The 288,358-nt window shown below is 38.2% G+C and overlaps 5 protein-coding genes and 1 non-coding gene across 10 annotated transcripts in view; 2 read left to right on the top strand and 4 right to left on the bottom strand.

Moving 5' to 3' along the window:
• Positions 1-40,107, bottom strand: part of SOX6 (SRY-box transcription factor 6) — a 340,141-nt gene extending 300,034 nt beyond the window's left edge. The window contains exons 1-2 of one of the 5 annotated variants that reach the window (XM_088533832.1): positions 34,585-34,940; positions 1,514-1,622 (exon numbers count right to left, since the gene is read on the bottom strand). The gene's annotated coding sequence lies outside the window, so the exon portion shown is untranslated. Of the gene's footprint in view, positions 1-1,513; positions 1,623-29,548; positions 29,568-34,584; positions 34,941-35,813; positions 36,253-39,820 lie in introns of those variants that run through there. The other 4 variants (XM_088533833.1, XM_088533831.1, XM_088533835.1 and 1 more) reach the window with 4 other exon arrangements.
• A 29,973-nt stretch (positions 40,108-70,080) lies between these two features.
• Positions 70,081-75,262, top strand: CUNH11orf58 (chromosome unknown C11orf58 homolog). The gene is made up of 5 exons (XM_088533820.1): positions 70,081-70,216; positions 70,441-70,521; positions 71,629-71,689; positions 73,504-73,613; positions 74,806-75,262. Exons 1-5 carry the CDS (start codon positions 70,157-70,159, stop codon positions 75,016-75,018), a joined length of 525 nt encoding a protein of 174 aa, XP_088389946.1. The 5' UTR covers positions 70,081-70,156; the 3' UTR covers positions 75,019-75,262.
• Positions 75,263-83,243: 7,981 nt separating this feature from the next.
• On the bottom strand, positions 83,244-197,017 carry PLEKHA7 (pleckstrin homology domain containing A7). Its single transcript, XM_088533848.1, has 30 exons — positions 196,797-197,017; positions 196,637-196,713; positions 196,316-196,373; positions 133,755-133,838; positions 126,961-127,072; positions 125,063-125,167; positions 123,304-123,376; positions 122,170-122,270; positions 115,597-115,775; positions 113,070-113,552; positions 110,523-111,048; positions 109,489-109,575; positions 108,943-109,062; positions 107,085-107,138; positions 104,287-104,367; positions 102,270-102,338; positions 102,016-102,096; positions 100,641-100,790; positions 99,650-99,751; positions 96,052-96,160; positions 95,314-95,552; positions 94,716-94,904; positions 94,387-94,504; positions 93,668-93,747; positions 92,731-92,931; positions 89,500-89,652; positions 88,472-88,605; positions 87,725-87,867; positions 84,727-84,835; positions 83,244-83,753 (listed from the first exon to the last, which is right to left on the bottom strand). Exons 1-29 carry the CDS (start codon positions 196,877-196,879, stop codon positions 84,738-84,740), a joined length of 4,089 nt encoding a protein of 1,362 aa, XP_088389974.1. The 5' UTR covers positions 196,880-197,017; the 3' UTR covers positions 83,244-83,753; positions 84,727-84,737.
• TRNAG-GCC (transfer RNA glycine (anticodon GCC)) lies at positions 172,667-172,737 on the top strand. The gene has a single exon. It is a non-coding gene; the product is annotated as a tRNA-Gly (tRNA).
• Positions 197,018-233,722: 36,705 nt separating the features above from the next.
• On the bottom strand, positions 233,723-237,327 carry RPS13 (ribosomal protein S13). The gene is made up of 6 exons (XM_088533855.1): positions 237,246-237,327; positions 236,983-237,031; positions 236,210-236,288; positions 235,151-235,320; positions 234,442-234,542; positions 233,723-233,789 (listed from the first exon to the last, which is right to left on the bottom strand). The coding sequence occupies exons 1-6, from the start codon at positions 237,266-237,268 to the stop codon at positions 233,756-233,758; spliced, it is 456 nt and encodes a 151-aa protein (XP_088389981.1). The 5' UTR covers positions 237,269-237,327; the 3' UTR covers positions 233,723-233,755.
• Positions 237,328-240,146: 2,819 nt separating this feature from the next.
• Positions 240,147-285,793, bottom strand: PIK3C2A (phosphatidylinositol-4-phosphate 3-kinase catalytic subunit type 2 alpha). The gene is given in 34 exon segments (XM_088533845.1): positions 240,147-240,695; positions 241,029-241,154; positions 241,376-241,485; positions 242,212-242,293; positions 242,385-242,502; positions 242,898-242,969; positions 242,971-243,020; positions 243,761-243,968; positions 244,766-244,875; positions 245,265-245,421; positions 245,961-246,130; positions 246,734-246,870; positions 248,314-248,443; positions 249,231-249,323; positions 249,921-250,025; positions 250,394-250,574; positions 250,897-250,991; positions 251,216-251,309; positions 251,735-251,923; positions 252,522-252,664; positions 253,485-253,593; positions 256,416-256,583; positions 257,382-257,504; positions 257,586-257,796; positions 257,883-257,925; positions 259,728-259,871; positions 261,714-261,777; positions 261,881-261,960; positions 262,654-262,765; positions 263,463-263,583; positions 266,709-266,866; positions 268,319-268,425; positions 273,209-274,383; positions 285,751-285,793. Coding segments are annotated over 33 exon segments (5,103 nt in total). The 5' UTR covers positions 274,319-274,383; positions 285,751-285,793; the 3' UTR covers positions 240,147-240,512.
• Positions 285,794-288,358: the final 2,565 nt, after the last annotated feature.

The raw sequence follows: 288,358 nt of genomic DNA, 5'->3' as shown, positions 1-288,358 counted from the left end.
ACGCTTCTAGGAGTGCAAAAAATTTCTCTTGCAGATTGTTTAAAAATCACTTTTATTAATTCACATCAACAGAATTTATGTCAAAAGGTGAAAACTTCTATGCAATAATGATGATGGCTTCAGCTTTCTCAGGAAAGTTTAGAGGGGGAAAAAAAAAAAAAAAGCAATCCGAGTGCTCAACTGGAGTTAGCAGAAAGAGGAATGTTGACCATTAATTCTCCAAACTACACATTCCAGTTACCTATGGGAATTTGGAGGACAGATCTACATTTAAGGACTCTAGAACCTACGAGCATCCTCTGTTCAAGCGCACAAAATGACGGAAGCTAACGTGAACATATACTCTCAGGGATCTATTTTATATGCTATCATTGAGGGGAAAATACTGCTTCTCTGAAAGATTTTTTCTTATTCAACATACAGAGAATCAGGCTGGTATTAAAATGTGCTAACTGATCCAAAATTAGTGAAAACATACTGAAAAACAACAGATACAGATTTTAAAACAGTGCAGCATAGATAATCTGTCCAAAACAACAACTGGAACTTCCACAGCAAACACATAAAATGATCCTACAAGGACAGAGATTTGCTGCCATCAAGGATTTAACAGATTCAGATTTGAAGAGTGAAAGAATTACTGATCAGGTCATCACAGACATGGAGAAGTTGGACCAATTATAACCAAAAAGTCAGTAAGAAAGTTATCTAAGAAAACTGGGTTGAAATTTTTAAAGTTTTTATTACACATAACTTTACAATGTTAGTCCCCCCAAAAGAAGATTCTGAAGAAAGAGATGTAATGAATTTTTATCAATAAGGTACAAAGGAGAGAGAGAGAATGAATAGGTACTCATACAAAAATATTTCTGCACAATAGTAAAAGTCTGTGGTACTAACAAAAATGATAAATTTAAAACAGTCAATTGGTGAAGAGGTCTATTAGTGCATGTGACAATCTAAAAATTCACAACATGCTCATCCTCATAAAATAAGCTGTCAGGCAGACAAAATGTAATATTTGAGTAAGTAAATAAACATTTGACTACATAGGGTGTCATTCTCATTGGGTGACACTCCAAAGAGAATATATCTCAACTGTTGGCAAAAACAAACTGCACAATATATCCTTACTTCTTTACAGGATCTCAGCAGATTCCCTAATATCAGTGATTCAAAAATCAAATATGGCTTAATTATTACCCACAATTTTGCCTTTAATTTTATCATTATGGCTAACAGTGTTATATAAATAAAAAATTGTTATCTAACCACATTTTCATATTTTTCAGAATTGGCATGACTTCAAGTCTCTGGCACCAAGTGAAAAGAAGGTAAGCGTTTCTAGGATAACCGAGTTGGTATCACCTTACAAAAATGTCATAGAGCATCTATGTTATTTCAGTTAGTGTCATCACAATGACATACAGCACCGTAACAGGACGGCTTGATGTCATCCCCCAAAAGAACAATCAAAAGGCATAAAAAGCGAGAGAGAAATTATTCAACTTACGCCTGAGAATCTCGAGCAACTGCTATAACATCAGAAAACCTATTGCAGGGGAAGATGATGAAGCTTTCAGGCCAGTGGAATTAGTATTTTGCTTTAAATTTCACAGCATCTAGAAAAGGCCAAACACAACGGAGCCAAGTGACTAGTGCGTCACTTCAGTTTTATTAGATGTTAACTTCAGTCCAACAATACTCGAGTTGACTGCAACACGTGAAGTGATTAGACATTCTAACAGCTTCATCTCCCTCAAACAATCGCTATATGTTTTTCATTGTGCTTTTTTTTTTTTTTGGACTTTTTTAATAAAACTAATGGATGGTTTACTGCTAAAAAAAGTGATCAATTCAGACAATTTCTGTGCAAACTCCAATCAATTAAACAACATTGTAGCAGACTTCTAGCACATTTAGCCTGTGTTGCCAGCTCTGATGCTATGGGAGAGTTTTTGCAAGAGATACAAGTTAGTCATGAAGCCAGTGCACGGATTCTTCTACAGTTGTGTTTTAATGAAAGCGAGAGGAAGCTGGTAGATGTAAATTCAAGCAAGATTTATTGGCTGGCTGGCTCTATTCTTATCTATCCAAAATGAAGCAGGACCCAGCAGAGATTTCCCATGTTCTCCTATAAAGAAACATATGCGTTTCTATATGTTTTGGCCTTCAAAACTGTGAATCAGAAACCAGGTTCAGCCCTGAAATAACTAGAGTCTGCTTTTCACAGAAACATAATTTTCTTGTTATGTCTTGCTACAGTTATATATCTTGTAATGTTATTCTTGTCACCTCCTAAAAATCTGCATCACATTTTTTGCTTCAGGATGAATTCTGCTTTCAGCTGCAAGTTAGGAGTTCCCACAGAAGCCACAGTGGCTGCATGCTGCGTAACAGGAGCCTATGGATTAACTTTTATAGTAATACAATACATGCAGTTTATGTTCTGATTGAAGAATTAAAAGCTAATTTTTGTAAAATTAGCCTATTCAACAAATAACTACCAAATAAGTTGGAATTAGAGCTGCATATGAACCATGGAATGCTTGCACTTGCATCAGTGAGCTGGAAAAGCTCGGGGAGGCCACCAGGCTGAGGGTGGAAGCTGACATTCCCTAGGTGCCCCAAATCCCCTTTCCTTTAAACACTTGGAACGATACTGCCAGGTGAAGGCAAGGAAGAGGGAAAGAGCAAAGAAGAAAGGTAAGGAAATAAATCCTTAATGGAATAGCCCAGAAGGATAATCCTTTTCAAGAGTCTGGCTATAAAATTATTCCCTTCTGTTTAATTCTGAATGTATTTGAAGTTCCTCCTTGTCTAATAATAAATTATAATAGAAAATTATATGAGAGAATACAATGCCTTTTTTAACCTTCAGAAACAAAAAATACTGAAGTCTACTTACAGCAAAATGCATTTATCCTACGCTTCTCTCCACTTTCCATATATTTATTAGGCAGCATTTCCATCACTGTCTTGCCACAAAACTTTCGCATTGAACTAAGCTATTTTTAGCTAAACTCAGTGTGGATATTTTCCTAAATTAGAAGTGTAAGTCAATCACAGGGTAATCAATTGATCCAGATCAATTGATCCATAAATGATCAGGTTACTGCAAACTGTATCAATCTTACCAAATTATTGCACTGATCATGATCTGACATCATTAGTCTTTAGTTTATTTTTCTAGCTACTTGACTGTCAGATTAGAATGAAATTTTCATTGGTTCTTTTGACAAGCAGGGGATACATGAACTAAGCTATGTCATTGATAACAGGCTTTCTGCAATACTATTTTATTTAACAGACTTCATAACTTTAAATTACAAAATATATTTCAATGAACACATTCACAACTAGCCATATGCACAAAATACTCCTGGATGAAAACACTCAAAAATTAAGAACATGAGTTTTAATCTTTCTTCAAATTTTAAGATCCTAAGGAAACCTATTAAGCATAATATGATTTCCTTAGAATCCCACGCCTCAGTCCGTCCCATATTTCAGGAATAAAAGACCTGTCAAGCCAATCTAGCTTTTGCCACACTAGAGTGTTCAGATGGCCCTTTGATTTTTGGATACTGTTTTTATAAATAACAAACAAAAATGACAGAATGAACTGAACTCTCACAAAAAGAAAGAAGATAACTGAAAGAAACAGGGAGAAAGAGAGGTAATACTGAAGAGGGAAAAGAAAAATATAGCCAAGTCTTTGAAGGTAAAGAAAGCTGAAGGAAGAAAAGAATACACACAACTGTACCAAACTGCAGTAGGTATCTGAAAGTACGTAAAGTCAGTTTTCTTTTACAGCAGCCATTCATTTTGTAAGACTTCATGTTGAGAAGACATTGATTTTCTTCCAGATGCTGCTGAAAACTAGATCTGCAGAACCTCAAGTGTAACACTAAACAATAAGGCACACAGAATTAATTTTCCATTGAACTGTTGGCATCTAATATCTTTTGAGGGGCTGAAAACATTTTGAAAAAATTCCTTGAATTTGCTAGCAAAGTAATAGCTATTATGAAGGTACAACCAGCTAAAAGCAACTTAAATTAATTCAAGTAAGCAATTTTTGCACAGCTTTAAAACCCTGCAAAAACTAAAAAAAATATTCCCAAGAGAGCAAAACAATTTATAATTGACATTAAACAATTGAGAGGCCTAAGAAATAGCAATAATGGCATATTTGGCATGTTTCAGGCTATTAGTGAAAGTTTTCACTCACTAGAAAATGAATGGAAATTATTTCAGATGCACATAAAAGATATATGAAATGTATCTTATCACAGAGGCAATATGTTATCTGAATATCTGTTTAAATATACTATTTGTAGGAGAGGGCATAGGGTATTCACCCAATCAAAGGAAATGAAAGTTTCTTGAAAGACTCGATCCTTAGTGGAAGTCTGAACTATCCAGATGCTCCACACAAGTGGTCGAGCTGTTCCTGCGCCACACAGAAGGGCCGGACAGCTACCAGGGCAGGAACAGTCAGAGAGCAGCCTAGAAACCACCGCTGAGGCCCTCCTGCTTTGGCTGCCAGCTAAGCCTTACCATGTCTGCAGGGGCTGCGCGAGGCAGCAGAGACGCACTGCAGTAGATCCTCTGGCTCCGTTCTTACCCTTTTCCATGAGGATTCATGTTCACGGTTCCCAGCAAGCAAATCTCATTTGCAAAGCAAATCTGCAGCAGCCCTGCTGCAGGGAGAGCAAGAATGCGTACAGGTGAAGAACTGGCCTCTCCATCCTTACATAAATTCAGTGAGACTAGGGCAAGTGAAATACCTGAATGAACCACTAACCAAATCCAACCTGTCAAACAGCAAGGCAACAACCTCAGCCCTGTGCAAAAGCGGATGAGAAGCGCTCAAACACGGAGAAGATCTGTCAGACCTCCAAGCTAATGCTTTCACAAGGCATCTCTGGCCTTGTCTAATACGTATACCACAATTATCTTTTAACATGTAATCTGTCAAACATGTTTGAAATGACCTTATTTGAATTTCACACAGTAAATCATCATTACTCAGAAGGTAAAACAGGAAAATTATTTTAACAGAAAAAGGACAGCAATACGTGGCCAGGTGAAGGCTCTGATCCTTACTCATCCTGTACCAAGAATATGAAAGATTAAACTGCTGACAGCACTCAAAGAGAGCAATGTTTTATTTTCAGGCCTAAAAGACGTAAGATTTCCCCTCCATAAAAACTGCAAATAGAACACTTGTGAATTATGAAGGTCCTTGCTTTTTAAACAAATTTAGAAAATGTAATCATCCTTCACAGGTGAGATATTCTGTTTATTCTATGGAGAATCATTTGAGTCTAAATTAAACTCTTCAAATGGTTTTGATGTTTGCTGCAATAAGGACACAACAGGGAAAAGATCTGGGAAGAGAATAACACATGTTAGATGAATGTTTGACAGAAATATTTCTAGCCTACAAAAATTACCAAATTAAACTTTTTTTAAACCAAATATCAATATTACTTTTTATGTTTTAAAAAATAATACTGCTTATGGGTTGTCAGTGAAAATACCAATCTGCACTCTTCTCTTTAATTATCTTCAACGTGGTCTGAGTGCTCTGAAGATAAAAGATACAGGTCCTTTAACCTTTCAGAAAACCACCTTTTAGGAAAATAGTAAAAATGGCTTGTCTGCTAAGTATCTAAGCCATAAGTCCTGCCACAAATTGCTTAGAATTTAAGCAATTCGGAATCTAAATTTGATTTTGATAAGACAAGTAGAGACAAAAAGGAAAGAATTTTAAAGCAAAATGCTATTCTCTGACATTCTCTGGTTTTTTTTCTTTACTCTAACCTCAAACCTCACCAACAGAAAATATTATAACCAAAGAGATCGGCATCAAACACTTGCAGAAAGGGTTGCTTCATATGTTCCCCTCTTCCCAGCTGTCTCCAAAGTTGTCTTTATTCAACAATTTAGAACACTACTGCTAGCAACGAGGTAAAAAAAATCGAATATAAAGTCATAGAACTACACCATTGCTGGAAAACAGGTACAAGATATCCCACTATAGATTTGAGTTTTTTTGGTAATATGACACAGATGCCAGTTGAAATACTTACATCATCTCAACAGCAAATATTTTAAAGAAATGTCACAGAAGAATAAAAAGGGAATATTGAAATCCAGGTGAATTAAACTGTGTGGCCTCTTATAAGTTGCCTTTTAACCCTGTAACTTGCTCATCCCACTGCTAATACTTTCACATTTCCAGAGAATACTCAATGATCCTTTACATATTGTTCAAGGTGAATTGCAGTAAGACTTTGTCAAATGTACTTTGTAAAAACCATTAGTCTTTCTATGGCAATGTCCCCCCTAGAGGCTTTCTTGTACATACGGAGAAGGCAACAAATGGCTGAAGAAGACAGAAGACCAAGTCAGGCTCATTTCACCTCCCTGGATAATGTTCCCATGGAGACTCTTTCCAAAGAACAATACAGCTCCAGGCTGCATCATTTCCACTACTTAGCTTGCTCTGTAATGAAGAGGTCTTGCTGATGCCAAACGTTCTTGCAAGCGTAGACGGAACAGCGACACACTGACAAAGGTCAGGTCTGGGCACACAGGGTGTCTTCGTGGCAATGCTCAGTCTGCTGCTGGTCCCGAGAACTTTGCCAGATGTGCAGACAAGATTTGGGGCTTACTGCACTGTGTGGTCCCTGACCTCTCTATTCCAGCATGATAATGAAGAAAAGCCCAATCGAGGTACTTTTCACAACGCTCCCCTCTCCGATTTCCTCCTGCTGCTGATACCCATCAGGCACACGGCACGAGCCAGCTGGCACTCAGGGAGGAAGAGCTGAACTGCAACCTAGGGCCGGAGCCCCGAGGCAAGAGAGGGAAGTGAGGATGCACCCTGGGGACATTGCACTTGCCAGTGAGTTTGTTCGTACTGTGGAGCTTCTGGAAGATAAGGAATCCAACCCACATAAGAGTCATGGGTTTAAGGTTACCATTGTACATAATTAGGCAATAAGAAGCTTATTACTTGCTTGATTGAGTACCTTATAATTAACGACTTGTTCCAAAGCCTGTTTAAGTCAATAGGAATCTTTCTATTGACTTCAAAGCGGCTTTTGATCAAGCCCTGCCAACATAGTAGGATACCTCTCTCCCCATGTCATAACTCAGCAGTTGCCATCAGGAGGCACTCAAACTGACACTCTCGGGGCTTCACCACGATGGTGCTGGTGGCAGACACTTTCATATAAGGACATTTAACCCTGCTTTGTAACTCTGAACTGCTGATCTTCAGTACATAGGCCAGTTTTGGTCAGAAGAGCAAGAATTCATTGATCTGACTTGAGGAAAAGGGTAGTACCGACAGTCCTCGAGTTGCCTGGCTAAAGATAATTTCTGCTGACCTGAGCACGTAATATATACAAAACATTATCTATATACTGTTCAGATCACTAGACAGTATCATGGCCATTTGTAATGCATTTCAACAGTCCAGTATTTCCTCTGCATACATACCAGTTTTGAAAATGCATACTGTATGGCCAAACTGTAACTTATCACTGAGACACATTGTGGAAATCCTCCTTATGTCATGAATCATTGAGTCCACATGTAAACCCTTCTTAGCTTGACCAGACACACAGTAAGAGTCCCGAAGGGAAGGAGTCTTTCTGGTCTCTTGCGCAAATTCAGCAGTTGCACATATATTTCAAATCCACATGTGAAAACCTCTTTGAAATCAGGGTCCAGATTTTGTTAATACTTATGCACATAACCTGTAAGTCATCCTAATGCACATCTACTCTATTTATCAGGAACCTTGAGAAAATTGACGTTGTACTATTTGCATTAAGTATGTTTACCTCCAGAATCAAGACTTAATGCAAATGGAAATAATTGAACTTTTTCACATTTCCCTGTAAGAAGAAATACTATTGGCATTATTCAAGAAGAAAAAAAAAAAAGTAGTAATTACTGTACTGACAAGTGGAAAAAAAGCTTGCATCTATATGGACTAACTTTTTAAACATGCAAACTTTAGATTTACATAACTTTAAAACAGCTAATTGGATTTCCCCCCCACCTTCAATACTCTTTAAAATCGCAGATTCTAAACTAAATCTGCTAAATTTACAGCTATGTTTCTGCAGCTGAATGTCTTTGAAAACGCATCTGCTAGTGATATAGACAATACTCTTACAAAAACATTTTGTCTTCTAAGCATTTTGTTAGATAACCTGTATTTTCCTTACTTTCAAATCTGAGGCAAATACAAATTCAGAAATGCAAATGTTATTTTCTCGAGTGCTGGCACACTGTTATTTTCCAGATCACCCTAACATGAGGTAACTATTATCGATTGTGAAAGCACAACAGGTGGGTCACATGAAAGGTCACATTAGTTTTGTTCACAGGGCCAAACAGAAGGTTTTCATTATTCTTAATAAAAACAGAAGCAAGTAATAAAATATATCATTGCAATAACATATCTCTCCATTCATACGCAATAACCTCATACATTAGATCCTACAATTTCAAAATACTGCTTTTGGCTCCAGCAGCATGATTATTTTTGTGGTTGCTACTTATAAAAATAATATTATAAATCATAGTTTGACTTGCAAATTTCCACACCGTTCTTTTGAGTTGCTTTTTGAACTGTTTTTCTGGACAAACCTCCTCAAAGCAAGCATTCACTTTAGAAATATTAACCACTTTAAATGGTCAGTAAGGCAGCAAAGATCTTTAGTAATTCCTGTCATTAGTGTAATACCAAATCATGACGACCTAGAACCAGTCAGGCACCTTGTTCAAACCCTGATGCTAAGCTAGAGTCATAACTCACACATGGTGCCAAAAAGTCAAAACATATTAAATCCCCTCACAATAGTCTTTAAGATGAACTGCTTGACTGCCTCTGATCCCTCCATGACACACACAAACATCTCTGCTCCTATGTCAGCAAGAATGACGACAACAAAGCTTTATGGTTCAGAGTAAATAGAAAATATCACTGCTTCTAGGTAAACTAATGTATTATTTTTGTCACCTAGCGTTCTTAAAGGTGTATCATCCAACTCAAAAACATTTCTGTGCAAATTAAATTAAGATGGCTAATATTTAAAAGAAAATCATTCAGCTGGTTTTAACATGTATTTCAGAGAGAATGGTTAATATTTTCTTTTTCAGATAAACACATTCCTTTCTTAAATGTATTTCCAGACTGAAGCATAAATAGTGAACTGGCTCTTCTCCATAGACTTTTCTAGCTAACCTGCTCTCCACCATCTTCTTTCTGCCACTCTACTCCCTCCTCTCAAGACCAACATACCAGGATATTACGAGGAAGTGAAACCAAGAAATAAAAAGCTAAAACAATTTGCCGTTGCCTAAAAAGCTATTTCCCAGTATAACATGTGTTATAGGCATCAGTGATAACAGCCCAATGCTTTCGTGCGGATATTAGAGTAACCAAGAGAAGGTCGCTCTTAAAGCGATTTCTTGTTATCAGAAAGCAACACGTGTTTTCGGAAAAAGCAAGCAGATGGAACAATGCGAAGGCAAAATACCCCCGCTAGAATGCTGCTCAAGTTGGGCTCCTAAAAGCCTCGCTGCTTATCGCGCTGTCCCCTAACCGTGCAGAGCTCATCTTGGGGCATGTTGTGTCTGTGCAGTGACTTGCGCATCTGCTAGGGGGGCGGCAGCTGCCGAGGCAACGCCACGCTGTCCCCTCCGCCCGCCCGGCCGCCCCGGAGCGCAGGACAGCGCGGCCCGTCCGCAGCCACACCTGCTGGCCTTCGCAGCAGAACACACTGCCACGGGCTTTTTAAGAGGATCATAGGCTGCAACTTAACCGTTCTTTGCAACTTACTCCTTTCTGCTCTCTCAGTTTGATGTGCTAATATCAAAAATCCTAAAACATAAACATAAACTGGCAAGAATATTTCTATGCAGTGAGAAGCAACGGTTATTAAGATCTCAAGCATTTTAGGTCATAGTCTCCTCAATTACACCCTGATACCGACATGTTGTGTGGTATTCTTTGGTTTACAGGGCATGCCCAAATCTTTATCTATAAAGTGCTAGAGTAAAAGCAGTGGCATACAAATAACTGAGACGTGAAAAAACCTGTCTTAAAAGCAGACTTTGACCAAAGAAAGTATGTCATTTTTCTTTCTGCTTAGGCTAAAAATTCCAAGGAATTGTTGGAATTGTTCCAGGCAATTGAGATAGCCAAATTTGTGTTTCATATTTTGCTTACATTTTTATGCGCTGTACTTAAACCAGATTTTCAAAAAGAAACTAAAAAAAGTAATGACTCCCCTAATTATCTCCGAACTTTGGAAGAAATTAGTATTTTTTGACAAATTACTCAAAACCACAGTAAAAATAAAAAGCCTTTTGGCCTCCCATATTTCAGAGAAGCATAAAGCAAAATGAAAATCATTCAAAACACAGTATGTAGCTGACAGTTTGTAAGGCAAACCTAATGTAAAAATAAAAACATCGGAGGAAAAATATCTATGTCAATAACATGATTTATGTGATTTATAGAGGGCTGGTGTCATTTCTGGACAATCTTTTGAATGATTAACAATATTTACAATCTAGCTATTTCTACATCTTTCAAGGTGTTGGCAAAATAAGTTGATTATTTAGTTTCTTCAATGCTCAGAGCAAAGCATTACCTACATTACAGTAAAGATGTGGTGCCTATGTCCAAACTGCTCACAATCACAGAAAGGTTCATTTGCACTACAGACCGCTTGTCTGACAATCTTGTGTAATCAGAGGCTCTTATACACATAGGGGGAATTACAGATTTTGACGCAGTAAGAGTTGCACTTATGGTAGCTGTTACTAAAACATAACCAGTGAATACTTCAAACAGGGGCACCTAAGCCATCCTTAATTCCTTTTCCAGGCACCAAATCAGCCATGGCCTGATTGGGAGAGGCCCTCAGCAAACAGCTCTTCCTACCCGATTCCAGGGAGTTTTGGACAAGCACCTTTCAGAACGAGGCCACCTCCACTGTCAAAAGTCCCAATGTGGAACTGAAACGTTTACTTTAGGCAATCTTTGAAAGTCTTCCCATTGCTTTCAGTCCTTCTGTAGTGTACACAATACTGACTGAAGTGCTTCTGCATTGCTCATATTCCCCTGTCCCACCGTCAGCCAATGACAGCTTACAGAAGGCCTAGGTTTCCAAACAGGCTGTTTGGACTAAAACTTCAGAAAGGTTATAAAGATCTGCAAAACCAAATGATACATTCTACATTCAAGAATTTCATAGCACATCTCTCAGATTTTCCTTCCTCCCTGTCATTTAAGGGTGGCTTCCTAGCTCTCAATTGCATTTCTTCAATAGCAATGAGAGCATACGCTGACACAAGGATTGGGCTAGAAGAGCCTTCTATGAATAATGACACTAAATCAGAGGCTTCACGTTTGAATTTTACTGATATATGATTACTCTGCAACTTCTATATCCTTGATTATATTTATTACTGTTAATTAATTGTACTAAATCAGGTAACATACCCATTGACTTGAGAAAATTTCAGGCTTTGGTCAGTATAAGAAATTGTATTACATCCTGCAGATGATGAAAAAAGGAAGGAAAAACCTTTGTAGCTACAAGTTGAGCTGTTGTAATCTCAAATCAGTTGTTCTGCACGTACGGATATAATGACAGGAAAAAAAGTAATTATAATTAGGTGTCTATTTTGATTTTTCTCTTCATAGTATCCGTACTGAATGTCATTTGATTTTAACAAACTATAAAGTCATTTCAGGAAGGCACTGTATATGCTTGCAGTTAGTGGTACACTTGGAGTCTGTAGTTTATTTTAATAAAATTTTCATATGTAAGCCTTTAAACATTTTTAGACTTAAAAATTTAGAGGGAGATAACTTCCATCTGTAATACAATTAAGCTTCTTCAGTAGAATAGATCATGTTCTAAAATCTCATGTTAAATATATGGAATATTCCTATAAAGCCAAAATCCAGAACATGCACAGATTAGGTGTAAGAGTTCGGCTTCGCAGGAAGTCAGTCTGGAAAAATAAGTTAGCGGAAATTAACTCAATACTGATGAAACAGATTATAGTAATTAGTCCATTTACCTCAGGAATATCTTCCTAGAAATAGTAGTACAAGGTCAAATACTTCAGTTAGAAACATACTAAGGAGGGGATGAAGTGGGGTGGGCAAGCACTAAAAAAAAATTTTGGAATTGTACTGATAAAAATACATTTGCATTTATCATAGGACTATTCTAATAACTTTCTCTTGTCACAGTAGCTCCAATGGAACAAAGACCTTTCCTTAACAATATACAAATAGTATTCCATTTCCCTATAAATGCCAATTACTTTCAATTGTGTATACATACAGAATTGCTGTCATTTCTCATCCCTAACAGGCTTTCCGATAGCTATATAAAAGCAACCAAAAACTTTCCAAACCCGTGGCTCCAAAGCCAGCTAAGGAGTTTCTGGAATTGTCTGAATCAGATTTACAGTTCTGTATCTCTACATGCTTCACAAGATCACAGACCAAACTTTACTGTAGTAACCCAGGTCATATATAATTAAACCTTCCTTATGTAAATTTGAAAAATAAAACAAAGATTTCCTCTGTCCATGTCCCATTTGCTTCAGTTAAATAATTTGCTTCTTTCTGTTTGCTTCTTTACCATATTTTGATCCACCCACAAAATATTTGCCTGATGACATCCTACCCCATAGGAGGCTTCCAAGACAGCAACATTCTACCTCAGCGTGCTGAAGCTGTATTTACAGAAAAGTACTTCTAGTCTAGTTTTGCTCCCATCACCTCCTTTCAGTCTGGCATCACCTTCATCTGCTTCTTTAGACCAAGCAGTCACTTTTTAAATGCTATGTCTCATTTTCTTTTTACAGGCAGTTTCCAAGAGGCATGAGCTGTAAAACTACAAGAAGATGCAGACGCAAAAGCTTGGCCACTGGCTGTCCACCCTACAGCAATCTGAGACACCAAAGGTTTTTAGGCAACGAATAGTGAGCAGTAGATTACAAACGACCACTTTAACTAAGTCTGCATCCTATAAGGCTCTCTCTACCAAAATCAGATAATTATCTGGCCATTGCATTTTCTTCTCCATTTCCCTGGCCTAATTAACAAAAAAAAAAAAAAAAAAAAAAAAAAAAAAAAAAGTGAGGCTGGCACAGACAGGTTCAGGGTGAAGTGTTTCTTCTGTGTCCCTGACAGAATGCTGCCTTTCTCTACGGAAGAGGAAAAAGAGTAAGACTAACCCTAACCTACTTTCCCTCTACTACTTTTTCACACAGACACCAATTAAAATATTGAATCCATGAGTTAAATAGCAGTTCTCTCATTCAATATTAATAACAACCCCCCCCTCCACCTCACAGCGCCTAAAACTTACAATACATTGGTTTAAAAAAAAAGTTCTTAGCGCCAGCAAGCAAGTTAATTGTAGTACAATGAACAATACTGAAATTGTTTGAAGATGGAATTAAATTTAATGAAATTCACAAACAAACCCCTTTTAGAAAGTAACAACAGTTTTTTGAACATTAAAGAGAAGCTCATTATATCAAGACAACTCCAGTGTAAAAGGCAACCCGACTTCAATCACTGCATATCTGCATGTTAATGAACTTGCTATGTGCAGCAGGGACTCAACAGAGTAAGTAATGGGAAGACAGTCTTAAAGCATACAGTACACTTGAAAAAAAAAAACACGTTACCTTTAATCAATGAAACACCTTTTCATTCGTACCTTAATAGCAACTGAAATGATTTCAAACGTAACACAAAGGGAAGATGATACTTAGTAAAGGTTTCTTTAAGACATAACATTTCTTGCACATTCTTTCAGCATTCACATGCTGTCAGCATCACTGTGGCAAAGACTTTCAAGTTTCAGCAGACAGATACCGCCTAGTACAAAGTCTTTGTCATAATAATTTCATTGCAGCCCCCTGATCAAACATCTAGACAAATCTGAGACTGAAAAGTGAGAGCTAACCAGTGACCTTTGATTAGAACCACAAGCACCAGTTTTAATAAAATGCCTCATTCATTGCTTTCCACTGCCAACAAGGAAGGTGTGTTTGAGCCTGAAAAATGTAGTCAATATACCATTTACACCCACATAATGATTCCTATTATTCACAGTTAGAATTTGTGACTGCAGCAAGTGAAACGTAGACATCTTAAAATAGCTAAATGAAAACACACTGACAACATTCTACCTTTAAAATATATTCAGGAGGCTGTCTCTGCCTTTCTGTTGCCTGCTGCTGGCTTTCATGTCTTGCTGATCGTATTGTAATAGTGTCCCCCACCCCCCGGCTTCATTTACACAATGTTTGGTTTGTTACTATTTCTCAAAATCTGTGACTGTTGGCAAAGTCCAGTTTTCAGGAGCCTTTGAATTTGTACTTCACTTAAGTAACAGTGCCCCATTCAAATACACATTTATAAAGCAGCCTTTTTATATGTCATACATGAATATTTATGTATTAAATTTTGAAAATTCAACTCATTTTTGGAACTGAATATCCTACCATACTCTGAGAGAAGGTTGGAAAAAAAGACTTTGCAGACTTGAGCAGTTGTTCAAAACACTTTTTTTATGCTTAATATCTAAGTTGCTGGTCTCTAAGACATGAGTTCCAAGGAAATACAATTAAAATCCATTTCATGTATTTTTGCTTTAGCATGTAAAACAAGAGGACATAAAGGGGGTCTTATCACATTTATTTCCCACTTGAAAAGAGAAAGTCTTAAGCAGGGTAATAAATATTCAAATGACTTTGCACCACTGAGCCACCATATCAAGCTAATGATCTGTAGTCTGGAGCTCTATAAAAAGCCAGCTTACTGCCTGCCGTCACCTAGAGGTGTTGCTGTAAACACGGTGGGGGGAGATTCTCCTCTCAGTGTGTGTGCACGTAACTACTCTTAATGTTGTTTTCAAGACAGAATATATTGCTGAGTCGTAAAACAGAGATAGGATGAAACAAACACAGGGGAAATCTAAGGACAAAATGAATTAAAAGAAAGTTTCTAGTAATTTAACTTGTTCCCTCACTGTGCAGTGAAGAGGTAGGTTTGCATTTCAGGCCCCACTTGCAGTAGCAGTAATGGCAAGTAAGAGAGATACAGCTGTTCGGTCTTACATATGGTGGGAGCTCACGGCTAGTTAACTAAGAGCAAGATGGGCGAACTCCAGAGCATGTCGGAGCCTGCTGTAATCTGGAATTCACTGCAACAGAACTACTGCTGTTATAAATCGGTATGGCCCACTACATAAGACAGCAGTCCCCTTCAGGCAGGAAGGGAACAGGAAAAAACAACAGATTTGTTATGAACAGTCTGCATCTTCACCGGAGCATGGATCAAGCAGGCATATGCTCCATCAGAAACCATAGAGAAGAGGCAGCACTAAGTACATAAAGAACTATTTCTAACTGCATATGTACTAGTACAGAAAATCTTATCTTTGTTGCAAGATATTGCATAAGAAAAAAGAGAGAGAGATGGTCTGCAATTTAAGCATAGGCCTGGAAATGAGCCATATCTTCGAAGTTCTAATTCTGGCTAGGACCCAAACCATCTTGAAACCTTCCTGCTTCAGTTTCCCAACTGGAAAAGTGAGAATAAACATACTTGCCTACAGTATTTCTCTCTCAAGAGCAGAGGATTCACTAAGGCCAGTGCACTAGTAATTCGTCTATCTAGATGCTCCCATGTCCCTTATCATCTCCACACAAAATACAAGCAGTAGCAATCATGCATAACTCACTTTTTAACCAGCAAGGCAGTGTAGACATGTTTGTGCAGACAGTTGAGAGCAAAACAGAGACTGAAAGGAAACTACACAGAAAAGGCATGCAGCACCAGAAGGAAACTCCTCCAAGGTCCACATTTATTTTCTTCTGAGCTTCACTCCTATGAAAGCACTAGCCTCCTTCCAAATCTGAAGAAATATGCCGGTTATCAGAAACTTCACAGGTCAACCCAAACAGGGCTTAACATGACAAGCTAGCCTGAAACTGCAGAGCAAAAGCAGGGAGGCAAATTATCTCCTCCCTGACACAGTAAATTCAGCCAGTCTCTTTTTTGTTCTTATATTTGCTACTAAGTATAATAGCAAATATACTGCACAAGAATAACAGCTATTGCTGCTGACTCAAGGTGGGTGCCAGCACTTTCTTGCTTACATGTATACAGCAAACAGTGCCTTGCCAGTTCTTTAGGGCTTTTGGCAGGTCAGAAGAGACAAAGTCCTATTCAGTAATAAGCAGTAATAAATATTACACATATTAAGTATACTACTGGGATGATGAAAAGAAAAGGCTGAGAGAAAAGGCCTGATCAGCCTGGAGTTGAGAAGGCTGAGAGGAGAGCTTATCAGTGTGTCTAAGTATCTGAAGGGAGGCTGTAGAGGACTGGGCCAGACTCAGTGGTGCCCAGTGACTGCATGAGAGGCAACACACACAAACTGCAGTACAGTCAGTCCTGTCTGAACATGAGGAAAAAAAAATTACTGTGAGGGTGATGGAGCACTGGAACAGGCTGCCCAGAATTCTGTGGGATCTCCTTCCTTGGAGATACTCAAAAGCCACCTGGAGCAACGTGCCCTATGTGTCTCTGCTTGAGAGGAGAGTTGGACTACATGATCCTGAAAGGTCCCTTCCAACTTCAGCCATTCTGTGATTCTTCTATGTACAGCATATAATAATATATATCCTAAATAATATATAATTAAATATTGTATCATAGCATATTAATAATAAGTTATTAGCTTTTGCAATCTCAGTCTAAAAAGTTGCCTAAAGTATTCCTAGTGCCTACAGCATCTCCAAAGTGGGAGCCCTTAAATGGCTGTTTTCCACCGACTTTTCATTTCTAGCAGCCAGCTCTGAGATAGCAGTCAGAAAGGACGGACTTCTGTGAATATTTGGAGATATTTGGTAAGAATGAGGAGCTAAGGCAGATAAGACATTTTTAGCATCTACCTAGTGACTTTAACAAGCATACAGAAAAAAAAGTGGAAAATGGATAAGACCATCCTTATTGTGTTTCATGTGAAGGAGAGAGAAAAAAAAGAAAAAAAAACTGTTAAAAAAAAAAACCTGTAATCATGTTAATTGTAAATCCTAAGGATTTTCAGTCTTCCACAAGATTCCTTCTGAACTGCCGAAGCACAGCACTAATACATGCAAACATTCTGCAAACAAGGACTCAAGTTCCTGATTTTGATTCTGTTTGCCAGTTTTAACATCCTGATCCATTATATTTTCACCCAAACAAAACTGAACGCTGAGAGAAGAAACCCTACCACCTTCCTCTGATGTTTTCCTTATGGTATTCACACATTTTAAAGACACAAGAAGAAACAAAGACAACCTCTGAGATGTGCTTAAGTATTGCAGAGTCTAACAAAAGCCAAGGAAATGTGGCGTTATCTCGCTGAGGCTGCAGAAGGTATCACACTGTCTGTAGGCGTACACACGTGCACACCTTCCATTAACAATTTGGTAATTCTCATTTTCATTCTACAGCTGAGAAAGCTAGTGACAGATTGGCCTGTCAGAAGTTCAGATTTTCTAGTTTTTAATACATAAGGTCTGTGCAATACTATTGTTTGAACATATTTGAGGTACAGAAAAATAAAGTCTTTGTTTCTTCTACATAATTAAAAGCTTGCTTAATGTTTATTTATATGTTTAGATATTTGCTCAATTTTGCACTTGTAGCCATCTAAATATAACTGCCACTATAATACAATATTATTGCTCATTTATTTTCAGGGACCACTTGGCCTTTATATGAAAGTTGCCATCAAATGGAGCAAACCAGACTGTTAAGCATTAGGCCTAAGTTAAGTGGTAACATGATCTATTTAGTGGCACACTTACCAAGTCAGCTCTACTGCTGTTTATTTAAATAGAAATTGAAATATTAGCTGCTCAACAAACACCAGGCGCTCTGTGCAGGAAATTGAAAGGATTCTAGACCCTCCTATAATGAGAGAACTTCTGACAAGTCCTCCTTAAACAGTTTCCTATTCTGAAATACAGCAACAGCTCTAATACTTGAGAAAAAAATATATAACTAAGAGATAATATGAACATAAGAGACAAATGTACTCAAGATGGACACACTGCAGATATACTGGTAAGTATTGTTACCTGAATTTAACATTAAGCCCTTAGGCTCTGTGATTATAGGATAAATGAAAAGATACTCTATGAAAAATAATAAAATAGTAAATCGGGTTCCTTAATGTAGACCCAGCTCGCTAACACCCTGTTTCAAAACACAGGTTTACTTGGCACCTTTTTACTTATAGACTACTAGAGGAAGAAAAACCTACCCATAATCTCACACTCTTGAGGCATTAGAATTATTGATCAACAAATGCTCTAAATACACTAGCTCATCCTGTATCTTTGTAAGCACTATAAAAGTTCCCTGTGAGATCCAGCTCTACTACATTTTTTTCTTTGTGTATATTCTAAATGACACGATTTGAGCTTATAGAGCTAAAGAATAATTTTGTATTCTGCTGTTGCCACCTGTCAGTGAGTGTTTCCTAAGGGTAGTGACACTATTCCCAGAGCTTCACACATCTGTATAAAAGGTTGCATTTTCTTTCTAAACTGGCCACCTCTGAACACTCAGCCATAAAGATTTTGATTTGCTGATAGCCATTTTGCAATGCAGGAAAACCAAAGGAGAAGTCAAGCAATGTTATCTAAACAAACAAAAATTGTTATGCCTGATCAAAGCAACCATACAGTTAGTTTTGGTCAATTAGAATCGCACAAACAGCTTATCCTACTGCTATATAAACTTCAATATTAATCCTTCAAGCTTTTAGGCATCAGAATAGCCTCAAAACAAAAGAAAGATCTATTTATCTGAGGAAGGACTTCAGAATCATACTGCTAATTCTTGGCCTAATAATAATAATAATAATAATAATATAAAAAACAACCACCACCACAAAGAGTTACATTTTTTATGTAACTTCTTCATGTCTGAATATGATTTTTATGCTTAATTTCACATAAGAGTAACTTTTTTGTTTTTTGATGAAAAACAAAAATCCATTATACTTGCTTCAAATGGTAACGTCAGTGATCTTAAAGTAGTTATTATTATTCTCAATAAGCAGAATTATGTGAGTATCTCATTTATGACTAAAGAGTGCTGTTCAACTTCTCACTATTTTTTTACTAGAAAAGTATTACTCTATTGTACACATTTTCATTTTTAATAGATGATTCACTTGATAGTAAATGGAACAAATGTCTTAGTAACGTAATTAAAAATATGTAGACATGCGTTTCCAAAATTAATTTTGATATTTCCTGCACTGAACTTGCCTCATCAGAGCATAATAGTAATTTTATAGTTGCAGCAACGCTGATTTCACCACAGAAGAATCTACAGGAACATTTGAAGTCACACATATTCAAGATTTTTTTTTTATCCAGAGCTGCTACACAGAGCCAGCTTGCTTCAAATTCCTCTCATCTTCCCTTTAAATCGGGCAGCAACTGGATTGTGAATTTCCAAAGAACAATAGTCTAAATCATAATCTAGATGTGCTTGTAGTCTATCTCTCTTACAAAATGCTGAAAGTTTCAGAAATCACTCCTATACTTTTTTTCCTTGCCATTTAAATCACTTTCTCATTATTTAAAATACGTATCTTGATCTTTTTAAGTAATTAGGCTAGGCAATCAGTAAAAAAAGAACGTGGCCCATTACATTTATTGTTCAAGGCTTAATTTATACTAGGCTCTGCAGGGGTATACCAAACACTTATCTTATAAAAGTCCTCTTCCTCCCGTTTCACACATTTTTCAGAAAATAATCAGTTGTACAAAAATGTTAACATATGGCAGTATTCTTGGAACTGCTGTAGAATTAGAGGCAATAAAATCACCTCGGACAAGAAAGAGCAAATAGGCCAAATCAAATAATTGTTCTTGCAGCTTTCTTTAACCACTAACTCCATTTTATATGCAGTTTCCAATCTCTCATATTAAATCCGATCATATATATTTAATTCCATTCTTAAAAATTTCAGTAGACAACTTCAGTGCTAACCTACAACTGCCCTGTCAGAAAATCTTTGATGTCACAGCATAATAGCTCCTGAAAGAACAGCACTAATACTTAATGTAACATGAAACCAGGGCCCTGCAGTGGGGCTGTCTGCTGTCAGGAACAAACAGTTTCACTGCTGTTCCCCAGAAGTGACAAGATTGAGAACTAACAGGGCAGCACCTCCTCAGTGCTACAGCCCTGTGCACCACAGTCACTGGCAAATCCTATCTCATCATTTCAATACACCATCGTTACTTAAAAATAAACAGAAATGTCCAACACTACAGCCATACTTTATCTGTTATCTTCATCTGCTGTAAATATGAACATTCTGAGGGAAATACAAGTTATTCCTTCACTACCATGAATCTGTGGTTAGGTGGAATTTCCTGAAGTTTTATGTTTTTAAAGATGCTGGAGTTGCCCAATGCATTCAAAACCCCTTTTCAGAATTCATCATTTGTCTTGATATCAACTTTTCATCTCTTCTGAGTTTAAATTTTAAGCTTAATAACTTGACTACATGGTTTTCAATAGAAAACACTGATACTTTTCTCAGTTACTACCATGGATGACTATGGGCCCAGCTGTGACCTTATTATCAGATGTTTCCTAACGAAAGCCGCTGTATCTGTTTGGATGCACTGTAAGAGCAGATTCTAAGATCCTATGCGACTGCTATTCTGAAAGGGACCCAATGTCCTTTGCAAAGTGCTCCTTACAGGGGAACTAAGGCTTCTCCCAGGAGATATATGATACTGTCAGAATCAGGCCCCATATGCCTGTGTTTTGAGCTCCATTTTTGACCTCTTTTAAAACGTTTTTAAGTTTCCCATGTAACATTGCTTTAGGTCAAAATATATTATTATAAATGAGAGCAGCAAACTCCTAAGGAAATCAGCTCCATTGCTGGATTTATTTTGTGTCTTGGAAAGCTGACTAGTCCTTTTTATAAATGAGCAATAGCTGTAGCTTCAAAGTTTATAAAACCTGGCCTCTGGCTAACTTGTAAACATAGGATATATTATCCTTTTGTTTGCAAAGCTTAATCCTACAACTGTCAAGCTGAATAAACCTTTAGAATAATAGTAAAAATACAAAAGAAGTCCACTTGTCATTAAGAGAAAGCTGAACTCTGATTAAAAAATTAAAAATCAGTGGCACAGCCTGATGTATTTTGCTAGTAAACATACAACTGTGAACATGTTTACCATACTAATTTCTCAAAAGCATTTTTGGACCATCTAAGAGACATGAAGTGATAAGTGTTTTTTAAAAGTTCCCATGCTTCACCATCCTCTCTCAATGAATCTCTGACAATTGGCAAAAATAATCTGTAATGCTTGAAATTGTGTAGAATCTTATCGACACTGAATTAGAAATGAGATTCTTCTTTGGGATTCAGAGCACACATCCCCACAACAGCATAAAAAAAACTATCTGCTCTTGTATTTGCAACTATTATTTATTCCTAGAACACACTGAGAACTGATATCCACAGTGCAAACACTCAGTTAGAAAGAGTCTTTACCTTAGAGTCTAAATAGATCAGACAGGAGGGGAAAGGAGGGCACTGTCAGTGAAGTAATGTGTTGGTTGGCAAACACAGTGCGTGGCAATGACAAAACAAAGGTTAATGCCGAGTTCTCACATCTCCCAGGTCGGTGGCACCCACACTAGCACCCCTGGCTGCCAGAGCTACACAAGGCAATAGGTTGTTCCACCCCTCAGGAATTTGCCCAGAGCCCATTGAAAAGATTCCAGCGTTCCTGCCCCCTGCTCTCGGTTGGACTCTCCCTCCCTCCCCTCACACACGGCACCGGTCCAGCTGCAGGTTATGCTCCCCTTGCTGCAGTGATACTAACAGGCAACTTGCGCAGCCGTGCTCTGCACCTCAGCTGAGAGGCATGAAAGAAGAACTAAGTGAATGATTTCCTCTGTCCCTCCAGCTAGACCTGCAACAACTTGCCCGGCTGCACTCCAGTCTAAGCTACATATGCCCTACCTCAGCTCTTTGAAAGATGGTGCTGAAAAAGACAGACAGTCAAGATTTAGGACAGCGCTCAAGAGTACCCATATTCCACCTGTGTGGGAACACAGAAAAGTCCTGAGACGACCAAATGCTCTTTCCTCACTGATCAGACAAGACCAAAATTTGCTCCTGTTCAGGAAAAAATGCATCCATTACTCTTGCCCAGGATGTCTTCAGCTGTCTTGAGTTTTCTCTGGCTTTTATGACTAGCAACATTAAGGAAGGAGCAGGGTGATCCTGTGTTGTAAGACATATGAGAGGAGGAAAACAAATCAGCACCATTACTCCACATGGCCAAGATATGTTGAGAGGAGACCACATATCTGACTGAACTGTCCAGAGACCACAACTCAGAGAAAGCCCATGGCTAATTACTGGCCGAAGAATACTCCTCTGAAATGAGAAAAAAAGCTGGGGAGAAAGCAAAGAGAACTTGGAAACACAAAAAGTCATCCGAAAAACCTAAAACTAATTTATCTTTAGAATTTGATATACTAAATATATCTGGGCAGTTAATTTCTGCAGATAAATAACACAGTTCTAAAACAAAGGCAGAAATAAACTCTGGGTCAAACATTAGAGTATCAATCAAAAATCTTAGTGTTTCCATACTAAACACAAGTTGATTATAAAGGACATACTTATCTAACATCAGTAATTATGAAAAATGAGTTATTCCCTCCAAAGATGTTTTGTAGACACAACAAGCCCCAAAAGTTTTTAACCCTGACCATGTTGAAGGCTGACCATCAAACAAAAAACACATCAGTGAAGAAATGCATAAACCAAAAAAAAAAGTTATAAATAACATCACTACTGAATAAGGACTCAGTCCCCAAAAGCGCTAAGCATGTTGGCTCCAATCCAGCGAAGTACTTAACTACATGCTGAATTTTAAGCACACACATAGTCTCATTCCCACTAAGATTATTCTCAGGGTTTAAAGCTCAGCATGCGTTTACACAGCCTCTTAAGCCAGGACCAGGGCACTTGGTATCTTGCAGGACTAAATCCTGATTGGTATCAGCTGGACTTAAAAGAGTTTCAGCAAATGAATATTCTACCTGCCTAAGTCAATAATGCTGATTTTCATTCTGAGGACTTGTACCGTTCAGAGATTACAAGCTCAGACTACCCTTCCTTCCACCACTAAGAATGAATTATTGTGAATCAACCCCAATTACCCAGTTTATCACTGATATGTATTTTAATACAACAACTGTGGTAACAGTCAAACTGCTCTGCACACCTTTGATCCTATTTGTTACAGCTCTTGCACTGGAGCCCATGGACGTCACTGACTTCTGGCAAACAGGAATTTTCCAGCCAGCAGCTGAGTTTGCCAGAGCTCTGCCGTTCACCAGGAGGGGACTGAGGCCCGAGTGTGGCCTAGGAAAAATGCCCTTGTCACCTGATGTGCTTTCAGACAAGAGAGAGCACAAGAGCAAGATGCAAATAAAAATTGTTACTTCACAGAAATAAGAACTAATGTTAAAGCAGCCTTTATGTGCAAAAGGGATTTTGTTTTTTCTTTCATCCTTCTTTTCTTTCTAATTTCAGAATTTTATTTGTTGCAAAAATATGGTATGTCAAATATTTTTAAACACAAATAAAGGCATTTTATGATAATCTGATTTTTTAAAAAGCTTAGTAAAGATACTGAGACACTAACCAAATGAGAATTTTCACACAAAAACCAGAAGAGGATGGAAAGAACCCCATGTACTACCATGCCTGAAACAAGGTTGGAAACAAATTGTGAAAGGTTTGTCTTTTATGTACTGGTTGCCACATTTCATTTGGGCAACTATACTACACTGGGACACAGAAATGAATTAAAAAACACATGCAGCCAGTAATGGAGCGACCCTGAAATCATCAGACAATCAAGATTGACATGATCTGGCAGCTTCAGCTGGAGAGAACATTACTCTTTGGAAGCTTGGACTACAGCATTCACCAAGTAAAAGAGTTGACATACATCTGTGATGCATATTTTTATATGCCCAAGAATTCCAATCAGACCATGGCAGTAGATGATCCTACTAAACCTAGGCACTCTTTGCAGAGGTATGGAAGATCTGTGAGTCCTTCTCTGGAAGTGCAGTAGTTCAATGCTTCTCAAGATGAAGCTTCGTATTTATTGTAGTTATAGACTGGTTCCTATTTATTACCTCCACAACACATCACGCAGGCCAGCCCAAACCTTTTACTACACATGGGACAGCAGCTCCAGTCCCACCCAATATGCAAAACTGGAAGACTGCAGGCCGTGATTTAGTTCTTCTAAAATAACTGTCTATCATGGGAAGTCAAAAAAAAAAAACCCACACACAAAAAACCACTCACTGAAAGCATGTTATAGATAGAAAGTGCTGCACAACCTACTGCAAAGCTGAGAAAATATGAAAAATATTTTCCTGTTTTACATATCAGCATCTGTTCAGTCATTAGTCCCACTCTAGGCCCAGTTAATATCCCACTTGATTGTGGGCGATAGGAATGATGATTTTTGGTATCTTGTTCTCAGTTTCGTGGAAACCAGAAGGGATGAAGCAGGAGAATAAAGTCATTAAATATGACTTGAAAGGCTATATCCACTAATAGATCTGGCTCCACATATCATCGTTTTCTTTCTTATCCTATATTCCTATGTATTTGACTTGTTAATTTATACAAATAATTCAGAATCTGCTTAGTCTTTCAATAACATTTGTTACCTGTCAATTGTTAGAAGGATCAGTAAAACACAAAATTTTAATATATCCATGCTAATTAGAAAGTCAACATAATAAGAGCTATATGTAGAATTTCTAAAAATGTAAATATATCAAGCTATGATCAGTTATTATTTGATTGCAGAAGTTCCCTATGCATATTTGATCGCAATAAGAACATTACAGTCACTCTTCAGTTCATCCCATTCACTCTTCCCTCCCATCTTTGTCCTTTCGTATCCCTTTCCTTCCTCTTCTTCAGTTTTGCTCTTCCCTTCTCTTCTCCCACAGACCTTCCAGAAGTCCCAGTTCAGCACAGTGTGGACTCAGCAAAGACCAGCGACAGCTGCTGGCTCCAGCTACAACAGGGCGTGGATTAAAGAAAAAAAAAATACCAAGGGACAACTTTAAAGTTAGGGAGACCTGTTTAAATTGAATATGTAATAACTCTGCTGAGGATTTGGACTTGAGCTCCACTCAATAGGGGTGCTTCATTACCTACTTGTGGGAATGCCATTTGTATGTGATGAGGTCACAGCCCCCTGGCGACAAATTCCATATCTGCCATTTAGCCCGGTCAGCTGAAAACAAGCTAGCAGATGCTGGGCTGATTTGCATCTAGTTGCTATTGATACTGAAGAGACAATATGTGAAAGACAGGAAGCATCATGTGGGAGCCACACTTGGACAGCATGAGCGGAAGCAAGCATTCACCTTCTTTATCTAATCATCCCACACTGAATTACTGAAATCGAAAGTTTTCCACAACAGGAATGCAATGAGCAAATATAAGTTGGGCCTGGATTTGTCTCTTGCTGCTTAATTTGTTACCCTAGTCATTTCTGCATGACTTTTACAAAAAAAAAAAAAAAAAAAAAAAAAACAGAAGTTGGTTCAACAACCATTTATGCCTTCAAGTTCACACTTTTCTTAGCTGAATTGTGAGTGAGTGTGATCTCTTACAGAAGTGTAAACTTAAAGTGTACAGACGTGTAAATTCCCTCCTGCTCCCTCTGCTTTTGGTCATGTTCTGTAATGTACTCCAAATCACCAAAACCCAAATTCAGCCTGTCCAAGAGGAGACTTCACAAACTGAAAGTCCAGCTAACTCTCAGGAATTAGTTCTCGGGTGTTTCAGCTGCCTTCACTCACCTATCTATTTTTTTCTCTCTCCCGGAAAGACGACACACAAGGCTCAGAGGATTCAAAGCCTTTCACTTTAGGGCATCCTCTTGACTTGGGGTCTGTAATTCAATGCTGTTCCTATCGCACACTTATGCGATGGTGTTTTCAAAGCAACTGCTAGCAGGCACACCCACCCGCTTCACCAAACGCACAGCAGTGCATTTTCACAAGCATCACTGCATACAGTTCTTGTTACATCCTTACAATAAACATTACAGATGGAACCGCTATTGTTTAGTGGCAGTGAATACTGAAATAATAAAAGGAGTTTCCAGAGGAAGAGGAAATTCTAACATGGGAATTTGTAACTTGGGATACTCTAACAGTAACCAAAGTACAAAAATGACACTATTAAGAATACCAATGATCTGTTGTACTACTGCAACACAGAACTGATAATAAGTCACATTTTCTCTTACTTCTCCTTCCAAGACATTATTTGGTATAGCAACCTTTCTTCCTTGAACTCTCCTCGCTGTTTCACACTTTTTTCATCTCATTACATCTTTCTAAATATACTAATAACCTTCATACTGCTTATCCCTTCTCAACCCCAGTTAACCACCTGTTAAGCCTATGAAATCAAGATGAATAGCTGATCATATCTAAATAAATGAAAGGATGTCATTGTTACTTTAAAAGAGAAATGCCTTCGGTGCAATAACTTCCACCATAGACCTACGGTGAAAAGAACACATAGCATAATTGCAACTAGAACCTATAGAAGACTACCAGGCACTGCAGTAACTAGCGATTACCCTGATAACACCATACTTAAAGCTACTACAAATTTGCTCTTTGTTCCTATAACAGAAAATGACATTAGAATCCTCTCCTCTACACTTTTCCACTGTCTTTCTCACACTGGTACCCTGCAAAAGTGCATATGCACTTACGTATGCAAGCATGTAGATACAAAGTGATGAAAAGAAAGCAGTGACTTGGCGTCTTCCAAGCCTCTCTATCTGAAACACAAACACATGCTTCCTCCAGTAAGGATGGACGGAGAGAGAGAGGGAGAGAGAGAGAGAGAGAGAGAGAGAGAGAGATAAAAATAAAATTAAAAAACCAAAAATGACAGATTTTTAGGACATACAGTTGACACATTATTTTTGATCAAATATTTCTATATCAAATTACAAATTGTAGATATATTTTCCATTGGAAACCAAAGATCCCATTTTACAGCTGAATGAACATACCAACATTAATCAAAATTCTACTTCTGTACAAATACATAGTTGAATTCAAAACACCCAACTCTGCCAAAGTATGGAAGGGTTCTCCTACAATTTATCTGGCATCTATAGCAGAATGTGAGTTTACTAAAAATCAATTGAAACATTTCCCTTTATGAACATAAAAATTTGTTAATAAAGTTAAATGAAGTATGTTCTTACTGCAGTGGCCTACATGAGTCCCTTAGGAATGGATTGATGACATGAAAGGCTCAGTAGAAAGATCATCACTCTCAGACCAGAGAGAGAGTGTGGGGAGATAGATGCTCTGCTATAGAGTTCACATTAGATGAAGTCCAGTTAATTTCCTCCTAAAGCCATAAACAACTTAGTGTAGATGAAGCTCACTTCTGACCTAAGTGAAGCCAAAGCAAGTTGTTTTCTACATTGAATTCAAGGTGAGCAAGGCCTTCACCAGCAACGCAACTCCCAGCACAGTCACAAAAAGACTTTTCCACTGGATGCAGCGGGAACCGCATTGTATCCTGAACAGCACATTTGCAGCAACAGTAAAATGGCACTCTACCACTTAAATAAATGAGGCTTATGCCAGGTGAGGATTTGTCCTCTTGTATCGAAAATGTTCCTCTCAAATAGCTCAAAATTCAAATATCTAATAATAAAATCCTTCAAAATGTTCACTCCAATACTAAGTCGGTCAGGTGTATGAAACATCTCTTACCTGGAAAGCTCTGAAAGTGAGATTCATTATTTATTCCACATATTATTTCAATAGCTGTATTTGGTACTTCTGAGATAAAATGCAGCAAGTGTCCTTAGGACATGACTACATTTAGGAGAGGAAATGAGGATTAACTGAGCCAGTTAAAACTGTAAGAGGAATGTAGATGGGCAACTACATCCTATCTTAGCTGGAATTAGGCCACGACATTGAGGTTAACCCCCCTACTTGTACAAAAATACCATGGGTTTTTACAAACCACAAATGGTGAGGAACTGTTTAACAAGCTCATCCACAACAATAATACAGATGTAAGAAGCATACAGACCATCCTCTAGAAGTGTGACATTACAGCTCAAAGTGCTCACATACTCATAAAACAATTATAATCTGTAATTCACAAAAAAATGGAGTGAGGTTTCTAAGACTACCGTAACACTGAATTTCAATACGAAGTCTTCCCTAAAGCTTCACCTCAATAGTTCTGCAGCATTAATGGACAGAGCCTCTCAGAACTAGCGTGTATGAGTAATGAGGGCATTTGCAGTGCTCACAGCCTCCTCCACACTGGGACACTGACCAACAGAGTTTATGAAGTAAACAATTTGACAGCAGCCCTTCCGGAACAGCTACTTACGAGGACAATCTACTCTGGAATTAAAGTCATATTTATTCCAGAATACAGTATCCAGATATGGAGCAGATGTGGCACAATTTATATTGATTTTCCCACATAAGGAAAATCTTGGAAGCAATGTATATTCTCTTTGTGTTACGTAACAATTAGTCATAATCAATAAATACATATTGTACCATTAAAAACATTGGGTTTCAGTACAAGCATTATTTGCCATAAAGCATGGTGCGTAAGAAATTGCACCATCTTTCACGCACTTAAAAATATATCTGTACCTTTCTTGTAATAAAAGACATTCTGAACAAGTAGTAAAATCTCAGTGGTATGTATAAGGGGTCTTAGAGAAGCACACAAAAAATATGACTATAAACAAGCCATCATTCTGGTAAGAGGAAATACAAACAACCAGAATAAAAATAGTTGATGCACAAAAGCCATAATGAGGGGGTTGCTCAAAAAATAACTTCTACTTTGAATGGTTTGGATGAAATACAAATTATCCACAGAAAAGTGTGGACTGGCATAAATGTTTGTACAAAATTATATTTCTAGAAGTAGGCAAGAGACAACCGCCTGCATGCTGCACAAGGTCCCAACAACGCTCTGCTTAAGTGCTAGTGCACAGAGTCCAAACCACTGCATTTTAATTACTATGCAGCCTCAGATATATTGCCTTTGATATGGAAATGTTCTTGTTCTCTCATCTTCACATACGGTCTCATGCACAGAAATCTTTATCTGATTCATAAAAAATAAACTAGAATCCAATCTCAACACCTGACCTCAGTGCTTAGAAGTTTTTTACTAAGCATGGTGTCACTATAAAAAGAATGGCTAATATTGGTGTAAAGTTAGATATTTTGAGCAATGATATGAAGGATTTGCAGTTAGGAATCAAATCAATATTGCACCTCTGAGGTTTTAGAGTTTCCTGTTGCCTCATGTCAGTCTACGAGAGACTGGAGGAACAATTGCCTGTGTACCTTTCTGTCGAGCTGAAGAAGAAAGAGAAAATATTTAAATGACATCCTGTCTTACCACCGATAGAAAAGATCCATTTTAGACACTCACTATAGGAAACAGGTTATGAAATTCAATAGCTCCCTAACATCAAACTTTACACATTTTTTAAAAATATGCAGATAACATTTTTATACATATTATTTAAGTAGTTGAGCTTAAAATTTCATAGTATAAGAGGCAAAATGTTTCCCAGGCTTCACTTCATCAACTGGGTAAAATAAAGAATATTTAAAACACAAGAGAGTCATTTTCTATATCTTAAAATAACACGCTGTTGATAAGAAGGCTAACAAATTTCACTTTGATAAATTCTACCAGTCACTCAGAAAATACTATATATTCAGATGCATTTAGATAATTCCCCTAGATCTGTAGAATTACATTCTGTTTTTATAAAGGATATGATCTTTGTAACCTCTCTATAGAAGATAATGACCCATCTGTAAATCATTTTATTGCAGGTTATCTGTTTTCTATCCCTTCCAGTACCTATCTGTGCCTGATATGATTCCCTTAAACACATTAGCTTGCTGGAATGTTTCTTCTGACATTAAAAAAAAAAAAAAATTGATTGATAGATATGTATTCGCCGCTATAAATGAACGATTCTCATTAACCTAGTTTACCAGTACACCTAATTTTATATTATTCTTTCCAATTTGCAAGACTCGCAACACATTTGAGTAAACTAATCCCAAGCAACAATTTTCAAACTTAAACTACTGTTTTCTTTCTTCTTAATTTAACAGGACAAAACAGTAAACATATAAACATAAAACCGATATGAGGTCTTTAAAATATACAAGAGGAAGAGAGAAATATCTATGTACTGATTCTTGTTTCTTTAAGAGAAAATCCATTTTTCAGGTTCCTGTTCTACTAATTGAAAGAGAATTATTTAAAACTTCACTGAATACTTGAATACACGATGGGTATGTGTAGCAGTTTCACCAGTGCCAAAGAATTTTAGACTTTTTGAAGGAGAGTAAACTAAAAATTGGCAGGAAACCTCTTACAATGATGTCACAAATATTTGTTGTTGCCACAGAATAGTGTTTTAAAAGAACACCTACTTCTGTGCTGAAAAGGTTTTGGGAACATGTAATTATCCAGTTTTATCACTGTAGAATTCGCTCACTTTCCAGCAAATACGTCTGTCAGATCTCTCCCTTCTATGCAAAACTAAAAAGATACAGTCATATTTTCAACATAGGCACTACACTGACCGAGTATACAGCTCTACTAATGACACGATTTTACCGTTTCTGTTGTTTTTAAAATACTATGTCATGGCTCGCAATGATATATCAATAAATACTCTGAAAGAATTTTACATGCCTAAGAAATTCTGAATAGCTTATATGAAATAAAAGGGAAGTCAGTTGCTACGTTTCAATTACATGTCCCATAATGGTCCCATTCTTACTATTCTACCTAAAGAAAAAAAATAGAAAACTGCAGGTAAACATGCATGCAAACAAAAAGACACTGAAAGAGACAAACAGAAATTAACTTACTAAGGCAAACCTTTGTATTTTGTTGCTGCTTAACGAACAAGCAGCACATGAACTACTGAGTAGATCATAAAGTAGGGCTTTTCTCACAGGTTCTGACATCATTTAGAAATATTTCAAAGCTCTGTTTCCTTGACTTACTATTTTAACAGAAATGTTTTTAAAATACGTCGTTCTATCACGCTTATTGACATAACACATACACACATACACAAGCACCCTTATTTACATAACTTCTAAAGCATTAGTCATTACGCAGAACCTCTGCCAAACAAGCCCGTTGATCTTTCAAGTCACACTATGGAAAGAGAAATATACATCACTCCACTGTATGGGGTGAAAAGAAAAGTGTATTGCTACTTCCCTTTCCTAAGTGATTTTTGTGCTGTGAAATAAATAAATAAATTGATAGAAGCCTTTTAAGAGAGATCCATACACTCTGAGGGTGAAATCAAACCAAGTGGAAAAGATTAATGGATATGCTTCCTGAAGTGGTATCTCCCAAGATGATTACAATGTTTAACAGATATAAGGTCAAGCCTAAAGAAACCTTCTAATGCCCACTAAAAACAAAATAGTTGCTTCTGCTATCATTATGCAAAGGTCTGGCCTTCATTACCAGAAGATATTTCAAGGCCTGAAAGAGCTGCCGGCTAATATGTACACTTTCAACTAAAAATATGATCAAATATTAAAAAAAAAAAAAAAAAAAAAAAAAAGTCCAAAGGGATTTTTCCCCCATTGAGCAAAGGAAGTTCAGCTGGAATTGAACACTAACAATTTTTGGCTATATATTAAAAAGCACTCGCCAGGGAACAGGGAATGGCAGACCACACTTGTGAAGAAAATCAAATTGACAGGCAAAGACAGCTAGCTTTGGACAGTAGCTAGTACTTTGTACAAGTCAAACACTAAGGGCCTAATGAAAGAAATGGATCAGTTCCACTATTTGCCTTGTTTGCACCAATGTATAAACAGAAAAACAAACCAAAAAACATAGCAAAGAGTTAGGCAAGTTCAGCACAGTGAGGTGCTGGGGAGACAGTCATCTGTCTCACTGCCTTTAGACTGTGCATTACACGCACGGGCCCGAGTTCGTGCCCTACAACTATGAGCGAAGGGAACTAAGCGAGCTTCAAAACAGTCAGCGACATCGCGCTAAAGCAGAGCTGCGAGGAGGAGGGAGGAAATAATGCCTTCCCCAGAAGAGGAAGCTTTCTGAGCAACGGGCCTCTGCCCCTCTCAGCCCCCAATGAACTCAAGTCCTGGGGGAGGAGGCGGCGGAACCGGCGTGCCAGGAGCCGGGGCCGCAGCGCGGGGCTCCGCGTCCCCGGGGGCCGCTGCCCGCGGCAGAGGCGCTCGAGCCGCCCCGGCCCCCGCGCGCCCGGGAGCCCCGCGCCCCCCCGCACCCCCCCCCCACCCCGAGAGCGCGCTTCCAAAGGGCTTCGCAGCCGCCGGCCAAGCTGCGCTGCGAGCACTGATTCCAAGTGCAGAGCCTGCTTTGGTTTCCGTATATTCTTTGGCTTTTAATAGCTAGCTGAGGAAAAAAGAAAGCATTATTGTTTTCCTCCTTTCCTTCTCTCATTGCCTATTCTAAATTTGACTCCAAAGTTTAAGCAGTTGAATTGGCTAATTCTGAATACAGTCTATTGAGAGACCAGACACAGCAGTATATCCCTGTATAGCAATAGATACAATGTGCTGAATTGGCAGTCTAATTATAAATGTGGCATTTGGACCTCCTTTCAGACCCAGTGCCACCTTACCTTATGAGGGAACTTCAACTACAGCAACTGTTCAAAACAAAATGCCATTACAGGATCAGCTTCACCCAACTCTAGAAGTGGCCAGGGGATTGTTTTACAAACAGCCTTTCTCAGTTAACACAAGAATGTATTATAAGAAAAAGTTATGGATAGTGCAGGGTCTCAAGAAAACGCGTATGCAGTTTCTGCCAGGTGTCGAGCTACTTCAAACTGTAACATACTCCAAATGACCTCATTATTTTCTCTTAAACGCGCTCACTATTAATAGGTGATTTTTTATTTTTACTAGAATGAGCTGCTAGGTACGCTTGCTGTTTATGCTCCGAGAACAGCGAGCATGTCACATCGCAAGCCCAGAAATGCACGAAATGTCAGGGCTCAAAAGAAAAGCTGCTGTAAAATCTGACCAAGGACTCAAGACGTGCTGAAAAAGTTTGTTTTTTAAGCGTCTTTTCTATGGAAGTATTTGTATCTAATGGCAGGCTGCACACACATATCTCACATTCATTCTTACTATTTACTTTATGGTATAATGGCTTAATTAAATGAGTGGGCACAAGCACGTCAATAAAACAAGTCAAGTCAAGTCGAAGTCTCAAAACAGGTTTCAAAATTACTCCATTACACGAATACGGAAAGGGAAATTCGTTAATTTTTGGACTCGAAATCCTCCTTGAGGACTGGCTAACACTCCTCTCCCGTCCTTACGATCAGCAGCGAAGACGGCAATGCTAAAAACGCTAAAACGAGGGCAAAAGACAACGTTAAGGACAAGGCGCCGGGCATGTGCCCAGAGCTATTTAAATTACTCCAATAAACACACACCTTATCTGCACGCAGCAGGAGAAGACGCACGAGTTTATCGCTCAAAGTTTGGCCGTCTGCGTTTTGGGGGAACACCCCTGGGACGGGGCTAATCTGACGGCCGCAGGCAGCCCCCGGCCCGCAGACACAACAGCGCTGCCGCCCGCCCGGCCCTCCGGGAGCCGCGACACGCTCCGCAGCGGCGCGAGCAGCGCTGCCCGCGCCTGACCTGCAGGCCCCGCTCCCGCCGCGAGGCGCGGAAGCCCCCCGCGCTGCGCAGCAGTGAGGCGGCCCCTCGGCGCGGCAGCGGCTCCCTGCCGCTACGCTGCGAACACCCGCGGGAAGGTACCTGGCGGCCCCCGCGCCCGCCCGCGTCCCGCAGAGCCGCGCACACGCGGTACACGCGCACGCGAGCGCGGCGCGCAGGCACCAGCTCCCGCGGGCGGCTCCTCGCAGGAGCGTGAATGGAGCAATTGTCCAAAACTGCGGGAAAACACACACAGAGACAAGCCCTGAGACTGCCATAGACACACAGCTTGGGTGCGCGCATGTGACACTGCAGGCAACACAGATTTGTTCATAAACTCTTCAGCCTTAGTCGAGATAAAACATTAAATTGCTTATGCAGTTAAAGAGGCTCCTTATGCCTAATTAAAAAGCAAACAGCTTGGAAGGCAGGGAAAGCTAGGAAAAGAGCAAGCTCTCCAGCAGACACACCTTGTCTTGCTCGGATTCTACAGCACTGGCTACAAACAGCTGCTATATGTTGTTGCACTGCCACTACTGTATTTAAATAATAACAATAAGAAGAAGTAGTGAAATATATCCTGAAAAACTTACTTTGCATTTAGTTTAGGCACTATTCTTTTTTTCAGCTCGCAAAGGAAGCCGTTTTGTCCAGGTTAGGTATTGTCTACTTATGGATCAGCCTCTGGCTAAGGGTTTATTTTAATTTATGGCTTATGCATTCTTTTAAGGTCGATTTGCATGACCTCCGCAAAGAGCTAAGGCAGCAAGAAATCCCAAGTCGAGCGTTGCCACAAAGCGGCCCAGATCCCCCCGCGCCGGGAGTAAGCAGAGCAACCCGATGATGGGCTGCCTTCTCCCTCCTCCTGCTGTAGCACAAATTAGGGCGTGATATCAATTTTAAAGTTTTTCGGTATAACTTTATCCAAACCCCCTGCTTGCAGAGATAAGGCGCCGCCACAGGAACTCCAGATCCTCAGGATAGTGCCCCGTTGTGGCCAAAACAACATTACCACCTACAGCTCCGATATCTTTGTATTATTGCAAGCTCCGGGGATAGCACTTATTCGTGGCGAACTTCAGAGCAGTTACCCACCTCGACTTAGCGCAGAACTTAACAGCACTACTACATTGCCCGCGCCTCGCTCCCTTCTGTGCCTTTGGGGCAGCCGTGAGGAGAAACCCACGCCAACACTCCGCAGTAATGACAGCAGCTTTCTGCTCCCAAAGATTTATTTCGGATTTTATTTTTCCTCTCTCTCTCTCGCTCTCTTTCTACCCCCCCCCCCCGCCCCCCCAACTCGTGTTAGTTTCTTGCGTACAATATCTTCCTAGCACCATGTGTTCGCCTGCCGTGGGTGATCTTAAAATACAGTGCTGATCTGTCACTACATTTTAAAATAAACTCTACTCGCGCAGGATGAGAAAGTGTTGTGATTTCAAGGTACTGAGGTCCCTTAATGCCTCGGAAAGCTCAGGATCCAAACAGCCGCGGAAACTCACGCGGGGATGAGACTGTAACTACTTTTCCCTAAAAACCCTCGTGGTCTAAAAGTAAATACTCGTGCAGGGGGAGGGGTGGGGGTGAGGATAAGGGGGGCAGCACTGTTAAAAGCTAAACAACATCTATCTCCAGCCGCTCTGCTTCCCTCAATTGCAACCAACGACCCATTAAAGCCAGCGCAGGGGGGACCGGTTCTCTCCTGCGAAGCGACACGAACCCGGCGAAACCCGCTCCCTCTCCGCCGCCCCGAGCCGCGCAGCACTACACACCACGGCAAACAACAGGTACACGACACAACAGGGCTCGCTTTCCTGGTTACCTCCTCGGGATCCAGCGTGCCACAAAGCAATGGGAGAGCCGCCTTTTTTTTTGCAACGCGCTTCGGTAATTTTCATTAAACAAAACAAAACAAACAAAAAAAAGAGGTGAAGGGGGAGAGAGGAAGAGGAATAAATGGGTAATAATTCGGTAAAATAAAATAAAATGAGCTAAAGTCTGCTGGTGTTTCTCCAGGCCATGGATGTGCAGGATCCCGATCGTTAGAAGTTTGCGGATGGGTTGCCTGGAGATTTGGTTACAATCAGGTTCATTATTATTTTTTTTTCCTCCTGAAACAAGTGAAGGCGATGGTTACTGCTGTCAATCTTGGCAATCAATGTGAGCGGCCATGTCGTAAGTATTCAAAGCATTTCCCGTCGTGCAACATCAGAAAGTGAGTGGCCAGGGCATTGATCTGAGGAAGGCAAAAGGAGGCAGGGCTCCCCCGCCCAGACAGCACAGGCAAGATGAGACAACAGAGAGAGAGAGAGAGAGAGAGGGAAGGAGCGAGAGAGAGAGAGAGAGAGGGACGCTGAGAGCGAGCGAGCGAGCGGGGAAAGCAACAACTGCGGAGAAAGTGAGCACAAAACAGAAAGTGAAATCACCCCGGGCTGCCAGCCGCATCCCCGAGAAGCTATCAGCACTCACAGTGCTATTAGACAAATGAAACCCTAACCCTCTCTGCTCTAATGACCACTGATTGCCCGCAGTGGTGAGGAAAGGTACTAGGAAGTCACTGGGGGGGGGGGGGGGGGGGGGGGGGGGGGGGCGGGGAGGAGGAGGAGGGCGGCGGCGGCGGGGCCGGAAAAGGAGGAGGGGGAGCGGGCGGGGGGTCCCGGAGCGGGGCAGGCTCGGATTACAGGCGGTACCGGCGCGGGCTGAGCACGGAGCCGAGAAGGGCCAGAGGGGAGGGAAAAGTGAGGTGGACGGACAGACGGACACACAGACCGCAGGAGCGGCCGAGCAGCGCGCACAAGCGATCAGCAAAGCTCCCTGACAGCTGATGAACGGGGCTCCAAGGAGCGCGCTCCCACAGCCCCGCCGGGGCACGAGCGGCTGAAACGTGAAGCACAAACCCGCAGGCTATCCCGGCTCGGGGGAGGAAGCGGGAGAGGCGGGAGCAAGCGGGGGGGGGGGGGGGGTGCGGGGGAGAGGGGCGCTCGGGGCTGAGGCTGGGGGCGCAGCAGCGGCGCCTGGGCTGCGTCTGTCGGGCTCCTGTCGCTCTCCTCCAAAAGACAACAGCTACACAACGTGCACACAACTTTAATGCCCAGTTAGGAACTCGAGCTCCGCTGGTAGTGCTCACGTGAAAAGAAATCGGGGAGAAAGAAAGGAAAACTAGAAGGAAAGAAAACCCGCCAGTGGCAAAGAACAGTGCCCACTCAGGAAGGTCTCGCTCCTGCACCGCAGAGCCCCTTTCAAAGCGCCGGGCCCGCGCCTCAGGTGGGCAGGCAGCGCCACGAACCTTCACACCTAGGCTAAGCTGCTGTTAGATGGAAGTGCGGAGAGCAACCCAACCGCGAGCCCGCAAACTCAGAGAGTGAGAGAAGTTGTTGATTCATCTCTATTTTTGGCACTTTCTCCCCATTTTTCAGAAGGCGCCTGGAACAGTTAGTAACAGAGAAACTTTTTAATTTTAAATAGCTTCATAACTTATAGAGGCCAACCCGACAAGGTGAAAGCCCGGTTTCGCTTCCCGCTCTCCCCAGCAGGAGCGCGAGGAGCCTCGCACCAACGGGCGGCCACGGGACTGGCGTGACCCGCCCGGCGCTACTTCATTAGGTTGCAAAACTCAGCGCACCGAGAGCCGTGGACCGCGAGCCTCTGCCTCGCTAGCGAAGCGGCATCCTCGCTCCAAGCGAGCCCAAAGAAAATGAGTTTTAAGTCAGTACCTCCTGAAATAACGGGACTATTTTATAAAGTATTTTCGAGAATTCCACTAAAAATGAATAATAAATAAACAGCATCCAAGCATTCGGTGTGGAACGGTCACCTTGAAACAGAACTTCAAATGTATCCGTCAAAGCTTTATCATTAAATTCGCTGGTTGATGACATAACAGCTAGTTTTCATGGATTCTTTTAATTCTAATAAAATACATAGAGATTCAATTTACCTGTCCCAAATTTTAAGATTGTAAATACTGAGTTTGAATTCACCTGCGTTCAGTAAATTCAAACTAGTCACCTGGCTGTAGTTAGCTAGAATTAGCAGCAGGAAATCTCTTCCTTTCCAGATATTGCTATGTCCTTTAAAATCTTTAATTATAAGAATTCCCGTGGTTAGTCAGTGACACTTTCAACTGCTGTAAGAAACACCTTGACTTTTTGCATAAGTTTGGCAAACACACACACACAAAAATCTGTAAGAAAATAGCTGCAAACAGAGTACAAGGATGTACCATCCTGCCCGTGTTTACTACACCATCCATTTGTTACTGCAAGTTTTTTTTTTCTCCTTTCAGTAAACAAATAGAAAAAAAAATCTTTAGATGTAGCGTCCTCCTTTGAACAGCCTACTAAGTACGAGGCAGAAACGGGGCAACAGATAATTAAGGCACCAGAAAAAAATAACCGCCCACCTGGATGCAAATCGGGAGAGCATCTCTGCGTTCCCGAAAACCCCGCGCAGAGCCCGGCACAAAGAGGTGCCCGCGTCCCCTTGCAAGTAACGCGCTGTAGCTTGTTGCTTCCCCGGTGCGATCAGCTATCAGCTAAGTTGCAGATGCAGCTCTCGCTGTCACCGAGCTGCAACTTATCGGCGGGAGCAGAGGGGGAACTCGGTGCCCACTCTGTGCAAACGTGTGCGCGCTGCTCAGTGACAGCCCTGTGTCCCTCTCTATTGGCATAAGCGAACGTCCGCCGCGTAAATAGGTCTACACGCGCCGAGAATCAAGAAACCTGTTTTTACTTTTAGCGTTACCATTCGCTTATGCCTATCTTTTAAGGGGCTTCCCTTGCTTTTCCTTCACAAAGGCTAAAGACAGCGTGGAAAGCAGCGCAGCCAGACGCTGAGGGATGCTGAACTGCTGTGGTCCTTGCAGGGGGAAGGAACCAGGGGCTCTCCCTTCACGTTGGGGCACTTACCTGTTCGCTGCTGTCACTGCATTTTGCGCTCTCTTCATAAATACGTTAACGTAAAGCCATGTTCAACAAGCAGTGCAACCTGCGTGCTAAGTTTCACACACCGCATCTTCAAGATGAGCAAATCTACAACTCCTGCGGAGTTGGTAGAACAGGCTCTAAAGTTTTGATTCAAAGGGCAAGAAATGCCACGTTACAAGTCATTCACACATTCACAGCTATTCTCCCCAATTAACGCAGAACAATTAATAGACATCTTTTTAAATTAACTCTGTTGACACTCTCCGACAGTGAGAACTTTTTTATAGGCTTGGTGGAAGTGTTCAGAGAAACTTTTGTAAAATAATCAACTGCGTTTTGAGATAAAGCTAAAGGAAAAGAAGTTAAAACCTGATCAAAAGATTGAAAAATAAAAGTTTTGTTAGACTAGATAAAAGCACATTACTGCATGCTCTTTCACAATCAAGTCCAAGGATCTCTGGTGATTTCCTCAAAATTTAGGGGGACGTTTGTATTTTATTAAACCCAAAGCAAAAGGTCTGACTGAGAACAAAAACTCTGAATTCCCTAAAACATCATCTGCTAACACAATGTATTATCCCGTCAGAAACAGTACCAAGGCGGAAAAAAAGGAGTTTTAATTTCATTTGAAACTGTGCAGCATCTTGATAGAGAAGCAAAAGCCGCAGCAACAACAATCCCCCCATTCCACCCCCCCCCGTAAAAAAAAAAAGAAAAGAAAAGAAAAAAAAAAGCAACATAAACTTTTAGAAAGAAAATAAGAGCAAGTTTGACATGAAAACCCCTTCCTGTCTCAGAAAGTTCATTTTAAAGGTCCCCTCTGTAAATCTAAAGTGCAAACACCAGGCTAAGGTAGTGAGTGGCTGGAATTTGCATGCTGATAAGAGAAGGCTGTTGTACTTACAGTGACAGAGGGCAGGCTGCGGAAGAAAAGCTGTTTGTGTTAGCCTGAGAGTCACCCAGGGCTGCAATGAGAGGAGAAGAGAGGAGTGGGAGTGCCAAGCTGGATACACCTTCACCGCATCTCATCACATCTGCCAGCCTCTCTCTCCCTCTCTCTTTCATTTCCACATTCCCTTTGTTCCTGAAAAAAAAAATCTACACGTCACATCAGTCCCCAGATGCAGTCTACACCAAAGAAAAAATGAATAATTCAATCAAACTGTGCATAGTCTCTAAGGCAATAAATCTATTGCACTTAAAGAAACGAAGGGTAATTACCGCTATAGAATTAGAATAAGGCCAGAGAGCGCAGGGATCCCAGGGTCTGTAAACTCCACGGTCAAATAAAGTTTCATTTATTTAAATCCTTTGACAACCCCAGTGTAAACTAAAGGGGAGGATCGGAACTTATTGCGGGGGGGGGGGGGTTGAGAATGCTTGAAGTGAATGTTACGAGAGCAGAGCGCCCGTGGTCTGTAATAAACACAATGCAAGCAAGTCGAAGTGTTTCACTGCATCACCTCCAGGGTCCGTTCCCCCCTCCCTAATGAAGAGCAGACCACACTCCCACTTCCCTGGCTTCTGCCGCTCTCTGCAAGTGCAGCAGGAATCGCTGGCAGCGAGCAGTAGCCTTACCTGCTCTTAGATTGCAAATAATGCCTTACAAAAAACTCATGGTAACTGGCAATTTTGTTCCACGCTCTGACGGAGAGAAACTCTAGGGGATTTGCACCGGCCCGGAGTGAACAGAGACGCTGTCCGTGACTCCCGGATTTGTGCTGGACTCAGCTTAGGGGAAAGCCTGCGGGGGCGGGGGGAAGCACGCTCGGGAGCGGAGCCCGGGCGGCGGCAACGCGGCGACAGCGCCCTGCGACGCACCGGCCGAGGGAGGCTGGAGAGCCGCCGTTTTCCCTCTCCTACCTCGGAGGCGGCCCGCCCGACTCGCAGGTAAGCTGCCTCTCTATGGTGCTTATTCGCTGCGGGGAACTCGGCTCCCAGGGGCATGCTCCGGTGTTAATGAGGGCGGCGGCTTAGGGCTGGGGCTCAGGTCGGTCTATCAAATCAGGCTGGAGTTTAACATCGGCATCTGCTGCTTTACGCTTTCAATCACATTCTTTGTAAACTTCTCCTGGGGGAGGAAAGAGAAAAGGGAAAAAAATCAGGTGACCCTGCGCTATTAAGATGACACAAGCTCTAATTCAGCGAGGCTGTGTGCGCCCGGAAAGACTAAAGCACCTTCCACTGACGTAGGGAATCGCGCATCTCCCATCCTTGAGCCGTTTTAAAAGACAGTTTTGATTTATCCAAAACATTAGCGGAACTGTTATTCTAAGAGAGGTAAACTAGAAAACACACTTGCCTCTGCGCTCGTTTGAGCTTTGTTTATGTGCTTAAAACGCCACCGTGAGGCGAGCGCAAATAAAGCAGCGAGAGTCACCGCCTGCCAAGGAGCTCTCGGATTAGCACTTTGCTAAGCAAAACAAACAGCGTTAGCAACGTCGCGAAAGTCATCGAAGAATCTCGCCCTGGCAACCTGCTCTTGCCATAAAACGGCAGCCGGGGCCGTCCTGCGGCCTCACCCACGCCGACCAAGTCCACGCGCGCATGCACACACACACGCGCTCACACACGTTTTCTCTCCTTCTCTGAGGCATACATGGGTCACAAACAGGAACACAATTTAAGGCTCAGAGGTAGGAATAACAAAAGGGAAAAAATAATGACACGGATTTTCTTAATCACATGCTCCCGAAAGCCTCCTCATTTGCCTTTCCCACTGGAAGCCAGAGTGCACAGTGCTCGTTTCCACAGTGGGACCTGGATGCAGAGGGCAGGAGCCCCTCAGCCCTTTCCCTGCCGCATAGTAGCTCCACTGTCTGCAAAGTGCCTCCAAACTCCCTGCTTACAGGGGGTTCCTTTTCATAGCATATGCCTGGAACTATTTCTGACTGTTTTTCTCAGCTCGAACCCAGCTCCCCAAGAAAGCTCAGACCAAGCGCACTGTCCAGGCTTCCCTAGGGGATTTTGTTTCTCTAACCTTCTATTTGTTTTCAATTCATGAGCTAGCTTTAGCATTTATAATCTACATGGACTTGTTTTTTAATGGAAAGGGAAATAGCATGTTGCGACCCTCAAACAGTGCCTTGAGCGGTGGTGCTTATTTAAAGTTGTAGGCAATGCTTTGTCAGCACAGTGAATTTTTTAGGCATGCTCCAGCCACAAGAACACTATAGCATTGGATCAGCATTAAGAGATGGATCCTAGGGGCATCTACAGGGGCATAAATACATTCTGATACACTGCAATTCATAGCTGTAGTCCCATGAAAAGCCTCACCTAAAAAGGGAGGTCTTACCCCCAGCCCTGCAGCAGCAGCTGGTAGGATCAGTGCTCTCCCCTAGTCCAGGAAAACAACACAGCAGGACAAAGATTGAGTCCCCAAACTCCCGCCTGTAAGTCACACCAGTGGAGTAAGCTCTGCAAATGGATCAGGAGATTGCTAATAAGATGCTCCGAAATAAAGCTGGTATCACTTTCAGCTGTGATTAGAAATCACATTAAGATTTACCATCTGATACTTCATGGGCATCACATACAAACAAACAAACAACCCTAAACAAAGTGTTACTGTGAAAGGAGCAAACTTTCCCACTGAAATGGGTCTGCTCTTTTCATTCTGTTCATTTCAGCTACCAGATAGATCTGCCTAGTTGGTATATTGGTATTTTTTCTATTCCTATCTCTGTATCATAGGATGACAATAAAACACTCACTTCAGATAGAAAAAAAGTTGTCCAGGGTGGATGGATAATTTAAAATGTGTATTCTCAAAAACAACCAAGAGCTATATTAGGAGGGACTTAAGCAATCACCACAGTCATATTAAGGCATCTCATCCTCGAGCATACACCTGTCTGGCTCACATATTATAATGATACTCCCAGCTTCAGAGATAGCTGATCATGTTATATAAACGAAGGTCTGAAATACTGGCATGTATTTCTATATACTTCTATAGCACATTCATATTCAAGGAGCCCCTATAGCCCCCAGTTGTATTATTTTATATTACTGCCCAGAGTAAATTGTAGGTCAGTGATTTAAACATGAAGGCTGCTGAGTATTTTTCCCTAGAATATCAATTACAGAGAAATCTTTAGCAAAGATGATTACTGCAAGCCACGCTAAGCTATTCTAGGGGCTTATCAGCCCAGCATGGTGCATTTATGTTTCCCTCTCACTGGAAGTGTCCCATCCCAATGGGTGCACACCAGAATAGATGCACACTGTATATAATCCGTCAGTTTATTTTTGTTTCATACATTTTAAAAATTCCAATAGAAAAAGTGTGGGTTTTTTAGAAGATTTGACTGACATGCTGCAAACAAGATACTGTGTAAAAACCAAAAAACCTTAAATGCTAGAATAAATATACACAGCTGTTTCTGACCGGAGGACTGGTCCACATTACGAATAAATGCATTGCCACTAAGCCACATACACTGGCCACACAAACAGAAATAAAAGGCATTCTTGAACTAGGCAATGATCTTTTATTTTATACTCCTTGAACTGTGCCCTTAAAAACTGCACTGGTTTCAAGATGCTCCTGTGCTTTTGTGCTAATATGGCCTAACCTTGTAGGCTCACGTCACTGTCAATTGTTTCACCTGCAAGTTCAGTCTCTGCAAATTGGAAGTGCATGTCCCTTCTTAGGGGGATCAAAATGATGATGCTAAAGTGCATAAAATTCTTAGAAAGCATTAAGAAAAAAAAACATTTCTACAAAAATGGGAGTGCACAGTTATTTTGAACTATCCTATTTTGCCTGAAGTTGTCAATATCTAATAGGTAATATGACTTTCTCCCACTTTGATCATCTCTTAGAACATTTTATATTTCAAACCAAAGCTTGCACTACTAACCTCTTGCAACAAAGTTGACTAGGAAGCAAGTTACTGTATAAATCTTTCAAAACACATTTAAATGCAGCTATTAGACCAGGAACATTGGGTAAAAACTGTTGAAAGTATTCAAACTGTTAGAACCGTGACATGACCTCAATATATTTGAGCATTCAGTTATATGATTTTTTTTTCCCCCCAACATAATAACTAATTTAAGACCAAAATAAAATGAATGTGATTTGACTGCTCTGGAATCTTTGTGAGAAAAAATGACTGAAAGATCAAGATGTTTTATTTCCTGTTTGAATCAATGATCAATATGTCTTATAGAATATAATATAAACTGCCTTTTTTAAAAATAAGCACAAGCTAGAATTAAAAAAAAGTTTTGAGAGCAAAACTATTTATTAAGTTGTTGCAATCTATAATTATGAAGTAAGCTGAATAAAGCATCTTACATTAGATCTAAATTCTTTAGTCAAGTAAAAAACCCATTGATTTCTACATGAGTGTTGCCCGAGTAATAGGGTTTCCTGTCAAACTGTTAAAATCAGCTAACTTCTGAAAGTCTACAGATTGATGGAAAAGCCTATTATACTAAAGGTATGCATTTAATACAGAAAAGTAATTCAAGTTACTGGGCAACAGCTTTTTAACATTTACAATAAAATAGGGCATTAATGTAAGCAGATACTTTAAAGGGATTTATAATTCCGTCTCTGGTCATGCAGAGAGTTATGCTTGTACTTATATAAGTAGTGCCAGAGAATTGGTCTTCTCACATCACAGGCATTTGAGGGTTGGGATCTATGACACTAGAAATATGAATAAATGGGATAAATATTCCACAAGCAATAACAATACTATTTGTAAATCAATTACAGTGCATTACACTGTAAGACTAGTTTTGGAGTGCTGTATTTAGAAGTTTGTGAGTCACGATATATATTTTCTTTGTTTTGATTTAAAAATCTTCTATCATTATTACATAGCAGAGTTACCCTAAAAAAAAAGTTAACACAGACATTAGAGGTCCTACAGCAAAAAAAATAAAAAAACCCTTGAAATACACATTTTTCTTGGCCTTTTTAGTGAAGTATTGTAAGCTTAATTCTAAAATGATTGTGAAGTAAATAAACATTAACTCTGCTCACCAGTATCAGAATAGTTGAAAGTATATTTTATAAATTTTTGAGAGCATCAGCATCATGATATGGTTGTCATAGAAACTGCAACAATATGTCATTTCAATTAAATTTATATGCAGTGATGCTGAGGCCTGTGTAATAATTCTTTTGAAAAGTTCCAGAAGTAAATATTAAAGAGTAAGAATAAAAATATGAATAGGCAATAGTACTCTTCAACTATTATTCAACAAAACTAGGAAAAATCTAAATTATTGTTAAAACAGTAAGTCAACATACAGTTGCAGAAACTACAGTTAAGCAGACTTTGATCTAAAAGCACTGAAATCGGAAGGTGAAAGCTATGGAAACATTCAAACTAACTGAAAAAAAAAGCATCTCTGCCCATTGAACCACATCTGGCAATATACATATATAAATATATAAAAATCATATATTAATGTTTAAGATACATAAAATGTAGAATATTTTTAAATAATGAATGCTTCTTTTGTGTGTGTAAGAAGCAAACAGTCAAGCATCACAAATCCAAGACCAAAATACAATACAGAAAAAAGCTTTAAAGGTACGAAATATAACATGGATAGATTTATTTTTCCTGTATAATGCAGCTACTGTGTCTTATGAAAGCTACCTTAAGTAAATCATTTCCAGACACACTCAACTGACATAATGACTTGATTATTAGAACAGAAGAGCTAACCAAAATAGAGTTGTATTTTTTTTAATAATTGTATTGAATCAGTATAAAATTTATTTGCTTATTTTTGCCTTTATTAGACAGCATCAACACACACTGTTTTCACTTACTGCATATGAATCATACAATACTTAATCATAAGTTTATACATGAAAGAAAATACAGAACAGAACCAGGGGGGTTAAAAATGTAGAGTTTTCAACACATTTTACACAGTAATCAATAATTATATAGTACACTTTATTTAAATTTACTGAGTTGCCGCACAGACTAGAATATGCAAGACTTTTCTAACGGAGACATGAAATGAACTGTAAGTTTTTTTTTTTTAAAAAAAAGAGAAAAAATACAGAGAAAATGAAAGAAAAGAAAAGAAGAGAAAAGAAAAGGAAAAAAAAAGCCCTAACAAGCTATCTGCAGCATCTAGAGCTATCCTTTCTGATAGGATTAAGGAATGCTACAAAAGAAGCATTTAAATCTCTAGTTTTCCCTGACAATTAACAATGAAAAGCAGATGTTTACAAAGCTATTTTGCATGCTGGTTTATAAGATGCTAAAAGATGGTTTGTGGATGGTAAGAAGGAAGAGCTGGGTAACTGCTTGTCTAGTGTATATTTAAAAGCATTTTCATTGGCTCAGTTATTGTTAATAATGAAAGAAACACTTTGTGCTGTATGGCTGTGACTATAGAAAAATGCCGTCATAAAGTCCTCAACAAACTCTTAAGATGCAATTTACAAAGATAATAATAACACAGAATTATTTCACTTCTCTGAATGCTACACATTTGCATACCAGGACTGTGTACAATATACTCATAATGCACATTCATAACAACAAGGACTTAACACTGCAACTACAGCACAAGATCTGTGCATTAAAAATCTTATTCCAAGTTTCCCTTTCTGGTGGGAAACTATTTGTCTATATAAGCCAGATGCTCTGTATCCACAAAGGGTATGTTCATATTCAATTCCACACCTTTGGTGAATGTGATCATACCATGAAAATTATGAAACACAGGAAGGTAGCAACAATATTAATAAATTCACTGTCACATAGAAACACGTCAAATTAACTTTTCACACAAATTTAAGAAGTCTGTTCTATAACTGAGTCGGGAGACGTAGGTTCTATTCCTGGCTGTGCTACAAACCTACAGTGTTTCTGAACAAGTCACTTGCACCAAGTCACTCCAGTTAAAAAAAATATATATAAAAAATAAAAAATCCAAAGAATGCATGCCTCAAACTCAATTTAGACCATTCTATATCTGCTTATATTGGATGCATGCAAATGTAGGAACATGTCTCAAAGCCGAGGCCTGTTCTTTTTGGACTTTAAATCTTCCTATTTCTCTGCATGGAGAGATTGTTGGGAGACTTAATTCATAAAAGACTTCTTACATATCAATTATATTTACGCATAACATGATTACCATTAAGAGTCCCAGCCCCAAGACTCATATGCATGTTTCACTTCACACATTTGTAGCAGTCCAATTTAATAGAATTATTCAGTCTGGATAATTCCAGGCATAAACTTCTGCAGGATCAGGAACTAAGTTAATGAAATAGATAACATGTAAAAATACTCATACAAGTTAGTAATAAGGCTTCACATTCCTAAAGGCCCACGTCACATTCAGTACAAGAATTTTTCTAGATGTTGCTATTACAATGTTCTGCTGCAAGTAAGAGGATGCAGTAAACCGTATTACAACATTCTGCTATCCTTTGATATCTTCAATACCTTTTCAAAATGAACAAAAAACCTCTTTAGACTATGTAAAAAACTTCCAAGACTTTAGCTCTAATCACAAAATCACTTATGTTACCTGTGTTAGCACTATCCAAGTTCTTCTGTTCTATGTGAGGCACTGAATAAATTCTTGTTTATTTTATTGCTTATGCTATTCCTATTTATTCCTACTATTTATCTTATTTTTACTATTTTCAGTCATGATTAAATATATTGTAGTAAATTACATGAATTAATTACATTAAATGAATTAATTCATATATTTTGGCCAGATTGAATTTCTTCAATAGATTCTTCACCAACTCAGTATTCCTATTTGTAAGCTACATCTCTCGGAGGAAAATTATAATGGTATCACTTATAATGATATGCAAAGTAGGTCAAGTTCCAAATGTGCAAATACCTATACTTAACTTCACCCAAATAGAGACTGCTCACATGCTAAAAACTAAACATGCATATAAATGTTTATAGAATTGCAGCTGAAAGTAGCAAACAGTCTTCCTGATTTGGATGCATTTTTACCATAGCACAAATTATTTACATAGAATTCTAATAGCAAGGCATTATCTAAAATATTTTGTATACCTTCCACAAAACACCAGGGGAAAATAACTTCTCAGCAGCTGTTATTGGTAGAGGCGATGGCGACAAAAGAAGGAAATGGCTTCTCCCTCAGTCTGCAATGACCTGTGCCAGTACAACACTGCCGCCAGGCACCAAAACAGCAAATATGATGTATCTCACAGGCTCCTACTTTTTTAAGGGCATTCTTCCTTAGAGATAGAAAAAGACTCCTCTCTTCTTTCTTTCTCTTCCCATAGAAATTATACTCCTGGTGAGGTCCTTGAATACTGGCCCTCCACAAGCACAGAGGAAAGGGAACAAATTGCATCTGTCTCAGTATTTTGCCATAATTTTTAAAAAATTGATGACATTTTAATAATACAGAATGGTATATTTCTCAGGCTACCATCCAAGATGTCCGTGACTAAGATTTCAGGTCTGTATTCCCTTCTACATTGGACCTGCTCCCCCCTTTTTAAAATTTCCTTTTAATTAGCTTTCTAATTTAGACAATGGAAAGATAAACCCAAGATGAACATTATGACTTAAAAACAAGATTAAGACAGGAGATGTTCTCACTCTTCAGCAAAGAAGCTCATGCTTGTGGAATGTGGGATTAAAAAGAATAATCGTTTTAGAATATTACTATTTTAGAATTAACTCCTCCCTCCCCCCAATCTTATGACTAGGAAAAATGAATAAATAAATAAAACCCCAACCTCCTTCCCCCCTCGCCCCCAACTTCAATATGGTATTTTTTCACTTAAGGATTGTAGTCCAAATGGATTGTAAAGGTGTTTTCAAGAAATCATAGAGTTTGCCTTGGCTTTTCCTATCCTTTCCAGAATTTGCAGTTGCAAAGGAAATGCATCATACTTAATTTTCAATGCACAAAACTGGAACGAGTGGAGGCAATGCAGCAATGTGTTAGCTCCAAATGCACATATCTGTTGTAGCCACAAATGATGAACATTTTAGAAAATATCCTACATAATCATTGTGTTCAACAGAGGAAGCAATTCCTAAGAAACACAACAAAATATCCTTGAATACTCTCAAAGAGTTCTGGATCAGAGAGGTTGAAACAAGCATTTACTAAGGCCTGCTTAAAAACAACCACAAAAAAGACAGAAAATAACAGAAAATCTCTGCTTTAAGTGTAGTACCACCATACTGAATCCTGTTTGCAATTTTTAAACTTCAGATTTTAAAACTCTAGCCCTCTGCTAGAGAATATTTGGCACATTTGTTTTCCAAGAGAAAACTTTTCTCTTCCAAGAGAAAATTCAAACTTTTCAAAGCCCCTGCATGAGGAACTTGTTTCTTTTTGCTCAAAAAATGAATGAAAGAGATGAATCCTTTGATTTAGAGAGTAGCTTTATTTTGTGGAGAATATTAAGGGATTTTACTGTTGATATTTTCACATTAATATACATTATTTATCTCCACAGGGTGGCGAAAAAGAGAAAATTGCAAAGACTTACTGGGTGGCAGGAAGTGGGTTTCACTATAATCAACAGCAGCAGGGGACTCTTTGAGGTTGTGTTGCAAGATACATTCAAGATTTTAGCAGAAAGAAAATAATTGCATTTAATATTGTGCTGGTGGGAAATAACATATGTACAATCTTTTCCAGCTTTTGGACTTATATTCAGATTTAGACTCTTGCCCTTAAGATGCAAAGATATTGTTCCTTAAGATCTGGAGATTTTGTTTGTTTGTTTGTTTGTTTAGTACGCTTAAGCAGAGAATATCCTATTACTACCAAGTTAGAGTTTTGTGCTATTTGCAAATTTTACTTCAAAAATCTACCAAGGTTTCATGAACTTACTCACTGGACAAAATGAACAGCTCTGGGTTCTGTAACCTAGCTATTTTCAAAACATAATTAAGTTTCTGGCAATAACTTGTTTTAGATTTTATATGAAAAACACTGAAGTTATAGATTTCTCCAGATGTAGCAAAAAAAATATATATATATATATTTCTAGGTCAAATCACTACACTCCTTATAAGTTAACACCTCTTAAAATGGATGTAGTTCTATATGAGTAAAGATTGACCTTATAGGGTAAGAGAATAAGTGAAGGTTGTTAACATAAAAAAGTTGAAGATCATACAGAGGTTTTCTACACTTCAGGGGAATGAAGATTTGTGCACAGGATGAGCTGTCTTCGAGGGCCAACTATAACTCATATAGCTTCAGGAAATTAAAAATAGCTGTCTTGCCTAAGCTAATTGTGCAAAATTCCTTTATAATTGAATACATATATACAGAGAGGTATCTCCATAGACTGTTTCAATCTTTTCCTGTATGCCCATGAATCCAAGGTAGAAAAGACAAACTGGCCACTGTTAGAGTCTGTTTCTTCTTCCTGACTTGAGAAGGATCTAGAAAGCATTCAGAGTAGATGCCTGCCTTTTACTGATCAAAGCACATGAGATGAATTACACCTTGGATAACTAAGGCAATCCTTGTCTAGTCTTCCCACTTACTTTTTGTCATGCTCCTTCTTTTTGTCATTCAGAATAGGGATCATCATTTTTGTAAAATGCTACAGGAACAGTGATAATTTACACCAGACATGGATCTGCCTATTCCTTGCCTATGAATTCAGGTGCACACTTCAAGAAAGCACATATAATTATTCTTCAAGGAGAATTTGTTAAAGTACTCTTCTCACATCCCTCCTGTTTTCTTAATTTTCTACATAAATAAGGGTACAGATATATAAAGGCACATCATAAGCTTTGGTAATATGAAAAATAACAGGTCTGGGCTTTATACTAACATAGACCTACAAGCATCTGCAAAAAAAAAAAAAAAAAAAAAAAAAAAAGGGAAAATGAGTGCTAGGAGAAGGAGATAGGGGAAAATAATTTTCCATTGATACAAACCTTCTTAAAAATTGTATCAAGTTGAAAACGATTATATACACATGTATATATACATATACGCAAATGTAAAACACTTGGCAAATAGAAAAAATACATATATTTCACAAGCTGTAATTCCACAATGACTTTAGGTGGGTTAAGGGCTGGCATCAGGAAGTTTACCTTCCTTGCCCCACCCTCAGTGCCACACTAATATGGCGGTGGCTACATATTCAGCCAGTCACAGAAACTGACCTGCATTTGGGGAGCAAGGAGAAGGGAATCAGAGCGCTGCAGTTAGTTACACAAATGCAGTGTTAGCACAAGAGGGGACGGAGGGCAGTGAATGGATGCTAGCATGGAAATCCTACCCCTGTTCTTAGCTTAACAAAGAGCAGAAATGCAGCTTGTGGATGTGATCCTACAGCACTTCAAGCTGACATATGTTCAGGTTGACACACTCTTGCCTTTCTTCCTTCCACTACTAGCTAGCATCAATAATCTTTCTCTTGGATCTGAACTAATACCGACTTACACATGCAGAAGATGCTTCAAGGGAGGCCACATGTCTGGAAGCTAATCCCACAAAAATAATAAAGACAAAAAGAACAACCGAACCAGAGAACTTTTCAGCCATATCTGCTCCACAGAGCAATTCAGAATGATCACACAAGATCTAGTGCAAACATAAGAGGAGGTGGAAACACCAAGCCAGAAGCAATAGAGAAAAAGGACAGGGCAGCTGAAGCTCAGATGAGCTCCAGCCAGTGCCAGCCTGACAGCTTATGTGCTTCCTCTAAGAGCTGTGCACTTGCTTCTGAAAGCATCATGATAAAATGATTAAGTATCTGGAGCTGAAACCACTAAGATGCCTATGGAAAATGAGAAATAAAAATCAGGAAGCTTACTAATACACTAAATTAAGACAAGAAGCAAGAAAGTAACATGGTCTTAAAGCTACATTAGCATAGTTTCTGCAGAGTGTAATAGGCAAGGACAAATCATTCCTGACTGCCATACCAGAGCTAAATTCACTAGACTTTTCAGAAGAATTCCACTTTCCAAGCCTTCACTCCACACAGTTTTCAACTAACAGGAAGACATTAGCACTGGCTTCAGAAAGCATTACTTTTGATATGAATTCTGCTATGCAGTTCTCAGTTAAATGAGGATAAGGCAGAGATAAATTCAGATGGACTGGGAGAAGATTTAGACTGAGAAAACTGGGCTCTGGTATTTGGAAAAAAATCAATAAAGCTGGAGACTGGACTTCCTTTCTCTGTGAAAGTACCTCAAGCGTGTCCTCCCACATCCATCAAAATCTGAATCTTTTGTTATTTGAGCATAAATACATTTTAGAACAAACAAACATACCCCAATTTACACTTGAGAGGACAACTATCATCAGACACGATAAAAATGTTGCAAAATGTAATTTAAAAGGGAGGAAAATCTTTACTCAGGGAAAATAACAGCCATCAACAACAGTAAAATTTTCTAATATTGCAATCACTCTATAAATAAAAACAGTCTTATATGGTGGAGCTATAGTAAGAAATCTAAATCTTTGTCACTATTTTCTTAAAACTTAAAATTGGTATTTTCTTAAAGCTTTGATGATTGCGGATAGACAGAAGCTACAGGGAAATTATAGCTATACAGGAAATTATAAAGGACGGGTATATTAATTCCCAAGAGAGAATGAAACAAACTACCTGCAACTAACTTTGATTCTATCAGTAAGCCAGCTACATGGGGACTAATTCATATTCAATCTTATAAATGTGAAGCATAGGAATAAATAAATAGATACTAATCATTAGGTGCAAGATCTTCCACTGGATGCTGTAGTAGTTTGAAGAAGACAAAAAACTATCACTGATTTATAAGAAAAAAAATGTAAGAAAAGATTAGGAAGTTTGATGCTGATTAACTAGCATGAAGGTACAGAATAGAGGATGGTAGCAGACAACAGAATGACACTTGTCATTGTGAAACCTCTCTTCCTAAGCATAAATATAGATTAGCAGAAAGATCTTTGCAACCAACTAGAATATTACTGTATTTACATACACACTTGTGCTCCCAGTGTTGCAGTACCTTCCCATACTGAACTAAGATATTAGGACCTCTGCTAATACCTAGAAATAGCAGTAACCCTGTATAAGTTATCTGAAGACATAATGCCAAAACAAGGTTTCAGGAAGTTGAGTACAGGGTCAAGGCATGTTAAAGATTGACACAAATGTTTTAACACATGGTGAGATAAAAATAACTGCTTCTGGAGAATGGCAATGAAGAGCATCAAGGAAAGAGTGAGAAGGATACTTCAAGGGGAAAATGCTGGGAAACAGTTGTTGAGGAGAAGAGATCAAAAGTAACTCACATGCTTTCAGTCTATTTTAAGACTTGGAGAATTCTTGGATTAAACTTTTCTAGAAATAAAAGTTGCTCAGAAATATTTTCATATGTGACTTTCTCCAGGCCCTGTGTACGAACATCGAGCAGAAGAAAGGAAAGAAATTACATCTGTGAAGTTCTGAGTATTAGCCTACCCTATCTGAGACTATATAGCAAAGTTAAGCACGTTCAATTTGGATGTATACTGACTGTTTACAGGTCAGATACATTTCTATAGCTTATTTTCTGTATTCTATAAAAGATATGTGACAAGAAAAGAAAAGATTGGCATAGCTGTCGGGACGAAGGGGAGGAAACACTAGCTTTGATTCTATGACTGTGAAGACACCTGTACCTCACCTCTACCTCTCGTGTCTTTTCGGAGTGACTTGTCATTAATCAAACAGATTAAGTCAGTTGAAATCATACTGCCTGTAGGAGCACAGCTCAAGGACTCAACCACACTTGGTGGCTAGACTTGAGTAGGTTTATCATCTGAACATTTTTACCTATGGAATTTGATAGGGAGAGAGGACAGTCCTTTGTGCCTTAGAAAAATGAAACCAAAAACAAACAGAGCAACAAAACACACACACACACACACACACACACAAAGCTTCATTCAAGCCTTTCCTTTGCACAGTATTTGAGTCCAGAAACCAGAACTCCTGTCTGCATCAGTCCTGTCAGCAGATGATAAGTTCCTACCATGGCGTGGAGAAATTTTTAAATTATAACCTTGGTTTTTGGCATATCAGTTCAACAAGTATAAACCGTCATATAATAATAAAAAAAAAACAGACCAGAATACTAAAAACTATGATTACATTTCCATAACAAACTGAAGCTCAATACCAACATTTTAAATTTCCTATCAAAAAACAAATGAACGGTTAAACCCCTAGCTCATGCAAATTCTTCCATCCTAAATTGTCACAAGAATGTACAAATCAGCTAACTACAATGAAAGAATATGAAGTTAGTTGCTTATAAATAGTATGCAAACTTTAGACCATGCTACACCGAAGATTCACTTTTCATGCACACTGTGCTCTAATACGCTTAAATATCTTTTCCTGCACAATTACTAAAAGTCCTTCCAAGTACTTTCACATGCTCTGTATATTTCTCAAGAATTCTAAGTTAAATGCACATATGAAGTTGAGAATACTTAATTAAATTACACAAATTGTATTTTGGTGTATTACAATTTTAAAGTAATTTAAAAACGGAGTAGTTGCCAATTTCAGTGTTACAAAGTTGTACATTAAAATGGAAATGGTTATGATTCCAGTCTGCTACTCATAACATACAGAAATAAGACATACATAGTTCTGGTAGGCCCTGTGTTTTATTATATTAGCATTTACCAACAAAAAACATTTTAAAGCATTTTTTCTAACCAGAAGTTTATCAATTGAAGTTGGAAAGTTGGTCTATAAATCAAGGAAACAATTTCGCTATGAATGACTCTCTCTCTTACTTCAAAGTATCTATTGCACATAGAGACTTCATTAAAACAGACTGCAGAAAAAAAAATGTACAATGTACATACAGCATTTGCCTTTCATACTGCAGTCTTAATTTACTTCAATATATTATCACATACTTCAAAATCTGAAATCAATTCAATATATTGTCACATACTTCAAAATCTGTAATCAAAAACCTTATATTTAAAATTCCTTACCTATTTTTCACCAATAAAAAGTACTTCAAAGTACTTTGTTCCTTTAATAACATGGCAAATATGGTAGTTTCATTAAAATGAAATGAATTACACTGCTATCTAAGCAAAACAATGTAAGCTATAAACAATAAAACTATCATAAAAAACTAAAAAATAGTCTTTGCACGTATGTTAATTTCATTAGGATTACAAAAGATTACATTATCTCTGCTCAATTGCTCAATAAATTCAGTATTCACAATCCATTTTTACATTCCTTACATAAGGAGTTCAGTCAGGAGTTTAACTGTATTATGAAATTACTGTGGACTAGAAACTCGAGCTCACAACTGCATCCCATTTCCTCATGCCAACAGAAGATACACAGGAAAAGGCAGATTCTATCCTGAAGAGTTTGGAGTTCGAGAGTCCAGGAAGACAGGATGTACCAGCAAAGTATAATGGGGATCCGGGACAAGAGAAAGCAAGCAAATTTTGCCCTATCTCATGTTTTATGGTAACACGAAAGAATTGTTTTATTTCTGTCTGTATACATGTAGTTTTGCTTGCCTTTCTGCAGATGTTAGGCCTTATTTAAAACTCAGACTTAGATAAACCAAATATTTGGGGTCTTCATTTTTTTTTTTTTTGCATTAAAATCTAATCATAATTGGCTAAGCACCAAGTCCCAAACACAACCTGTCAAAGGCCATAATGTGTCTTGCCACTAACAGCTTTCTTTTACACAGTATATATGTAAGAATATTTAAAGAAACAAATTTTCATCTATTCATTAAAGAATTAGACTACCATTGTATCTTTTGAAAATGGGGATCACAGAAATAAGAGTAGAGAAATTAATTGCTACCATTATTCCCTTCTTCTCATTATGGGCCTAATCCTCAATTCATCCTTTCACCTGTCAAGAAATAATACAAAATCCTTATAATTCCATTACATTAAAAAAAAATGTATGAGAATATGCACATATTCACATTTGCTTATATATATGTCTATATACATAGACACAGAAAGAAAAAAATACAGATAGGTAGATAGATAGCTATGTATATTTCTTCAAGAAATTAAATATCCTGAAAGAAGAAAACTCCTTGGTTGACTATACTTGTCAGTAAGCTGCTCATTCAGTCTTTTCTTAGGAAAATGCACATAGGTGAGAGTTTTACTATAGATATATATTTTTTAAGTTAAAAACAATTCTGAGCATTTAAACACTTACGACCGAAACTAGTGCCTATTATAGAAAAGAGCTAACAGAAGCCAGCACAGTATAGAAAAACAAGTTAGGTTCTTCATGGTCTTACTGAATCAGCACTTCCTATGTCAGTCAGTTCTACTCTGTGCAATCCTTGCCTGCAAAATAAAAGCCACTAGTTTTGTGACAGTCAAGGCAAGACTTATCAGTGACTTAGAAGTATTCCCAGAGAAGGTCAAAACATTTATGGAAATAAGGAAATCAAAGCCCACGCCAAGATCCAGTCCCTGCTTTAACATGACTTGAGACAAGGCGTCTCCTCCTACCTATGTTTTGCAATCTTTGTTCAACCCCTTTGTTCAGCTTCAAAAGGGCATGGGTATCACCATTAAGGTCATCGAACTGCTGTTGCAGACAGCTTCTCACAAAATTAGATTAAAACAGACAAAACATTAAAATAATGGGAACATAGTTTAGCAGATATACTAAACAAGGTAAATTACTTATTCTGTTGAGCTCCATATAGAACTAGAGCCACTAAAGCCCCGAAAGAAATTGGCAGCACTGTACATACTTCCCCTGACAGACAATTTAAAGAACAATCTTTCAACCAAATGCAAGATTTTATTTTAGAGGTAACATATCCTTATTCTCCTGCTGCATTTCTGCAGGCATATATACTCAGGGTAATTTATCTATCACCAAATTACACATCTTTTTTCTTTTGTGCAAGAGATTTTTTGTTGTTGTGGCCTCAAGGCACTAGCCAGAGCAATAAAGAGTTACAAGTAAGTTTATTTTACAGTTTTGCACAGGCTAAAAGTTAACCTAATAAAACCTGATCACAAATGAAATATGCTTGATTTTTTTCAGCTCTTAAAAACAGAAAGTTTTCATTTATCCTGACATAAAAATGATGAAAATCTGCTTTTAAAACTTTGCCAAAAAAAGTCCCTCAGCTGTAAAATGGAATTAAACGTCCTATTTCTCAGTGGTGAGAATACTCTGAATGATCAAAATGCATTTAAAAGCAGAAAGCGAGAATTTGATATAAAATGCATAGGCTTGTCAAACAGAAGGAATATTACTAATTTCAAATTCAGTGTTGTTCATTTTTACTTTCACTAGTCCACAGTTCTCCTGATTTTTATTAACTACATTGCTGCCACTGATGAGTCCCTTTGCTACTGCATTTGACATGAAAATGAAGAGAAGACAAATTTTAGGAATATCATAAACATTCTGCTAGCAGTATCATGCACCACTTTTTTCAAATATGCGACAATATCTTCCTCCTAAATACTGAGTAGATAACAGTTATTCATTATCTACATTCATTTTTAGAAGTTGAGATCCGTTAGATTTCTAAATATTTGAAGCCAGTAAAGCATCACTGTGGAACGCTGGCCTCGAACTGTTAAAATAATCACAGGACACTCTGCAGATTCCCTAAGGCACGTCCAAGTGGGTATCTCCTAAATCAAATATCAAAGCATTTGCTTAAGACTGTAGCACGTGAGACAGGAGTCCAGCAATCTGTTCCTTACATACATTTTCATTTGCATGTTTTTTTTTTTTCTTTAGTATGCATTTGACTCTTCACCTTTCCTAAGGCCCAGAATATATGGTAGGAACTTATTGATATGTTTTTTCCAAACACCATAAAATATGCTACATTACTCAATCTTCTCCTCTGCCAAATAAATTACATTGCATTGAAGTGTTCAACATTTTTGACACTCCTTACCAGAAAAAACAAGTTTGCTCAAACTTGTTTGATCACTCTTTGGTGTATCTATATTATACTTGTTTAAGCAGCACCCCATCAATGCAGTTTTCAGACTCAGTAGGTACAGGCTATTGAAAAGTACAACTACTTATTTTCCCAACACTACTCTTTTGGAGAAGAGTGGCATTGCACATTAAGAAATATAATTATATAATTTTAAACCCCAACACATAAAGCACTTACACGGTATCTTTAAAAGTAATTGAATGCAATCTGCAAAAACATAAAAGAAATCTTTGTAATATCCCATTAGATGCTGCAAATCCTCTTTTTGCTCTGCCTAGACAGAAACAGAACAGAGTAAGTATTTGATTTATCACATTCACAAAGAATTTCTGAACATAATTGCAAGGAAAAGCCTGACCTCTTGAGTTCTTATGTTTTAACCACTAGACCAACATGAACGCTCTACCTCTCGTTAATAATTGCTTCCTAAGAAGTAAACATAGAACGCTTGCACAAGTGTAGATAGCAGACTAAGAAGCAACTCTTCAGCTGCTTATACTCCAGATATAAACAGTATACAGTTCATAATCCACGTGGAGTTTTCAGAAGGTTTTGATGTCAATGCTGTTCAAACACCTCCTCTAAAACATTGAGTCTATAATCCTTCAATAAGTGTCAGATCAAGAATTTTTTATTGATTTCAAGTCAGGATTTCAGCATAATGCAAGTCATGCAAACTTAAGGCTTTTTACATTGTTCCTTTTCCTTTGGCTATCTCCTTTTGACTTTCAAACACGCAATCTGTAAACCACAAGACTTAGAAAAAAATCCAAAACTGTTTTCCTTGCAATTCAGAATATTCAGACAAAATCCTACAAGACGGTTATTACTGATGCTTTGTTTGCTTATGCTATATGCACAATCTATTATATGTAATCCCTAAATGTTCTGAAGAACCACTGCAAAACTGAAAGAACCTTTGAACCCAAGGCTTCAGTAAGTGAAAAGTTACTTTATTCATGTAAAGTACCAGATCTAATAGACCCATTCTACCAGAAGAAAAAATGCCCCTAATAAAAGAAACTGGGAAGCTGATGTATCATCCATCAGTATCATGCTGATGGATAAAAAGGTACTTCCATTTTCCTGGCAACCAATCACTAACTGGGTAAATGCATTCCTAAAGTACTTACCCTTGCTTCTTAGAAAATTGAAGATGCTATCAAACCACCTAAGCTAACAAATAAGATTAGATATTTCAATCTTTGATTTTTTATTGCTATTATTGAGTAGTGATCATTGATCTGCACTTAAGGGACTAAGAACAGAGGAAAACGCAATATTTAGGTGTTATACAATGCCTATAACATGCAATGTCATTTACGGAATTTCAATAGATACACGCGTTTTTAATGAGCAAGTTGCTCTGAGAGCAATGGAAGAGTTCACAGAGTGGTTTGAGCTGGATCACCCTTACCTAGGTCCTGTCACAAAAAATGCCATTCACTGATCATGACCTCCTGTGGCCTCTCCCTCCCCTTCCTCCTGGCTACTTTGGTTCCCCAGAGTTCCCAGCCTGGTTCACAACCAGGAGCAGGGCAAGATGCAATGCATCATGCAAAAATGTAGACTAGCTGCCTGGATGGCTAATAGTCCTGCTGCACTTCCACTGCATGCTTACGAGCTACAGGAACACTTGGGATCACCCTCCTTTCCTATCTAGTCAAAAATGTTTTAGAAGCTTATAAAAAAAATTAAACTGTAAGAACTCTGTCCGTCAAACACATTTGATTGAAGTTGGCCAAAATTTTCCAAAATGGCAACAAAAAGACAGCCAAAAAACAATTGCAACAGCTGTGATTCTTTGAGACTAAATTAAAGAACACTTATTAAAAATGGTAAAGAAAACTCGCTTTTCTGGAGGTGATTGTCATTATTTTCTACTTCCACAACACTGAACTTTGTCCCTTTACATAAAGATAGTACATGAGATTAAATCACATTACAGAGCCACTACTATCTAGCCATTTTTTAAATTCCACAATCATCCCCGCCAACATTTCAAAACAATCCACCACTTCAGTAGCATAAAAATCATTAATTATATAGATATAACAACAGAAACATTCACAATGCTATCAGACTGCAAAAGATAGCTTTGCCCAAAAAGCTGAGCAACAAGATATGGAAGGTCCTAGATGAGCTTCCAGCTGTGGGCAAGTAACATGGTTTGCATAGCAGCTTTTTGCATGTAAAAAATGTTTAGGTATAAAACAATTTCCTCGTAAAATTTGCCTTTAGATTCAGAGAGATAAAAACATATTGAAACACAAGAGTTAGATATCTATGCAAATGATAGTGCATGAAAAGACTGTATGCTTTTACTTACATGAAGTTGAAAATCTCATAAACCACAGTAAATGATGGAGAAAATACAGAAAGACTTATGGATGACCACATAGACTTCCCTAATACTCTGTTATTATCTGCAGAACAACCATGATCTGAAATTATCAAAACTGTCTTCAGTACATATACATTTTAAACTAAATGTATGAAGGCCACCTATGGCCTAAAAACTGCGATTTTAGGTTATTTCTGCACTAATAATGGATTTATAACTCTCTCTCAATAATGCTACTCTAATAGAAAGCACCAGGATGAAGCAAGTAGCATGATACATGCCAATTCAATATTACTTTAGCTTCATCAGCTCTGAAGGTTATAAGCAAAGTACAAAGCGTTTGGAACTGCAGCATATTTACTACTGTTCATACTTAAAATCTCTGTTTAAGTAACTTTAAAAAGTTTTATTAAGGAACACCTACTGGTTATTAAAGCATTCCCCATCCTATTGCTCTACAGGACAATACTGCAGACTCATTCATTCTCTTCAAGGCTTGGGTGGCCTAACACACTATGTGTTAGGTCTTGAACTCTCCTTGCTAGACATATTCACCTTAACGTTACTGTTTCATACAGAATTCTTTGTCAGCTTCAGTACCATTCCTTCCTTTGAGCCAGAGCTTTCCCTCTTTAATTTCTGTCTTTTAATTTCACTTTGCCTCTTCTAGAGATAAAGACATTGAGGGATTCCAAATTTCCTTTCATAAGGCTTCTGTCTCTTTATGACAGCCCCCTTACACATTCTCAAAAGCACAATGATGCCTTCCTGTGTATAGCTATCTTTCTCCAGATTTCACAAATAGAGCCAAAAAATCTTAACTAATATGGAATTTCAGTTTAGATGGTCACAAATTAACCAGAAAAGGGCATAAGTTAGTTTGAACCAATTACTCACATTTTCCATTTTGGGGCTACCCCATAAAAAATTAGATAGATAATTTTAAATGCAAAACTTTGTACAGTGTGCAAATCATGCCTGTATGTCAAAGTAAAATAACAAACCTAATGAGGAATGTTAAAAAAGCAGGATCCATTAGTTTAAAGATACATGGAAGCAGCCAAAGATGACAAACATGCAAAAAATTCAAAACATGATGGAAAAGGGAACAGGCACTGAACCACATAAATCAGTGTTTTGAATTCTATTTCTCTGTGGGTATAATTGTACCTTAGTTTCTTATAATGATTTATTGAGGTAAATAGTCTGTATGGTTTAACAGCTACAGCTTCAAAGTGTCAGGCACAGACTCTCCTTTATTCATGAGGCAGCTGAGTATTGGGATGTGAATTAGCTTCTGTATTCTGGGACTTGGCAAAGTTTGTTTTTAAGGTCCTTATAAAGGATTCATGTTGATGCAGCTATTCAAATGTGAAAAACACTGTGCTGTAATGGATGAAATAGAAAAGCTTTACAGTAATTCTGGAGGAAAAAAAAAGTAAAAACATTGAAATAAACCATTCAGAAATACCTTCAGCAAAAGAAAGCAATGCCCTAGAGTTAATTTTAAGTCACTATAACATTTTGGGGAACACAGAAAAAAAACCTAAATTTCTTGTTAAAGTACAAGTGTGAAGGGATTCCAGAATTTACTTTTAGGTTAAAATAAAATGAAGTATGAAAAAGAAATGGTAGAAGTTTTGAGCTGTGACATTCACACTTCAGGTTGATTGCCAAACCACACATTCTATTGCTCTCAGACCAGGATAAACCAACCATTAACTAATCAAAAGAACCATCATCCATGAAAGCTAATGATGGCATTTTAACAGTTTCTAATCTATTAATAAGATAGAACAATTTGCAAAATATATTCCATCTTCTTTTTATATTCATGGGGCCATCCTTAGCAGAAATTATATATAGGCTCCCATGGTGTAGAAAGCCTATGAAAGCCATGAAAATTCACTAAGCTTCCTTACGCGCTGTGCCAAGATATTCAGCAGGAACCTCGGTCGTTGCCAAGAAACACGTGCGCCTCAGATACAGAAGCTCTGCATGAACCAGTATTTCAACATTCCTGGAGAGAAATGTGACCCCTTGATGCATACACTGGTTTGCTGGCACGCTTGCATTCCTCCCCATCTGTCAGAGTGGCAATCTGCCTTCTCACAAGGTGGGATGCCAGTTTCGGAGCACAGGTGCCAACCAAATATAGGTTTAGACTAATACTCTGCAAAATGTGGCAAATGACACTTCACCTGCAAGAAGATCGTCCTACTTCTGACCCTTGCCAAATTAGGAGTGCATGCTTCATTAGCAAAGGGGGTCATCTTCTGAAAATCAGAGGCAGCACCAGAAATGCTGCTTTTCTGTACAGCATCTCATAGATGTCAGTCTTCAGCACCAGTGTTTAATTTACAAAATGCCAAATTTCCCTAACACTGCAATTTTCTGAAATGAGACATATCTGCAGCAGACCACGAAAACAGGTATGTTGAATTCATTCTTCCAGACTGCCTTCTGGCAAATTCCAGGGTTCTTAAACTGGACAAATGGACTAACAGTGGAGGAAAAGTGTAAGTAAAGATTTGCATTGCCTCTTAAAGGGTTTGCTGGCATAAATAACAAAGCTCTTATACTATGACTGCAACCCCCCTATACTTGTTTTCAATCACCAAATTCCTCATATAATTTAGAAACTCATAAGATAGTCAAATATTTATATTAGAAAAATTGATATAAGTTATAAGAACAATTGAGCAACTGAGCAACAATTGAGCAATATGAAAATCATTAAAGACAAAGTGATATTGACATAATGTGACATTAAATGGCATCTTAATATTCTCTGAAAAATATATTTTGAACTCTTTCTCTATTGAAAGTTGCATATAAAATTAGTCTAACACAAAAATCTAAAAAAACAATTGATCAATAAACAGAATAATCCCAAAGTAATACTGGGATTAGCATAGTCTATTTATAAATGTACATATACAATAAAACTCAAGCATCATTAGTGTAAAAAAATCTGCTTTCAAGAAAAGATTCACTATTCCTTTTTTTTTGGCAATTTAATGCAACTTCTGCAATTTATTTATCCCAGGATCCACCTGCTGTATCAGCAGCTTTTGGTGATTTTGTTAAATCAACTACCCCATCACAGAGGGTCATATTATGAATAATTCTGAATTATTTAGACTATGCCATTGACGTTCCCAAATGACCCAAATCCGAAACTATTAATTCTCACTAGCACAAAATAATAAGCCAATACATTAAATTCTATATTTATACTTCAATACATAAAGATGCAGAGTCCTGTATCTGAGACGGAATAATCCCATACCACAGTAAAGGCCAACTGTCTAGAGAGCTTGTTTGTAGAGAACCCCCTGCGGGTCCAGGGGACAAGAAGCTGGCCGCGAGCCGGCAGGGCACCCAGCAAAACGAGCCCAGTGCATCCTAGGCTGTGTAAACAGGAGCATGAGCAGCACACCAAGTGACGCGCTGGGCACTTGTGATGCTGAATCAGGAGCAGTGACTGCAGTTTTCGTCTCACCATTACAGGGAAGCCACTGAAACACTGGAGCTGTCCTTGAGGCACAAAATCATAATACTGTTACATCTTCATACCCATCATAAATATCACCATATAAAGTGGGACATGATCTTGCCTACGTTAGGTAATTTATTCAAAAACTATTCCTTCAGACAGATAAAAATATCCCGATACTTGAGCTACAAATTTATATTCTCAAAGCTAAAATGCATATAAATTGTTACAGTATTGCACCTGCAACTTAAATGTCATTTATCATAAAAGCAGACATACCCAAATGTCAAAGTCAACTGCAGTGTATGTAGAGTGCACAGTGGGTTCTTGGCAAAACTACCAGATAGTTTATGGTTTATTAAAACTGTATATGACTTTAAAAGAAAATCATTACATTAAAATTAAAGAGCAAGAAATAAGATTTTGGTATTGAATAGGTAAGATGAGAGTAACGATTTTTTAAAATTTATTTATTAGTCATTCAATGCCAACAGCCTGATGCTGATATCGAATTAAAAAACCAAAGGCCTAGTACATGGACAAGGTAAAAGAAAAAAATTCTGCTTTTATGTCCTTTTGTGCAGTAAAGATGTTACAGTAACTAAAATGAGCAAAACTTTAGCATTGCCAAGGAGACACGTCTACTTTTTAAACAACACTGAGACACCAGCACACAAATAAAGCGGCTGCAATGGATCTGGTTAATTTTCTTTTAGGCTGCTGTAATAAGTAAATAAATAAACAGAGAAAGGTGATGGCACAAGTAATGAAAGTGTCTTCATGGGAGAAAGCTCTTTTGTGATATGTGAGCAGGTGGTATTGTGATATAGCTCTATCACAGAGTATTGTTCTCTCTATCACATTATGAGCATCACATTGTTCTCCATCACAAAGTATTGTTCAAACAGAAAAACATCTTCATTAGTCTTCAGACTTTACTTGCAATTTGCGTACATGTGAAAAGCCTAACATGTTCTACTCAGCATGAAAATGAGGAAACAATATTTCTTTTCAAAAAAGACTCTGACTGTATGATTTGGGAGCTATGCACATATACCTGAGTGCCAATGTTAATGCACCCATTTTTTTCACATCTTGAAAATCTTTTTCAAACTATTTTGGACTGAAGGGAAATTATCAGTCTAAAGATACCCAGTTTTATTTCTTATTGCTTTCTACTGACCATTTCCAGAAATATTATTGGTTCCCAGCAAGGAGCAGGTATTTCAATCGTACAGTCAAGTGTCGCATTTTCTTATTTGGATATAGCAGGTTGATATCAACTCCAACTAAGAGACACATGATTGGCCTTGACTGGCTACCTGGCTATAAAAACCTACCTGTGTCTTGTTTCCACTAGGACTAAGTATAGAAAAAGCTGCCCTAATTTACCTCTTATGATATTAAAAAGAATGTTTCTTTTTTAATCTTTGTATTGAGGACAAAGCCTAATACATACAACAGTATGGCAAGTCTGAACAATGTTGGATTTAAGAAGATAATTTCTCCCTTCTTTGTTTTCTTTAGTCGTGAAACTGGGGCAATTTTTTTTTCTGTAGTATGAATAATAAATAGACTGCTCTGCCACCCAGAAATGAAAGTGAAGACAGCCTTCTTTATATTGATGTACTCCCTGTCTTGATTACAACAAAAACTATTTTGTTTGTAGAAGGGAAGTGTTTTAAGAAAAGCTTTTGTAAAAGGTTCAGAAATATAAAAGTCATTTAGGAATGAGGACATCTCTACCCCTTATTTTGCTTCCCCTTGAAAGGGCTTCTTAAGGGTTAACAGCTATGACTGCCTTTTCTCAACCGATGCTACCTCCTCAGCAATTCTTTTGTTGATATCTCTTAGTTTACTCTTAGCTTAGTTTGTCTCCTTCTTCCCAAGCCCTTAAAACCAAACTTTGCAACAGCTTGGGATTGAACGAAATCATGAAACAAAAACACCCTAAGTATATTGTGTAAGCCAGGTAACAATGGAGAAAAAAAAAAAAAAAAAAAACATTTCCAGTCAGATGAAGAGGGTTTTTATTTTTTTTCCCAACTCTCCTCTGTGCCAAACTCTGTATGTTGCAGTGACAACTACAAAGCAAAGGAGGAATTATTTTCTGCTTAAATTATTGCGTGCTTGAAGTGTGTATATGTGTACATATAGAAATATTTTTCAGTTCAAGATTAAAAAAAGAGTTGTCATGTCTTTCCCATAGCAGCATTCCCTGCCTCAGTGATAACTACTTTAAGCATCAGAATTTCATTATTAACAATTAAAAACTCTACAGTACTTGAGGTCGATTCCATTTTTTATGCCAATGTCTATTGGCATATTTTCAACTACAGTAGTCCAATTACACTACAGCTAAATATTTAGTTGCTTTGAATACACACTGTGCAATCATTAATTAAATTCTAACCACTGGCAAGGAGATTTTTACCCCAATTTATTTCACAGATAAAGCAGAAAGGTGAGAAAATTTGCCAGATTTGCCACTTACTCTTGGGCAGAGCCAGGGTGATAACAGGGCAAGATTTGACTCCAAATCCATGGCTCCCAGGCTAGGGCTATCCAATTTCTCAGTCACTGTATGACAGTTTCATTACTGCTCCTTACACAGTGGCTGCATCACATTATACAATATTTAAAAAAAAAAAGTGTTTTGACTGTCAGTTCTAGTTTTGCTTTAATCTACCCATCTACACAAAGTTCTCAATATTTTTTTTCTAAGATCCTCCAAAAGACTCTTCAAAGACAGAAATGCTTCTGAAGATCTACTTGGAGTCTTGCAAGATCTACTACAGGAAAGTTTTCCCATACCCATCTTTCCGAAGCTGTTGTCTGCCTGAAAGTTTTTGTAACAGGAATTACAGAGGTCTGAAACTTCAAGGTGAACTGCTGGACACAATTTAACATAGTTTGTTTTCTTCTGGTATTGCACATAGTGGAGCAAATATCCCTCTGCTCCATCCACCCCCAAAGATGGTTCCCATCCAAAGACTAGAGCTCACTACAGAAGCAGAAATACAGAGAAAAGCATAAGACTGAGAGTTATAATGGTAGATAACAGTGACTAAATTTGTCACCTCTTGGCCTTTTCACCTATTTTTTGTCCGTCTCTGTTCATAATTTCCAATAAGATGGGCCAAAATCCCTTCCTCCTGTTCTGAAATAGATTAAGTTTTGGTATGTGTATCTAATCACTATGTCTTCAACGCTAAATTCACAGTAGTCTGTGAATTTATGAATGATGAGGGACGGCCTTAAAGAAACATATTACATGTCACCTATTACCCAGGACACTCACCTTCTATTTTCTTTATATGCCAAAGTAGTCACACAAATGGAAAAGACAGATTTCTTCTCAGAAGCCCAATATGTTTTCCCACAATTCATTTTTGTCAGTTTTTCAAAAGACAGCAGCAAATACAGCACTAAATTCTAGTATCACAGGATTTTCCTAACTCTGTCCTTTCTATTTTTTCACTTCTCCTCCATTTGCTAGCCTTACTGGAATTAAATAAAGCTAACTAGTCTTACATTCTCATAATTATCTTTACTCCATAAAGGTAAGCTGAACCTTTGCCCAACCCATTGAATACTGGAAGAATTCTTGGGTTTTTTTTGTTTTGTTTTGTTTTTTTGGTTGTTTAAGCAGTCTGATACAAAAGGATACAAAAGGAGACAATTTCACACACTAGAAAGCTGGAAACGCAGTGGCACATTATAAAATACATTTTTTCCTGATATAAAGTGATTATATTTTATTTGTATGCTTAATTTTATATGCCATTTTTATATTTTATATGACTTTCATATTTCACACCCTTTCGGTAAAAAATACTTTTAAAACAGCCATTCTAATGTAATTACGTTACCATGACAGTCATGACAAAAGAAAGTATCTTATATACTTAAATACATGAAAAGGTGATTCAAGTAATAAATAAAACATTATCTTACGTTAATGCTCCCTTCTAGTCTTTATCACTACCGAAACAAACAAACAAACAGATTACGGAAGTTTTGACCAACCAGTGTAACAGTCACGTCTTTGATTTTGCACACTTCAGTGACATAATACCTAGGACTAGGAATTTAAATATCACCATCCCCATGTTGTTTTGTATGATTAATAATTGAACATAATGACCTCTTACAGACACCTTTAACTCTAAATCCACCTACCTAGGATTGGGAAGGATATCAGCACCTCTCTACATTACTAGATCTGCTGAATTTTATGCTCCATCTTCCAGAGATTTTTCTTATCAGCCCTTCTTTATTTGTTTTTCAAGCCTACAAAGAATAATGGGGATATCTGAATAATAAAGTATAGAATGTTATAAAGTATCAAAATATCAACTTAATTCGCATCCTCAAAACGACATATAACATCACATTTCTAAATCTATGAGGAGAAATTCATAGATGAACTTAGATAACAATTCATCCTCTAAATACAAGGATTGCTCTCAAGGACAATTTTGAGCAGAAGCTGAATTTTAGAAGGCCTATAGGAACTTTGAATTCACTACAAGCACAGTATAAACTTCAGGAAGCTGAAGTTAAATACTACCCTATCACCCAAAAACCCTTTGAAAGCAAGACTCATACTTTGCATCCCCAGCTCTGACCAGCAGCCAGATGATCTTAACTTAATGAGTTAACAGTACTGGCCCTCCCACCTGCCTCTAAATAGGCAACAAAATCCCAACCTTCTTCAGCTGCTTCAGCATGAAGAGAAATCATTTGTAAGGACCTGGATACCCTTTGAAAGATATTGTTCATCAGTAGGTGTATGTGGTTACTTCTATTTACTATTTGCAGGGCATGGACTTCTGCTTGCACATGACTGACTACGTAAGGCATTAACAGGTACTGACTACCTTATCCCTCCTTTCTTCTAACCTTCAAAATCCAAAGTGGAAGAGGGAGCAAGAAAGGAAAGTGGGTAGACTGTATGTGCTCACACGGACATCGCACCTCATCGAAATCCAATTTGACTGAGTGTATGTACACATACATAGGTGACCTGTAGATTTCCCCCACCTCCCCAGACTACATGGTCCTCTACAGAGGCAGCTGGAGCCCCCAGTCCAAAACACTGCTCTGTCAAACCTTGTACCCATCTCTCTAACTCTTTCAGGATACAACTGGAATTACAGCTGTAGAGCTCTGGACTCTTAACACAAGACATGCTACAAACATCACCACAATTCCATGAGGTGTGTTCAGATCTGTAACCCCTTGGGGCATTCTCTAAATTGGAATAGCTATACCTCAGTATTTGTCTGACAGAGAGCAAGTTGAGCAATTAATCTCACCAAGTAGAGAGGCAGGAATGTGTCTGACTGGCAGCCAGGTGAAAGCATTTTTAGTACCAAAAGACATAAAAGGAAAACAAAACAAAATGCCTCAGGCAGATCTCAGCACTTACATGGAACTTAGAAATAACCTTAGGAACAGATTTAGGATGAGTTTAGAAAACGTGAAAATTATCCAAACTTCTACATAGATGAACACCACTACAACTGAATCATGTAAGAAGTATCATGTTATGTTGTTGCTGAAAAAGTAGGTTCTCCTATTCCTGCCAACAGGCAGATAGGAAAAAAAGAAAAAAAAAATCTCTTTTTGTGCACAGAACTCAAAACCAATCAAGGGATGTTTGGGGAGCTCCCTCGAGTCTCTGTGAGGGCGGCTCTTGTGCGAGACTCGTACGCAAGGCGGCGGTCTGCAGCCGCCTTAACCACCCCGCAGCTCGTGACACCGCCAGCCTGGCCGGGAAGACGCCGGGGCTGCCACAGCTCTCCGCACCGGGGCCAACATACGCTTTATAAAAGCCCCGTCTCGCGCTTTCTGGAGCTCGCCTTCCCTCAACAGGGATTACCTCAGGCACGCAGCCCGCCGCCTGCAGACGCGCGCGCTCGCAGCCCACCACACGACGGCAGCAATGTAGCCGCCTTCCCTAGCGGCACGTAATGCCTGAACGGGACAGCCCCGCCGCTGACGCCTGTGATCGGCTCCTCTACCGACACGGCAACGGGCACCCAGGGGCCTGTGAGGGGCCAGCGAGGCACCAACGACCACCACAACGGCTGCTGCCTAACGGCCGCCCAACTGTCGCCTAACGGTCGCCCGCGCGCCACGAGCCACGCCCTCACCGCCCCCTATAGGCGGAGCGCGAGGCGGGCGCCGCGCTGTGACCAATGGGGCGGAGGGAGCGCGAGGAGTTGTGGGGCGGGTAGTTCTGGCGGTGGCGAGCGCGGCGCAGAGTGGCCGTGGCAGAACTACCCATCCCGGCGCGCCCCGCGCGGCGCCCTGACCCCACGGCGCGAGGGGCGGGAGGCGGTGGCTGCGCCGGGCGCAGCAGGAAGGCGGCGGCTGAGGCGGCTCTGGGGCCCGGACGGCGGCGCGGCCATGAGCTCGGCCAGGGAGTCCCAGGCGCAGCACGGCCTCAAGCGGGCGGCCTCCCCCGATGTAAACAGGCGCGGGGCAGCGAAAGGGAGGGACAGAAGGAGGAAGGAAGAGAAAAGAGGAGGAGGCCGCGGCTGAGCCCAGCCGCCATTTGGGGTGGGGGGTGCTCGGCCTAGTCTGGCCTGGCCGGAGTTGCGGCCGTCGCGCCGCGGGGTTTGGGGCTGCCGGGGCGGTGGGAGGGCTCTCGGCGGGAGCGCGGGCCGCGGTGACGGTGCCGGTGCCCGCAGGGCTCGAGCAGCTGGGAGGCGGCGGACCTGGGCAACGAGGAGCGCAAGCAGAAGTTCCTGCGGCTCATGGGAGCGGGCAAGGTGAGGCGGCCCCATCTCCCACCCCCTCGGGCTTCCGCTGGGGCCTCCCTGCGCCGCGGAGCTGCCGCGGGATTCGGCCTCCTTCCCCCGTGCCCTGGCTCTGCCTGTGCTCAGGCCACTGGGGGAAACAGTGCTGAGACGTATGTAAAATATATATGTACATTATATAAATAATGCAGCTTTCCGGAGGACTGAAAGCAAAGGCTTTTAACCCCTTGGCAGGGGTTTATTAAAAAGTTATAGTGGATTGCACCTCAGGAGTTAAAAATAACAGATGGCCAGATTATTTAAAGGGAAGATGCACTAAATCCATTCTCTTGTCAGGATTTCTGCACAAGATTGCACAAAAATATAATGGCATTTTTTTTTTTTCATGTACGGAGGGTAACTTTGACATTGCAACTTTACTTAAATAATCCTGAAAAAGAAGAAGAATTTTACTTCTATCTGTTTATGTTGCTAGAATATTCTAAATTAAAATGCTGTATTAAAAGGGTGGAAACTAAAAACTGACTAGAGGATAGAAATGCAACACTGCCTTAAAACATCCCACTACCACCAACTGCAAGTTCTGCGTGGATACTCACTGTGGCTGTTATGCCAGGTCTTGCCTCTAGGGATACGTTTGAGAAGCCTCCAGGATGTGGCCAACTTAGCAGTATGGAGATCTTGTGTGATGCTGGGAACAGCCTGTAAACAGGATTGTGTACATGTAAGCTGCAGAGGCTGAACATAGCATCAGAGAAATGGACCAGAAAAAAATGCTAAACTGCCAGAGTCTAAATTCACACACTTACACGCCGTTTTATAGTTGACTGACATACCAGTATGGGTTGATGACTTTTTCCTTAGAGTGGGAACAAATGGGAAGGAAAGTGGAACCAGTTTGGGGCATGTGGGAAGAGTAAAGAATATCTAATGGTTGGGGTTTCTTTTTCCAGATAATTCTTTTGCATACAGACCACATTTGTTAGCTATTGAAACTTACTGTCTTACAGTTGGTTGTCAAGGTTTGACAGCAGACCTTTTCTGTTCTGAGATTTCCAGAATGTTGGCAGAGCTGTCAGTGCCCCCTAAAGCTCCAAAACAAACTGCGTTTTCTTTTAGAAAGAACATACTGGCCGCCTTGTTATCGGAGATCACAGATCGACCTCTCACTTCAGGACAGGTCAGTTTATCCAATAGTTGATACAAGGTTGGAAATTAAATACTTATTACTTCTTGGCTCTTTGAGCCTCACGTATATTTTTGGGAAGGATTTTGAGTTTTTTGGCTGAGGCTGAAGACAGGTCTATTTCTTTTTAGACTACTGGCAAACAGCTGTTGCTGACTGATTTTACTTCCCTTCCAGCAATGTACCTGTGGCGGTCAGCTGAACTTGGGTACAAATGCTTTGCAAATTAGGGTCTATGCTGCCTCCGTCTTACTCTATAAATGAACTAAAATAGTATTTTATTGCTATTGGGACCTAGGAGTGTCCTTGGAGTGATGTATCTTCATTGTTGCCAAGTATGGCCACCTAAACCTCTAACATCCTTCTGTGTGAGAGGGAGCAAGGCTGATTTCCCCCCCTCCTCTCCCCATCATCCACAGTTCTTTTGATTACTTACTGAACAGATAATGATCTCTGCCTCACAGCAGCAAGGTAAAGAAAATAAAAACACCTGCAAAGTTATCTTGGTAATTGGTAGTATATTGTAATGTAATGTAATTAGTAGTTGATGTCATGTAAGGTATGACCACAATAACTTATTTCTTATCAAGTTTGCTCAGGTAATAAGTCAAAGTACACTAAACTTAAACTGTGCCTTTGAGTACTTGAGAGCAGCTTTGATAAAGCTGTGAAGAAGAGTAACTGCCAGGGTTCCAGAAAACTTATTTCCCCAGTATGCTCCACTAATAATTTTTTGTCCGGATATCAAAACAAAGAAACAAAAATCTACCAGAGCAAAACCCCAGTGAAGCCTGAGGATCAGTTCCAGGTTCTGTCAGCTGCTGAGTGATTCAGAATCATTTCCCTGTGTCCCTGTGAGTTTTCTAGAAAGGCGACGTTTTCCCTAAAGAGTCGTAAGTGTTCTGTACTGCTGTACTAGTAAAAGGTCAAGATGCTGCTTTTTCAGCAACAGACTACCACAGCAATTGTTTTCTTAATGTTTCCTTTTTTTTTTTCCAATATGTCTTTGCCCTTCTATCATAACACACAACTCTGATTTCCATTGAACAAACATGAATTTTCAATACAAAGTTTCATTTTACAAAGGTGCAAATTAGAAGTTAGTGTTGTAAGCCTGCAGGGGAAAAAGCGGAGATTCCTACCTTAGACAAGGTCAGGAAAATCTCAGCTCTTCTAAGACCATTAAAAATAACGCTCCTTTATTTGCTTACTGACATAAGTAGCAACACAAGGCCTGTTAAGTTAGCTGGTGTTGTGCTAACTAGACATGGAAATTAGTTTTCTTGCTAGTGTCTAAAGAAAGACAGAAGTAAAGAGCTGTAGCTTCTCTTCCTGAAAATTCGAGATGCGTAAAATAGTCTCAGATACAGCTCTAAAACAAGAGCACCAATATTGTCCTGACAGCTGCTGCTAATGATGCTTTAGAGCATGCGCTGTACAGTAAAAGTCAGAAGCTTTCTCTTTGCTGTGACAAGTCAGCATTAGCAGGAAGCACAGAAAAGTTGTAATTTTGAGCTTTTGCTTGTTAAGTAGAAAAATACACCATGCATAGTACTTCCGTCTGATTGTGTCAGGTCTTAGTAACATGCTGTCCCATCTTTGTATTAGAGCAACTTTACTGGCACCCTTTGCCTATAAACCTGGTGATTTGTATATAATTACAGTAGTCAACTCTATAGTTGCCCAGCAGGCTAAATTTAAACTCTTTTACATATATAGCAATGAACTTTGAAAGTCTGGTGGCTTTGTATAATTGGATATCTTTGTTGATTTGAATGAACCATAACCAAAGTACCCTGGACATGCAGGGGAAGAAGACAAGAAAATGAATGAAGAACTAGAGTCTCAGTACCAGCAAAGCATGGACAGCACGATGTCTGGGCGGAACCGGCGCCACTGTGGACTGGGTTTCAGTGAGGTACTAAGTTGTTTAGCCACTTAATGATTTCTCCCGTGCTTCACTAGATGATACATGGCTTGAATGTTTAATGACGATGAGTAGTAGCAAACTTAGGCAGTTTGGGTTAAGGCACAAACGTGCTGCATTCATTTGATTTGTTTGTGTACATTGTGGTAAATATTTAAATGTCCTGAATGATTAATGTTTCTCATTGTTCAGAGAAGTGATATGACATGCATAATGCTGCATAGTAGTCAAGACAGATTGGGACAGAAAGTGACTAATCTATTAAATCAGGCTCTTGACAGGGAATACATGGGAAGGTAAGGTGACCACCTACACTGTCACTGAGAGCTAATTAATCTGTTTTAGCTTGTACTTTCCACAGCAATAGAGGAGACAGAGCAGGGAAATTTGCTGTACAAAGAGCTGGAGTTGTTCATTAAGTTGCCACCTGACTGGTCATATAGCTACAAGGTATAGGTGGACAAACAGAAAGAGAAGCGTGAGGGTAAACGAAAGAGGTTATTAGGAGGCTACTTCATCTGCAAGTGGAAAGGTGAACTAACAATTTTTTTCTAACTTAGCACTAACTACTGTAAAGAATATCAGCAAAATGTTTCCCAGTGGAGTAAAAGAAACTGTCTAGTGCCAAGAATTCATAGTATTATGAACAGAGAGGCTTTGTTCTTTAGGGGCATGAACAAAAGTCCATGTCAGGGCTGTCCTTGTTGGCAGCAACATCACTGGATGACTCTCCAGCATTCCAACCACAACATTGTAATGTTATATGCTAAACTTATTTCCAAAGATTAGTAGTGAATATGAATTTTCGAAGATCTTGGCACTTAGCTTCAGTACGTTTCACTGACAGATAGTCAAAGTGACATGCCATGATCAAGTCAGCCAAAGTAAAGAATTAGTGAACTGATGGATTCTGAAACTCTTCAAATTCATTTAATGGTATCTTCAGGATTTCTGTTGCAACTGAATGAAGGTGTGCCTGAAGAATCCATGGATGTTATATCTAATACTGCTGAACACCTCACTAGAGTTGTTTTCCGTCTGATAATTTGACAAACATCTGTGTTTAACAACACATCCCACTTAAATATTAAAATGAAAGCCATTAAGCAGAACATTCTCACCGGACACTAAAAGGGGTTGCCAGTACCTAATGGTTTATCTATCTCATAATCTGAATTTCTAGTTTCAGGATGGTGATGACCAAGAAGAGGGAGTTGGAGACTCCTCTGACCATGAGAGTTCAGAGGATTCTGAAAGTGGCTCCGAGTCTGAGCAAGAGGAATCTGCAGAAGAGCTACACACTGCTGGAAAACATGAGGAAGCTGAGGTTCCAGAAAACAAAAAAGAAACAAAAAGCAATTATAAAATGATGTTTGTTAAAGCCAGTGGTTCATAACTGCAGATGTAACAGCTTTGTATTTAAAGTACAGTAAGCCTTATTGTTACAGTGCAAAGTGGAGGACTGCTACAGCACAAATATTTGTATTATGATTTTAAGAAGACCCTGTTAGATGACAAAAGGTAGTATTTGCTTTCAGTTGCCATGGATAACATTTTTATGGGCACAGTGGTATTCCTGTTTTTTTGTAAAGTGTATAAAGTACTGGATGAAGAAATAAATTCTTTTTGTTTCTGCCCTATCTCTGATGTTATCTAAACTCTCTCTACCCTTATTCCATGTCAGATCTTATTAGTGGTTTCTTTTAAGAAATACCCTAGTCTTTAATTTTTAAATATAATAATACATGTTAATTACTGGATGTTTACTGTTGATTATTGGATGATTAGTTCTAAATACGAGTATCAGCTCTGTTCTGTGTTGTACTATAGTTTTAAACAGTGATTCTGTCCATAGGTGCTAGTCTTGACAAGGCCTAACAGCAGCAATCACTCAGTGGTGATATTGCTGTGTTCGGCTGTGGACATATACAGCAGTTTTATGGTAAGGCTCTAGGAGGTTTTAGAAATACGTAATACAACAGAAGGCACTAGCTGCTTGAGTTTATTATAGTACTTACAAAGCTGTAGCTCTTTTAAGTATTTCTTACTAGAAAAAAGTGATTTTCTGAATTACTGGCTTAGTGCTGCAAACCTTAAGTCGATTTTAATAACTCCTCCGGAAGAAACTAGTTTTCTTGGACAGAAAAATATACTTTAATAAGGGAAAATATAAGTAATTTAGCTTTTTACAAATAAGAACTAAGTATGCAAGCCCGCTTTTCTTCCCTCACCACAGTGGATATCTAGAATAAATTACTACGACACGGTTCCACTTCTCAAATTTATATGCTTAAAAGGTTGAGAGTCCTACTAAGCCTGCCCTGTTCCTCCAGAAATGTGCAAGTTCTCATTGTAGTAAAGCAACTAATAAAATCGCAAAATGTTGTAGACTCTGCTGCTTCAGAGTACAGACATAGCAATTGCCTCTCCTTGCTGAGAGGACGTAAGTCAAATCTGTACCTCAAGTACATCATCATTCTTCCACAAGCGAGTTTTAAGAAGTTTAGGGGGAATCTTCCATTTCTGTACACGATGATACACAGATTAACATTCACAAGTCAACTTATGTGAAAGCTGCATGTAAATCATGTTAACCATGATTTACAATCAATGTAATTATGTTAAAGATTTACTGAACATAAACAGTGCAGCATCAGATAGGAGGGTGGACTTGAAGTTAGTTACATTTTGGAAAAAATAAAAGCAATATAATTTTAAATAAAAGCTGACTACATCTTGATTAAGGTAACTTGCTCTTCTGTATTTACTTTTTCTTTTTTTTTCCCCAAAATAATTAAGCTGTTTTTCTTTAAGAACCACCTTACAGCAGACACTGAAGTTGAGTCATTTGTACTTCTCTCATGAGAATTTTTCTTGTTTTCCTAATATTCCAGATATCTAATACATATATTAAAAAAATATTGTTCTTGAATTAACCAAGGAAAGGAAACAGTTTGAGAGCTACTCTATCACTAGGAAAATGTGCAAGTATAAAAGCTGAAGAAGGGACAGTCTGATTCAAAATCAGACTTTGGATTCATTGTAAGTCTCTTGGAGAGTACTTATTTTGAAGAGAACAGTTTTGGTAAAGCCTTTAATATCTTTAAGATGCAGCTTTAGCTGAGGCCTGAAACAAGGGTAGTGTGAAATCTGAAGAAAACCCCAGTGAGTAAGAATATAAGAATACCTGTGTTACAACTCAGCAGTTGGCTTCTTTTTTCCCTCAATTTAAAATTTCTAAAAACTTCTTAAAACCTTCTTTCTTTAAAAAAAAGACATTGCAGAACAAGGTTATTTGTCAAATACAGTAGTTCAAATGAGGTTCATCCCTTGAAGACAGGATGAGACAACCAAGTAATCTGTACAGTCTTTCCCATTCTTTTCTTCCCTCCAAATTTTATATTCCAAGCTGATTCATTTTCCTTATAGATTGAGATCAATTTGTCCTATTCAGGACAAAAGTTGTGCATACATCAGCATCTCAGTTAACTTACTTTAGCCGTGATTGCTGTTTTACTATTTCCTGGAAGGCAATTACAAAATTAAGGTTTTGGCAGAAAGAGCTGCCATTCGCTGACCCCTCCCCTTCTCTGTCTCAGCAGTGAAGGCAGTGCTGCTCTCACAACCCTCCTCGCTGCTCACACAGCTTCAGCACGCATCTAAACTGGGATTCCCACTTCTAAAACTTGGTCCATGGCTTTTGTCATTGCAGAAACACGCTGCAAGACAGGGGGCCTTGCTGCCCTTCCACTAGTTTCTAAGGAAGGGCAAGAAAGAACTTGACTGGGTGGCTTTTCTGCCCAGTGCAGCCCCCCTAGAAAGGCACAGGAAAAGCAGACCCACGTTACAGTCTCTGCAGGGATCTCTGCCCCACAGCACAGGGTACCACTTCCTCTCTGCCCTGATCCGATTACAGCCTCTTGTCTTTGTCAAGGGATTTTACCTTTAGTCTGCAACAGAGATTAACAGATAAAAAGTAAGCTAAAAAGCAATTAGAATAAAAAGTGAAATTAAACTATTCTAATAGCAGCTCTTCCCAGAAAAAGTCAAAACAGTGTTAACTTCCATCCCCCAAATACCTTACACTAATCTAAATATCAGGAGGTTTGGTCCACTCATCTCTGATGCTGAACAAAAAAGAATCTCAAAATAGGAAAAAATTCCACATAATCACATCTGCTTCAATGTAACATTCAGAAATGGATTACCAAGATCCACAAAGCAACCTCTCTCCAGGACATTTCTTCATACATGCCAGAAAAGGCTAATTTAATTCTGCAGATTCTGCAATTAATCCAGGAATCAGTTTTACTAGTATTTGGTATAACAGCTTCAGCCTTAATGGCATGAATAAAAGCAGAATTAATACAGCTCTCACACTGGAGGCAGAGAACATAGAGGAAAACCAAAGCTGATCTCTCCGCTGATTCTGTTGTTAGTTTTCTGCTTTTTAGGCTGGCAAAGGAACTCCCAGAGGTGACAGCAGAAAATATAAGGAGCGGCTGAATCGGAAAGAGGAAAATGTATTTGTCTTTTCAAACAAGATCTGGCCACTGAAACTCCGTAACTCGGAGACCAGCTCACTTCCACTTGTTCCAAGAAACAACTGATGCAAATTAGATTTGTCAAGAAAAAGGGCTTGTATAACTTTTCACCTGTTCCCAAACTGAAATTTATCTTTATTTACACAAAGGTTCCTACATTATCAGCATTAGCTAATATTTTCCAAATACTCTCAAAGCATGTGTCTTTGCAAGACGGAAAGCACTTGACCAAGCCTGTGTATGCCTGTGCACAGTGCATTTCCCTGTAGAACAGGGCAAGAAGAAAACCACTGCAACCCACAGGTCCTGCGGTGACAGGAGAGGAAGCTTCTATGCCAGGTGAAAGATCTGTTTCTTTCTTACCATGAGGCATGCAGGAGTTTCTGAGGCCAAGGAAACTGATCTAGGAGGTGCCCTGTAGCTTTATACAGCTGCTTGACAGTTTACTTTCTCTTTTTTCCCTGAAGAGGAAGCTGACACCTTCATTCCTGAAGCACAATTTATGGGCCAGCTTCAAAGCTATAGGTCTAGGGCTGTGGTTGGGGAATTCACATCAAAGATGATGTACGCATGTTGTTCTGATGTCAGAGCGGACGTTGGTAGAAATCTCTGCGGATTTACTGCAGTCCCCAGAACAAGGATTAAAATATGCACTGAAGCTGCCTCTGTAGACTGCAGGAGATAAAGAGAATAAGTGGCAGTACAATATCTCATAATCAAAGCCTGGCAGAGTCATTTGCATCAGTTTCTCAGAAGCTGTCAGGGGATTAAGAGAAGGGACATATGTCAAGGTACTGCCACTGGCGGGGCAAAGAGCAAGTTGGTTTTATGTTTGTTCTGAAGACTGACACCCAAGCAGGTATTTTTCTCAGGAAAAATGTAAAGTAATACAAAGGTACTGAGCATCACTCATGATGGACAGCTAAGAGTTTCCTCAGCTTCTGCACCAACATGAAACAAAACACTCACTGATTTGACTTATTTCTGAAGCACAGAAACAGGTGCAGAATAAGGTCAGACCAACAGTCTGTGCTATTATTTATGCATCTCCATTATTACTTATGGTATCCATAGCTCAAGAAGATTTAGTTGAGGGGGGAAAAAAAAAGTAACAGATGACAAGAGAGTTTTTTCTATCTTCAGTCAAGTTATATGACAGTTATATACGAAACTTAGTTCTTTCTAACTGCCCAGCTTGCTCAACAGTAAGTTTTTTTTAAACCATTCTCATAATAGGTAACTTCTTCCAGAGATTTTCAGGTATCTTTCTATATCAGGTGAGCAGTGCCCTTTCTAAACGTGGTAAATCAAACCACATTAAAGACCACAGAAAAAGTTGGACGAACTCTTAAAAAAACACCCCTAACCGCTTCATTTCATTAAGGTTATATCTTGCATAATCCATCAATTGGGACTTCAAAAAAAACTCAAAACCCCTCCTGTATCTCAAGAGATGAGTCAGAAAACAATGTAAAAGCTTTTCTCAGCTGTGGCACTAGAGACAGAATCCAGCCAGCCCCAAACCCCACACAACACAGCAGAACTGAGACAAGTAACTGGAGCCACCTCAGGCTCCTGGGAAAGCTGTTTGTCTGGAAAAAGGGGTCTTGTTTGATACAAGCTATTCCTAACTGGAAAAAAAAATCACTTAGAAGTACAGGGAAGCACAGCAGCACGCAAGGAAGAAGACAATTCCTACTATACCCAAAATACTGAGTCATCAATGATTTCTCCTCTTTACCCTCCAGCACCATGAATACTTCTACTCTCACTTATCCCATTCAGAGAGTGCTTTTTGTACTAGGATGGGGACTCACATTCTGTCTTGCCACGTATTCCAGCTCCTTCAATCTTCTTACGGTTACACTCCACTCTCATCCCCACCTTACTTGATCCTGGTTGCGGATACATCACTGCACTTATTTCCTAGAAACCCACTACTCACCTTTGTCTTCCTAATCTCTTCCTTCCTTCCTTCCTTCAGTACTTATGCTATAGCTTCTGGTAAAGAGCTTCTAACAGGTAACAAGAAAACGTTGTTGTCCTTTAAGCTTGTATAACAGTTTTATACAGTTTTTGATAGTTGCTCAGTAAATGATGTCCACGTGTTTTAGCTTTCTTCTCTGGAGGCTGTTGTTTCCCCAAGGCAACAAGAAACACAATACTATTAGGTAAACAACAGGTAAACAGTACACAAACAGGCTATTCCATACACACTACTTTCTGGTTTCATTTTGTTTTATAGTTAACACTCAAAATTCTTCTGCCATCTCTTGGTAATTTTATGGTAGGTTTTATAACTTTACCTTCCTGCTAGGGTTACCTGTAGCTTAACATTCAAAATATGGCTGTGGCATAGAATACCTCAACAGACTTGTATTAAAAATGCTCTTTAAAATTCCAAAGCTTTGAACTAGAGAAATCTCTCAAAAAGTTTTCATGGAAAGTTCATCTCAGCTGGTTTAATTCAGCTCCAGTTAGATGCACCTTTTCAAATAATAGAAAAAAGTGTAACGGGGTCAGACCCAATCAATACAGTTGTTCAAACAGAATTTCAGGCACTGTGATGTGTGTACATTTTGCGCTCTCTCTTTGTAGTGCTCCACTATGAAGAAAGGTTGCTTTTGCTAGTAGAGCAATAAAAGTCTTAGCCTTTTGAATAGAGCCAAATAACCAACCGGGATGTTTACTAGGTGTGAAAAATATAGCAATTTTTTTATGTCTTTGCTGAGCATGTCTTTGTTCATTTTATAACTACGCAATACATACAAACATGCTGCACAAGCCAATATTTTTAAATACCCAGACATAAATCAGAGGAGTAAAGCATCAAACAGATCATGCCTTGGTTATCTTCAAAGTTTTGAGACTAAATAAATCTGGTCTTTCCTTCATATAACACCCAGAAGTTAATTGCTGCCACACGTGAGATAGATACAATATTTTACAGAGAAGCCTAGACACTGATATAAAATAATATACATATATCTTAAGATCTGGAAATTAGTTAATTAAATGGTGCGGGTGCAAAGATAACACTGTAAGCAATACCAAAACGCGCTGGGAGTACTCGCTTGCTCAAAACACCAACTTCCAGAGGCTGCAGGCTACTCCAGAGCACCTCACTTGACCCTGGACGTTTTGGAAATAGCAGCTCAGATCTGGTAGTATCTTTCAGAAAAACAGGGAGAAGTGGAAAGGCTTCATGCAAGTTCAAAGAAGTTAACACAGTGGTATGTATGAATATAGGCTGCGGTTTCAGAAATGCACCTACGCTGTAAAATTTTTATAATGTTAATGCAACAAACGGAAAACATTGTCCAGCATAAAAGGGGAGAATTCAGTCTGTACAATGTTTGCTTGGTATAACATCACAAAACACCACGCAAGAACTGCTACAGCTTTCTAGTATATTCCTCTTTCTTTTAGAGCCACTTTGACAGAAGAAAAAAATGCTACTTTCTGACAGAAAGCAAATTAAGCAATGCTTTACTCTTCTAGCACATTCTTCTAGTTTTGATATTAGGGCAGTAACGTGTAACACCTACAAATCAACATTTTGATTCCAAAGAAATCAACCCAAACCGAACTCTGTTATCTTCAAATAATTACAGATAATCTTCAGTTGCACACATCCAGGCCTGCAGAAAGATGGTCCCTGGAGAACAGGATTACATACATTCCAGAAAACATTTTGGAAAAAATTTATTTTGTCCAAAAAAGATACCAGATAATGTATCAGATGTGAGATACAAGACAGTAAGGACAGTATTGTCAAAGTAGTGTTTAGCACACAACTCTGAAAAAATTCTCTGTTTAAGAATAAAGATAGATTTCATCAGTTTCCATGATATACTTACATATAAAAAAAAGAAGAATTAGCGTACAGGAAGCTTAATCTAAGTCCTATTGAAATCAGAAAACTTCAGGGATTCGAACCAGAGCAGCACAAAATGCTAGAACAGCACAAAACTCAGGAATTTTAAATATTATGACCCTTATAAATGTATGAATGACTTTTTAAATATATGAATGGTAATTACAAAGTAGACAGAGGCAAAAGGGAGTTATGTTAATATTTTAATCTGTACATATACCATTTTCCAAACTGTTACATTTTATTTAAATTAATGTTTTCCTGCAAAATATTTATTTTTCAAAACTTTTTATAAAGGCAAAAATAAATCATTATTTTGGCAAAATGTTTCAAAGTTGATACTGGCAGTATTGAGGTAAAATATATTGCATTAGCTAAATATATACTTTTAAGAATATTTCTGAGTAGAGTGTTAATATAATATGATTCATCTTACAGTATGAAACTTGAAAAATCAATCAATTTGAAGGGTGTTGTAACTATTATTTGAATATAGCAAACAAACACATTAATGTTTTCCCAAAATACTGCAGAAATATCTCAGACATCCTTATTCAGAGCTGAACTCAACTAATAATTACATATTATTGGACAATTTCTTGCATTCAATGGGTCCATTTTTTTTCAAGTAAAGGAATCACAGCAATTCATTTAATCTCATTTTCTCCCCATGTAGCCACCTCACTCTTTGCCCTGAACATAAGCAAAACACTGTATATGGAAGTTTGGCAAAAGTCAAGCACCACTGAATTTACACACAAAATTAGCAGGTGCCACATTACATTAGCTTCGCAGTTTCCTGGATAAATACTAGGTAATACATCATATTTCATTATTGAAAAAAATCAGAAGAAAAATATATATTTACTAGTAAAACAACATATGCTATTACATTTTATTGCTTACTTCACATATTTTAATTAAAAGGTTTTTTTTTCCACATCTCAACTTTTATGTAAAAATATAATCTGTTAGCTGTTTGTTACCGAGAGGAGAGCATTACTGTCAGAGCAGCATCACACACTGACAATGGCAAGTTATTCATTCAGGATCAAAAAGGAAGCTGAGTTAAAACCAAGTGTCATCACGCCTTTCATGGACAGTTTTAGCTATGCAGGGTTAGTGACATTCATAAACCCATGCCAGAAGTTCCTTGCAGGGTACTGTTTAACGGACCAAAGAGCAAGGGATTAACTCCAGAAAATATCCCTTCCAAGCCCCTCTTGCAGTGAACCTCTCGACGGAGTTAGCTTTACCCATATGCTATAAAAGTGCTTCTAGGATTGTTCAGTTTGCATTTCTTCATGAAACTTGGCATTGTGCATCTAAGCCTGAGGGGGAAGTAACAGCATCTTGTAACATTAATGTAAGTAGTTTCTCTTAAAATGAATTCAGCCCTTGATTAAAAAATTCTAAAATATATTCTGTTCTAAAAATACACTGTCAGTATCTTAGAGTTTGTTGAAAGTGCCATTTAGTCATATAAAAAGTCTGAACTAAACTGAAGTCAAAATAAACTGATTTGCGATTTGCTTAGTTTTCATAGAAAATCCCCCTGTCATTCTCAGAATACGTGTTCAAAAGTACGTGTGGTGGTCGGCTGCTGAGTTTCTTCACAGAAAGCTGGCAAAGAGCTTTTCTTCCTTCCATGTAGCGTCTCTAGGTGAGTTTTGCTTTGAGTCTTACGTCAATGCCCAGTTACTGCTTTGGCTAGTATGAAGTAAAATGAAAGGTGGTTAAAAACGGAAGCGAGCATCCTAATACCAAGTAGCAAGCACTTCCAGGAAACATGTTTGGTGTTAACGCCTTCCGCGTTTGACAGGACAAACAACTAACGCAGACACATTCAGGGAACAAGTATGACACAATGCCACTGAGCTAATGGCCAAACTACTGCCTCCCTTGCACACTGCTGAAGTTGCTGCAGCTTTTCCTTGACAATTTTCCTGAAGAAAATGTAGGGTTTGCAATATATATGTATACATATGCATCTATGTACATATATATACACGTGATAGACATTTTATAAGGGCAAGGAAATTAAATTTATTTTTAATAAAGCCTCTGTTCTACTTGAAATGGCAAAACAGAGACAAAAAAATCTTCTGTTAATGAAAGAAATATTGCACACATGAAACAGTCAAAGAAAACATTGCAAAATTAGTTTAAAAAGGTCTAAATTTTTAGCTCACCTTCAAAAAGCCTCTAGTGTTAGTTCAAGCGTAAGGTTCAAGCCCGTAAGAGAAACCTCTGCTTGCAATGACTTTCATTTGTTGACACATCAGAGGTTCCTGGGCACAGGCACATGCCATGCACAGGCACAAACCCCTACGCAACAGCCCCTTACTCTGGGCACAGCAGTACCCAAGTCTAGTGATGAAAACCTGGCCCCAAGCTACCAGGAGTGAAGATGCCTTCCTTCCTTCTTTCCTTCCCTCCCGTGAACAGTGGGGCAGGATCTTATCCGTAAAGCCACAGTGGTTACTTGAGGACTTTTTTAGCTCACGTGTTAGCTCATTAGAAGCAGTTATTTACTACACACTAACAACATTTTCTGCTTTCTGAAAACACATGCATGCATACATTTGGATCTAATTTAGGGCTAGTTAAGACGTTAAAATTCAGCAAGTCATAGCAAAGACACAATGGCAAATCAGACATGCCAAGAGCAGTTAGTTCTTACTTTTAAGGTGTTTAGACAAATGTGTAGTGAAATCCATTGCTTAAGGGAGAGTGAGGTGGTTGTGGTACAGAAGGTGAGGGTGCTTTAGATGGATAGGTCAACTGCTGAGCTAGAAGGGATCACACACAGGAATTAGGCAGCACAATCAAACATACATATTAAAACAGAGCCACCTTAATTTTTATAACCACATAGGAAATCTGATTAGTAATGCAAGAAGTGATACACTACTTTAGTTACATGGAACGCAATTTAAACAACATTTCCACCAGCTCTTTTCTCCCCTCGTCAGTTGCATTAAATTGTGCAAATAAACATTCCAAATCAAATGAGAAAAGCGCAACCTATATTAAGATGAAGTTTTACTGCAACATTAAGGCACACAAAACTGATACACTCTAATGAAACTCTGCTTTTAAAAGAGGAAATTCTGGAACAGCACCTACATTTGCTAGTTTTGTTTCAACATTTCACTGAGCTTGTACAGGCTTTCAGGATTTCATTTATAATACTCCAATAAACAGAAATAAAGATGATATATAGGAGACCACAAGATTAAGAAACAATTTACAATGTATATAATATTCTGAATTCAGTGTACAATACAGTAAACACATCTTCTGACTTATGCATGAAATTGCAGAATAAAGAATATAACAGAAAAATGACGTTTGTTTATAACAGAGCAATGGTATAAAAAACACGGAAAACGGGATTCAAACGGAACTCGACTGTAAGGTCTGCTTTCTGCATTTTGGCAGAACAAAGGTTTATCTACTCCCAAACAACAATTAGGGAAGAGACTTTTTGATACTTTTGTATCTCATTTTAATCATTCAGAATCATGATATGATCTCTATTTAGAACAGGGATTTCTTACTAGGAATGGAAGAAGCTTGAGATGTTGCTTTGTAGGGGTCAGATCAATGTACAATTTATATTAAAGGTGCTACCATAGCACCCTGAAGCGTGTCAATTGCTTCAACAAGAAAACAGGGGAAAGTAAAATTTCAGTCTTTTCCAAAGTAACTTTTGTACAAAATCCGGACATTTAGTTTTGGATTTCCGATATAGTCTGCTTGGTCGGTAGGGAGAAATGTTGACAATGCAAACTTTAAAAATCTAACTATAAATATAACAATGTGAATGAATTTATTGATCTGTAAAAATCAGAATAACTGGGAATGCACAATTAGCTGTGCAAATCACCACATGATTTTTCTATAAATAACTTTAGATCACTATAAAATGCCTGTGTTTCAGGTTTATAAAAACAAACTACTTGTGCGTGTTTTAGAATTTCCTGAGGATTTTTTTTTTTTAAGGAAAAATAGTAATTGAAATCTAAGCAAAACACGTTGAAAGAAGTGATTATTTTGGATGCAAATGTTGCAAGGAAAACTTGTGTGAAAACATCTGTGCCCAGAGGTAAATGTATGAAATTCTGTAGCCAATTAAGTCCTTAGGAAATATCTGAATTTTTGAAGTACTTCATAAAAGCATTAAATTAAAACAAAACAAACAAACAAAAAAAAACCACACAACTGACCACAACGTATTTTTCAGGTATTTCAGACACTGCAAATCCTATTGACCAAGGAGTACGTGAACTGGTCACATGAAGTCTGTGCCGTGTGGCAGGGACCAAGTCAGGCCCGTGCTCACACTTGCTAACCTTAGCTCCTGTGTCACCTTTTCCCAGAAGCAGCTAGAACTCACATGGGAAAAGGCCGGATTCCTCCTGGACCACAGCTCATGCTGCAACCCAAGCCAGTGCTGGTGCACAGCCGCCCTGCTCACTAGAAGGAGGACCAGAGTGGCTGCCAAGAAGAAGTTTCTCTGCACAGGTGCCTGCGAATCCCAAAGGTTGTTGCTGAAATCCTCCCGAGACCTTACAATTATGTTCTTTTCTAATGTTTAGCCCGTAAGGCATGTAAGTCAAAAAGAACAGGGAATGGTTTCTGTATCTTTAACATATAAGAAAACTTCCACTTTTAATGGAAGCTGAGCTTTGGGCTCCTTGGTAAAAGGAGCTGAAATTAAATACAATAGAATGCTTTCCCCACCTTCCATGCATTTAAGTGCTGCTCTGCTTCCTCAGTGAATCATTTTATCTTTTCCAATATGAAAATTACCCACAGAAACACTCCAAATCCCAAGATTGTAACTTGAGAATATATTTCATCCCCTCAAAATCACATTCCCCTCTAGTTTAGCTGCTATGGCATCCTTGACGCAGCCATATTCAGTTGACAATCTGTTACTGTAATGTAGGCTATGCATCAGGAGATTGGGGTTTTTAATGGAAGGGGTTTCTTACCCCTTAGGACTTCTGTGGCAAGTGTCATAAATTTAAACTGACAACCTCAGGTGAGAAATGAGCATATTTTTTCTCCATCAGAGCTGAAGTTCCCGTCATTTCCATTCTACACTGCAACAGCAAATCGTGCCAGTTACAAATGACAAGTCAGGCACTTGCTAAAATAGCTGCTATGTGTTCAATGTCATGTGTGATACAAATTGGCTCATGTTTCTTACATATGTCAAATATAAAGCAATCAAGAGTGAAATAAATATTGTAAAGGATCTTCTAATTTCTAGGCAATGAACAGAACTAGTGTACGGATATTTTGCTCTGACCTCTAACCTTGTTCACCAGACACTCATTTTACAATGTCTTTTTTGGCATACTGTCACATGCTTCAAGCTTCAGATCAATTTATTATTTTTTAGCCCCATTAGTAACAACTGACTTCCAAGCCATGAGTTTTTGATCATATATTCTCCCCTTCCCCCTTGCCACTGACAGCCAAATACTTTAACCTCTCTATCTTTAACCAGCCAATCTTTAACCTCTCTAGATTTGGCATTTATACACATAATTCACCGTTTTGAGTAAAAATAACACAACTCTCTCTTATGCCAGCAGTTCAGCAGCACCCACACACAACCTTAGAAGCAGGTAAAAAACAGCTGTTATTTTGTAAATAAGTATTACCTGCTACTTCCTTGCTCTTCTGAGAGGCTTCAGAAGCCAAAGCGTATGATATGGTAATGATGCGTTCCTGCTCTTGCAACTGTGAATCTAAATCAACCGAGTTGTGTTTGTCCTGGACAAGAGTAGGCTGCAGATTGTGCATACTGGTGGGGAAGTGCAAAACAACATTAACATTACAACCATAAAGAATAATTCAATGCGCACATGAAAACAGAGCTCAAGTTCATAGAGCAGTTTTTATAACTCACATATGAAGTTCCAAATTTCAATGAAGTTCTTTAAAATAACATGTTAGATACACTAAGTAAATGACTACAGTCTGCAAAGACAAATGATGTAGCCATTGCATATTCAGTAACGACTTGTGCGTCTCTAAATATACCTGAAAACCCTTTGTTGTAGATAGGTTGTTTACATGAAAATTATTTACTTGAAAAGTCATTTAAGTTAATAATCAAAATTCTTGTTAGTGCCCAGAGAAAGAGGTACAATCTGACAGTCCTCAGGTACGGCCACATTAACAATCTTACAAAAAGAAAATGGACATATGCAGAAGTCATCACTGCTGGTCTCTCTTCTACCCAGTTTTAAAAGGGAGCATATCAAGTATGTTAGTAAATAAATCTGCCTGAGTTTTCTAAAAGTCACAAAATATTACACTTAGATAATTGAATTAGAAATGTTCTGTCGTAATAAGCTGTTTTCCAGTGCTTAATATCCCTATACAGGATTTGAAAAATAACTGACCTTGATTTAGTAAGAATATTCTTTATTTTTTCTGCTTTACGCTGCCTTGCTGCCAGCTCTTCAGTAGAAAGAGGTTCTTCTGGCTCCAGCTCAACATAGCGCTCTGGAATCGCAACCTTCTCGGGTTTTGACAACTGTGAAAAGAAAACAAGCATCAAGTTCTTAATAGGAAGGACACAATACAGCAAAGATGCTGAATATTCTTTTCCTATTTCTGGAGTTGACCCAAACACTGAATTCTCTGTAAAACTTATATAAAGATTAACAGAAAGGTGCAGTCATATGTGGAGATCAAAAGATAATGGCTCACAGATGCATTGAGAAGGTCTTTTAAAAAATATCTCTCCATACAAAATAATACACCAACAACAAATTTCAGAGTACGTTCAACAAGTCTAGATATCTTCAGTAATTTTACTGAATTTCTATTTGCTGTGGCATTTTACGCATCCACTTGAATCTTGCTATATGCTTTCCTTTCCACCAGATGGCTCAAAAGCATTTCTTTGGAATGCTATTTGAGCTAGAGTTGCAAATAAAATCCCGGACTAGTGCCCAGGATACCAACCAAATCTCTTGAAAACTCAGCAGAATGATCTCGTTTTTCCTCATCAGCATAATGCAGTACTCACTCTTCTCCGTTATGTTTTGGGACAATTAAATGAAGAGTAAGGTGGCTCTGTGGAACTGCCACTTCTATTTCTTAAGTATTTTTTTGTTGTCTTCCCATTTTTCTTTCCTGATTTACATAACACTGCCAAATTTAATCATTTTTCCCTATACAGTCCTTCATGTAGAAGAGCCAACCTTTTGTTTTTTCCTTTTATCTGAGACACACTACTTGCACAAACAGCACACAAGCTTTAAGTGCAAGCTTATAATTTGTTTTCAATACCTAAAAGCCTCCTTCCTTCCAGTTAGGACTTCCAGGTAACTTTGGACACAAAATGTTAAGATGCATTAGCTGAAACTGAGGAAGGTTAGTACTTTGAAATACGAAACAGGAAGCAACAGAGTTTGAGTGTTACCTCTCTGCCGATATCCAAATCATAATCTTGAGGCTCCAGATCTGTTTCTGTTACAGCCACTGGCTGAACTTTTAACCAGCTATTTTCATCCTTGTCTTCTCCACGAACTACTCTCTCCAGTAACTGCAAATCAAATTCTTGCTCTCGTTTCCACTGGCAATAGATACAAAAGAATTAACAGTATTCAACCATACTGACAGATCCACTGTTCAGCAATGTTTACAACTGCTGCTGCAAATGTTATACTGCTGAAGGAATCCACAAAGTAAAACACGCAACTGATAAGAGCAAAACAACTCTCATCTCGGAACATTTGGTTTTTAGATTTCATCTCTGTTGTGTTGCATGGATTTCTAAGGGTAGATTAATTCTACAGGCAACTGTAGTATTCAGTAGTTCAGTAGTATTAAATTCTAGCAGATATATTTGTCTTGATTTCTCATAAGCCCATTCATGAGGAACTGCCTACACGTAAGCATCAGTGGAAGCACAGATGTCTACACTGGTGAGTTGAGAAACTGACAGTCCTAGGTCTCCTGACCAGACCACCTGCGGTAATTTGAATCACTATTTTGAATGGCCACTTACGCTGCAGGGTAAGAACTGCAACTTGTAAATTTTATATCACTTTCTAGAAAAATACTTGGCGGCTACTGCTGATTACATTTTAGAAATTACTGTTAACTTCTCTTGAAACTGAAAATAGCAATAACTTAAAATATCTTACTAAGGCTTCATAAAAGCAGATTAAAAAAAAACCTCTCAAATTTTCCATATTCTATCTTCCCAATTTTATCAATAATAAAATCAGAATGTATTTATATTGAATAGCATAATTCCCTACTGCTAATGCTTAAATAGCTCCTTCACAGCTATGCACATAATACAGATTAAGCCTAAGAACACTACCAACATATTTTTGCTAATAAATGGCAAAAAAATAAGTTCGATTGCAGCATTACTCTACCCAGCAGATCTCATCAAATTTGATGAAGTTTAAACTTGATATTAAAAGTAACAGGAAAAAAGGGACAGAAGACCTAAAAGCATTCATCTCCAAGTATTTGACAGTATCATTAGAAGAACATGCTGTAGCATATCTGTCATTCATATTATAAATCTTTATCTCTTTCTGACTGAAGACTGAACTCAGTATGAAGTCCTTAGAATCCACTAAGCTATTTGTAGCTACCTGAAACCTATTCATGCACAAGCTCTCAATATTCACTCAGAAGATAGACATCTTCTATTTATATTAAAAATAATAAGCACCTAAGAATGTAACTACATCTCAAAAAATGAGATGTTTCTTTTTAGAATTCAAAAGAGAAAAAATATTTTCTCATACTAGTTCTTCAGACTCATTCTTCTACTCACATTTGAACCAGGCCTGATTGACATGGAGTATTTTAAATATACAGTATGATTTTCAAGTTGTTATATTTATGTAAGAAAAACATCAAACCATTATTATGGAGCAATATTTTTATTGGCTTTGATGTTGCAGCTTTTACATTAAAAAGGCATTTTATATAACAAATAAATTCATGTACTGTGATCATTATTTTAGATGCCATACTATACTAGAGATCTGACTGATTAAAAAATAAGAGTTGCACACACAATCTATGTTTAAAGCAAACGTTACATACTGAGCAGCACTTCAATTATGCATTTAACTGTTCCCCGTTTTGGCTGCTAAATAAATGTAATGCTATAAGTAATTGTGCTATGAAACATGCTTGTTGCGTGTTGAAGCCCTATAGGTACAAGAAATGATCATTACAAAACATTTCCAGGGCTAAAAGATTAATTCAAGTCTTTACAGCAACAAAAAGTCCAAGATGGCACTCAAATTTATAGATGTTTGCCATGGATGCTAATATGGAGTCTTACAAAAACATTTAACTTAGACCTGTGTATGTTATGTTAGAATCATGAAACATTAGAAGTTCAGGTTTAGTCCTTCTAATTAAAGTATGAAAATAACAGTGATACCAAAAGTTCTATGATTCTCATAATACTATGCACTATTTTGAATAAATCTGTGATCACGCAACAGAAGATAAGAGATTGCAACGTCTCCAAGTAGTGCATTCCTATTCACTGGGAAAGTGAATACAAGTTAGCTGTAGATTAGCTGTTTCTAAGAAATGGGAATGAAAGACTGAGTATTATAGGGGGAGGGTTTAAAAGCTAGCAACATGTACTAAATGCAATTAAGCCTGGTAAAAATTGAGTAGTTAGAAATTTTAAAATAACTACAAACTCTGCAAATTAAAAAAAACAAAAACAAAAACAAAAAACAACAACAAAAAAGACAGATTAGGCATGATGAGTGACAAATCTAAAAGCAAGAGATCTTGTGCAATGAATTAGGTAAAATAAGGTGATCATTCTAAAGCTCTAGTGGACCAAATAAAAAAAAATAAATTAAAAGACCACAGCATAAGTGCAATTACAGTACAATCTTGGTTTAGCACCAAGGGAGCAATTGGGTAACTTCTCCAATTAGAGTCACTTTGGTTAGTATCCATAATGTATCATTACAAACTTATATTCTGCATAGCATTTCAGAATGCAACAAAAGTCCTTTCCTCCATCGACTTAAAGTTGAGCCTATTAGAATATTCTACATTTTGATCTTTAGAGCCAAATCGATAATTAGAACATATTTGCCCTTACCTAAGTTTCTAACAAAAATGATTAGATTTTCAAATGCATCATCCATTTATCAAATCTAAAACCAAAAACAAACCAACAGAAAACAACTCTCCACCTTTGTCTGATATTATCCCATCTATCTCACAACCTAACTTAAGAATTAAAAAAAAAAAAAAAGAAAAAGCCATCCAGAGCAAATAAGAACATTCTAAAAGGCCCATTCCATTATGCAGCAGTTTGAAAACTGTACAAGCTTATGTTCTAAATACAATTCTCATAAAATACACATCTCTTAAATCACTCCAATATATATATCCTAGTCTCCACTCAGCACACTAACCTCTGACCAACTTACCTGCTGAATCTGCTACAGTTTTCTAGTAACTACTAGAAAAAAAACACCCAGAACCTGTTATTCACACTCTGACCCTCATTTTACACTGTAGAGCACTAATTTCATCAGTTTACAAGCATCACACATACTCAAGTGAAAGTGCTTGCTAGGAAAAAAAAAAAATCCAAAGATCATATTTTTAGCTTAGTCCTTTTAAGGCATATCTAACATACTGAGCCTAGGTCTGCAGAAATGGGCCTGCTGAAAGACCGGGATGGAACAGACTGCCTCTCTCCTTGGCTCAGAGTCCTCTTGCGTTCACGAACTAAAGCCTTCTGATGGCGCTTCATTCTCTCCAGCTGCTCTTCCGCACTCATCCGGCCTCTTTGGTGGTCTCCAGAGTACAAACGTTCCAAGGCACTCTTTGGTCTCTCCTGCAGAAGTCACAAGGCATACAAATCATATGTTGCAATTAATACATTATAAGTAAACAACAAAATAATTTAATGATTTTGCTCTAATATTTTTTATTAATTTGCCCATTTCTGCCCTGGTGCAGGACCTTGCACTTGACCTTGTTGAATTTCATGAGGTTTTTCACTGCCCAGTTGTCCAGTCTGTCCAGGTCCCTCTGGATGGCAGCGCAGCCCTCTAGGATATCAGCTACTCCTCCCAGTTTGGTATCATCAGCAAACTTGCTGAGGGAGCACTCTGTGCTTCATCCAGGTCATTGATGAATAAATTGAACAGGACTGGACCGAGGACTGACCCCTGGGGGACCCCGCTAGCTACAGGCCTCCAACTAGACTCTGCACTGCTGATCACCACCCTGTGAGCTCTGCCATCCAGCCAGTTCCTAATTCACCTCACTGTGCACTCATTGATCCCACACTTCTGGAGCTTGCCCAGGAAGATGTTGTGAGGGATGGTGTCAAAAGCCTCGGTGAAGTTGAGATAGATGAAAGATGTTGTTTTACAAATCTAAAAGGTAGTCATTTGCTGCCTACTTGTGTCATGATTCGTTTACTAAAGTGAGAAAATAGGAGATACTAGAAGATATTCTAGCCTATGCCATTAGAGCCCCATTTTCTAGTATGCAATACATATCTGTACTTAGCAGTACCTTGAATAATCCAGACATTTGCCTTCAAAAGTTTCTTTAGAGCTTACCTTGGACCTATCCCTTCGAAGTGTTGCATATGATGAAATGGTAGATGATTGGTGCAATCTGGAAGTAGACCCAGATAAACCTTTACAAGAAAAAGGAAAATCCTTTCAAGCCAAAAGCAAGCAAAAAGGAAGGTAATAGCCATATGTTTTAAAAATGATCTTACTTTTTTCTATCATATTGCAGTTACTCTTTTAGTTGACATTTCATATTTTCCTGTTCAGAAGGTCATGAGAGGCATGTAAATTGTTTTCAGGCACAAATAATATTTCTCAGGTCACTCACTATTGAGTGTAATTCAAAAGCACCTTCATTAATTTAGAGATTTATATTAAAAAAGGGTATGAGATGGACTCAGCTGTGCAACAGAGGCAAGGTTTACAAATAATCACATCAAAATACATCATCTATATCCTCTCAATTATCATTTAAGAAGCAGTTACACTACTAGTACAATAGGGACGTAGTGACAAGTAGCATGTAGTATTTGTGGGCATTCTGTTAACGCACAATGTGTCAGTAATACTGTTCTTAATCTTTAGCACTTGCATTTCAATGCCTTTGATAAGAAACAGAAATGCTTATGAAAATCCTTGATTTTATAAAACATCGTGCAGAGATGCAGCAAAATCACGCAGCAAAATCCCTGGAAATAAAAGTTCCTATACAGTCCTACAAAACGTACTTTAACGAACATCAACTGTAGCAATTCTGGACTTACCACGGGTAGGTAGCGTCTGGTATCCACTGTCCGAGGTTATTAAACCACTGGAAGGCTGGCTGAGGTCCCCACTTAATGTTGCTAGTTCTGGTTCACTCATGTATGAGCGCAGTTCTACCTACATGGATACATACCATACCATTTTGTTCACAGAAAGACACAGGCAGCAAGTCTTAACAGTGGTCAGAAAAATTTGGTTGTTAGATTAGGATCTCTCTCTGACAGACTTTTCTAGTTATTATAAATGCTAGAGGTCCATAGATTTTTACAGAAAGCATCTCTCATTATAGTTTCCCATATAATTTAAAGAGCAGGGAATGAGTGCTCACCCTGTAATCGCCATTTACATACTGTCCTAGTTCTCTGTCTCTCTTTCTCTCATCTGACTGACGCTTCAGGCCCCGCACTGATGTGTGTCTGATGACAGTGGCTTCTCTCGGCAGCGGTGGAACAGCTGGTGGCTGATCATCAGGACTGTACAGCTGGGGGAGAGGAGGTCTGGGTGGTGCTTCATCTTCCTAGGTGTAAGGAATCACAGGTACTTGGCAAACTTTGTGGCAGAAGCCATCTGAAAACTCATTATATTCTAAGAGTTATTTATGAGTGCCACTGACAGAAGCACAGCCTACTGTCCCACCTCTACACCAGAAACTTGGGGCTTTAAAAGTAAACAAAAAATCAACAAAGGAATAATTACTGAGGAAGTTCTGCCTTGACAGAATCTATACCAGACCATGGCTACCAGTGTAAGCTTCCAAGTTGTCCTCATACTTCCCTAAGTGCTATTGCTCAGTTCCATTACAAACACTGTAAATACCTCCTGTATAGCCACACTGCGCACTCGGTAACCATGAAGCTCTCAATGTTTCTGCCAGAAGTAAACGCAAAGCCCGCTGGGTGAAGGAAACTTTAAAATGTTGTACTTACAACCTTTGGCATTAGCTTAACTGGTGACTGAACAGGGGGTTCGATTTTTTTCAGCTGCTGTGTTTGCTGCTGTGTTTTAGCCTGGAAATAAGGCTGTGGATATAGCCTGACTTCCACAGAGGATTTAAGAGGACTAGATGGAGGACTTTGCGGAATGGAAACTTTGTTCTCCACAGTTTTCAGAGAAGTTGGTAAGGAAGGCACTGTAGGCTGGGAAAACGAAGGCACTATTTTTCTCTCTATGGGAGAAATACGTAAACGTATTAGATGTCATTCTATATGTTCATCCTTAAATTTATCAATAATGTTCATAGGAATACAAATTAACAACTTCAGAATAAAAAAAAACAAAACCATACAAATAAAAACACAAAAAAGGCCACCTAAAACTCTGCGCATTATTTTTGAATACAAATCATTACTGAAAACACGTTGTTTGGGACAGAGCTGCACAAGATTTCTTTTCTTTTTTTTAAACTTATTTCATTATTATTGTTACTGTCTTTTAAGCTTATCACGTTTTAGTTCCAACATTATGTGAAAAAACAAAGTCATTTCACCACCTGCAAACCAAACAAAGAAACTCCAAGGGAATATACTCACACTACAGGAATTTTTGATACTATCAACAGCAGAGTTAACTGGATTTGCTGCAACAGAACCGGTATTAGGACTTCTGAACTATTTACACATCCCCAAAGGTTCTACTGCATTAGGATATCTTAATTACGTTCTTACCTGGATTCTTGATTGATTCTACTATGGTTTTGTAATTAGTTTTATTTACACTCAAGCCAGCTGTAACATCTTCAATCCTCCATAAGTCTTTTTGTATTTGTGTCTTCTCCTAAAGTTGGTGTAAAAAGAAGAAACTCTATCTCATTTTAATTTGTTATGAGCTTATTCTTCTTTTGATATCAAAACCAAACACTTCAGAACATACATGAAAACTTAAAGAGTGTATAAATAGGTTAAATCATTACCTCAATTAAAAAAAATACACAGATAAGCATGACCTGCATATAGGTCGAAATAGGCCCTACAAAAGATGAGGAAAAATAGTAGAGATCTCTACTGTTTTCTATAGTATTATTCCAGCTAGACTTTTCTCGTAGTCCCCTATAAAATATTAATTCCTATTAATTGCCTATATATATATATATATTTCCTATAAAATAACCCTACAGAGCCTTGTCAGTTTAAATTCTGTTCTTACATCTTGCATTAATATACTTAAGACTGCTAAGCTAGCCTTAACACATTTCTTCAAATTTTGGAAAAATGTCTAATATTAAAAGTGTGTGTGTGTGCATATTTATTTATTTATTATTACAGTCTCCCTGAATACTATTGTGAACTGCATAATGGCTTTTAATGGCTGGAATGCAGGACCAAAATGATCTCACAGAAAAAATGACAGTTTGATTTTCTGCTCACACTTTACATGTCAGGTATACTGTCTTCCATGCTACACAGTCTCACGGACTGCAACAATACGTTACTGCCATTCTCAACTTCGGTTTTAGCTCATAACCTGTTTGCTCCACTATTTTTTTCCAAGAGGAAAGAAAAAGAAGCTTTACCTACAATGTGGACTCTGCCTGATTGCATTGTGCACCGAGAGGTCTTGGCTACTAAAGCTGCTACTTCAATCAGAAGATTATCGTAATCATCATAAACAACTACTCTCATTTGTGATTTTGTTTTCCAAGTTTGCGATTCTTCTTGGTATTTTATGACAAACCATTAGTTTTTAGGAATCAAGGCATAATAATTCTTTAAAAGTTGGCATTAATAATGTACTAATGGAGCTCCCCCCACCATGATTTTATAAAAGAAAGCAGAAGGCACAGAATTGCCCACAAGCTCAAGAACCCTAAAAACCCATCATTTGTCATAAACTGTTTAAAAGCTGCTACTTAATCCTGCAAATCTGAAAGAGAATAACTTAAGAAAAAGCCCTTGCACCTCACACAGCTAGGGAAGGCAGATAAATAACTTCGCACGTTCTGCCTTAGGCCTGAAAATAAGTACAGCCAGGTTATAGATCAGAAAGCAGGGTGCCAATAAGAGAAACATTTACATGATAGACAATGTTATTTGCCTGCAGTAAACTCACTCGATTGATGGAATATAAAAGATGGCCAGAATACAAACTACCAACTTGCACATTTCGTTTCAGTGTTCTGAGATTAATCACACTACAACAATAGATTTATAATAATCAAATCTCCAATTCTTTTTAAAGGTGCCACATATAGAAAAAAATCCTTTCCAATGCACTTAGAAAACATCTGTCAGTAACTTATAAAAAACAGGATATTTTTTAACATTATTTCTTCACGTTATCTAAATCTTCATATGAATTGAGTACTTTGGATCGAAAATGGATAAGCATCTGAATTTATTTTTAAATTATGGAAGCCAATATCGTTGTTTACCAAAGGATGTAAATATGCTTTACAGGAAAGCATGAGAAGTTAGTTTGAAGAGAGATATCCTTCACACAGAAACATAATTTAGAACAATTTATAAAACTGGAGGAGAAACACCAGCTGTGAACCCACAACCACCAAAATACAGTATCTTAACTTCAGCACGCCCAGCTCCAGCCAGCCAGTAAACAAAAGACAATGAATCTCTTACAAGCCAGATGTGCTTGGACTGAGCTGCCTGAAACCTTCAGTTTTTAACCTCTTAACTGTTGCTAGATAGAAAAAGTATTCTCTACTTCCTACATCAACTTGAGCCTGTAAAGATTACTGAATATTTAGTAACGAACCATAAAACTGCTTTTTAAAGATAAAGCGTATATTAGTTTAAGCTGTTACAAAACACTATCTGCACACTCTACCCAAAGTAGAGACTGCGTATGGGTACTTGAGACATCTTTGATGGACCATAATTATAAGCCTATGGAGTATTTTTCCAAGAAATCAGATCTCTCTAATATGTCCAAAGCGAGTGCTCGGAAACATTTTTTAAAAAATCTTCATTAGATGTATGTATGAATGCGTATAAAATACACGTGTATGCATGTACATAAGGTATGTTCTTTGTGTGTGTGCCCACATGTACCCGCACACATACGCATGCACGTGCCTGGAGAAGATAGTAAGCCTGACCTGGTAAATTTTTTTTTTGTTCTGTGGAAACCATTTCTTCCTCTCCAGACAAAGCAGTGTAATGTATTGCTAAGCCACATGCTGCACATCTGGTACTGTAAGTATGCTCAAAGCATAACCAAATCTTTGCTACGGTATGTTTGGTATAAATCTGTAATTTCCCTTTTTAAAAATCGAGTTAACTTCATAAATGGAGAATTTTATTCTAAAATAATCCTGGCATGTTTTTCTGAGGGAGGTACTCTATGGTTAAGTTCAGTTTAATGATATTCTGTCTCTAGAAACTACTGGAAGAAAAAAAAAAAGTGATTTAAAAAAAGCTAAAAGTGATTAGCCAAATATGGAATTTGAATATCTATATCAATGCAATCTGCAAAGGTTTTGTAACTCTTATTTTGATTCAAGAGTTTTATCTATTAACAGAGAAAACAAATTCATATTTCTTCAGAAGTCTGGAACAAACTCCAAAACTTAAAAGTTTAACTAGTAGGCTTTTCTGTCTGAAATATTTGGACAAGCAAGCTGGGATTTTAAAAAAATATTTGTTTCTTGTTTTTCTCTTAAATAAGATGTTCTGCTTAGACACAGGTAAAACCAGACTGTATTCCTTGCTGTAAGATAAAATCATCAGCTGTAAAAAGACATGTAGAAATTATCCGGTAGGCCACATTCAGTTCAGCAAACAGAACAGCTTAGCTTCAAACAAGCTTCTTTGTAAGATCCAACACTGAGTAATTGATTTAAAACCCGGATGCTTTTCAATCACTGATAGCTATTAAACACTTACTCCACAAAACAATCTGCAGAGATAAATACTCAATAAATAGAACACCATGACAAAGAACAAGTAACAAGCCAGTGACTGATGTTCTTAAAAATGGATAAGTGAACCATATCAGACCAAATAAATGGAAGACTAATAAGTCTGGGATAGTCTTCTAAATTAAATACGTTATCAATGTCAAGAAGTCAGTATGTAATATAAACACAATAAAATAATGACAGATTTAGCTAGACAGCTTATGGCACTTGCTGCAAGACAGCTAGTTACTGCCCAGCTACGCTGCAACAATTTCTGAACTTTGCTAACTAAGCTATGTGGTGGCTAAACACAGTGCAGAAATTGCAAGAGATTTCTCCTATGAGATCACAGCTTTCAAGTTCAGACAGAGTCTTCACAGGAGTAATCCAGTGTCTCAAAACAGACTCACCTGAGCCACAAGGGAACTGTTCATCTGCTCCTGCAAGGCTCGCTTCAGCTGGTTCACATCCTTTTCTAGTTTCAGATATTCATTCCAGGCATTTTCCATTTCCTGTTAACAAAGGGAATACTCTAACACAATATTACAATACACCTGGAAGCTACTCTATCACTTTCTCAGCAGAGCATCTGACTGTTCTTAAGATGCTGCTGTTCCAAACGAATAAGATGAGAAATCTGCTCCGATGTCCAATTTGATCACAAACATCAAAACACTTCACTGCACTTGCAAGACTGATCACAGAATTCCTTGCAAGCCTTGTTATGGCTTGCTCACACAGAATCATTTCTTTAGCATAAATTTGGAATTTAGCAGAATCTGAACTAATATTGTAATATGCTGTCACAGAAACGAATCTATTGTATTTCTATTTTTTCATTTACTTTTTTTTTTTTTTTTTTTTTTTTTTTAAACAAGACTATAACTAGAATCAAACCAGTCACCTAAACCATAATAGGAATATTATGGAATCACCATAATAGGAAACGCAGCAGGATATTCTTTAAATATCGTGGCAGACTGAAATGCAAGTTCTTTAGAAGTGAATAAAAAAAGCAAACACCTGGAAAATAAGGCTAATCATCCTTACATTTTCCAACACCTATAGCATGGAAAATACTATAGAATCTTGTTTATACTTGCATAGCCAAAGGAACTACCTTAAAGATTTGTAATCCAGTGCCATACTTAAATGTCAGATCTACAAAAAAGTTTGATCTTTGGAGGGCAGGGTGGGCTGGGGAGTGGTGAGGATATTGAAGAAGACAGCAGGAGAGTGTTGTTTGTTTAGGGTTATTTTTCTCATTTGTTTTAGTATCTTCTATGTTAACCAAATCAGTTAAAACATTTCTCTACTCAAAAAAAAAAATCAGTTTTGCTGTAGCTAGCTTTTCAGTTATAGCTTCAGTGATGGTTTTCTTGAAAGAACCAGAATACATACAGTTGAAACTTTGGATATTTCAGCCCGAATACGTATGAGATCCTCTTGCAAAAGTCTCTGCTGGTAAGATATCTTTTCTGCATGTTGTGGTTGGTCTTTGTACTGTTCCATCTGTCTGTGTAAAACCTCCAAGACAGACTCCAGCTGATCCTAACAGAGAAGACAGTAGTAAGCTTAGCATGTTTACAGGGAAATTTACTGATTTACTTGTGGGAATATAAAAGTTATTTTCTACCTCTGCAGTCTTTCTTTAAGCTACTTACATTAGGATTTGCCTCTTGTTGTGGAGGCTACAATAGAAATGAAAAACTGGAAGAGCATTAAGAACTACTATAATCAAAATTATCTCACATTTTGTATTAAATCTGGCTAAGTAGATAAACTTCTGGAAAACATGAAGCAGCAAGAGAGAAATTTTCTATTTACAGTCTGTGTAGAAAAAAACCCTTAAGCAGTACAGAGCTGTGATACCTTACTATGGCGCAGTATAACAATCACTAAGGAAAAATTCTCATTCTCTGCAATATTTAAATTGGCCAAATGAAGGATTAAAATATTATCTAAAACACTAAGTAGGCCTGACAGAAATCAGCAAGTAACCCTGAATCATTTTTCCACAGCTGCTTTTCTTAAGGAGTTAACTAGGCTCAATTTTCATTTTTGAATAGATTTACTTCCGACCTACCTTGAGTAAATTTAGACTTTTTGAAAAGCAGAGCTTAAAGGCAGTAAAGCAGATGAAGATGCAAGGAAACATAAGGACAGAAAACCCTTTTACTAATTTTTACTATTTGGACTTTGACTTGCATGGGAAAGAAGGCTAAACACATCACAGAAGATATTCCAACCCTCCAGAACCAAGTTTGCAGTGATGTAACACCACCACAGACCACTGAAATCACCAGAGATCTGAGCACCCCTCTCTCTCCCTCCTTTTCTTTCATTTTAATAGTCCAACTCCCCAGGTTGCAGTGAAAGCTGGACACAGGCCTTCCTCACATGCATCTCAGAACCCTGCTCCTTATGCAGACAGTGTTTGTCCATACAGAACTGCAGTCAAAACATGACTCAGCCTCCTGCAACGCACCCGTTATGCCCTAAGGCAAGCTATACAGAAATGTGTATGCACTTCAGTTAGTCATAAACATCAGAAAAAAATAAATACGTGGTTTCAAGACATCCACTTTCAAAACCAGGCTTTCTGAAAGGGGGTACTTACATCTAACAATTTTATTTTCTTTACATACATTTACATAAATGCTCAAAGAAAATTACTATCATGCAAGCAGCATACAGTAACTTTTTTGTTTGTATTTACATTTTTTATGATTATAGCAAAGTTGTTATTTTATAGAAAGCTTTTAAATCTATTTACTTTATTTTCCTTCAGGGCTCTTATTTTGTCTTCCAAGTCCTGTAGAATTCTGTCCTGCTCACAGAAAACACTTAGCTTGACCTAAAAACAAAGTCATAAATATGTAATGTTAGATTTTAGAAAAGAAGAAAAACGTCTCCCCTAGTAATGTTTTGCTCTCAGGAGTGTAATAAATGAGCACATATGTAACAATGTAAATAGCCAAAGAAATAAATGAGTTAAAGAAATCCACTAGAATAGTATCTCATACTTACATCAATATCACTTTCTGCAATCTTGACAGGTTTTGTACTTCGTTCTTTTAGTGTGTCACGCCCTGTCACCTACAAGGAATAGGTTTTAAGCATCTAAGAAATTGGTAGCAAACTAAAACTGAATTATGCTTCAACAATAAAGAAAAAATAATAGTTAAATATTCAGGCCTATCTACAAGGATTAATAAAAGATAAAATAAAATCATGGACACAGGCCTTTTCAAATATGCTTTCAATGCTCAAAGATGGTATCAGAAATGATAACCAGTCATATTCAACTATGCACTAGCTCTTGCAGTAACTTAAAACTGTACAAAGGAGCATAAACCCATTTGTCTATGGTTACAGAGGTATCTCACAAAACCTAATAGCTTTTAACAGGTTGGCTTTGAAAGTTCTCATAGAGTCAAAGGAGACTATTATTTTAAATGCATGCTTGCAGGCCTAAACACTTGTAATGACTAAAATGCACATTTTTAGCAAAATTTTCATTCTCCAAAGGACAGTCGTCTCCAGAGTCCACACTGGATTTTAACTCGGAGACACTTCTACAAGAATGCTATACTTCAAAGAGTATAGCACTAAAATTTAAGTGTCATTAATCTATTTTGACAGATAATTCTCTTTTCTAGCATACCAGTCTCACTCCAGTAAACACTGGTTCCACATTCAATTTTTGGTGAGAAGATAATCTTATCACAAACCCTATTTTTAAACTAATATAGACACTAAACTCAAATTCCAGCATTCGCAGCACTCTTAAACATTTCTACCTAAATAAATACGCCATCATTTTATTATTTTCACTGTCTACATTTGACTCTTTTTCTGAATAAAGACTAACAGAATTACTAATCTAGTATTGCTCATTAGTCACGCAGTTTTTAAAAGCCTTAAATTCAAATGGCTTAATGTTATTAGAATACTATTGAAGATTCATTAAAGCAAATAAAAAAGAAAAAAAAAAGTAGTACTAATATACTGTGCAATTTTATCCATAAGCATGCAATAGTTTATAATGAGAAGTACACCTAAGTATTATTTTTCACAATTTAAAAGCAGAAGCTTTTTTTCTGTTGCAAGGAGAACAGGTAAGTCTGCTTTTTTTCAGACTTTACAGACTTTGAGGTCACTACTGCTATATAATTTTATTACCAACTTAGCAGGATCCTATGAGATCATATTATCATTTTCTTAAAATAATATTTTTTTTTCTGTAAGTGTAGATAAAACTTTAGTACACCTTCAGTTTATTGTTTACCATTTTAGATGAAGTTAATTACCTTCATACAGCTTTTTCAAATAATAAACTCTCTATAAAACAGAAGAGTAAATTCTGATTTTGCTTAATGTCTCTTCTCCTCCATCTGCAGAGTCCCTTTCAAGTCATTACATTTGCTACTTCCTACCACCAAACACAGTAACATTTACTGCTTCTCCAAGGCACTTAGCTTTGATTCTCAAATATTTTCAACTTCAGTGGTTCAGTATTTTTCAAACAAAAGCTTTATTAACTATTAACTATTAACTAAATCCTATCTATAACAGTAGGAAATAATATAAGCACAAATATTAGCATGCCCAAGTCCAAATATTGCACACTTAAGTACCTGTGAGCTAATGGAATGGAAAAAAAAGTCATTTTCAAAGCAATGAAGTTACTCTAAGAACACAAACTAGGTATTTTGTGGCTATTGCAAGTTATATAATCACAACTGTAAAGAAATTGTTAACTTTCAAGCAGTGAACACAAGAACTTAATGCAAGATTTAGCATGCGTGTACATCTTCAAAATTGCACATAGGAGCCACTACTTAACATAACCACTTAAAAAAATGACAAAAATGAAACCAAAGACTGAAATCAGCCATTTGTTTTGCATACAGACTCAAAAAAAAAAGTTACAGAAAGCTTTTCTGTATGTCACCAGACACCTGCGAAAGCCAGAATACATAAACATCAACTGCTATGTGAAAAAGCGATGGGATGAGCACACTTGCGGTACAAGCAGTCTTACATGTATACTGGATAGTAACCCTTGTGCTGAGTTCTTTAGCACTTTGTAAATCATGTTGATCAGAGGTCCATTATTTTCTATCTGTTTCAAACAGAAGTTTAGTAATAGCTTATTATATATTTTAAAAAACAACCCCTTCAAGCTCAAAATTTCACAGGTAACAGTTACTCCTTACTCTTCTTCCATGCTGATCCTCAGAGTTTGCAGTCGGTACCGTCTCTCGCTGGGGAAGGTACTGGCTACCTTCCCTGCTTGTTACATCTCGGGTAGGTTGGTCACCCGCCCATGAGGCTTTTCCATGGACGTTTGCAGAACACACGAACTCCGAACACCGAGCGCGCTTGTTCAGCTCCTCGCCCACCCCGGCTGTCTCCCTCCTGGGTGGCTGGGTGTCCTGCACAACCCACCCTTCCCTCGGGGCTGGGGACAGCCAGGCAAGTCTGCATGCAGCAGGGCCCCAGCTCTGCCACAGCATGCTACACACGCACGTCCCTCTGCCTTTCACAAGTCCTAAACTATACAGAGGGGGAGTTTCCTCCTAATTGTGAGTAAAAAGCTTTTAGTCTATTTTTAAAAACCTAAGAATCAGCTATCATTGAGAGAAAAATACTGTGATTAATATCTCCAAAGCATTTTAATTTCATTTATATTACACCAATAAACTATAATGTGGAATGATACCATCTTGATACTAACACCACATCAGTTCTTTCTTCCCTATAGTTTAAGACTCTTCAGTATTCAAATATAGAACAGTACAGTAGGATAACAGCAAGACTTCTTTGGGGGCAAAAGCACTTGAAAATTATTTAATCTCATGTAATCAGTTCCTGTAATCAGTTTTAATGCTATAGTAGGTATTATAAGGTTAATCAAATGTTTAATCACTATTTCATATTAAAAAGTCATCATATTTCAAAATGTCTAGGAAGAAATATGTTCACAGATAACAGATTAAAGTAGAAAAATTCTTTAGCTTCAGTCCAAAAATCTTCAGTCCTCTTTGAAACTGATTAAACAGAGTGGGCCTAACTCAATCCAAAGTCAAAAGGAGCCTTTAATTAGAAAGGATTTATACACCTAACCTTCGCTTTTTAATGAAAAGTATGATGCATATTAAATGTAAATTTGCCATATTCTATCTTTACCAAATTAACATGCAATTTATTTTCATGCAGTTTCATGCAGCACGCTAGTCTTTCTTCTTCATATCTCCAAACAAAGCATCTCGTTAGTAATTTATCGTAAGGTAAAATAAATTTTTAACAGTACATTTACTTAAATTTCACTGTCTTTTCCATTGCTAAAAAATCTAGCCTTAAGTTTTGCATTTCCTGACCATTACTGCAAGAATGTTACTCTTTTAAGCTTGAAGATAGTTAATTGGGAAAGAAATGACAATTCTGAAAAATTAGGTAATTCATGCAGGCTGCAGGAAGGCACAGGCTGAGTTCCTAGTCTGCGTCTAACCAAGGCAGATCGAATGCTCTCAAAATGTAGCCAGCCATCCTAATAATTCCATTCAGCACACAGCATTTTCAAAAGTTTATAATCTGGCCAAACTTCTAACACAGGAAATCATTCCAATTCAGCAGTTGTTTTAAGCATGCTTTGGAATGGACAAGACACTGCATTTATTCGTAACGTCCATCTCAGCATAACATCCATCTCAGATCACCAGACTTTTTAGTAACAAGCTGTCACAAAATTCAGCCTAAGACTTATAACATAGTCAAATTGGGCAAAGCCGTGAACAACCAAGAACAAGGTCTGAAGTGAAATGTATCAAATGAATTTAAAATTGTTGTATTAGTGATTGCAATTGCTTATACTTTGATAGTAGAGATTCTACACAGCATGCATATTATGCAACTCACGATATATATTACATTACCCATGTAATGTGCAAGAGGTATTACTAATGTTTTATATTTGATAGATTTGATTATATATTCAGTTCTTAAAAACACCAGATGAAATGCAAATTTGCTTATCAGTAGGTCCCATGAGCTCATTAGTTGCACAGAGACAATGCCCCTTGGCATCAGAGCGAACTACATCCATGTAAATGATAAGGTTAATTAGGTGCCAAATTTCACTCCACCTTGATTTTCAGAGATATCTTGTAATTTATGTATGGTGAGAAATGCTACAAACCACAAACTGGTAGACTGATGTGTAAAGCCTAAGTTCTAGCTTACGGACCCCCCAACAAAAAAATCTGGTATTGAAAGCTTTGCTTTCAAATTACCTCCTATCAGATATGCCACATACAGAAATAACTTAGCTTAGACCTACAAGCATCAAATCTGATGCTTATTGTTTCAGGAAAATATCCTAGCCACAGCTAACATGATATTGACAGATTATATCTCTGCCTAAATATATGAAAGAAGTAAGGCTTTCAAACCTCTTTGCCAAAATAAATAGAAACAAACAAAAGGTGCAAATCAATCCACACACTGTCACAAAAGAAACACAAGATAATACTACATAGGATATTACAAAATTGATGAAAAAGTCAACTCTACTAGATTTAAAGAGGGAAAAATGAATCAAAAAGGACCTAGTAACACAAATTCTACCTAATAGCAGAAGCACTGATATTTTCTGAGCTTACATTTTACTTGTATAGTTAATCCTATAAAGTTAATCAATATTCTAGATACAAAAGCGATGGCAAAATTCAGACTTTCAGTTTCTGAATAGAAAGGCTTCTGAAACCCATAGTTACAAAGACCACACGAGACTGGTGGTTGAAAAAATAATGGAAGTAGATTCTAATAAATATGCATTACCTTTAGATCCAGATACTCCAAATCCTTTTTCAACTGGATGTAAGTGTCATCAGCCTTCAGGTGAGCACATAGAAAAAACAATGCAGTATATTTGAATATTTGAAAAACTAATTTTAATATATTTGTACTGACTATTCAAAAGAATATGGATGAAAGAGGAAACAAAATAACAGGATAGGAAGTACACAAAAAGCACATTTGCTTTACCAGCATATTGCTATTTATAGTGGAAAAATGGGCAAAATATTTCCATGAGAACTTTACTACCTCATGCCTACCCTCCACACACATAGCTTTGAATTTTCCACCTCTAACGAGATACGTGACTACCGAAAACAATAAATTTGGACACAAAAAGTTATTTTTTTCAATACCAATATCTATTTACTACCTGTTTATTGAAAAAAAATGATGGGGTTGCCACCCAGTGCATCACCCCTCTGTGTGTGGGACTTCAGCCAAACAATATCAGATGTAAAAAGCATCTATTTTACAACAAGTCATAGGAATACTTTTGATCAGATTCCATAAACATTCTACAGTATGCATCCCTTTAACAGATCTAAGAAATAAACTTTATGAATAAAATACTGAGTAAAAATCTCATGTATACAACTGGAAAAACAGTTTGGCTTTGTCAGTGATAGCATTCAACTCAATCCCTATTTTGTACTGGCTCATCAGTAGCTTCTATTAGCTTAATCTAAGTGCAGTTTGCAAGATCTTCATTACAGTGACTTGAAGAAAAGCATTCAGGACTGGCATAATAAACCTGGTTGTTCTTTTCAAAAGATTTAATTGCATTAAGCAACAAAATAAAACTTAATTGTTGCAATTATGCTTTATTAGCCAAAACACCTAGAATCTTTGCTGTTATTTTGTCATAAATTTATATTCTGGGTTTATAAAACAATAATAAGAATAAGAGAAAAGCACTTCTGCACCTTTCTCAAGTTTTGATCCAATGCGTATTCAAGATAGGAAAGAAAACCCATGCATGACATAAAAGCAACACATTCCATTTGCATTTCTTTAGAGGTCTTCACTTGTGATTCTCACTCATTCAACTTGCAAGATTGGCTAAAGACTTGACTAGGAAGGATGCCCATTTTTTAATGGAAAAAATTCCTAATATTACAACCCGGTTTAGTGCAACTGTTCTGTAGGTGAGGTAAACAGGGAAATTAAGTATTTCCAAAATGGAAACGAAAAATCCTTTAATATTAGGCCAGTATGAAGGATTAATCAATTCAAAGAATAATCACCAGATTTTATTTCTAGATGATTCCATTTTTAAGGATCTAATACAACCCAGAAAGGTTTGTAGCTACGTTTCTGCTTCTTCTCACATTTACAGGCTTCATAGATCAGTGCAATCAAGAGCACTGCTAATGATTTAAGATGAGCTTTTATGAACTAATGTTCACCTGCAGAACTGACACAGCTACAAGCTCGTATTGAATGTACAAAGTGGTTGATGCATTCGGGTTTGCAGCTGACACAGCATGTGGTAAAGGGAGCCAATTCCATCATAAAAGCAGCACAGAGAGATGCTTTGGCTTTAGAATGAACATATCCCTATTTTATTTAACTCACTTCTCTGAAGACGCAGCATTTTTACAAACAGTATAAAAAGAAAAATACGTAACACTTTGAAACATATGCACTGGTGGTCTATAGCTTAAAGTGCTTATCTGTAATAGCAAGTACAACAGCAAAGGAAAACCACAAACAGTAAACCAAGAACTGCAGAATACCAAAGAAAGGGTAAGAAAGCACAGACTCAAGCATGCCACTGATGAAGCATTTGCAGAGTCACAAAATGTCATAGGCACGGATGAGCCAAGCAGCAGCTGACCTGATAGGTGGAATTAGTTGGCAAGTGCTGCAGTAACTGTGCGATTGTGTAATTTCTTATACTAGCCAACTTAGCCTGATGTCTCCTTAATCGAATGAGAAGCAATGTTAGCTCTTCAGGCTGCAGGTATTTAGACACGTTGTAAAGAGGAAATTAGCAGTCTTCAGGGAGAGTAACTGTAATTACATTTTTCACCTCAGTGCCCAGAAAGCAGTTACTTGACATGATTAAGCAATTATTTCATCAACTATGCATTTGGTCAAATAAACAAAACAAAAAGCGGAGTCTAGAAATAAACCACAGAGGTTCTACAAAGAGCTCACTCCTGTTCACACTAAAGATAACTGCAATGCTCCTACAAGCTCTGCTGGGAGCCAGATAAGACTTCTTCATATTCAAGTGATTTTGTTGTTTAGATTTAGATTTGAAGATTTTAATTTTGATTAACAAAGAAAAACACAACTACTAAGGAATAGGCAGGATTTGCAAACTTAGCTACAAAATTATGATGACAGAAAAAACAAAGAAATGGGTCTTAAAACTTACCGACTTGCCATGCAAACTGGGTGCGCTTACAGTATGGGTCATGTAGCCCATGGCTGGCATGGAGCGCCGGTCAATGTGGGTTGAGCCCTGCGAGAAGCCACAGACAGAACCGTGAGGATTAGCTCAAGAGACGAGTGTGTTTTACTGAAGGGAAAAGTCAGGAGATGCATCTCTGCCACAGATTTTCTACCAGAACTGCAGGCATGCTTAGGTGAGGACAACCTTCATGAGCCAGACACACACCTTGGTGATCACGTAAAACTTAGATGAATATGTGCAAAGTTAAGAACTGATGGGCTGGACAGATCTATGGATGCTGGTAGCACAAGATGCTTCAGAAGAATGTGCAAAGCAGTTTCCAAGGGATAAAACAATACTCAGAGTTTGAGGTCTTTCCACCCCACTATCTAATGTGTCTTAAGAGAAAGGCAGGCTGGTTTATGCCTGTAGACAGAAGTTTCTTGCATAAACTACACTAATAACCATGAAAGCCCTTTTTAGCCATTGAACAATCACCGCTACTAACTTACTGACGTGAGTGACATCTTGTGGCAATGAATTCCATTAATGCCAGGTCTTATTTAAAAATATTTGATCTGTCCCTTTCTATTTATAATGAAAACTTATTTCACATATATTCTTTCAAGTTCCATATTCCTTTCAATGCCAAACACGTTTTTCTCCAAGACAATTTCACATTTTATTTTTATTCCTGTCTGTCACTGAATGTTGCTTTGTTCCCCAAAATACACTATATATATACTATGTGTATGCCCTTCCAAGATTTTAGGATAAAAATATTCCAAATCAATGTCACCTGCCACAAATCTTCCTTTGTAAACCAACAAAAATTAATAAAACTGTAGTTATCTGAAAGATATAGTTCTACAAAAAAATCACTGTGTTAAATTCTAAAACTTCCAGGACCTTTGATACACAAGGAAGGATATAATGGAAATGACTAAACTAAATCAATGTATGATACTATTTATAAAATAGCGTGTAGTTACTATCATACTCTATACAAACCTTACCTTTACAGCTTGATTTCGAATCTTCCTGGGTGATCCAGCAAAAGGGACGTCTACAGTCTGTCTCTCATCGGATGGTTTAACTGTGAGCCTCTCTGCAGGAGTGTGGGGTCTCCTGGGTGGAAAGCTTTTCGGAGGTCCAGGCGGAGGAATATCAGATGGAGATGGTGGGACAGATATTGACCGTGGAACATCCAATGAACTTTTTGACTTTCCACGGTCAACAAAGTCTGGGAAGCCTGCATAAAGTGGGGCAGTGGGGCTGCCGTGTTTAAACTGCTGCCTCTGTTGCCACTCATACAGCTGCCAAACAGTTCCGTCCTTATTTGCTTTCCTTTCCTCCTGCGACATCTTCAAGTGGCTAACACGGTCTTGAGCATATTTGTAATCACTCGGCAAATTGCGGTTTGGTGGCGGGGAAGAACTCCCTGAAGGCTGCCTGGTGTTCTTTGGCAAGGTGTGATAGTTCTCAGGAAGAGACAGAGGAGGATTGGGACCCTGGCGTGTAAGAGTCTGATCGGAAGCGAGGCTGGAAAGAGGGGAAAAAAAGTTACAATTCAGCATATGTTTGTGAGTGGGAGCAACTGATACAAAAACCTCCTCTAATTACTTCAGCGTAGCAACTAAAGAAGAGAATATACAGGGATCCTTTAACAAGACTTTACAAAACAGTATTACCGAATTCATAAAACCCCAAAACATTACACTATATTCATGCCAAGATTGGAACAGTCTAAACAGAAGGTGTTTTTTTGTTTTTTGTTTTTTTTGTTTGTTTGTTTTTTTGCATCTAACTTAGAATGACCTGCTAGAAATAAACCAGAGGTTCAGATACATTATCTATGCTCACATGAAAATGAATGTCAAGAATATAGAAAAATTATGTTGTGTTTAAAGCAAATTTGTAATTTTTTTTAATGAAAACATTGCCACCACTAGGTGGTGCAGTTGGAGAACAACACATACACATGCATTTTAAAAAAAACACCTTAAAAGAGTACAAGATAGCATTTGACCAGAGAGCTAATACCACACATGCTTTCCTTCATTTACATGAACAAAATGATTTAGAAAAAGCTCAGAAAGCAAATTCTTGCAAATTCAGATATAAAGGGATGTTACATCCTAGCTTTAGTGGTACATCCATAATTTATCTGAAATTGTAGCACTTATCTCTGCTAACAGATTTAACATAGAAGCAGCAAAAGCACTTTTGACACAAGGTATGCTTAGTTCCCTTTCTTTTTTGAAATGAAAATCTTTCCGTAGTCTGATGTGTAACACCACACTTGTCTAATTTCTGTTCCTCCAAATAAACATAGGGCGGCTGTACTTGTAATTACCAGTCCACTGATTCTGCATCTTGAAATAAAGAACTATTCTCCTAGGCTTGCAATAGAGTAACAGTACAAAAAACAATAGCAAAAAAATCACAGCACATTCCTCACTTCAATTGGGAGCTGCATTCCCTACGTGAGAATGAGAATGAGGTGTTGAAACTGTAGGAATTCATGTAAAAGAAAGCACAAAATGAGAAAAACTTTGTTCAATATCCAAGAAGGAGAGAGACAGGGCAGTGAGATGCCTTATCAGTAACTGTCATTCAATTGTTGCCTTTCTGCATTTCTACTTGCAGGGTTTGGCACTGCTGGTGCTGTCTTGAAAAATGAATGCTCCTAAGATGACATGCAATTCCGAGAAAGCACTCCAATTGCCCTACTCTATCTACAGGATTTTAACTTTATGTAAGCTCTGCTCTCTCGTACCACGCAAGCTTGATAGCACCCAGAACTCCACAATACAGGACTTTTTTTGAATGTCCCAAATATGATTTATACAATGTGGTGGGAATATCTTTAAGTACAGACCAGACAAGATGAATAGCGAATGGTATAGTTTTAGCTGAACACAAAATAGCAGGACTCAAATCTGCCATTTTAATGAGATACTAAACCCAGGCAGCATGAAATGAAATCCTGAGTTGCTGTTTTGCAACCATAAAAAAATACAGTTTCATCAACTATGAAATAATATATGAGGAAACAATCCTGTCAATCATGAGAGCCTCTCTTGTATAATTTATCACTAGTATCCCAGAAATGTTGGTTGGAAAAAGCCCCTGGAGATCCTCTAATCCAGCTTCCCACACCAAGCAGGACTGTCACCAACACTAACTTGAGTTAGCCATAGCTCTGTCTATCCTATTACGTTGCACGGACTCTAATCATACACTCTCAATTGCCAATCCTTTCCATAGGAAAACTGAGCACATTTCCTTTAGATAGGAACAAAATCTGAGAAAGCTTGGACAGATAATGCTGTCAAAGCAAATATGAGATAGCAAATATGTCAAAGCTAGGACAAAACCTTTTTGCTGTCTTCACTGAAAAAGAGAGTTCCTCCAAACTATTCCACACTTGCTAGCCTTGTTATGCCATTTCTACAAAGTATCACTGTGATTTGCTCTAAGCATGTTACAAATAAATATTTTCCTTTAGCTTAAGAACATTCTATTATGAAGTTTATTTCAATATTGGCCTGTTAACTAACCTCTTTGTATCTCCTTTTTGGACCTTTACCCAGTGCTCCACTTGAGCCATGTTGCTTTTTCTCTGAATCTGTTTATCTGGATTTGTTCTGGGAACAAACCCTCTTTTATAAGAGCCGGTCCCATTCTGCTCCGCTAGACCAGCACTCCGAGTTAATGAGCTGGGAAGCGTCCCATTCTTCTCAACAGGCTGGGGCTGAGCTCCTTGGGCCCGGGGTGCACTCGTTATATCTGGAAATAATGAATCAGCTTCTGTTAATGCATGCTTGGCCTTTCCTTTCTTGGCTTCCAGAGTTTCTTTTCGGTGGATGTAACGCTCCTCCTCTTTTTCTCTTCTTATCTCTTCACGATCATCATATCCAAATGTTTCTGCTGATTTTTTATAACTTTCTTTTAAATCTGAAATGTCTGCCTTCGCAAGCTCTTCACAGGCATCCACGTGATTCGCTTGGGGAACAGCTTGCTGATCTGCTTTTTCACTTCCTCTGAAAAGAAAATACGTGCTGGTAATGAACACAGTTTTAATTGTGAAAAGTTGAGGTGGTCTCATTAATATTTTAAAAAGGATCATACACAAAAGCAACCATTCCAGGACGTGAAAAATTCGACAGAGGTGTGTTAAGAAAGATGTGCTCAGTAAAACTTAGTTGTGATCCAATTAGACACAAGTTGTCTTTACAGTGCTATCAGGGAAACAGCAATCTTTCATGTGCACCTATGAAAATCAACTGACAAGTATTCACTTTGTGTATCAATAACTATGCATAAAAAAAGGATCTTATTCTGGGAAGTATTAAAAGCCGACAAAACAAACAAACAAAAATCCTGCCAACTGCTCATTTCGAAGTAAAAAACAACAACAAAAAAAACAACCTTAACAACCTTTCAGGCTTTTGTACGTGCCTTAGGGACTGCTTATTTCTGGCCAAGGAAACAGAACAGTATCAATATTTAAGAGTATCACTGACCCAGCAATCTTTTATTTGGGAGGTATTGCAAACAAACAGGACAAAAGAAAACAATGCCCTCAAGAGAGCTCACTCCAAACACATCCCATGAAAACTCGTTCATTTGCCTCCTCTTTTAAATCTTTCAACAATTCCACAGAATTCTTTGGATATTCGTTTAAGCTTAACGAAACACCACGCAATGTCTAAAGGTACTACAAGTTTTCACACTGCGTTTCAGAACTCAACAGCTTCACTTGCAACTTTGTCTCCTTATAGGCGTAAACTTCTCTATGACATTTTTCTCCTGACATTTCAATATTGATCATTGATCTCCAAATAGTGATTCATCTTGCTGAAACCAAGTTCAGCTTCTTTAGTGCTTTAAGGAAGGTAAATTCTGAGCAAGTTCCATGAAAAAAAAAACCTGTCTTCAGTTTATTTTAGTGTCTCAGAATGAACAGACTACTTGGATTAAAGATACTGGATTATTACTTCATAATACACTAGGCCTCCCTGATTTTTCTTTCAATTACTCCTATCCTTAAAAGGGGCATAAAGAAAAATACACGAAGGATTAAATGCTATTTGCAATTGAAATTAAAACCAATAAAAAGACTCCTAATACAGAATCAGACAGGTATAACAGCTTTGAGAATTATTTAGGACAAGAAAATGCAAAGCTCTGGAATTGATGTTGATCCTTTGCTCATATTATACTTGCCAGATTTGCCAGAAGCAAGCACTAGTGCAAGGTACTCTGAGAAACTGCATCATGATATCTTAATCCTCAGAGCCCCAGGGTTAAAAGCAGGGCCTCCTCACAATGTAGCATCTTCCTTCACAGTGCGTAGTATAGGAAAAAAAAAAAAAAAAAAAAAAAAAGAACGTATTCCCAAAGTGTAAACCTGAAGAAGGATAAATCAATTTTAAGAAGAAAAGAGAAAAGAAGAAAAGAAGAAGAAAAACTGGAAGCACAAAGACATGGCTGAATTCATTTGCCTCTAGAGTTAGGCAGCACTGATGGACATCATCTCTTATATCCATGCTTTCTTCTACTTTGAGAAAACACAGAACTCTATGGCCAGGTCAGCAAGCCAAAAATTAGCAGTTAATACAGGAGTTAATGCACATAACTCTGAGCACATACCATCTACCCATCTTTAGCATTCCTTTCCCTCTTACCAGCATTTTAATCCAAGTTCTAAACACTCATTTGAAACAATTCACTACTCTTGTCTTTTCCCTCTCCCTACTTCCCTTCATTTAGCAATTGCAGGTATATGAATATGCTCACAAAAATGCAACAGTTTAAACAAAATTCCCTCAAAATAAAGAAAGAAAAAAGGAAATGTCATCAAATGTGGGTACATTTCTACATAGATAAAAATATTGAGCACTGGATTTTACTACTTAACTTGTGTGAACTGACTAACTTCCAACAGAATAAACAGTTGCATTTCTATAAAATAGGAGCAAGTTCCATGCACACATTAAAAAATATCACTTTTACAATTCACCAGTCAAAAACTTAGATTTTTGACCAGCTTTTCTTAGCTAAGTGTTGGTTTACTGAACTTGCCTTTTCAGTGAAGAGCGTGTTTGCATAAGGGCAGCTTGATTCATAGCTCGGATCCAACCATTCATGTCCTCCTGAGTATCTGCACTGAAGTAGTATGTCCGCATCCCTGAATGCTCTGCCTGAGAGCCAATGACAGAATTCTTATTGTAAATATAAGCCCTCATTCCTGTGTGAACAGCCTGTAACAGAAGGGAAAAAATAATAATAATAATAATCAGGCAGTGCTATCATTTTTTCCCTGAAAATTTATTCAGCTCTGCTTGATACCTTTAAAAATATAACAAACTTAAACACAGGAGTGTTTGAACTTAGATAAAAAGATATTATAAATGTAATGCAACAAACTCATATATAACAGTACTCTATTTTTTACTTAAATTCCTTGACTTCTTTTTCAGATTATTAAGCGAACAGTGCAGCAGTCCTGTTTTTTCATAGAAGGGATTTTCAGCTTTATATTTTCTTTTAGGTAACTGAATTTTCATTTGCCGTAAATACCATACAAAACAAATCAAAGAAATTCTCACTGAGATGTGCATAAGTGAGCCCATTTTCCCAGCCCACTTCACATGGCAATTTATTCAGCCAAAACAGGACAAAAATCTTACAATTCAAGCAATTAAATTCTTATTTAAGACATGATTATAATGCATGTTAAGATTTTTCGGTTAAAGCATGCACTTAAACATCTGTATTACATGTAAAATTACAAGACCTTGATAAAGTTAGTAGCACTGATGGAATTATCAAAGCACACAAAATACAGGTATCTGTGCACACCAAAATATTTCATGAAATTCCACTGAAAACTAGAGGTACGGTGGAATTCCTTTATATTTACACAACTAAATATTACTGTCATTATGCACAAAATATTTTTAAAAAAATGTTTAATATGGAATGTCTCCAGAATCTAATGACAGTTAAGTTCAAATCTCATGAACATTTATATAAGGGATGCATTAAGTCCTACCAGTCCTGAACACTTGACTATTTCCTATTAGTGAATTTACAAATGTGCTTCTGATATAGCCCACTACTGTTAATGGAATTAATAGGAAGAGATTCCTTTCTTTACCACTTCTCAAAAAACTGAAGTCAGCCTACTCAGCTTGAAGGTTCCTACAGCCATACTTAAAGAACATGAGTAACTTTTTTTTTTTTTTTAAATAAATCTAAAATTATTATCAGGAACTAAAGCTAATGGCTCCAAACACTCCTGAAGTAGCATTGTTGTTTTTCTCCCCCCCGTCCCAAAGGATAAAAAACTCTCAACATCTTAATCAAGCTGCATCTTTTTAAGGTCAAATATATTTTGTGTGCCTTCCCTAAATGACAAGTCTTTTAATTTTGATGGAATCACCTCTCCCTCATTATTCCAAATTGAATAACACCGCACAATCACAGATGCTTTCAGAAACACAGTAATAGTCCTCACAACACCCAGGCTACTTCCCAGGCTACCCAGCAAGTTCTTCAACTGCCATGAAACCTGCAGCAGAAGGTGGACCAGACTGTGGCTAGCAAGAGGAGGATGAGGAGGGGTGTACAGAAGCCCAAGACTAGTTTCTGCTCCAAAGAGTCTCTGCTTCCCAACAGGATTGGCAGCAAGAGAAAACAAGATGACTTTTCCCTTCCCAGCAATTAGCTCCCCTAATACAGGAAAACAGGACATACATTTATGAAAAAGCAGGTCTGATCAATTAAATATTTAGGAATCACAAAGGAGGGTTTTATTTTTCCTTATTTGACTAACCAGCTGATTCATTGAGTTCTTTGACATTTGTTATTTTTTTTTCTTCCCTCTATCTTGAGACCACTCCTTGAGACCACTAAGGTCTAAGTCTTGGGTTAAGATTTGCTCAAAACAAACAAGATTTAATTCACTAAAATATATGATTAATATACAGTGCAAGAACAGACTGGAAGCAGTAATCCAGAAGTAAAGAAAATTAGTGATTTAGGTAGACCTCATGACTACAGACTTCCTTTATAAACCACTTTGAGTCTAGAAAAGAAGCTATAATTCGGAAGTGAAGCAACTCCTACTTTCTCCTACAGAAGGAAGCAAAGCAGATTTTTATATCCTTCTATGGAGTACACAGTAGAGGTCCCATGTTCATTGGTTAAGTATTTGTAGAAAAATACTGTGTGCAGTAGCAGATTATTAAATGGATTTAGGAGTTGCCTGTGTTAATTCACCTGTATGCGCTGAGCAACATGATCAGCCTGCTTTTCATGTTCTCTTTCAGTAGTGCTGAACCATAACTAAAAGCATTGCCTAAGGGACTGTAGGTGAAAATGGCATAAAAATGCAAAGTATACTGCCTCGGTCTCCCTCGAGGGACTGAAGCGACCATGACCATAAACACTCAAAGCTTCAGAAGGGATAATGGAGGTGTTGTGCTACTATCAAACAAACCTTGCCGTCTGCAGATCTTAGCATATAAGACAGGCTAAAGGAAAATTCAAATATTTTTCTGTTATTTTATTAGTAGCACATATACAATACAAAAAAGCAAATTTGTGTTAATGTCCTGTAGCTGTCACTGCTAGCAGACACAGAGGCTAGTGAACCTCTATTTTTAAATTAAAGCAATAGGTATTAGGGTAACTACAGCATACTAAAAAGTCTAAAACACAGCACATGCATACACATACACCAGACACACCATACGGAAAAGATAATATTGGTACCTATTCATGCATTCAGATGCCTTAATGTGGATAGATTGAGAAGAAAAGCAGTCTCTCTCCCATAATGCACAGAAGGAGAAATGGACAGTAAACCCCAAGAGCAAATCAATAGGAGAAGACAAGGACAAAAAGTTAAACAGGTTAAAATAATGAAAAGCGATATTTTCAAGGAAAATATTTATCAAAAGGCAGTACTAAGAAAAATCTGCAGTAAATAATGGCAGTTCTCCTAATGAGCTATAAAAATACAGCAAATTTTCCTTTCTCCTAAAGTTAGAAATTTATGAAACATTTACAAACAAATAAGGAAATAATGCCCTATTCCTTTACTATAACACAACAGCACACTAAAATCCAACTCATCTTCAGTTCCAAGTAAGATTGAAGTTTTTCAGGTGTTCTGAGAGCTGGGACATTTCCTACCCTCTTCAGAGTATTAACATGGTGCCTCTATTTTCTAGCACTTGACATCTCTTTTTGCGGCTCTCTAGACTCCCAGAAGGTTTATAAATGATATGGGAGCCTTAAGAAACAAAACATTTCAGAGTACATAAAAGAACAAAACTGTCAACAAAAATTTGAAAAATAGTAACATCACAAGCAAACAGGGTGAAAAAAAAATTGACAGGGTGAATTTCTGATATAAAATTTTAAAAAGGTACTAGGCAAAGTTAAAACATAACTGGGTAAACTCCACTCTTATCTCCTACCCCTTCGGGAAATGGCAAAACCTGCTTCCTTGCCTTTGTAGCAAGGTGTGTTCCTGTATGCAAACACCTACTTGTGTCCATGGCCTTTCCGTGAAGTCTAGCTGTTGGTTTCTTTACTGAAGATGCTGATAGACCTACCAATTTCCTCGCTTTCTATTAATATCAGATTTCCATAAAGAATTTACTTCCAGTATTCTATCACATATTCCTAACACATATAAGATCGCTTAAAAACAAATTTTCTGAGTGAAGGCAATGAGGCTTCTAAAAAGGCCAATGCCATTAACATTCATAAACTGATAATACCAATAAAAACAGATAAAACTAATAATAATCAGGCAAGTATTACAGTTGTGCAAGCCTTTTCACAGTAAAAACTGAACAAAGAATTTGCGATACCTCACCTTTGTATTGGTAAAAAATATAAACAAATATAGTGATTAGATGGATATCGATAACACTTTTGGCTAAATATGCAGTAAGGATCCTGAGTCCCAAAAGCTCATTATAAAACTTAACAACAGTAGTTATAGCTAGTTATCGCACTTCGCTTGAGACAAAAAAACAATGTGAAAAAATTGTCAAAAAAGAAAGTTAAAAATGATACTTCTAAATAAAACAATTTCACACACACACTGCTGCATTTCAAAGTACTTCTCAACTGCATTTGAACACCTTATATGCAGTTCTACTGGCATGTCACAGTAAAAGCCTTCTGAGAGATGCAAAATCCTGAGTCAGCCTCAGGAGATCATTAAAGGACCAGAGTTTTTACAACTCCTACAGTGTACAGTTTAAGCAGAGTTTTTAACATATATCCTAGTAAAGACTATTTTAAATACATTCTCCTAACTTAATCACAAACAAAAGGCATTAATATATTTGCCATGTACATTTTCTTCTTTTAGAGAAGAGATCTTTACCCCTCCACTTCCAACCTTGGCTACTTCTCTAGCTTCAGAATATTATTGTTACTGGACACGGACATTTAAAATAGAAGCTGAGACCTCTATTGTAACAAGCAGCTTATAAAAATCTGAATAACTAACTGGGCCATATGTAAAATGTGACATGGCACATTCTGCTACCCACTCAGGACTTAACATGTGCAAGTCCTATCTTTATGTTGGTCTTAATCTTCGTGTATTTTCTATTTCTGTCCGTACCGTGCCATGAGACAGAATGTCCATCTATGCTCTGGATACGCAAGAGTACTAAGTGATTAGATAGCTCCAACGGCCGCTGAGTGATGGAATTCCAGCAAGGTCGCGTTCCCGCTACCCTGCACACCCGTGGCTGACATCAGAGCATGGAATTTCAGCATTAGGTGTGATCCATGCTACAGAAATCTTACAAAATCCTCCTAACGCTGCAAAAATCAGCTTTGTATGTAACGACTACAGTAACACCAAGCCTGCAGTCCTCAATCATCTGTCATTTAAAGCAGAGTGAACACCAGTCCAACAAACTCTACTACATAAAATATGTTGTGGATTTCTTGAATCAGCTTTTCAGCATTTTTTGTTATAAAACAGTATCAGCTTTTATTTTATTTATTTTTGACATGAGCCATACTTTGAAATCCCAGTTTATTGTCTATCTTCATTAAGATTCAGACATTTGCTATAACATTTGCTAAAGCTCATACAGGAATGGTATCCCAGGCCATTTGAGAAGGCACCTAGAAAGGAAGTCTAACTGCTTCTGAAAACAGCTAACCATCATCACAACCATGGATCCTGTTTTGCAAGAAAACATAGCAGTGACTTGAGAGCCTGTCTACAGAGCACTCCATTTGAAAAATACAGATGTACATCTACCCAGATAAAGCTCCCCATCTTCTGCCACTGCTAGCCTTGCATCGGTTAACACAAACCTAATTTACTTTTGATCAACATTTGCAAATATTTTTCCAAGAAAATAAACAGTCTTTTTTAAAAATTCCCCAAAGCATTATATGAAAACAGATATTATTGATATTTTATCTCCTCCCCCACTCTGCACTAGTACTTATTTGAGAGAAATGGAAGTCTAGACAGGCATTGGATCCATTACACGCTTCTTCCTAGGAAAAAGCTCCAAAGGAGGGGGGCTTTATGAATTATACTCATTAAATATTTGAGTAAAATCTTAGAGAGAGCTCTTCTGTAACTTGCACCCTTATCTCGCCTCTAATGCATTTAGAAAAGTACTATAACCAGAAAATGTATATACCAGAAAATGCACTGGATCTTGTTAAAAAGGCCTTTTCCAATCACTATTTACTTAATAAATTTCAGACCATTATCCACTTGAAAATAAATCCCAAAGAACAAAAGGCAGCCTGGGTTTTTAAAATCCCACGAAAAACAAAATGAAGTTCAAGATGAGCAGATATTTTGGGGGACTTTTACACAGATTTAAAAAGAATCTTTCCTTTTTGATCAGGTATAAGTGATCTAGAATTGCAAAACTTCTTTTTTGGTTCTGCTCCAAGTTTAGGTATAATTTAAGTGCTGCAGCCAGACAATCTATTAAAGGCAGGTTTTTCCACTGTCAAAGAACAACATATGCTTTATTTCATTTTCATACATTTAAAAAATTATGAATAGAACAAACTATAAATTATCCAAATAAAATTAATATAAAATATAAACTATAACACACAAAAGTATTTTTATTTTAAAAATATGCAAAAAAATACTGAATATCACTTAGGGCTACACTGTAGTTCCCAAAGAAGAAAGGAGAAAAAAAGTCAGGCCATTTTCCTCCTTCCTTAAATGAGTAAATTTACATCAAAAGTCACATTTGTTGTGTTTTTCTGCCAAAAATGAGCTTGTTGTATCACTAAAAAGCAGAATATAAGATCAAGCACTCTATTAAAAAAATCTTTCAATTCATAAAACAGTGGAATAATTTATCAATATTAATTTCTGATTTTAGAAAAAGTATCTTTACTGATAGAAACATTATGAGGTTCTAAAGACACTTACCTAGAAGCCAAGGGATGAATTTCAATCTATTAGTGTTAAGGAAGCGCTATGTCACATTTGAATAGGGAGTCAATAAACCTGTCTGATTTCAAAAAAATTTAGGCAAGCGGATGATGCATCTATAAGAGCACCTTTTCTCATGAAGATAAACATTTCCAAATATGCCTAGCTAATAAGCTTTGCAACTGTACCTTAAAAGAAAATTTCCGATTTATGCGATCTTCAGGTCCAACAGGAGATATTACGTAACTAGGCAACGGTATGCTACCCAAAACAGATTCTTCTCTGCTGTCTGTTGAATAAATAAATAAATAAATTTTCTTTCATTGCACTTTTCAGTGGGGAAACAGTACAAACTCCTTACGGACATATAGGGGTACGTGACAGGAAGACAAGAGACAATAAGCACATTGGCAAAGAGCAAGTTCAGACTGGAAATAAGGAAAAAAAAAAAATGACCATGAAGACAGTGAAGCAGTAGAGCGGGCTGATAGAGAGGATGCACAGCCTCCATCCTTGGCAGTTTTCACAATTCAGCTGGGAAAAGCCCTGAGCTTACCTGGCTCTACTTTGGGCAGGAGATTGGACTAGATACCTAAGACCCTCCATCAATAAATGAATGGGGAAATTATTTATTTTTAAAGAAGTGACAGTGAAATATTGATAATCATGGAAAATTTGGCATGTTGTTTTTTTGTTTGTTTTGCCTTTTTTTTTTTTTTTGGAGGGGTTTTGCAGCAGAAATGCAGAAGCTACAAATATGAATGAAAGCTTCGCATTTGATAATGCTTTCCAAGAACAGTAACATGCAACACAGTATTTGAAACTTCACGATAGCCTGATGTAATATATTATGCCATTATTCCTAACCCAGACTAAGATTACATCTAATCTTTTCTGATAGAAACGCTGGCTTCATAGTTCCCACTCTCACATTACCCCCATTTTAAAGTTGAATCATTTCCCTGAGCAAGTTGTCTTGCATTCTCTAAAGCAGTCATGCAGGCTCCAGCAAGTAAGCAACTCAAGGCAGAATGAGGATGAGAAAAAAATCTTAAACTGGAATTGCTGCCAAATATTTTGTAGCGTAAATCTTGGCATAAAACAGAAATGTGTTATGTGATGAAAGATCATGCATGCTCTTGATCCAAAGTTCCAGCCTGAAAGTTGCTACGCACTGAAAAGATGTGGGTAAATTATAGCTCCATGATGCATCTTCTCAAACTATCCAACTTTATCTAAAGAATTAAGTTGGTTTATTCTTACAAAGCAGTTTGAACAGGGGAATCATTACAAACTCAAAAGATTTTGAATTACCTACTCACCTTTGTAGTAAAACAAACAATAATCAGCAAGCACAAACCACCGTCTTTTCCATAATCTCATTCCAGAGCTATCCTGAAAAGCAAGAAATACGATACACGTTTTCCTTTTAAGAAAGGTAACTAAATCATACAGTGTTGCACCAGTTAGTGCCTTACCAGAATATGGGATTATTTGCAAAAATAAGGGTTTTTTTTTTGTATTTTAGCAAAATATGTATTACGAAAGCTACATTAATCTACAAAACAATCGCCTACAACACAACATTAAAACTGACAATTTTCATTAAAATATTAAAATCATACCAAAGAGTATTCATCTTAATCTTGCACACAACCGCTGCATATTTCTTTCTAGACTAATTTGTCCAGCAATGAGGAAATTAAGTATGCATTCAGATGGCATTAACTCCAACAAGGACTGCTCTTAGAGTAAGATAAAAATCACTGTGTAGGGCTGAAGTACGACTGCACATTTCAGAAAATATCTCCTACATTCCTATAGCTAATTTGCCATATGCTGCCTATTGCTAAAACACAGAGTAATCAACTACTCACTATAAATATATATATATTTATAAATATATATAAAATAGGGTACACAATATGCAAGATTAAATGAAGTATAATTTAACATGCACATTAAGATTTGGAGAAAGATTTTTAAGATATATCAGTTTGGCAAAAATGAATAATATTTACATGGAAATTAATTTTAGATGGTTGTAAAATTGCCAGACCATAACCTAAGTACAACTTATTAAAACTGAGTTAGGCTTTGATAGTGTTACATATACACGTATTTTTCTTCTTCTTTTTGTAGCCATACTAAGTATGCAACAGCTTTCTTCCCTTTTTCATACTATAATGCTGTTAACACATAGCGTGTCTGAGTGCTGATTCTGTCCTGAAAACTAACAGACTTAGGTAGTGCATGTGAACAGAACTGATGATGGAACATGGACCTTTATGCAGGAGCAAGTGAATTGCTGCCAGCAATTGATGTTTCCTGTGTACATAGAATCATAGCTGCAAACCTAAGATCTCAGCCTCTAATTTAGCTGCTGGATCTCTAGTAATAATCTGGTGAACACTAACTCAAATTTGAAGGTTTAAAGTATTTTCTCATAAAACAAATAGCTTTATTTACTTTTTGCATCCGAAGATGTGCTTTAGACATTTTGAGAGCTCAAGATGCAACAGTTGCAAAATTCTGTGCACTGACTGAAATCCTACAATCCAGCCTTTGTCTGGACAGTGGTCTTGGTGACAGTTTAGCATGGTGAACAGGTCCCTGCCTCCCTTCATCTTCTCTCTCCTGCCTCTGGAGAACAAGAGACAAGTGAGTTGGAACTAAGCCTCCAACCAGGGTATAAGGGGCATAAGCATGCAGACAGAGTAAGGTCTTCAACCTCAGGCTTTTGGTGCCTTCTGAGGGAGAGGAGATCAGCATGGCAGCAAGCAAGCAGGATGAAACAGGGAAAATAATGAGATTTAGAAAATAAAGTTACAGCCTCAACATTTAACCATTACGACACTATATTATCTTTGTTTCCATTTCTGACTCAAGGTTGTATAAAAAACTTGGGTTTCCTACTGACAGAGCACAAGGCATTCATTATTGAAGATGGTGGGAGTTCCAAACGCTGCTCTGTATCACTAATCCAAATCCTCTGTCGTTCACTCTTACCTGAAAGGCACTTGTTTGAATTTGAGGATTATATTGAAATACATAAACAGAAACAGATGATTATACGCATACCTGTTTGTGTAACCAGCCTCTTACTATAACAGGAACATTAGGATTCCTCCTGATTGCTTGGTCCCTCTTTCCAAAGCTATGAACTTTGCTTCCAGCTTTCACAGCCTGTAAATAAGTACACTGTAGCAGGTTTTTTTTAAACTGTACTGTAGGCAAATTTCATGCCACAGATAACTTTGCTGCAATAATTCATGCTTCAATATACAGTATATTATACAGTATAATTATACAGTAAGAGAGTATTTTCAGCATATTCAAAAGTAAGTAAACAGCTAAGCTTTACAATACTTGCAAACTCAATTCCCCATTCTCATCAACATATCAGTGTCAGAAAGGTTTTCCAATGCCCAGTTGAAGCTCAACAGCCCTAGTATTAAATATGAACACTGCTGAAGTTTCACTGTGCTTCAGAAGTATTTTTGAGTGCATTAAAAGAACTGCTTGCAACTCTCTCTCTGCAACACGGTACAAGTCTCTTACACAGGAGTTCCTGTAGATCAATTCTGTGCTTGCCTTTCCCCCCAGCTCCTGTTTAAACTCAAATAAAATAAGCAGCTTGGACTTTGATCCTACAAACAAAAGCAGATCATGTAGAGTGACGCTGCTAAGGAAGACACCTAAAGAGTAGTAAGCAAAAATTCTAAGGACTATAGGTTTGCATTTTACTGCAACCCCAATTTTGACTCAAATGGGCAAAATAATATCAAAACAAGCAGAAAATGTCTATGAAAAAGACAGCAGGAGTACCTAGATGAATAATCTGTTATTTTCCAATTTTAGCACAACTAGATTGTAAAAGTTTCTAAAACAACTGAAATTACACCAGCTTTCAGATTCATTCCAGATTCATTCTGTCTTCTCCCTACAATGCCTCTCCAAGGTCTCCTTTGCTCAATTTTCTCCTGTCAGCTGCTCAGGGGACTGGGGCTCTGTCAGCTGCACACAAACAGCAGCTCTGGAAACAAGCACGTCTGTCATATGCAAGGGATGATATAATAAAAATGTGTCCATACTGTACTGTATTTGCCTGCCAGGCAACATCTGGACAAAATGACAGCATAATTAACCATATAATGCTCTACCAATATATGATAACAAAAGAATGAATTAATTTTTCTGATAGTTTTTCTCTCTTCTCAAGGAGAGTCTGAACAAGATTTACTGGTGGTCGAATGCTACTGGAGAGCATCTGACCTGCCCCACTACCAAAAACTAGCACAAATCAGCATTACTAAAACTGCTTGCAGCTTTCTGAGCAGAAGCTTCCTATAGACACCTGCCTCTGTAAGAGGCATCAATACACAACTAAACTCTTCTAGTTCAGATCTAGCATCTTGAAGCAAACTGCAACCAAGGCCTGACTAAACAGGGCTGACCGAGCAGCAGGAGGTTTATGAGCAGATGCCCACACCGTTCAGTGGGCAGTGGCAATCACCAAGATATCAGGTTAGTTGGCTAACGTGACTAGAGAGTGCCAGCTTTGTGCAAACACAGCATCAGGCTGCACCACAAAACCTCCCTCTGTACTTGGCCACAGACCAAGAAGCAGCAAGTCTGACACAAAAGGAGTAAACTAGGCATTTAGGATTTGGTTGGCTATTTTAAAATACTTCAGATTACTGCTTCTATATCTATGTCCAAATACCACTTTACACAAACATTTAGAAGCATCATGGGAATCAGGCCAAATCATGCATTTTTTAAAACAAAAAATAGAAGTAACTAATACAGTCAAGATTTTTGCTTAGATAGAAGGTATTACACTATTACCTCTTCTCTAAGTTATTAGACTTTTAGCCTAAAATCATGGCCTCAGTAAAATCAACAATAAAATAATACTGATTTAAAGCAAGTGTCATTCTAATCATATAGCTCAAATAGGAGTCTTTTACCTTTACCTTAGAAGAAGGCTTTGTATCAACAGTAGATGTAGTTACTGCAGTGGATGCTTCACTGACCATACTTGAAGGTCTTTGGTTTATTTGTTGCTTCGACATAGATGAATTCTGCCTAGAAAAGATACACAAACGGGTACTCTAAAGCACATTATTTCAAACAGCTTTACTTTTTATACTAATATATATATTTGTTTATATAATTATTTATATAACAATATAATTTAATAAATATCACAAAGAAAACAAATGACAGGCTCATGAAGCACAAGGAAAGTGTTTTCCACGTGTCTGTCTGCAACTTCTCTTGCACCATCCATATTATTTTGATTCCAGGCATTTCCCAAGCAGATGCTACCAATGACGTCTGATGATTGATATTTGTAAAGATATCAAGAGGAAAAAACTTACCAAAGAGTTTACAAATCCAACAAAGAATCAAGGTTTAACACAAAGCACTGAGAGCAGATAAAGTCTGTGCCCAGTTTAGAGACCTTACTGCAAATGTATGGAAGAATTGATAGTGGTGAGGGAAGGATAGGAATCTATACAGATACTTTGCAAGGACAATTTTATTATTTTAAGGAAAGGTGAGAATAGCATTAGAATGACAGACTTTTCACTCTGCCCAAAAATATGATTCATACCACAATAGGAATTAGTAATGTAAGAATATCTTTTAAGCAGAATAATGTAATCCTGACAGGTATCTCTAGAAATAACTAATCTCTGAAGCATAGAGAATGCATTTCCTATTCTCTGCACAATAACTATAGGCCAAGCAAAATCTGACACATTCAGTGAGCCATATTAGATTGCCCCAGCTGTCTCCTCTATGAAGGTGTGACCTGTTTCTCAAAGTTTCATGTTTGATTGTCTACAAAAGAAAGACCCGAAATACACAGATGTGTGCAGCATCTCTGTTCTGCCTGTACCTGCACTAAAAACAAACCCCCTTTCCCACCACCACCACCACCACTCATTCACAGGCAGCAGCCAACACCTTTAGCTGAGTTTGTAGGAAAAATCTTAGCATAACAGGCCATCCACTTAAATAACCCCCTGTCAAAACTGTGCTTCCTAGCCACTGAACTCCTCTGGTGGAGTCTTCCACTTAAACTGCCTTTATCTTGGTTCTATGATCCAACAAAAACACCAGCTCTGGTAACACGCAACAGCCAGCTAGCTGATCCTGGAACTGAAAACAAACAGCTGAAAGCAAACACCAAGCAGCTAACTGAAGAGAGCAGAGAAAGTGCAAAGAAGCTATAGAGCTTCACGCTTAAACAAAGCCAAGACAGACCTTGGGCTAGAGTGATCCAGTGCAGTGAAAGCTACTGATTACGAAGGCAATATTTTTGCAAAAGAGAAAACCACCAGCACCTGCCAAAATCAAGACGTGGACCTCACGGCACATGCTAATATACACGCAGAAGGACAGGTCTGGCCCTGCACAGGAACTGACAGGGAACTTAAACCCACGTTCTGTAAACACATGTAAAGAATTGGAGGCAAAGTGATGGACAGTGAACTGCCGCAAAGCTTTGGAAAATGAAGGGTGACATTTGGAAAAGCTAAAAAACTAACAAGTCTTTTTCTTTAAAAAGAACCAAATAAGTCTCTCGTCTTTCAGGAATATCTAATCTTCCTGTGAAACTGATGGGAGAAAACACTAGCCAAACTGTCTGGCATGGTTGCAGCTTAAAAAAAAAAAAAAAATCTTCATTTGTGATTCATGCTGTACATGCATCATCTTCACTTAGCTGATTTTCTGCATCAAGATCAACTTTGTTAAGGGAGTTCTGCATGCATATTTTTGTGTACATATTTACGCAAGCTTTTTTTTGTTACATACTTGGAAGACATCATCCAGCAGTTCTACTTTCCTCAAGCGTCTAAGTAATTGTCAGTCAGCACTTCAAGCTTTTAGAAGAATGGTATATTTGTCACTCAAATACAGAAAAAAACGGAGAGAGTAGCACACAAGTGTAATTCAAACCCTCTGCTAGTTTTACTTGTCAAAATAGGAAAGACCTTGACTGGAAAATTCTTGAAAAACAGATTTTATTTTTTAATAAATGATGTGGATGACAGCAGCCACTGATATTGCTTAGGGTTAAGTCAGAAATTCTTTACATATAATAAAGCCACATGAGGGTTCCTCATTAGTTGGCCTCTCATTAATGTATTAGAAATATAAAGTACGAATATCATCATTTAGATTGTACCAGTGGAAACCATTTTAAAGCGTAAATTTTTATGTGCAGGTCAATATTTGCAACAGTAACCCTTCTCCTTTGTAAGGGAGAGGTGGCAGTTGTAAATAAAATATTCTCAATTCAAAAGCGTTACCCATAGACTTCTCAAAATCTGCCACTATTGCTTTTCCTTAATTACAACTGAATAATTATCTGTGCAAAAGCTTCTCCGGATAACATCACAGAAAGCATATTTTTTCCATTTTTGGTCACACAGTTTAAGTTAAGCTTTCAAGGAAACAATAACACAACTTGGATCCCATAACTTTATGTATCTGAGACAAAAATGATCTGCAGCGAGTCCTTAAAATCCCCTGGCAGTCTTTAACATGTGATAGAGTCAAACTGAGCTGATGAAGCTATTTACTTTATGTCTTAGGGACCGGATATCCCGTTTCAGCATGTAGATAGCTTTAGAAATATCCAGTTTCCACAAAGAGCAGATTAAGACATTTTCCGTATATAATGCTACCTAAGCCACTTCTGGCGACTGGTTAGTCTTATTATTTGCTTTTCACTTGATTCTCCTTTGTTCTCTTTCTAACCTGTACACTTTCCAAAGCAGGGGAAGAGGCAGACTTGCATTATCTTCTACTTGCAAAGCACGTTCCTTGTCTTTCCTTAATCTCTTCTTCTCCAAAAGGCGCAAAGAAACTAAACCTAGAGCAGGCTTCTCCCCTCATTGAAATACCTGAGAATGACAATTTCCTACTTTGCCTCCTCAGAATCAGTCTAAAGTACCAGAGCTAAAACCATTAAAAAGAACACACAGCCAGAGAAAACATTTGGCCTTTGAAAAAAGAAACTTTCTTCCCAATGGGGCCTTGTGGTTTAGATTCTCTACACTGTCTATACCACAAATTACTGGGTTTTATCCCATAAGACAGTCACACAATACATACTGCTGTCTACCTACACCTGGAGGCAGAAAAATAAACTTTATACATTTAACAAGACCATCACTCTTAGATGATCATAATGCAATACAGAACAATAAATGCACATTAAATTTGTAACTGTAGTTGTAAATTTGTAATTGTCTGCTTTGCCATTTATCAATATCTTTTCCACTTCTTCCTGAAACAAATCACTGTCAAGAAATTAAGCTTTCATTTGCCACGATTATGAAGATTAATGATTAACTCAAATCCACAAGAAAAACAATTTTTTTCTTAAAGCATTAGGATGCTGCCATAGAAGAACTAACGCAGCCAGCAAAACAGTGAGATGACCAAAACACACACAAAAATATTATTCTCCTAAAATAATGTGTTTAGTGGTAAAAGCTGATGATCCAAACTTTTGAACCCGAAACACACAGAAAATACCAAACAAAATTAAAGACGAATGTAGGTACTGATATACAGTATTTCAAGGGAAAAAAAAATCATATTATAACAAACTTGCATCAGACTAGAATATAACCAAAATCAAATATTCAAGTTTCTTAACAGCTAACTGTTATTCTTTATCTATTTTAAATAGCAAAGAAAAATATGTAGAGTATTACTTGAAACTTTGCAGCATGTGAACTGAGTTAACACAGTCCTAACAGTGTCTACAGATTCATCTTTACAAATACGTGGATAAAGTATTAATCCTGTGCATTCAAAAACATTAGGTAGGAATCACTGATTTCAAATACTTGTCTTCACAGCACTGCTTTTGTTTTCCATTTTCTCAACTGTTTTCTTGCTGCCTTTCACAGATGTGTGCATGTCTGCACTAAACTGCAGCATGCATATGCAAGGTTCCAGGCTGTAGCAAGTCTTTGTGAAATACTTAAAACCAGCACTCTGTAATACTTCATGTCAAACAGCTCCCCACCATACCTAAACTGACATTGTAGGTTTACAGAAATCACATCTTATTAGCTAAAAGGACTATACGGCCAGTAACTGTTTTATTAAAAATAAAAACAAAACATTTCAACGTTTTACACCAGAGCCCATTGTCGAAGTGCTGTACTCACAACATAATGAATTCCTTTCTCTAAATGACCATGAAAAGTAGTCCACTTAAGACCCATATTTGTATAAACACCTTTTAAAGAAGGGTTATTTTGCTGCAACAAAATAGTAACGTGTTAATCTAGTTTCAATATTAACAAATCTCCCATCCAGCTAGCTATAAAATTAACTATCCTAATATTTCTGTGCATAAAAATATTCCAGATGTTTATTTTGAACTAGCTTGGGTTTTCTCCTTTCTCTCCACCTCTGATTTTTTGCTGCTATAGTAACTGAATGCAATACATAAAATAAAATGGTCTCTCTCTCTTCCTAAAGATGATGCACAGTTTTGTCAGTTGCGTAAAAACGGGCAAAACGCAGAAGATAAAAGTTCATTAAACACCATATACATATTTTCTACATTTATGCTTAAATATTGAAGTACTATCATCCCACTTGCAAAGTCAATAATACTGCTAATATATTTTAAAGCTTCCAGCTTTAGCTCCCAACATTTAGCAAGGGTTCCAGTTAGAAGTGTTGCTATCAAAGCTGTTCTAAGCATCTTTTTCTTCCTTCCTGCACAGTTAAGGATTGTTACTTCAAGACCAGAGAAGGAATCTAAGCATTATATACTTAGAGTATATATATATATACACTATATACTCCAGACAATACTGTAACAAAAAATTTTCCAAAAAAATGCACATTTATTGAGGTGGTTAGGCAAATTTTAGATCTAACAGCTGTTTAGCAGCCACGTAGCACACAAAACAATGTGCTATTCAAAAGCATAGACTGACTTGTGCATAGTAAGAGACCACACCTTCCAATCTTAGAAATTAAAATGAGAGGTGAGGATTTTGACAGTGATATTGCAAACAAAGAATCAGTTGGAAAATAGGGATTTATTAATCGTTATTTCTCAAAACAAAAATCTAAATAAAAACACCTTGACAAAGCAGAAACTGCGAAAGGATCAGAAGACAGGTAATCTAACATCACAGGTTATAAGCAATACTCGCTATTTCATCCTTCCATTGCAGTGGACTTAAGGAAATTGGTTTTGGCTCAAAAAAACAAGATTAATGTGATACTGTATAAAAGGAGAAATGCCTTGGGAAAGAGCCCAATGCCTCAGGGAAGATACAGCCTCAGCCTGCCAGTGAAGGAATCCAGTCCTGGATGAGCAAAGGCCAGAGCAATCTATACATTTATTATCTCCAAATCACTATAAATTACTTTTGTGATGTGATCTCTTAATTGATATGCTTGCTGCAGCCTGAACAAGCTTGGGCTCAAGCCTCCCCAACAGCTCCCAGTCATCATCAGGTAACAATTTCAGACTTTGTCCCTAGTCTTAAAATAAAACTGACCTGCAAGTAGTACATCAAGTCACAACAGTATTATAGATCAAGTTCCTGTTTACAAACCCTTTAAGAGTGCTGCTACTATAGAAGACAAGATTCTTGAAGTGCAAGAAAAATGCACTGTTAGTCAAAAGGATCTCAAAATGCAAAAGTTTCTGGAGATTATGAAGTCTCGACCTAGAATTTAAGACACTCTTTCTAATTGTGTGCTCTTTGCAAAAGCCATTTTATCATGAGATGCAATATATAATACCAATTCCAAACATACGACCTACGACCCTGATTCCAAACAAATCCTTGATGACAGGCAGGATGTCCCTGCAGGACAGGGCCATTGCTCTTCCAGTTCATGCTGGTTCTCAACACGGGTGTTAACCCAGGCCCAACATTTAGTTTTGCGTCAGGCTTAATAACCACTTTTTTAAAGTAATACTACCTTAAATTAAATGCAAAACCAATCAAATGTCATTTCATATGAAATAGAGAGTGTTCGAAAGAGCAAGGGCAGCTTTAGAAATCACCACATCCAGGCTACTACAATACAATGCCAAGAACCAATTAGTGGATGGTGTGGATGATGATGGTAGTAGATCCTTATGGTGGAAGATGAAGTAACCCAAATTGAAAGCAAACACCCACGTACACACTTTGAGCACATGCATTTAACCTTTTTCATCAGTCAATCAAGACGAAATACAATGGAAGCTAGTATCTCTTATTTTATTTTTCTAGAATAGATTTAAATCTATTTAATGAATGAGAATTTTGAATTAATACTGACCCAAAAGGCATCTAGTGTAGAAAACCTGAAGCATTAAAAACCCCAAGGGATTACAATGGAAACTGGTAATACTTTGTGTAATTCAGTTTCAATATAAACCTTTCAGTTTCCTGTAAGGGCATAACTTTTCTATTCTGTATACTTCACATTCATCTAAAGCTAAAGCAAAGGACCACTTTTTTGGGTTTTTTTGGTGGGTTTTTGTTTGTTTGTTTTTAATCTGGCAAATATTTCAGTCCTAGTTCTTATATATGCTTATATATGGAGATTTGCTAGAATCAGAAATACACTTTCATAATGAAAATTAAATTTTTAGGTATCAATCATTTGTATGGTATTCTTGCCACAGCATCAGAAGAACTGCCAAACTATGAATCTACTATACGTAAAAATGCTACTGTTTTAAATCTCTTGACATGGGTATAAAACTACTTACTCGTCTCGCAAAATAAATTCAATATTTTCTGGAGAAACCTGTCCTGTCACAGGATGTCTAAATGATGTGGTCTGTTGATTATGGCTGAAAGGAGAAAAAAAAAAGTTATTATTAAATGCTAAACTCTGCAGAATATATCCATGATTCCTAAGAGGCAGGTCTGCTTTTATTGAGATTTTTCTGATGCTACTCCAGAGATGAAACATTTCTTTGGTACTTTTCAAGCCAGAAGTATTTTCAGCTCCTCCTTGCATTCTTGTTCAATGTGCCAATGGCGCACTGCACTATTTAATTATTAACTAGGCTATTGTTTTAGAAACAAACTAGTTGCAATTCTTGCTTCAAGAGAGACACTTGAATTTCTGATTCCTGCTGCTAGATTTAAATACTAGCAAAGAAATCACATAATGTAAATTACTGTCTTACATTTCTATAAATTTCACGGAACATAAGCAGGAAAATGACGCAGAATGCTGCTAGAGTATATTCATGTATTATGATCATACTCAAAAAACGAAGTCCGTAATACAACTTATTAAATGTTTTTTATTTTAAAGAACCAAAAATGAACACACCATCCACCTCTGTTTCAAAGAAAATTTGGGTCTTTTCCTGTCATAATGCCCAGTCATTTCAAGTAGTCCAATTCTCTAGCATTGCAAGATGCCTCCCAGAAACAAAATGCAGCATACGCACATATTTTGGGTCTTCAAAATAACAAGTTTCCAAAAAGATGAAAGTCTTTCTGTAGAATTTAGGAAAGCTTAAAACAAAAACAAAGAAAACAATGCCCCCTCTCCCCATCACCCTCCCTAAAAATCAACAGAACATACAGCCTTATAACATCCAAATCTAAGCAGCAAAGGACACGCCTCAATAAGGAAAGCGTGTTCTAGAGTCTCTTCTAGCCCGTCACAAGAAGTCCCACTGACACAAGGAACCGAAGCCAGGCAGAAAATGCTGCTTACATGGCACGTTCTCACCCCTTTTCCAGTGTACCTTGCTACAGGAAGGCCTACGCCATCCACCAACGTAATGAAAGTTTCTAGTGATAAAACGAGAGCTGGGCAACTTATATTATCCCAAAAGGACTTTCTCCAGACCTGTCTATTACAGAAGTTGCAGCCATACAGGCACAAACAGCTGTGACCAGCCCATTAGGCTCTCAGTGACCCCACTGCATTAGCAGCAGTGCTCATCTGGCCTGCTGAGCAGTGGCCTCTAGCAGGGAAAGCGGTTAATGAGTATCCCATGAAGTCAGACACGAGAAGAGTGGCTAGAGTGTAATCCTGCAATGCTGCTCTCCATAAAGCGACCGTGATCTTTTTCTCCTAAATGTACTCAGGAATACTGTTCACACCCAGGAATACTGTCACACAGTCCAGGCAGTTTCAACCTAAAAATAGTTCCTTCCAAATGAGAACTGCAGCACCTTCGCTACTACCTAGGTTAGAACTACTAAAAAAAGCCCGGACTATTGCAACATAGCATTCATGCCACATAGAAAGCACTAGGAGTTTTTACAAATCTTAAGTTATCGTCTATGAAAAATCTTAACATACCTTCAGGAGATCAGTTACTACTGTCACTACAATTAGATTAAATATTTCCTGCTATTGAAATAAATGTAAAATGGATATTAGAAAGTTCTTAAATGTTTGAGCAATTGTATTTTGGGACATTTTTCTACTTTGAACCATAGAAGTAGAGAAACAAAAGCATATCTATATAAGACAAAGATGCCCATTTCACAGACAAGGAGAACACACATACAAGAACAACATTTTCTGAAGATCTGCAACTTAAATACTTAGAGCTTGCCTAGAAGGAGAGATATGATCCACAGGCACCAACAAGTAGCTTTACAGAACACAGCGGCTTATGTAAATTAAGCAGCGAGGGTTTAACTCTTTGCTTCATAGGACTCATCGAGAATAAAAAATACTATTCAAAACATGCTATAAAACAGATGGTGAATGCCTTGCAACAAGGAAACTCCCCTTAGCAGGAAAAGATTTCTCGACAACAAATTGTCTAGCAACACTATGGAATCCCCATCCTTAGAAATATTCAAAATATGCCTGGATAAGGCCCTGAGCAACCTAATCCAACTTTCAAGTTTGTTTCAAGCTGGCCTTGCTTTGAACACGAGTGGCTGGGCCAGATGCCTCCCAAGGTTCCCTCCAACTCACTACTCTATTCCTCTGTCATTTGCTCCTCCTTTTTTTGCAACTATCATTTAATTGTTACCATCCCCTTGAACCTTTTCCCATTATTTAAATAGACCTATTCCAAGCACCAGCACCTTGATTATAATGAAACAAATCACGATGTCACAGGAGAGACGTTTAACAGCGATTATAACAATAAAATCTCAATGATCTTGTAAACTAGTTATAGTGACACAGTTATCCTTCCTTTCCATGCACAGATTATAGAAAAACCTAGCACTACTGCTCTTCAGGCACAGAAACTTAACAAGCCCCCTGGGTAGTCAAACACCTGCATTTCCCCCAAACAATTTCTTCCTCTTTATTTAGTAAGACGCGTGTCCCAGGCAAAGCTTTTCCTGTTGTTAGGGACACTCATCATGTGCATGGATCTGTCTCATCCCCTCCCTATCCCTAGTTGGATTCCTTGATGTTTCACAGCATCAGTGAGGTTCTAGCAGTACTGAGGTCACTTGAATGTTGGGTTTCTTTTTTTCATAAAATTGAGAAACAAGCTGAAATTGGTTAACAGGCTTAGAAATTACTAGAGAGTGACCAAGTGCCCTATAATCCTGCAAACTTCATCTCTCCAGATATCAGGCCAAAGAATAAACAGGAGCATTGGCATCGCACTCCCTGAAACACACTAATACAAACAAACCACAATCCCCACAGCACGCACCTCTTCTTGCCGGCCAGCTGGTTGTGTTTACTGGCTTCAGTATTCCTAAAAGTTCCTGCATTAGTAACACACTGTTCCAGTGTACCTTGTGGTCACTTCTGAAACACTTCAAACTCTGGATAGTTTAAAGGACAGCTTAAACAACAACCAGCAAAAAAAAAAAAAAAAAAAAAAAAAAAAAAAAAAAAAAACCCACATCAACAATATTATTTCCTTCGGTTTGCATAATTCTAGACTATTATAAATAAGTTCCTCACTTCCCAACCTCATCCAACTAGTCATATTAGATAAAATGTGATGTATCTCTTCAAATTAAATGCTTTTACAAAGGGAAGTATTTATTCCTGTAAAATATTAAGTATAAAATTGACTGAAGTACTCCTGAAAGAAACCCAACATCAGGCTTTTGCTACAGGGAAGACTAGCAACACAAGACCATCTTCCCTACAGTAAGGAGCATAAATTAATATATTCTTTTAGATTAGTTCTTCAGAGCTCTGAGTTACATAAATACTAGCTACTTTCTTTCCAAAGAGACTCAGCACTTGCAGAGAAGAAACAGGGAGCGATGCAAAAGCCACCACCTCAGAGTCAGCTCCCAGAGCCCTCCTGCTGGCCCCCATGGAGCCGCCTCGTGGGTAGCACGCACAAATGCACCATATTGGCAAGAACCTCTCATTTCAGAGAGGGTTGTCACCAGCTGAAAAGCATTATAGCTGCCACCGCCATTAAGAAACTTCCCAAAGGTCACAAAAAGTGGTATTTGCACTGTCACTTAAAAATAAGAGCAATAATGCATTCATTCCAACATTCAATTAATACAGTATTATAGGTGACCCTGCGTGTGCTGTGAGGTTGGACTAGATGATCTCTAGAGGTCCTTTCTAACCTTAATGATTCTATGATTCTATTATGAGTCATCAAGCATCAAATGTGGCCTTTTATACACCATATGAAATGCTTCTGAGCATAACTATAAAGCAACTATAAAGCTGATAAAAATTTACTAAAAAAGTATGGTGTTTACCCAAATATTTCTATATACGGTTAGCCAGGCATGCTCCCACTGTGTAGTGAGATACACAAGATAATTCATAGCTTAAAACTAACTTCAGTAAACACTTCAGGAATTAGAAGTGTAAGATGCATTTAAAAAAATTCTGGGAGTGGGGCAGGGCAGGGAGACTGTATAATGCAATATGCTTAAAAATGCTACTGGAATTTCTCTGCTTGGCTGACTTGAGGCCATTGAGTATTCTGCATGTCCATGAAGATGTTTCTCTGTAGATTTTTTCCTTGACAAAGTTGGATTAAGGTCCTTGGCCACTGATGTAGGTGTAACAATCCTTTCTTTATGCTGCAGAGTTAATTTTTAAAGAGATGTTTTCTGGATAATTTCATAAGCTATAAACATATTCACACTAACATGTCTATAGATTTAGACGCAAGCATCCTCTTTGGCATCTATGCAAGGGAAAATATGGTAAATATATCTCCATGTACTCTAATAGATAACATTTCTAACAACCAAAAAAAGATACTAAGAATTTCAGTGTACTGAACGCTTGGAAATCCCTTTTTTTTTTTTTTCCCCGCCCGCTTTTAGCACTCATATGTAACTCAATGCAGAAACCACAAGGCAAAAAACCTAGCCAATGAACTGAAGAAAGAGCATGCAATTATTTTCAGTCACTTAGTGCCTCCTCCCCAACCTCACAAAGGTTCTGTAATCACAGACATCAAATGACAATGAGACCCATGAGAATGGGTTAATAGCAATGTACATTACTAGCATAAATGACACTATCTTCAGTGCATTAAATGTTTAAGTGAGTGAACAAACCAGATCTATCAAATTTATGATAGCTCCACATAACCACGGTGTGCCATTTCTTGATTCAACACTCATACTGCACCAGCAGAAGGTACAAATTTATTTGAGCAGAGCTTTGCCATAAAATAGGAGCAGACAGCTATGAGAAAAGCTGCAGCGAAAACAACAGTCATGGAAGAAGCGTTGCACTTTTTTTTAGAGTCACCAAACAGACATATTCATGGTGCCCACACAGTCAGCTCAGGATGAGCTGGTAGAAGACAAAGCTGACGACAATATGAAGATCTAGTGACTAAGAAGAATAGCATGGGGAATATAAGAGAACCATTTTCGCTCTCAGTCTCACACATCGCTTTAGCTAGCAAATGCATTTTTAAAGCTACTTTGCTGGTTCTGCACATGGTGGTTATAAGCTTTTGCTTATATTAGCCAGCATCGATATGCACTGCTGGAGAGCATACAGTCACATCTGCGGACAGCATGTATCTTTGAAATCAGTTCTGAATTAGAATTACTGTGTTATCCACATTATCCGATTAGGAAAAATGAAAAAGTCTTTCCTGAAGTACAGGAAAAGTGCTATTATTCTTAAAAGTAACTGGAAGAGTGAAGCTATTCCCATATTTCACAGTAAGCCTGGAAAACAAAGCTCAGACAACCAAAACAAGAATTGGCAGAGGCAGCAAGGTCAGGCTCCTTAACTTTGGCTCAGGAAGGAAAGCTGCAGCAAAATCCAACCAGCAGACAGCTCTTGCAACCCAACTAAATATAGTGGAACTATCAGCTGCATTCCTCTTTGCCACTTGAGCAGGATGCTGTCCCTCCATCTGGTTCTCATCGTGTAGCTCCGCTGGCCTGCAGCCCCCACTAGAGCACTTGATTCTCGGCATCATGAAGCTGGTGCAGATAAGGCCTCCAAGAGTACAATGGCACTGCTGGGCGCCTGCTTTATCTCCAGTATCTCCCCAGCCTACACAGGTCTGGAATAGAACTTACGCTGCTGAGGGTCAGAGAAATGTGCCCTTAAATAAGACCTTGCCCATGGAGTCTGAGCATGACTGCTCCTTTGACTGAGAAGGCCTCTCTCACCTCTACAACACCAGGACAACAGCAGCTCTCTGCAGTCTCCCCAGCCCAGGCTGCAAGCAGAGGGGCACAGCAGAGCCAGGCCTGTACCTGGGAGCATTGCAGGCTGCATATCGTGGTGCACAGGTGGCTTTCCTACAGTGGGACAGCGCATAGGCAGCAACACAGCCGCAGTGAGAGAATCGGGCAGCACGCGAGCTCCCACGCGGCTGAAGGGCCCTGCCGTGAGGACACGCAGCGCTGGGTAGGATTAGAGAGTGTGAAAGAAATTCCTAAACTTTTTCAGATCCTGTGTTAAATCCTTTCAGTACCAAGCAAGTTTCTACCAAGCACGTGACTGAAACTTGGCAGCTCTTAAAGTGAAGTAACTTCACATGAAATAATATTTGTTCTTTAGGTAATTATTTAACAATAGCTACAATGAGAGAATGCCCTAGAAAAATATATTTTCCAGCTACAAAAAGCTTTGTAATCTTTTCACAATGTAGGTATTAAGTAATCCTTCATCATCTTTGCGAATTAGAAGGATAGTTTTCCCTTCTGGTGGATTACAATTGAAAATAACGTGCTCCCAAAACACTTAGGTGAACAAAGCCGGAACTATGAGCTAGACGCTCCAAACTAAATTCAGTTCAGTAGTGCAGTAAAAGTGTTCTTGCTAAATACTACTTTTTAAAATGCCAAAAAACACAAGAAACAAAAACACAGGATATTATGTGTAATATGTTTCATAAAGAAGATAAGAACCAGCAGACCACCTTCAAGCTTTCAGTCACCTTTTGTTTAGTAGTTATAGAAAACATAACATTGTTTAGATGAATTTAAGTGGATAATCTAGCACTGCAATTATTTCTAAAAAGAGATGCAATATGCTCTTTAGATACTGAATATTCTATACAAGTCAAACTACCAACAGACAGCAACAATGCAACCATTTTCTCAAGAAACCATTTTCTCAGGATCTTTCCCTCCTCTCCAAATCTCTATCTGAATTTAGAGCCATTGAAAGCAAAGCTATATCTTACTTCCACCTCCTTGATCAGTGTCCCACTATATTAAAAAAAAAAATCAGTAAATCAGTTCAACTTTCAAAGATGTTCTTAAATTTACCTGCTTTTCACTCTGTCCAACTGCAAAGCGCATTACCTTCTTCTGAAGCAGTTACAAATGGGAGAATAATTCATCTGCTCAGCAACTCACTTGGTCTGTCACTTCTCTGCTTGAAATCCACAAACTTGGGAAAAAGCTGTAACTTATAGCAATAACCATAACAAAACCAGAAAAGAATTAAAACCGATGTGTGAAAGATAGCTAGCTGTGACTCCCTCATCCACATTCCTCTGGGACTTGGAGAGCCAAGGCTTCAAAACAGAAAATGACTCTTCATTAGAGAACAGTTAAGTAACGGGACAAACCCTGTGTCATTTCCTCTTGAAAAACTCTGTTTTTCTGAATATAGAAACTTGATCTCGGATGAAAACCCATGTTATTTTCTCTCAATTGTGTGTAAGAACTAATCAAGCTCATTAATTACTCTGAACAATGCTTTACCATATTTATTTTTTTCTGATAAAGTGACTAACAAATTACACTTATTCTCTTAACATAATAGACACTGAAACTACGCTGCTTAACTACATATATAAATAATACAGAAAAGAGTAGGAATTTGACTGATCTTTATGAAATACGTCATTACTGATTCACAGGGCAATCGTGCTTAAAGGTTAAATTTATCACTTTGACAACATAGGGTTGAAACAATTTCACTTCATTCAGCAATAACATTTCAGTCATTTTAGGGACTGGATAAGGAATCTGTACATCGCAATGGGGTTTTGCCCCAGGAGGAGAGAAAAAAAAAAAAAAAAGAGAGAGCGAGCTAAGTGGCTATGTGGCTTAAGTTTGTAAAATCAGTAGTGTAGTAATGATTTTCTAAAACCATAAGATGATAGTTAAGGGTTTGGGCACCGGTTCACAGGGATTTGGGACAATGCGAATCAGATCTCAGCTGTGAAGCACTTTTCTTGTATGACCTTACTGAGCAATCCTTTTTTTTTTTTTTTTTTTAATATAAAACCATCACTTTATTATAATTTAAAACTCTGAAAAGACAGGCAAATGCCAACTGAATTGGCATTTTTAACTCATTTTCAGCTTTCTACTGCAGTCCGTATAAGCAAAAATATTTATTATTTCTCTGTATTTGCAAGGATTACCACAGTCTCCCTGTCTGGGATTCTAGAGAAGTGCAGCAAAACTAGGAGGCAAGAACTGGTTGCAATTTCTGACTGTAGTTAGACAGGACACGTTGCTGCCTGCCAAGTGTAATTGTTCGTAGATTTACAGAAATAGTAAAGATGAAAGCTTCCTCTTTACAAGATTTATATCCAATACAAAAAAAAAAGCTTTATTCTGAAAAAAAAAATTTGGTTACGTTAATTATTCTTTTCACTTCAAACGCTAAGGTGTGGGGGAAGGAGGCTTGTATAGTGTGAAGTATCACACTACAAGAAGATACAATCCTAAACAAATATGTAACAGCTTAATGCACCAAGATATCCAGAAAGCAAACTCAGCAAAGTTATCTGTCAAGGTTGTCACGGCAGTTTAACAAAATTGAAGCAGTCAAAAGCATCCAAAAGCTTGTACTTCCTCATGGAAGTCTCAAAGGCAACTTGCACTCTACAATTACTCCTTTCATACATCACTTAATAAAAATCTCATTCTTTCTGTTCAAGTACTTATTTCCTAATTAGTATTATCTTAATTCACCCTGGTATGGCATACAAGTCATGGCAATGAGATTTCAAGTGCAGCCTAAAATAAACTAGAATTTGCTTGCTTTTCCAGGTGGTATAGCATGCTGTCATTTTATTACTGTCAACTTTTTCAAAATCTAAACTAAATCATATCATCAGTGATGCCAATACAATAAATGAAATTCAGAAAAGTACAAGTGACAAGATCCATTCCCCTCAAAGTATCACAGTAAAAAGACATAACTACATTGTAATGCAACAGGAAAAAAAAAAAGTTTCTAAATACTGTCTAGGAAAAGCAAAATAACCAATTCTCCGTTACCTGTATGAAACAGATAGCATGTCTGTTTTACACAGAGTATTCTGAGGCTAGAATATCATATATATCATTATCTCTAGTTTTAAAAGCTCTGACCAGTAACCATTTTCAGACAATTCTCAAGTTCTCCAAACATCACATCATTCCTTTGACATGAGTAGGTCCCAGATTTCCTCCTCCTTTCTTAAAACATTAAGTAAAAGCAGCTCAACCTTTCTCTCACCTTGAATAGGGGACCTGATCCTACATATCTTTCTCTATTCTCATTTGAAATGTGTGTATTGAAATAAATACAAATTTTAGCTGCATGAGAACTAAAAGCAGACATGAGAGCTGTCATGTTGATATACAAGAAAATGACAAAGGAGAGTTCAGGTGAATAAACAAACTAGAGTCTGATTTGGAAGTAGTCTGGAGTATTTTATGGACACAAACTAGAGAGCCTCAACTTTTGCTTTTAGGAACTTGATTCCCCCAAAAGCAATAAAATTGAGCAAAGGCCCAATACTAATGTTTCTGAGTCAGCACACTATACAGACAAGGGAAAAAAAAAACAACCCCCACACTATTCGCATTCCTGTTTCTCCTAAGAAAATAAACAGGATTAATGCTTTAAAAGATACAAACAGCTGCTTTACTGAAACTGGATCTCCATGGCTTCAATTTATGTATTTTATTACTAGTGTTATTGGCTAGAGTGCTGGAGTACTTCCTGTTAACTGGGGGGACCCAAATTCCACCACCCTTCAGAAGACACCTGAACTACCTGGCTGCAAAAGCTGAGCCACTGCACAGGAAACTCTGACGTTAACAGTGAGAACTACTTCCTGCATTTTACTTTGAACAGCCATTACAGTAAATTAAAATTAATCTTGATATTGAGGCCAGGAATCATGTTGCTCAAAAGTCCTCCCAGAGAGATTTTCTGAAGAAAGAAAAAAAAAATACAGGAGAACCATTTTATTTAAGTGATCTTATCTCCCATCCACAAAAACACATATTTGAAGATCATGGCCCCTTTTTAATGCTACCTCCTGTTACAATTAAGAACTGAACAGATTTTTAAAAGCACAGCAAAAAATCCATACAAGTGCTTTCTAATACCAATTATTTTTTAAAAACTAGGATCTTTCATCTACTGTCAAGTGGCAGTATCAGCAGTATGTGCATGAAGCTCATTTTTCAACTACTGACCAACATTAGAGAAAAACTTACTCTACATCTTGTTCCTCAAGATCATTAATATACCTACCAAAAAGCAGATAAATGGAAACAACGGAAACCTTTGAAGGACTGTACCTTAAGCTGCATTAGCTCAGTACTTACATGACCTATTACAGCTACTACAGGAGTTTAATGCTAGGGAGCACACATTACACTCCTGTGGAGTTGGTATGTCCACATATAACAGATGAGAAGACTATAAATACCTGGGATATGTATCATCATCTCTATTATCATCTAACACAAACTAAAAAAAAAAAAAGAATATTGCAGACCACAAGCCACTTCATTTCATACCATAGTTACAGCATCACATGGTTTCAACGTCAACTAACTTCCATAAGCAGCATTTTGATAAGGCAGATGTCACACATTTCACTATCTATTATCTGGTTTCTGTAGAACTTGCATTCAGTCAAAATAACAGGGTGTATATGTCATATGTACTTGGAAGCAATGTCACTCCAATGTAATTTACTCACTGGAACCCACAAAGTTCATTTAAAGCTTATTTTGACAGGTTTTCTCTTACCACAGATTTTCTGCGTATATGACTATCACTGTTGATTGTAGTCTGGATTGCTCATAGCTGTCTACACTTTAAAAGCAGCAAATCTGGTGCTGGCTATTCCAGACATCAAGTACAGTGTAGGAACTAGAAATTTTATGAATTTTCATAACATTTTCAAGGCAATTAAAAATTTTAAATTTCATTCAATCTCCAAATTATTTCATTCAATCTCCAAGGCAATTAAAAATTTTAAATTTCATTCAATCTCCAAATTAAATTTCATTCAATCTCCAAATTCTCAGTGAGAAAGGCAAATGACATGGCAAAAGACAGTGCCCAGATCACAGGCTTCAGAGCGCTTTCCCTTGAGAAAACGACAGCAATTCCATCAACTAGAAAAGTCATACGAGTACTGCAAGTATTTTCCTTGCTTCCTAAACTTCTACAAGGAGATCACACAGAATCAAAGAAGGGTTGAAGTTAGATGATCTCTAGAGGTCCCTTCCAAGTCCACCACCCCTGCTCAAGCAGGGATACCTACAGCACGTGGCACAGAGTGGCATCGAGGTGGGTTTTGAGATGTTCTCTTTTGTTCCATGAGCTCTCCAGTATTTCCTGGAGCTGCAGATAATTCCAGCTCTTCAAATTATTCTGTGCTCTTGACACAATAACTAATATAACCATATTGTAATCATATTATAACCATATTACAACCACGTATAAGCACTGTTATATGGTTCTAAAGCTTCTATAATCAAGATCACTATATATTCATAAATTCAAGAAACCTGAAATGAAGTACTGGCTCACCTCTCAGCCTGCTCTGAAGCAGGCTTTTTAAAATGAAATAAGGTACTTAGAACTCTGAATGTAGGGCACTAGCAACAGCACTTTTTTTCCTACAAATTAAATCTCAGTGGTATCAATTACCAGATTTCTCAAGGAATAATTAAAATGGGACTCTCAGTTCAGTCTTGACACTGCTGTTTCTCTTAGAACCTAAGAAAACAGGCTTTTAGAAAACTTTTCAACTTATTGTTCTAAGAGGCTCTTTTTGTTCTATTACTTTCAGACATCCCTATCTCCAAACATTGTAATAACACTGCACATCTGTTTCTACAGGCCCTCCCAACCCCAACCTCTCTAAACTATTCTGCTCCAAAACGGATTTTCCCTTTGCACTACGTTTAGCCCAATCAACCTTTCATGTTACTAGAAGCCAAACAGACTGCACAGATGTATTTTATCTTCTAGGAAACATCTAAAGTTCCAGGTACATTCATTCTAAACTCAAAAAAAAGAAGTATTTTCTATTGTCTTTCCCCAGTCTTTGTTGCTGAAACATCTGCAGCAAGATGGCACTGACATACAGAGAGGAAATCAGGGTAATCCTTTGAGGTCCAGCATGACTTGCTCTATTGGCCACTTCCCCCTTCTTGCTCACTTTTCTTTATCTTTGATCGCAGTACCACTTTAGCTATTTGGCTGTTTTCTTTTGCACACATTTTCTTATTGCTGAAAGGTCAGAATGACAGAAGAGGGAAAACTCAACAAAAGCATCTCATAATTTCTATTTTTTAAGTCTTGAGAACCAATTTTAATAGTCAATACTTCTAAATACACTTGAATAACATACTTGAATATACTTGAATAAAATATGTTACAACTAACTACAATTAAGGTACTTAAAGTTTATCTTCAGAAGCCTTAATTACAGAAAATACTGCTTCCTGATCACAAACTCCACTCTACTGTGCTGCAGGCAGCGAAGCACAGATTAAACTAGGACTTTTATTTTAAAATTCCTCCGATTAATTCCTCCCGATTTGTGCATGCTTTTGTCCACTCAGAATTTTGTACTTAAGTGTCTAATCAAATTACCATAACTGCCCAGAAGCTCATCTCCTATGGAGGACTAGGGAATGAAGTTGGGTTATAAACCCTTATTAGCACTATCCAATGTGAAATGTGGTTGTTTTACCTTAAAAGCAAAAATGCCGTCATTGCTGATGGGCTCACAAAACAACTTTACTTCACATTGCATATATACTCCATGTTAAAAGGAGCTTGGTTTTGAACTAATTCCTTCCATTTTTTTTTAAATGACAAACTCTCTATCTCCAGACAAGAAGACTAAATTAACCTAGTGTATTATGTGCAATCAGTATTCTGCACATTATTTCAATTAAGACATTTAGTAATGATTCATCACATTAAAATCTCATTTAAAGCAAACTAATTGTAACATGCACTAGGGCTACAGTAACAAAGGCAACTTTCTTAGTAAGAAAATAAAACACAGATGTACAAAATGATTATTAAGACACTCATAACAAGATGAAATAAGTAAAGTATATCTTGCCAATGAGGTAAAATCAATGCTCTGACAGAAGCTGCAAGTCCCAAGGAAAACACTGTCAGCATGTTTTGTTCATTCACCTCCCAAAAGCTTCATTAAGATCAGTACATTTTAAGAGTCTTTCAGACAAAGGGACAAGATCTTTACCATACAGAAGAGCGATAGCCTGAGCGTAACAGAGAACTACCATCTGTATCACCTGAAAGTCTAAATTACAGTACAAACATTATTTGAATTCAAAGACAAACTGGTCAGTAAAAATTAAATATGAAAGTTAATCCAATTTTATTTTTTCCCTAAAGCAACTTCCAGAACTTATGAAAGTATCTTGGATTTTAAGTTAGGTACATACAGTACATGGTAACAGGGACCAATATAACTAGACTACTGTTGCATGGAATGCTTTGAGACCAACACATATCTCAGTGCAAGTACCAATGCAAACTACAGTTTACATATTCCCTTACAACCTGTAAATCTCACTTTCTTAAGATCATTAAATAACTCCAACACGCAAATTGCATTTTTATCAAGTTTTCAGGCTAGAAAAAGCAAGTAAGTTTCTCTAAAGTAACTTTTTTCATAGAATCTTCCAAAAATGAATTTAAGAATTTTGTAAGCATAAGGAAATACTTTTAATGTAATGCTACTCTTTTTGTAAATAATTAAAACTTAGTGACTAAAAAACACCACAAGCCACAATGCTGTAAATGCAGCATGATATGCATAGACTTTTTATGCATACATATAACATTCACCTTCTATGAAAACAGTATACATACTCATGCCGTAAAAGGAAAGTGCCTGACAGAAATTAAATACACAGGATCTGTAGAGTAGTGTGAATTGTAATCAGCTGCATCAGCCAGTCAGTCCTAAGAATTTGGTCCTTCTGACCAAAGGAGGACAAAGCTTAAGACGCAAAACAAAGAAAAAAGCTTCTGAAGCAAAATCATCCAGACAATATTTCTTTACACAAAACATCAGGTTAAAAAAGATGTTTTGAAAGCCCAATAAAGAAATCCAGTTTTGTGCTGAAATCCTTTCTGAAACATGGTAAACGTTCATAATAGAGCTGAGAGTGGCAATTACTCACTTTGAAGTTGTCACTCAACTGTCACCATGACAACAAGAAAAATCTTTCCTTGTGTAGAGAAGACAACGAGAATTTTAATTACTGCCATTCATTCTGCTGACAGCTTGACCAAAAGAAAATTCTCCCCTCTGTAAGAAAAATACCAATTTAGGATTTCAAGAATAACTCTGTCATGAACAGATTAACAGTTTTTCCTCAGACTTCTTGTTTTTTATAGTTCTCCCCACCAAAAAAAATACATTTAACATTTGCTATTTACAAAATATTTTTGTGTGCATGAGTTTTAAGATGGCTGTTAGAATTCTTCTCATACCAATGCTGAATAAGTACTTTAAATCAGTTCAGTGTAAAGTGTAAAATGTTATCAGGGACCAACTCTTTGCAAAAGAATGTAGGCAAAGCCCCTGACAAGATAGATCATCCTTCTTCCAGCTGCCCCCAACAGCGTGCAAGATTTTAGTCAGAGGAAAAAAAGTGTCTTTCCCCTACTCCTTTTAAAAATATTTGATATACTGTTCTCAGGAAAACAAAACAAACAACAGAAACAAACCACACTGTGGATCCTGCGATCTTGAAGCATAACCCCCTGTATTCATTAGTCACAGTATATATAAGCAAGCTTGCAAATTAGAAAAGTATTTTCACTTCCTTACCTAAAACACACAAGGGAATGAAAAGAGAATCTCCTAATGTAAATTCTTCCTCCAAATTACAGAAGTTATTTAGTATAATCACGTGACAATTTTCTTTAAGAAGCTGGCAAATGGATACAGGTTGGTCATCTCACAATTTGCTATTATTTGAAGCTGTTCATGCAAATGTTCAAAAAGCCATTTTGTTATACATCGATGTACATATTTATAGAGTTGTAAAAGTGCATAATATTCACTGTGAATATGTGAATGAATGACATTTTGAATCCCTTGAACAAGTGAAAAAAGAAAAAAAGGTTCATGAGGTTCAAAGGCACAATGAATGGGAATAAATTCAAATTTTGAGGGACAAAGGAAGTTCGGATAAAAATTCTGAGTGCAGACTCTAGTCAAGGTAAATGATAAACTGCAATGAAGAAAGAAAACTACACAATGGAACACACACAAGCAGGAAAAGAGGAGTTCCTTATTCTGATAATGCAGGAGATATACATATAGATAGATAGATAGATAGATAGATAGATAGATAGATAGGATAGTATATCCTGGCTAGGAAATGTGGATTCAGCCTAAGAGAACACTCTGGGGAAAAAAGTTCCAAAATAAATATTCTTCAAGACGAACTCTTAAAAAGAATCAATACTGAAAAGCTTGAAGTTGAAGAATTTATGTCATTAATATAAATGAAAAATAATCAACTCAATAAAAATCTAATTTTATTTTGTTTAAATAATCGTGCTCTAAAAGTTAAGGGTCAAACGTCATATAATTTTTATCATCTGTGTGTTGTTTTCAAATCAAATTTCCTACAGGGACCAAATATCTCAGAATAGAATTATTTGAATCAATATCTTGAATCCACACTAGCTTAGCAAGGACAATAAATCACTAGCATACAATGCCTGAATAATAGAGGTTTTTATGAAATATTAACATAATCAATCCTTAGCACAACAGTCTCAAGTGATATCAATTGCCAGTATCACTTGAATAATCTAAACTTTTTCAGCAAGTGTTAGAATTAGCTATTTCTCCTGCAATTGATCACCCACTTATTAAGAAGAATATGTATACATTATAGATGTTATGATATAGTTATTCTGCTAAAATGCCTAACAAAAAAGATACAATTTTAAAATGAACAATCCACATTTTGACGCTAGCTTTTGAGTTATACCTTTAGTCATTGAAAATGTAATAAAAAGAGCAAGTACACACATGCATCTTCCTATTTCTATTAAAATTTGTTTCTGTAATTCTTCAGTTTTAACTAGTAGTTTAAATTAGGTAAGAATGGTACATCTTAAAATAATCTACATCTTAGATTAACTGCAAATAAAGGATTTCTGAAATTTATATCCGGTTTATGTAACTGCAAGAACTATCATTCTGCCAGCTACTTCTTTATTAGCTCAAATCACTCTAAATATTTTGCTGACTATTTTTACGCAGACTTTGACTTGTCCCTTTAATAATACACTGTCTACACATTATATGAAAGGGTTAAGAAGAATGACTCCAATGTCTCTCTTTTGTCCTGGGAAACAGATCTCATTTGTTAGCAATAACAAAAAATTCAACATAAAATGATTTGGGCAAAAAGGTCTTTTAAAATTTATTGATAAAATTATGAAGTGATGGAACACAGTATCAACTATCAATATGCACTTCATAATATTTAAGTGAAAAAAGTGAGCTAGTAAATGATTCTGATTTTATTGGTTGAATTACAAAGACCTCAAATCTGGCAATACATCAAATCCCATAAATGCCACAGTTTGTACTATACACAGAAGCATTTACCTTCTGAAATACCGAGAGCAGCAACTCAGAAACTATACCTTCCAGATACCAGTAATATTAATCATATTTATCAGACTATCTCCTTCCAACCCAAGGATTACTGAAATTATTTTGATCATCATCTGGTTTCCAGAAAGATCTTAGAACTACTTCCAAATTCAAGAACATCAAGTAGCATGGAAGTAGAAAAATGAATCGATCAGATTTCAAAGAGTGCAGAGATTTAGCATTCATTTTAATTCTGTGGAAAGCAAGTTCAAAATGAAAAGTAAAACTACCTCTTTCAAAACAGCAAAGAGAAAAATGATACCTTTTAAAGGTGTGTTCTATACTTAACACTTCTAACATTTACCGAAAAATTGCTTCACAACTTTACAGCACAAATACTTCTCCAAAGTGTGTTCAGACATACATTGCACCAGTTCTTTTCATGTAATGGAAGTTTTGACTCATGCATTCGAAACCGAATGCAGGTAAAATCTTTTGCTCTCAAAAAAACAAAATACAGTGTCCACGTAAGAAAATTCCTAAGTATTATCCAGCCATACCTTTACCACTGGGTTAAAGTTCCATGTTTTCAGATACCAGCATCAAAACTTAAAAGATCGATACTGGCAGTAAACAAGATGTGTTTGTTTCAAAAAGTACCAATGCCATTCAAGTACAGCACATGGCATGAAAATGGCGCTAAGTTCTCTCCACTTAAATGAATAAATAAATAAATAAAATCAGAAGCAGCAAAACAGATGAGCAAGCCATGGAGGTAGGAACGACAGTAGGTAGTTTCAGGACAGATGGACAGAAGCTTCATTGCTTCTTCAAATCGCACATGCATTGCTCCCCTCTCTCAAGCTTGGCAGCACTCTTCCCAAAGAGTTGGAGAGGATGCCTCTTAGGCAAAGGCTGATTTACCAATCCCTTCTAATTGAGGTAATATAGGAATTTTGTGTTCACAAATTCCGTGCAGCTTTGCAGATTCTTCATAGAAGGATTTCAGAAATCACCTTGACATCTATCTCTGATTCTCACCTTCTGCCCCCTTTTCCCTTTATCATCTTCTTTTTTCCCTTCTTTATCATGGAAATCTTCCTCGGGTCCCACATACATATGAATTCTCCAAACGAGACCACAAACAATGCACAAGCCATTTGCTTGAGCCCTGTCATGACATTTCTAGGTAAATCAACAGTCAAAGGGAAGCAACAGATGTAATTTTGAAACAAATAAATATGTTTTAAGGTCTAAAAGATCCAGGGTAATTACCAAGATAAGGTCTTGGTACCAATAACCCATGGTTGTTGCTGTAGCTGTGATTTCAGGTTTTACTGATATATTTTCACACCTTCACATTTAGAACTTTGAGTATCATATCTTTTAACGGCACAGTCTCAGGTACTGGGGTTGTCTTTGTTTGCCTGCTTTTAAAGAAATGTCAACTGGTACATTGGCCTAGTAAGGCCAACCCTTAGGCTCAAATCAGCCTTTCATTTTTTTTTTTTTTTTTTTAAATGAATTATATAAACTTTGGATCTGAGTCTAATGTCCCAACAGTAACAGGTCTTCTTTTTCCCAATTCAGTGGGCTCTTCAGCAGAATAATTCTGGCTACCATTCCATCTGGGGTTAATATGCTGCATGTGATGCAATGACAAAACGAATGAACTGTCAATTATAAACACCACATGGATATCCACAACTAAGAAAACACAACCAGTAAAGAGGTAAAAATAACAGCAAAGAATACATTCATGTATTGAGACCCTCACTCTTAGGGAAAGACAGACGGATGGAAAGCTCAACAAAGCTAGCGAGGCTTGGTAAAGTATTTCTTCAAAGCAAGTAGACCTAAACATTGAGTGCATTCCTGGCCATTTCAGTACTGCAGCAGAAAAGAATAAATGATGCAACTAACTTGCTACATATCTGCAATGGTTGTAACCTTTAAAAATTCAGTCCTGACTCAGAAAGTAGAGACTATTGGAGCATACTTGTGAACTATAAGCCATATACTACCTATCTTCCAGTTGACTCTAGAAGGAGGCCATATTGAGAATATTTAATACATTTTAGAACTTATAAACTACACAGTATAGTGACTTGAAAGCAACTTTAAATAGCCTACACTTAGTAAGCACAAACATTCAGTACTTCGGCATTAGAAAAAAATAAATAAATAAAGCTTGGAAAATTACAGCATTTAGGCATCTTGGGCTTTCAGAACAGCTTGTCCTTAAAAATAAGGGGTCTTTATTTGGGAGCTTTTAGCATTTAAAATACAGAAAATCATGACCCAGCAGGGTGCGAGTGGGCAGAAAAAGAATAGAGAGAAAAAGCACAACGGAGTGAAATCAAGGCCCACAGTACACAGCAATAGAAAAGTTTACATTAGCAAATCCACTGCCAATTTATCTAATGTTTCCAGCGCATAAAAATACAGCAGCCTGGCAAACAGCAGCAATAAATCATAAAAGAAAAGTATTCTGCCAGTGAAGCAACATAAAAGACTCCTAGCAGGTATTAATACATTAGTGTTACTTTTCTCGATTTGAACAATTCTGAATTTCAAACCAAGATCTACATATTACAAGCTGACATAGGCTACATACCGAATACTCCACATTTTAAAAGATTTATTATCCACTTATGGTAACACAAAAAAGGGAGAAAATAAACCTGCCTGTAACATTTCCACATGATTTTTCCTCTAGTCAGATTCTGAGCTACTTGATAGCATCTTTCCTCCTCCAAAAGCTCTATCAACACTTCTGCTGTTCTTCAGACCACCGAGCAGCTCACAAAAGCTGGAGCTAAAGCAACAGAGATACCTTACGAACACACATAAAAATCATTCTTAACTGAAGTCTAGTCAACCTGCAATACACAAATATTTCTCTAATCCATATACACATGCCAACTCTTTTCATCAGTCTGAACAATTTCGAACAGACAAACTCTTATGAACCATGTTTCTGAATCACTGACAACACTTGGAACCCATCTTCCCTTGCATCCTCCCAATGGAAAACCAAGGCACAATTAAAGACTCTGGAACTACAGACAATAATCTTCATCTTTTATTTACCCCCTCAGGCATGTTTTAAAACAGCAATACAGAAAAGCTGTAGGAAAACAAAGGGAAATACTTAAATCTTTCACTCTTAAGAGAACAGAAGAGAAGGAAAGAGTAAAAGCTAAAATTGGCTGAGAAAGACAAAATGCAATTAACTTTTTAATACAATAATAAAGGAATAATTACTCTTACACAACAAGAGTTACAAATACTGCAAATTATGCCGTATTTCAATTTAGAAATCCATGCTGAAATCTTTAACTGGTCAATAGCACACACAAAGAACAAATCATTGTCACTACAGCCATATTTTAATAGACATACAAAAGGAGTAAACTGGAAAAAAAGAATGGGTAGGGACAGATCTTACAACATGTCTTAAAAGCAAGAAAAACAAGCTCGAACTTGATGCAGTCTAACAGGAGAGCAAAGGAAAGGATTTTTTTTCTTTTAATGTGCTTATAATACACAGGCCAAAGACTACCATGACAGACAGGTCTCCAGCATTTTTGGGAAAGGTACAATAAAGTAGAGAGAAAGAGGAGACAGCAGGGATGATATCCCACTCCAGAAGAGGAGAGCCGACACAGGAAACAGAGAAGTAGTGTCAGCACTGCACAGCAAGACCCTGAGGAGAAAAATCAGGAATTGTCACAGCCAGCAAAATTTAATCCTAAGACACGCGTGAACCAAACTAGTGCTCAAGGCTGTCTTAGAACTACACAGGCCTTCAGTATGTCCTACCACCTAATATGTGCTTCTGCTTACTGGTCATCCGGGGCCCATCCTACCCAAGACAGGCTTGTTAGGGAAGTAGGAATAACTGCCATGATTTTGCACAGCCCTGACATCCTCCCCCGATGGGAACATAGTCCTCAGCTATTGCAATCATCTCCACTGGAGCTATATGATTTTAGTGACTGATTATTCTCTACCTGAAGTTAGTACTAAATGGAGGAGGGCTTCACTGATGAGAGCTGAGAACCTGAGATAAATTCTGAAGTGTTGGCATCATCAGTACTATCTGCATTGCAGTCATTTGATCAGTGCACAGAGGCATTAGGATTCTCATGCCAACAGGATCGATCCTCTGTTTGAAAGAGTAACTTAAATTTAAGGTAGCAATCCTCAACATATGAGAAAGTGGTAGTGTATTTTCCGCAAAGAATTAAAAAAATAATAACGAAAACATAAATAAATGTTCAAATTTAGGCTTATTTTCCCCAGGAAGATGTCTTTCTGCAAGACATTTTCACCTGGAGAACCTTCTTGAAATGAATTACAAGACTGATGAAACCAGATTAACAATGTCATAAATCATATCTCAAAGTAACAGCATTGAAAATGAGAGACTAAAAATAACCTATATCTTATTTGAATAGATATTATCTGTATTTAACAAATTGTTATAATTCAAGTATTAGCTGACGCTTATTCAAATTTAAGCATAAATCACTGTATCAGTTATTTTTTCCTGTAACCAATTCTTGCAAAAATAACACTTTTGAGCTAGGGCAACATCCTCATTTCTGTTTCAATAGGAAGTTTTGAATTTGCATTGCATGAAACTTGCAGATTGCTCCTTCAGATTTTCTACCAGCACCTTAGCTTTTTTTTTCATCCCATAAGCCATACTGTAACCAAATCCTATAGGCAACATTATATATATATATATATATATGTATATATGCATACATATATATATATATATATATATAAAATAGCAAACCACAAAACTAAAAACTGCAGTAATTAATTCTGTAAGTGGATTAGTCAACTACTGAAGCAAAAATGGTAATGGAAAGAAAATGAGAATTAAACAGAAATCAGAAGATCCACTGTCGTTCTGGAAAACAATGTTGTATATATTTACAACCCCCATAAGCATTCCAGAACAGTGTTGTTTCAAAACACATATGCAAAAATCTCTCTGAAGCAATACAGGTAACGTAAAACAGTCCAGAAAACTAAATTGTCTTTTCATGCCAATATCTGCAGATGAATTAAAGTACAAATCAGAATCTCTAGCTACACTGCATGCTTTTTCCCTTTTTTTTTTTTTTAATGTAATAAGAATATGCTAGAAAATAGCTGTTAGAAAAAAAAAAAAAAAACACCTAACACTGAACTTGTTGTAACTGGTTCTGCTGGCCAAATACCAATGTCATTAGAAGAACTACAACTAAATCTCACTGCATAAAGAGCTTGAAATTCCAGATATCACAAAGTAAACAAAAAGAAATATTCAAAGTTACCATCAGAATTAATTATGAAAACAGGTATTCCACATCAGAGGTATTGCTTTGCATCAAATGTACAAATGTAGTTTTATACCTTAGTCTCCTTTTAAGGAGGCTTGACAGACAGTACTAGTATAACGCTCATATCTTTCCTCCTTCCTTACGGAATGAGTTACAGTGAATTGCTGCAATCTGCCAGCACATTAAGCTGATTACATGCTTGCCATCAGGTGTAACCTGAGCCCTGCTTGCAATCTGGGAAGAGAGCTAGGAGCCAGAAGGTAAGGTGGGTAGGGAAGCCAGCGGTGACACACATGCCTAAAGAAGGCAATAACCAATATCACTCAACACAGGCGAAACTGGCAGCACACCACGGCCAGCAGTTTCACAAGCGCTTCTCAAGGGTGGTGTAACGTAAAGGCACTTGCAGTGTCAAGTTTTGTGCCACAGACCACAAGGCAGCTGCACTTGTGAAGGTGCCAATCTGCCAGCCATTCACTTTTAATTTCCAGTTAACACCTGTTGGAACATGGGAGATTAAATAAGTAAAAAGTGAATAAAGTAGACTAGGGGAAAAAAAAGAAGGGGTGGGGAGAGATAAAGAAAGGGGATTTCCCATACCAGAAACATCTTGATAAGAAACATTCTTACCTAGCACTACTTCTCCAAATAAGCAATTGATGAATCTGGTAGAAGAACCTCAGCAGTAGTCCCTTTACTGATCAGCATCTCTCAACCAGAACCTTGCGCTGGAATCTTCTGCACAAAATTTAGAAACAGTTGTCTTGTAACCTGCTTCGTCTTTTACAGGTTTTCTATTATTTTGTCTTCTCAAAGAGCTGCCAGTACTCAGGATTTATTCCCTGCAAGCAAAACGCTTTTCAAGTTCAATCTTGCTTAATGAGCTACTTTTTATTATGTGAAACTTTTTCATGTGTTGTTTGTTCTCTCAAGCCCAAATAACTGCTGACAGCCTAATCATGAGGCCCCTTAGTAAAAAAAAATTTGGCTTAAATGAAATATTTTTATCTGTCTATAACGCAATTTTATATAATTTAAACAATTTTAACACAAAAATATCACAGAGGATATAACAAAGTTGTCATCTTCTTATTTTTATCATTCTCTTATTTAAATAGAATATAATATATTCCTTTAGAGAATTACATGAGATCGAACGTAAAAGCAGCACTACCTTTCTTCACTAGTTTTTCTCAAGTCCTGAAAATTTTTTATCCATCTAAAAAGCAAACAATTACCTCCTTTCCCAGCCAGAACAAAAGCTACATGCTACATATGTAGACATATATAAAAATCAAATTATTTGGGGAAATACAGCTTCTAAGGACAGTCAGAAATTTATGTTATATATATTTTGGGGGGGAGGGGATGGGAGAATAGAGAGGAAGGTGCTGCAATTTGGTCAAAAATGTCACCCTCGCCTTTTCTGCTGCTCTCTCCCTACAAGACAGGGAAAATAAAATAAGAAAAGACAATAAGAAAAGAGCCATAAGACAAAAATACAGAACATCTTAATCAGTGGATTTACTTATTCCAAGAAGATGAAATTCTAAATCCTTGCCTTACACATGCCTACTTCTGAAGAGTCAGATCAGTTGCATTCAACTGCATATTAACAATATCACCATCTGTCAGCGGACATCCAATCACACTGAAGAAACACTAATTGTTCCAGAGCTGAGACAGTCTTGAGTTTTGCTTTTACAGAAAAAGATCCCATACCAATCTTCTTGTGAGGAATGCAATGCAACTCTAAAAGCTGTTCTAACAATCACACATACCTCAATGTGTCTGAAAGTTACATTCCAACTAAAAATAATGGTCTGAAGAAATTACCTCATAGTCATGGCAGAAACTGCAGAATTATTTGTCTCTACCTTGCCTATGCAGCTGAAAATCAGTTAAATATAACATAGACAGAATACTCAAATTCATTGTTGACTTAAGCAAACACAATAAGAGCAAGCATTTTCTAAAATAGCTACAATTAGCTAATTTCCCAGTGGCACTGAAATCTTGGGCTTCTCTTGGCAAACATGGCTAAGATAGCATATTCCTTCATTTTCCTGGCCAACCAAAACCACAGAGCTCTCTCTCCTCTTCCCCCAGCAGCCTAGGCCAGTGGGAAACTGTATATCCTTAAACAGGCCTCTTAAGGTAGCTTAGGGTAACTGCTGAAGAGAAGAGGAAATAGCTACTAGATAAAGCGTAAGCACACGTTCTAGTTTTGTGTTTGCTGCTACTTACATTAGGCTACGACAATCATAGGTTGCATTTTCTTTGAATTTCTCTAATAAAATCCAACTCTGTTAAATGTCAGAATAAAAAAATGAGGAAGTGCTTTACAATCGCATGGAAATCACATCACTATTTATGATGAATGTCTGGATCAGATCTTTCATGTGGTGGCATAAAACAAACAAAAAATTTGTAACCAGTTTCAACATGAATGCTATTTATCCATAAAATTCTCACCACTGTGAAGTGTAATATAAATTTTGTCTGAATATGGAAATGCTCCCAAGAAATGCAGTTATAACTTGCATAGATACCAAAAATGAGTTACAAAACAGCTCGAGAACAGCCTCAAAGATAAACTCTTGAATTACATAATTTCATAATTTACAACCACCTCTCAGACCGCCCCATTCTGAGCAACCTAATTTTGGAAACTGTACCTTCCTCACCTCAAAGATGTGAGCAACTGTTAGAAAGCAACTGACAAAGAGAAGGCTGATAAGGCGCTTCTCCACATTGGGCTATCATCAATGTATCAGATTCCATCTCCACAAAAATACCAGATGAGAGTTAACGACCTAACTCATTACTCTTTGCAAGTAACAGAAAGCATAACCCAGTAATAACCCATAACCCATTTAATTTATACAGGCAATTCTGACCTCTAGTAAATGAGACTTGTCTATCCAAAAAGTGAAGCTTTTCTAGAGCTCTGTTCAACTAAGGAACCATAGATTTCACAGCATCCCAGATGAAGACTAGATTAGATGAACACACAAAGTCCACATGATGAATACTAATGCTGCTCACTCTGTGACAATCACAAACCAGTTATCATAAGCTGCAGCCTCACTTACTGTTTTGTTTTCTGGAAAATATTCAGTCACCAGAACAACCAGAACTACTGCAACAACCAGAATGGAATAAAAACCCTAATGTAACTCCTCTACTCAGAAATCGCTGCATTTTGAAAGTAGATTTTGCATTGTGGATGAGCTCCGAAATAACCACAGAAATATTAATTTTGTATGTTAAAGCTGTCAAGGTATCAGTGCTTGAATACTGTGTAAAGAACCTCTATTTATAAATATGGAAACAAAAAACAAGGACCAAATCAGAATGATTTAGTGACGAAAATTTCTTTCGAAAACCACCCAAGTCTACGCATGTAAAATACCATTTAATGATCTCTCTTACAAACCAAAGAAATGATTCATCTTATCTGAAAATTACTGAAGATGACCTTAGTTCACATGCAGAACAATTTTTTAAAAACAAGAAACGGGAGAATTAAAAAAACAAGAACAGATAAGTGAGAGGGAGACATAAGATCAGTTCAATTTATCTTTATTCACAACAGAAAGGTGAGGACTTGGAACTCACTCATGAGATAACATCCTGTTCAGAAAATAACTGTGCACACAAGAGGGTTAGGAGGTAGATTTGGACATTTTGGTATCAAGGAACAGGAAAGAAAAGATGAATGCTTGACTAAAATACCTTTGGCAAAAGAAGGCTTGTGCTTGTATCAACCTATCCATTTCTACTGGAATTTAAAAAGCTACGAAAAAAGAAAAAAGCAAGTAGACTTCAGCATCCTTCAAAATTAAGGCCAAGAACAACAATCAGGAGCAATCACTGAGGTTGACCTTAAATGGCTAACGTTGGTTCCAATAAAACCCTGCTAGTACCTTTGACCAGACCGCCTCATAGTCCTACTGACTTTTCTTTCCTCAGGGAAAGCTGAGATACCAATACAGAAGTGTGCAGTTTTTTTTCCAAGAATCACAGATAAAAGTGGTTAAATGAACAACACGCAAAAGTACCTTTACTTGTAGTCACCAATGATTCTTTCCCACTGTTTCTTTACAAAACAAGCACCACTGTACAGCCGGCAGTGTATGATGATTATCCGCTGGGTACATTCTCTGGATAGGAACATGCTAATTATTAACTTAGCTCCAAATGTGTTACAGAAAGATGAGTAATAGCACAAAACTCCAGCTCCAACTGCGATTTTCTCCTCCCTTTGTTATTGTTGCATCAGAGAGGCAGGACTTCACATTTCAGACACAATAAACAGATTACATTCCTTTAGTAAGGTGTGCCGGAAACCTGAGAGCTTTCAGCCACAAAGACATTGTAACACATTCCCTCCAATTACTATGCAGTATTAGTCTTCCGCAGTAGAAACAGTAATTTCTTCATTAAAATTCAATCCTTTCCCTATAAAACTGTTCTACAGCACTCCTGGAAAGATAATTTAATAGGGCTGTTGAACCAAAGATGCAACCAATAAGAAGCTGTAGCATTAAGTTTTACCACTACATTAGCATTTATCACCTTTCTACATGGCCACATTTTTTTGAATTATCAAATTTTAAAAGCAGAATCACAGCAGAAATATCTGTCTTTATTCAGCTTATGTAACTCTGGAGGAAAATGCTCAAAATGATCCATGCTTTCCATACACCTTGGTGATACAATTCCTACGAACATATCTAACTCCTAACAAATGACTGAAATATCAGAATACAAATCTCAGTTTAAAAATCTGAGGTTACAACTTAATTCTTCCAGGTAGCAACATTCTCAAAACATTTAGTACCTTAACAAATCAAAATATATGCTTTGAATAAATGCAGACTTTGAAAATCAAATTATCAAGAACATATCACTTAAAAATTGTATATGTTTTTCACCTCCTTAATTTTATATATATATATATATATATATACACACACACACACACTTTTTTTAAGAAAGCATTTTTTTTTTCTATTCACAATACAAGCACCATGCTACAGCTATATGCAAGTGCATTAAAAGATAAAACTTAAAACACAATATACCTGCATGACACCTGGTAGAATGGATATCCTGGTAGAGGAACAGAGTTCGAAAATCCAGACTGACTCGACATGTCTTCAGGTATCATATCCACTTAAATCACTTCCATGTTCCACACGTTAACTCCTTTCCAAAAAAAATGTGTCTCTGTGTATCCATCCATACATTTGTTCGGAGCTAACTAAAAAGAAACCAAGTGCACATTCACAGGTCCCGAAAATTCTGACTGCACATTAAACTGCTTCCTCAACAGTGAAATTCCTCAAAGCCAACACCCTCATGACATCACACACGACAAAATCATAAACGTGCTGTTGTTTCAGTAAAGCAAGGACAGCCTGTCGTCTTTGACTCGCAAAATCCCACATCGCATTCTTCTTGAAAGCACTGTGCCTTTCAGGCTGGAGAAAGGCAGAAAGACCTGCTGCCTTAAACGGCAGCCCTGCTTTGGCAGGCAGCCAGCAAGCAGCAGAACTTATTGCCTATGCCGCAAATCCCTCCTACCGGCTAACGAAGACCGCAACTGCAGGTGAAACATGATTTTAGCCCTGATGAGTATTTCCTTGAAAATGCATAAGATCCATGACCTTGACCTTAATGGGAATTTTGTCTTATTCCAGTTAAATACATAATGCATACTGCTGTTTTAAGAGCAACATCAAACCACACTGCTGCACATTACCGCAGCATGAAAATCATTTTCCCTTCTGCTAGAAAAGAACCGTATCACACTACACCCCCAACTATGGGAAGGCAGGAGGCAAGGATGGGAGGTGGAATTTTACACCACAGTACTTAAGCTATTTAACATAGGAACAAAGTTGCATGCACGCATTCCAGTAATATTCTACTATAGCATAAATAGACCAAACAAATATCAAACACAAGATTTCTTGTGATATACAATACAATAAATTACATGAAAGTTCTTTTCATGCATGCATTCCTTAGGAAAGGAAAAGGCAGTGGAAAAAGCAGGAAGAAATGTGAGTAGCCCTAGTACAGCCTAGTGCTACGATTAATGTCAAACATAATTAAATGATTTCATATCAACACTAACCTTACAGTAAAGAATTGGTACAGTGCCCTCACATGAGAAAGTAAGTTTTAGCAAAATATTAAATAATACAGATTTAAAATTTGTTTCATTAACTGTGGTAACTGCACTGCAGAACATTAAAATTCTGTATTTAATGCATCCACACTGTGGCATATTATTTATATTTTACCACTCAGTTTCAGGAAAAACCTAAATCAGTTTCACTTTGCTTATTCATTAAGGCAATGGTACAAAACTTTGTAGCCATTTCAGACAACTGTTAAAGTCTGACTTAAAAGAATAAGAGCGTGTTCTTCCACCTTAATTTTCTCTTAAATTTACAAACAAATCTGATCTCTGCAAGGTGATGTTTGATTTCTTGTTCAAATCCAGATATAATGTTAGAAGACTCTATGACTAAACCAACTATTTTTTACTGTTTAATTGCACAATGGTTTTACATCGCCTACCTATTATTGTCAGGGTATAGAAAAAGGTTCTTTATTTGGGGGACTTGCTACTTGCTTTTTACACAGAGATAAAACAGTAGAAAAAATAAAATAAAATAAAATAAAATAAAATAAAATAAAATAAAATAAAATAAAATAAAATAAAATAAAATAAAATAAAATAAAATAAAATAAAATAAAATAAAATAAGGGCTTAGTCCTCAGGAAAGTGGAAATGCTTACCAATTAGCTCTGCAAATTTTCAAACACAGAGCTCAGTCAAAGTAATTGCCCACTTCTGCTGGCTCCAACCAAGGGAATCCCAGGCCACTGCTCACAGCAGACACAGTGTGCTCTTGCATGCAGACTAATGCGCAGATTCCACAGGCCACTGTGGCACCTAGGAAGCACCCATTTCTGAAGTCCTACAAAAGTGTCAGAATATCACAACCAGGAGAAAGTTTGCCCAGAAAACTCATTTAATTGATTAGCCCAACTGATATGGTAGAAAACAAACAAGCTTTTGGGCAAATAATTTTGCATAAGTCTTTATCTCTCTCCTGGCTGCAGAGATAAAGCTTGAAAAATGTACAAATGATATTGAGGTAACAGCTAAATTTTGCAGTCTTGGAAAAAAAAAATCTTTTAAATTCTCTCATGTTGGCACAGAGTATTAATTCCAAACACAAATAACCTCAAAAAACACATAGAGAACCTCAGCTAGGTGGAAGAGGCTATCATCATGATAGAATTTTCTCTTCCTTTCATATACATACAACCTGTTGCTATTATGGTAAGTGTCAATGGTTTTCAGGCCTATTTCTCTACACAGGGGACAGGGTCATATAAGACATTCAGCTATGCTGCTGTGCTTGGAGCTGACAAGTCATCTCGGGCTTATTACCCTAAAACAAATAGATTTCTATCCTGTGTGTCTGCTGATTTTCTTTGGCCCCTCCCTACACTGACAATCACAGCATGTTAGGACCCCATTAGCACATTAACGCAGTAAGTCCTATCACAGATTAGTTCTGATTAGTCCCAACCAGGATTTCAATTTGATTTACTAGCTGAAGAGAGTGTGTTAAGTTGTGCGAGTAGAGGCTTACACATCAGGAGTCTTAAGAGTCTGCCACTGACCTGCTATGCTGTTTTGCAAAAGTCACTTGGTTCCTTACTGCCTAGCTTATCCATGTAATAAGGAAAATATTCACTGGCAGCAAAAGAATAATGTCAGGTGAAACTTTTTTTGTGTGTAATTAAGTACTGAAATCCTTTGATAAAAGATTTATAAAGGAATAAAATAGTTGTAGCATTCTGAGGGGAGAAAAAAAGTGTGGAAATATTCAGAATGGAGCTTTTTGTCTCCTGCTCTTAGCAGAAGCATCGCTGGCCTGAAATTTCAGTTTAAACACAGAAGCCATTAAAATATTGAAGTGTGCTGGAAACTACACAGTTCTTAACGGGCAGACAGCATTAAGTAGCATTTAATGACGGAAGTTAGTGAGATCACAATATATTGGCAGACAAAGCCCGAATTTAAAATGATCTTTACAGAGGTAGAATTCCTCATTAATAATCATCAGACCAGTTCAGTAGTTTGCAAAGAGAAAAGGGAAGGGTATGAGGGAGAGAGAGGAAGAGAAAATCTGGTAAGGACCAGAAAAACAGCTCCACACAAAGATACACACCACGTCTCTGGTGCCCTTCTGACTTCTTTCCACAAGCAAGCTTGATTCTAGTACAGAACTACTACTGGGACCTGCCGTTACCTGCCAAGCACCACCAATAAGAGAAACAAATGGGTTTCATTCCAAACTGCAGTCAATTGTTGGAATTTTATTTCCACATTCTAGTGCCAACAGACTTAGGGAAAAAAAAAAAAAAAAGACGGGGTATTACTTGGCCTAGCAGACTGTGTAGTACTTACTACTTAACTGGAACAAAACAAAACAAAGAAAATAAGATCAAGGCAGAAAAACGATGCATTCCGGAATTCAAAATGCCCTCAATGAAGGCAACTGGCCTGCTAGTGATTACAGCATTTAATGCTGCTAGTTGAAAAAATGTAAGTACTACAGTAACTGAGGTGTAACTGCACTTTTAAAAGCTAGGCTGTTTGGTTTTTAAACGCAGTAAAAAGCTCATGACAATATTTAGGTATTTCAGGGAGGTAATGTCATTGGTAAATTAATTGAAAAAGAAAGACTAAAAAGGCAGCTTGAAAGAGAAACTGACTAATCTCATAACTGGAATCTAAATTAACTTCATCAAATCAGTATGTAAAAGCAGTCCCATTGTAGACAGTTTTATGATGATATATCAAAATACATATAAAATGTTCATATCCACATAAGGACAGAATGAAGTGTCATGAAGAAATTATTGCAACACCAATGACATAAATCCATAAATCAGTAATTTCCTCCCATGCAAAATGCTGTATTCAGTATTTTTCCTGACCACCAAGAAATGCATTATACACACTAAAACACATAGAAAATAAAATAGGAGGTACAGAAAAAATGTTAGATGGATTTTGAAAATAACAGCAATCTTTACAAAGAAAATACACAAACATATTCAATATAATGAACGGTCCTTAAAAAACTTAAAAGAGCTTTTCCTTTCTGCATGAAACACAGGAGAAGCATTCATTCTACAAGACTGAAGAATGCCAAAATCCAAACTGATAAAGGATGCTATCACTGAGGTCCCCAAACTCATCCAGAGTCAAAGATTAATTAGACTTTTACATAGTAAACAAAAATATTCAGAAGCCATAATAGAAAATATTGAAATGAAAGTTGCATACCATGGGAAGTTTTTGAGAAAGGCATCTTTTGCACTGAAATGCCACCACACTCCCCTCCGCAACCTGCAGGCTGGAAGAGGAGATGAAACTCCATAAAGCAGAAGAAAGAGGGACTTGAAGATTAGACTCTCTGAAATATAAGGATTTTATTTCTATAAAACATTAAGCCCCTTGAGGGATAGAGAAGTACAATGAACTGCAAGATAAAGCTATAGCTTTAATTTAGGAACAGATACATTTCTGCTAATTTTAAGATGTCATAAATGAAAGCAGGCAATTCTATTTCACCCCATGCTGCTGCAAATCTTAAACAATCTTCAATATTAAAGCGAAAATCCTTTAGTTTAAGTAACAGCAAAACAGAACACCAGTCCTGACTTAGGACTAACTGTTCCCCAAATAGAGGCTAAATTTCACATCTTCTAATCACCATGCCAGGAATCGGTCATTAAAAGCACATACACTAAAAAGCTAAACACTACTTGACGTAAAATGAACTTCAAAAGGTATAGCAGAGTTGGAAGAATTCCACAAAGTATACTTTCTTTTGCTAGTTGCATTAAAAAGAAACAAACAAAAAAAAATCTGGCTTGAACACTTCTGTCAAAGTCTGAAACCAGCTTTAGAAAAAGTCTATCTGAAACAAAATCAGATACTACTTCTAAATATTTGTCATTTTACAGTGGAGTTACTGGGACTGATGTGTCAAGCTTACTACTTAGTCCTTCCAGACATTTTTACTATAAATAAGAAGCCATAGGTTTTTAAGGTATTTTTTCCAACCTACGACAAAAGTTATCATATTACAAAATCCTCATCTAAACAAACCCAGATGTTTTCAGCTCAAACTTAAAATAGCTTTTAGCTGCTTTACTACTTGACGTGCTGTAAAGATGCTTAAAAAAACAACAGAGCCCTCATTTGCAAGATCCTCTAAGCAGCATTATGGCAAAAGTCATTCCTGCTAAATGCAGTTATGATGCAGTTTAACGCATAAATCTGACAAATTCTAATTCTACATCAAGTCACTCTATTCTGTCCACTCTGTTCATGTCCCAGCATTACAGTGAGGAACACAGACAAGCCCTGGTAGGTACCAGAACCAATTCTGCTCTATTCCATAAACGCTCCTTTGCTGTGAAGTAGGTCCTCTGTTGAAGGTTACTAGAGCAATACTGTTATCAGTCCCATGACCCTTGCGCATAGCACAGAGAAAACACATTTTCTGGCCCCAGTCATACTCATTACTCATTGTCAGCCATCAGTCATGCACTAGCTAATTGGAGAAACCTCTTGCTGGAAAGTAAAAGCTTCACAGGCCGCAGGCTGTGACACCATGTTACAGCACACAACTCTTGTCTGCTCTGGCAGTTCCTTCTTGCTGGCTTTGGAAGCAGGTGGGTAAGGGCTGAATGCCTCTTTCCGCACCTCTGCAGCATACACCAAGCAGTGGGGTCACCCCCCACACAGCACCAAAGAAGTCTGAGGCTAGTACACCTACTTTAAGGGCCTTGATAAAAACTTATCCAAAAATCACTAACAAACCACGAGTAATGCTTTGTAAATTGTGCAAATCACATACCACTTTACAGAAAAGTTTTACAATTTAACAAAAATGAAACTCAGTCATTTCAAAGTTTGTAATGTGTGTAATTCAATGTGCCTCAAACAAGAAAGGGGCTGTAGAGTATACAAACTCCTTAAGTCAGGATGATAAAGAAAAACACTTCCAAAACAAGCTTTTCTAATAAAGGCTTCTGAATCAGAGCTGGCTTGCATCCAGTTAATGTCATTGTTACACGTAATCTGAAATATTCTTGATAAAATATTTTTAGTATTGCCAGTATTTGACTCCAGCATATTCAAACCAGTTGAAGGTCATTAGAAGGATGAAGAAAGAAAAAGAGCAAAAAAAATAGAAAAGAAAGCTTATATAAATGAAAATCAACAAATTGATCCCCAAAATTGGACAAAAAATGAGAACTTTTTTTTTAAATCAATTAAAGATTATTTATTTGCTTATAACAATTTATTATAATCTGAACATTAAAAAGAAACAGACCAAACTCATCTATCAGTTTGTGTATTAAGTCTAGTGAATTCTACTGATTTGTTCCCACTCTAAAAGCAGGGTGAGTGTTTCTGCTTGTAAGACAAGAAGGTTGCACACAAAACTTTTAAACAAGCTTTTGTCATCCCAGCCCCCCTAAAAAAACGTTTAATAATCAAGTGGCACTATTCATCATGCTAATATTTGTTCACTGCACCTAGAATTTTTAATTTATATAGCAAAACATTTTCATTTAGCAGATCACTCCATATGCCAGTAAATGGTAATTCAGCATGACAAAAAAAAGCCCTAGAGCTGTATCTAACATAGTCTTTGAAATTTAAATATTTTACAGACTTCATTTTTTTTTGGTATAGGAAATAATTTTATTTATTTAATTTTGATATATTTTGTCATATATTTTTCATCTCAGAAAGAAAAATAACGCTTGTGAATCCTTTTAATTGTTATGCCCCTTTGATTTCCATTATAATGCACATTCTTGAAATGGAAGATATTAAGCTTAACTATGAAATAATGTAGTATATAATACCTATTCAGAGTCACACTTAAATGGTCTACAGAGAATTCTAAAATAACACAGTTTTATAGAAACCACAAAAATTAAACATCTAACAGTACTAGGGATATAGTGCAAGGAAAGGGGGGCTGTGTGCTTTCTGAGGACATGGGAAGCATTACTAAACAAACCAAAACCAAAGTAACAGACAACATGACCAGGCCCTCCCATAACACACATACATTCACACACATACATGCAAATAAAAGTCATTAACTATATTTTGATTCATCTGTCAAATCCTGTGAAATAAATGCTTACAACAGCTAAGTAACTGTAGGTTCTCTGCTGAAAAGCAAAAAGCTCTATTGCTTCTCCTAAGAATGACAAAGACAGAAACAGCAAAAGACGTAGGTTCAAACCCGGAAAACAATACAACTTAGTCATTGTGAGAAGTAATTAGATATATTCTAAGATAAGGCACAGTTCCATTGAACTTTGTAACTGAGCTTCTGTTTGCTAAAGCAGTCTAATAACTTTAGAAGGTATCAGAAATACTTTCACCCTCTTCATCACTCTTAATAAAACCTACTTAAACACTTCTGAAATTATAAAAATATTTATTCTGTTTGATAAGAATCGATCATTAGTTTGAAGGCAAGTCTGCAATGAGCAAAAAAGATCCCTACCCTTCTGTGGTCAGCACCTCCCCAGGCATGGAATGCAAGTCCTGCGAGGCTCTTGCAGCACTAACTGCGTGTGCCAGGAATTCCCAACACAAATGCCCCAATTATTTCGGATAACAGTCCTCAACTTCCACACAGGTATTCTAATCACAAAATGGACTTTGAAAAAATGGCAGTAAATAAACACTGCACATTTAAAGTTACAGGACAGAAAACTCAAAGACTGGTTAAGAGATTACAACAAGATTCTTAGGTTATCGCAAGAATTTGGTACCTAAAAACACAGGAGGAACAGAAGGTTTGAAATGAATCCTTGCAATCTTCTAGCAAGGACTACGCAATACATACCTATGATAATACTTTTTCATAGCAGTGTTTATGGACCATCAGCTTCAGTCAGTCATTAACCATTCTCGTGACTAAGCCTGAAGCATTGATAAGCATTCAAAAGAGAAGCACAGTCATTAAAAAGACCAAGCTCTCCTTCTCTACTGGGAGGCAAGGGGGAAAAAAAAAAACACACCATTAATGCCTCCAACTCCTCTCTTCCTGCCTAGGGAAGGAAAGGAAGGGGAGGAGATCAGAGCAGAGTACTGCCTACCATGCCATCATTATTTCTACCCATCTACACGTTGTAAAAGTACTACAATTGGTTTCCAGAATTTTTAGAATCATAGAATGCTTAAGGTTGGAAGGGACCTCTAGAGGTCATCTAGTCCAACCCCCCTGCACACGCAGGGTCACCTAGAGCACGTGGCACAGGACTGCATTCACGCTTTTTCAGACTGACTTAAAAGAAACAAAACTTACTGAGCTTTCTTTATGCATCCGATGCAAGTAGGATCATTTAATGTTGGCTGATTTTATACAGACTTTAAAACTACTTTTTTCTGGAGATGCTCTAGCATGACCACATCCATTTAACACTACTATTCATTCCTGTGTTTATTCAAATAAAGACTATAAATATCCCACGCCAAAGTAACTCTTTGAGTTGAGTTTTCAAAAGAAATTTACTTTACTCAGGTTAAATTATTTTACTTAAATCTCTACATTAATTCTTGGCTACACAACTCTTACTGCTGAGACGACCGAAGCTTCGCACAGTTATATTTGCAGACAATCATTTTCTGGCTTTCCTCCTACTCAAACAATCCAGCCTCCTCCAGTTGCCCTTGTCATGACTTCACCATCCTGAGGACCTACTTTTTTCTGTTCTTTTGTGATCTCCAAAGTACTTTAGCTGCAGCTTCTGTTCATCATAACTGCTTTCTGCCCTGACACCTTTAGAATTTGTGAATCATCTATAACACAAAATTTTCCCATCACACTGAGGCCTTTGTAAATGCCTTTTCTAAAGAAACAAAGACATTTGTTTCTTTAACAGGGTGCAAAAAATTATGAACACACCTATGGAATTTTTTTTTCTCAATATGCCAAAGTTTTATTTTGTCTTGGTGGAAAGCCCTGTTTAGTTTCTTTACTATTATTTTAAAGTCTGAATCACTTCATTGACTAGAAATACACAACCACTTGCAAGCTGCTTTTAATATCTAAAGGACAACATTTGATAATTATAGTACAAAAATCACACGATAGATGACCACCTCCACCACAGACAAATTAGCTTTCTTTTCCCCAGCATTTAATTTCAACAAGTTAAAAGCCTCAAACTTACTCCGAAGTTACTCTATTAGACTAACTGTCTTCCTCCCTTACAAAAGCGGTAATTGGGAGGTTGGCGAACAGAACAATCTTTACACAGAAATGATTAAAAAAAGAGTTAGGCATAAAAGCTGATACAATTTTCAAATTTCCAAAGGGCTAATAACAACGTAACAGTCTAAATTTCACTTCACCTGTGTAATCAATGTCCTTAAAGAAAAAGCAACAAGAATAATAAACAGCATGCATGTGATTCTGTGTGCATCTATTTTCCTGCTTGGGATGGGTCGCCTAGATGAAACGAATCCAAGGAAGCATCAGTATCATCTCCGTAGGGAAAGGGTGGAAAAGATTTGGGAGGTTCTGTTCTTATAGTGACTAAAACAATTACATTAGGGCAGCTAGAATACTTTTATAAGGATAGAGAACGATAAATACAATAAACTCGGGGGGGGGGGTTCGGGGAACGACAGCCCACACAGCGTAATAATCAGCCTGTTAAATACACAGCTACAGAATACAGGGCAACAACATCTCATCAAACTTTTCATAATGTTTATGCTTTTAGTGGAGAAAGAAATATTTTTTAAGAAGCTCAAACTAAAATTACAATGGCTGTAGAAGTATTTAAGGACACACACACACCACTCGCACAAAATAAAATTCTCTTGGACTGCTGCCAACCAATAAAACATTTCCCCTCATGCATGACATGATTGGTACTATAAAGAAATTACAGATAGAATACCAGACACTCTGTGAGCTATTAGTCTTTAAAACTGTACATAGTGCTTGAACATGGAGTTTCTTAAAATACAAAAGCAACACAAAAAATAGAAACCTAAACACCAGACCTACTCAGACTTTCACCTTTATTTCCCAAATGGATTTAAACTGATTTAATTATCCAAAATATGCTAATAATTCTGTAGGCACATTCAAGTAAATGCAAAATAGCTTCAGCAGTCTTACTTTAAAATTGTTTTAAACAGTGAGTACCAATGCATAAAAGCAACTACTTACAATGCAATTTCCTCTTGATGGCAGGATAAAGCATTCTGATGAAGTACTAAATGACCACATAGATTTTTACAAGGAAGAGTGAGAATCTAAGTGCTCCGGAAAAAAAAAAGTTTGACTGCTTGTAAAATCCCCAAAAGTATAAGGCAACCCACATCACAAAGACTGGGCTAGGAAGAGAATGCAGGTGCAGATTTGCTGACTGATCCAAAGGGACAGCAAATCTTGGAGGAGAGAAAAAAGACAAGAAAGAACAAAGGACAAGAAATTGAGTGGTACCATCTTTTGCTTCTCCTCGGTTCCAGCAAGAGCTTTTCAAACATCTGCAGCCATTAAGCACACTAAACCCCCACTTGTTTCTCATTGAGAACACCTATGCCAAGTTTGAACATTGGAAGCACATCTTAATTCACTTCTTATTCACTTAACTGAGTATCCTAGGCATGCCTAAATATGTCTAAAAAGCCTAACAGCTCGCAGTTTTACATCACCTTGGATTAGTTATCTACTGTTTAAAGGAAGTAATTTTGTAGCTCTGTCAAACTGAAGATAAATAGCCACTTGCCCTGCTTCTAGACTGATAAAGACTGAAAGATCAAATATGCAGGAAGGAAAGGAGGAAAAAAAGAATCAATTTATTCCCGATAAAATATAGACTGATAGGAACACAGGGGAAAAATTTACCCTTTTCAATGCTGTTTGCACATTTTAGTTCTAGAAGTTTAAGGTGCAGGACATTTTGGAATGCTACAGCCAGCATAATTTGGCATTCCTGGACAGAGCAAACAAATGTGTTTCTCCCAAAATCTGATAGCCAGAAGTGGACATTTTCTGAAAGAAGTTAAGCATTTCCTTAGCTATTTTGTCTCCTGTCTTGGCTGTTCTTTCTATCTATGACAATTTTATTCAGGATCTACAGTAAGGAAGGTGGTTACCATCCATTTTCTCAGTTTACACCAAGGAGAGAAAAAAAAAGGGGGGGGGGGGGAACAAACAAACAAAACCTATCCCTACCTTACTTTGAGGGTTAACAAAAAAATGATTAAAACAAACCAATAGTATCTTCATTCCTAAGCAATACACTTAATGCACAATAAAGAGACATTTACCATATCAAAGGAACAGTAGCTTTATAAGCGAAGCCCATCTACTTGACACTGAGGGTTTCTAGTAGAATTATTATTTCTCGAGAAACCTCTCACCTTACTCGATACACAGGCTTACATAACACCTATTCCAGCCACAGAAGCAGCAAAGCTCTATCAAAATTCCACTGCTAATGGGATTGGTCCAATGCACAACTATAAGGAAGAGTGAGGCTTCGGAAGATAATAGTCTCATTATGAGAAGAAAAAAAAAAAAAAAAAAAAAACAGAACAGTGCAAGCAAAGGAAAAAGCCAAGTTTTTCATAAAAAATACTGAAGTTAGTGGATTTAAAGATATCAGTCTAAAATCTAGAGTTTGCCACACTTATGTAATTTGTGTATACACTATTGTATCATAGTGACAAAATAATGACTCCTGTGCTAATTTACAGCTTTTTTTCCTTAAGAAACATGAGTTTAATTCCAGAAACATGATGAAGTCAATGAACTTATATGAAAGAATTACTCAGATGTAATTAGAGACCATGACTTCCAGCATTTTGAGCAAGGAGCTTGCTCAAACACATAATGAAATATTCATGGTCATATGCATGGTCATGCGCACGCATTGGTGGTTCAGTGGTAGAATTCTCGCCTGCCACGCGGGAGGCCCGGGTTCGATTCCCGGCCAATGCAGCACCTCTTTTCTGGGCGGTGAAAAACCTCATGCAATTCAACAAGGCCAAGTGCAAGGTCCTGCACCTGGGGAAGAATAGCCCCAGACACCAGTACAGGCTGGGGACTGACCTTCTGGAGAGCAGCTCTGCAGAGAAAGACCTGGGTGTCGTGATGGACGACAAGTTGACCATGAGGCAGCAGTGTGCCCTCGTGGCCAAGAAGGCCAATGGGATCCTGGGGTGCGTTAAGAAGAGCGTCTCCAGCAGGTCGAGGGAGGTGATCCTGCCCCTCTACTCAGCCCTGGTGAGGCCACATCTGGAGTATTGTGTCCAGTTCTGGGCTACACAGTACAAGAGGGATGTGGAGCTGCTGGAGAGAGTCCAGCGCAGGGCCACAAGGATGATCAGGGGCCTGGAACATCTGCCCTATGAGGAGAGGCTGAGGGAGCTGGGCCTGTTCAGCCTGGAGAAGAGAAGGCTGAGAGGGGACCTGATCAGTGTCTATAAGTACCTCAAGGGAGCCAGTGAGGAAGATGGTGCTGGCCTCTTTTCAGTGATGGCCACTCATAGAACGAGAGGTAATGGCCACAAACTGAAGCACCAAAAGTTCCACAGGAACTTAAGGAAAAATTTTTTAACAGTGAGGGTGACAGAGCACTGGAACAGGCTGCCCAGAGAGGCTGTGGAGTCTCCTTCTCTGGAGATCTTCAAAACCCGCTTGGACGCAGTCCTGTGCCACGTGCTCTAGGTGACCCTGCGTGTGCAGGGGGGTTGGACTAGGTGACCTCTAGAGGTCCCTTCCAACCTTGAGCATTCTGTGATTCTACGATATTGTGACAAAAGAGCTTAAAACCAACTGACAAAGAGTAAGATGAACTGCATGATAGCCTGTCCTTTCAATCAAAATGAACAAGCAAGTATACCCACACACGAAGATGCATTTGTAAGGCCAGAGTCTCATTCTCAAACTAGTAATTTGGTTTTCTGATGGTCACGTAATGAAAATTTCCCACTGTAACAGAAAATACTACCTTTATAGAGACATAACAGTGTAATAAATATAGCATGAAGAAATTCTCTTCAAGTATCAGGCAAAAGGTTTCTCTATGTATTACTTCATCAAACAAGAGCAACAGAAAACTCAGCAGATTTAAAAAGCAAGGAGGATAGCATTAAAAATTAGATCCAAAGCATGACCTAACACTGAAAGTAAGGAAGTACAAAGAAAACGCATAATGCATGTCTGACAGTAAACTGATGCAGTAAGCTGGAGGCTCTCTACCATTAGCCACCATTGTAATGTAGCAGTGAGAGACAACATTTAATGAGAGGATACATTAGAATAGGTATTTCTAGAAGAGACAAGTAGTAATTTAAGCAGTCTTTAACGATAAGAGTTTCAGTAACACTTTATCAAGAATATCATGCACAACTCTCTATTATCCACGTTTAAAAAAAATATCAAATAGTTACATGTGAAAAGAAGGACTTGTACAATGTGGGAAACAGATCAGGACCCAACAAGCAGTGTGTCATTTGCAACAAGATAAGGCACATCTATTTTGTAAAACACAGGACAAGGTAGAAAAATGTGAGCTAAACAGCCAAGTAAGTGCCTGAACCAGACTGACTAAAAATGCAACTGCACAACAGATCTGATAGCCCGGACAAAACATCATACAGATAAGGCTTTCTGCTTTTGGCTAAAAGTGAATGCCCCTGACTTCCATTGCACTGCACAGTTATGTATCAGCTGGACATGGTACCCAATGCACTGTACAGTGCAGACGCGCATTAACAAGGAGCATATTTAACACCCTGTTTTGTGGAGCGCAGGATTGATCTGTGGAAGAAAATTAATCTACATCAGACAATGTGGATGGCAGGAGAATAGCAGATACAATATTGGCCCTAGGATATACAACCCGAAACTTAAAACAGAACACCCAAGATTCCTTCCCAAGACAATCTGCTAATAAGAAAATGGAAAAACAAAGCAAAACAAAAAGACATTGTTAAAATGAAGATTAATCAATCCATGAAAGCGTTTACACAATGTGATGAAAAGGACTTGACTCATTGAGTCAACAGATGCTTACAGGTAACTGCTTGTTGTATACAAAAATCAAGAAAAAAAAAGTCATGGTAAATTTGCCAACTTCACATTTGTTTGTAAATACCAGTAAGCATTTTGCATTTTGCTGTACCTCTGAAGCCATAAAACCTCTCAGAATACCGATCTATGAGAGAATATGGTTTAACAAGCAAAATATATACAGTTACGATATGAATGTACATGTTATATATGTGGTGACAGCAGATAACAAATCCCACAAGACAGTTTTAGTGTTTTTGCAACAGCAGCACTAGGGTGGAACTGATGATAAATTATGTTTTTGCTTTACACTTAGCATAATGAGCTGTCAGAACCAGCACTGTTCTCTTACTACATATACATTTGTAGAGGACAAAATGCCGAACTAACATTTTGATGATTAAGTATTAGCATAAGGAATATTAAAACAAATGCACAGTATCCATGCTGCAAATGAGTAGGCTATACACAGCATAAATTCATAATGGATTTACAAACACAGATGGGTGAAAAAAAGCAAGGAAGCAGAATGAGGAATAACCAAAATTTCCTTACTTGAAAAAGCTGTTCTGAAATTTCAGCATAATCTTGCATTATTAAGATTACCTATTAAAATAGTTTGTCTTACATGCTATTATCATAAGCATAGAACATAAGTATTTAAAATAACCCAATTTTCATGAGAAGAAGCTCAAACTCATCCTAACAAGTCAGGCTCTGCATTACATCTTGTTTGTTTTCCACTCCTCTGATCTTTCTCTGTAAGCATCATGATCCCACATGCTCCAAAGTCAGAAGAAAATTACAGGAATCACATTGATAAGCACCTTTCTAAGCTTTGAGAACTACAAATGAATATAAAGAGTTGTAACGAAATTAACAGTTGATTCTTGAAAAGAAAGTAACTGAATCCAATCCTGCTGTAGTGATAATGCTTCACCTATTTTAATATCTACGTTAAATTAACTGTAGAAAATAAATACATTTCCTGGTACTGAGTTGTTCTTGCTATGTTTGGTTTATCTATAAAAAAGAACTGGAAAACTATAGGTAATTCTAATGGAGCGTTAGATGCAGTATTGTCTTATTTAATCAGCATAATCAAACAACTCCAGGCAGAGTAAGAACTTAAGGGAAAGGAAGAGAGTTTATTTTTTATTTAAAAGCCTGTCTTACATTTACAGATTCAAGAATCTGCATCACTCAGATTTTCCCCAAACAACCCTTCTATTATGATTCTAACATAGCAAAGCAGTACAGAATCAAATTCCAAAAACTGTGACCATTATGGTTGGGAGTAACATAAATGCAATTTACTTAAGTATCAAATCAACTTGGTGACATTTAGCTGAATAAATTTAGTTCTACACCGTCTATTTTCATCAGAGAAAGGTTATGAAAAGAAGACTGCGTAATCTACACTGCACACCTTGCAAGAAAAACAATCTTTTTTGTCATAAAGCTGCTCCTTAACTTCATTTTTCACTCAGATCACCAACAGCAGCCATTGCCTGTCATCATTTATAAGAAGGTGCCAGAATATTAGCATTCAGTCCTGAAGAAAGTAATCTGTGAAGGGCAGAGATGGAACCACAGTATTTTTATTTGCCTGTCTGCTACAACACTGCAGAAAAATTATGAGTTCATGCCAGGAATAGCTTCCCAAGAGAAAACAAGAAGTGTTTTTTTGTTTGTTTGTTTTTAATCATGATTATGCTGGCAGAGAGCAGAACTACCAATAGTATAATAATTTCCTCTGATTTAAATATTAACAGTGCGGTTAAACATATAGCCCCATAGATTATCATCTATACATTCATCCAAACCACTGTTTCAATGAAACCATTCAGTAGTTTGGTATTTTAATTAATACAATTCTTTCTGAGCTACTGTTTATAATACTGAAAACTTGAACTTCTCATCAAAATAGGCACCTACTATCATCATAATCTTGGATTAATTACAATCTGATATTTCTAGTGCATGACAGGCACATCTTTAGAAAAGCTGTTCTTTTAAAAACAAATACTACTGTTAAACTAATCAGTAATCCACTATTTAGAAATCCTCACAACTGTTATCTTGGAGCTTAAATCTGCAATCATTTCTCAATGACATATAACCAATACTTATTCATTTCCATATATAGAAATACTTTCTGAATAGAGAGTTACTTGTCACCAGTTCCCTCCCCAAAACTGCAAGTTTGACATACTTTGTCAAATAGAGCTCTCAAAACTTACTTAAACAAATGTTTTGGTAAACTGTATTAGAGAGAAAAAAATCAAAACATTTCCTATGGTTTTTGTTGGGCTTCATTAAGAAATAAAAATAGGATAACATCCAAATTCACCTTAGAAATTTAGAAATACAAGTTTGCTATTTGTGAAAATATTTTTGCATCAAGTTAACACCAAAAAGATTAGAAAAAAACCTAATACCAGGCTTTCTTCTTAGAGCTCTGCTAATAAAACCGTAGTAGCATAAGTAGCAGACTACAAATTAACTACAATTTTCAACAAGCCAATGTAAACATTTAAGGAACAAAAAACAATTCATGTGACTTATCCAAATGAATCATTTCCACTTTCTTACCAGGAAGTATACATGGTCAGGTAATCCTTCTGCTTACCGGCATACATGGAAACATGTCTCCTGTAATTTGGTCTAGGCCAGAAATACCTGGAGAACATTCTGCAGCAGCACAAACCCATTTCATATCTTGGCAATAAATATATTTTGGTGAACAGTAGGAAACTCTCACTGCATATATCTTTAAAATTAAACTGGACTTTCAAGAAGCTGTTAAGTAAAACAACTTGTTGAATGACATATCACATTCCATGAAATGGAATGTACATGGTGTCCCTACACAAACCACATCCTCCCACCAGAGCTGTAAACTTGAATGTTCCTTTTGTATTTCTTGTTTGGAAAGGAAAAAAAAAGACAAAGTTATCCAAATTAAAGTAACTCTCTATGCTCCAAAATAATGTCTTACCACTTTTTCAGGATCTGGAAAAGGAAATTTACCCAGATTCCTGATCTCACAAAACATAACTGTCTATGTAGCAGAAGCGTGTATCAGAACACAACAGCAAGCATGCCTAAAGGTCTGCACATTCTTACACAATACTCAAGTCTCCATAAAAGGTACTTTAAAATCCAAGTTATATGTTAAAGTTGAGAATATCTGTATACACTCATAATACCCTTGTTATCTAAATGTCCTTCTAAACTGCCCACTTGAAATTTTTGAGCAAAAGCCTGCAACTTTTTCAATAAAGCTTAAAAATAGATGTCACCTAACAAATTATTAAGCTTTCCTAGCTCTCCCACAGGATTTCCGGCATATCAACTTCATTTCAAAGTTCACATGAAATCTAAAGTAACCTTTCACAGGCAATATTGATTTGTTTTAATTAGACATTGTTTGCAGCTACTTGGAGCCATTGTAGTTTTTCTCAGCAACATGACAGGGTAAAAAAGTTAAGATCAGATGAAAGGAACTAAGACTAAAGGAACTTAATGTTTTAAATATTAAAGAAGAATCAAATCAAGCCAACTACTTCAAATAGGATGCATATAAATCCTTCATCCTTTGGCTATTGCCAAATCTCAGGGAATGCTTAGTCTCTTGGGAAGTCAACTTCTAAAGATGAGTGCTGCTCAATTCCCGTTTATCATGCATTTTCACTGCCACTTTCTAAGAATATTATACCCAATTAATGTCCAAATGCTAATGAAATGAACAGTCTCGCCTCCTGCCTTTACAAATGCTTCTCTTGCACCAACACTAACACTTGTGCAGCCATGCAGCAGGGTGAAAGGCAAATGATGTCTCACAGGAATGTTTTCTTTTTCAGCTAAATCAAAAAAGTGATCATGTTGCTGCTCAGTTGTTTCAGAGCTGGTGAGTAAAGGGCTGTGAAGGAAAGATACAGGGGAAATTTTAGTATCCCTTTCATTGACAGCTCATTTTTTGATGGTTTAATGTATCGCATGAAACTTTATTAGCTAGTTGGTTCACCTCATCCACAGCAGTCAAGAAGGAACTTCACACCTTCAGCTTCTAGTGACAGTGGAGAAGAATTAATTGGCTTCTGTAACTGAGCTACACATTAACTCAAAGCTCACCAAAATCAACAAGCTTTAGATCAGACCTTTAATGATATGGAAAGCAAAAACACGTAATAATGACTGGTGACAGCAGCTAATTCTACGAAGCACCTCTTCTGCCAAGTTTTAAAAAGTAACCAGGAAATGTTCAGGCCAACATTTGTAAAAATTGTGACACATTTGTAAAAATACAATACATGCACTTTGGATGAGGCGTGGGGAGCTGATTCAAAGGGTTCCAAACAGAAAGCAAAAGTACAAAAGTACCCAAGGTTGGTTTTTCAAAAATCTTGATTCTGCTCCCCATTCATTCTACAATCTGAAAAAAAAAAAAAAGGTTAACAGGCACATGTTGAAGGAAAGAATGTTATTATAATCCTACTTTCAGAATAGATCCTGCTATATCCCCAATCCTTTAATTCATGTATTTTCTGACCAATGAATTCTGTCTGTTAGATGTTCCTGCCAACAGTATTTGGTCAGTTGTTTGCAATTCTAAATTCATAACAGCTATTGTCATAAACAAAAATAAGTTGAATAACTTAATTGTATGCACCAGGAATACATTTTAGAGAGAAACTGAACATTGAAAAGCATCTGAATCTGTGTTCAGACTCTATTTTAAAATCAAAATCTTGATTAATTCCAAAGAACATCTCAGTGAAATGACTAAAACCCTGGAATCATGACAAAGGAGGAATAAATATCCATTTTGAAAGAATAATATTCTAATTTTTAGAATGGTAACAATACTGTCTCTTATAAAGTTCTCAAGACTCCATCAAACCAATATGAACCTGGACCATGATGAAACTGAAAATATTGGCTCACAAGATCTCCTCTTGGGGACCAAATCAGCAAGTAGGTTTTAAGAACTATACTGACAGCACCTTAAGAAGCATTCTTAACCCAGAAGAGATACAGAGTAAGCAACTTGACTAGTTCTGTACTGAGAACTATCATCAACCAGATGTTGGCTGGAGGGTGAGCTTCCAGAAAGCAGCTGCACACTAAGCCTTCTCTTAAGCTATGATGTGGGATTTAACTCTCATCTCTAAATATCAGTATCCAAGCTAATCATCCACTTCGTCAGTGGAAAACAAAGAAATATGGGCCTCACTGAACCTGGCTAATTGCAGCTAGTGAAACTTTAAAAGAATTACAAAAGTCATAAAAAAAAAAAAAAACTTAATGGGGTCAGAGGAATAGTTGAGAAATTTAATGGGGGAAAAACAAGCTGTTGGAAAAGTAGATGGAGAACTCATAGTAGCAAGTTTTAGGCAGGAATACTAAGAAGACATTTTCATAGAATCACACCACACTTAAGGTTGGAAGGGACCTCTAGAGGTCACCTAGTCCAACCCCCCTGCACACGCAGGGTCACCTAGAGCACGTGGCACAGGACTGCGTCCATGTGGGTTTTGAAGATCTCCAGAGAAGGAGACTCCACAACCTCTCTGGGCAGCCTGTTCCAGTGCTCTGTCACCCTCACTGTTAAGAAATTTTTCCTTAAGTTCCTATGGAATTTTTGATGTTTCAGTTTCCGGCCATTTCCTCTAGTCCTATCAGTGGCCACCACTGAAAAGAGGCCAGCACCATCTTCCTCACTGGCTCCCTTGAGGTACTTATAGACACTGATCAGATCCCCTCTCAGCCTTCTCTTCTCCAGGCTGAACAGGCCCAGCTCCCTCACCCTCTCCTCATAGGGCAGATGTTCCAGGCCCCTGATCATCCTTGTGGCCCTGCGCTGGACTCTCTCCAGCAGCTCCACATCCCTCTTGTACTGTGGGGCCCAGAACTGGACACAATACTCCAGATGTGGCCTCACCAGGGCTGAGTAGAGGGGCAGGATCCCCTCCCTCGACCTGCTGGAGACGCTCTTCTTAATGCACCCCTGGCCCCCATTGGCCTTCTTGGCCACGAGGGCACACTGCTGCCTCATGGTCAACTTGTCCACCATGACACCCAGGTCCCTCTCTGCAGAGCTGCCCTCCAGAAGGTCAGTCCCCAGCCTGTACTGGTGTCTGGGGTTATTCCTCCCCAGGTGCAGGACCTTGCACTTGACCTTGTTGAATTTCATGAGGTTTCTCACCGCCCAGTTGTCCAGTCTGTCCAGGTCCCTCTGGATGGCAGCGCAGCCCTCTGGGGTATCGGCTACTCCTCCCAGTTTGGTATCACCAGCAAACTTGCTGAGGGAGCACTCTGTGCCTTCATCCAGGTCATTGATGAATAAATTGAACAGGACTGGACCGAGGACTGACCCCTGAGGGACACCACTAGCCACAGGCCTCCAACTAGACTCTGCACCGCTGATCACCACCCTGTGAGCTCTGCCAGAGGGTGGTGATGAGCATTTTCAGCAGTCTTGTTCAAGGCATTATAGAAGGCAACAAAATATCAAAATGCACCTTTAACTCTTTAAAATTCTATCAATACATCAAAATCCACAGAAGTCTCCCAAAACTCAACATTGCAAGAATCAAATGCGATCCACAGTAACAGCAAGAGTCTAGATAAGCCTTTCCATAACTCTCTGATTTTCCTTTTCATTTATTTTAAAGGTAAACAGCAAACAGTGAAAGGTTAACAGCACTAGCAAACACGGTAAAAATCGATCAACTGAAATGTGGCAGACGATTACCCTTAATACACATAAGACTGAATTTCCACATGAAATGAGTATTATGCACTCTGAAATGAGTGAACAGTATGCAAAACTGTTAAATCAAGTCAAATGATCATTTAATAAAGAAAATAGTCTCACCTACTGTTAATCAGTAAGAAATGTTTAAAATAATAGCTATACTAAAATAATATTTAAAATAGAGATTGACAATTTATTTTCCAGTCTTTGTTAATGAAAGTAGATCGGTATATTTTATCTAAGTTTCATAAAAAAAGGAAACTAAAAAATGTGTATTAAGATCTGCAGATGTATTTTCTTTTTCTCTGTTCCTCATTCCATTTATTATAGGCTTTTACAAAAATAGGATAATTTGTTAGCAATCCCATCACAATGGATGACACCATTCTGGTGGTCCACAAGGACGACACCTCCTTAACCAGAATTAAGGAGGACTTGCTGGCTTTACGCTGGTAGGTAGGGTAGCTGGTTCTCGAAAGTGTAGTTTGAAGTTCCATGTCTTGGTTAGAGGTGTGACAAAGTTCTAAAATTAAAAATATTGCTTTGATTTTTATATAAAAGTTCACTGCTTCATTGCTTACTTTGAGAATGCAATGGGCAAATCCGTATCCATGAAACGGATAGAAATAAAACACCTATATGCTACAAAGATGCTATAAAACATCTTTCATTTTGTAGTGTACTTATATTTATATATTTTCCTCTACCTTTAGCCTTGGGCAATAACTGTTTTGACTTACTGATATTTTTTCCTTCTTGGTCACATTCTCGGCTTTCTTATCTTGGAGGCTACTGTACTGGCCACGGAGCTTCCGCACTTGCCAAGAAAAATCCGATCACTGTTCACACATTCCTGCACTTCCTCTGAGTAGCTGCTGAATACAGTATCTCCACTACTTTTGTGGAGGATTACAAGCCAGATAATTGAATGGAACTTGGGAGGCACACATAATGAGACTTAATTATAGTCACGTAATTCAACTGAATTTAAGGTCACACTAAATATCAGCTACAGTAACAACTATACAAATCTTGAAATTCTTCACGCACGAAACAGCAAGCACACTACAGTGATGTTAAAAGGGAGCAAGAATTAAATACTATATCGGTACTACTGTAAAACACACTAATTAGACTTTTGTCAAGATGAGGGTTTACATAAGTCTTTCATAAAAAAATTAAATGCATTTTCACAAAAACAAGTAATCTTCCTACAAAATTTCAGGCAAAGATATTATTACGTGAGAAATGTCATATTCTTCACAAATAAACAGCAACAACAATGATCCGTTTTAGTGACGACAGAAGCTCTACTCTGGCAAGATTCAAAAGGAATGCACATTCCATCATCTCTTTTCATTAACTTAAAACCAAAAAGCCTAAAAAAAGCCACAAAATGGTTGATAAATTTGGACATTAACTGCCAAAGAAATTTCATATTCCAAAAACATACTGTCAAGATGGTCAGCTTAAACATAATCAAATAATCCTTTTATTGATCTAACAATCAAGACACTACCTGTTATATTTCAAAATTTTTTTCTTTTAAAACATCACGGAAACAATCCAGTTAATGCAACTGGCTCATCTATGATAATATATGTACCCTAGTAGACACTACAGTTATGTTATTTTGTGTCAAATATAACAAGAACATGCAGATAAAACATTGTGCCGAGTACCACAAAATACAACTTTTACTAGCTTTATCAACTCTATTAACCTCATCGTTTTTAAAGGAGAAACTTTACAGATTGAAATATACCATGCTATTAGTTGTTTTATTACCGTGCTACGGTAATAATTTGCTTAAATGCAAAAACTGCAAACTGTTTGTATATTTTAAGAAACGTACTCAAAAGATGCTTTGTCCAAGTCAAACAGCTAGACATTTCCAGGTTAAATAAGCCTTTTCTCCCTTGCCTTTTCCTTCTCAAGTATCATATGATGCTATAGATCATGTTACAAGAGTAAGACAACTTTGGTGAAGCACTTTCCTCCGTATTACTGTTTTGTCTACAATAGAATGGCAACATACAGTATGAATAGAAGAACATGTCTATCATGGCCAAGTTAACACGCCAGATTTGGCCTAGTCTTTAAAACATGAACCAAGTCTGCTTTAGTTATATCCTCAAATGTTGTCCTACTTTGTTACCTATTGTATTTTTTCCAAGTCTAGTCATATGGCAAACCTAGAAGTCCAGCAGAGACTAAAGAGGTCTCTTTGTACGTAATACAGATAATCCATCTCCAAACCCATACAAAAGTATCATCCATTCTTCTAACAGTTTAAAGTTTTAAAGCATGTATGATGTAGAATATGTTTCCGTAAGTGCTTTTCCAAATAAGCTAGTGCCAAATTAAAAAAGTATTATGAAAAATATTCAGTCAAAAATGCAAAACCTGCTAGATAGTAATTCATACTAGCTGAAGATACTATTCACCAAAGCCCCAAAGCCATTCTAAAGGCATCAGAAGTTAAACATGGTTATTTTAAAAGCACTATTTACACATTACACATACAAACAAAATACTATCATTGTCTGGTGAAGAAGGCTGACTACAAATACTTCAGAGCACAACAGGCTCTTTATTGAGGGGCCAAGGGCTTTACCAGTTTGAATTATTGGAGTTTTAACAGAACTTCCCTGGAATCTTCTGTTTGGTTGCTGGATAGATCCTCCCTGCATATATTTACTACTAGCAGTACCTTTGTAACACCTCCCCACTCAGAACACGACTTCTTACAAGACATTTCCAATCTTGTTTCCACAAATTCAGTGTGGCCTTTATCCATGCATATGGACGCAAGTTTTGCAGTTGTGTGTTGATGTAAAAGTCCTCTCCTTTATACATGTACATGTATGGGGAGAGGGAGGGAATGTTTGCTTTTAAATAGAGTTAGCACAACTTGTCAGCACTCCCAGAATCCAGATTTAGAACATAAAGTTTTCTGGAGTATTTTATAGGCAGTAAGACATCCAAGTCAGGTACGTATCTGCAGGCGAGCACATCTGTTGCGTAGGTGTGTACCTGTGGACTTCTACAACCCTCCCCTGAAGTTTATGCCAATTTATAGCAGAATTTATAAAGGAAAATGTTTGGGATTCCATGAGCAATACAAGCAAAGCCTTAATTATGACTTTCAAAATAATTACTTGCTGCCAATTACAACAGTACTTCTTATTTGAACAGTCTCTAAGAATTCAAAAAGCACCGAAGACTGAGTACACTCAGCCTGCATTCATTTTTATTCTGAAAGAATTTCATTAAAAGCATGTATATAGCCAGATCTCCACCAGCTACTTGACCACAGCCCATAACCCAGTGAAAAGAATAGAGCTTTACCTGTTAACTAACAGTGTTTGCATTTGCATGCCAAAACTATCTTAAAAAATTAAAAATAGAAATACATAAAATAGCTTTCAGCATTAATTGCCATCCAAATGCTAATAAATTCTAGTGACTACAGTCTTGTTCCTTGGAGGCAAACAATGGACATTACCAGCACATGCACTGCTTTCTCATTCCAACAAGATTAAAATTCCACAGCACCTCAAAATGCAATTGCTGTGACGACACAGTAGCACTGCACTATGCAGCTGAAAAAGTCTATTCAGGATATCTTTTTTTTCCAAGATGTATTCATTTTGCTCCCCCCTCCTCCTCTTTCAAAGCACATGCATTACTTTACTTTCTTTTTTTTCCTTTAAAATCTTTTTTTAATTAGATTTCTTGCGAAGTATATGAAACAATCTCATAGATAGCAAACAAGTCACAAACTTCCACATCACACACAAAAGAACTTAAGTTTCAGAAAACAATGCAGCAAAATGAAAAAATAAAAACACAGCAGAACCACCTCAGTAGAAGATTAAATGTTTTTCATAATGAACCATGCCAAATCTAACAATAACATTCACATTGCTTTAAATGATGTAACAAAACTATTGGTGCTACTAGACCTTCACATGAAGCATTCAAAATACTTCACCAATCCTTCAAGTGAATATTCAGAGATGCTGTATATCTCAACAACGACAACATAAAGGTATAGAGCACACTAGGGAATTTTACAGGCACAACTTAGTACAAACTTTACCTATGAATAATATTTTAGAATGCAAATTATCAGCAAAAAAGTCAATAAAAAGCACACAACTGCAAATCCCCTCTTTCCACTAGAGGACAAAAAGAAAACAAATAAAGCTACCGACATTTCAAATTTCATGAACAGATAACTGATACTTGTTTTTATTCTTAAAAATATTTTAATAGTTTGAGGCTAATAAGTCTGTAATAAAGCTATACATTATGTTTCACTTTAAACATTAATTATATTGGCCAAAAGCTACATTAAGTGTAATCTAGCCAAATTTTGCTACAGAGAGCTTTTGCTTCACATTTCCAGATATTTAGTGTTATCTTTTTAGTGTTTACAAATGTCTTCATACTAAGCTTGGTTCATCAATCTGAAAGCATGAGGCTTTCAGCAAGGCTTAAATTGCCAGATCTAAAAAAACAAACCAAGATCCACAACAATTATGTTCTATGTTGAGTGAGATCATAAAACCACTGAAGATTAGTAAGCTGACAAGAAATTTTCTCTGCCAGAACAATTCATTTAGTTAATATGCTGCTTTTTATTCTCATATTTCCTGAGAGTGTTCAAAAATGCAAGTATTTCAAGTTGAAAAAACAATTCTGGCTTCTGCATTTCTCTTATCAGAGGAAAACCCCTGTACTTTGTGAGATAAAGAAAACAAAGACAACTTTGTGAGTCAGGACAAAGAACTGAAGTACAGGAATGTGTCTTCTCACCTGACAAACACATGCCAGAAGACATTTCCATACTGCTAAGAGTATATGCCCTCTCTTTTACATATATATACACGTAACAATCGCTTGCATATCCCATTCACATGATAGAATAATGGCATACAGATATCCACAAACCTAAGGAAGGACCACAGACGGCTCTTCAGGGTTTCTGTAAGAAACTGTGGCCCATCCCACTACAAGGGGCAAGCATCTCCGATACACTGATTTATGACCATAATCTTTCAAACTGAACCACCTTATTAAAAAGTATTTGACTTAAAAAGGAAATAGGCCAAGCATATTTTCCTTAACTGGCCAACTTTTTCTGTGTAAACATATACCAAATCAACAGATCATTTCTTAGGCCTTAAGTAACTACAGTATTAATTAATATATAAACACATTTTTATATAAGTATACTGCATAATTCATAATTTATTGTGTATTAATTTATGTGATTATAAAAATGAAATTATCGATTCCACATCATCTGGGAAAACTATAACAGCTTTAAGTTATTCTTAGTTATGAAACAAAGTAAAAAAGCATTTCTATTTTATTTTCAAGATGAACACATCCAAAGGGCAAAATTCAGAAGCACGTTTCTGCCCTTATAGACCAGTGTTGCAGAGTTGGCACCAAAAATGCCCCCTTGTGGCACAGCAAGACCCTGCAGGACTTTGCCCACAACTCCTGCAATAAACCAAAATACATAAGTCAAAAATGTATTTCTGTGGGCTTACAGTTACTTTGAAACGAAAATAAGGGACAGGACAGCGTATAATAAAACTAAAACTGTACACATTGTTCAGAATGTGAAAGAATGCCTGAACATACATAGAAGATTAGTTTTCCCATGAAGCAAAGCTAACAAAGTGTGTATTTTCCTATAGTAGAGTAGAGGTGTGACTGTGGAGGTTTCGATTCCTTTATTTCACACAAGTTTTATTTTGCTGCTTTTCATTTCTTAGTCTACAAAAAAAAAAAATGACACTAATGTAGCAGTTCATTTGCAAGCAAACCAAAAACACTCAGAAAGCCTTTCAATTGAGGCCGAATTTCAACAGGCATGGAAATCTCAACGCCCAGGGAGGAGGGGGTATCTCCAGGCTTGCATCTACAATACAGCACAGTTAAAAGCGCATTCTTTAACAGATCATTCTTGGTTGCATTTTCCCAACCAAAGGCAATTCAAATTACTGGGCACTATGCCAGATTATTCATGAGGATAGTCAGTAACTGCTTGTTTCCATAGTCCTGCTCCTACGTAAACAGCCTGCTTTACAAGGTGTTACTCTTTCTTTGTTCAAAACACTTTTAAGTAGAAAACAGTTGTTGGTAGGCACAACACCACCATATTTCAGCTGCCAATTAATCTGCAACCACCAAGAAGGTGATATTTCATTAATGCAATGTTACAAACGCATGTAGCGTTAGTTATGACATATAAAACACTGCTCAGCTGAACAGTCGACTGAAAAGCAAGTTTAAAAGTGTTAGGTCTGAGAGAAAAACTGCTTTCATTTCACAAGTTATCTAAACAATACCTTTATCTCAATGTGAAATTAAAATATTTCAGTGACATGAATATCTGAAACCTCATTTGAGACAGAAACTTTCCATGTTTGGTTTACAAAAAGGCACCTGCAAAGTTTTCAATTACAGTTTCAATACAGCTCCAATTATATGAGAAATGAAAAATAAAAGACATTACAAAAATGATGTTTTTTAACCAAATCTATTGCTTAAGCTTTACTGGAATCACGTATCACATGAAAAAAATTAAATGAAAAAGTGTTTGAGAAGTGTCTTTTAGCAATCTCTCAAAACTGCTTTGCATTTTACCGACACATCTCTCTGGGAAGAATCATATGCATCCAATATCCAGTCGATATTTTTATTTATTTATTTTTGTAGTAGTTAGAACCCCAACGATTAAAGAATGCACAAATACAACAGAATATTTCCATGCAATCGTCATGGAAACAAGCACATCATGGACAGTGAACAAACAATTTCACTCCTTGGGATGAAACCCCATTAACCTTGTTGCAAATTTGCTCAGGCAATTCAAGATAACAGAAATGCTAAGGAGTTTTCCAGTGCAGCATGACAAGCTACCCTGAAAGTAGTAGTTCTAGCTAGTAGGTTCTGGGGCAATCTCGATCCATCTCTCTGCTCACACATCTCCAGTAAAGACTCTGTAAGAACCAGAAGTCATTAAGCTACATCCAATAGGCCTAACAGTCCACCAAAATAGCCCTTTTCTTTTCAAGATCAATCAAGTTTTCATCACTTTTGAACCAGAGAAATTAACATTCGTTTCTATTGTTATGCTAGGATGTGCCTATTCTCTACTTCACCATCTTGCTACCTAAAGGGAAAAGTAAGCAGTAAGGTACTGACTAAAACCAATCCACAGAAAGATGCACAAAACTGCATCTGATAGGTATGGCCAAAGCCAAAGTCCTTCATATATAGCCATACCTAATGCTCCTCCACTGCTTGAAAAATCTCTGAAAAAGAATGTGCTAACATACTCAAAGAGTGAGCAGGATGGGTTGGGCTGGAAAGAAAGAGAAAACATTTTTCCTTAATACCTTAGAGGAGCTAGTTAGCCACACCTAAGACTGGAATAGAGAAGTCACTAACCAGTACAGACACAGCCTTGCAGGGCTTCATTTTAAAGGCTTCATCAGCCTTCCTCAGGCATATTGTAACAAAAATTCCACTCCTCACAGTTTAGCCTACATCACTAACCTGAGCACTGTCTCAAGATATCTGCAATTCTCTTAGCCTGCCCTTTCTTCTGTTCCTGCACAGAAATTCTAAGTTCACTGTACTAACCCATCTGGACTCAGCAAGTCTCCCTTCCAGAGCAAAGCTCACACCTGCACGCAGAGCAGGCTGTTTCCCAGCTCCTACAGAAAACAACTCATCATCTTTGAGCAGGTAAATGCTAACAAAGGTATGTCATTTAGAATTGTACATTAACATGTTCATATCTAAATAAATTTTGCTGGCCACTGATATCTCACATTTGTATCTCACAGTCTTCTTGAAAAAGCAGGAAGATTTTCCTACCAGTAACTGTCACTATATCATCTGCAGTTCCAGCTCTGTGAAAATGCATCTACTATAGGTCCCTTCATTGTTTGCAGCTACTCCAAGCAATTAAGACAACACCTTTTGGAAGTATGCCCTTACACAAGTCACCTGAAAAAAAGCTAGCAGGGACATTAAACACTTCCAGGAAGATAGTTTTGATTTTAAACAAACACATTTCTACACAGTAGGTTTGGATGTTTCCTAACCATTTCATAGTTGTGGAACTAAAGCTCAGTCTATAAAAAGCCACAACTCTATTCAGGAACAACCACATCAGTTTCAAATCAGCTGAAAACATATGGGCTTTCCTAATACTACTAAGTCCACTCTAATTCTTCACACTGGCACTCTTCACAGACTGTAGCGCTCTGACTTCATACCTTCTTCAAATGCTGGGGGCATGTTTTATTATTAAAACTGGCAGTACAAGAATTCTGCCAGCCCAGTACAAGGGGCCAGGGATCAGGTACTAGCTATTGGGCCTGCCACATAGGGCATCCTGCCCCTTGGCTGACAGGTTTGCAGCACTAACATGCAGCGAGCACTGCAATAGCTCTGGGAATCAGGTTCAGAGACCGCAGCTGTAGCTCAGCTACTATCTGATTCTGCAGCCTCCCAAGGGAAATGCACAGTTCAGATCCCATTTTGCTTACTGCAGACAGCATAAGTGACTGCAAGCCCTCTTGCAAAAATCCAGCAACTATTTAACATACAAAATCCTGAAGATGTTGCTACCGAAGTTCTCCAGATCACTGGAGGGTCATGCAGAAACAATAATGCAGAACACTTCACATAGCTCCATATGTGGAAGGAAAACTACAACAATCTAACATCTATTACTTGTAAATCTGTGGGCAAGGACTATTCTTGCTCATGAGTCATAAAACCCAGACTGGAACAAAAGAACTTTCCTCTACTTCCCAGATGAACCTTGAAACTCTGGATGTTGATTTTCACAAGTGCTCAGCACTCAACTTTTCAAGTTAATGAGAACTACGCTTTAAATGTGCTTGCTAATCTCACTGCCTTCTCCCATAGTCCAGTTAGTTTTCCAGCAAGTCTGTATTTTGAAAGAAGGACAAACAGGGATTGACAAAGATGCCAAGTACCTTTGGTGAAACTTTGCTTTAGAAACAAAACAAAGACCAGCACCTCCCCTCACACACTTTCCCCCTCTTCCCCAAGGAATACACATCATGTTCCTCTTGACATACATCACAGCATCAAACAACACACAGCATCTCTCTTGTCCACAGTTCCAAACCTGCCCTTCCAGAAGGCACACTACATCTCAAGAAGCAGGTCCTTTTTTCTTTTTCTGGAAGCTAAACTACAAGTACTTACCTTGCTGTCTGTAATTTCTTGCAATCCCTCTGCCTCCATACAAATTTTTCAACAGTTTCCTCTGACAACCGTCAAAAGAGGAAATTCAGGTGTTTCTTAATTTGAAAGAAACATCACTACTGTATCTATTCAGCAAGTTCAATATTCCCATATCAGTTCTGTCTGCCATCCCATGCAGTATGACTTATTAAACATGCTGTAGGATCAAGTCCAGAGACGGAGGAGAAATGACTGGAGAAAAGACGCAAACTCTTACAGGCAATGCAGTTATTTTTGTATATAGTTCTCCTGTCCCCAATCATCTCCCTAGCAGAACACTTTCTTAAAACAACTAAAAAAAAACATCTCCTCTTTTCTCTCACTACTTAATTTCCTGTTAATAAACCAGCAGAGGCCGCTAAAGACCATCTATGATCTCAGCAGAACTACAAGATGGGACACCTATTTCCCCTTATGTTTCAACATAAAATTTAACTCTAGTATTTTTCTGTCAATTCTTAATTTTGTATCTGTGCATTCTGGATTGAATTCTAGTAACAAATCATAACCTATGCCTGTATCTGCTACACAGTCTGTCTCAAGATTCATACAATTGAAGCCTGGCACTTCTGCTGTGGAACCAATCCAGGTTTCCTTCCCTAAAACTCTCCACAAATTCTTAGAGTGCACAGTACACATTACTCTCAAATTCTCTAATGGTAGCGAAACTTCAGTTTCTGTGGTTCCGGCTACACGTCTTTTTTTTTCTGCTTGAGAACACCATACAAACTGGTTATACATAGCAATAATAAGAGTGAAGCACTTCATAGGCCTGTTCTTCACAGGTGTTCACAGGGGCATTTCACATAGTTTTGTATATTTACGGACAGATACTAACACTAAATGAAACCTTTTATCTTAAGCGCAGGCTCCAAAACACAAAGATTATTGTGTATATTGGGTATCTCACTATAAGGAAGATAATCACTCTTTACTCACCATAGTTGAGTGTTCCAGATATTTTATTTCTACAGCAATAGTCATCATAGAAAAGAGCACAAGAAAGAAGAAAAAAAACTGTAGAATCAGGCTTTGCAACACATACTAATGTTTGTGCCAACTTTAGTCAACTTAACATACCACTGAAGAGAAGCAGTCTTCAACATTCTAAAAGGAGCAGGGAAAGTAGGAAGTTCTGTAGCACTTAAACATTTTGATTAAATTTATTAATGAGATTATAAAACAATACTCTCAGGTAATCCACATGACTGGACTCAATAATCCAGATGGTCTTTTCCCCTTCAAGGTTTTATGATAAAATAGTCATTACTTGTATATCTGAAAGGCATATTTTCTTCACAACAACAAGATTAAATAAAAGTCACATTAGATAACAGTAGTGGCAAACATGTTGCCTATGAATAACGGCCATTTGTTTCAGACTTCTATTTCTTCCTCAACAGTTTCCCCGAGGAAGAGACCAAGTCAGACATGCTCTAAATGAAACAACTGACTTCAGAAATAAATCAACACAGAGATAGCTTCTGCTGTTTAACTGATGATTCCCATTTGTTTGTTCTTGATTTTACGATACAGTTTGAATACTGTATTACTTTTATAAAGCACAATATTACTACAGCATTCTAAAAGACTCTCAGCAGCTTGCAGCACAATTTTTGTAATACTTCGAGTCACAGCTAGATATCTAAAACCAGAAGAATGGATCCTTTGACATAAAAGTACATGTCTCAATCTTTCAAAGTTATGAAAAGGTAACAAAAAAACATTATCAGCTTTTCAGTGCTTTTCAACTTCAGGAGTTCAGATGATCAGTAAAAGATAATATGCAAATTGAAACAAAAACTGTATTATAATGCATATATGCACTGCTTTTTCATCAGTCACTTTTCTCTGCATGTCACATCCCCCTCCCAACACGAGCCTGCCAACTAGACTTAACACGTCACATCAACAAGTCAACTACCTGAAATAAATCTGAGTAAGACTTACACATTTTCATTCAACCCCACAGGTGTGCTCAGCAACAACATTCCTTCTGTGATGACTCCAACATAAACAGTAGCCCAACCTACAGGACATACTTCTAAAATGTGAGTTTAAAAAATAAATAAATAAATAAAGAGTACTTCAAGTTGTCTTCTGCACTTGGAAAACTCAAGAGTTAAGATACTACAAGACAAAAAAAAAAAAAAAAAAAAGACATCCAGCTCTGAGATCATTCCTAAATCAATAATCCTCTTGAAACGGATCAAAAGTAGGCATACTAAGTAAACAGAAAATAGAGTTTGCTGCTACCAAAAAATCCTGAAGAATCACCAAAACAGAGAGGATCATTCGAGAAGAACTGGATGTGTCAAAGCAGGAAGAACTAGCATGCAGATTTAGAAATGACTTACTAATTTAAGTTGCGGTGTTATCAGCTAAAGCAACAGAGGAAAAGAAAGATCTTGATGGTCAACTGGCAGCATTCTTGTGTGTACTACATGCGGGTATCCTCCCAAACATGCAAATAAGGTAAAACTCAGAAGGCTGATAAGTTTTTAGAGACAGGAAGGCACACTGGTTGTTCAAAGGTTTCACAAAAATCTATCTCCATGTAACCAACCTGACCTCATATTGAAAGAGGTGCAAAGAAGGATCGCATTATGATAAAACAGCTGGAGAGGCCATTTTAAAAAGGACTGGACAAAGAAATTGTCTCCTTTAGCTAGGGTGGGAAAAACAGCTTATCTGGTTTTAATATTAAGCTTGACCAGTTTATAAACCTGTGTTTATAAACCTGTCTTTTACTACACAGTGTTTGAAGCCCAGAGTACTGAGGTAAGCAGTAAAGACAAAGAAATAAACTGAGTATAGAATATATAGATAATATAGATAACATATAGATAATATAGAATAAATACAGTATGCTTTGTATCAAAGACAGCTTATATCCAAATAGCCTAACTTTTTGATTACTACCGTACTAGACATCACTTTTAAGTAGAGTTAGTCTATATATAATTTAAATAAGAGGTTTGATACAACATCCCATAGGAAATTTCTCAAAGTACACATAAGGTAAGAATTGAGAAAATAAGACAAAACTATAATAGGTTACATTAAAATTGTAAATTATTATGAGAGAAAGACGTGACTAGCAGCAATCCTCAGAGCTGAGTATACTGATTCAATTTCAAAAATTCATTAGTAACTAAAGAGTAAGAACTATGTATGTGCTCAAGAAATTTCTGCGTGTGTATCAAAAATGGAAACTATCTCCAGTACAAAGACAACTGCATTGTTATACAAAAGAGGCCATGGTTTTGCACAGCTAGAGTGCTAGAAGACGTAATTTAATAGCAGAGCATATGACTTGAAGCATTTAAGAAACAAGAACTTTTTCTATAAACTGAGAATTCATCAGGTGGAAGCAGTACAGGATGGAAAAAAAGAGAGCATGAGCTATGAACTCTAACAGTTTGAATGACCACAAAGTGAACATGTTAATGCAAGATGATGAGAGAAACTCCATCTGGCTCAGGAAGCCACCAAGCAAGATGAAAATATAAAGGCTTGAACAGCGCTAGTGAAAACAACCCATGCCAAGTTCCACAGGGCAACCTCTCCAACAGTGACGGAATGGGGATGCCTCTCTGCTGAACCTTTGCAAGAAGTTGTACAGTTGAACAGATTTAAGTCAAAAAAAAAAAAAAAAAAACTCTCCAAGTAAAATAGCCAGGCTTATTCTGATTACTCTGTAAAATAATAACAGTCTATTCTGTATTTCATTTCCTGTACCAATTTCAATTTAATATAACACTATTAACGCAGCTTAAAGGGAGAACAGAATGGACATAAGATGAATTTAATGGGCCAGACATTGCAAATTTTCTGATCACTTGACAAAAGACACAAGAATTGTCTTCACAAAAATAAACAAACAAGGAGGAGGGAAAAGAAATCTTAACAGATTTAAAATCAAAGTAGTAAGCTTCTGGAAGGGACAGAACCAATTAGTAAATTTTTTGTGAAGAAGCCATAATTTTGTGTTGTATCTGCAGAAATGATCTCATTAGCTTATAGCATAGTTATATTGCATACAGATATTTTAAGATTTTAATAATTATCTGTGGAGCCAGAAAGATTTTTTTTTCTTTATGAGGCAGTGGAGATTGACTACTTTTAAAGAGCATCAGCCATACACTGCATTCAGCTTTTCTCCAATGCCTGGCTGATAATTCTTGCTCTCAAGTTGAGGGCAAACTAATAGTCCAGTCTGGCTCTGGTCCAAGTCTTCTGGGTCAGCCAAGGAGGAACTTTGGGGTTCTTTTCCACCTGTTCAGAGTGACAGCTGAGGCACATTAGAGAATAATCCAGAATTTTACTTAACATGCATCCTGCTCTTAGAAATACAATGGTCGCAGTCACTCCATTCTTTACCTGGCATAACGTTCTGCAGTTGGATCTTTACTATATATTTCAAGGTTGCCACAGGGTCTTGGGGAATGCCCTGAAGGCTTCTCAAAAACAGACACTTATCACAGTTGCCAAATTATATGGGACTGCACTCAACGGCTTGGGCCATTTCAGTCCAGCACTGAAACAATGTGGTGTTTCAAGTGTTTTCCAGACCTTGATGCTAACAATCATGAGTTCCAAGAAATTAAAGTGTGCATCTTCCTTCAGAAATCTGAAGAGACCTCACAAGTGACATGTAACTAAATATCTAGGACACCCTAGAGGTTTACCAATTTGACTGAACTTCTCTTACGCTCCTAAAACATTCCAGTTTACACACCCCAAAGTCTTATGCTAATCTTGAAAAAAGTTTTCTTTCTAATTATTGTATTTTATTACAACATAATTGCATTTCATAGAAAATAAAGAAAAAGAAAACAGCAGACAGCACATCCCAAGTTCACTGGTCTCTGAAAAAGATCTGCTCTACTAAGACACAACTGGCACGGCCAACACAAGCAAAGCAAATTCAACCGTTCAGCCCTGCCTCTTGGATGAGGCACCAACTGCTGTCAGCTCGCAAAACTTCCCAGCACTGCATCCACAAGCACCTGCTGTTTAATACAAAAACAAGCCGCCACCTTCAACCATTACCCACACACGCAGCAGCAACGCTCCACCTGCCAAGGACCGCTTCAAACATCCAGACGGCAGAAAGAGGAAAAATAAACAAACAAAGCAGCCTCCCCACGGATGAGGACCTGTTGCTTCCTCCTGAGGGGGCAAAGCAGCAGCAATGGGGGGAGCCTGCCTCTCCCCTCCACCTCACTGCAAAATTTACTCCCAGTTCCCAACATTCCCCCCCTGCCCGCCCGCCGCAAACACACGCATCATTTTCACTTTCCCTTATGTTAATCATTAAAGCGGCGAAAAGGGCAGGTTAAACGGCAAAGGCGGGGGGGAGGAGGGGAGACGCAATCCCTCCGCGCGCACACACACACACCGGGCCGGCCAAATACTCACTCGATGAAGTAGCTGGCTCCCTCCTCCGAGAACCCCTCCTCCCATCCTCGGGGCAGGTCTGCAGCGAGGAAAAAGAGAGAAAGAAAGAAAGAGAATAGAAAGGGAAAGAAAAGATGAGAACTCCGGCCGTGCCCTCGAGGTGCCTCAGTGGCCGCAGGGAGGCGGGGGGCAAAGGCGGCCCCGGAGCGACCGTTAACGGTGCGCGCGCGAGGTTGGGGGGTGGGGGCGGCCGTTAGCGGTACATGCGCGAGGCGGGGGGCGCGGGGCGGCCGTTACGGGTGCGTGAGCCGAAGCGAGGCGGGGGCGCCGCCGGGCACCCACCTGAGCGGATCATGTGGCCGGAGTTGACGGGCTCCCCGGTGCGCGGGTGCAGCCAAGTGGTGGTGCGGGCCAGGTCGCTAGGAGGGAGAAGCGGACAAACATGCACCTGTTAGCGGCGCCCGCCCGGCGGCTCCCCGCGCCCTCCCGCGGCCCCCCTTACTCGATGAAGAAGACGCGGCCGTCGCCGCAGACGCCGTAGGACCAGTGCTCAGGTAGAGTGTCCCGCCCCACCGCCGCCGCCATGTTCGCGCAGCGCAGCCCGCCGGCCGGCTGGGGAGGGGGTGCGGGCGGCCGCCGCTCGGCGCCCAAGTGCCCGGCTCTGCTCGGCAGCGCCACCGCCGCCGCCACCGGCCGCCGCAGGCGCGGCGCCCCAGCGGGGGCGGGAGGCGGCGACGCCGCCCGCCGCCCCGCGACGACAGGAGCCCAGAGCGGCGCCGCGCCGAGGGCAGCGGCTGCAGTGACCCCCGGGGCGGGAACGCGGGAAGCGCCGGCCTTTGTGTCCCACTCCCTGCCTGGCAGCTCCGCCGCCGCCTCATGGCGCCCCCGAGGCCGCGGCTCCTGGCGGGGCGGGAAGGGGAGCAGGGGGGGTCTCACACTCCAGAGCAAGAGGGAGAACGAAGTTGCTGGCGAAACGGCGTCAGGCTTGCCGCTCGGAAAGGGCTCTGCCGTGCACCAGCCTGCAAAGGGGTATGCACGAATTGCACAGCAGCAGAGGGTGCCGACGCTGAAGCACAGCTCGGACAGGACCCCTTTCCAAGCTTTGAGAGGCAAGAAACACAGCCTTAATGCCAGTCATTGCTAAATAAAGATCCCACATGAATCTCCTGTTGTTGCAGTCTGATTCCCAGCAGCTCACCTAACTCCGTAGAGCATGACAAAATGGATGATAAGCAGGAGTGTCAGAGCATTTTACTTCCTTTGTGTCCAGAGATGTACTTGAACAGGGGTGGAAGGTAAGGAGGGGACCATGGCTGGTCTGCCTCCGAGCAGGGCTCTAACGTTCCTTCCTTAAGCAGCAGGTCCTGTAATTGCTGCAGGAAACAGGGCCTGCTCAGAGCATGGGGACATGGCTGGGTAAACCCTTGGCCCTCCCTGGCACTGTTGGAGAGGTCACTACTGTGCTAGACCCAGAATGGTCATCTTTCTGGGACATGCTAAGGAATAAATGTTGGAAAGGGGTTGGATTTCAGTGCATGGGCTTGGCATAAAGAGATCAGTGGTTTTCTTCTGCTTTTGAAAGTCCAAAAGAGTCTTGCACTTGCACAACTGTTTCTAACAACTAAAATTTGAATTCCGTCTTATATTACACTATCACACACTAACATTTCCCCCCTCTAGCAATTCACGTTTTAGTTTATCCTCAGTTAAAGAGCAGGAGTATGTTCCAACTCTGTCGCAAGTCAAAATTTTGAATCTAAAACTTCGGCGCTACTTTTCTTTGAAATCCTATCAATTTTGCATTATTCTGGTAATGTGGTCAGAAGTGAGTTATTGCAGTGTTAAGTACCTGTACTAAGTAAGTTCTGTTCTCACACAGTTAAGTACATCAAATAAAAATTGCTTAGTGTCACAGCATGTTTAGCTCGGTGCAGAAGAGATAAAACAGTCTCCTGCTTTGGAAAGATTAATTTACCTTGATGCCATGGAGAAAGCCTTTCATGCTCTGTCAGTTGCATGAACTCATTAAAACCAGCTTATAACTGCCCCACTTTGGCCACTAGACCACTATGTTAATATAGGCTTCTCAATTTCTAATGAGTGCTAAATTAATTAAATAAATATTTAATTGTAGATCCCAGATCCTAATAGTAGCTGTACTGGGTCAAGTCAAAGGTCTGCTTAGCTGAGCATTCTGTCTCAAATACAGAACAAGAGATAGGAGTATAAGAGCCAACTGCCTACCTGCTTCCCTTCCTCTGCCTCCAGCATTTGCTTCCAGAAGCTATGAACACAGACACTTCTTGAGAAACATGTTATGTCTAGGCATTTGGCAGCTCCTAATGGGTATCTCCTTTCCAACCTACATAACATTTATCATCCAAAATAGCCCGTGACAAATTGTTCCCAACTGTTCATCTTACCTGCACATTGTATGACGAATTACCTCTCCCTGGTTTGTTTTCAAGCTGGCTATTTCGTTTGATTCTCCTCTTGCAACGGAAAAGACTGTGGGCAATCAAGATCAAGCCCATTCCATCACATAAAACGACCCTTTTAAAATTCCAGGAAATGCTTTTCACAGTTCCATGTAGCTTTAAATCCACCTATATGTTACACATGAGAGGTTTTTTTTCACCCCCCTGCCAAATTTAAGAAAATTACTTTGCAATTTTGCTAATAAAGGACGGTGGCTTCCTAATACCAATTTTATCTCTTTAGTTTGCATAATAAAGACTCATTTTCATCCTAGAGAGCTACTAAGTTATCTTACTGATAACAGCATCTTGAATAACTGCCTGCCTTTCACCTCGAGCATGAATGAAGGAACCACTGATGTATCTTGAGTTTTATGTACTTTAGGAGTATTTATATGAGACAAAACAGAACAAGAAGATTTTTCTCAACACAAAGGAAAATATTTAATCTTAGAAACACTGAACAATTCAGACTTTAAGGGATATTGGGAAGTCATCTATTCTCACCTCCTGGATGGTCAATGTTGGATTTAGACCAGGTTTCTCAGGGCTTTGTCCAGGTGGATCTTGAAAACCTCCAAAGACAGAGACAGCACAGCCTCTCTCAGCAATCTGTTCCAATACTTGACTGTCCTTGTAATTATTTTTTCCCCTCTCACATCAAGTGGGAACTTCCCCTGCTTCAATTTATGACTCGTCATATGACCGAATGTTCAGCTCATGCATCCTGTAGTCAGCGGTATTAGAAGATGATTAGATCTACTTGTTAGTTTCAGGTATATACAACACTTGAAAACCATGTTCTATTTGAAAACCATGTTCATGTTCTGTAGCTAGCAGAGTTTATTCAATATTACAATAATTTTAAATTAAGTTGAAAAATATTCTAAATTCATAAAATTCCACAATCTGATCTTTTGTTGGGTTCATCATCAGAAGGCAAGTTTGTAACTGATTGAGACACTGGAATGAGAATGTTCTCAAGTATCATTCATTAATAAGAATACCAGATTCTTCCATTTTTTTTTTTGAATACAGCTGATGCACAGACTCTGGTTCCAGTTCTCCCTGGCTGATCTAAGTCACCTACATTTTATTTTCTACAACATATCATTCATTGCCCTCTTGGGGGAGAAGTGGTTATTTCGGGGGTAAGTTAAGAAATTCAGGAACTCAGCTAAAGGGAGCAAAATATGCATGTTCAGCAAGATTTTGGCTCTATTAAAAGCAAAAGTTTTCAGGTTTCCTTTCGTGATACCCAGATAACTCAAGGAAAAATGCTAAGGTCCCTGAATACCACCAGCTTGAACCCCCCAGAATCCCATGAATACAATTCTAGTCTTACTTGCTCTGTCTATGTCCTCTGGAAACACTTCTTGGATGACTTTCAGTCAGTTTCTTCTGCCTTGGGAAAGCAATGATATTTTCTCAAGTGTGCCAAAATCTGTGTCTACACTTGGCTATTTCCAAAAGGAAGGTCGAACAACTGAATATGAACTTCCTTTCTACCTTTTCCTTTCTTCTCAGCCCTTTTCCTCACAGATTTATTGATGACCCTGTCACTGACAGTATCCACAATATCCAAATCTCACATCCTATTTTCCCCCCACACACACAACTTTTACTAGTGGAATAGAGTTCCCTGCTCCACTCAGGTCTGTACGTTCCCATGCACTTTTTCAGGCCTTCTTATGCTCTAACTTTTCATAGAAGTATGCAATAGGAATCTGGAAGTAACAGTAGAAACACGATATAAGATCTTCCAACTTTAAAAAAAAAAACTTAAAATATGTTTTTCATCAGCGACCATTAGATCTAGAATCTAGGAGATTATAAGATCACAGTTGTATTTCAGCTTGCTCATGGTCTATTTCCTTGTTTTTCCAAGGATTCAATATTTGAATTTGATCATCTCAGAGGTCACAAGCTGAAGCTGTTTAGGGAAACTTAGCTGAAGTAAGCTACAATGTATATAAAAGCCTCCTAATTATTACTATTTCATAAGTTTTCATGGCCTGTACACTTTTTAAAGCACAAGTACAACCTCTGAAATGAGAGCCCAGAGGCAGAGCATTTAAGCAGCAATTCATCTGAATTATTACATTAAGGAAGCTTATAAGCCATATGGCAAAATGTGTAGTATGCCTTTTAGCATAATCTTCCAAGTCTGATAATTAAAATAACAAAAAGTTTCACAGCAAGAGAGATAATTTTGCAGGATCATTTCAAAACAGTTTGCACAACATTTACTCATGCTCAGATACATGTTGCGCAAATGAATAATTCTTGAAGATTATGCAGGGAGATTCCCATTCAACAGTGACAAGTACTTAGAGATCAAAACTCAAAACAGTGATTCTTACAGATGAAAGAACATGTTAATCAGAAAATAAGTGGAAATATGAAAGAGACTTTGGAGAAGGTAGGCAAATAGCTATTCCAGGAAAATTTCTGATGCTTTTTCTCTAAAATGAAGCATTAGTACATTTCTTCCAGCATCTGAAATAAGGAACAGCTATGATTTATTTATTCAAATTTCACTGATGAATTCCATAATAGCATAGGAAAAAATACTATCAAGATAATAGCATTATTGATTCCAAAGAGGGAAAAAATAGCACAGTAAGAATAATAGGTTCCCTTGTCCATCCACAAAAACGGCAGGCTTCAAAATCAGAATATTTACAGGAAGGGTCTCTTGGAGAAGAATTACGAAGGAAAAGGGGAATATCTTTACTTGATTACCTCAAGTCAGTGTCTCAGTGCAGAACAGAAATATCAGTGACATTAATAGGGATCCTTACAGGCCTGAGAAGTGAAAAGCAGGTCATGCAAAGCTAAGCCAAAGACAAACTTTGGGATAAAAGAATACTATAAAGGAATAGACTTTTGTTTGTTTTTAAGTCTGAGATCCAAAAATTATTTATAATAAGAGTTGTAACTATGAAAAAAATTAACATTCAAGTCGAAGGAAATAGAGCATTATTACTAAGGAAAGCAAAAAAAAAAATTACAAAAAAGCTGATTGCTAATGATTTTGTGCTCTTTAGAAATCTTTAGAAAGTAGTTGGTTTCTCATCATAATTCATATGGACAATTATGTCAAGTACAATCAAGAATAAGGAGAAAACAACTGACAATATTTGAGTAAGTTAGATATATTTAAATTAATGGGATCTGCTGATATCCATATCAGGGCATTTGAGAAATTACTCAAAGCAAATGATTTGGAGATTGCTATGATCTTTAAGACTGCATCTTTAAGAAAATAAGATATTTATAAAGTAGTGATCTAAAAGAATGGGATCCAACTGAAAGAATCAAATGTACTTACTATAGAAACGATTAAGAGCATTATTGTCTTATTTCAAAATGATTTTGTTTTTGTTTTAATGTATTCCAATCAATTACATTCCATGTTCATCCATTTTAGGACAAGTAGTCATCAGATGATTTTCTGCCATGGCACATTTCAAGATAAACATGGTTATTTAAAGACTGTTCAGGCAAGAATTATGTCAGAGAAGTTTCTAAAAATACTATTTTTTTAAATCAGACCAGAAGCTACAGAATAGATAATCTCACATGATCCCTTTTAGCCTAGATATCTGTGAAAACAGAAGCTGATTCAAAACGATAACGTTTTTGGAAACAAGTGAAAATCGTACATGTTATCACCTAATATTACGAAAGCGTACCGTTATCAGTCATCTCTCTAGCCCACAAAGGAATATATGGAACCACATAAACTAAAGCTCTCAGTTACTTACAAATGGGGGAAGGACTGACTGTAGCCTTCACCCCTCGTCCCTGTTCTTTTTTTTTTTCTGCTGGATCGCACAATGATATGTATAGAAGCTAGGTAAATTTTCTACAAAATGGCAGCCCTTTCCAATATCAATGCCCTCCCGGACGGGTTTTGTTTTGTACGAAAGGTCTTTACCAAACTGAGAACAATGGCTGCTTTTTCACGAAACATAATGAAAAAGCCTCATAAGCCTCCAAAATCCAAAACTGATCACTTGCAATGCCAGATAAAGTCTTAATGGAACAACAGATGTATTGTCACTAAAAGATGTGTTGCATCTTTAACACAAACATTGATACTAAATGAAACAGGTCTCTTGCACATTGTGCACAGTGCCGTTTATGCTGCATAAAAGGTGATGACAAATTTTAGACAAAGGAAGACTGCCTGTTCCCCCTGCAACAGGTTGAGAGTTTTTCCTAAATTTCTATGTAACTAGCATCAGGCAGTAGAATTCTATCCATTCCTGAACATAGCATAGCTCAAAAAAAAAGTAAGATTACATTAAGTTAAACCTATTGTTGAGGGAATTTCAAGTACTGAAAAAGGAATTATTCCTTTTCCTGGGTACTGAAAAGAATGTAAACAAGTTTAAATAGTATCCAAAATCCCTCTGAGAAAGGTACCGAACATAGCAGACAGTGTTCAAGATCACTGTTATTCACTCTTACTGTATCAATACGCAGCCTGGTCTGAGTGATGACCACACAAAGATATCAGCCAAGATTGTAACACCTTGAGCAAGACAGATGGGAAAATGACACTGGGAAGGTAATACTCCTGCTGCATAATGAACCCAAACTTCTCTTTCCAAAACATGCTGAAGTCTCCTAGGAGAACAAATGACAGTAATTATCCTTTTTATTTTTTTCCCCTCCTTCCCCAAAAGACAGTTAGTATTTAGAAGCATGTTCGTGCTGAAAATATCTTTTTGTGGAATGCAGCAGATATCTTCAAACATTTTCACCTTTTATTTTCCTTACAAATCTTGTTTTTAAAGATATGCTACTGATTTACCTTTGGATGATAGTCTCCGAATATATCCAATTACCTCACTTGCTTCAATATACTGTTGTCCCAAAGATTTGTATTTCAGGGACTGAGTTACACTTACCCCACAAAATTCACAAATAACGTATGCGAAAACAAAAAATTAATGAATGTTTCCTAATCACTGTGTCTATTTTGTTTTTCTTTCACAGTAACTTTTACAATTAATGTTACATTGTAAATATGTTTAATTGAAATAGAATCCTATGAGTTCTTTTCTTGCTTTGTTTTTCCTATTTCACAATGTCCTAATAATTTACATATGTAATACTAGCATCCTGAAACCAAGATATTTTAATAGTCGATAGTTAAATAAAACACTAGCAGAATGTTAGCATTGCAATTGTCCTAAAATAGCATATGTGCCAGTGCCTGTCATTGGCAGTAGTGAAGATAAGCCCCTTGCCTCCCCATTCTTCAGCACCCATGTATCTCTCTGTGACTGTCAACATCTGGTTTGTTTTTAAGCAGACACTTGATGTCGTTCTCTGTGCATGAAGAACCCAGAGCAGATAAGGGTGCGGTACCACTGTTATCACGCAGTCGCGTGCAGTTGAGTATACAGGTGATATCCTTTTGCAAAGTGAAGAAAAGGGACAGAGGAAAGATGGATGTCTAACTGACCTCGAAGACTAAAAGCTTTATTTTTTTTAAATTGAACTATTGCACAGCCTGTGGTTTCCTTGCTCCTCCTCTCCCCAACACATCTCACTTCTGTATCCCCATCAAAGCTGTTTTCCAGCTTCAGGTCCACTGTCTTGTGCAACAGTTCATGCCTGGTTATCACCCTTTTCTAGCACCTCCAGCAACTGCTATCATCATATTTGCCTCTCCTGCAACTACACATCCCAGCTAGGGCACAGGGAACACCATGCGCTGCTGGCAATCTTTTCTGTGACTTTGTCCAAAGAAAATGATACCACCTGAATTCACTACACTGAGGAACCTCCAAGTTCATTACTGATTTGCACTGCAAGATCCAAAACTTCTATCTAGAGTCCCCTTAATAACAACTCTTCTCCAAAACTCCAGAGAAAATACAATTTTTGCACCTTTTGCCCAGTCTTCCCAGAGATGTTATTTTTTCAGCAAGCTTGTAACTCACAGAGTTCCAAAGGTCTCTTCTTAGAAGAGCTTTGCCAAGCAGACCAGTCTCTCCCCGCTAAGGTCTCCCAGCTCCTCTTTCAAATATTGCTTTGCAGGAGAAACTAAGATTTCAGTTACTCGCTTACCTCTGGAAGTGGGAGAAAACTGAGTGTTAAACAAGGCTCCTTTTAGTTTTCTGGCAGTGTAGGGGGTACATACCTCATCATAGGGTTCCAAATATTCAACTATTTCTTCTTGTTCTCTTTTGCAAATCTAGCAAGCGCAACTTCTTGTCAGTCATTCATGTCCAGTCCTCTCCTATCCTGGTCCTGGACTCAGGTTCTTCCATGGTTTTCCAGTCTCCGGCTAACACATTTACATCCCCTCTGCCTCTGGTTCTCAGGGTTTGAAGCAGCAGTCAGTTCCTAGAGATAATAAAACATCTGTACATGAGCATAACAGCTAGTAGCTATAGTAACACAAAAGCATATTTTAAACAGAAACATAACTAAAACAATCCAAGAGAAATCTCTCCCATCTTCTCCCCAAATATTGCGTAATGTCCTCCTACATGTCTTCATCTATTTGTTTCTCCCTGCAGCCCAAAACAGGGTGAGATAGAATTAAAATGTTCTTTTGCCTGGTTTAAAGAGAAAAAAAAAAGGGGGGGATCTGGTCTTGACGTGAGCAGCGCAGCCGCACGGGGCTCACACGCGACCGCTTCCGATGGGGCACTTGCCCAGTGCAGGGCTGTCTCCACAATAGCTTGGATCCCAAAGCATTAAGGCTGCCAGGCTAATGCTTGTGGCCCAGCTTGCTATCGCATGGACCCAGATGGCATTTTGTAAACATTCCAAAGAGCGCGGGTAGAGTTTTAAAACAAATACAAGAAGAACTTTGGGCAATGTCTTAAGAAGAGGTCTTGAGTATGACTGGACTAAGTGTATTAAAAATACTTTCACTCACCTTTTTCACCTTCATATATTCTTCATTCCTCTAAAATCTGTGCAGGTGATATAACAGACCAAAAATAGATGCAAATGCCTCAGCCTACCACTGAATAGGTCAGTAGGGTGCAAAACACTGCTCTGTAATTTAATGCATTTATATGCTTTGTATGCTTCACGCCTTTTCATTACTTCTTTCTAAAATGTGCATGTCAAAATAGATTAACAATACAGTCAAAATTAGTAGACTTATACAAGAAAATATTTCCTTTGAGCTCCTCCATTATTTTACCCAAGAGACGTGAAACATCCTTCATTTACTATAGCATTATTTTCAACAAATAAATCTTTTTTAATTGATACTCTCTTTTCTAAGGAACTAACACCTTTTCCAGTACCTCTTAAACATGCATTAAGATATAAAAATACTTGTATATACCGCTTTCAATAAAAGTCTGCTAAAAGAGATTTAGACTTTTTTTAATTAGTGAAATAAGTTACTATGCAATTAAGGAGAACTACATTTCAGCAAATTATATCCTGATACTCATCAAACTATATATCGTTACACCTGATTCAGCTTTATATTTTGACATCTCTCCATTGTTGCTGATTAAAGGTTAAAATTCTCTAGGATACTAAAATGGTACCGTAAATAACTTCTATTATTTAGCTATCCAATGGATGTGACCTCTACTAATGAAGAATTATATCTCAGTTCTTAATTACATAGTCCTCTGAATCTAATTTAAGCAGTAGCTAAGCATACTAAATACAGAAGAGAACAAGGCAGCAGGTAAAATGATAAACTCAGGTTTTAGACTCAGCATTGTAGAGTTTTTCCACAGATTTTGTAAAATATCATCTTTCTTAGTATCTTACTAGGTCATTTTAACCTAAATTTACATATTGGTTATGTACATGTACATAAGCGCACACAGCGTCAATCATAATGTGACAATTTAATAAAAAACTTCTAATGGTTCTGCGCAGACTTAGCAATCATTGCTCCCACATTTCAGGCAAGCAGAAGTCTTTCACATACTCTGCTTTCCAAATATAATTACTGTACATTTCTTTTGGGCACTGCACACTTTTCAAATCAGCATTTCATTCACTGAAATGTTGATGGCTGGCTTAGCAACATGTCATGTAGGGGTTACACTTGATAAAATTAGAACTGTATTCTGTCAACAACAATTATGTGGGAGTTTGCACTTTTCCTGCCACAGCCATCCCATGGCAGCAGTGTAAAACAGTACTCTCTTTTTAACATACGCAAATGAATCCTTAAGAGCCCTGTCTGGCTTAACTTTGGCAATGGCACCGTGAAAACACAGCCTTTAAGAAACAACCACCACTACCCTGTGTTCTCTTCCATTACGGACAAATCTGAAGGGAAGGTGCTGTTCCCAAGAGGAAGGTGCAGCTTTGCTGTACTACCAAACACTGGTAGCCTGAAGCATTTCCAGAGAAAGAAAACAAGTTAACGTATTTCCTACAGGCCAGCTTTTCCAGATACCAATGAATTTCCCAAGAAGTGACTCAATGAAAGCCATTATTCCCCTCTGCTTTTGAGGTTGTTGTTGCTAAAGCAAACGAAATGAAATTATGTAAGTTTCCGCTTTTTGTCATCACTACCTTCTTCTGGAGTGGAAAAAAAAATAACGATGAGATTGTCATATGGGTTCTTTAAAAGAATTAAAATTTTGTACAGGGGGAATTTGCTTAAATTTTTTAAGTTGAAGTCATTTCAGGAGTATTTCTATTTTATTCTGACAGTAGTTAATGAATCAAGATCAAGAAAAATAGGTATTCTATGGTCTATAAAGCAGTTAAAAGATGAATTAAGGTACTGCAGGCTTTTCCTCACAGTTCTGTGAGCGTTTAAGTTCAGATCTAACAGGACCAGGTGGAAAGAGCAAGCACACCTCTAATTCATAGTCATTCAGCTCCTGGCTTTACTGGTAAGTCTATTAAAAAGAATATGGTTATTTCTTCTTAAATTTGAGCATCCCAACTTAACCAATTTGATTTAAACTGACGTTAATCTAACAAAAAACATCTGGAAATTACCAAAAGAGATCAGATTCAGGATGGATGTTTAGAAGTAACAGTTTCATAGTTACCTTACGTCCCTGGAACCTTTTTGTTTGTTTTTGTTTTAGCATTCTATAGAGATTTAAAGAGTAAGAGGTAGCTAAGTACAAGACCTCTAGAATTTAAGACACATCTGCAAAAGCATCCAGCACATAACTGTTTTGTACTAGGAGAAAAAAATCTAAGATATATTGAGTGGTGTTTCAAAACAATAGACTGCATACTGTTATATTTACAAGACCCAATTTGCTCCACACAGATGCATAGAAGGTCAAGAATGAATCTTGCATTACTGCATATCAATTGGCTTTTGTACTGTCACATGAACATGGAGGAAAACCCAACTGTTTGCTATCAGCATCTGATTAACCACCAAATTCTAACCATAGTTTTGAAACAAAGAACAAGCTCATTTGATGCCAGCCATTGTCCATAGCAGCCTGGAGCCACTTTCCATTAGCAGAGGATGAATCTGAATTCTGATAAAATGTGGGATGAAATGTTCACCTAATTCAAATGAATATTCACACAGCAAAGTGAAAATAGGTGTCAAGGACTTGCTGCACTTAAGTACTTGGTTACATGAAAACTATACACTGTTTGACAAAGCAACACTGCTTTCTAATGATTACTTCCCCCATATAATTTATTCATCTATTCCACAGCAGTGTTTCAGGGCTTAATGGGTATTTGTAAAGCTCTAGATGAAATGTACTCTCCAAATGCAAAACATTATACCATTTACAATGAATGGAGCAGAGTAGATGAATGGTTCAAGAAAGGCCGCAAAACTCATCAGCTTGTGCTTTTGAAGGGACATACTAGTTTACGGGCTGGGAAAGCCCCCTGTTCATAGTCTGCCCGGTCTGAAGGCTACACGTGCTTCCCACCAAGGCCCCTCAAGAGCTCAGGGAGAAAGGAGAAGCCACTTCATCTTGTTTCTTCTCTTGTTTTCACCTCTGCTAGACGACACTCCTGCATGGTATCCTGAAGAGTGTATAAGCAATACTAAGCAGGAATATTGCTACCCTTGGAAACAGCTTTTCTTCATTCCTAGAACACAATAGCTGCCCTACTGACACAATCTAAGTATCTTCTCTGTGTTCTACACATTCCAGCACTTCTACCACCATCAATAACACCAGAAAAAGTGCTGGAATATCAGGGGAATTGAGCACTTTCAGCTCACCACTACCACTCCAGCACCCTACTGAGTCCACTGTTGTTTCTGTGTTTCACCTTGGAAGAGCAGCTTCCCAAAAAGTGTTCTGAAAACTAGCAGCCAACAATCCTCTTCTATCAGCAGAAATGGCCAACAAGATGATCTCACGTCTCCGCGTGGGATGCACAGGATGATGTGATTCTCTTGTCCATTGTTGCAATGGCTCCGCATCCACAAAAGATGCCATATGCCTTTTTAACTAGTTAAATGCCTTTTGGAGAAACTGAGGGTTCCAAATCATGGGAAATCTTTGGTGATTTTCATCAAATCTACTTTTTTTTTTTTCCTTCTTCTTCTTTCCTTTACACTGTATTTGCACTGTATTTTATCCAGTGATAAAAACTTGTTTAATATCAGTGATGCTGATGAATAGTTCCACCAATTCTATAGAAAGACTATGAATTTATAGATCCAAGCTTTAGAACAAAGAAAGAAATTACAGATAAAATAAATATTGAAGAATTAAGTATTTCTCCCCATTTTAACCAACTGTTGGCCAAGTATATTATTTCTACGTTGTGGGTAGCTTTTGTGTGAATAAACAATTTGTGAAAGGCAAAATATTTGGCTTTTAAGAGGCTTTGAAGATCTTTCTAGATTCTGTAAATAGGGGCTATTTTTATAGTTGCTCTCAGTCTCATCAAACATGCCTTATACTGCATACTGGAATACAAGAGAATTTGCAGTTTATCTTTTATGAAACCATGTCAATGCACAAAAAAAAAAGTAAAGCCCTGGTTCATGGCACCCTCACGGGCAGAGAAGGATTTATAATATTGCTATTATTATGAGATACCCGATTTTATAGTTAAATATCATTTTTCCACATGAGCTAATCATGGTAAGTAGTCTGGCAAAAATATGATGCAACTATACAGGGTGGACACTGCATTCTGTTCAAACGAAAAAGAAAAATTGCACATGGGAAAGATTACTAAAATTCAAGATTATAACAACTTTTTTAGCTGTACTGAATATGCAGATAATATTTACAGAAACCAGCATCTATCAGACAGACATGCAGTTAATTAAAATGTGCTGTAGCCTAAGATTACCTTCCAGTAATTCCAGTGTGGAAGAAGGTCACATCTAATGATTTTCTGCTGGAATTACTAATTTTTGCATTGGGCCATTAAGGATTTTGGCTCCTGTTCTATACTTGATGAGTTACGCAGATTCTTGCCAACATAGGTACAAATTCGTGGATCATTCACTATTCATTTTATTGTTTTTTGCCCCAAACCAAATTTCATTTTCTGAAGGAAAAACTGCTGCACATGGAACATCAGAAGTAATTAATTTTGCATTGGTCAAGAAAAAGAGCCATGCAACCAGGTAACTACTATGTCAGTATATACCAGCTAACCAGCACATCTGAAAGAAAACTCAATTTAATTCCTCTGTGCAGTTTAGGCTTCAGTAGTATCTATGGTGACTAGAAGAGTGCTGTGGTTCTGTGGCTAGTGTTCATTCTCACAGGTGCTTCAAAACATACAGGCTTTAATTTAGACACAAATTTAGCTGTCCCCAATGACCAACGCAATATATTGTGTGCTGACACGAGTGCAAATAGTTGTAATGGGCATCTCCCAGCCTGGGAGCAAAGGGCATGGTCACGAACCAGGAAAGAGCATTTCTCAGATAAAAGGGAATAGAATGAGAACTGTAGTTCCTACCTGACACTGATGATTGAGAAAGATTTTCAACATTGTTTGAGTCTTGCTACTTTTACAAGTTCCAAATTTGTTTCACAAATTGGGAATCTTCTTGTTCTGACTTTTGCCAAGTGGGAGCTGCATTCCCAATACCTGCTTTCCAGCTTCTGCAGGGAGGTATCTCAGTGAGAGCAGCCGTCATCTAGAAGCAGCAAATCTGCCTGAAAACTATTTGGTCAACTTCCTGCTCTCATGTTGCCTGAAGCTATGAGCACTGAAACACTCCTTCAAGGAACCAGAAGAATCAGATGCCTAACAAAGGTCACAGTCAATTTTGCTAGAAAATTTTAAAGCTTGAAGGAGCTTAAATTTTTACTGAAGCTTTGTCCACACAAATAATGTATTTATGTTACTAAATTAGATTACCCATTTATTTGGCAAGGCGTTATCCTCACCCTATGGGAACACATTTGATAATATAAGGATGTGCAAAAAAAAGAGGGTGCAGTCTTTTGATCAAGAGCAAAAGCACCTGACTGAACAGGACCATGTTGTCACAGCACAGCAATCTGCAGTGGAGACTCGCTAAGAGCACCTAGGTACAGCTGGCTGCCAATCCTACTTGGTTGAGTGCCCCAGCAGCACACAGGAATGGGGAATAAATACAGGGGTTTGAACGGCCTCTCCCCTCTAACCTGCAAGAGAAAAAAATGCTGTTCCTGCCCCAGCTCCTTGTGTGACGTTTTCCTCTCCCTGCAAGCGACTTGAGGCTCTCCAAGAGGTCTCCTCTCTTTCCATCTCCCTTCAGACCAGACCCAAGTGTTAAGGCACCTTCCAGAACACCACAGTTACAATGGTGCAACTGTTATCTGTAGATAAGGCTAAGTCCATTTGATCATACAGTGAACTAAGTAGGAATGTGGAAAGGAAAAAGAAAAGAAAACAAAATACACACACACACACCTTATCCCTCACAGAGCTATGCCAGGAAAATTACTGATGGAGGCACAACTACTCTAATAATCTAAAATATTTTTGCCGTCTTTATGTCTTCAGGAAAACAAGGAAATAAGTTCAGCAAAAAACTGTCCATCACATGCTGCATCTTTAGAATAGGACAGCTATCCTGGGCACACCAGCACAGACAAAATCTAATACTTTGAAGTGTGATATATGCAGATTTTAAGACAGCCTTCCAGTGGGAGGAATCAGAACTCTTTTTAAGATACAGCTTAACAAGATGCAGGAAAGAGACTGAATGCTGCTATATCTGTGATAGTGATAGGCTTGATCCAATAATCCAAGAGGTCCTATATTTCAAAGCAAAGAAGGAAATGAAAGCTGTAGAAAAGCTGCAAGAAAATAGAGTTAAGCCTCAGCAAGAAGCCATAAAGTGTTAGAAAGAAGCTAGTTGCATATGAGCTAACACACATCCTTCTATGGGATTTCTGTGACTTGACTGTTGAGGATCCCAGAGAAGCGTGTGAGGCAGCAGTGCCCAGGAAGTTCCTGCCACGTAACACCTTCCCAACACAGGATAAGAAAATGCTATAAAGAAAACAATACCAAGAAGATAAAAGTAACCCTTTTCCATTCCCAAACACACAGCAATCTTGGAGAAAAGATTGAAAAGGAAGGTAACTCTTTCAGGAACAGGAGTATGTGGCAATTCCTTAGGAAATCCTAGCAGCAGGACAGAAAGCAAGTTACCGACGGTGGCACCGTAGTGACCAGAGAGCTGATGATCACAGCTCAGGTCCCTGTGGCGTGTGCCATGCAAGCGTGTGCTCAGAGGCCTGCTCAGAAGAACACAGGCCCTTTCCTCAAGTCATGGCCCATTTGAGGCCAGGGGAGATCCGCTTCGACCGTCCTTGGGTGGGTATCTGCAGCCTGGCATAGGAAGGGGGTAACGCAACCTGTAAAACAAGGGGCGGCGCGTGGGCTGCTCTGCACAGGGCATTAAGTCAACCCAGCCTTTGTACCGAGTGGGATCTGGCAGATTCCCACCAAGAGGCAGACAGTATTTGCTGTGCTACAGTTGCATCCCACGGGCCTGGAGGTGGAAAAGGGAAGGGAATAATGGATTCATTCTATGACACAAAAAGTTTCCCGCACCCTGCTGAGAGATTTAGGAAATTCTGCAAATTGGTGAGAAGTTTCCTACTGTGAAATGAGAATCCACCTTCTCACTGGTCTTCTATAACTTGCCATATCACTTCTGAACAACATTAAGTTAAAAAGAATTAGGTACAATTTTTACAGTTGCATTAAGACCACCTACAATTGCCAGCATCTCTGACATGGGATAACACCATTGCTACGTGGGTAGGAAAGAAATTTGGCTATAGAAGAATGATTACAATGTGGATTGTTTATCAAGTTGGTTTGTGAATTACCAAAACCGCTTTGCGAAACACTGATTTACATCTCGTGGCATTTTTAATCCAATAGTTTCATTGATATAGATATTTAATATACTCCAGCCAAAAAAACACCACATGATTAACATGCAAGGCAAACAGCAAAGGACCACTTCAAACCCCCTTGGAATTTCCTTCGGAATCAAAAGCCACTTAAGAGTAAACATTCGCCTGCTCAACAATTTGAAATGTCTCATACACATCTCCTTGATAGCCTCTGTAATGACTGACAGAGCACAATGCTAAGGAAAGATGCCAGCACATTGCAAATATGAGGCTGTTGAGAGGACTAAGAGCAAACCTGTCTCACCAATGAAGAAAGAAAATAAGAAATGGAACCACATTGCACTAAAAAGCACCAAGTCAAAAATACATTTATGACAAAATTTGGGCTTTTTTTGCTCACCGTAGAATTTTGCAGAAAAGGTCACACGAATTCTGAAAAAGAGCTGGCACCACTACTAAAGAATGCCAGGGAGAGTAGGAAATAATCTTTAATTAATTTGTTGGGAACTTTCATTTGGCTGAGACAGCCTGCCAAATAAAAGACAGAACAGTAGCTTTTTTACTAAGCTGATAAAATTGATCAAGAGTGAAGAAATCCCATAGTTAAAAAGCATTAGAACAATGAGTTTTTATTAGGAGCCATAATAGAAATCCACAGGGAATCCTGGCAACACTCATGAGGTTTTCATCCCGAAATCAAAGGTATTTCTGACAACTTAAAGACAAAATCTTGGCAATTTTTTGCTCTTCTACATATTGCTTTAATATGTGATCCTAATTACTATAAAATGTGAGTAGATGCAAGCAAATTCATTAACTCTAAGAATTCAAAGACAATACTGTGTTTTTTCTTATCAGTATTATCATTTTAATTCCATTTCCAATTGCCACCTCCAGCTCCCACCAGCTCATATCAGGTATCGTTTGTAAAATACTGCGAGAACTTGAGATAATATGCACTTCATGTATATAATGGGTTATTTTAGTGAAACTGGGACAAACCACCAGGTTCAGACATAATTGGCTACCACTGAAAAACTGGAGCATCCGTAAAAAACTGGGACATGATATGTGTGAGGTGCTAATATTTACCCTGACATGGTACATTTGTCTCTGCTCATAGGAGTTCACTCCTATATTTAGGTTTGTGAGCAAAAGAGTGTTAAAGGAATTTCATCTTGACTTTCTGAAAGTGTCTCCTGGGAATAGGAAGCAACTCAGCAAGTAAACGTGTTTGTTTTTCACATCCACAAGCCAAAATTTAAATCTAGCTTAAGCCTAAAGGGAAACAAGTTGGGCAATTTCAGCATAATCCCTTCAGAAACGTATTCTCTTCACATGAACGCTGCCCAGCACAGTAGCAGCTCTGTACAGGAGAAGTCACGCAGTGAAACATAAGAGTTGCCACTGTTTAGGCTAAGGAGAACAGTCTTTTATTGGCAGCCTTTACAATAATATCCTATATAAATTCCATAAATAATCTTAGCAGACTGATTGAACAGATTCTGTAAAGGAAATGTGAAAAACTTGCCTGTGACCTGCCAGCATTAATCTTCATTCTATCCTGTACTGGCATTTTTCCCAGTTTCCTATGCCCAGAAGTTCACAATTTCTGTTTTTAAAGGAACACACTGATCCTTACAGAGCACAGCACAGAATGCCTGATTTGCTATTAGTTTTAATTTTTACATTGTCTTTCTGTAAATAGGTAGGTTTTGAAGTACAGCTAACAAACCTGTGTAAAGTGGGTTTTACATGGGAGGAAAAAAAAAAAAAAAAAAAGTCTGCAAATCAGCTGACCAAAAAATGTGGATTTACTGCACCACTAGACCTTATGGAGAGGGGATGATATAAGGAATGGGGTGCCGTGAAGTCAAAGCTTACGGTCTAGCCTCTTTAATATGGACCACACTGGTCAACAGCTTTTCATCATGGGCTTAAAGCCCCTAACCAAGAGCTGGTGTCCTACTTAAAGTCATAAGACCATAACCAGTCACTCTGCCGACTTTGTCACGATAAAGCAGAATTTTACCTTCTCGAGCAGATTCTGTAGGGTTAGAGGACTCCAAGCAGCTCCCTTGCATTAGCAAAACTGGGAGAGATGGGATCAGAGCCGGGGAGCTGAGCACTCCTGTGCACGTGTGCTCAGAACATAAAGCCCTGCACACAGTGGGATATGAAGGATCGAGGCCCTCCATGCCCCAGAACCACCTTCCTAATCCCCACAACCGCGACAGGCAACGCGCCTCGTGCCCGTGCAGACCTACTGGCCAACGCGCGTGCGCGCTGGTCCCACCAAACCGCCTCCCTCTCGGCGCGACCTGCTACACATTCAATGGCCCCGTTTGCCAGGACGCACCCCTGCCGCCCACACGAGTCCACCAGGCCGCTGCCCTCGCTCATCCCAGCCCATCTGCCGCAATTAAGTCACTTTACCTGCTGGCACACGTGACACACTCACTGCATTCTCTAACAGCCCGCTACACCAACCCCGGGAAAATTTTAATAGCAGGAGAAAAGAACAGTGCTTTTTAAAGCCTCTCTGTGCAAAGCTGCCTTGCTGCAAGGCTGCTTCCTTATAGCTGTAATATATCGACTTTATAGACTTTACGTCTGGCACTGTGCCAATGGCAATACAAACTAATAGATATTCCAGGTCAAGCTTTGTACAATTTCAGCATAGCTGCTGTGAGTTTACCATGGTAAATTTGAAAGAAGGGTTTCTCTCTCCCTGATGCTCTAAGGAGGTAAGGGACAATGAGGGATGGCCACTTGAAGGAAACACAACACACTTTTTATGTACTGGAGGACCAAGAATACCTTGCAGTCTGGTGTGTACCATGAGGCCCTAGAACTCTAAGAAAAAGAGCATGAGATTCATAATAAAGCATGAAAATTAGCAACACCCATCTCTGGGCTGTATTCTCTACAGTTAACAACCAAGATTGTTCTATTGCCAAGAACTACTTTAAAACAGTGGTAAGTAAAGTTTAGTAAAATCCCTTAGGTCTACAATGCACTCGCAGACAAAACTGACACATTCTGGCAGGGTGAAAGGCCAGGCGGAGAGCTTGGCTTTATCCGTCACTTGCCACTTTTTCAGAAGGCCTTTGTTTATTGCTGGAGCACTGAAATTTTGCAGCAGTGAAACTTCACTGCATGGGAACAGGGACGAAGGGCAAGGAGAAACACACAGAAGGAAGGTCGTTAAAAAGCTGCCAAACAAACCCTAAGTAGTTTTGCAGAATTTATTATTTCACTTTACTCTCATACTGACCTCGCAATAAATACAAACAACACAGAGGAAGGACAGTCTCATGATCTAACATTGACCTGGGGATATCTCAGTTCAGCTCCCAAATATTACATAAGCTTTCAGCAACTCAGCTGTCATCTTATAAATATACAAAGGAAAATAATGTTTCCTTTGCTACACTTTTGTTCTGCCCCTTTTCTTCACATTGTGAATTCATTTGTCTCGATTTATATAAACTGCTTAGCAAAAGGAAGCTCTGATGTCAGCAGGAGCCCCTAGCTGCTATGATAATAGCAGAAAAGATCTGGAGAGAAATCTGAATCAAGGCCCACCTCAAAGCTTTGCACGAGTGTGCATCCGGATCTACCTTTAGGGACAGGAACATTACTCTAAATGGACTTCTACTGCTGAGCCAGATAGGAGCAGGCATCCCACAGCTCTGATTCTTGCAGCCTCTAGCTTTTGACAAAAATACTTAATTCTAAAAATACGGTAGAAATAAATCATACTGCCTGAAATCCTGTATTCCCTCCCCTTGAATCCTATGCCTTTTATTCTGAAATGGACAAGTGGCAAAAGCAACAGAAGGGTGATTATTAATCTTTGATCCCGAGTACTTTCTCTCACAGAGGCCTATTCTTCACCTCAGGAAGTGCGATAGCAGCGCGCGCCCACAGCCTGATTACAGCTCCAGGTATGGGCTCACACAGTGCACAAAGGGAACCGCAGCGCTACCCATGCTCCGTATCCGACTCAATAAAGGACTAGTTGATGACCGTTCCTAATGAGGGATATAGCCACAAAACCGCTGCAGATTTGTTTGATGTAATTATGCTAGGAAACAGAGGTGCTTTTTAAAAAAAGAAATCTCCAGGTCTGCTTTCCAGGGTGTCAGCCTGGCTGATCACTAAGTAAAACTCACAGGGGCTGCCAAATTGCTGAGAAATGGCACCATGCCTTTCTCAACAGAAAACTGCAGAACGGACCTGGGTGTTACCAGCTCACTCAAAAAGCTAAGCAATGAGTACTGGAAAGAGCACGAGTCGGGCAGTAACAAGTGGCATTTCAGGTTTGTCCTAGGTGACTGCTCAGAGGTTGTATCTGGAGGTAGAAAGGTAAAGACCAACTTGGATAGGCATCAAACTCCAGGGTCATGCAGAGCACTCTGGTCCCTCCTAATCATCATTAATTTGAATTTTGATGACAACAATTTGGCTTGAGACCGAAAATTCATTATTTCCTAGGGAAGGCACACAGATCTAGCTCTTCCTTTATTTCCTATGCTAAGCCAAAAATAAGAAGAAATGTTTAGAAAAGATTAAATCGAAGTCTGAATTTTAAAGAGAAAGAATAAACCAAACCAGCTATTGCAGCAGACCCACATGATTCTGGCAAACTAAATTAGCAACCCACCTGTGAGCTCTTATAACTGCTTGGTATAAAATTGACTTTTATGACAGCAATTTTTCTGCTAGAGTTTTGCAGCACTCTGAAGGCACCAAAATCGAGGGTGACAACAGAACTGTGTCTGTCCCGGCAAACAGGCAGCGCTCGGAGTGACAGCCTCAAGGCCAGCCCCCTTTGGGAAAGGAATCCGAGTCACGCAGGCGGGCGCTGGGCAGGAGACGCTCTTTTCATGGACACAAAGGGGGTCGTGCTAGCATGAAATCCACTTTGAGCACTGCGCGCTCCGCAGAGCCCAGCCTAGGGGCTGCTCGGGCTTGACCACCACGAGGAGCTGCATTTTCATGTTCAAAATGTCAGAAAATACCCTTTTTTCACCATTCAAAGGACTTTTGTGATCTATCCAAGTCACCTTGAGAAGTGAGTTTAGAACAGCGTTCTTGTTAGCAGTAAAGTTAGAATTTCCAAAAGGGAAACATCTGTAACTATGGTAATACAGTGGCAGGTTTATTGTTAATTTGTAAATCCCTCAAAATTTGTGCATCCTTACTCAGGTGAAGAGCATTTGTAGGACAAATCCTACAAATTCACACTTTTTACAATACTAACAACTTCTTAAGCTTATAATTAGAAAAATAACTGGCACTACATTAAGTGCTATATTTTACATGCACTTTACTAGATCTATCAGCAATTTAAGATTTATCAGAAACTCTGTTCTGCTTATTGGCAGCTGAGGAACCTACAAACTGATTTTTGTTGATACAGGGCTATTGATGCATTAGGCTGAAAGATTTTTTTAAGTCTCTTAAAAACATCTTGATTAGACAGAAGACAATGGAGAGATTTACAATCATTTTATAACAGGATCTAGTAACATGGGAAGAACTCTTAAATTAAACCTGGATTTAGTCAAAGCTACTCCATGAAATCCTAAAATATGAAAATGTGGTGGCTATTAGATATTATAGGGATGTTGTAGCAGGAAAAGAAAAGGTTTTATTTGGTAACCTTGCTTCTGCATATACATGTTGGGGGGAAAGGTAGGAGGGGAAAAAAAGTCAGCACTTTACTTCTGAGGACTCATGAAAAGCCATCGACCTCAAAGGTCTAGAAAGCTCCAGTCTCATCTCGCTGCATACGAGGCAAACTTTTTATTCAAATTTAACTTACAGCAATAGCAGCATCATACCCTGACCTCTAACACTGAGACACAGTTAGTAGAGTTCCTGCCCTGCATGACTCAACGCTGTACCCAAATACATCGTCTCACAAAAGAGGCATCAAGGACACATAAAAACGCTAGGGAAAAAAAAAAAAAAAGGCAGAGCCACCACTGATTATTAGGATACAGTAAAATCCCAACATGTTTTTGTGCAACAAATATTTATAAGAAAATAACTGAAGACAATAACTGCTACAGAAGATTAAGCATGGTGGTATTGGGTATGTCATTACTCTTAACCTTTTCGGGGGTTTATTTCGTAAAAAAGCTGCTAGCCTGATGCATCTATGTACTCTACTGGAAAAAATCAGTAGGATGAATGGCTCTAAATTTAGCATGCAGGACACTGCAGTTGCGATAACATTTCGGAAGCGGAAGGCACAGTAGATACATGACATATTTAGATAAGGCAACTATTTTTAGCCAAAATGAAGCTCACCCGTGGCTACTTGAACGAATGCACCAATTTGACTAATCGGTTCACAGACACTTTACTCCAGCGCTGATTCTCACCTACAAGATACTGCATCCTGCAACCGCCTCTCCTAATGTTTTCTGAAAACCCACAGATAAAACAGGAGAACAATAATCCTAAACATGTCACGTATCATCTGTGATGGCCGTTCCTAAGCATCACTTCCAGATATTTGGAGATAGGCCAGCAATCTGTCCAGTGCACTATTCTCTGACATAGCACAGCCAGCTGCCCCCATAATTTTCTTTTCTCTCTCCTAACTACTTCTGTCGGTCTCCTTCGAATGGATCGACTGATGTATTTCTCCCAAGTTCAGCACTTCATTGTACTAAGAGATAATACAGTTTACTATCTTCCACTTATTTCAAACTGAAAATGTTGCTCCATGACTGCATCCTTCTCTCTCTTTTTTTTTTTTTTTTTTTTTAATTTTCAACTTCTCCCCATTTCTTTTCCTCCTTAAACACATCTTGCCTTCAAGTAATCCTCCCTGCTTCCTTAGGCCTCATCCCTTCCTCTGCTGAATCGCATTTTAACACATACTTGCCTTGTCATTTTTAGATAGGACAAACTTCATTCATATGAACGCAGATCACTGACACTTCAAACCAAAGTCAAAAGAAAGTGACAATTTTAAAATCAGACTCCATGCTTTCAAATCAGGGACTCTCATGCAAACATTTTTTAAAAAATGCATCACATTTTGTTGGTGGAAAGATTTTCTTGTCTTTCACTTAAAGCAAGTTATTTGATCAGGACCTGAACGGAGCTGTTTTTTGTCAAATTGAGACAGATTTTTATTAGGAAGCTTCTTGCAAATTAATCTTCATTATGTCCCAACAATTCCAAGCTTTTTCCAAATAATTTTTTTTTTTTAAGTGGAAAAAAGAACTAAAAACAGGGTTTTGGCAGTAATACATTTCAAGTAATGCTATAGCTCTGGTCTCCAGCCAGAAAATAGCAAGCAGCAATGAGTCTACTGGCACAGTTCTAGTTTTTAGTGCATTTGGGCGCCTGTAATGGAGCGCCAGCTTTGGGTTTCTTTAACATCACACATGTTCCATACATTTAAAAATAAAGCAAACTGAGTGCTAATGAGGCAGATATAACATATGTACTTGCACGGATCTCCCACGCTTATTCAAGACACACTCCATGAAGTCGCAGAAAATTCTCACTCAAGAATATTGAGGCAGGTCTGGAAAAGTTCAGCAGCGCCTCATCGCCCAGCACGGTCAGTGAATTCAGGTTACCCACAGATCTGAGGCACCAGCTACACACGGTGTCATCATATCTAAGGTACTCTGGTGCAACAGCACCAGTGAACACAGGAACAAACGTGCCTGGGTTATCAGTACAACATGATAAAATTTATATAAGAATTCATTTGAGCTCCACAGAAAAATAAATTCCACTGACATATCAATTATAACTCTAAGAAACTTAAAACTCAGTACCTGAAATTGAGCACCATTTGTATTTTTTTAATGCCTTAATTCCGTAGAGTTCCTTGAAGATTTTTCTGTACATTATTTGAGTTTTTCTTGCAATAATTCAAGGCATACTTGCCTGGAAGAACTAAGCTACCACAGGCACGTTCTCTCCCAGCTTATTACACCAACACTGCTCTCTTGTGGCAGACACTTAAAGTGAAATATCGCTCTACATATCACAAGAACTGAGCTATAATACAATTCTGTTGGCAAAGGGTATACAGAATAGCAAATGGCCAATAAAAATGGTTGCTCAAATTTTTTACATAAATAAAGGAAACCAAAAGGGATGACAGACAATTAGATTTTGCCTTCTAAGAGTACAATATCCGGCTGTGTTTCCTCACCCCCATAACAGTAACAAGATTTGGTGCAAAAACACTGCTATTACAAGTTGTTTTTCCAACCTGCTTCGCAGACATGCATTTATCAGACCAAAGCTAAAAGTCATTCTGTGCATTTTCAGACACTGGAAAAATTCAACTCTTAGTCCTCAAAACATTTCTATTATTTAATCCTCATGGCTACCTGACAATATGAATTCACACTCTGTTTGCAAATTAGTCATCTCTCTATTTTTCTCCTAAAAGCAGTGTGAATGTCCCTCCCTGCCCCCAGCATGATTCATATCAGCAAGTTGGCTGATAAGATAATCAAGTAAGCAGCTTCAAGCATTAACTTTCTTCACGTAAAGTGTGACAAAGAGCACACACACTTAACTAAGAGGACTGCAGCCTAGTGATTGGAAAGTTCACGCAAAGAAATGGGAGAAACTTTTGCAATTCACGGTTAGATACCTGCAGTATCCAACTCTCCCCAGTTTTGGTTAATCTTCATCTTCACAAGCTCTGAAAATGCCACTGATGCCCTGCTTACTGTTTCCTATAAAAGCTACCAAATAAACTCTTCTCTGGATCAACATGCATGTTAAAAACACTGAAATAAATGCTTTTTTATTTGCCCATGGTAAGGAAAGAATAAATGCAATAGGATAGCATGCATAATATCATATTAAAAGAGCAAATATTGCTTGAGCAGACAAGCAGAAGCACAAAGACCATAAAGCAAATTAACACAGGCGCAATTACACAACATTAATTTAAAACTAACTACTGTATCTGTGATACTTTGCCAGAGCAGACATGCAGCATAAAAATAAGTCAATAAATAATGGTCACTTGAAACCAATGGATTTGTGCCAATGTACCAGCAAATAAAGAGATTTAACATATGCACTTACAATTGGGTTTGGGGGCGTAAATGAACACGTTCATTTAGCGATGTGAACAAAGCAGGCACAACCAGGTCACACGCGGCTCAGCACCTGCACACCCACAAGGGGCACAGGCCGCTGGGTCACAGCGTGAACTCGGGTCTCAGACACACCGACTGCTCCTCTCCTTTCCACGCGCTTGACAAGTCCAGCCTACGCAGAAAGGATTTCCGTACATCACACCTTTCACAAACAAGAGCAGCTTCCCTCAAAACAGCCCCTAGGAACCCCACCGTCCTGTCCTGTGCGCTCGGCTTTTCTGGGGAGGTCACGGCAGCAACGTCGGTCAGTGCTCATCTACCCTCCTGGTAGCTTCTGCTCCTCTTGTGGAAGGACATACACCGCACATACAGCATGCCGCTGTCACGGCCAAGAAAACCATCCAAAATACCCAATTCCCAAGAAGGGCTGTGGCACTCACTGGACAAACACCCCATGCCCACTGCCAGTAAACGGGACCAGCAGCTCAGAAACCCCACATGGTAGCCCAGAGGCAAAGGATGGTGCCCCCCAGGAACCTCCCTGCCCCATCCAAGCCTAGTTACCTCACAGCTTAAAGCAGCACATCCTTAGAAAAGGGCCCCAGGCTGAGAATTCCTCTGCTTTGCCAGTGACAGCCTGCTGCATAGCAGAGCGCAAGCATCCCATATTTCAGTCAGTTGTCGTATTTTGATTGCATCTGTCACAACTGGCAGATCTTTAGGTTGAGAGACATGAAGAGCTATTAGATTTCTTTTCTTACAGCTTCATAGTGCATGCCTCTACAGGAACCAACTTGTCAACTCAAATGCAAAGCAAATGAATGGCTTTTAATCACTTTGATAATGTTAACGTTATTGCTTTGACAGGATAGCAGCAGATACAGTTTGCTGATTCAGCCACTTGTGTAACAATCTAATGGGCTTTTCTGACTGATGCCATGCTCCAAAAATATACACTGGACTAATAAATGAGCCTCTGCTATACTGAAAAACAGGCTCATTAAGACAGTTCCTCTGAAAAGAGGCATTTTTATGACAAGATACTGAAGCATTTAATTATCCAGTATCCTGACAGCACTGAAAGAAATTAATTAAAAGAAAAATGTGTGCAGTGATGTAACAAATCTCGAGGTAAGGAGAGACTTCTCGTGCAGATGCCAACAGTCAGTAGCATAAAGGGGAATTTGAGAACTGCAAGGCTGTTTCCCCAGAGGAAACGGCCTGTTGATGGGCTACGGATTGCTCCCCATTTATAAGGAACAGACGGGCAGATCCTGCCAGGGGGATTGTGGTTACAGAGCAATTAATTTTCCCTCCTGTTGTCCGTTGTCCGTGTCAGGGAAGTTCAGCTGCTGGCAGAGGACAGCCCAGTCAGAGGGCAGCGCAGTCCTGCGGCACTGAGACCTGAGGTAAAGGCCTTGTTCTCGCGCCGCCTCAGCGCGGATTATCCGCCCCATAAGCTCATCGCCATCCCCCCGTGGCAGCGCGAGGAGGGCCGGAGCCTTGGGCGCTGCAGCCCGTTGGTTCGCGGGGAGGTCCCCTTGGGCGCTGCAGCCCGTTGGTTCGCGGGGAGGTCAGCACGGGCAGCGGTGCCGCACGCTGCTCCGCTCGGCCCCGCAGCGCGGCCCTGCGGCCGCACGACCACGCAGGCGGCCGCCGGGGTAACTCGCTGCTGCAGCTGGCCCTGCCGCCCAGCGCGAAACGCGGCCGCGGGCAGCCCCTGCCCTCTGTAGCTGCTGCTTCGCACCTTCGCTCCCCTCCGACAGGGCCGGTTGTGCAGCTATGTGGTAACCCATGCCCGAGAGCGCCTGCTTAAAAAACAAGGACCAACTAAATACATCTCAGAAGTGTTTTAAGGCTATTTTTTACTCCTTGGACTCTATTGGTTCTTGCTCCGGTTTACTACCCTGCTGACACTATAAAAAAAATGCAACAGACGGGTAGGAACAAGGGACTGAAGTACAGACTGCTAAATACTGCTTAAGCAGCGCTGTGATCAGATGGGAAATCCCCAGTGTGTGCCCCCCCTGCAGCACTAAGCGAGCCTCAAGGACCATCTTCTCCCAAAGCGCTAACACTTAATCAGGCTAAAGACTTCTGCATGTGAATGCAGGCTACACTGCAGGCAAGGCTTTGAGCTGAACTTCAAAGCTCTGAAGCAGGGAAGAGGCCCAGAGTGATCAGCAGGGGAGCAGACAAGTTTTTCTGGTGGAAAAAAATGGCTTCAATGAACACTGACCATTCACTATCCCTCAAGTACAGCGTGATTTGGATCTTGACCTTGCAGCAAGTGTCAGCTTCAGAGGGCCCACACATTACACAGGGCCCAGCTCCTGGACACCTTCTGGCAGCCCTTCACAGCACAGACCTACATGGCCACGAACATGGAGAAGAGTCTCCCGGCACCTTTGGCTGCTCACACAGCCTATTCCAGCTGGATTAAGGAATACAGAAGTGCAATCTTTTCCTAGCCAATTTTCTGTTGTCATCTCACTGTCTGGTTGCTGTTCTGAGTCAGCAATGGCAGCCTATCTTTGAACCACAGTGACAAACAGTGACAGTTTCAATGGCAGGACTGTCACAGCACTAGGCTGACACAAGCAGAGCAGCATTCATCTTCCTTCCAGGTCCTTCCAGGTCACTCTATAGTGGCACGGCATTCACCACTCTGGGCATTTACTGCTGTCCACATGCATAAAAATTGGCATCTTCCCCCTACTGTTGACACAAAAGCACAGCCACACATACCCAGGTGCCTTGATTCTTCACAGAATTCTCCGAGTTTTAAATTACAGCGTCCCCCTAGCAGAGTGATAGCTGAGCACCCCTCCTCTGGCTCTGAACAGCAGAATCCAAATTAGAACATCAGAGAGCATCTGAAGGTGTCAGGGGAGATGTAGGGGGTAACATGATTCTGCAAGGATTTTAACCAAGGGCACAGCTCTGCTCCCTGCCAGAGGTACCTGAGCTGCACTCCTGGCTTCTGAGGCTCCGCAAAGGAAAAAAAAAAAAAAAAAACAAACACCCAAACATTTAAAAGCAGCAAACAAGGCACAGGGCACACACCTGACTGCTGCTCGCAGGGGAGACGCATGCAGAAGGTGTAACTGGCTGAAGGCACCAGCTAGAGAGGCTGCCAAACCACCAAGTCGATGGCCCCCGTGGTGCTTCCTTGCCTGCAACTGTCACTGCAGAAGAGGCATGAGAAGGTCCCCGCTCTCGTTCATCCTACGGTCAACACAGCAAAATAACCCGGTTCACTTGCAGTGCGCTCCGGCCCACGGGAAAGGTGACCCCTTCGGCGGGGAGGAACCGCAGCGGTGCCTTGAGGGAGCTGCCCTTCCACTAACAGGGCAGGCAACACCTCCATCCAAGACAACAACTTCTGTATTACTCCTGTTAACACAAAGAAACTGGTTTTAAACCACATAGTGACAAGCACTAGCCCTTTGAAGAAACACTTGCAACTACAAATGCTCAGCACGTCTCTTTCCTCCTTCACAGAAGATAGAAGAAGGACTGAAAACAGCTGAGTGGACATAAAGAGCTCAGAAATGTCTTATTAATAAGTATGTTGGATCTAATGATCTGTGAAAGTGAAATGAGATTTGGATTATCTCATTAAACAAGAATAGCAGCAATAGTTAGCGAGCAGTAATGAGGAGTGGGCCATCCAAGGACCAAGTAAATAAAAGAAGCCAAAAAGCTCTTAACCGATACTCTGTGTGTTTGTGCCTGTACCTCTACACCCAGAATTTAAGAAGAAACCAAGAAGTGTGGGTGGTAAAACGGCCCAGCGTTAACAAGCAAACACCAGGACGATCTGAGAGCAGGAGTTAAGTCACCAGCTACCCACACCCTGAGGGCCTCCCCAGCTGCGTGTTCTGCCTGAACTGGACAAAGATCACGTGGATGCTGTTTTGAGCTTAAGGAAACAAACAAAAAAAAACACCTCAAAATATAAAACTGTTTTCAAAGGCTCAGCACTGAGCTGGTAGAACAGAACCAGGCAGAACGGAACCAACAGCCAAAATCAGGCTTTTGTTTCAGTGGCCCAGCTGAGGCCCAACGTCTCCTCTGAGTGCAAAGCCAAGACATGCACTGGTTCAATGCATAATTCAGGATGAAACACCACAAAAAATATCATCCTTAAGGCTGTATTTACCCAAGTATCTGGAAGCTCTGGCATCATCTCACTCACGGCTCAGGCCAAGGAACAGACGCTTCTGCAGCTCCCAAGGAGAGATGAAAAACAATGTTTTGGCCTGAGTGGTAGTTAGGTTAAAAGGCCCCTCTACTAAAGCCCAAGGTAATTACTGCTCTGCAAACCTACTGCTCTCCTCGCCTTCTCCGATTACTCCTTCCTAACCAGCAAAAAAGGCAGCATAACACACAGTGCGCTAGTACAAGGCATTTCCAGGCACTTGAATAATCTAAGTTAAGACAAACTGCTGCAAGGCCTCGTGCTTGACACCCAGCACGGCCTGCCTGCGGGTTCCCCGAGGCAGCACTTACTGCTCCAGAGTTACGGGGGCCACGGCACAGCCTGACAGGCTACGTGCTGGATTTATCAGGGGAATTTAAACCTGGAGCATCCATCTTGTTGGTCACGACACCAAGTGTTTTTTTTGTCTCCCTTTCAAGGCTTCTCTTACACATCCTGAATTATTAACATTATCTCACCCACACTAAAAGAAAAGGGAATTGAAGGAAGCCACTTCCAAGAGACGTCTTTATCACTACAGTTATTTTATTAAGAGCAGAAAACTGCAGTTTTAACACACTCATAATTCTTCATAGAGCACAGTGCAACTTGGATCTTGCCTTTGCAGTTTGAGCTTTAGAAGAATGAGGGTTCTTACAAGCTCATTTTAAAGACCAACAGAGCTCCTGGGCGCCAGAGCAGAGGCCGAGGCGCCCGCGCGGCCCCCGGCTGCCCCTCGCCCGCTGGCTGCCGCGTCCCCCCGCGGCCGCTCCGCGCTCTGCTGCTGCTGCTGCTCACAGGACTCGCTTCTGCCACTGCCGACAAGGCGCCCTCTCAAACGTTACGGATCACAGGTCAGGACGTGTGGAGCAAGGCTTATTGCTCAGGTTATTCCAATAAAGGCTCCACATTTTAAGACTGGCTGGCACACAGCTGGTGTCTTCAGCTAAGCCTAAATCACCCTAGATGACTTTTCACTTTATCAGCTCCTTCTCCAAAGAGTAGAGGACACAGACAAAATACTCAAGCTTAACTCGGCTGGTGATCATGTATTTACATGTATTATTCAACTAGTTTTTAATTTCAAGATTCTTTAGCACCACACGTTCATTGCATCTAGGATCCCTTCGCTCAGCTTTTCAAAACAAAGACCAAGCAATACAAACACTAAAGGCACCATGGACTCTTTCAGACACAAATGCTCTCCAGCCAAACTGCAGGCTCCAGAATCAGTGCTGAAGTGCTGCATGCCATGGGATTACCTGTCCTTGTGAAAAACAGAGGCTTTGATTTCTGTTCAATCACCTGTATCTATCATCGCTCTGCAATATGACATTTCTGGATCCAGCTGCTTTCAGACAAGCTGTGCAATTTTGTTGAGAAAAGTCTAATTGCTGTTTAAACCAAACACTGCAGCAGGACATGATTTGTTTTCTTAAATACCAATCTCATTAAAAAGCTCAGGTGGCCTATTAGCTTGGTCAGATCGCAAGCAAGGTTGACAGGAATCCTTATCTGAAATAGCGTCTCTTACTAGACCAATTTGTGACCTTCAGGTTTATTCTATAGCTGGAAGAAGGCCTGACACTTGCTAGGAAGGAAAGGCATAAACTGAACATTTCCAGAGACCAGTGCACCAAGCGCAAACCCCACCTACAATCTGAGGGGAACCCTGTGTCTCCAGCAGCTAAATCAGCCTGGGGTGGTTACTGTGCAGCATTTTACTACTGCACCTTTAGGTCAAGGGATTTCAGAAGTCACAAGCGACAGCGCCTCAGCTGCAGCGTGGCCAACCTCCTAACTTTTCCTACACGTGTCATTTGCACAGGACCATCCGTTTTGTTTCAAGTGTAGCTGTATCACAGCATGAACTCCCCACCAGGACGCAGGAATTCCCAGCTCTCCTGCCCTGCTGGGTAGCACTGAGCAAACTCTATCCGTGCTTTTGGTTGTACAAGCCCACAGCCTCAAAGCAGTAACATTCACATTTGGTGAATTCCAGAAAAACACATTCTCAGCAACTGCCTACTATATGCAACAGTGCCACACTCACCAACATAACAGCAGCACTGGGAATTTGGGATCCCTGAAACACTGAATTACATAACAAGATCGTTATGGCAGGCTTAACTGTTACTTTCATGGGTTCTGAAGATCCTTCCTTAACTGGCGCTACAGAAATATTATTTTTAGATATTACCCTCATATTGCTTTCTGGATATAATGCAATCAAATGGCAAAAGACTTGGGGGAAAGAACCTAGACCAAATTCTGCTACTGGAGAAAGTCATCCAGTGGAATCACTCCAGTGAGCAGAGACTGCTAGCACACAGCTGAGAGGCAAAGGGAAGGCCCAGTACAGACTCCAGGGATATGAGTGGTTTTCCAGAACTTATCACATTAGTCCTAGTTTTGCCAAGGCTGTTTGTGAGAACTGAGCAAAATGGGATGGACTTCATTATAATTAAAATAGGACACGATTTTGCATTGTCTACAAAAAAAAAAAAAAAAAAAAAAACCCACAACCCACAAACCTACAAGGAGAGGAACAATTTCTACAGTCTGAATTTCCCTCCAGGTTTGGATGAGCTCCACTGTCTACCAGTAAGAGATACCTATTCCATTCCCCTTCCTCAAAATCCTGAACATCTTCCCCACCAAAAGTGATCCTCTGAGGCTTGGATCCTTCTCAAAGTTCACTTTACCTAAACAAACTTTAATGGCTCTCAGTGGTTATTTCACCCAGTCAGTCAACAGCTTCTTCAGTTCAAAACCCCAGGCACCCTCTTCCCACTCTGGCATAATATGGGGATAAGGATGATCTATGGAAATTATTCATCTGCATCATAAAGAACTTGAAGGAGCTATAGAAGAGATTGATCCCTGACAGCTGCACTAAACTTGAAAGCCCCTTCCTGGCTCTGAAGAAGTTCTGACCTGAAAAGGGGTCTTCAGCAAGCAGCCACAAAGGGAATAAAATATTAGGCTGTAAAACCAGCGCTCACTAGAAAACTCAGGTGATCTTTTAATGTAGGTACACTTCTTGCCTCAGGCACAAAGTAATTATTTGCACACAGTATTTCAAGCTCACAGGTTAATGTAACAGGCCTTACCTCACTTCCTTTTGTCCCAAGGACTGAGCAACCCTCCAGGAATTAACTCTCAGCACTTTGGCTACCAAGTCCTGCCAGACTATGTTACCATTTATCATCATAACCATAATGCAATGCCATTAATTTTTTGTACTGATGAAACTCCAGCTACTAGATCTGTGCTCCTTAAAGTCTTCAATAAATCCTGCTGCTGGGGAGACAGGACTTGAACTCCTCAGCAAGAGTGTTCATTACAAGGGTTACCGATTTCTAACCAGAAGGCAAATACGTCTAGAAATTCTTGGGCAGCAAGAAAAGGACATTCACAGACAACCCATTTGTGCGGTGAACATAGTTGAACCATTTCCTGTTGCCAAGGCATGTGCTGGCTGAGGGAGGTTACCAAGGCAGGACAACAGTCTGCACTGTCATGCAAATGATGCTGAGTTACTGAAGGGACTTCCCAGCAACAGAACACATTTTTTCCTATAGTCTGATTCCAACACTGAAAAGGAAACAGAACAGCTTCACAAACATGAAGCAGCAGTGGCCTAAACCAGACACATCAGCTACCCCAGAGCTGCAGGGTTACCAAACCTGCCCTTGGAGAACTGGTCCTACTCTTCTTCACGCAGGGGCAGGACAGAAATAAACTGCGAGTACCAAGCAACACGTGCAGTGCTTTTTAATTACATTTTTCTCCCTCACATTCTGTGGTGACACTGGAAACCATTGAGGGGAAAACGTGACACGTAACATGCAGTCTGAAAGCACTTACCGTACAAAGCGCAAAACAAAAACATTTTTTTTTTGCTGGGGATGAGAAGACTAGTAGTTTCTGGGGCAACTCCTTTATGTAAGCAAGAAAAAAAAAAAAAAAACCAATTCCTTCCACCCATCTCAGAAAATTAAGAATTCTACTTCATTCACATTTTGCTATTTGGCATTAATTCATATACAATGAGAAAAGTTGAAAACTGTAAAATGCATACTGGCAAAAACTGCAACTGCGAATACATTTTAGAAGCTCTATTTGCCGGGGAGGGGAGCAGAGATGCACATAACCTTGGCAGCTGTACATGTAAAAAAATACTTTTTGTCCTTTGTGATTGGTGTTGCTATGGCTCACCCTTATTTCAGGTAGAGAATTTTAGTATTTCCAGCATCAGCATTGAATTAACAGCAGAATAATTGGTATTTAAGCTTCCTTACCTGGAATTAATTACTAGAAGAAAAGTTACCGTTGATCAAAAGAAGTCAAAAAGGTGAGAATTGGCTTTTGCCTCCACAACAGTCAGTTACATACCACAAAATCCTTCTGGATGAGCAGATATCTAGCAAGCATCCTCCAGATGTGACTGTATCAGTTTTCCCTTCGGTCCCTCTTTAACTGCTACCTCTTAATGTCTCCTAAAAATGAAGATAGAAATTGTGCAGGGGGATCATCAGCTATTGATGTAATTAGAGGAATGAAAACTCCCTTTTACACACTTACCATTCTTGGATGAACTGCAGGAGATGAATAGAAAAAGAAGTTGCACCCATACATTTGGGTGCTGCTCTAGCTGATATCCACTGACTCAAATCAAGGTAAGCTAACACTCATGTCACCTAAGGGGACATAAGAAAACTGGCTTGACTGATTAGCAAAAGGCCAAAATTCCCTTACCAGGAAATGGGACACACAGCCAAGTGTGTCAGGGAGATCCCAGAAACTTAGAACAAGGAAGAAAGGTGTAGGCAGAAGTCAAAGGAATACAGGCAGAAGCTCCAGCACAAAACCTGGAGTAGAAAGGAGTCAGACTGGAGCTGTATTTCCGTTGGAAAATTAAAGGAGCAGGGGAATAAAGATCTTGAACGGAGTCAACAGCTTACTTAAAAATGGGCCTCTATTAATGAGGGAGAATACCGAAATCTTTAGCTACATAAATACTAGAAATGCAATACATGACAGTCACAATATCATTACAGTTCCAGGGGCAGGACATAGGGCATACCTCTCTCCCTTTCCCTGCCATCAGGAAGACCCTCACCACCCGATCCAAACTTACTGCAGGCCAAATACCTTTCCCTAGCACTGTATCAACCCTCCCCCTTTCCTCTCCTTCTGGCAAGAGGAGCAGCTTTCAGCATCACAGGATACGCAAGGATGCAACCCAAACACAGCGCAGCCAACTTGCATCCCCCCAACAAACCAATTCCACACTAGTGCTGAAAGACATAGTCCAGCATGTGTCAAGAGTGACCTCCCCCATAAGCACAAAGTACAAGAACTGGGGAAGATTCAATAGCTTTGTGCCTAAGAGCACTGCAGCAATTGGCACCACATATTTGGAACTGTGGAACCGCTTTACCATCACCGGAGCTCAGCGGTTCAGGCCCTGCCAATCTCGACGCCTGGTCTCTAGGTGGCGCAAGGCGCCAATTCAGGACAACTTTAAAAAAAAAAAAAAACTCCAAGTTTCAAAGTGCCACCTGCCGGCACTTCACTTAAACTGAAGCTATTCCGAGCAGAGGGTAGCAAAAGCATCAACACGCTTTCCACTTGGCAATACCCCCAAAGGCAGTACTTTGGGACAATTTGTTAATACGATGACAGTTCTCTGCATCTACATCCCAGAACACTTCATTAATAGATCACTGAAACTGTCAGGTAAAATCCAGGAGCACTGAAGGGAAATCACTAGCAAGGATTCTTAAGAAAAGCTATGACTGCATTAAAAGGATGTGCAATTGTTTACATGGAACTTTATACAAAGTTGCTTACATTCCAGCTCTGTAAGGTCTATCCTTCTGCTATCTTCATGCAGAAATTGCATTTTATGGACTGCCAGCTCTGAATATCCTCCTTTGCTTCCTCTTAAGTTACTAAAACCACACTGAAGCAAAAATTGCCATTTCTAAATACATGAAATCTATGAATTGATCAGAGCTCAATTTTGAGCTACCAGCACTGTAAACTCTGGAGGTTGCTACCATAGATATCTGAAAACACAAAAATAACATAAGTATTTTATTAGCGCAGACACCGGCAATTATTTTTAAGATAGACACAGACTGCAGCACTTTAACATTAATTTTAACTCAGCAATTTTGTTTTTTATTTGCTTTGTGATCAGAGTGAACGAATCCTCTTTTTATGAAAATTACACTGGAAGTTACCAATTCTTGCTGGTCAAGACCTAGTGAGGAGCTACTACACAAAAAAAGTTATGTCAAATTTAATTTTCTTTACAGACTTTTTCAATTTCATGAAAATTACGTAGCACACTAGGTAAAGATTGAGGTATAATACTGACAGCAATGCAGTAAGACAATCTTCATCTGCAACAGACTCCTAAAAAATGCAAAAGGTTCTCTACATTTCACTACATTCACAGCCTGTTCACTGCATTTCTTCAGCACCGCTATGAAGCGATTGCTGTTCAGAAGCTGGAGACATCTTCAGTACTTGCAACTCTGCAATAGACAGTCTCCTTTAGCAAAACTACCTCAGTAAAGACACAGCACCTGAAAATACCTATGCCACTGTATCTAGCAGTATTTCAAAGTTCACCTAAAATAGCTTAAAAATTACACCAGCAATTACTAACACCACCCTATTATGAGAAGGGCTCCTAAGGAGGAAAGCAACAGGAGCTCAAGGCCTGGAAAGTTGCCAAGCATCTCAAAGGAACTTGCTTTTGGGATAGTTGAACCTTAGAAATGGTAGAGGTAACTAATGCTATGTCATCCCCCGAGTAAGGGACTCTGACTGCTCATGGAGCACCAAAGCAGCACAAACAGGCACTGTGCAAGGCATGCAGCCCCTGAGAACTGCCTGGGGTCTGCTCAAGCTTTGTGGACCTGTTGAGAGGAGCAGATCCACAGTACAATGATTCTACCCACCTCTCCATTCCACCTACCTCCACATTTTCAGCTTCTCCTCCTGTCACTACCCTAGCTTTTCCTGCAGGACATACATATTACTTAACATATTTGCTGAGAATGATTAAGCCACTTTTCTTTCTTAAGGCTATCGCATCAAAAATCAATTTTCAGCACAAAAACAGTACATTTGGCCTAGAGTCGTAGAAATGGCCACCGCAATTTGCTATTACGTAGAGCAGTACAGAAGCCATGGGACAGCAGTAAAGAAGCCACGGCCACACTTCCTCTCCAACCAGAGAACTGTCAAGCTAAGTGCAGCCTCCCAAACCTGGCAAATATTTATTACGCACCGACCATTCAGACACAACACAAACTTAGTTAAGCAAGTTTATTCTTTCACTGAGTGATAGTCAGCTCTTATGCGACCAAGGCAGAAGCTGTTGATGATTCACTAGAACAAAAAAAAGAAAAAAAAAAAGAAAGGGGGGGGGGGGGGAGAGAAGAGAAGAGAAAGAGAAAATATATATTAGTTGCAGAGTCAAAATTTCAAACTAGTTGCCAAAACAAAACTGCTTCAATTCACAGCTTAATCATGACCTGCTTAAAACTTTACATTGGATAAAGTCACCCTTCCTTTTAAAATACAAAAACAGCAAAATTACCATAACAGAACAAAACAGTATTTTCAAAAACCTGCTAAGTGGCACTTAGTCATTTCAGGCTAAGAAAAGCTCAGACACCTGAGAGTTCTCTAATGCTGACTAAATTTGCTCAGCCTCATTTTCCCCTCAGCTATCACGAGCTTTCAAACTATCTTTAAAGTAATATGAAATATAAAGGTACCTGAATGAGACGAGAGACTTCAGTTTGCATTGCTATGAAAGTTACTATCTTACCTGGTGAGACTACTTCCTAACTGCTGTCACAGTCATGTCAGCTGTAATTTTTGTGACTTTCAGTTCATACCCATAAAATTATCAGTTCTTTACTGTCTGGATTACCCAAATGTCTCATTGTAACACATCTTGACCCTCCAGATAACAGCCCCAGCACATCACTTACTAAGGCTCCACAAAAGGAGTTGAATGAAAGAAAAGACTTACTACTTCCAGTTGGGTGGAAGTACCCTCTTGGTTTTGTAGTAGCGAGCCAACCTGTGAATTCTGCTTTCAATCAGAATCAGGCGGAACTTGGCATCTTTATCCTTCAAAAGAAAGTTATATAAAAATCAAGCACTGCTTTGACTCCGAGATGATCATTCAGATGAGCTTTGGCAAGGCCCAACATGTACAGCTAGCACTACAAACTTCATGTTCCCTTTGCCAAAGTCTTGTGAGCTTGGTTAAATCAGAACAAGACCAAAATATGTAGTTTAAACAATATTTTTAAGAGAGGGGATTACAAAGTCAGTTCGCCTTTACCAGAAAAAAAAAGACGACCCTAATTTTATTCAAAAGGGGCTATTAACAGGACCTGCACTAAGGTCTTAGCTTTGTTAAAAGGGTGGTTCACAACTTCATTTTTACCTCTCTTCCCACCTAAATAGTTTTATAGAGAAATTATTTTCTTTTTCCAAGTTTTTTTTTTAATTAAAAAGTACTCACAAAACCCTATATAGTATTAAAGATTACAAAATATCTAAACTGAACAATATCAGAACATACATATTCTATAGGACAGTAAGTTGGGCTCTCTCCTCACTTGCACATTTTAGGAACAGCCCCATGAAGTTTACTTTTAAGATAGGATCAAACAAAAGTTAAAAACGCTAGTGTATTATTTGAGAAAATTTCAGGATAAATTAGTTGTCACCTTTCTGTTTCTCTCAAGATGTTTGCGAACAGCCACCGCTTTCTTGATCAGGTGATAAAGGTCCTCTGGAAGATCTGGGGCCAGTCCCTTCGACTTAAGGATTCTCAAAATTTTGTTGCCAGTAACGAAGCGAACCTGGGCAACACCATGGGAATCCCTCAGGATCACACCTGAAAGACATTTACAGCTTAAATTGGGGAGCACTTAGAAAAAACAACTAATCTGTCATATTCAGGCAAGTAACATACTAAGAGCTAAGATAGCAGTCAGTAGGACTTACTAAAATTAAGTATTGGGAAAATAAAGATTGTGTGTGTTACCTAAGATTTAAACTTCTCTCAGGTACAACTTCTGTGCACTGTATTACATATGTTTTACTAGGGAGCTCTTTAGCTACAATTTACAGCAAGAGTCGAGCAAGAAAGTCACACTGCAGGGCACTCTTAAAGCACTCTTAAAGGAAGGGTTAACTTATACATATGAACCACTAATACTCTGGGAAAAACCATGCCAGAAAAAGAAAAGTCTTTCACCACAAAACTCACTACTATATAAAGCACATTCACGTACATGGAACTTTAAAGGGATGCAAGCCACCAGAAACTAGTTCATCAGTTACCCGCACAGTGCCTGGGTCAGTAAGCTACTGAACCTAGCAGATATTTGATATTTCTTTTCCTATGAGAAACAGGGCTTTTGTAAAGTTTATTTTTAAACTTCCTTGTAATATCTATTAGCAAACACTCTTACGGACAGGTTCTAAGATTAAACAGATCCTTATGTATAGAACACAACTTAATTAGAAGAACAAGGGAAGAAAAAGTTTATTGCAAGAGAGTAATAAAATGATTTGCTCCATCTTTATCAAATAAGGACCTTGCAAGAATGGAAGCTGCTACACTGCTGAAGGTATCCACACGGGGAACATGTAAAATCATAAAAACAGTTTTTTTTTTTTGTTTGTTTGTTTTTTGCATTGTGATCCATTTGAGGGAGCAGTTAAAGCATTATAAACTGTAAAGAATGTTTTGCCTATACATGGGAATTCAGAAGCCATACCGATTTGGGAGGGAGTCAGGCCTTTTTTAGCCAGCTTGTAGATCTGTTCCTTTACATCATCAGAAGTAAGCTTCAACCACTAAATGGGGAAAAAAAAAAAAAAAATCACACACACACACATTGATGAATACTGTTTAATACAGATGCACAGGCTGACTACGCAAAAACCTTTAAATGCTGGAAGCTAGTACTTTATAGTGCTTGAGAGAACTATCTAGAACTTCTAGTAATATAGCAACTTTTGGGGAGATACAACCTTTTAGCCGACATTTTTGCCTACAGCCAGACCAACCCTCCAAACGAGACTATTGGCTCGGATGACGGACAAGCCTCAGAGGTGAAAACAATTAGCATGCCCCACCAAAAGTGAACACTGGAATTACAAAAATTAGTGCTCTGACTGGCAAATCGTTTTACAGCCACAGCAAGGAAAACTGTAAGTTTATTCCACAAAGGCAACCCAAACTCAAAAGGGGAACAACTTATGCCTAAGAATTATCAATACACAATAATAATTTAAATCGCACTGGCACCCTCCAAAAAATGGATGTCAAGAAAAAAAAAAACAGACTTCTCAGCCCGCTAAGCCAGATAGGCAGCAAATAGCACTTTTCTCTTTTAATGTCTTAAACTTAAAACCAATTTGGTAATCTCTATTGGCTTTCTGTATTTCAGCACGGCGTTACAAGAACAACTGTCTCCTCACGGTTTCTCCTCAGAGGCGCAGCTAGGCCGCGCCCCGGGAGCCGGGGCCCGCCGAGGCAGCCACTTACCGTGGGCACGCTGCGCCGGTAGGGCAAGGCGGACTGGGACAAGCCCTTTCTGTGGGGAAGGAAAACAGAAGCAGCAGTTGAGCGGGGCGCGTCCTGTCGCCCGCTTCCTCAGGGGCCGCGTTCAGGCCTCTCCCGCCGCCCTCCCCTCAGCCCCTTGCCCGCCCGCCCCCACGCTCCCGGCCGAGGCCCCCGCAGCCCCCCGGGCCGCTCCCGCGCGGGCGCGACGCCGCGGGGCGCCCAGGGCGGCCGGGGACGGCGCTCACCCCGGCGCGTGCATGCGACCCATGATGGCGGCGGCGAAGAGGGAGAGCGCAGAGAGGCGGCACCTTTTTTCTCGCGCTTCCGCCGGAAGAAGACGCCGCGGCGCCAGGCCCCGCCCCGCGCGGCGCCCAATCAGCAGCGCCCCTCTGCCCCAGCTCCGGCCGGCAGCCACGGGTGCGGGAGCGGCGTGCGCATGCGCGGCCATTGGAAAAGGGCGCGCGGGGCAGGCCCTGGCCCCGCCCCCTGTTGAGGGCGGGGTGAAAGGCGCGCGGGCGGCCGTTACTCCCCCCCGCCCCAGCAAAGAGCAGCACGGCTTGCGTTTAACGGCAGAAGAGCGTTTAATGTTCGTACAGGAGAGTTACGGAGTCACATTTACAGTACAGGGGCGTTACTGTACATCGTTATGAGCTAGCCACTTCATTAGAGTATTTGGTTCTTACAGATACACAGACCAAGGGAGGCGAGGGCAGTGCCCGCCCTGGCGCCCATCACCAATGGTGCCGCCTCTCACAGTGTCCGAGCAAAGAGCACGGCCTTGTGCACACACCGGGGAAAAGGGAACGTTGGGCCCAGGGGAGGCCGGCAAAGAGCAGTCCCTTTAAGGCAAGATCTGAGATTTCTACACAACCTTAAAAATCAAGAGAAAAAGACTTCTTATCAAAGATCACACATGCTTCCAGAGATAGCTACCTGTAGCTCAAAAAGGCAGTAAGAAAAAAATCAGTGCAAAGTTCTAGGTTAGGTTTAACAAAGAAAAGGAGTGAGTCTTGGAGCAAGCAGTTACTCTCAAATATCAAAACCAAGGCTGGAGAGACAAGTGTATTTCTGGCTGCACGTCAGATGGTGCATAAAACAGTTGAACTAAGCAAAGTATAAAAAGGTGGTAAGCTACATTTTCAAACAAGTTCACATAATGGCAACTCCCGGCCCAGATACCCATCTACCATATCCCTCTTTCCCATCGTTTTTTTTTGTTTTGGACGTAATACATTAAAAGCTTATTGCAATGCAATCAGTTCTTGATTGAGCGCAGTGCAAAGAGGTGCAAGCCTGGTGCTCTCCCACCCCTTTCAAGGGGGACCAAGGCCCGATCCCATACACAAAGTTAAAAACCATGACGACAAAAAGCTTTAGACAATGAATATTTTTGCAAAAAGAAGGAGAAGGCACAAAATGAGTTGAGAAGATCATTAAATCAGAAGTCAGGACAAGTGCTAACAATAATACAGTACTATACATTTTCTTATCAGAGTCCAGACAACTATTATAACTGCAAATCATTTTTTAAAATGATTTTAGCTTTTTCTTTTTATTTTGTGCTGTAAGACATTGTGCTTTAATAGCAAACTGCAAAAAGGCAGTACATATTGCTTTAATTTTATTTCACAATGGAACGTTTCACAAAAACAGTAGTCTACTTTCCTGTGTTTAAGTGACTTGCAATTCTGATGATGGAATGGAGTAAGTCTCAAAAGCATCAAGTGAGCAGGAAATATATCTAGTTAGTTGTATTGTATATTATTTACATGCTATATACTAAATGAAAAATATGCAGAAGATAGCTCATAGAACTGGGATTTTGGATTTTATTAGTGCCCATTAGTAGCAACCCAGTTTCTAACGTATGAGATATTTTTAGCATTTTAATTATACCTTTACCTAAGAAATTAGACCATGAATATTTTAGGCATCAAGAGATTCAAGTTTACTTTTCTGTACTGAAGAGAGACTGGTAAGGTAGCAGGGGAAGGAAACTGGATTATGAGAAAAAAAATGTGTTGGGCAAAAAGACCTGCCTGTACTGCTGCATTGTTCATCCTGCCCTGTTTTAAATTGCATTCCAGTGACAGTGCCAATAGTCTGTCACCATTTCTCAAACCATTCTTCATATCTAGTGCTAAACAAAAATGTGCAATTTAACTCCAACTTTGTCTAGAGAGATTATGCCCATATTAAAAAATGACTAAGGTGAATAATAAGGCTATCCTGTAGTGCAGAAACACCCACTTAAGTAACCAGTAGTCTTAATGGAAAAGAGTAGGTAACATTTGCACTCTGTTGTCGCAATACATTTCAAATAAAATGCTGCTTGAGTGAGGAACAGTGTTACCGTGATCTGCAGAAAAAGAAGTGATCAAGTTCCTCTCCCAAGGCTCTGTTAATACAATTCACCTGCAGTTTACTCAGCAGTTACATTCTTTCTTTCTTTTTTTTTTTAAACTGGAGGCCTTCACTGACCTGGCAGGTGCACATAAGCAGTTTAGGTGCAACACCACTTTGAATTTTATGTTTGAATGAGTTACGTATTTACTCATTGCATTATTTAAGTTCTAAAATTTTAAAAACACGGTTTCAAAAGAATTGGAAAAAATGCAGCACACATTCAGCCAGTCTTCATTCACTTTTGTAGAACAGATCATGGGTAGAAGATGGGGCAGAAGGAATTCTTACACATTACACTAATTATGAAGATCAGTTTAAGTGATGTTATTTAGAAATAACACATTTCTCTGGAAAAGATTTCCAGTAGGACCTGCAAGTTACTGAATGTGAAAACACTTCCCCTTTTTAAGGGGGTAAGAGTTAACATATACATATTTAAATACTAGAAATGAGGTACAAGAGAAGCATTTGAGTTATAAGGCACCATTATTTACAACTTCCATTATTGGCACTCGCTCCAGTAACTCCTAGAGAAGCACAAATCTGGGATCAGATGCAATGCCATGGAATTTTTCCAGCCCTTCAAAATTCATTTCCACAATGAATTACCCAATGGGTAATATTTTACCCATTGATGCTTCTGTGATGCCTAGTTAATAGTGGGAATGCAATCCCGAAAAATACACATTTTCTTTGATTTTCTCCAGCATCATGCCATGTATGACATAACACAGGGGACAAAAAAATTATAAACCCCAAATCCACTACATCCACAGGCCTAAGTTTTTGATTAATTTGTGGTGGTTTAACCAACAAGCATGGTTAGACTGTTAATTTGACTCTTTCATAGCTGGTTTAGAAGCCCTTCCTTTACCCGCAACTACTAAGAAACATTTACATTAATGCTTTCATAACACTGCATGAGCGTAAGCCGGCAATGATTTTCTAGAAATCCTCAAAATTAGGCTACATGAAGGTTGGTCCAACATACCTGTTGAAATGCAGTCTCTCTTATTTTACAACGTACAAGTTACTTTCAAGTAAGAAGATGCAAAAAGCACAGGTGAATACAATTGGTCTGTTCTTACTAAGTTGTAGCAATGAGCTCACAGATAGGGTACAGCAGTTAGTCTATACCAATTAACAGTCTCCTTGCTTAAGTTGAAGTCCTTTAGCGAGAGTGTAATTCCACCCAAGAAAAAGTTCTCACGTAATGACTCTGCGCTGAGCACACTTAACTGAAGTTCTCTCTGTTTCAGTGTCTCCATGCTGTATCCACTGTACACAAGCTGGAAGGTAAAAAGTTAAGATGTTATTCAAGTGAGTTGCACAGAGTGCCCCTTCTGACTGCCCTTCTGACAAATTTAAGCACTGCTTATTAGCTAGATGCCAAATGTTTTAAAAGGACAGTTTTTAGTTGGGAAGTACTGTTTACATGGCAAGACTTCAATTTATTCTTCTCCCCATTAATTCAGAGCAACTGGGATATACAGTAATCTACACTGGCCAATCTATGAGTGGAGGGAAGGAGGTGGGTAGACTGGGGAAGAAAACAAAAAATTACTTTTAATATAAGATTATTCAGACTATAGGGAGTTGTTACATATTCAATTTTAACTTGCCATTTCATTGAAAGTTGGATTTCTTGTCTTTCGAGAGATTTTGGTTTTGCGTTTAGATGTTTTGTGTGTATCTGGAAGTAAGTATGTTTTTACATAGGGATTTGGATCAGCACCATCTTCTGTAACCTACAACAACAAAAAAAAAGACAAATTAGAAAACTAATTAGTGCATATCCATTTGAAATCTTTTTCAAATTCTTACTTATTACCACAGAACTAAACAAAATCAGCAGTTGGAAAAAATAAATTGAGGAGGAGAGATATTTTCATCATTATTGCATCAATCTAAGCAAAGGTCACTGACAAAACAGAAGATCTTTTGGCACAAGCTCAGTATCTCAACTCACCAGATCTTTGATGTGCATTACCATGATAAATAGAGTGCTGTTTCTATATGATATGGATAGCTTCACTTCTCCTCCCACTTTGCCTGAGGTAGGACTTGATGGACTTGCATCTGAAAATAAATTAATAATAAAAAAGCAAGCCCACAATTATTTCCCCACAGTATTTGTATTCTACAAGTTTTCATCAGTTGCTAATTACATAGGGGGAAAAAAGGCAAGGTTTAAAATAATTGGTTTCTGATTTTCTTCTAATTCATCCTCCCCTTTAGAAAAAAAGGCATTCTAAGAACCAACTATAAGGTTTGAAGGAAAAGTCTTGATTTTTCAAGCTATAAGGAAACTTAAGTGATCACAAATAGTGTCCTAGAGGGAAGAGGTAGAGGGGTCCCCCAAGAAAGCTGGTTGCTGTTCCACGGTCACCTCCTCCAAGCTCAAGAACAGTCCCTCACACTGTTCAGAAAGTTGAGCAGAGGTGGCAGGAGACCTGCATGGATTACAAGAAGCTCATGGCAAATCTCAGACATAAAAAAGAAGTATACAAAGATGGAAGCAGTGACAAGTAAAACACCAAGAACATAGGGATGCTGTCCAAGTATGCAGGGGATGAGCTTAGGAAGGCCACAACCCATCTGAAGTTCCATCTGGCAATATTCTTATCTCCTTGAAGTTGTATGCAAATATTTAGGGGGAAAATACAGGTGCAAAGTTTTCAATGAGGAAAGGCCACAGTGAGTTAAAGACTCTGTATTTTTTTGTTTATTGTTTAAATCTCATTGCAAAGAGCTTATACAGCAGTCATGCTTTTATAGACATCACCCCCGAAAAGTGTTACCTACCTGCAGGTCTGGCTATTCCATCTATTCCTTCCACTTTGTCATCACGAAGTAAAGGATGGAAAAAGGTATAAACAAGATCACACTAAATTTGGAAGAAAGATTACATGTTAGTTTGAGTGTTAACAAGCACCAAAATTTGAAAGCTTCCATTGGATTTGCTTATTTGAACTCACTTCTGCCACCTCTGCAGAACTGTTCATCAGACTCTGTATATAGCTGTTGAGCTCCACTTTCCTTTTAGCCGCTACATCTTTTATATGGGTTCTTCCCAGAACCATCTTATTAGGAAAGCTACAAGAAAAGAACAATATTTACTTTTCAAGTAATTTCTCAGAAGTACATTTAATTTTCATTGAAAATTCTATCCAGAAGTGCTGACATCCATTTCTGTGGTCAATTAAAAGTGGAGCTTCAGTCCACTAACATGCCATGTCCTTATAGAAAAGTGAAGAAACATTTATAGAAAGTTGTAGTAAATGATACCATACTCCAAAACTAAACACACCGAGTTCCTTCTCCTCAAAAAAATGCATTTTCTCCTTCATATCTTAACTGCTAAATTTCAGGGCTAGTCTGGCCTTCAGCACTTCTGTCTCCCCCTTCTATTACAGGGCTCCTTTCTCCACCCAGATGGGATCACTGTTGCTGCTTTCATTAAAATATTTATGACCAAGTTAAGAACATACCCCGGTAACTTCCAGAGAGGAAAGAGAATACCAAGTTTGTTGTGGAGCTCCTGGAACTCATCAAATGTCCGGGACAAATGCCGGTTCAACTTGTCCTTCTCTCAGAACTCTCACTACATAGATCTGCCCAAAACACAGAAAAGATGCATGTAATAACAATATTATAGGAAATAAATTAATTCAACATTTTTTGAAAGTTAACTCTTTTTACTACTGTGATCCTTCTCTTGTATACATTTCACAATAACAATATTTTGCATTTTTTGCATTACAAACAACCTTACTCTAGTATAAAGTAGCCATGATCTTCCTATAATGTAGATCCACATCTGGCAACAGGATAGTTAAAGCTAAATTGTCAGTATTCTCCCTTTGAAGCTTGAGTGATAATCTAACATGTAGACACGGATGTGCTGCATTATATGAAAACTACTTTGAGAAAAGACTGGCAATGCATTTTCCATTATGCAGTCATCCACATTACTAAGAAAGGGAAAACAAGCTTGAGAGACTACACATAAAATTATGTTCAGTGGACTTATATGGATATATGAATTAAATGTGTACTTATAAAGAAGTGTGCAACTAGGAAGAGGCACGAGACCTAGACAATAGCATTCGGAAAACTTCAGCTCACCCTAAAGCTGAAATCAGTGTTTAATATCTATGGCTGTATTTTTTAAACCTCTGACAATAAAGGGAACCTAGATACATTCCTCACTTAATTTAGGCACTTAATTTAAGGCTAAGCAAAGTGAGTCCCTAGTCTGGACTAATTCTCTCATAGCAAGGAAAGGAACATGTCTTCTTGGAAGAAAATGCACGCTGTTTTTGCTGAATGGAAACAGACAGCACATACTCACATAATGTTTTTCTGGATTATATCTCTTCTGATAGGTAAACACAGATACTTGTTTGATTCGTCCATCTTGTTTGAGAGAGTATGTTTTAGCAGAAAATGAGAGGATGGGCTCATCATTAGAAGGCAGACCTGAGAAACGCAGCTGAGCCAAGTTGTGAATGAAGAAATTAAACTTTGTGGCAACACTCCCCAGACTGGATTCAATCAACCTACAAAAGGAGTAAGCAAAAGGAATCATTTTGAGTACTAGAGCACATGTCAGTACATATAACTATTCTATCAGTGAATCTTCTTTTAGGTCTATAAGAAAAATAAAATCAAGTCCTTAGCAATGGAGAAACGCTGACTAAATCAAATTGATCAACAGGCTACAGAAGTAGTATCATACCATCATTTAATAAGAGATTGAGTACCAGACATGTAGAATGAGTTTTTGCCTAAGTGACAGCTTTCTAAAACTAGTAAAAAAGTGTACGGATACTTGTGTAGTTTCACTCATATTTATCATAGAAGTAAAACAGCACATTTTGCAACATATGGCAACGACCCAGTTTGACTATATACATGCACTAACTCGAACTATTTGAATGTCTCCCCTTCCCTTCCAATATGGAAACTGCAGCATGCAAAACTCTTGTGGAAGAAAACTTCTTTACATTGCATACATTACAGAGATCCCATCCTATACACCACTACTATGAAACTTAAGATGTTTTCAAAATGCAAGCAGCAGAACAGGATAATCTATTTTCAGAATTTCAAAAAAAAATGTGCATGAGACAGCTCTTAAAGGCAGGTATATATTTTAGCATAAACATTATTCTTATTTAAAACTGATGTTACTTAGTTCACTATATAATCATAAAATATTCCAACGAAACTGTTTAGCCTCTACAGATGTGTTTGTGAACACCTCTAGTATCCCTAGTATTTTATGGCAGCAAAGAACTCCCAATAGAAGGATGACGCAGTTGGATATTTTAGTGCTCTTCCACTTATCTAGTACCTTGTAAAGAAAATAGTAGCTTCTGCATCTGTTGTTTGGGGCTGGAGAGCATCCTGGACATACTTTAAGTCCTGAACTCCACTTAGTTCTGGTAACCCTGAAGAAAGCATCTATAGGAAACAGAAATTATAACTTAAATGGTACCGGTATCATTTTACTTGAAAATAGTTAAAATACTTTAGTCAAATTGCTGAACAATTACAATGATAATCAACGGCAGTTACTATCATCACCATTTCTGTTGAGTTAGTTAAAAGCAGCAAAAAAATGCTTTTGCACTGTAAATTGTGATACCTTCTAAGTTATCTTTTTAGTAACAACTAGGTAGCAGGTAGAATTTTTAAAAGATTGAAATACAATTTTCCTCCAAAGTTCATTTACTATTTTCGGCTTCTAATAGCATGCATCAAAAGATTCTGCAGCATGAAAAGCATACCATTTAATTCAAGCCTGTATCATAGATTTATCAACTTTTAATCAAATTTAATAAAATAATTACCAGTGAAAGTAGGTTAAGGAAGAGGTTTGCATGTTTTCTTATTAAGTTGTAAGCTTGACAGCAGAGATCCACAAACAACTGAAAGCGAATGGTGGGTTTTTCACCACCATTAATGACATAAGCCATATCTGAGGTTAGCACAAAAGGAGCCCGATCCCTGTTTAAAAACAGAGAATTTGTATATTAATGATATTGTCCATCCACTTCCTGTCATTCAGACTACCTAAAGCACCCAAAACATTTGCTTTTGCATGATACTAGACCTGCAGGTTATCTAGAATGTCACTTGGAGGTCAAGTTACCCTAGAATGCCTTAAATGATACCAGACATCGATGTTTAGGTAAATAAATACCGTCTCTCATCTCCAAGAACAACAGAACACTAAAACGTATATAATGAATGCACTAAATATGCATATACTTGTAACAAACATAACGAGTACCTGGCTAAAATGCAGTTTTTCTATCCTGGATATAGATCATGCTCTTCTACTCAGAGTGGGGAAGGAATACAGACTTGTTGCTTATTCACTTCTATAATGTTGCCATTCACTATTGTTTTATGATCCATTTTCCATTTATTTACAAATCATGCAGATGATGCAACATTTCTGGCACTCAGTTTCTCATTCACTGATAAAGTTTACATAACTAGCATCAAATGCATCATTACATGAACTTAACTACAGAAAATACCTTTTAAAGCTACCAAACATTTGTGCATGACCCAAAAATTTTCCAAAGTCAATGTGAAACATATGCCCTGTGTTTCGCAGCATTATGTTGTCATTGTGGCGGTCACAAATTCCCAACACGTAAGTAGCTACGCAGCATCCTGCACAAGAATAAATGAAGTTTTCGGAAGCCTGGCGGGGAAAAGAAAAAGGAGTGAATTGAGACTACACATCACAGGAAAACACTCGTGCATTCACAGTTCAGTTCTGGCAATAGTACAACTCATTTCAGACAAGACATCTTCTAAAAATTGTCATTTTGCAGATGATGGTGTTTGTAAAACTTTGCTTTTCTTTTAAAGGTGAAAGAGAAGACAGGAGATGAAGACAAATCATAAAAGACAGAAGAAATAAGCCAGCAGAGAAGAATATCACAAGGTATTTTCTCCAGTGTGTTCTATCCAAAAGAAAGTATTTTATTTCTAGCATTGGAATGCTAGCATGAAAGTGAGCTATTGTTCCTAAACCATAAGAAGGAGCAAAAGCCATTCCTCCCCTGTTAAATCCAAAGCAATTTCTCTATCCAATAAAAGCTTCAGAAATTAAACTTGAAAATTCATCTAACAGACTACCTGGTAGTTGTACAAAGATTTTTGATTTACTCTTTCTGAAATGTTGGAAAAGAAAATTCACATTTTCCAAAGATTTAAGAACTTAAGTGTGAATATCACTCTTTTCATAAAGTAATATTTATCCATTTTAAGGGCTCTTCAACAAGAACTAAAAAAGAGTTACCTTTTCATACTCCTCCTCTGTAGGATTATACTTTCGCAACCACTCTGCCAGAGGTTTGTCTTTAAAAGAACCTGTCACTCCATATTCCACTTGAATTTTCCTAAGGGTATCTGAAGCAGGAACAAGCTCCACCATGCCTTTATGAAAAATATAACAAAGTGTATTTACCATCTTTTTCATTTCAAATGTTATTGACACTGTATTTTCACTACACGATTAAAATTTTCTTGACAATAATAGACTCTATAACTTAGATTTGACTTCTTTCAAAACTCAAGTGAAAACAGCTCTAATAGTTGTCTTGGCACTTCGGATTGTATTACCAAATGGGATGTAAAACACACAACAGAAACAAATCAAGCTTACATTGCTGCAGTCAGCGGCAGTTGCTAGAATGTTTATATAAAAGCATACTTGGACTCACCAGTGATAAAATATTCTGGTATCTATATTCTTCATGCATGAAACTAATTTCAGTAGCTAATCTAGTAGCTTTAACTGTTGTGAGATAACAAAGATGTGACTATGGCCCCAAAACTAAGGCAGAGCAGGCTTCTCATGTAGCATCATGTAGCAGAGACCTACCAGAAGTATTTGTATATATAAATTAAAAAAAGGAAATAATTTTATTGACAAAATTTTACTTCCATCTTGTAAGCGTTATTACAGGCAGACCTACAATTAACTTTTTTCTATTTTTCCCTCTTTAATCCTTCAAATATTTTAGGAATACCTGCAGTAGTAGGTGCAACTTAAATATGCGTGAAAAATGGCAAACAATGTTTTCATAATGCTGTTCTGGGGTCTATAGAAAGAAATACTGAAGTTTTTGAACATATTTCATAAGAAGGAATTCTAAAATCATTTCAGATACAAAACAGTTATATTTATGGAAAATGACTTTAATTCTTGGTAGTATTAAGAATTTAAAGCTGATATTTACATCATCTCAATTCCATTTTCATTTCTGTGTTTTGTGTTTCCTGTTGCCTAACTCTAGACACTCAATTTAGCCCCTAATGTTCTCTGATTTGAAGTTTCAAGCCTAAAGAACTGCCTCATATATTACTGAGGATCTTTTGGAAGTAGTAATGTCTAACTTTTTTTTTTTTTGGCATGTTTCAGCAGATACATCTTTCTTTCTAATTCAAATGTAGCAGATTTAAAGTACTTTAAAAATCCAGTTTTGACTTGAATACTTCCAAAAAGTTATTTGTCATAAAAGGATCAGGACTGCACAACTATTTTCTTGTGTTGCAGTAAGGACACCAGTAGGGAAATCTGGCTTTTATAATTATACAAAGAACCACTGTTCTTTGACAGCGGACTTTATAAGTATCTCAGAATTCAAGCACAGAAATGCACATATAAATGGAATTCAGTTCTTGGGAATTTGGGATAATTCTATTTTACTATGCTTTTGAGAAACAAAATTCCTTGTATGCAAGATATTTGGCCTTCCGTTGTTTCCTGGGTCTGCCTAAGCAGAAATCAGCAGGGTTTTACTATGAAGAGTAACAAGATGCAAGGAAATTGAGATGGAGAGCACCCAAGATAACAGGTAGCATCTGGTTTTGCACCTCGATCTTTTCCAGTTGAGAGACACTTGAATATAACCATCCGTAGATCCAGCCCCTCCTGCAGCCAGATCTTATCCATAATCTTAATCATCTGCAAAGCCAGCATATCCTGTCGCAGATCTTCTCCAACCTCAAAAGAAAAAAAAAAAAAAAAGAAAAAGGCAGAGATGTCATATAACTTCAACAAAACCAAAGTTGGTAGATTTTTATTGCCTTTTTTCTACTAAGTGTTACATTATACTACAAATTTCCTCACAGCTATGCACCCAAAGGGGTAAGCGATAGAGTGCAATTAAGGTTTCACATGCAGTTCACTTATTTTTCAGATTTTGCAATGTGTTCACAAATTGGTTAACTTCTGAAATTTTACTATTTAAAGTAATCTTAAGCAAACAATGTCCCCTCCTTTTTTGTTGTTGTTATTCTGTGTTGTGTTTTTAATTCTTATGTCTTCACTCTAAGAAGAGTTAAGAGAATGGCTATCCGAGGGGAAACTGTACTTGTCCTTAACAGAGACTATTAATTCCTAGTACCAACAATCATCTTATGCAACTTTGAAAAGATCACACAGTTAAACACTTACATATATATCATCTAGAAAAATACATTATTTCCTGCATAATAAGGAAGTCATAGGGGTACATTCAAGATTCCCAAGTCTTTGTTTACATGGATCCGAGTCAGTGCTATACTGAAAGATCCCCCTCTATTTCAAAAAGAAGCAAATATTTTCAATGAAAATTAGCTCTTTTCAGACATTTATTCCTTTTATAATTGTTTATCTGTTAGGACAGTTTCTAGATACAGAGAGGAAAACTTAGAAAATAAATCTCTTGGTCTGCACTGAAGTTGAACACTGTTTCATTCATATCATCTATCATTCAATGAATTTTCTCCAATAAACACAAGAAGCCTACCTTAAACATCACATTAATTTCTTCTCCCAGAGGGTCTGCATTTACCAGTGCAACTTTCAGTGGTACTGCATTAGAGCTGAAGAAGGAACATGCCTAAAAGTAGAATTCATGTTAATTCTTTTTTTAAAAAAACAAGAACAAAACACTATTTCTATTGGCACATAAGGCAAGACAATCACTGTGCATACTCAGGGTTCTTGAACTTGTAATTGTGGTGAACACATGCTTTGAGTAAGAGCCTGTTGGCTGATATTCATTAAGTCTTGTACAAAATACAGTACTACAACATGGTGATTTTTGAAATAGACAGTAAGTAAAAAAGAGATAAATATTTTATCAGCAACTATTTAAGATCTAAGAGACTATGTGGAAAAAAAAAAAAAGGAGGTTTGTGCTTTTCACTGTTTTCTTATTTATCTGCTTTGAAGTATGCACGCGTGATTTAATATTTGTTGTAAAGAAGGAAAGCAAAAGAAACCACATCCCTTGACAGCGATGAATCCAGTGCTCAAAGTTTTAAGTTCTTAATCATGCACGGTGATATTATCAAGCCTGTAGATGAACAAATACTGCCAAAATTTGAAGAATTATGGGAAGAATGATTTACCTATTTCTCATACAGTATTACCTGCTGTACATAACAAAATAAAGCTACTGTTTGCAATAACAACTCCACTGATTTTTCCATACCTTAATATTTAGCTCTTTTGCCACAAGGCTAGGATTGAGAGGCAAACGGCATTTGTTCTTCAAGAAAAAGGACTGCACACATTCCATACCATTTTGCAATACAGCCTGCAGACAAATAAATAATTTTTAAAAAGCCATTTGTTATTTTCCTAACTGAAGTTTATCTATGGAAAACTTTTGGACAAAGTTATCGTGAAGCATAATAAAACTGATATCTAACTCCTCAATATCAAAGGAATGCCAAAAAGATTTACACTTTTACTGCGGTGTCAGCTACCGAAAACACATAAACCCAGAAATACGGCACTAATATCACAAAAGGTGCTTGTCATTGTGTTAAAAATACATTAATTACAGTTTCAAAGATCTTCCCACATTCCATACAGCACTCTAAAGATTTGATTTATTGGATTGCTTTGAGAGTTTACTCAGTGTAATCTTCTTAAAATATATTAAAAACTTAATGAACATACCTGTCTAGCAGATCCACTTGTCTGCTTTACTTTTTCTGCTACCATTCCAAAAAGCTGTACCAGTCTGGTTTGCTTCTCCAGCTCTTCCCTCAAGCCTTTTCCACAGACTGAAAGAAAAGCTCCAAGAATGTGCTCATACCTTACACCAAACTTTGCATCATGTAGTGTATCCTTAAGAAGCCTGAAATAAAGGATGTTAAGTTACTCTTCCCTAAAGAAAATATTGCAAATAATGTAATAAGATGACTAAAACACTTAACCTTTACTACAAACATCTCAAGTTACTGATTTACAGGATGTAAGGATTTAAGTTTTCGTTTTGTAAATGCATCACCTGCTTCTGCTTCTTCATGAAAAATAGCATTTATGTTTTGCTTACTATCAATTCTATGCAACATTCACTGTTATAAACTATGACATGAAGATAGAATATTTATTCTGGAAACATTAATCTGATGGTAAGTAAGTTATAAAAATAAGAATAACTGAACAGAACATCCTACCAATACAGGTAGTGAGCTATTCGAATGCTTCCCAAAGCCCGAGACAAGATGAATCTGACAAGAGCACTGTCCAGGTATGTTTCATACTTCATTGCCTAAACATAAAGAAAATGCACTCAATTTAGTTCTAGAAAAAGACTAAGATTTTTGACTAGTGCATTAACAGAAGCATCACAAATGCAGGACACAGACTGCTTTTTTTCTTTCATATGTAAGTTATTAGATAGATGTGCTACTACATTTCTGTTACCTATAATCAGCAATTCCTTTGTTTTCAGGAGCAAGAATTAGAAGCTTTAGTGTGAGCATGAAGTCTTACTTGCACAAATTGAGGAAGGAAGTCTGTTAATTCATCATCACTTAATGCCTCTATCCAGTTCACAGCTGTAGTTCGCACTTCTTGATCAGCAAACCTAGAAAGTCACCACAAACACACACCAAGTTTATATCATTTGAACAGCACTTCCACTCTTTCTCTTTTTTTTCTTCCCCCAAAATTAGTTAAGATCACAAAAAAAAAAAAATCTGTGACAGTTCAGCCCTTCAAAGACATTACCTAACATGCAAACACACTTGCGCTCATTTATGACAAGCGTACTAATCTTGCAAGACTTGAGTCTTGATCTCTTGACTATGTAACTTACCCTCTTGCTCTATGCTAGAATTCAGAATTCTAACCTCACATACTACTGTCACTCTCACCACATAGCTCGGTTAAGCTAATGTGCCAAGAGTTGGTACATGTCCTTTGAACACTGCTATCCATGCAGTCATCCACTGAACAAAAACCATTTAACACACAGCACGCAAATAGAACTGAACTATTTGTCTTTCTTACTTTGAATCAAGTAGTTCCAGTGCAGCTAAGGGTGATAAAGGAGGCCACTGCTGCAGTAATGAGTATATTTCAGGAAGACTTGCCCAGTCCCAATGAGGCGCACTAGCCAGTATTTTTGGTAGGCAACTAGTATGACTATGACAATAATGTCGCTTCTCCCACAAAAATTGTTTATCTTCTTTTGATAGCCTGCATACAAAAGCATTTTGGTTTACAAAACAAACTGCATAGCATCATATGAAAAATCCCCAATCATGACACACATACAAATAATTTCACACACAAGTAAAATGAAACTTAAAGCTGCTTTTTTCTCCATGAAAGAGCAGAACTTGGATAAAGTTCAAGAGAAACAGATGTTCAAAGTTATACTAAAACCTATTCCTATCTATCCCACATTATAATCTCAAATAAACCAAAATGTTACTGTTCGTTTGATGACAACACTTGGTAATGCCTGCCCGAAATGTTTCTGTGATACACATTTGCCTGCCTGCATTTGAAGGAACGCCAGGCAGGAAGAGGCAGCTGTAACCAGGGACTAACAGGGTAGCAATCCTATAACTGGAGAACACTAGAATAGAGACCACAGAAAGCACAAATGAACTTCTTAAGTCAGCACCATTATTTTACATGTTTTATTCAGTCTTTTGTTTACACCTCCACAGAACTTCAAATATACTAAAAAATAAAATATACTAAAAGTGTATTACAAAAGTAGTACATATCCTATCCACAAGTTCCATATCCTATCCACAAACCATCACACACAAGGAGATGAACATACCCAATGCTGTTATCTTTAGAAAGAATGGTAAGCAGACGTTCCTTCAATGGTTTTTCCAATGTTTCTATGGAATGACACACAGTAGTCTTTACAGATTGAGGAATTTGATATACAATATCAAAAGCAAGGGATGGAAAGTCAACCTGAAGAGGGAAAGAAAAAAAAAAAAAAGAAAAAATAAAAGCTGGAAAAACAACTAAGTTTCTAAGACAAGCACAAAAAGTTCGCCCTTACAGCAAGCTCAAATATTTAGGAACTTCTAAGTCCTATATCCCTAAATTTCCAAATAATGGTTTTCCCTTTTTTTTTTTTTTTTTTCTGGTCTCAATTCTCCTCTGTAACCGTGATCCTCAATTGTACGACCACTGCATTCTTGCACAGCACAGCAAGTGCACAGCAGTTGAGCAATTCTTTAGAAGAAAGAAGGCCTGGAGCTGAGACTAATCACAAAAATATTAAAAAGCACCAGTGGTTTCAATCCAACCACTAATCTGACCACATGTTGGGACCACCAAATCCTGCTAAACAAGGTGTCTTCTCAGGAAAGAAATCTGGACTTTTAGTTTGGAATGAGAAGGACGTAAGTTCTATATAGAAACTGAAATGGCTGTTTGGGTCCAGACAACATCCCATTCAGCACGGGTTTCTACAGACAGCTTTTTGAAGACATTCTCTCTCAGCCTGATAGCACTTATTACTATATATTACCAAGAAACTTCCAGATTCTCTGACTCCATCATTGTCATTCAGCATCTGACTTAAATACATTTATAGAAGTTTTTCACTCTTTGACATTAATGCTTAGTGGTAACTACTCCATACTGGCTTTCAAGCATGATTTAACAGTATTGACACCCTGATCCAAATCAATTATTGATTTATTATAACTCATGCAAGAATTCATGAGTCACAAAACTCAAACACAACACAGTCAAGGCAAAATAAAGTCAAAGCATATCAAACCTGCAAGACTATTCTTTCCATATTTCCTCTCTTACTGGCCAGCCCTGATGCATGACTGGGAAGCGATGAGGTCCAGAGTTGCAAGAGCTTTGTTCCACGAGTCAGGAATCTAAACAGAGAGAAAGCAGGTACAGCGTATTCATGTCACAGGCTATTTACTTCAAGGTAATAGTTATCAAAATATTTTCTGGAGAAGACTAATGGTCCCTGCAAAGAAATAATTAACCTATATTAGCATGGTATAGGAAGGTATTTTGAATGGAGTACCCATGTTTCTACTGCCCAGGCAAAGAATTATGCACATGACAGATGCTCTCACTAAAATAATACCAGATGTGTTCACTTCCCTAACATTTAAGACATTTTAAGTTTTGGTATTCAGAAAAGAACATAGGAAATGCATCATTAATTGGCCAACAGAATGTTCCAACTTGAAAAAAAGGGTAACGTGATCATCAAGCCAATCAATTTATTTCCTTTGATTCTCTTCCATGTTTTGAAGTTTTTAAATCGTGTGAACCCTACAGGCAACCTCTAAGCCAAAAAGCGGAAGGAAGTACAATGCAGAAACAGTTGACCCAGCTAAATAAACTGCTCCCTAATTCTTATGAAGCTTGGGGGGCAGGGCAGAAAAACCACTACGCATCTGAGAAATAAAACTGGACACATGCAGCTCCTTACTCTCAGTAATAAGGGCACATGCACGACTGTTTATTACAGACCTAACTACTGGCCTAGACTTTGCATATTTCTAGAATCTGCAATTTCAAAAATCAAATGATGCTAATATTTCAAGTTTGGTTTGAAATATTTCAAGTTTAGTTTCCAATAATGTGACATAACTGAAAATACTTTATAAATCATCTAACTGCTGTACTCATTAAGTGTGCAAGGCCCACCATAGACATATCTGCCAAAAACCAAAATACAGTCTCAGAAGACTGCCTGAAGGTCAAATCTTTATTGTGTTTTGAGAGATGGCTCAGGCCCTGTATTGTGGTTAATAAAACAATGAAGATTATGAAGTCATGCCACTGAAGCACAACTGAAAAGTTTGCTCTCCTTAATAATCCTCCAGTTTGAGTTACTTGTCACAGCCTTCTGTTTCCTCAACAAGAGCAACTGTTTTAAGTCCCTTCCCACCCCCATAAGCATTTTATCAGAAGGGCTTCCAGTCTGGCTTTAAATTCGTCCAAAGCACAAGAGTGACCTTTTAATCTTCCCACACTCTAGTTCACTAGTCTTCAGTTCCTGCTGGCTGTTGATGCTACTTGCAAGAGCAGTGGAATACTTGCCTATAACCTTTAACTATCTGGATTATAGTTAAAGTAGACAGCAGGTAAATTAGATACCAGCATCTCTACAACTGCCATGTATAAGTCACTCAGCAAATTCTAGCCCAACACATACTATTGCAGTGCTCTGCACTGATTGAAAATATAATTTTCTCCCCACACTTCTAACTGCTGAACAAACTTGTATGACGGACATATAAAAACAAAATTTGTAATTCACATAAAAATAAAAACTAATTTTAATCACACCCTGTGAAATGTAATTGTAGACAGAGGGCTGAAAAGTCATTTACAAACACGTTTTTGATTCTCAATCAGCAGAGGACCTAAAGCAGCTGCAAGCCACTGTAATACTGCTTTACAATGCAGGAAAGCCTATACTGCTAAGTACCCCCAAGTTGTTCCCCATGCAAAAGGGAAAATTGGATCAGTCCTTGCAGTTTTAGTTAGAGATAGGGTCTGGTGCAGATCATTCAAGTGTCAAGCAGTTTAAGTATGTCAAATAGGTCCTGCTAAAAGTGAACAGATCTCTATTACTTGTATTTGAAACTCTAAAAGAGCTTTAAAATTTAAACAGGGCCCTGAGGCCCAAGGGAGTCCATTTTCCAATTACTCCTGGTAAACTAAAGACATGTCTCCAGAAGAAAACCATCCAGGTGGTAGGAATGGAAATGAGGTAATGATAAGCCTTTCCACTATTCTAATATTCTGATAGAGAACAGCTATCAAGGGATTCAGCAGGAACACAATTAACTAGTAAATTTAAATCAAATAGGCACTAATACACAAGAGATTTATAGAAGCTACATGTTTCAAGTGACAGATTTGTACTATAAAGTGTAGCCTTAAGATATTTCATCTAAGGCACTGGGCAGATTTATTATCACATCACAATAAATATGATAAGTAGTAGTTCCTGGTAAGTTTAAATGCAACTATAATGGGAAGAAGAAATGGTGGATAAGGATTTTACAGCAATTTTCAGAGATCTGTCTGCAGAGCTATGTTATTAGATGTCTTCACCAATAACTTCAGGAAGCATATCATGTGATGGTAAACAAAGGCTAAACGCTGGATGGCTTCACAATTTGGACTCGAGCAGAAAATCCCTGCCAAACAGAGTCATATCTAGAATCAAATGACACAGTCAGGCAAAACCAACATAAGCAATACTAACTACCACCTCTCTAAGAAAGCCTAGGGGTCTTAGAGGACAGTAAAGCAGCATGTGCTCCCTGGAAGACCTCAAAGTCAGGAGAGCATATAATTAGGATAGCCCAAGCATAAATACAGAAGCCATTTATTCTGCATTGGGGTGATAATTTCTGCAGTATCATGCCCAATTTTGGTGTCACAGTTCAAGCATATACACTGAGGTTTTACAGAATAGCTACAAGAACAATTAGTATTCTGGCAGATAGTTTTTCAGACAGCTTTTTGGAAACCTCACAATTCAGCACAGTTCTATACCTAATTTAGCTCAAGACACGTTCTCTATAACAACATCATTTAAGAGTCTTAGCTTTGTTATGCCCCATTACATTCAGGGTCATTGAAACAGCTGCTCTAGTTATGGGTGTGGAATAAGTTTTATACAGTGAATCACCATAATTTGAATCATATTTTGGACACTTACCGTCTAAAATCAAAAAGAGGTAGAGAAACCTGACCCAAAATTTCTGGACCCCTTCTCTGTTTATTTGAGTCAGGAGAACTTCCACTACTTTGATTTAGGATTCCATACAACGTCAAACATAAGACTGATTCCAATGGCAGTTGTGAAATCTGGATAGGGAAAATTATTCTATAAAATAAAAGCATTAAAATGTCAGCCACGGAGGAAAAACAATTACTAACAAGTTATAAATTCATTGTTAATACAGTTTGTTGATGATTTTTGTTTTCAAAAAGGCAATCAACAATGCAGGACAAAGTTTAATTTTCATGCAATTATATTTCAGTTCACTATCTCCCACCACCAGTTCATAAATACTACTGGATTACAGTTTTGCACTGTAGTTAGATTTGGAACGGCCCCTTTTAATAGGTAAAGAATATTTTTCTATTAAATCACATTTCTTACAAAGAGCTGGAGAGTCCAGCACAACCAGTCTTCCCGCTCCACTCTCTACCATGGACTCGCTCAATTCCATGTTAGCTGCGTCCTCACCTCTCAGATTTAAATCATCACCTCTCAGCTGACAATCGATTCCCATCCTAACAAAACAAACTCTTAACAACAACTGAAAGCTGAGTTCCTGAAATGTCACAAATCCTGTACCCATGAAGAAACCAGCTGAGGAATATACACCACACCAAACAATTCAAGCTCAGGTTTTTGTTTACATTTTTGGTTTTATTTGTTAGCAAAGTACTCTTTTCATTTGGCTTTTTCTATAATGACTGTTTTACATACCAAAACTGTTCATTATTAATTTCTGTACAAGTCAGTTGCATTATCTCCCCATCTAAACAATCTGACCATCATATAAGAGCAGCTTTATTCATCCTTCTTTAGAGGTGCCAAGCTGCATTCATAAGGTAGTTCAGTAGGTGCTATATATGAATGTAATTTAGTGTTTTTTACGATTAAGACACTTACAGTTCATCCCATTTAATCAGGTAGAAGAAGCTTTTGTATGTGCCAACCTTCTTGGACTGAACAGGCTTGAACAGATCTCTTCCATTATGGGTCAGAGAACAAATCAAGTAATATTTTTCATAACTGAACAAGAAAAGAAAGAGAAGTAAACAACAAATAAATCTATAAAAGGATGAAATTTTTTACAGCTGATAAACTACTCACTTTGATACCCAAGCAGAAAATATTCCATGTGCGGCAAATATTGTGAACTGGAGATGTTCTGTGGAAGTCCACGCTTCCTTGGTGTCCCTACTATCTTTTGAAGAAACTACTGCAGAATTGCTGCTGCACAAATTCATGTGCAGTTGTAGAAGGTCCTCAACCGCTCTTGTTAACTGGTCTATGCTCAGTTTCAGAGGGTTTTGCAGTGAACCTAGATTGTAACATATTTTTAATATACATTTTCCTAAAGCAGACTCCTGAAAACAATTCTAAATAAGACTGAAGAACTTAACTCACCAGATGAGCTCTTGCTACTGTCCTCGCCACATTTTAAGGATGCCTGTGTAGTAAAGTTGGAACAAGTTTCAGAACGAAGAAACCCATATTCATCCACTGTTCTTAACAAGTGTCTGGTACAGATCAACTACGAAATATCTGAATTAGGTCCATATTTGGGCTTTTTGCACTCACAGTTCCTTAAGAGTTAACTGACAACATCTCAACTTCCCTTCTGTGTAGCAAATTTTTCCCAAGTTCAAAGGCTCATGGTTGTTAAGTCACAACTATTTTAGTATCTTTTAGAAACTGTTAAAAGACACAGCATATTGGAATATTGTTCACAGATACAAACTTATCTGAGACAAAACTCAAGCAGGGTTGTTAGGATTGAAAGCCCAATTACACAGCAAGTTGGATCTGAAAAGTTGTTTTGTTTATAGCATTTGTTAACACATTCTTTTGTAGTCAGGGTTATTTTCAGATTCCTGAATAAAAACATTAGTGGTTAAACAACTAAAGAAACCTTCTTCTAGCTCTATCTGCTACATTCACAGCATTACACAAAAACAGCTAAAAGTCAAAGTCAAAACATGATATAGTATTACAGAGATCTCTCGTCTCAACAAGGACATTGCTGCAGTCTAAAGACAAACTAATCATGGGAATTTACTCCCTTATAATAAGGAAGAATTTCAGGCCAAATTCTACTTCTGATAAAACCAACTTTAAATCAGAGGTTATGTTGGTGGATTTAAAAACAAATGTCCCCACTTTAATTGTGACGTACTGCAAGTACTTTGGATAGCAGACTGACAGCCACTGATACAGTACAATACTTGCAATGTATGTTATTTTCTATTTGATATTCTACTTCTTTCTTTAAATTTTTTGCTATTTCTTCCCACAATAGATAAACAATTTAAAAAAGTGTATATATTATAATTTAAGCCAATTTTCAATGATTTTTTTTTCTTTTTTTTTAAACTAGTAATGATGCACTTCTTCCAATTTCTTTGGGATAACTTTTTTGGAAGTATTTTTTACACTGTAATCCAATTATTGCTATACCTTTTCCATACCAAAAACAAACTCTGGAGAATTTTTTCATATACTGAATTTCACCAAGCTTTGGTAAGTATTTTCTGTATTCTCCTGCAAGAATTTTATTTGCCCTGTGCATCCTGCATGAGTTCAGCTTAGTACGGCAAACATACCACTAAACTGATGAATCTGAGAAAGATGGAAAAAGGACACATAAATTCCCACTTTACTCTGACTACAAGACAACAGAATTAGTATTGCAAAGCTATCTCATTTTTGTATTTGCACTTCTCCGTCAGTGACAATTTTTGATAAAGTGACTTGAGACTTCTGCTCAACTGAACTGCTCATTGTAAGTTCAATCAAAATTGGCACTATTTGAGATCATATGAAATATTTGAGATTTTTTGTTCATGTGCTCAGAAATCAAGCAATATAATGGTTAAGAGTTTTAAGATGCTATCATTTTATGTAAATATTACATAGAAAATACAAAATGCAAATTCCTCTTCTATGAGAGGCACTGATTTCAGAGGACATGAGCTGCCCATCACTCAGATTTAACACCATCTGCTGATATACAGATCTGTACACAGAACCAGAAACAGTATTTTTTCAAAGCTTTAAAAAGTGGTTACTTTGAACAGTAAAGGTTTCCAGAGCAAATGATAAATTGTATTAACAGCAAAAGGTGCTAGTAGTAGTTCATCTTCACTAAACTATTGCAGACACCCAGAACCATCAAAGATTCTGAAATAGTATAAAAAAATCCCCCCCCACGCGCCCAACCCTTAGAATGCAATTTGGAGCGTGAAGGTCTACCTCAGTGTTTTTAGTCCTCTGAAGATTAACCACCCTCCTTAGCTTCTTTACAGATTCTGTTATTGCAGGAGTCTCTACACCATCCAACGTAAAACAGATTTTTCTGACAGTCTTTATTATATGTTCTACTGCTTTATGTTGGTTCTAAAAAGAAAAGTGTGAAAGAATACATAAACCTGATCACAGCTGCAAAACTCAAGTCTGCTTTAAACGTATTTTTAGAATCAACTACTAAGAAAAAATTCATTGGAGATTTAAATCTCAAATACATCTAATTGTAGTGTAACCATTTGATTACATAAATACCTCAGTACCAAAAATTTCCTTATAGCTCAGTTATCAAGGTAGCAAACAAACAGTAGGGATTTTAGAATGGTTCCTCCTCCTTATCGCCCCTACTCTCCCCCCGCCAAAAAACCCCACTCACACAGTGGAAGGCTCCAGCTTTTTTCTACCTGTACCACCTAGCTCTAGGCAAAGACTTCTGAAGTTCACTTGAAGGAATCATTTGAAAATTTGTGGCAATCTTTTGCCTTCCATACCATTAATTTATAACTAAGTAAGAGGAGTTACTATAATACGTTTGTAGTTAGATCTTTCTACCCCACACCTTGCATAATCCAGGACTTGGCTACAAAGAAGCAGTTTGAATTTAAAAAAAAAGAAATGGCAATTGCCTCACAACAATTAACTTGCTCCTTGTAAGAAAATAACCATATAACCTGGAGGACTTCATTGTAAATATTTAAGCCCAAAGTCAAAAGCTAACACTCCCAAGATAACTCCCTGAGCATATCAAAAACAAAATTACCATGGTTATTTTGATAAGAATTATAGACATTCAAGACTATCTGAATAAAAAGACAACTTTTAAATGTCCATAAATGTAAAATTAAGAGCTATGGATAACTTATCTGCAGGTAAATTAAAACATTAGCAATCTTCAGCCACTGAATTTGCAAAGGAATTCACTCCAGGAAATCAAAACTTAAGTGGGTTAACTGCTGATACGTGAATCTAATCACCATCTAAAAGCTACACCTCCCATCTTTAAAAAAAAATGTGGAAAGATTAGAACATGACATTCAAGTGAGATACTCTTGCATTCCTCAGCTCAGCCAGTGAAATCTCATTAAACCAGCAAGCTGGAGCAGCTGTTAAGAGCGAGGCAACAAGGAAAGCACCACACAAGATAGCAGTAACATTTCACCCTTCTACAATAAGACTGTGTTCAAAAGCTACCCTTGAGAACACTGTGAATCACCATCAAGGGAGTTGAATGATCTTCACAATGATATCAAGGGAATATGTAAATACTGCTTTTAAAAGAAGCTACCTAAGGTTTTTTAAGTCACCAAGGTAAGTTACTACCAGGAGTTAACCTACTTTAAACATTCCTAAAAAGATTAGCTTAATTTATCTTCAGATAGTTTCTGCATCTGGAAAATTACTTCACATGAATCTTCACTGGCAAGCTTTTTTAAGCTACCTATGACACAGTGGAATATACACTACTGTTTTGACAACACAATATCACTTAATCTAACGCTGCAGAATAAGGTATTACACTTGTGTAAAACTTAAATGTTCAGACGTACTTCAGTAGTAATTCCCATTGCACACAACTACTGTTCCTTGCTTCTGCATAGATTGTGATTGTGCTAAGAATGCTATGATGATATACTGATAACAATGTTGATTCCAGCCTTTTCTCTTTTTTTATCAAAGTTAATCTTTTGTAGCAATTTTGAAGAAAAGGTTATTTGGCATTCCAGGATTTGGAAGGCACAGCTTTTCTATTATAGCTGAGACTATACTTGTTTGCTAGAAAAGAGAAAGAAATCTGCAAATCCATGATTCTAAATCTACCTTTGACAGTTTTCTCAGATCTAATTTTTCAAGAACTTCAGCTGGTCTTTGTTTCCTAACAAGACAGTTGGAAAGTCTCATGCTAATTTCAGTGCAGCAATAGCTCATTAAGCTTACCTCATTTCTAAGCACTATCTCAATTTGTTTATGATAGGCATCAAGAAGCTCTTCAACAGAAGACCTGCAACAAGCAATAATATTGAACAGAAGTGCAAGAGTGTAACATCACCATACTCAGAAGTTCAATAGAGAGCTTGATTATAAAAATAACCTCACAACATTACCTTATAACAACATCTCTGAAAGGCTTTTCTACTTTGTAGAGGTGTTTTGTTAGATGCACAGGTGTTCTATCATCTTCTTCCTATAATAAAACAGGAGATATTGGGTCTCATTCTATAATTTCAAATATTGTTTAAGAATTTTCATCACCTGTGGAGTATAAGGGAAAAGATAAATTGTGATCTCTTCAAAAGGTGGGGTGGGGAGAGAAGAAATAGGTAGCTAAGAGCCTATCAAACAGGAACATGTTGGGACAGAGGAAGAAAAGTGCAAGGATTGCGCATCTAATTCCACTCTCATAGTATCACGTATCTAAATTTCAAAACTGTTTTCATATTGTTTTTAACTGAAATGTGCTGTTTCTTTTTCAGGCCTAAAGATATGAGTAAAAGCTTGCATATTGTTTTCCAGCTACAGTAATTGATCTAAGAGTCAGTATTCACATTTAAAAAATCTTTCCTTGCCAAAGTTCACTATGTATTTCATTTCCTCTTAGTAGGATAGAACACAATTCACAGCAAATAAGTAGATTTTTTAACTATATAAGATTACAACTCTGATCATCAAATTTTCCCAAGTTCTTGAAGCTGGTCAAAGAAAACAGATCTCCTTAAATATTGTTCCAAAGCCAAGAAATCAGATGTTGACAAAAGTTCACACATTTTCCTGCAAGAATTATTTCCTACCTCTACCACTCTAACTAATACACCTGACTTTATATGAGTTGGTTTCAGAATAACAAAATCAAATTTACTGAAGTTCAGGAAGTACTTACTGTTCGTGCCAATTCTTTGCACACTGCACTATGGGTCAAGAGCTGCAGTTTAATTTCTGTATCCCATTTCCGGCAGTTCTGGATATATTCATGGCTTCCTACACAGTGCTTACTGTTGAATGAAAATGAAACAAAAACTATCATTATTCGCATTAAAAAAGCAGTGACTTCACAGATGAAATTCTAAAGCAGCTTGTTAGGCTCCAAATAATGAGGTGTTTAAATATACATATAAAATATATATAAACATATATATAAACATATATATATATATATATTATCCACAAGATATTTCTTGATCTGTTTTTGACTTCTGCAGAAGGCCCAATATACTATTGCAGATACCTATGTTTTTGCTGAAGCTCTTAACTATTACGGCTACTATGGAAAGTATTTTACCCTAGAAAATATTGTGTCATAGTTATGAAAAAATTAGATTATATCAAATGATTACAAAGTGCATCAATATATTTATCTAGTTGCTGGTGTTTGAAGAGCAGTCATAAGCTACACCATCCTCTCCATCTAAAGAAAGACTATAGAGAAATCTATATTTTAGAATACCATACAAACAAGTTCACCATACAAACAAGTGTAGATTAGAAGAAAATTCTAGGAAATTGTTGAGGACCAACATTGTCATATCCCAGAGCAACTTTAAAGAGATTAATTTTTACGCAAAAAAGCCTCTTCTACATTTTACAAAGATACTTCTGCTTTCAGGCATTTAATCATTAAAGACATATTTTCCAGTAACTGTGCCATGAAAAATCAAAAAGTTAAACATTAATGAAAAAGAATTTGCTTACTTCTGTAAAACTTCTTCTTGGCCACAGACTTTCAGGATATAGCTGCCAATGTCCACTTCATTCAAGTCATCATGCACCCAGCAAAGTGCCTGCATTATTATAAGCTCCACAGGGGAACTCACTGTTTAAAGAAATTACATCTAGTAGTTACGTGTGTGCGTACAGCAATCAAGATTAACTGTTTTTCACTCAAGTTGTTACTGTTCTTTATTGAGATTTATTAGACTGTTAGAGAAGATTCTTATGCTTCTATAAGTTCATAGGTTTCATCATTTGAACAAAGAAACATATCTTACAAACCTGCCTGTAGCTTCAGAAATCACTAAATCCCTTTTAAAATAGGATGCGTTATACCCCCTTAACCAAAAGTTTGAAAACACTGTTAATGTGCAATTTGTTTTAACTTTTATATATATATATATATACTAGAATAGAATCTTCTTTCATAGCATTAAGTCATATTCAGTAAGCACTTCAAACACTTAAAGGAGCCCAGAGCTATCTTTAGTTTAAAAACTCTATGCGAAGAGCTAAAGATTAAACTTTGCTACTTGTTCTGGTTTTTGAATTCTGGTTGATGAATTAGTCAACTGTACCAGAGGCAAGTCCTACTGAAAAGTCCCTCTCAATTATGTCTAGGGCAGCTTCTACATTGTAGTGCTTAGATTTTAGCAAGCATCAACACACACTTTCAAAACGCAGCTCATAACTACCAATACTTTCATATCAGGTTCCAAATGCTTTTTTGGAAGTGTTCTTCCCCTTCAATCCAGCAACCACAAGGTAAAAGAAATAATTCCAGTCAAGCCAAAAAATCCATTCTCCCACAGCACCAGCTGACACTGAGGAAGAATGCATAGATATGCTTTTATACATGCACAAAAGTTTAAAGTACACAATACTCCACTCCTTTCGCTACACCTCCTCACCTAGCTCTTGTTTTCCTGCCTTAAAAAGGTATTCTGGCAATGTCACTACAAGAATAATAATTCTATAAGAACATTACATGGAGGAATTGTATTTTTTCAGCAGTTCCTTCTAACATCTTTATTCCCCCTCATTGACCTCCCTAATTTTCATAAAGCTCTTTCTGTCTGTCTTTAAAAAAAAAGTAACTACTGCAGTGGATACACAAGGGAAACACAACTACACTTTTCAACAGGACAACGCAAATGCTTCACCTCTAATGCATGACTAATTGTAATAAGCACAGAAGTATTTGGTAGCATGTGAAAAATAAGCGTGAAGGAACTCAAGAACAGGGAGAGATAAGAAACACAAATCCAGGATTGCTTTATACATTAAACTGAATGACAAGCAGTTTTCTGAAAAAAAGCTGAGTAGAGTTCTTCTAAGAAAAATACCCAGCAGCAAAACTCACCTCTGTAACCCTACTTTCCTAGGGATTAAAAAAAAAAAAAAAAAAAGCATGTAAATCAGGCTACAGATTAAAATGATTTCAGCTGTATGCAGAAAAAATACAGCTGAAACCGAAAATAACTACAAAAGTTTAGAGCTCTCTACTCACTAGTGCGAGCAGAATAGGAACATTTAAAAAACATTAAATTGGGATTTTTCAACTGAGGTACTGCTTTCAATGTAGAATATGTTGGTTGATAGTGGGAAAAAAAATGCAGTAACAGTTTGTATGTTAGGCTATACGGGCTAAGGCCAGCCCACCCTGCAACAGCTGGTGGGGTAATGCAAAGATGGAGTTATAATTCTTTTTCTGATCTTATTAACAGTCACTAATTTCTTACCAACACATGAGAATGGCAGCAATAGTTTTGTACTTCCATGTAAATCTAATAAAAAACAGGAGGTATTAATGAAATAAGCTCTGACGCTACTCTGGTTCCCTTCTGGGTCTTTCCTAGACAGCAGTTGGCACCGAAGAGCTGTAGTTCCCTCTAAGCAGAAACGCACACCACGTTACAGTAGTTTTAGCATTAGGAGGCCAAGCTACGCAGCACAGTCAAACTAAGAACAGAAAGAATCAGTAGACAGTTACTGTGAATCCACCTAGCTAGCATGAGCTAAAGACACCCGTCTTTCACTAGCTACAGAAGTATTTTAACTGTACTTAGTTTCCACATCAGGAAAGGAAGCGAGGAGAAGGCACAGAGAGTAATAAGACTTTTGGAGACGGAATGCGTAACGCATTCCAAGGCTACTTGGAATTCATAGAACTTCTAAAAATAGAGCATTGAAGCTATAAAAATTCAGTTTACACTATTAAAACCTTTTGCAGGGAAGGATAAAGTCTGTAATTTTAGGAAAAGTCTAATCTTAGGGATAATCAGCAGAAAAACTCCTTAGCCTACAATAAAGAACCATCTCATTTCTTAAGAGTATTAGTCACAGCAGAATAACTATAAGGTCTGGCAAGCTAGAGAATGAACACTTCTGTGCATTGAGAACTTGTTTTCTGACACAGCAGCTAGCTTAAGCCAACAAAAAAGCAACTTGACATCTCTGGAGTACATTCAATCCTCAAAGGTCTACACTGCTACAGGTAGAAAACCAGACACTGGTAAGAAATGCTGTGGCAAAGATACGCTACTAGGTGACATGGTCTGGAAAAGAGAACCCCCTGCAAAACATTAGTAGGTTCTAGTGGGGTAAAGGCTAAAGAGTTGAGTTTTGAAGTACTTTAATGTGCAATTGCTGTGCAATCTTGGCTGCTGAGAAAATACGAATTTGTTCAAAAGAACACTGCAAATTGACACTCACATTCACCTACAAACCACTCCGCTTACTTGAAGCATGGTGAGCTACAAATTTTTTAGTGTTCACAAGCACACGTTCAAGTAGTGCCATAGCTAAAATAGCTTCAATTTTTATTATCATTTCCTGACACCTATTTGTCTGAATTTTCAGACGGCCTGAAACAGCTTTATTTCAACACTCAGACACGTCTTTGATAAAAAATAAATGATATAAAATAACTAAGAGTCCTAGAGGGGAAAAATTACCCTTAATCAGTCTAACTCTCAGAAAGTCATTTTTCACTTTCTTTTAAACTGATTTACCTTACTTTCACAGCCTCTAAACATTTCCTGATGGAGGCACTGACACAGAATTTGTTCCCAGTTACACTTTTCAGATTCCTTGCCAGTTGCCCACACACCCACAACGCAGGGGTTGCAAAACCTGAATGTCATTGGTCTAGGATGAATACACAGTCTCAGCCCACAGCTTGTTAAATGTTTAAAGCAAGCTCCAATTTAAAAAGCAGAAACATACCATCACATGTAAAAGTTACTGGCTGCTGGAATCCTTTGATTTCTATAGAAATCTTGATACTGGCACTCTCTCCACTTATATTTCTTTGCAGCATGATTGGACTCAGCACAAAACCTGGATTTGTTTGTAGATTATCATAAGGAAACTTGGTCCTCAAACTGTAAGTAGAAAATGTTTATGAAACACTGCAATAGATAAATGTATGAATAACGGTAAAGAACATGATAATAACTACAAGTCAGAGAACAGAAAAGAATGTTCTTTATCTAAACTGTATTTACAACAACACTTGAATTTTCTACTTTCAGACCATCGTCTGCAATAATTATATGAACATCTGTTACAGCAGGAAAAACAAAAGTAATCTTACAATAAAAAGAGAAAACTGTAGGATTTGCATACAGCTTAAAATATTCATCAGGTCAAAGCTCAGCTTCTGCAGAAGCTAAGCTCTAAAGTAGTTTCAAAAAAAAAAAAAGGCACTATTCCATAACATTTGTTTAAAACTGATGCATAATTTATTTCAAAGACCACAGAACTCTTTATATGTTTGAATTTTTCAAAGTCCAATATAAACTTCAAGTAACTATCTTTCAAATAGTACCATAAGTTGTGAAAATTAAGAAGGATAAGTTAAGAGGAAGGCTTTTCTTCAGGACACAAGCACCAAAACACAGTTACCTGCTAATCAACAGACAGTATTGACAGCTATACTGCTATTTAACACAGATAAAATAATCCCAAATTTCTGCCAACATTAGAACAATATTACAGGAGATTAAGAACCAAACTCATCTACAATGATCGATCACTTATCTCCAGCATTTTGGTTACTGACCATAGCAAAAATAAAAAATGTTATCTCTAGCTGGGCTTGTCCAGTCAGGGCAGCACAGCTGCCCAGGATAGAATCTTGAAATAACAATAATTTGATTTCACTAGAAACAGTTACAAAAAGCCTTTGAGAGCTTGGTCTCAATGAGATTCAACAATAAGTTTCATGGGTTTATATTGTATAAGATTCTACTCACTTTTTATGGAGTTTTCTTTTCACTTCAGAAACATCCCTGCTTTTTGAACTTGGCTGTTGTTAACTAACTTTTAAAACATCTTTATTTCCTCAATTACTTATTGGACCTTTATCTCCTATTCTATTTTTAAAATGGCTAATCCCAATATTTTCAACATAGAAATTCACATTTAAATTACAGTAGCACCTGATAAGATGAATCAATGGGTGTCAGATAAGGTAAGAAAGAGTAAAACATTGATCCTAAGGGGGAGGGTGATGACTATGTTACTAGTTTGCCTGCTCCTTGAAGGAGGCATAAAAATAATCTCTGAAATTGTAAGTGAAATCTTAATAGCTTAACAATTTTGTTGTACCTTTGGAGAAGACGACAAGACCAGGGAAAACTAGGAAATGTTCTGACAAATGGAAAAGGTATACTTGCCCAAGCCTGCCTATTCGGGAAAAGTAAGCTTAAAACAGGACCTGTTGCCTTTCTGAAAAATTTCAAATCTGATTTTATCTTCCCAACACAGAAACAAAGACTCATTGAGCCATTCCATTACCTCTGAAAGCTATTTTGCATTCAGTAATATCTTACTTTGTAACCGCTTGCAAAAAAGCTGACAGCTCTTGGTTCTGCCCTTCAATTTCTTGGCGAAGTGCGTGGTCTGTCAGTGTGCCAGTGGTCCCATTGTCTTTCTGCAGCTCAAAGATTAAAAAAAAAAAAAAAAAAAAAAAGTATTTGAATAGTTACAAACACACTTCTAGAGCCTGTAAAACCACAAGTAATGGAGAGACTTGCAGAAGCCTGGTGTTTATCATTAGTTTTATGTACATTCCATAAACCATGTCTACATCATTGCCACCTTGAAAAGCAAAGACTCACTGAACTGCAGACTGCTTCCTAAAAGGTGATTAAGTTGCAAGCACAACATTCATTGAATTCTACTGAACCAGAAGACAACAGCTGACAAGTGATTTTTTCCTCAACTTCTGCCAAAACTTCACTATGGAGTTACAGACAGAGCTACACATCAGCTCTGCCGATGTGCCTCAGCCTTTTGCTGTAAAGCAGGGGTGAAAAAAAAAAAAACGTACACTGGAAGGAAGCAGCATTTAGAACATGAAGTTTAGAATTAGTCCTGTAGAATTAATTTAGAATTGGTCAAGGAGAGCAGACCAGAAAATGGGAATTAGCTATGCAACGAGTGCAAGAGTGAGGAAGTAATGAGTGCAAGAAGCTGCAAAGCCAAAGAAAGCCTGAAGGAGATTCAGGAGTAGGCCTGATACCCTAAGTTTAAAGGTTTCCTCCCATTCTGGTGTGTTGTTTCACATAAAAATATTTCTGGCGCAGTGTGAGGCCAGCTGACATGCCAGTAGCAGTGTCGTGCTACTGTCTATAGGCCACGCATGCCTTAAAAGCAAGCACTTAAAACAGAGAAATCGCACACAGGGAAACAGGAAGCAAACTTAGCAAGTGAAAGGCAAACACCCTCAATAAAGGCTCAGCTGAGCGCATGACAAAAAGAAGAAGAAAAAAAAAAAAAAAAAAGGAATAATTGCAAATCAAGAAGTTATACAAGTGTTAAATTTTTCCCGTTAGGAGCAAGCATTGTTCTGTGAGAAGCTAGGCAATAGAACAAAAAGCTATCAAAGCACTTTACAACTCTCACCAGAGAGTAAGAAAGCTCCACAATGGGATTGTTCAGAGCAAAGCTACACTAATGATGCAAGGCGGCCACTTCTATGTCACAGCAGGATGTCGTCCAGTTATTTAGGACAAAAGCTACACGGTGGCCTGCTGGCACTTCAGAGATTTGTAAGGAAATAAAAGGCAGTTGTCCTCAGGCAAATTTATCCAGAAGTAAGGAGAGAAATAAATGCTATTACAGACACATATTGCTAGAAATTAAGTGCTAATGTGAAATTACCTACTTGCTTATTTAGTTGAATTTGAACACTCTTGCACAGTGCTCAAATTTGATCTCTTTTTGGGAGATAATTTCAGGAATGCAAGTTTTGGTAAACTAAGAAAACTAAGGTCACTGGACTAAGATGCTCTTAAGCAACAAGTTAGATTTGAATTTCTTTAGCTTTCAGATGGGCAAACCAAGGCACAAAACCTATCAGCCACACAGGAAATAACTTGTAAGGCAGGACTTGAACTTCAGGCCAAACTAGATAAAGAACTGTCTGAGAAAAAGGCCTTTATCAGTAGCTGCTGCAAAAATAGAAGTGTTCTACAAATACAATTAACCTTATCAACCAGGAAAAGGTCAGTGAATTCAGATCCCACAAGCATATAAAGCCAAAAGACTCTTCAGCTCTGAAGAGAAAAGGGAGAGAAGACAGCTTCTAAAATAGGACAAAAATGGCCATTTTGCCTCTGCTTTCCCAAAGGAATAAACACAAAAGCAGCTTAAAAGGAATAATGAATGCATACATGTTTCATCAAATATGAAACAAAAGTCATAGCCATCTGTTGACTCAAGAAATAAAATATCATATGACAGAATCAAAATACATGACTGGAAATTTGTAAGTGTAATTCTTTGTTTATAAAAAGGCAGGCTAATAATGAGGTGACTCAGGGAAAAGCGGTCCAGGCTAGTTAGGACAGACTACAGAGTACATCCTGTGGGACATACTTACCTGCAGCTAACTGAGGTAAAACACAAAGACTTGCCAAAGGTAGAGGGTAAATAACACTGTCATAAGTAAGCAATTATTAAACTAAAAAACAACGCAGCAGCACAGGATGGACAACAATTAAAGCAAAAAGAGCAGGTTATCTTTAAAGGGCATATTTGTCTCATCTTTAGAGTCCTCATACTGGGCTCATCTTTGGATCAATTTATGGTTTCTTTCTATGACTGAGCACAAGAAAGAGAAACAGCTTGAAGATATTTTGCAATTTTGTATTATCACCATCTAACTTATTACTTCAGTTTTAGTATGTAAGATTAAGCAGGAGCTATTTTGCTACAAACTAGAGAAATGCAGGTGGAAAGAAAATCTAGAACATGCAATCAAGGACTCATTGAAAGATTCTGTTATAAAGAAAGAGTTTGTTTGAAACAGATGGTGGCTGAAAAAAGATCCAGTTATACCACCCGACTACAGGATGAGTACATAGTAAGGTGACGCCAACATGAATAAAACAAAAATGTGTCGAGCAGAATATTGCTACCACATGAGGGTTTATTTCACTAAGGCACATGGCACACTGCTCTTATACAGAGATGAAAAATTCTCTTACATCACCTTCAAAAAGCATCCCATGTGAAGGGAGTGTGTACTGAGCTCTCGTAAGGGGAGATGAGTTTGCAACGAAGGCTGACAAAGTCAGCATGCCTCCAGTGTGCACAGCATGATGGAACAGCAGGTATTTAAAATAAAGTACCATTCTGGAAAGAAGAACTTTTGCTTAGAATTGGTTACAAATATATTACTGCTGAAAAGCAGATGACTAATTCTGAAGACAGCCAAGAGCCTGAGTCTGGAAGAAAGAGTCAGGTCTCTGGAACAGGAGAAAAAAACTGCTAAGGCAGAGTTTCAGTATTTCATGAACTGGAAAAGGTGTGACCTACAAAGAGCACTAGACCTAACAAATAGGAAGGACCCTTTAAAAATGCTGCACTCTTGAAAGAGGCCAGGAATTTTTTAGCAAACATTACACTCAGTGACTATTAGACAAATACTAATTTCTCTGATCAACATATCAGAAGCACAATCCAGCTACTCCAGCTGATGGTTACTTTATAACAATGCAGGAAGACCAACATGATCATCACTAGAAAAATGACACAAAGTGAAGAAGAAAACTGCAAAAGACCCCAAGTTTACCCCCACCTGTAATGAGAACAAGATAGCTGTGCTTACATATCTAAGCTTAACTGAAGGGGGGGCACCTTGAAGCTATACACAAAACCTTCATCACATCATTTATAAATCAGGTCCCTTAAAAACAAAGGTAAAGGCATTTAGAGCTTAAGATTTTTTTTTCTTTTCTGTTTTTCTTTTTTTTTTTGTCCTTCACTCCACTAGCCATCTACTAGACTTTTGCCAGAATACTGACAACTAGGCTAGAACAACAGGAAATACTCCAAATGAACAGTCAGAAATTTCACTTCAGTGGAAATTTAAAGAGCCCGTTAAAATAAAGCCTAGTAAATCTTCCTTTTATCCAGAAAAAAAAATCTGGCGCCGGGTGGGGAAAAGGATTGAGGAACAATTTTCAAAACGCCCTTGATGATAATAGTTGGCTTTATAGCTTGTATCTAACCTGCTAAAAACACTTAGCAAAACAATACACAGAACATTCAAAACGGCTTCAATTCCAGATCTCTAAAGCAAACAAATCTTTCATTCTTCCCCTACCAAGGCCACAGCTTCTGCAGAAGTGAATTTTCCTGCCATGACTTCTCCTTCAGTCTGTATAGTCTGCCTACATAAAACACACACACACAAAAAACAAAACAAACAAAAAAAAAACAAAAAACCACACCACACAATCCACAAGAATTGATTCACTTTCTAGTGAAGTGGCAAATGCAACTTCTATAAAGTTATTTCTTGTTTTATCAAAGATTTATCAGAAGATGACTTTTTAGTAAAGAAAGGAAAAAGAAAGAATTTACGATCATTTACTGAACTCTTACTGGAGGAGTATGTCATAACTAAAAATTCTTTTGGCAATTTTGTATTGAAATTTTTATGAAAGTGATCCTGATGTCAGAGCAGAGATCACCCTTTTGCTCTTCCCTCTGCCTCAGATAGGTTAACTCCCCACCAAGATGATGTCTTCCCTCTTCCACGACAGAAGCACAGCATTTCTGAATCAGCAGCATCCCTCAACACCACCATCGAGGATGTATATTCCGAAGTTTTACAGCTACAACCTCTCCAGTATTTGCAGAGAAAAAAAGTCTATGCCTACAGGAAAACACAGTAAGTCCTGTGAAAACCTGCAAGTGAAAGCAGCAAAGATAAGTCTTGTCTATAGCTTTCTTTTTTAACTCAAAAAAAAGAAAAAAAAGAGAGAAATTTCAAAAGCACTGTGAAAAAACTCACTTTCCAGACCTGCGATAAAGGCTGCTTCAAATGCATCTTTTCTTTGATGTCTACTTCACTATCTTTTGGGTTTTTTTTTTTTTTTTTTTTTTTTTGGTAGCATCTTAAATATTTATCTACATGATTTAAACACTTCCTCAACCTAGATATTGCACCCTCCTCTTTTTTTTTTTAGGGTGTTGGATAATGGCAATTTCCTCTAAAAATTAGGAAGAGTGGGTAGGCATATTGTGTACTTTGGTATTTACTTCAGTAGTAGTGCTCAGTTTTCTGAATATCACTAAAATACACATATACAAGTAACAACCACACTATTTGGATATTATCCAAGCCAAGCAACAATCAGCAAACAAATTTGTTCATAAAGCATCTTTAAATACTGCTACATCGTTATTTAGAAAACTGATTTACACACCTCTGTTGTTTGGCCCTGGAACTTTGCAAGCTGAGTTGTTCGAATGTTCAAGGACTGGCTTCTCGTAACTGTTGCTCCAGAAGATTTCCCATTAACCTTTCTTTCCATATGACAAGTTACTAACAACTTTTCTTCTAACAGCACAGCGTCCCATGGATCCTCTGCAGTCATGCTGGAAGTCACATCACCATCATCTTCTGCCTTGTACAAAGTTTCCACACTATCCATTTTTGGTTTACTTAAAGGATCCAAATCCAGCCAGTCAAATTTACTAATGTCTCTGCAGCTTTCTGAGGCTGGTAGATTAGAAACTGCAGACTTAAGAGCAGTCATCTCCAAGTCAGTGCTTGACTTCCCATTCTTCAGAAATTGTGAGGTGCTTGCAATTTTGTCAAATACTTTTGCCATTTCTGGTGTAATTACTGGAGGATATATGGGAACATTTCCTTGTGGATGGAAAGGTATAGTAGCTGCCAATGGATATGAAATGTATTGCGACTGTCTTGGAAGACCAAAATAAATAGGTTCTGTAGAGTGATAGGAGGACACACTTGGATGGAATCCATTCTGAAATACACCAGTCTGTTTTGTAAAAGAAGCTGGGGGATAAATAGGAGGTAAAGTGCAAGTCGCAGGTGCTGGTATCCCAGGTGCCCACTGCCCTCTCCGACCAGCAGGCCCAAGATAAAACTGTGAAGAAACAGGTGGGTTCAAAACGGGAGTTACTGGTAATGTAGGTCCTTTACTAGATTCAAAACTATCATCCAGCAGCAGTTTCTCTAGTTCAGCATGAGTAAGTTTCTCTATGTCAATACTACTTAGTTTATCTTCCATTCTCTTAGCATCAGACTCTGGAAACACCATAAGATCGTGGTCCTGCTTGTTATGAGTCTGCACTTTTTGTCTGGTGCTGCTTGAAGAATGAAGAGTTTGCTTATTTCCAGCTGCACCTCTTTCTTTCTGCATTTTAGCTAACGCCTCAGCTTCCATCTGCAACGCCTCCTCTTTGTCCACATCTTTGGACCTCGCAGCTGCCAAAGAAGGCGACGAACGCTGTTTAAATCCATTGCTACTGGATATCTGGGCCATACTGCAAGAGCAGGTGTCCATTTAAAGAACCAACACTGCCGTTGTACTGGTTGTCCACCGTTGCCTTTGTAATAGATTCAGCAGGTCTGAAAAGGAAACGAAGCATTAGAAACTTGCAATAAGACAAATCATAGGAACTACTGAGCCACGCACCAATAAGTGACAGGGTTGCACATATGTCCTTAGGAATCTGGGGTATGAAGCTTTAAAAAGACTGAATGGTTGGCCAAACTTAAGAGAAACTTCACAACTAAGTTAAGCAGAATCTTTGCATTGTACATGCAAAATACATCAATAACCTAGGCAGAATTGCTGATTAAGTAATTCCTTTAAAAGACCCTTAAAGGAAGTACCATTCACTATTACACAAGCCAAAGTCACTTTTTGTTACCGTTACCACCAATGAAGCGACAGCTTACACTGATCCAATTCCAATCTCACGCTTAGCATTACTAGCCAATATCTATGTCTCTTTACTAATACAGTCTTACAACAGATTACCACAAGAACTTCTGGGCTGTATGTTATTTTTCAATACTCTTTCTACTTCGTTCTACAGCTGTTAAACACAGACAGGTTAGAGCTGATTCTAGGAGATAAAGAGTTTTCCAGCAAAAGCTAGTAAGCAGATCAAATAGCAAGATAAAATTCACAAATAATGAGTTTCTGCTAAGAGAGTTAAATAAACAACAATCCTCACTAAAGCAAGGTTTCACTGAACAGGACTTGCTCTTAGAGCTAAATCACCAGGGGTTTTTGGTGGTTATTAGAATTTAACCATCCTGGCAGATAATGATTTTCAAAACAGATGAAGCCTATGGAAAAAAAGCAGGCCCTGTATCTATTTCCTTGCACTGTATTAAGCTGCAGAGTTGGGCAGTCATTAAAGCTACTGTCCTGACCGATCTGCTACAAAGAAGTCCTGACCTATCCACTGCCCATTTCATAGAATCATAGAATCATCATAGAATCATAGAATGCTCAAGGTTGGAAGGGGCCTCTAGAGGTCATCTAGTCCAACCACCCTGCACACGCAGGGTCACCTAGAGCATGTGGCACAAGGCTGCATCCAAGCGGGTTTTGAAGATCTCCAGAGGAGACTCCACAACCTCTCTGGGCAGCCTGTTCCAGTGCTCTGGCACCCTCACTGTTAAAAAATATTTCCTTAAGTTCCCGTGGAACTTTTGGTGCTTCAGTTTGTGGCCATTACCTCTAGTTCTGTCGGTGGCCACCAGAGTGTTGAAACAGCTCAGGGAACTGATGCCAAAGACTTTCTTGCTGGGTTACTTTCTAAGACAGGTCTGTTCTCTGATCTGATTTGCTGTAGAGCTGCAGGGCACCGGAGCCAGCACAAGAGGCCCGTCAGGCTGGTGGGAAGCGACAGCACCATAGCCTTCATCAGGTATCCTTTGCACAGCGAGCACAGATTCTGCTCTGTAAGAGGAGTGACACGTACGGAACAGAGATGCATGTGTCTCATAGCCTCTCACAACTGCTCTGTTCCCTGGGGGTATCTTGCGTTCATGTCCTGACCACCAAACTGAACGTAATTGTTAGATCTGAGGTATTAAACCAAATGAAAATGATATTCCCCATGTACTTCCTTAGTTTTAAATTAAGAAACATTTTGAAGCAGCATTTCAGGACAACTCATTTCAACACAATAGGCATGTAAAACTATGTTCAGCATTTTTAAGTTTACTTTCCCATTTATAATTCTTTCACGAAGCTTGGCTTCCAGACCCTCTCATTTTTGTAGGGACAAAACCCAGAGAAGTCTCTTTTTCTTTCTTTTTTTTTTTTTTTAAACAGAGTTTTCTAAGTTTGCAAACAATTTCATAAGTCCCCAGTCTGTTTTCTTGCTTCTGGCAATTTCCATGTAAGAGCACATTTAGGCCTAGCTCTCCTACTGCTGAAGTCAGAAGTGCTGGGCAGAACACTGCAGACAAGTTTATTTCATAACTTGTCTCCATAAGCACATACCTGTTATTTTATTTAGGTTTGTACCAGACAAGGTTGCCTTTTTTTTTTTTTTAAGGAATTAGTTTCTGGGGTTTTGCTATTGTTGCTTTGGTTTGGTTTTTTGTCTCCCCTCTTCCCCCTGGCCCCCAATCTCACAGAACTTAAATAAGAGGCAACGACAATATTCAGGCAGGGACTTGGTAAAATCAGTACAGGCTAATGTATAAAAAACAAAAGATAAGAGTGGGTTGTTATTGAGGCAGGCAGAAAAACATATGCTAGCTTACAGGCTCTTATATTCCCCATTTTATTTTAAAAGACCAAAATAAAATGGTATCTTTAACCTATATATTTTTTCTGTCATAGATGAGATTTACTTCGAAGTGATTCTTCATTGCAGAACACATACACTTCTATAGTTTGCAGGAGCCAAAGCCAGCCTTCAGCAGTGCAATGACCCCCAGGGAGACACAAAACAAGTGACAGACTATTCACCTGTTAACAGTCATGGCACATCTCCCGAAGGGGTACTCAGTATTTTGCAGAGCCTAAGCCTACTAGCAACGGATGACGTCCTAATAAGAAGCCTGATGTACTTTACACACTAACTGCTCAGACAGCTCAGATAAAGGTAGTCTTTAATCTTATTAACTAATGGTTGCTTAAAATTGTTATGTCAAATCCTTAGATGCAAAAAACCCACAGTTTTTGAAAAAACTCATTTTGAAGTCCTCTAATTCCTATTTGTCAGTCTACATCACAGTAACAGCAGTAGCATGAAATAAGGTAATTTTCGCTGTTTTGCTAATGCCTAAAGATTGTAAAGAACAGTATTTTTTCTGATTTTTATTCAGAAAACCAAAGTAGGATTATACTTGCTGAGACTATTCTGAACTGTCTGGACAACAGCTTTGAAGCAGCACATCAAGTGCATCCTGGTGTTCCTTGATAATCACAGCAGCCAGAACAAGGATTTTTGGGGGGCTGGAGGGAAAATGCAAGTTACATGTCCTTCAAAGGAACTATAACAGGAACCATACTATAGCAAATTAAGTGACATAAAAAGTAGGAAAGCTTTTTTTCTGCCAAAAGTTGACAGCTTTCATCTTCATGTTTGCCAAGCAGTTTCCTACTCACAGTAAGCTACTGTTTCACCACTTCGAGACTTCAGATAAACATACATTTTTTTGTTGTTTTAGCCTTCAGAAATGCGGTGCACAGCAAGACACCTGCTGTAGCACATTCACTTGCAATGCCTAGAAGATCCCAGTCTCGCAACAACTGTTTATCTACTTCTTTTAGTTTTCCCATGACAGTGCTGCAAACTGCAAGTTCATACTGCTATAAATGCAGCAACCTCTAATAACCAAAGTAGAAAAAACATTATTATTAACGATTATCTGAAAAGCAGAATTTGATTTTTATTTTTGCAAGGCAAGCACTCCATCACATACTCAGTATGACTGCTGCATATAAGCTGTTTCCTCAGAGAGGACAGTTATAAAACCAAACCAACATACACATCGCTGTCAAATTCTATAACCAGACTGCAGATTTCAAACTGCATCTGATAAAGCTGCAAGTTATAACCAGACTTTATCCTGCATGCCAGGTTTTAAACTGTGAATTCATACAATATTTTCTGTATATATTCCATCAGATGTAATAAGGCAGAAACCTGCACATCTCTGTGGCTAACTCCAATCAAGCAGAATTTTCCCAATCTTGTCTTTAGTAAAAAATTTTGAACACGTGTGTGTATAGCAACTAAAAAGAATTTGCTTAGTTATGTACCTGTGTGTGTGTTTTTTTTAATTGAGTACTGCTCATTATTCCTTTTTTTTAAAGAAGGAAAATGTTGGGTTTTGCCTGCCTTTTTCCTATTTTAAATATTTAGCAGGAGCAAAACTTCATTATCATCCAGATCCAAGAATCAGCAAGATGCCTGGCAATCTTCTTCAGATTAAAACCACTAAATGGGAAGGGAAATTTATTCCAAAATAAAAAGTTTGGGTTATGGAGGCTTATATAAAAGCAGAAAGTACTTACACAAATATTCCCCTAGCAAACAGAAAAAAATATAACCATGAAAATATTTTTAGTCAGAGGGAATTTAGAGATTTTTTAAAGGAAACTAAGAAACATCAAGAAAATCAATAGAGCGCACTACATGTCTACTAGTATATAGAATCTCAATTAGCAATAAATCCTGCTGCCTCAAATAGAAGTAATCTCACCATCTGCTCACATACATGTTAACACACTTTTCTACTTGAGCAGAGCTGCAGAACAATCTTCTTAAAAAAAAAAAAAAAAAAAAAAAAAAAAAAAAAAGAAGCTTTTACTTGAAAATTCTCTTTATAATCTGTTCCAGAGTTAAATAAGCATAGAGTTCCACAGAGTTCACTTTGGTAATTCATTTTCAAGAAATCCTGTATAGCTATCGTAAATCAGTGCATATCAACAGCCCAGAACTCCAGCAGAAAACAACTGTAACACATCAGACCATTTCCTGCATTCCTTCTAAAGTAATGCCTTGACACTCAGTAGCTAGAATTTCCTCAAAACAAATGTAATTTTTCAAAATAACTCCCTATAGTTATTTTACCTTTAATTAAAAACAGATTCAAAGCATTTCCCCAACACTGAAGGCTAACTAAGGAACTAACAAATCTTGCCCACATACCAGAGACAGCAGTAGTTTTATGGGATGACAAGGAAAAATTTAGTAAAATAAGAAAGCAGTAGCATACTATGGAAAGTACTAATCATCACCTAAAAAGGAATTCCTAGTAAGATATTTGACACACAAGGAAAATTCTTTAGAATGAAAGAAAAAAACACTTCATAGTTAAAAGCTTTCTCTGCCAGATAGTTCCACAGATTGCTACAAATTGAGAAACACCTGAACAGATAATTCAACAAGTCAAGTCACGAGCAAGTTAGACAAGAGCCACTTCTAGACCTACCAAATTAGTAGACTTATCTTGGGGGGAAAAAAAAAAAGAAAAAAAAGACAGCAGAGAAGCAAGTATGACAATATATTAACCACTGAAGTGCTTGAAAACTGAAGAAAAAAAAAGTCAGAGGAAGTTATCCCAGTAATGCTCTGAAGCAACAAAGGGCTTTTCTAATTCCCTAACACACACTCACCAACTAACATAGGAGGTATTTTTTCTTGTAAAAGTGCCAAGTCAATTTACAAAAGTTTACCCTTTCTATACAACTATTAAAATAATTATTTCCTGGTACCTTAAAAAACCATCAGGAATAAAAACAGATTCTTCAGTTGTGTAACAGCTTGAACACTAATGACTGGTATTATATGGTTTATTGCTTTTCCCAGCAGCTTGATTTTTTAATCTCCACACAGAATACAAACTGGTTTTGTAATTTTTTAGAGATGCTTTCAAAAACAGATAAAGCATCTGAACAATAAACATGTATTCAGACTGATCTTTTTTAAAAAAGATTACCGATGTTAATAGCAATTGACTTTTAAGCTGAAAGTATTTGCTTAAAATATTGCTGGGATTAAATTGAAAGCTTTTCAATAGTATGTACATATATTAGTCATGAAATTCAGAATAGAACTACAGCTAAAACACTAATATCTTCTCACTAAAATTAAGATTGCTTCTTTAATGTAGACATCGTAACAAAATTAGAAAATTCCTTCTTAAAGATATCACAAAAATTAACCAAAAAAAAACCCTATTTCAGCTCATTTCTAAACAATATTCCAAAAAGAATTATCTAAAGGTACGATTTTTAATTTACTATGAAATGAACTCTGAACCAGCACTCTTTTTCATTTCACTCAAGTCAGTCAGGCTAGCTTCTCAACATCAGCTGTACTGAGACGAGTAACTGCATCTCTTAGCTTTGATTACATAGATCCATTTACATCCAAAAATTTACAATTGCATCACATAAAGCCTCTGATTTTGAGATAGGTCCAGGGCGTTTCCACTACCAGAACAGCAAAGTCTCCAGGAATGCTTTAAAGTCCTTCAATATTGTCAATAATGCATTGAAAAATCTCATCACAGCACTTGTCATGCATATAGAAATAGTTCAACTCCTCCACTTATATCAATTTTCACCCAATACATCATGCTTTGTAACTAGAATCTTGATTTTGGATCAATGTTCCAAGAAGGACAAAGGACGGAAGCATTAGTCAGGGCCTTCCAGGAAGATCTTAATCCACACAGCTCTATTTACCTACAGATAATCTGTTTTCTATAGCCACAAAGTACTCTTCCCCCTCTTGAATCAGAGGTCCATACCATTAGCCACAGCAAACTAACCCAGCAGCCGACAAGGATACACTTGGTTCTGTACAGTGTGCTTGCAAGCTTCTTTGGCACATCTATGCTGCTCTATCCCACCCTGTCTCTCAGCTTTTGAGCCCAATTGCCATTTCAACTAAGCCTGCTAAAGGGAGAGAAGTCTTAAAGATAAATAAATTCCATTAAGCTTCATAAAAACAAGCAATCCAAGACAGTCAAAAAAAAAAAAAAAAAAAAAAAGGTGTCACTGCTGAAGAAAACACAAGTGGCATAACTACACACACTGATTGACAAAATATTTTTTATAAATACTTGAAGTATGGCAAAAGTTCTTTAAACACTGTTGGCTGAAGACAAATCCACAGGAAACCTGACATCAATTCCACTGCACATACAGCAACTCACCAACTTGTATACGTAAATATTTTTCCCCCAGTTTGTTCCCAGATCTCTGACAGACGAGCTGCAAGTTCTGCTCCCGCACAAGATCTTCTGGATGTGGGTACTCAAAAAAAAAGCAATAATGAAACTGATGGCATCTCAGGCTGCTTCACTTGGATGCACTTGGCCAGGATTCTTTCCATTCCCTCTGGCCAAGTCTATTACCAGCATGGTTTGACAAAAGCAAAGAATTTTGGTTCTGTTGCAATATTTCTCCTTGCAGAATAATGCTTTTATTTTTCCTCCTCCTGTTTATAGCATCAGGTCACTCAGTTTTGCTCTTTCTTTAGTTTTCCATCGCCTATAAAGCTGTTCTTTTCTCCATGCCAGCCCTACGTTTCTCATGCCTTTATCAACTTCTCTTCTCAAAAGGCACTTGAAAATCTACCTTCAATGCAAAATATTCCACGCAAAAAAGTCAACATTAGCTATGTTCTAGGCCTTTTATATAATAATGCCAGTGCTGTAAATATTTTGTTTCCCCGGATAATATTTTGCTTATTAGTCCATCAGTTTCAAGAACATTTGTTCTGAGATGCCACTTCATAGAATAACAAGGGCTGGGTGGGTTGGCCTGTAGTCCAACCTCCTGCTCAGAGTAAGGTCAAGTATGAGACCAGATGAGGGTGCTCAGGGCTTTATCCACTCAAGTCTTGACAGACCTCCACAGCCACACAACAGCTGTCTACTCAGACCCCCAGGGGTCTTTTCAGCAGAGCTTCTCCTTTAAAAAGACTGTTTTTGTGGGGTTTTGTTTGTTTGTTTTTCAAGTTTTAAAAGTTTAAACTTTATCTCACACTTGCCATTGCAGCACCCAAACTCCTTGCTCGCTCTGGGGTTGCAGAGATTCTTAAGGGATAATATTTGCTCCTGGTCTATGATTAGAGCACCTCTGCTAACACTACAGACAAAAACTTTGTTGTTCATGCAGTACTAATACTGCTCACAGCAGAGTGACAACCTGCATCCTCCACCTGTACTAGCACTTCCATTGGTCCCGACACTAGTGATCCTGATCTGAAGGCACCGACAAGGCTTTAACAAATTAAATATGATTCAATTAAATTACAGAAAGTCTTTAGAAGACAGTGTAGAGAGAGGGAAGAAACATTCATGCAATCCACTTTATCTGAATGATGATGGCCAATACCTTCAATACAGTCATTAAGCACTCTACACTGAACTTAAAGAAAACAATGGTAAGACCATAAGTTTTCTTCAGCTATATGCCTGAAGTAAAGTTTACAAATATCATGATTATCCAATATGCAGCAAAACACAATAAGGTTATGATGTAAGGTACAGTGGTTTTTAACAGAAGATGAAAGCAAGCCCCCCTCTATTCTTTGATGCTACAACAGTGTGCAGTATATACGCTCAGCATAATACACCAAACACACGAGTAGTCTAAGGAGGAACAACCACATCAACACGGCTCTGTCCCAGATTTAACTCTGGGCATATCCCTGTACTTAGACCTACCTGTCTAATCAAAGCCAATTCTGCTGAAGTAATCAAATTATTTCTACCACTTGCTTCAATAGACGGGTTTCCCCTCAGGCAGGAAACCTACACAATTTCATTTACAATTAACAGATGCTTCTCCATCACAAAGCTACCATTTCTGAAGCATTAAACAGAATTTTTGATTATCATCTGACAGAGCAGGCACATTATTTACACCTATCTTTTAGCTTTACGCATTAGAAAATATTAAATATTTATTGTGTAAAATTATATATATAGCTATATACCTTCTGGTTTTAGCCACAGGTGAAAACTGAATACATCGGCTGTAGTGAGATGGACCAAGGTTTGTCCAGTCCTTATCCTTTCCCTAAAGGTGGCTTCAGAAATGTTTAGAAAAATAAGATAAACCATGGCAAGCATGTAATGATACTTCCCCACAATATCCTCTCAGGCTCCGCTAATCTTCAGCTCAAGGCTTTTCTGAATCACGAGGCAACTTCTGTAATATTTAACAATCCCAACAGATTTTTGCTCTATGAACTTGTTCAGCTGCATGCTGAATTCATGTAAACTCTTAGCATCTACCTTATAACACCATCTCAGCATTGCCATTATCCTGTGCTTGACCAAGAGCAGACCAATTACTGAGTATCTGTGCTCAGGGCCTCTGCTACAACTACCAACAAAAAGACCAATTGCAATACTGAAACCTGCAAGCTACAAGCTCAATATGGACCCTATTATTTCTAGGTAACATGCAATAACTGATGTCTAGATGTGAACTAGCGACAGAAACTTATTACTTATAAAGCACTCTTAAACAATAACTATTCATAACAAACTGATTTCAAATTGTACTCATTTAAGTTGTATTTCTCTTTTTTTGTTCGTTTGAATGACAGCTTTAAGGAAAAAGTTTGACAATGAATCACTGACAGAAGTGAGTTTTATCATTACTGGTACGGTTATAAAACATTTCCCCCTTCACTCGCTGGACGCCAGTCGAGTATCAGCTTCTGCATTCTTCTGCAAAAACTGACGTCACAGCAGCCTTTCCACGTATAAAGGGATTCAGTGAGTACTCTATTAGATGACTGATGTTACTGACTGTTGCTGATAAAAACTGAACTCTAGTTCTGGGAAGTCATTATACATCATATCCTCTACTTAAATACAAGAATGTACTTACTGTTACACTTCCATGAAGCAAACAATTTACATTTGTACTACACTCTCAGTTTTGTTTGCTGAACTGTTCTAAAACAAAACAAAAAACCTCACTAACCATGGACACTAAGAGCAATCAATTCTAAATACAAGTCTACTGCTTTTACTATAAGTGTTAAGGCTTAAACCTTACTATATTTTCTGGAATCTAGTCACAATAATATTATGTTTATAGCATCTGACACCTCAATGTTATTTTATTGCAATTTTTAAAGGTAATGTAAGATATCATTAAAGTTGTTCAAGATATTAAATATGTATATTTAGAAACCTTGCTCTAAACAAATTCAGCTTGCCAGATAGACCAATACTGGTCTGAGACACCAAAAGCTATAAACACCACCTCAGCGTCTTTTTTTTCTAATCAGTTTTAATTCACATTTTGCTGCTAGACACTAGAAGCAAAGTTATAATAGCAATATAGGAGAAATAATCTGTCCATTTGGAATTTAAGTTTAAATAGTGTTTAAGAAGTTTAGAAAGTGACTTGAGCTTAAGTACACAGATTCACAAAGTTTTTTTAATTGAAGACTTGAAAGACACCATTTTCCATTTAAAGCATTCTGTTTTCTTAGTAGTTAAGAAGGGGAGGAAAAAAAAGCCACTCCAAAAGATAAAAATAACTAAATCATCCATTTACATTTATCTTGAGTACAGGCAACATTTACATTTGTGTTCCTAATAACAACAAAATAGCCTGAAGTGATGAGGAACCTCATGAAATATCAGAATCAGGATTACTATTACACCGCAATTAAGTATCAGAAGCTTATTTATTAAATCTACCAGGAATAAAGTATTATTTTTTAAACCACCTCAAGATCTCCTATCTATTATTATAAGGTAGCATCTCCACATTAAAAAAAGATTCAAACACAGCACATTTAATGGAATTAGATTCTAAATATTTATTAATTTATTCAACAAAAGGCCATCTAATCTCAAAGTATTTGTTTCTTCACTTCTCCCTGTGCTGACTTTCTTCCATTGCCTTTATCTTCTGCTTCCTTTCATTGTCTACTTACTCTTAATAGCTTTGCTCAATTTAAATTTTTACTTCCTCTGATTTTAGTAGCTATTATAGTCTCTTTTCCCTGCAAATACAATAAATTAAATCTATTTAAGCAACTTCTCTTCTTCTCAGACCAATAAAGACACTTCTTCCCAGGGCCGCTCTAGGCACTGAAGAGCTAGAGGAATGGAGGACACCACTGCATTCCAGGCTAACAAAAACAACTGACAGAATACTGTTACCCTGCTGCTTCATTTCTCCCCCTCCCCACAGTTCCTCCGTCCCTTTTGGAAACTCCAGGCAAAATCCATCAGTACTATGCTCTTGCATCTTCAGTTCTCTCCAGACAGAGATAAGCCTTAAACAAGCAAGCTTGTTTTTAATACCTTCTCTTCACGTCTCCCCTTACCCCAAATTAGCTTAGTTTCGCTATGTTCCGCAATAGCATTTGCAATGAAGAGCACAATGACTGCAAACAACGTTTTTTTTTTTTCCTCTCTCTCTTTTTCAATGTCTCCCTTTACTACTTTGTTTTTACTACTTTTCTCTTCCCCGACAGCAGCGCCGCTGTTTGTGGAAAGTTACTTATCTCAGGAAGACGCAGGGATATCCCATCTTTCCACGGCACTGGTGCCGAAGGAACTGGATGGAGGCAGCGGGCTGGCGCGTCCCCGAGCGTTACAACCATCATCCCCAAAGGGAGAGCAGCACCGAGTCCAACAAACACCCCCTCCTCACCACCCCCCGGAACCAGGACTGCAGGTCCCCGGGCTCGGATTGCTAGGGCAAAACCCGGGAAAAGTCACGGAAAACTGCAGCCCCTGGGCTCGGGGCCCCCACGCTAATAATCCCCAGACCCTCCGCTGGGCGCCACCCGCCTCCCAGACCTCGCTCCCGGCCACAGACAGCGTCCCCGGGAGGCGCCCCAGACGGGCCCCGCCGCGGCCCCGGCCCCGCCGCCGGCAGCGGCGGCCCAGCAGGACATCCCCAGGGCAGAGCGGGGAGCCGGGGGCGCGGAGCGGCCGCCGCGCGGGCCCCGCGCCTACCTGTGCGCGCCCCCGCTGCCGCCCCGCGGCCGCGGCCATGGCGCCCCGCTCGCAGCCCCCGCCGCCGCCGCTCAACCGCCGCCGCGCGCTCACTTCCGGCCGCGGCCGCCAGCTCGCGCCAGGGGAGGGGCCGGAGCGCGCGAGGGGCGGGGCGGGGCGGCCGGGCCGGCGGCGGCGCCCGCATCACTCGAACCGTGCCCGGGGCGGCCACGGCGGCGGCGGGGCGGGAAGGCGGGAGCCGCCGCCCCCGGGCCTCGGCCGCGCTTCTGCACTCGCTGTGCAGGCGGCGGCAAGGCCTGGAGCTACGGAGTCGGCCGCGACCCCCCACTCTCCAGCCATGGGCCGGACGATGGCGGCTGCACCCGCAGCGCGACCGTTAACGGCCGCCTCGCGGGGCGCCTGCCCCAGCGGCGGGGTGCAGGCGGCCATGGGCTGCGCCAACGCGGATGTTCGTCACTTGCCGCCTTGCGATGCCGGGGTAAGGAACAGCGCGTTCCTTAAAGAGCGTTTGGCCCAACGTCATTTGGGAAGCAGCTCGGCTGCCCCAGCCGAATGAGATGGCTCTCGCCAGATGCCCCAGAGGCCACACTTAGCTCTGACCTCCCCACCAGCTTCGGTGGAGCAGGGGGCTGTCACAGGGCAGAAGTATTACACAGGGCAGACGCTGAGCTTAGACAAGGGGCCTTTCATAAGAGAAAGAGAAAAAACACACAACTGTAATAAGCATTTACAAGCAACTCTGCTTTTAATCTAGGGGCAAAAGAATTCTAGGGAGAACCTTATATTCCTTGCACTTCAGAGTGCTACTTACCACAACTGAATGATGCCAGTTATGGTATGCTATTCAGTCATTTAAATACACTGAAGACCTGAAAAATATAAAATGGAACTGCCAGTCTGGACACTACAATATGAATAGCTTAGTAAGTTATAATTACTGTCATGAGCAACATTTTCTATGCAAATCCTTGTATAAACACCCAGTATTTTATCCTCTCACCAGTTTCTATAGAATAAATCCTCATCTAGCATTACTAGAGTCAAAGATGGGTCAGCCTTGCAGGTGACTGCAGTTAGTGCAATCAGTGCCTCAAGGGCTGATACAAAATGCACTCCTGCAAAAGGAGCACAGGCACAGACCAAAAGCACTGCCAAAGCTCTTACTGACTGATCAAAAAGGCAGCTAAAATGTTAAATACATTTTCAGATTGCTAGGTATTGAGCAAAGGAACTAAAGCCTTCTATCATTTAGAAATCAATAAGCATAAAATTCTGATCCATGATTAGAGAATGGAGCATCAACAGAAAGCATGTACTTTGCCCTCAATGTCCAGGCTGCTTTCTAGAAAGAAGGTTATAAAATATACCTTCTTTAGCACTGCATTTTAAGATTTTGTTTGTTTGTTTGTTTTCCCCCAGCTGTTATGTTTCCTGGCCATCTTTTCTATTGTGTTCTGAGCTGCTTTTCCTCTCACACCAGGGTCATATTAAATTACTCTGGATTAGATTTCCTTGTCACTGACCACTGGGTTTAGCCCTTGGACAGCTTGGTGGTTTTTTGTTTGGTTGGTTTTTTCCCCTCTCCCTTCGTTTCATCCATGACTGAAAGGAGCATTAATCTGCTCAGATTAAATAAAAAGCTGCTGCCCTATCCAACAGGGTCTACAATATGCATGACCATGATTGACTGATATCCCTCATAACAATACTAGCCAATATATGACAGTCTATGACTGGGTCAAATATGAATCATAAGTTGAGACAGGATAGATCATTTGATTCATTCTACATAGTACAGAACTGCTTTCAATAGGCTATTATGAAATCTACCAGTCTTTAAGTTTTGTAGTAAGAAGCTTCTGTGACTTTCCTTCAATACTATTTCCTTCCAGTCAGGCATTTTTTCTGATATTAAGCACATATTTCTATAGCTTCAGCCCATCACTTTTACTGATTTATTACCAATTCTATTTTCCCTAGTTTTTTGATGCTTTATGTTATATAGATACTGAGTTCCTTGTATCACACTGTTTCTTCCTTCACTTTTACTCCTTAAACTGAAGGGCAACTCTAAAACCAGTATTTTTGCCTCTGCTTTCAGTTTCCCAGTTACCTTCACATTAAATATATGCTGGTTTTGGTGCACTCTCAAGCAACAGTGCCATGCAACTTTTAGAAAGAATATTTGTGCATCAGACTCCAGGTGGTATTCATTATTCATAGCCTGGATTTTACTGACAGGTCACCAAAACAGTTCTGCTTCTGGGGAGATAACTACTTGGCATTCAAAGCCAAACTTGTAGGTAAAAACAGCACTATCCCATAGTTTGTTGAGTTGATGAAGGGAACAGTGACATAGCCTGCAGACCTGGAATGGATAATTACAAGTTACACATTCCCACATGAAAACATGATGTCATTTTTAAAGCATTTCTTATACAGGAAGTAATATGCTTGTGTAAATACAATACACCACTTGCATGTCACAGCAGTCTCACTGCCCTGTTACTATATATGCTCTCTGTGAAACATTGGCCAAATTCTGTAGTTGCTCCATGAATTTTCAGATTTTTTTTATAGGGATTTGTTTTGTAAGAACAATGTGTAG

Source organism: Tinamus guttatus, unplaced genomic scaffold (assembly GCF_059628265.1).
Source record: "Tinamus guttatus ecotype Peru unplaced genomic scaffold, ASM5962826v1 Tinamus_guttatus_pri_ptg000524l, whole genome shotgun sequence".
Classification (NCBI taxonomy): domain Eukaryota; kingdom Metazoa; phylum Chordata; class Aves; order Tinamiformes; family Tinamidae; genus Tinamus; species Tinamus guttatus.
Note: the sequence above shows the minus strand (reverse complement) of the source record. Positions and strands in the feature narration are given on the sequence as shown.

Bases quoted from the DNA above. Each gene is read 5' to 3' on its own strand.
- PLEKHA7 (XM_088533848.1), bottom strand. From the start codon at position 196,879: ATGGCGGCGGCGGTGGGGCGGGACACTCTACCTGAGCACTGGTCCTAC. The intron at 107,139-108,942 runs GTCAGCTGCTGC...GCTCACCTGAAG, and splicing joins CAACTAATTCCACCTATCAG to GCTGATGACACTTACATCCA. The intron at 102,339-104,286 runs GTAAGACTGCTT...TATTCCTTGTAG, and splicing joins GGTTACTATCCAGTATACAT to GTGACAGGGCGTGACACACT.
- CUNH11orf58 (XM_088533820.1), top strand. From the start codon at position 70,157: ATGAGCTCGGCCAGGGAGTCCCAGGCGCAGCACGGCCTCAAGCGGGCG. The intron at 70,217-70,440 runs GTAAACAGGCGC...CGGTGCCCGCAG, and splicing joins AGCGGGCGGCCTCCCCCGAT to GGCTCGAGCAGCTGGGAGGC. The intron at 70,522-71,628 runs GTGAGGCGGCCC...GTTTTCTTTTAG, and splicing joins GGCTCATGGGAGCGGGCAAG to AAAGAACATACTGGCCGCCT.
- RPS13 (XM_088533855.1), bottom strand. From the start codon at position 237,268: ATGGGTCGCATGCACGCGCCGGG. The intron at 236,289-236,982 runs GTAAGTGGCTGC...TTCCCCATTTAG, and splicing joins ACCGGCGCAGCGTGCCCACG to TGGTTGAAGCTTACTTCTGA. The intron at 235,321-236,209 runs GTATGGCTTCTG...AATGTCTTTCAG, and splicing joins CCTGACTCCCTCCCAAATCG to GTGTGATCCTGAGGGATTCC.